This window comes from Drosophila tropicalis, unplaced genomic scaffold, assembly GCF_018151085.1.
Source record: "Drosophila tropicalis isolate 14030-0801.00 unplaced genomic scaffold, ASM1815108v1 contig_859, whole genome shotgun sequence".
NCBI lineage: Eukaryota > Metazoa > Arthropoda > Insecta > Diptera > Drosophilidae > Drosophila > Drosophila tropicalis.
The window spans coordinates 8,915,778-9,201,899 of NW_027173353.1; the positions used below are offsets into that span (position 1 = coordinate 8,915,778).

The following is a 286,122-nucleotide window of genomic DNA, read 5'->3' on the forward strand; positions in this document are numbered from 1 at the left end:
TAGAAGCATTTTGCCGAAACGTCATTTGGGATTGTTCTTGTAGGAAAATCCACTGCGTATTTGATTTGGGGCAGGAGGGATTTGCAATTCATGATGTATGTGTGTATCTACACACAGATACATACATACATACATACATAAATGCCAAGCCAATTATCGAAACAGAATAGTAAGGTAAAAGCAACATATTTCCACACATAGAAACATATACACTTATGTATGTATGTATGTATGTATGTATTTGTATCTGATAGATACGACCAAGGGCAAGATCAACAACAACTACAACTTCAACTAACTGTGCTTGGAGAACGTCGACCAAGTGCAAAGATGAACTATCTCATAAATTCAATTAATCATTTCTCGAGTGAAAATTCCAAACAAACAGAATTCAACAGAGCGTTAACATTACAACAAATACGCAGTTACGAAAACAAAGATACAACTCTGCGCTGCGCTGCTCTGCTCAAGTGAATGTTGAATGCAATCCGTGAGTTACGAAAACGAAACGCAAAAAGGCAAAACCATAACAAAGCATAAGCATTAGATGGAATGAGATGGGGATACAAACATACATACAAGAGTATATGCTGAGAAACCAAACTAACACACACATACACTGGAAAATAGGTCAACCAGCTGAGAGGGCATTAGCTACTGCCAGCTCGCTCTTACATTAAAGAGAATCATTTTTACATTACGGTACGAGGGTGTGAGGCACACAGAGAGCATTAGAGAGAGAGAGAACATAAGTCACACAATTAGAACGGGAAGCTCTGTTAACTGTTAACAGCAGCCTCAAAATTTGAGTTCTCTCAAATTGGAATTGGAATTGGAATTTTTATCACAAAAATACAAACAAAAAGGGAAAGAAAATTTTACCGTGCAGCGCCAGCAGCAGCAGCAGCAGCTGTTGCACTTGATAACACTGGGCTTATTTTTTATACCCTGTAATCAAAAAAATGGGACTAAGAAGTAGAACACATACATACATATGTATGCAGCCTTTAGGAGTAGGGAAAATCCCGAACAAGGACATTTTGAACTAGGTTACGAGGAAAGCTTTCCAACATCATTCGAATGCTCGCCACGTATCCTGATTGCAACGAATATATAAATCACAGCCTAAATGCAGATAATATGTATTTATATTTATCATTTTACGAAATTTTAGAGAAATATTAGACACGGGATTATATTAAACTGAATGTTTGAGATAAGACTTTTACGCTCAGTAATTGTAAATTAATTGAAAGGAGTGTAACATAAAGGATCCTACTTGGTATAGGGTAACTGGCAGTCAATGCTTCTGGCATATTTGCATAAAAGATCTCTTGGTATTTGTTCGGTTTTTGTAAATTTTTATTGGAATTTTATGAAAATCAAACCGGATTTTCAGATTTCTTTTGTAAAACTGTAATGAGGCAACGAATTCTGTTTCATCGCCGCTGCTGCTGGGGCTTTTATCCATCTCTTTTGGGTAAAAAAAATTAAGTACGCAAAGTATTTGGAAGGGCGCCGCCGCTTTTATTTTTATTATTTCGTCTCGTTTTTATTGTTCGTTTTTGTATGCATTTTCACTATGTATGTATGTATATACCACCTTTTGGGCATGTCTGTCCGTATAATGTAGTGTATTTGATTCGATTACCTTCGAAACCGGATTTTGAAAATATGTGTGTCATTGCGTTTCATTCAATTAGGTTTTTTTGGCATACCCTTTAGCCATCGTTCGATTCAAGGGTATATTAAATAAGACAGCTTTTATGCGTATACAAGACAAAAGGACTTTTAGCTCGGATTGTTCTAATCAATGTAGTTTAGAAAGCGATATAAACCATATCCATAACTTTCCTAAACTTCATTCAAACTACAGGGTATTAAGAAGTCACAGTCACAATCGAATCGATGGCATTTCTCTTTCTTTTGCGTTGCCTTTTTATGCATAGATCTAGGTCCAACAATGAATGGGCTTTGTTAAGAAAAAAGCACCATGACAACAACAGCGCAATAAAGGCAAGTCGAACGAGTTAAGAGGCAGTGAAAGTGTAAGTGCAAGTTACCCCCAAAATCAGACAATTGGTCAAGAGAATTTTTAGGGCAATAGCAAACAACACCTGCACACAGAAACTTGTATTAATTGAGACTTAATTGTTTAACGAACTAAACCAAGCTTTGGAATGTTCCTTGAAAGAATATTTCAACCCGCTAATCAAACATCAAAGAATGTTAGTAGTAAGTAGTGGTAACTAGGATTTATAATTTCTATATTTAAAATCATATTCTCTCTTACTTTATGTATAACTAGCTCTAAATTTGAATGGATTGTACATTTGGGGATAGTTTTTTTTCTAGTACAAGCAAATCTAATCCAATATACAGGACCTGCAATTCGCATGTTGCAAAGTTTTAGAAACCTTTTGAGATTTTCTTCTGAATCCAAAATCGATCTCTTCTCGAGAGGTACATGGTCTCTTCTTACACAAGACTGTCCACAAGATATTCTGACAAATATCACCTAATAGATATAGATTCCAATTCAGAGACTGTACCACATTGTCTAACTTTCACACTGAAAATGCAGCCTAAACCAAAAAAGCCAAATCAAGAAAATGGAAAAGAAAACACTTCTTTCACCTGGTGCATACACATACATATGTACATATGTTTGTTAATTAATCACCTGAATCATTTAGGCTCATCGAGGCAATAAACAGTATCTACTCACTCTACACTTACACAAATTACACTTAAAACCAAAACATTTCAAATGCCACAAAAAAATATATGTACCTTTGTTTCTCTAAGTTGGATTTAGTGGCTATTATTAGGAAGTCAGCCTATTTTATGAAGTTAATTTGCTCCCATATATTATCTAGTATATTACAAACATTTTCTTAATTCATCCCTAAGAGAATTTTTGCAAAACATACGGAGGGAGAGGGAGAGAGACTATGAAACTGCTTAATAATTATAATTGCTGGCCTCCTCCCAGTTGTCCAAGGCGCATGTCATGTTGGCAAATTTGTTACCATGGTCGTGGACATGGACATGGATGTGGATGTGGATGTGGATATGGTTGTTGATGCGAACATGCCACCGAGACTGTGTTGAGATGTCCATCAAAAGTTGTCAGTTGCCAAACACAAACGCAAATCTCTGATGGAAGCCAACATATGGCGGGCAACTGCCCTCGGTTGAATGTTTTACATTCTATGTTTTTTTTTGTTTTTTGTTCCTTTTTGGGGTTTGGCTATGATTTGACTCCATTTCCATATCCATGACATTCGAAGTTGCGTGCTAGAATCATTAGATTGTTTACCTGTTCTTTTGTTTGCTCTTTGCCAAAGTGGTAACGGTCATGGAGATGGTGGTGGTTGGTGATGAAGTTGATGTAGAATTTATAATGAAAATCAAGTTACCAGCCAACCAGGGTCGTCTGATTGATGTGCACATGTCAACACAGAACTGGACGTACTGAGTTTCTTAGGAGGCCAGCAGGAAATATAAATTGTAGACAAAGATGAGTGCAGATACAAGATAGATGTTGGCATTACAAGACTCACAATCAGTTGCAGCAGATACAAATTTATGTCATGTGCAGTTTGGACATGTGAATGACAAAAATAAAATGAAAAAGAAAACAAAAAAACGAAAAAAAAAAAGGCATGTCCAGAGTTTTGACAACCTGTTTTCGCTGCAACTCCCCAAACTGATACATGGAGCTCCTCATAGCTCCACGACTCTCATGAGGTCAAGCAGCAGACAACGAGCACCTGACAGCTAAAGAAGAAAAAAAAAAAAAAAAAAACTTTCCTTGAGTGGATGGGAAAACTTCTCTGCTTTTGAGTTGGCTTTTTGGCATGGCAAACTAATTTCACCGATCGTTGGTTGGATCGACAATTCAATTGCTGATCCCAAATCGATGTTGTATTAGGGGCGGCACCAACCAGATAGAGTTGCCTATGGAGATGGCGAGATGGTGGTGATGGTGGTGATGGCTGTGCGTGCTGTTGACATTGGGTCATAAATTTTCGTGGAAAACAGACAGGCATTTTCATTGTTTCTCTGTTGTTGTTGCTGTGCTGCTGCTCAGATGTTAGATGATTGTATAGACAATACAAATATGGGCACTAAGCAAATAGCAAATAGACAAATACGAATACGAACGCGATACGAAGTAAGAATGGACATGGAAATGAAAATGGGAATGGGAATAGAGAGAACTGGCTCCAGCTGTCAGAATCAAGCTATATACATACATATATGTATGTATGTATGTTATTTGTTGGTTTCTTTGTTTGTTTGTCTTCATTGGCAACCGAACTTTGAACAATTGTAATCATGTAAACAGGCATAAAGCTGAAACCCAGTTTTCTTTTTTGATTCTGCCTCATAATAGAACTTAGGCCACCCTTTTCTAGCAAAAATTAGTTATTTTCAACGCCACGACATTGTTTGGCCATGACAACTTTCAATAAATGGCCCAAATGGGTCACACAGTAACTTCAAATGGAGCACAGCAAATATGTTGACCCACTTTTGCCCAATTTTGGGTAAAACGTGATGACATACTTACATACATTCATATACATATACAGAACATCTCCATCAAATCGTTTGAGTGAGCTTTGAAATTTAGTTTTCTTTTGATTGCAATCATTATAAAATTCATAGCACATTTATGTGCTGTCAGTTTGTCCATTTTGCCTTTACTTTCGCTCTCCTTTCATTTTGTTCTCGTTTCATTATTATTTTGGGCCACCTACATCAAGGACAAAAAGGCAATCCAAGGGCGCCTTACTTGACCTAGTTTTCGTTGTTCGTTCATGTCAGGGCTGCTGGGACAAAGCAGCGACAAGAAACATATATTTTCGAACTGGGGCAGCATAAGCTCTGCAACAAGCTTTTATGTTTAAAGCAAAAGCTTTTCATTGTTAGGGTTAGTCATGCTGCAATTTAGAGAGAGAGAGAGAGAGTGAGTCAACTTGACAAAAGGTAATATTTAGTGGTTTTTTAACTTTTTTATTCTATCAAAAGATAAACAAAAGTTAATTTTCAATACTAGACCTAAGCTAATGTATTTTAATCCTTTTTCCCCATAGTGCACTATACCTATGGGTCTATAGGTACATATTAATTTTTCATTGCGTGAATTTTGGGATGCATTTCATGCCGAAAAGATGCCACATAATGCATTGCTGCATCTCATCTTTGGAATTGACTAAGCTTTGCCTAATTTAAAAAGACATAATTATCTTTAGAGTTGGTTTGAAATGAACACAATAAATAAACCTGAACCTGAACCAGAACCTAAACTAAATATCAGATGCTAAATTGTCAAATGAGGAGAGCATGTATTAGAAACTTCGTATATGAAAATTCTTTTGGTAGATGCTCTCCTCATTTACCACTTTACTATCTTAACGATACTCATGGACCATAAATGAATTTTCAATTTTCATTTAAGGCAATTGACAACAAAACTGATTAATCAACTATTCAATTATATATGATTAATCGATGGTGCGCCATTATTTATCTCGATAAATCAATTAAAAATTAAAATAATCGTTTTTTTTTCTATTTGCTACTAACCTTCGGTGGTATCGGAAATCACCCAAGATCATCTTAATCTTTTGGCATTTGACGGTTGCCACTCGCAGTCGCAACTGCCCCCAGTCAGGCTAAATGGGACGCTTCTCCAGAGTGTGGATAAGGCCAAGTACCTAGGTTTTACCCTTGACAGGCGTTTAACCTGGAAAGCTTACATAAAGGTCAAGAGAACTTAGCTAAACTTTAAATTGTCCAAGATCAGGGGTCAGCATCAGCATCAGATCAGCACCTGCAACAATTTGCTGCTCTACAAGGCCATTCTGAAGCCTGTATGGACTTATAGCATACAACTTTTTGGCACAGCATCTAACTCAAACTTTGAAATTCTGCAGCGGTTCCAGTACAAGCTTCTAGGCATCATCCTTAACATCCCGTCAGTTAAGTGCGAGATCCGAATGGATCTGGTATGGCATTCAGTTGCTCTCAAGGCTAGAAAGCCATGTTAATGCAGTGGTCCTTAAACTGCTGGACAACAGCATGCAGATTAGACGTCTGAAAAGAAGTCACCCATTTGACCTGACATTTATCACGGATTCGTTATTTTCGTATTCTAAATACTATCTATTATAAAGTTGAATCCAAAACCATTTATTTAATTGTAGACGTCGTAATATAGACGTAATATAGTTTGTTCACTGAGCTCTCTAGCCCGAAGCCCCCCCTTCATATAGGACCTGACCTGAAGACAGCTCTCAACATTAGTTGCTAAGGTTGTTTAGATGCTCAACCAGGGCTACAACTGACGCACCTGTCAATACATTGGAACTAACTAGTAGGCTTTGACTTATTAGTCAGGTGTCAGTCTGCAAACGCTGCACCGCAGTGTTGTAAACTATACAATGCACTGACACCTGACAATTCTCAAAGCACCATAGTAGGCTTTGATTCATTCTCCGACATACATATATGTATTTTTAGTGTTTCACATTTTTAATTCTAGTGTGATGTTAAAGTTAAGTTAAATGTATTATATGTAATACTACTTTATTACTTTTTAGATATTAGATGTTAGATATATTTATGAGCTTTGGTTTTTATTGCCTAATTAAGATCAAGAATGACAAGAATGGAATCCAATGGAACCTTCTTTGACAAATTTTTCCAGTGCATTATCTAGTCCTTGTCGTAGATGCAGATCTTAAGACGAAATAATAATTAAGGCGAGAAAAAGGACCGAATCAACAAATATTAGAATATAGATTCTTTCTTTAGAAATTGTAGTGTACGCAAACGAAATATATACAAGAAGTGCAACCGCCAATACTAGAATTGACATACTCCACGGAACTTCCGGTTCGTTAGTTTTATTGTTAATTTGTCTGTGGCAAGATGGAACATTTGTAATTAACTTTAATTTAGAGGATCCTCTATCCATGCACATCACTCGATCTAGTTGTCCCTGCAAGAAAATTTCAAAATGTATTTTATGTTTCTATGAAGCTAATATATTATTGATACATACATTCGCAATTCGCTCGTATATGAGCTCAATAAGTGTGTCATTATTGCATTCGCATTTCAGTGAGTTCCCATCCGATTTAATATGTTCCGCAATCTTACTTAGCAACGAACGAATGGATGTCAAATTGTTATAACTAACATCAAGATCGTTTAGTGTAGTCATCGTATTATTCGGCTTAACGGGCAATTCAGATAATTGATTGTGAGAAATGTTCAATCGATCAATACGGAGAATGACTTCATCGGGTATCTTTGTAATGTTGTTGTAGGACAAATCCAGATCAGTTAGATTGCTGAACATTGAAGAGATCAGAACTGCTGGAATTTCCGTAAGATTATTGCGGGAAATATCTAGACTGTTCATATTGATCTGTTTCAAACAATCCCAATCGAAATTGTCGCCAGTTCCAGAGCACTGTGCATGCAATCCGCCATTGGAGTTCAAGGATTTATAACAACCGCAGTCCTTCCAAACAGCACTTCGTGATACTAGGGAGTTAACTGCAGTTAGCCACAGCAAAAATTGGTGCCAACGTAAACCTATTTTTTTTTACCACAAATTAATAATGTATGTGTTATAAGTGCAATGTATGTTACTCACTCACTGATTCAATTTTCCAGTTGACTAAATGGAATATAGTTTTTAGCTTGTTTTAATTAAAAATAAAATGGGAACACTTTCAGAAAAACAGGAAAGAAAAATTTAAATAAAAATACTTACTGAAGGGAGTCCTTCGATCGAAAAGTAACATAGCCGAACCATAGTCGTTTTGTTTTCTGGGTAATAGGGTTCTGTTAAGTATAACAACTAATATCTTTAAGGTTTCGTGCACAAACTGCAACTAAAAAGTATAGAAAAGGTATCAGTGATGTGTTATCAATGCGAGATAAACGTTGCGAAAATTGATAAGTAATATACTTATATTTTTAGTAATATTATTAAAAAATATCAAAGAAGTTAAATTCGGCTATGCCGAAGTTTATATACCCTTGCAGTCCTTGACAATAATAATTTCACATGTTCAAAATTTGTTTTCTGCAACTCAATTCATTAATATACAAACAAAACAATTTTACTCTTCATACTATGTACAATTTGTTCTTCTTCTTCCCTCATTCCCTAAGCAAAGCAACGCACGCATACACATACAGTTTATGTAGCGTTGCGTCTGTGTGTGTATGCATGTGCTCTGTTGATTTGATGATGACGTAGTAGGCAGCAAGCAGAGCTGCCGGCAGCGATTGAACCGATTTATATAGACTGTAACTTGTGTTCTATTTATCCGATCAGGGTCAAATTTTGGGATCTGAGATTTTATATCAAATTCTATTATATTGGTAAATTTCATGGGGATACTCCAATTTTTGCAAAAATTTTTGTTCCAGAGTTATATGATATAGTAGTCCGATCCCAAAGATTTTCATACTTTATCTCACCCGGGTAAAAAAAAGCTCCCAAAAAAAATTTCATCCCGATAGCTCTTAAGATGGCTGAGTAAAACGCGTACGCACCGACGGACAGACGGACAGACGGCAGACGGACAGACGGACAGACGGACATGGCTATATCGACTTAGCTTCTCATGCTGATCAAGAATATATATACTTTATGGGGTCGGAAACTTCTCCTTCTGTGCGTTACAAACATCTGACCAATTTTATAATACCCTCTGCAAGGGTATAAAAATAGGGCTAGCCAGCTGACCACCAATGTATGTGTTGCTTATAACACTTATGCAATGTATGTCACTCACTCCCTGATTCATTTTTCCAGTTGACTAAATGGAATATAGTTTTTAGCTTGTTTTAATTAAAAATAAAATGGGAACACTTTCAGAAAAACGCAGGAAAGGTTACACAGGTTAACTAATTCGGGTACGCTGATTTTGACTGCATACTTCGTTTTTGTCTATCACGTCCAGATATTATGAAATCTAGAGATCCGGGGTTTGAAAATAGGCACCCAAAAGTATACTATAGAAAGTTTAAAAAAATTTGCAACTTTTTTAACAGATTTTAGAATATCCTGTGTAAGCAAATTAGTTCTTGTTTGCACATAAACCTAATAAACAATTTGCTAGACGCAGCATGACGCAGCAGACGCACAATTCTTTAAAATTTATAAACAGACAATTCTTGGAATTCCTATAGCATACTTTTAGGTTCAAATTTTTCTCATTATATAACCATATCTAGAGTGTAAGATATTATCCATTATAACAAAGAAATAACTCTTTGATATTTTATAAATTTCATTTAAATCAAGTCTAATATATTAATGGGATAAAATAATAATGTTTTTAGTACAATATTATGCTTGTATCATGGAATAACATATTGCAAATGAGGCGATTTTGAATAATTTAACTAATTTTTTTCGAAATCCTGACGTAATGGAGAAAAACTTAGCACAGAGCCGTGATCAGCACCCCCCCCAATTACTATAGAAGACCTATTGAAGATAAAACACTTTTTCATGACCTCAAAAATGTCGGCCTGTTTCATTATTACTTGGTTACCACAATTACAACTACATATTTATAGGTTTTCCCCTCTTAATTCCTTTGGTCCATATAATTGTAAGACCGTTATAATAAAATATGGCGAATTTAGAGGCTAAGTTCGTTACAGTCTCTTTGCCACAATTTTACTTGTCCACTAACTAAATGATACTTAAAAACGTATTTATCTCGGGGCAAACTTGATAAATTTGATAGGTATATATAATCCAAGTCAACTTGGTTGCAACACAGCTATATTATTCCTTTTTATTGCCTACTTTTAGGCTGCTTCAAAAAAAAAAAAAACTTAGGCCTGTTGACCTAAGCTAAAAGCTAATTGAGTCCGCCCCGTTTGAATAAAATGCAAACAAGAAACACAATCGTAAGTACTCAGACCTAAGTATTTTAAAACCTCGAAAAGATTTATATATATATATATATGAGATGAGATTGGTCAAAAATATAACAATAGTTACGAATACTCTTTTCCGATTCTTTCTTCTTAATACTAAGCGGAAGTATTAGCACTTTAGAAAGTGTTTTAATAAACTTTAATTAGAGACTAAGAAATTTAGCTAGAGTATACATTCTTCATTATGATCCTGTGCTTGGGTTTTGAGTGCGATGCAAAGATTGAGATGGCAAATGTTTACAACTGTACAATCTACAGACACATATAGGAAGAACCTATATATACATATGTATGTATGTATGTACGTGTGTATGTGGGTAGCTGTGTTTGCATTATCAGAGTGAGTGTAAGAGACTGGGATTATCAGTGAACTCCGTGTCTTTCTGTTCAGTCTCACATCTAGCACTGGACCAGACTGAGCATTCGGTTCGCAAGTAAACAAAGTACTCTAAATTCGAAATTATTATCTGAATATGTTATAGTTATGTCGGAGGCATCGACATCGGGCTCTGGTTCTCATTCCGAAGACAGGTAGGTCATTGCTCTTAGGGGGAACACTTTTGTCTCATCATCTCGTAATCACAGTAATACGAACAGCTCTTTGAACGCCGTCCTAAAGTCCTGCGCCAAAATTCAATCACTGGAGAGCCTTGGACCGCCCATAGACTACGACTACAACGACGTGTATTTGGCCAGCGAGGCCAAGATGATTTCACCGAATCCGTACTCCTTCAGTGGGAACATATCGAACAGTAGCTATGCCAGCGATGATCCCTCGATCAGTATACTCGAGGATCATGGACGCATATCGTTGGCCTATGAGAATCTGAACAGTATTCCGCGTCGTCTGGCTGACAAGTTTGCAGGACAGACCAAATGTCTGGATCTCAGTCACAACGACTTTCGCAATTTGCAATTTCTATCATTTTTCGAAGACCTTCACACTTTGATCCTGGATCGCAATGTCAATTTGGATCTAAACACTTTGCCCTATTTGCCTAGCCTCAATATTCTGTGGATAAATAACTGCGATATATCGAACATTACCGACTGGATACATCGGATAGAGCGACAATGTCCCTTCTTGGAGCAGTTGGCATGCATGGGCAATCCAGGCATTCGCAATGTGTTTGGTAAGGAGAGCGGAGCCAGTTATGCCGCCCGCGATTATATACTCCAAGTGCTGCCCAATCTCAAGTACTTGAATAGCGAATGTGTCGGCAGAGACATTGGAAGTGGTTCACAGAGCCGTAATACCGTGTCTTCATCCCAAGGGCAAATTATCGACTCCGCAAGCAACTCGGAAAAGCTTCCCACGGGCTGCAAATCTCTGACACCCACTCTAGGTTTCCGTCAACTCTTCCGATTCAAGCAGCATAAAAAGACTCATAACAGCATCGGCAAGAGCTACGGCAACTGCTCCTCCACCAATTGATTCGCTTAAGAGTTGGACTGTTATTTTTAGACGCAATCGCCGTATTATCAGCGCTGCTGCCGATGCCCCAATGCTCGGTCAGCCCACTGCAGTCACTGATTGCACCTAAAAACCTACATATGTATGTAACTGTTATTAATACATAAACATATTCAGATTCCATACATACATATATAAACACATATATATACATTATTTAAAGGCAATGTACAAAATGATTACGCACTGCACTCTAAAGTGGACAATTCATGGAATTACAATTACATTTCTTGTTTAATTCTGAAGCCATTCATTACGTTTAACAATATTTTACTCGATTTTAATAAACTTTTTCTAATCATTACAAATAATTTCATTTACATAAACACTTGTATACAATATAATTACTTTGGTTAGCCCAAAAGCCTTTGGTCCCATCGCACCCAGTTTGCAGAGCAAAAGCCCAAGAGTGAAAGAAAAGTAACCTGATTTAGTTATGGATTTTGCTAGATTTATTACAAGAACTTTCTCCGTCATATTTCCTAATGTGTTTGTGTGTTTCTCTAGCAAAAAACAACTAATGAGCCGATGGCCAACACCAAAATTTGAAAACTGTAATAAACACTGAGACCTACTCAGTGCAATGATTTATCGTCGATGCGGTGTTTTGTTATTAATGTGTGTTTACGTGTTCTTAGTTGATTCTATGCATATTTGGAATTTGTTTACATTCTGTCAGATATTGCACCTGGGCTGACATGACATCTATTCGAATGATCTGGGGGTCAATTTGACTTAATATCCAGGCTTCCGAAGGCATTGTCCAGTGTTGCAATTAGTTTATCATTGTGCTCAATTGGCGAAAGTTTGACAGTATGGGCCGAAACCTGTTGTAGGGCCCATTGGGCCAGCTTTTGCGATTCTTTGCGTTTGGAGCTAACTGCCCTGGAGTTGGCCAAGAAACTACAGCTCAAATAGAGTCCGTATAGAGCACGCAAATTTTGCGGATTTAGTTTGAGAGCCTGCGAATAGTATGTGCGAGCTGTTTCAATATTCTCCACTCCACCCTTAAAAAAGAGATTAATTTATATAATATTATTGGCCTCTTCGACGTTAATTAAATATTTATACCATGGTATAACGAATATCGGCAAGTCGTTGATGAATCAAATGGCTATGCGGATTGTGCAACAATACTTCTTCCATGCAAAATGCAGCCTTTCCGTACTCAGCCTCGGCCAAGTACATAGTGCACAGCTCGTGCCAAGCCTCCTGATCGGACATAAACCTGCAAGTGTACATTAAAGTTAGAACAAGTCTTTTAATACAAGATGAGAAATTACTTCTTCAGGTATTCATTCAGTTCCTTAATGGCCTCCAGACGATTGCCACACGCTTTTAGTATGGCTATTTTCCTTTTACGTGGTGCTGCATTGGTCTCGTCTTTGGCAATTATGGCATTTAAAACTTCCTCGGCTTCCTCATACTGCTCCAGGGCCTCGTAGCGCATAGCTTTGAACTTCATCACACGCAGACTGCCGGGAAACTCAATACTCAGCTGTTTGGTGCACTGGGCGGCAATGTCGAATCGAGCCGTGTCCAGGGCCGCTATGATTACCTGCTCCAAAATTAAATGCCTCTCATTGCCAGTCTTGTGCAGTTTGTCCTCCAAGACAGCAACCCACAGCTGGACAACATCCTCGCTGTGTCGCCCGTTCTCCTCACGCCATTTTCTGAACTGGTCTCTCACATCTACATAATTGGGGGCAGAGTCGAAAAAGATGGAAAACAGAAAATGTTTACTTAAACTTGAGTCAACTCCTTTCACAATTACTAATTAGGATACAGTTAGACTTCTAATGGCTGATAAATTACCTGACCAACTCATATCTTCGTAGTTTAATGACATGTCTTCTAAATTAATTTTATTCCTATTTAATTAAAATTACAATTCCTAGGGATGGCCAGATGCAAAGAACTATCCTTTCTATTACTCGATATTTAAAAGCTCAAATACCGGGAGCATAAATAGTGGGGGAATTCAATTCATAGGGATGGGCAGAGTCAATGAAACATCGCTCAAATACCGGGGGGCAAAATAGTGGTTGTTTTTGTTTGTAAATTATTATTTAAATAATTTACGTGGAAGTGCCACTAATTGAAAACCTCAGCTCGAAGTGACAGGAACAGGCACAATGAGCCCGCAGGAAAAGGAGAAACGCACTTATCTCGGATTCGATCTCAGCACTCAGAAGGTAGGATTAGGATTTGTTGGTGAGGGCGTTGGTGGTCTAAATAGTTTCCGATTAGAGATTAGGAGGAGGCGGATGTGAAAGTGTTATTGGAAAAGGTCATCAGCCTACATAAAAAACAACAATTCTAATCAGTTGACCAGCTAAAACTACAGAGGTGCCCCCAGACTGACTTGGTCGTCTGCTTTTCGTTGCTTATCACCAAATTGATGGCAATTAACTGATGTCGATGTCGAATCCAATGGCTTGGAATTCAGTTATTGCCGCATTTTAGTATTGGCCCCCTTTGTTTAATCTAATCATAAACTACGTATTTATTGTGCTAGTCGGACGTGACGCAAGCATTGACACTGACTTGCCCTTTAATGTCCGCTGGTGGTGGTGAAGGTGTCGTTGTTTGATCGTTACTTTTAAGGTGTGTCCGCCCACGCGAAACTTAGCTATGTCATCGTCACACGCTCTTTCCAGCTGAAAGCCATCCTGCTGAACTCAAGCCTGGAGGTTGTCACATCGGCCGAGGTTAAATTTGACAGCGATTTGCCAGAATTTCGTACCACCGGAGGAGCTAATCCTGGTCCCAACAAATATGAGTAAGTTCTGTGAAACAAAAGTTTTCATAATTAAAATGTTAATCTCTGTGCCACAGATTCTTTGTGCAGCCTGTAATGTGGGTGAAGGCCATGGACATTGTCCTGGATCGTTTAGTAATGCAGGAAGCCGATTTGTCCACCGTGGCAGCAATAAGTGGCTCAGGGCAACAACATGGCTCCCTTTATTGGTCCAAGCACGGCATTACATCATTGGAGAATCTTGATCCTGAGAAGTTTCTTCACATGCAAATCGATGACTCGGCTTTCGTCGTTAATCGAACACCAATTTGGATGGATGCATCGACAGGTAAACAATGCTTTGAAATGGAAACTGCCATTGGTGGACATACGGAAATGGTTCAACTGACTGGCTCAAAATGCTATGCTCGCTTCACGGGACCACAAATACGCAAGATATATCAACAACGTACGCACGCCTACGAAGATGCCCAACGAATCTCTCTTGTCAGCAGCTTTCTGGCCTCAATTTTTTTGGGCAAGGTGGCCGCCATTGACTTTAGCGACGGATCCGGCATGAATCTGTTGGATATCCGTCAGAAAACTTGGTCTAAAGCTTGCCTTAACGCTTGTGCCCCCGATTTGGATGATCGTTTGGGCGAACCGGTGAGCAGCCTTGCCGTCCTCGGCGATGTATCCGATTATTTTGTACAGCGTTTTTCCTTTCCCACCACATGCAAAGTGGTGGCCTGCACTGGGGACAATCCATCGGCCCTTGCCGGAATGCTGGTGGACAAAAACTGGCTTAGCATCTCGCTCGGCACCAGTGATACCTTAATGATGAGTCTCGAAGATCCGCCCAATTTGGAAGAGGGTCATGTTTTATGCCATCCAACAGAGATAAACGAATACATGGGGCTACTCTGGTAAGTGTTCCTCCCAAACTTATATATATTGATAAATCAATAGGTATGATTTAGTTTCAGAAACGGCTCCCTTGTCCGGGAGGCTATGAACAAAACGGAAGCCAATGGCAACTGGGAGAAATTCAACGAATTACTTGATTCAACGCCACGTGGAAATTTCGGCAATACGGCCGTGCACTTTAACGAAATGGAGATTATACCCAAAGCTAAGGGTATTTTGCGTTGGAATAAGGACATTGTTCCCACCTCTCCAGATGCTGCCAAGGGCGTGATCAAGTAAGTAGGGAGTTCCCTTTTTAATCCGGGCAATTTTCTCATATTTCTTGGTCTACAGATTTAGTTCACCACAAATTGAGATTCGTGCCCTAATCGAGGGGCAAATGCTTCATCATCGTTCCATTGCTGAAGATATGGGCTTCCATTTTGGCAGCGAAACAAAAATCCTGGCCACAGGAGGTGCTTCCGTTAATAAATCGATATTGCAAACAATTGCCGATGTTTTCAATGCCCCCGTCCATATACAGGTGAATATCTTCGGCTTCTGATCCAGCTAACTTACTGACTAATTGGTTTTTCCTTATTTGTTTAGACCGATAGTGAGGCTGCCCTTTTGGGAGCTGCTTACCGAGCCAGTTATGCTCTGTACCTGAATGAACGTGACCCCTCGACAGAGATTGTCGCCTATCGCGACTATATATTAAGTTTGACACCCAATCATCTGCAGCTGGTCTGCGAACCGAACAAGGACAGCGAAGCGATTTATGAGCCGCTTTTACAAAGATACCGTGACATGGCCCGCATCCTGGAAACGGAAAGTCAAAAGAACCACTGACAACCAACCCAACATTCCTAGCTACGACGACCCTAACATTCCCTACAACATTCCAATCAATCCTGATTCCGACCACGAATTTTTTTATATTCCCTTTGATAATACTTTAAGACCTAAGTGCAATTAACTAGATTCTACTGTGATTGACCCATTTATTACAAATTTATGCGAAACGATTCGTCAGTAAACTGTCTACACAACTAATGTTCCAGTAAGAAATTATTTCTTGCGTCCTCCGCGCTCCTTGACCTGCAAATGCACTGTGGTCCCACTCAGGAGATTGTAGAATGCCATCGTGTTGCTATCTTTGAAGAACATGCCCTGCAGAAAGAAGATACGAGTATTAATAGAAGATCTCTATGTAAGTTAATGTTGCTGGGCATTACCTCATAGAAAATTTTCTGTTTAGCCGGCGGCATGCCAGTTTCATCCTGCAACTTCGCCTTGAGCTGAGCAATGGGATCGGTGAGAGCTAAAGTAATAGCAACCATCTGTCCGTTTAGTTTCCATTCGGATTTGTCGGTATTTGGCACTTGCACTTGGATAGTCACAGGACTCTGTAAAGAGGAATGGATTGAAATATTGTTTCATTCGAAAGAATATGGGAGACGCACCTTGTGCAAAGATATAAACTCAGCTTCTGGCACCAAATTGTCTTCGCTTCTGATCTTTTTGGTCGGAGGCTCTTCCTCTATGGGTCTTAGATCTACTGGTGGAGCCGGTGAAATTTGTGGAGGCTGCATGTTCATGTATCCACCACCATAGGGAGCTTCTGCAAGGGGAATATAATAGGTATTCCTAACACATTCAAATGAATAAGAGCGCTGTACTTACGCATCATGGGAGGGCGCATTTGCATCATCATAACTGGATTGCCCTGCGGCTGCTGCTGTGGCGGATGATGATGATGTCCTGGATGCTGATGAGGCGGATGTTGGTGCTGATGTTGATGTTGTGGAAGCGGTGGATGTTGATGGTGATGGTGCGATTGCTGGTGGTGTAAATGATGACCACCGACGCCGCCTTGATGATGTTGACTCTGAGCATGGATATGTTGTGACTTTGAGGAGGAAGGTGGCTGCGGCGGCGCCGAAAGCGTGGCCTTGTTTCCCACTGGCTTGGGACCGATTTTTTCCTTCTCCTCATCGGGCAAAAGACCCTTGACTTTGTGGATTTGATGGATTTGGTCTTCGAGAGTGATATTAGCGCGTGCCGCTCGAGTGGCTGCCTCTACACTGGATGTATGACCATCCCAGGTGACACGATCATCCTTTTTGGTCTCTTCCTCACCGAGTTTCTTGCCAATGACTGTCTCTTCGTCTCCCACACCGAAAATATCCGTACGTCGCTCGGCCAACTGCTTCAGACTGGCCTCGATTGCTGTGCCAGCGGCGAATACATTATCCTGGTTGATCTTTTCAACAGTGTGCTTGTCACGTTGTTCCACCCAACGTGGATCCAAAAGGCCAATACGCATATGCTCCGAAACCTTGGAGGCAGGGATCTTTTCGCCAGTAATGGGCGATATGAGATATTCGTCCTTGGTAATTGGCTGTGGAGCCTTGGGTTGGGTGGCCTTTGGATCGTATTTCTTGACCACAACCTTGTCGTGTGTTGGCGGAAGCATGGGTACCACGCTTGGCTGTATCTTGCTTGTTGTTCCCGGTGATTCCTCATCGCTTGAGGCCTCGTCCATATCTTGGACTTGAGTATTATCGCGTTTAGAACTAACCGGCTGACTATAGGAAGTGACATTCTTCATTTGAATGCCAACGCGATTCTCCATTTGAGATAACTTTAAGCCTGTATCCAAATGGGCAGCAGCCAAAATGGTGTCCTCTTCGTCATCCGACTCAATTTGCATTTCAATATCGCCGCCCTCCTCTTCGAGCAAACGCTCTTCCATAAGGACACGGGCTCCGACTTCATCGGGATTGGTCGGCGGCGGAAAGTTACCCGACTCAAAGGGCTGATAGTCCACAGTCTCCACAACCACAAAGTCATGCCAGTCGATCTGGGCATAAGCAACACGTTCGCGCTCTATCTTCTCCTCTTCGCGTCTACGTTGAGCCTCTTGATGGCGCTGCCAATTGGCCCGATACTTTACCTGATCCAGCACCTGGTTCATGCTACTGCGACCTGGAGCGCTCTCTGTGCGCAATTTGCCCAACAGATCTTTGGGTGGAATCAGTACCTTAGTATACTGCTCCAATAACTTTGTAAAGTACTGAAAAAGCGAATGCTGCGGACGAAGAAAATCAAATTGAAAATTTCGCTGCTCCCTACTCATTAGATTAGTAAGAAATTGGCGACCATTTCGAGCCACAAACTGGGCAGTCAGCTTAACAATGTCCCTACAAAGAAGATCATTTTAGATAAGTCTTGTTAAATAAACACCATTCTGTCTTACAGATCTAAAGCTGAAATCGATGGTGGATCGGCAATAAATTCAAACTCTGGCGGGGGTTCTTTGGGCACGAATTGCTGTTCCACGACTTGTTTTAACAGCTCCTGCTGGCGCTGCTGTGCCGCACTGGTCACGGCTAGCTGCTTTAGACCCGTAAGTGCAGTAATCCCAGCATCTGGATGAGAAGATATTATAGAACTATACCCACTATTAATGTCGGTACTTGCCATTTCCCTCGCGAAACTCATTGACCTTATGCCTGTAGTAGGCATGGTAGGGATCGCCGCCATTCAAGAAATTGAACTTTGGATTTCCCAACTCGTTTTGCCGGATGCGGGCCTCGAATTCCGGTCCATTGCGTGCCACGAAACTGGCAGTCTTATCCACGATATCTAATTTGAGTTACAATCAACATACTGAGTATTTGGAAAACGCTTAAAGTGAAATGGTTATTATGTGTCAAATGTGTGTTTGCTTTTTCTTTGGAAAAGGATGCTTCTAACTTCCGGCGGGGGATATATAATGCCAATAATTGGCCCCGACATGGACTTGGCTTGGTCATTTCCAAACTGCTCGTTGGCAGCATCTGCGTCAAGGGCGGTGGGCATCGTGTTCACTAGCTGCCGGCAAAGGTTTTAATTGCAAATTTCTGGATTCAAAACAACTCGATTTTCGATTACCACTGAGATCCGCGTTTCCAAGGTACCCGTCGACTGTATTTCTTCCAAATTTTATTTAAAAAAGATTAGTTACGAAAATGGCAACCACCCGCGCGAAGAAAAAAACAACAAAACACTTTCAGTGTTGCCATTTTAGCTTGTTTCAAGCCAGCACTTAGAAAGGTGGTTAAAATGCTTGTAGTTTGAAATTTAGCTTATCTCAAATTTCCTTAAGCTTATTTAGGCCTCAAAGGCAATTTATCGCAATAATTCGCTATTAACACATTGAAATATTACGGTGATATTGGACATATGAAAAATGCCTTTACTTATATATAAACAGAATTTTCACGAATTGTAGACTAATATTAATTAATTTATTTATTGCTGCTTTTGTAAAGCAACACTCAATTCTGTTCCAAAGTCGGTTAAAACCGAAACTGCGTTGTCTTTATACATATATTGCTGAGCACTTAACCATTATCATCAAAATTCATCCGCCAAGTGTTCTCATAGTTAGCTTATTCTAGCTGGCATCACTGGTTTCATCGTGCATCGAAAATTCGCCCTGCCAAATTGAGAATTCGCCCTGCTAGCTCGAAACGGCGAAACAGCGGTGGCACTATCGCCGATGGTCAATGTCAGGATGAACGAAAATATCGGTTGATTTTACTATATAACGATGTAGTAGATTTTATTTCTAATTCACACGCAAAAAACAATAATTGTTTTAACTTGATTAATTTAAACAAAAAAAAAAAAAAAAAAAAAATGAATGGATCTCCTTATTCATGCAGCAAAGTAAATTTGTGTAATTAAAAAAGAATTGATATTGAAAAGTACGCCAAATCGCACTTCCAGATATAAAATTTGATGTAATAAAAGTTGGCTCATAATTAACATAGATTTTTTAAAATCTGGGTATATTGGGCTGGAAAATAGACTCCTAAAAGTATACTTTAAAAAGCTAATTACTTTTTTTTACATTTTTAACCCATTTAAGAATATCCTATTTAAAAAATATAACTCTTGTTTTCAAACATTTCCTTTAACCAACTGGTTTGCTGTACGAGATTGCAATATTCTATAATATTGAATAACAAAAAACTCATCGAATCTCTACAGCATACTTTTTGGTGAAAATTCTGTTCATTTCGGAACCATATCCAAAGAGTCAGATAATATGCATTCTGGCAAAGAAGTAGCTTTTTCATATACTGCAAATTGCTTTTAAATTATACTTTATACATATATTAAAAGGCTAAATTAATCATGTATTATGTTGTTATATTATACAATGAAATATTGCATTTGCGGTCACTTTGAATAATTTCAACACATTTTTCTGGAAAACCTGATGTGATGGACATAAACTAAGTAGCGATCGGTACTCTCCAATTACAATACTATGAATGGTAATCGATTGTTAAAAAGTAACAAAAGTGGTCAAGTTTTCGTTTCAAATTATAACTGCAGCACTGTGTCAGAGCTTAAGCCTAGAAAGTCCCAGAAATAGATAAACACTTCGAATAATATTTAAGTGCAATGCTATGCAGTGCATTTCTGAGTACGCTTGCAATTGAACAGCCTAAAAGTATGCAAACCGGTGATATTAAAAATTTATTAAGGCAAGGCACAGTAGTCCAGATCTCGAAAATTTTAACACAAACTACAATTTTAACGCTAGCTTATTGAAATTTCACAGGCAATTCTGTAAGGCTAGAAAATAATTTCGATTTTTTTATTTCGACAATTTGACCATTTATTTCTTGTAATTCGTAGAAAAATGAAAAATTTGACGAAATTGCATACTTTTAGGCATTTTTTTTATTATTGTTCGATAAGTCATCTTCTTTTACCATTACAATTCCGATACATTAAATGGATAATAGACGATCCAAAATGAAAAAACTTTACCTAAAACTATTTAGTATAGTCTGAAAAGTCTTAAATTTCGACAGAAATTCAACAAATTCGAGCCGAAACTCGAGCATTTTGGCATGTTTTTAATCTATTTTTCTTGAATAAAGTGGATTTTCACAAAATTGTGCAAAACAGTGGAAAAAAAAATTATTACCCTCGCATAATATACATATTGACAAATAGTACTGCGCAATTTTTTACTTCCCAAAAACGCAAATAAACAAAGCTGCAATACACGAAGCAACCATTGCGATACACCAATAAAAACTAGATACCTTCAGGATCATTTTCCATTTTGATTCACTTAAGTATTTAAAGAAAGTTCCTAGATATAGTAATTGAAAGTGTGCTCTTTTATGAACCGTACGTAAACCAATTCCAAGTCAGCTACTTTAAGAACCTGGTAAACGTCCAGGATTATGACAATACTCTATTAGAAAAAAACCTCGCCATCTGGACCAGTGTGTAAGGTAAGGTTCAAAAATATGTTTTTTTGCAATTTTTCTTCTATTTATTTTTTATATCTTTAGCATATGAAGAATGTTGTGTGAAAATTTAAAGTAATCGCAATCGAACAGACAAAGATAAAGCGCTTTAACTGATTGGCCTTCAGTTTTAGATCGTTTCCAAATTTTTCACAAAAATTCTACACGTAAATAAGAAGGTCGTGATGAAGCGTTTTTAAAATTAAAATTTACTGAAAAATTTGTCAAAAAACAAAAAAAAATTTTACTTTAAAACCAAAAACAAAAAAAAACCAGAGGGCCGGGGCTAACTTTGACCGCGTCAAAGTTTGTATACCCTTGCAACTTTTTTACCTATTACCTTACCTATTAGCCATCAATGTGGAAGAACGTTTTATATAAAAAGGCTTATGTTTGCGAAAGAATGGCCTACAATCATGGGAAATAACGAAGACATTGACCAAAGTCACAGTTTTCCACCGATCGTTCCTATGGGAGCTATATGATATAGTCACCCGATCTTTATCAAATTCGACACAGTCATTAACAGATATATTAAATTAAGAAATGTTTAATTTGAAAACAATCACGTTAAAAGTAACGAAGTTATTTACAAAAGTCACTGTTTTCGCCCGATCGTTCCTATGGGAGCTATATGATATAGTCACCCGATCTTTATCAAATTCGGCACAGTCATTAACAGATATACTAAACTGACAAATGTTTAATTTGAAAGCAATCGCGGTAAAAGTAACGAAGTTATTTACAAAAGTCACTGTTTTCGACCGATCGTTCCTATGGGAGCTATATGATATAGTCATCCGATCTTGATCAAATTTGGCACAGTCGTTTATAAGCGTAATAAACTCTCTAATATTAAGTTTCACGATAATAGCATAGAAAATAACGAAGTTATTGAGAAAAGTCACTGTTCGTGACTTTGGGGTTTGTATGGGAGCTATATGATATAGTGGTCCGATCCGGCTGAATCCGAGATATACAACGCCTGCAGTATATACAAGCCTACGTGCAAAATTTCAGCTCTGTAGCTCTTACGGTCTAGGAGGAGTTTGCGTTGATCCAGACGGACGGACGGACGGACGGACATGGCTAGTTGAACTCGTCTCGTCGTGCTGATCAAGAATATATATACTTTGTATGGTCGGAGATTCTTCGTTCTATGCGTTGCACACTTCTGACCAAAATTAATATACCCTTTTTGCAAGGGTATAAAAATAGAAATATATTTTAGCTTTTAAAACCAATTTATTTTTTTTTTTGTTCGGAAGTAAATATTAAAGAATTGTGGGAATTTGCTGCATATTATAAATTGTTTATTAGCTATACATATATGCAAAGAAGAACTAATTTTCTTACAGGATATTCTAAAATCTGTTAAAAAAATTGCACTATTTTTTTAAACTTTCTTTTGGGTGCCTATTTTTAAACCCCAGATCTCCAGATTTCACAAAATCTGGACGTGATAGACAAAAACCAAGTACGCAGTCAGAATCAGCGTACCTGAATGAATTAACAACACCTCTCAAGTTAACGTCAGCAAAAATCATGTCGGCCTGGTAAGCGAATCGTTAATGTTAGATGAGATAAGACCAGAGGGCCGGGGCTAACTTCGACCGCGTCAAAGTTTGTATACGCTTGCAACTTTTTTGTTAACTCTTTCCTTACCTATTAGCCATCAATCGCTAATGTTTGCGAAAGAATGGCCTACAATCATAGGAAATAACGAAGATATTGATCTTAGTCACTGTTTTCGACCGATCGTTCCTATGGGAGCTATATGATATAGTCGCCCGATCTTGATCAAATTTGGCACAGTAGTTTATAGGCGTAATAAACTCTCTAATATTAAATTTCACCGTAAAAGCACAGAAAATAACGAAGTTATTGCAAAAAGTTACTGTTCGTGACTTTGGGGTTTGTATGGGAGCTATATGATATAGTGGTCCGATCCGGCTGAATCCGAGATATACAACGCCTGCAGTATATACAAGCCCATGTGCAAAATTTCAGCTCTGTAGCTCTTACGGTCTAGGAGGAGTTTGCGTTGATCCAGACGGACGGACGGACATGGCTAGTTGAACTCGTCTCGTCGTGCTGATCAAGAATATATATACTTTGTATAGTCGAAGATGGTTCGTTCTATGCGTTGCACACTTCTGACCAAAATTAATATACCCTTTTTGCAAGGGTATAAAAATAGATAACGATTGCTAAAATTCGCACAGTCAACTTTGCAGTAAATTCGAAACGTTTTAAATGAAAAGTAACGTCTTAAAGTCTTTTACTTCTCCTAATGCGAATTTTCTGTTTATAAAATGTAGACTTTTGGAAATCTAAAACAAAAGGGACTAAATAAAATTCATGTTGAAGGTAATAAGTAATAAAGTAAGTTTTTTAAAGACGGACAATCATATTTTAACAAAAAGAAATTTCAAAACCATTAGCCGAATGTTTTTATTTTTTGATAGTACACTTTATTAACAATGTTTGTGCAAAGTTTCGTAGAAAAATATTGAATAGTTTTTAAGGCGTGGCTGTTTCTGTTTTTTTGGAAGAGCCTTGCTGTGATAATTCCCCAGGTCGAACAGGTCAATTGAAACCATAAAAGAAAACAAATTTCCTTAGTTTTGTGTATTTTCTTGTGCTTGAACGATAGTTTATATATATATATATTTTTTGAAAATAAAAAAGTTATTTAACCCCTTAAAGTGGAAAAACGTTTTAAAGAGTTTCTTTAAGGTCTAATGTTTGCGAAACGGCTTACATAGGAAAAAATTTTCGACCGATCGTTCCTATGGGAGCTATATGATATAGTCACCCCATCTTGATCAAAATTGGGAGAGTCGTTAATAAGTGAAATAAGCTTACCAACATGAAACATTACGACAATAGCTCTGAAAATAACGAAGTTATTAAGAAAAGTTACTGTTTGTGACTTTGCCGTTTGAATGGGAGCTTTATGATAATTTGTCCTATCCGACTGAATCCGAGATATACAAACTGCTCTGTAGCTCTTACTGTCTAGGAGGAGTTTGAGCTGATTCAGTCGGACGGACGGACATGGCTATTTGAACTCGTCTCGTCGTGGTGATCAAGAATATATAGAATATAGATTAAGTGAAACAAGAACTCTTAAAAGTCTCGCATTTATTAAATTAAGCATAGGATTTGCCTAATCCCAACCTTGTTCTATTGTGGACCCAAAGGTTTAGCAATAATAATTTTTTCAAATTTTGACCTTCAAAATGTAAAAGTTTCTATCTGTGCGAATTTTCAGCGAAATTCCAGATTGCATTTCTGCTTATTATTAGATTATAAAGTGCTACTTATTATGATTAACACAAAAGTAATAAAAACAGTTATAATTTTGATAAGATTAGGGGGCGATTTCAAAATATTATAAAATGAATATTCTTTGTTCTTATGTTTATACTTGTCTAGACATGTGTACTTTTCGAAGAAGTTGCTCATTTAGACAAGTGTAAAGATAAGAAGTATAACATCTTTAATCAAAGATTCTAGCAAAAATATCAAAGAAGCTAAATTCGGCTATGCCGAAGTTTATATACCCTTGCAGTCCTTGACAATAAAAATTTTACATGTTTACATAGTAGACAGCAAGCAGCGCTGTCGGCAGAGCAGAGATTATTATATTGACTGTAACTTGTGTTATATTTATCCGATCAGATTCAAATTTTATCTGGAATCTGGGGATCTGAAATTTGGGTTTTAATATTCAATATTATCACATATGTAAATTTCATAGCAAAACTCAAGTTTTTATGAAAATGTGATATAGTGGTCCGATCCTGACAAGTTTCATACTTGATCTGCTCCAGATAATGAAAAGAAAAAATTCAGCCCGATAGCTTTCAAGATGGCCGAGTAAAACGCATACGCACGGACGGACAGGCGGACATGGCTGTATCGACTCAGCTTCTCATGCTGATCAAGAATATATATACTTTATGGGGTCGGAAGTGTTTCCTTCTGTGCGTTACAAACATCTGACCAATTTTATAATACCCTCTGCAAGGGTATAAATACCAAAAAAATCTTTACTATGTTACTGGGGAATCGAAACGAATCAGATCTGAAACGTCAAGCGCACTAATGTGTAAAATTTCAAAATGAGGTTTTATACAACATATGTACTTCCGTTTTGTGATACGATTAGGCAACATAACTATTAAGATTAAATACATATTAAGTATATTAAGTGCTCGACTTATCAATATTAATACATACATACGTACATACATACATACATACATACATACATACAGTGGCGGACACGAATTTAAGACTTTTTTTTTTTTTTTTTTTTTAATTCTGATTTTCTCGGTTGCTAAATAACTTTATGGAATAATTTCTTCTGTAATTTGTGTTCAGATTACGAACCGTAAGAATGGTCTTCATAGTTTAATCCGTTTTTTTTTTTGAACAAAGAAAAGTCTGTTTTTTGGGGGCATATATTTAAGACGTTTTTTTCAAAATCTTTAATATTAAAGAGAGAAATCTTCGAAGAAGTTGTAGATCTAGCCAAACTAAGATAAACTGCATACAATAATTTTTGAATTTAGCCCCAACTTTCGATTTGGAGCCAATTGAAAATCTGAATTTTGTATGGAAATTTTTGGTTCTTTGGGCGAGGCTATTTTACAATACAAGTTTGTACTAAAGTACTTTTTTCCTTGAACTACGAAAGAAAGTGGATTGAATTTCCCGTCGAATGACATATTTTTCATTAAAATCGGATAAAAATTAGATGAACACAATAACCAACAAATTACAGAAGAAATTATTCCATTAAGTTTTTTAGGAGCCGAAAAAATCAAAAAAAAAAAAAAAAAAACGTCTTAAATTCGTGTCCGCCACTGTACATATGGACAATGCATTGTGGGACACATTTTTTTTTTTTGGCATAAACTCTAATTTGACATCAGTAGGATTAAAATAGATTTTTTTCCATATTTTTGCAACCGGATTACGGTTTTATCCTTATTTCTTGAAGACTTTAAAATATTGTCATGAGAACTTGGAAAAAAGGGTTAATAACAGGCGTTCAAGAGCGGTCTAGAGTAAATATTTGAATAATTACTTTTACTTATTGAAATCCATAAGACCTTAAGATGACAATTCGTAATCCGTAACATCGATAGTTTGATTCGAAATAAAATTGAATATCAATATATATATTTGAAATACATTTCCCTTTATTTTAAATTTTGTCGACAATAATTTCATCCATTGATCATGTATACATTTTCGATCTATTAAGTAAATTCTCAATATATTTTACTTTATGCTATAGAAAAAACAAAATCTGTCTCATTGTTACATACATATATGTATGTACGCATTTAATCTCAAAATAGTATGTAGTATATACATACATACATATGTACATACATATATGTTTTAGAAACGCGATAATGAGCCATAAATGTCATATTTAAATATACAAAAGCTTGGTGCTAAGGAATTTCATCTTAGAAATGATTTGGAAAGCAATGAGTCTATAAAGAATTAAAATAAAATAATTTAAAAAATACTTCCACAGTTCCATTGATGGGTACAAACTGGAATGGTTGATCTTTGCATCATTCAAGTGCAGTTTTCATGTGGTAAGAAATACATTTCTTGAAATTTCATACACTTAAAGTCTCTTCTCAAGATGCCGCATAAAGATCTCTGAAGAGAATGTAAATGTTTATATTGAATAGCAGAATAAACTGGAATGTTGGATGTCTGTCTCAGGAATACTTTAGGATCGTTTTGGTAAGAAATATACTTTAAAACCCCAATATTGGGATTGGGACAGATCAACTTCATTTCTCCATTTTCCCTATTTGAATTTTTCAAGTTTTATTTATATTTCTGGTGTTTTGCTACACTCTAACCTAACTTTTTAGATTTAACCATCTGTTATGTATTCTTAAATTGTTTCCAAAATTAGGATCGTAAGAATTAGTATAAAAAATTGGTGTAGCTTCCAATAATCTGCAGTGCAATGCAATATTTTCTTCCATTAATTCAGAATTCTTTGAAGATTTTTTAATATTTTTTACTCAAAAGATTCAACAAAAAAGAGAAAGCCAATATTTACATATTGATCTTGTTTACAAAAGGGAAACCCAGTCGACGCAGAATAGCCAAAATTTTGGTCCAGAAAAGGAATTTCGAAAAAAACGCGCTCTAAATTTGTAGTTTGCCGCACATGGCAATACCCTTGGCTCGACATTTTCAATACTTGCAAAATATTTCCTTAAATCTAAAAGGAAATATACATTTTTTTCTTCATATCCTCTTAGTGCTAATGAATTTGTGGACTCCAGGTTCAAAAACCATTCAATTCTTAAATGAAGAAAATTAAAGTCCAATGTTTTGGTTTTTGCGAGATATATGTATATATTAGTGATTTATATTTTTATTTCTAGTCTGATGGTAAAAATAAATTAAATTTTAGTACTTTTTTTTTTTTTAGATATTAGATGATAGATATATTTATGTGCTTGGGTTTTTTATTGCCTAATTAAGATCAAGTATGACAAGAATGGAAATCCATCCATACAGCTGTGTTCACGAAAATAGCAGTGCCCTTAAGCTTTGACTTCAAAGTTGTTAAATCATATTAAAAAGACCATAATTGCACCAATATTTTTTACCATTTTGGACTGGACAAAAAGCCTCCATTTTCAGGATAGCAAAGAAAAAAGGGCATTTTGCGCTGTTCATTAAAATAGCAGCGACAACTAAGAATTAAAATCTGTCGTTTCAAAATTATTTGAAACTGCGAATTCCGGTCACCTTTGGTTCTTAGAACTTAATACTTAGTTGTGAACCACTTATTGGCAATATTCGCTTGGCACCTGCGCCGCACCGAATATCCTGCAAAGCTGAACTGGGATCTGCTGCCATGTTTCTTGAATAACTTCATAGTGTTAAGCTGTATTGGACGTTGGTTTTTTTTTTTTGTGACGCTTCTTTGAATGTTACGCCATACATTTTCAATGGGTTACCAATCCAGCGATTGAGCTGGTCCTGGCAGGACATTGATTCTTTCGAATTCAAAACAACTTTTTCGAGATTGCTCCTATGTTTTGAAATATTACCCACTTTGCAATTGGAAGATTCAAATGGAGTTTCATCTATTGTTCTATGAGTCTACGCCGACTAGTGACATCCATTACTGTCAGGATTAGATCATATTTGACTAAATTAGAAGATGCAAGCGGATTGGATCTGCTGTACCGTACAATGTGTCAGTCATCTGAAACCGTTTTTGACCGTTTTACGCCACGTCTTTCGGGTTTTTTTGTTAGCCTAGGTCAGCAGACACCATCTTTGATGAACATCCAACTAAATTTTGAATCCACCAAGTCTTCTCAGCATAGCAATGCGTTCCTCTTCCTACTTTCATGAACTTTTTAGCGTTAGTTGTCGCAAACAGTAGTAGAACACAATTATCTAATAAATTAAGCTTAATTCTGGCAGATATTTCCCCTTTTTATTTGCTTTTTTCGCAACTAAACGAAACACTGCTATTTTTGAGAACAGCCAAATTTGTGGGAATAAGCACAAAAATGTGAAAAACGACTTAAAAATTATTGAAATTAACGGAACTTTTTCGGTTTTCATATGCCTATATACCATTTAACAAAACCAAAGTCAGAAAACTGAATCTTTAAAAAGGAATATGTGAAAAATGTTTGAATCTTTGTTAGCGTGTACTGCACTATTTTCGTGAACACAGCTGTATGTTTTTGTTTACCTTCTAGACAAATTTTTCCAGTCCATTATCTAGTCCTTGTCGTAAATGCAGATCTTAGGACGAAATAATAAGTATAAAGGCAAGAAAAAGGACCGAATCAACAAATATTAGAATATAGATTCTTTGTTTCGAAATAGTGGAGTAGGCAAACGAGATATATACAAGAAGTGCGATCGCCAATACTAGAAGTGACATACCCCACGGAACTTTCGATTCGTTAGTCTTATTGTTAATTTGTCTGTGGCAAGATGGAACATTTGTAATTAACTTTAATTTAGAGGATCCACTATCCATGCACATCACTCGTTCTAGTTGTCCCTGCAAGAAAATTTCAAAATGTATTTTATGTTTCTAATATATTATTGATAAATACCTTCGCAATTCGCTCGTATATGAGGGCAATGAATGTCTCTTTGTTGCATTCGCATTTGAGGGGGTTCCCCTCCGATTTAATATGCTCCGCAATCTCACTAAGCAACGAACGAATGGATGTCAAATTGTTATAACTAACATCAAGATCCTTTAGTGTAGTCATCGTATTATTCGGCTTAATGGGCAATTCAGATAATTGATTGTGAGAAATGTTCAATCGATCAAGACGGAGAGTTACTTCATCGGGTATCTTTGTTATGTTGTTGTAGGACAAATCCAGATCAGTTAGATTGCTGAACATTAAAGAGATCAGAACTGCTGGAATTTCCGTAATATTATTGCGGGAAATATCTAGACTGTTCATATTGATCTGTTTCAAACAATCCCAATCGAAATTGTCGCCAATTCCAGAGCACTGTGCATGCAATCCGCCATTGGAGTTCAAGGATGTATAACAACCGCAGTCCTTCCCACCTGCGCTGCGTGATTTTAATGGGATAACAAAACTTAACGCTAGCAGCAATTCAAAACAAATTGAACCCATTGCCTTAAATGAAAATGAAAACAGTAACAAGATAAGGTAGTAGTTTACCAACAACGATATCCCATACTGATAATTACATATAGTAAAAACAATCTTAGAAATGGTGCGAATGCCTCTAAGTAAGGTGTATTGGCATTTTTAATGATCAGTCAAGATACATTGATTAGTAAGGATACAGACTGTATTTTGTCGATTTCTAATCCATTTCTACGAAAATTTATGAAATGTTGGTTTTTGAGGTTTATATGAATTACAGATTCTCAAGTTATTTGCGACAATTTTTAGCTACAGAGCTGACAATAGGCAGGGAAGTGTACCTCCTTACTTTTGACGCTACAAATGTCATAATATAATACCATTTACATCAGCTAGATGTATGCCTAATTTCATCACGAGTTTAAATCCACTTTGCCGGCAAACAAGGTCTATCTGATAAGAATATCAGGCACTGTTGGCCACAACAAACTTCAGACTCTTTGGAAAAACTGCAACAAGTCTAAGGTGATTCATGGGTCATGCAATTGCAAGATATAGGTACTCTCAAATTCAAGGTTGCAGTAAAAATTAAGTGAAAAGAAGTGCTTCGAAAAATAGGACCTTCTAGGCTAGCGATTCTCCTGAAAATGTCTTTGTTTTATAATTTGGAATCACTTACTAGTTTGAATTTCGCCATGATAGTGAATTTTTGTAGGTGTTGTAGCCGGGTGTTGATTGAGTGATTGAGGAGGGGTTGTGGAGGTCTTCGGGTGTAAAAGAAATATTTCCTGGTTGTAAAACACAAAAGTTTATTTTCGTAATACATATTTATATTAAATTATATTTATGTATATTTTTGTTTTTGCGCAATAACACAGTTTTCCAGAAAATCAGTTAAATGTGTTTATTTATTTAATATATATGTAGGTACTTACATATGTATATGTATAACAAGCTTCAAATCGAATAATCGAATAATCGACATCAGTAGTCGATTGTAAGCTTCGTAAAGTTGTTAACTACAAGGTGTAGTCGGGACTTAATTAGGGGGGCAGACAAGGCTTAACTAAATTTTCAAATACATCTTGAGCTGATTTCCTACAAATTTTAAAGCCCTAGATGGACAGCTGCCCTCCTCTGAGAGTATTGCAATCTTTATTATTCAAGATACTGTTCTGATGTTTTATTACACTGTCCCCCTGGATTTTGAATCTTCAATTGCCGTGCCATTAATCCATGAGATAAAAGACTTTTTTGCTACTTAGGCAAGTTTTGATCCTTTGGGTATCTAAAAGAAGATTTAAGTTCACAGGTCGAGAAAACGAACTTGTTGAATTCTTTTAAATGAAAACTCTTTCAGGTCTTGATACATCACTAGACTGCAGAGCTGCATGAATTGTTGACGCTTTATTATTTTGAAGGGGATCTAGTCCTCTAACAATAAGACTTAAGAGTGTCTCAAGGCACATATCAATACTTAAGGGGATAAGGTTTTAAAACAAATGTTGTGTGAAATGCTGTGTGAACATTTGAAGTAATCTAAATAAAACAGACAAAGATATAGCGCTTCAATTAATTGGCCTTCAGTGAAGCTGTTCGAGTATAAAAAACTTTAAGTAGATTTTCTGACGAATTTTCCAAGTCGGTGAGCACTCTAGCGGGAAAACCACTTGACCGAACATTTCCAAATTTCTTGACGAAGCGTTTTATTTATTTACAATTTAGTGAACACTTTGAAACCGTGCCAAAAATACAAAAAAATATCTAAAAAAGTCATTGCCAGCGTTTATATTTTAGGTTTAAAAAGCAATTTATTCATTTGTTCAGATAATCCTGTAACCCAGCATCACCGCAAACGCATTTTTTCACAGAGCCTCAGCAGATGCGCTGCCATGGATCGAAATATATATATATTACTGAAAATTTTACCATTGATACTTCAAATGTAAATAGTCATACAAGAAAGGATGCATATCCTTTGCCGCACATTAACGCCGCTCACACACTTTGTAGGTTAATGGATCAGGTTATGCCAGCTCACTTGAGAACTTGAGTATTCGTTTATCTTGATGATCTTCTTATTTTATCTGACGATTTCGATTCTCATATTTCTTTGCTACAAGTCGCTTATATTTACGTAAAGCAAATTCCCAAAAACTTACTAGTACCAACCAGTATCGACGGTTCGTCGACAACAATCCCTTTGACAGAACTTATGAAGAAAATCAAGTCCTTCAATTGGAACTCAGAGGCCAATAAAGCATTCAATATTCTTAAAACTAAGTCAACTTCAGCACATATTTTGAAACCCCCAGATTTTGTAAAACCATTTCTTCTTCTTTGCGATGCCCTTCGCATACATATCAGAAAAACTAACGAATGCACAGTGGAACTACTCCGTTAGAGAACTAGAATGTTTAGCTGTGATTAAAGGCATTAAAAAGTTAAGGACATTTATTTAAGGACAGGAATTTACAGTTATCACATATCATGCAGCATTGCAACGGTTGATGAGCTCGGTGGACAATTAAGTTGCAAGGATTTTCCTTTTCCATAACACATCGAAATGGTACATGATACCATGTCTCGGTTATCGGAGCCGACTGTGAGTGAATTACAAGAATAGATCACTAATATCTTCACAAAAAATGTTTGAAAATGTGATTTTTCTTTATAAAATAATTATAACTGAATATTTTCTTAATCTTTTAGGAAATTATTTAATGTTTAAATATTTAATTTGTCTATTCCCAACTGAAATAAATTTTCAAAACAGTATTAGTTTTTATTGTTAGTTATACTTTATGACAATCGATAAAATCTCACGAGCATTAGAAAGTAAAGATAAACTTTGGAATGAAAATTAATTATAATTTTCACAATTGCACAATTGTATAAAAAATATAAAAGTTGTAAATATTAATTTGATACGTGGACTGATTCAATAAAGGTTAGTTATAAAAATACAAAGGATATCAGACTTGTTATAAAATCTTTTTTGAAAATCACAAGGTATAATATTAGGTAAGGTAAGGTAATACCCCAAGACCTTTTAGTATGGTTATAGTTGCCTCTGAAATAATTTAAATTTAAAAAGTATAGCCATTCGCCATTGCAAACACTACATACTTAGATGAGGTACTTTCTCTCGAAAAGAAACCAAATTAATATATATACATAATCCTACGACAGTAAAGATACATAGTACGAGCAAAAACAAAAAAATACCACTAATAAAATTACTATACCAAGTACTTGCATTATTATACCCCACTAAATTGTTTGGTTTCTTAGTCTTATTATTTATGTGTCTTTGACAAGATGGAACGTTTGTAATTGATTTGAATTTAGAGGATCCACTTTCCATGCACATCACTCGTTCTAGTTGTCCCTGCAAAACAAAAGTAAAAATTTATTTTATATTTCTATGAAACAAAATTAATACATACATTTGCTTCTCTCTCGTATATGGCAGTAGCTATGTCGGCGTTGCATTGGCATATCATTGGATTTCCCTCCGATTTAATGTGTTTGGCGCAGTCAGTATTTAACGTGTCAATGAATGTCAAATTATTATTCCCAACATCAAGATCTTCTAAAGTAATCCTTGAACTATTCGCCACTTTGGGCAAAAAGCTTATTGAATTGTCAGCTACGTCTAATACTTTATAGCGGTAGCAAAATACGAGGGGTATGTACTCAATACGGTTGTTGGATGCATATATATACTTAAGACGTTTGAAATAATACGGAGAGCTGAACTGGGGTGGGAATTTTTCAAGATCGGTATATGATATGTCTAAACTGCACACTTGGTCTGACTTCCCCAGACCAATCCAATCCAATCCTTTATTGCCAAAGCAGTCAAAATGCATGCAGTTTTTAGAAATCCTATGCTTATAGCAATCAAATTCCTTGTAAACCAAACTTCTCGATTGTGGGTAAGCACGACCTTTGTAAAAAAGGATGCAAAGAAGTAGGATAGTTTTGAGAGCATTTCCTTCATCCATTTCCTATTTTAACAAAATAAACATGAGAAATATATTTTGTACAATTAATTTAGTATATAAAACATGAAATGCATATTACAATTTGAAAATAATAATTTATGAAAGTGTGTGTGGTTCAGTTACTCAGATTAAAATCACTGAGAAAACTGAAAATAATATAAATAGTTCAGAAAAAGCCGCCCTAGCTAAGATAAATGGAATATTTCCTACCCAACGACTTCAGTTTCTTACAACTTTAGTTGATGACTTGCTCGACATGGGTATATCGAATTCGGATGTTCATACTGATCCACACTTTGTAAGTACCCTCTGTAGTCCGTCTCTGGTCAAAATGGCAGGTCAAGTGGGTGACTTCTTTTCAAAGGTCTGCATGTTGTTTTTTAGCAGTTTTAGGGCCTGTGCATTATCATGGGTTTCTAGCCTACCTTCTGATTTCTCACTTGACGGGATGTTAAGGTCTCTGTGGATGACTAACATACGCATGTAAGGAGGCGCTTTAACAATTTTCCTAGAAGCTTGTTCTCGAATCGCTGCAGAATTTCAAAGTTTGAGTTAGATGCTGTGCCCCAGAGATGTATGCTATACGTCCATACAGGCTTCAAAATGGCCTTGTAGACCAGCAAGTTGTTGCAGCTCAGATCTCCTGACGAGTAACCCCTGATCTTGGACAATTTAAAGTTTAGCTGAGTTCTTTTGACCTTTACAGGTTAAACGCCTGTCAAGGGTAAGGCATAGGTACTTCACTATATCCACACTCGGGAGAAGCGTCCCATTAAGGCTGACTGAGAGGCAGTTGCGCCTGCAAGTGGTGAAAGTCATATGTGGCAGTATTGTGTGCATAAGTGGCAACCAGAAGCTGCTCATGCTGCAGGACAGGCAGGTCGGCCGTTTATAAGGTACAAAGGAAGGGGCCTGGTATGATTTTTAGATCCTGTATTGCGGAGCTGGTCGAAAACCTACTTGATGTCTAGGAAGACTTTAAAGGTGTACTGTTTATCTTCAAAAGAGCAGAGCACCCAATAATCTAGAGAGAACTATTTCATACACGTTAGAAAAAATTGCTAACAAACTAATTGGACGGTACGAGGCTAGGTCATGCTCTTTTTTTCGAGGTTTCGATGTTATTATAATCTCTGCGAACTTCCATTGGGTTGGAAAGTGACAAAGATTAAAGATTCTGGTAAACAAGTTGGCAAGTAGCTGGATAACTCTTGGTAAAAGACACTTTATGGCTTTCGGTCGTGCGTAGGCAGCCGATCTTTGATCTGAACTCCTCAGCCGTGACTCGGCTAATGGGAAGAGCCTCGAGGAAGGATCGAGGTTTTTCTCACTGTCGGCCTTTTAAGGTATTTGGTGGTTTGCCAGAGACTGTGTTAGGGCTAACTTTTCCACAGTCTCGTGGTTGTCCTCTCCACTCTTTAGGTAGGTGTTGGGTTAAGTAATCTCGTCAAGCATCGTTTGCAAATGGTTTATGTTGGAGTTCTTTCTGATTAGCCTAGTGGTGCGCTTCATCGTCTCCCAGATCTTCACCGAACTGTGATCCGAGTGTAGATCTAAATCGGCTTCTGTGTAGACGCAGCTACCATTGATTCCTCTGGTTATGGCCAGACGAGGGGTTGGTCAGGTTAAGCGTGTTGATGTAGCATAGAAGATCTAGTCCCTTATTTATTCTAGAACCCCACCCAATTATAGTTAGCATTAAGGCCAGAAACCTTGATGTCTGGCCTGACTGGTCGGTAAGATTGGTCTCCGATATTAACATAATGTCCACATTGTACCTAAATGTATATATGTGTGTCAAGATACCGATTTGTTGGATATATTTATTACAGCTTAAATTCTAATCGAAATAATACCAATTATATATACATATGTACATATATTGTGTTCTTCCAAAGACATCCGATCGTCACCGCTTCCCTTTACGTTCTCTCTCTATGCTCTCTCTCTGTATGCACTTTATTTATGCTCTCTGTCTCTGTATGCGCTCTATCATTCTTGACATGTGTGTATGTATAGTTATTTTTTAACTTTTTCGTTCGAACGTTGGTAATGTATAACGTATACGCTCCGCTGCCACCTAATGATTGTCATATATGTTGGGTTTGAATTATGGACGACACTGAAATAGAACGTCAGTGTGACTTTTGGGGCTTAATCAGTTAGGTAACATTAAACATCATAGTATCGCTTCTTCGTATTTGACAGGATCCAATTTGTTTCGATACGAGCCGGGGGAAATGTTGGGTTAGGATCTAAGAGCTAAGGTGTGACAGAGTTATATTGGACACTACAGGTTTGCTGAGCATTGATGCTATCAGAGGCAGAAGCCTTAGTATCAGAATAAGGGAAAGGATTCACTTCTCACTAACACTAACACTGACTTGATCAAGAGAGAAACCCCAATCGCAACCCGGCTAAAATTAGTTTAATTCCCGACCCGACATAATGTACATACATATGTATATATGTATGTACATATGTATATAAAATTATGTACAATGCTTCTTACTTACCTTAACTTATTTACTGTAAAATTAATTTATATTACAAAAAAAAAATATGTATCTAAAATTGGGATGTATGCTGGTGTGCGTGTTAATAACTCGAGTAATACTAGCAATGGTGATTCACATTGAAAACCAAGTCACGCCCGATGTGACCATATTAAATAAAAAAGATGATATGATTTATATTGGGTTAGCAGCACTAAATTCCGTTTTCGATATGTTTTCGATTGCCGTTATCAATGCGGTAGCGGTAAATTGAAAAAAGATTGGCAGCGCTTACTTTAGAATTTAAGCTTGATATTGGAGGAAAAAAATGAATATCAATGTAAAAAAGTGGAAATTTTAACAAGTGACACCGACGAAGAAGCAAATGTAACTCCAACCAAGAAAAGGAAAGTGCACTACGACGTGAAGTACTCACTCCTGGTTGACGAAAAGCAGTAAGGGTAATCAGTGCCATATTACCCACCCGCAAGCGAAGCGTGCTTTTAAGTCGCCACAGCAGCAGCAGCAGCGCCTGTAGAAATACCCGATAAGAAGGCCAGCCCACAGAGCAAATTGCTTTAAATTAAATTTCTAATCACCCCCTCCAAACACAAACAAAACAAAAGCAAAATGTCTTCGGAAGTGAGCAGCGACAACCCAATCTACGGCCCCTTCTTCGGTGTTATGGGAGCAGCGTCCGCTATTATCTTTTCAGCTCTGGGCGCCGCTTATGGCACTGCCAAGTCTGGTACTGGTATTGCTGCCATGTCAGTGATGCGTCCTTAACTGATCATGAAATCCATCATTCCTGTGGTCATGGCGGGTATCATTGCCATTTACGGTCTGGTCGTGGCCGTGCTGATTGCCGGTGCGCTGGAAGAGCCCTCAAAGTGCACCCTATACAAGGGTTTCATTCATTTGGGTGCCGGTTTGGCGGTGGGCTTTTCTGGCCTGGCAGCCTGTTTTGCGATCGGTATCGTTGGTGATGCCAGTGTGCGTGGTACAGCACAGCAGCCAAGACTGTTTGTCGGTATGATTCTGATTCTCATTTTCGCTAAAGTGTTGGGTCTATACGGTTTGATTATGGCCATTTATCTGTACACGAAATAAATCAATCAACCAACAACAAATCAAGACAACAAACACACAAAAAGAACCAGAACCAATAGACAAACAACAACAACATGCCCAGCAATCAAATATAAGCAGCAAGCCAATAACATCGCCAACAACAACAACAATAATAAAGCAAACGCGCAAGTAAGAACCACCGCAAGATAAGGAGAAAATGCGCATGCGCGGTTTCAACTCTGGCATAAGCGATTGTGTATATAGCAAAGATCAGATTTAATAGCAAAAACCACTAATTATTATTCTCCTTCAATTGCTGGTGCGCCTCTGGTTAAGTTTAGTTTATCATTAGTTTTCCGTTCAAAACATGAAAAATATCAACAACAGCAAGGAAACACAATAACAACAACAAAACAAATCTATCTTAAAAGATTTAAACAATTTTTGCAGTTAAGTTCATAAAGTTGTAATTTTATCAAATCTTTTTCTCTTTTTACTTTTATTATTTTTTTGCGCTGCATAATTTTTGTGTGCTCTTTCTTATTTGTTTTTTCCATTATTATTATTAAATAATGTTTAGTGTATATGTAAAATTCGTTAAACAAAACAAAACACAAAAAAAAACCAACAAAAAAAAACAACTGTAAAGAAATCAATTGTCGAAAGAAAACTTTGTAAAAAAAAAAACAAACAAATTTAGCAAAAATGGGCCAAAAACAACAACAACTGCGAAAAAAATTGTTAAACAATTAAATGAATATCCCCCAAAACCCCTTTCACAACTCATTTCGAAAAGAAAACTTGGCCAAAAAAACAGCTGTTGGGTGGAAGTTCACTACAGCAAAGTTGCGGGCCAAACAACGTGAAATGAAAACGGGTTTAGTTGAATTGTTTAACAGCGAAGAAGGAAAATTACTTGGCAATACTTCAACCAACAACTGCAACAACAACAACTACATGCAATCATACAAACACACCAACACACACACACACACACACAGGCAGGCATTTTCAGCATTAATTGAGAGGGCCCAATTCTCGCAGAACTCGGCTGGCGTGATGGCAGATCAGCTCTATAGCAACCTGGACGAAGCCTGCAGTGCCAGCATGACGCAAATAAAGAATTACAGAAAACATCATCAACCTGTATTCTGGTGGAGCAGCGACATTGGTGACATTCGCCGGAAATGTATCGCAGCAAGGCGGCGCTATACAAGAGCGAGAAGAAGGCCGGATGGCTTATGGACACAGTTTCATGAAGAGTATAGTGTGGCCAGGAAAACTTTGAAGCTGGCAATCGCACGCTCAAAACGGGAAGCTTTTCTGAGACTTTGCGACTCAGCAGACCGTGACCCCTGGGGACGGGCATATAAAATCGTAGTTAAACGCATTTACAGCAACAAAAAGACTGCACCGCTTGAATACGAGGAGGCAGCCAAAGTAGTAGACCACCTATTTCCGACCAGGATTGTAACGCTATCTCATAGATGCCCAGTTCCGGTCGAACATTACGAAATTGAACCAGTAACATGCGACGAAGTTCTCGCTATTGCCAGGTGTCTCGAGCCGAACAAGGCCCCAGGCCCGGATTCTATTCCTAATCGCGCATTAAAGCTGGCGATGGTACTACGCCCCGACCCATTTGCTAAAACATACTCGCAATGCCTGCGTGAAGGAGTGTTTCCCAGAAGGTGGAAATCTCAAAACCTAGTGCTAATTCCAAAGCCAGGGAAACCTACAGAGCAGGCATCGTCTTATAGACCGATTTGTCTAGTCGACTCCATGGGTAAGGTACTAGAGAAACTTATATATAATAGGCTGAATGACGCGATTCATGCTGGAGGCGATCTATCCCCAAATCAATATGGATTTCGGAAGGCGCGTTCTACCACTGATGCAATAAATAAAGTCGCAAATATTGCCTCGAACGCTATAGATGGCGTCCGGTGGAAGGGAGGTAACAAGGAATATTGCCTAGTGGTAACCCTGGACATCAAAAATGCATTTAACTCCGCAGACTGGGGAGGCATTCTAGATTCCATAAGCCACTTCAGAGTACCTGCATACCTTCAAGCCATTATTTGGAGCTATTTCGCGGATAGGCAATTGCGATATGCCACCTCAACAGGACCAGAAGTACGCAGTGTGTCCGCAGGAGTCCCCCAGGGGTCAGTCTTGGGTCCTCTGTTATGGAACACTATGTACGACGGACTTCTAAGGCTCAGCATGCCCCAACGGTGCGAAGTTGTGGGATATGCAGACGACGTCGCACTAGTGGTTGTTTAAAAAGAGCTGCATAACGTCGAAGAAGCTGCAAACACGGCATTGACCCGAATTACAGAGTGGTTGAGCTCAGTAAGCTTGACTTTGGCTGCCCACAAGACCGAGGCGGTGCTTATTTCCAGCAGGAAAAGGGTCGAAATTGCGAAAATTCAGGTAGAAGGTACTACCATCGAATCAAAACGAGCCATACGATACCTCGGCGTATGGATAGATACACGGCTATCATTCCGAGAGCACCTCACACACCTCCAGCTTAAGGCTTCAGAATCGATGCGGGCTCTCTCTCGCATCATGTTAAACACGAGAGGACCCAAACAGGAGAGACGCGTGTTATTGATGAGCGTGACCAGATCAATTATATTATATGCAGCACCAATATGGGCGCACGCCATGACCGTTGCGAGCTATAGCATAGGCATTAGATCAACATATCGCCTCTGCGCTTTACGAGTGTGCAGCGCATTCCGTACAGTCTCGGATGATGCGGCATTAGTAATAGCAGGAATGGCGCCAATTGATCTGCTTGTGAAGGAACAGGCAACCGTCGCAAATGAAGTGGCTAGAGGAATAACTAAAAATGACGCTCGGGTGGCGGCCAAAAACGAAACCCAAACACTTTGGCAATCTCGCTGGGACCAATCTGAGAAGGGAAGATGGACGCATCGCCTTATTCCCGACATTAGTCGATGGACATCAAGAAAGCATGGAGAGGTCAACTTTTACTTGACACAAGCCCTTAGTGGACATGGTTGTTTTCGACAATATTTACACAGGTTTGGCCACGAAGCGGAGCCAATATGCCCATGTGGAGAAGGACTCACTGAGGATGCAGAGCATGTGCTGTTCACCTGTAGCCTCTTTGCCAGAGAACGGCAAAATTTAACAACAAATATCGGCAATTCATTATGCGTGGGAAACTTCACAGATCAAATGATGGCAAGTCCAAGCAATTGGAACGCCATCAACGCTTTTGTAGGCATAGTTATGCGCAGCCTGCGTGTAGCTGAACGCCAAAGATCGGGCGCACTCTAAACTCTGCCAAAACCTTTGCGAAGCACTGCCTCTACGCCGTTCCACAAAGGACAGCAGATTTAAAGTCTATCCCAATTATATATGTTTCAATTATATGTTTCTTTTGTTCGTTCTTTTTGTTAAGGTTTGTTAAACAATGCAATGTATATAGTATAAACTGAGATAATAAATGGAAATAAAAAAAAAAAAAAAAAAACACACACAAACACATATGTCTATTTCCTTTAACAAATTGTTTTGCGGATAATTTACTAAAAAGTGTTTTATGTTGATTTTTATATGTTATTTTAATCAGTTTTATTGTTATTATTTTACTTTTAGGCATTGATCAACCAACTATACTTTTTATATTGCCTGAGGCGTCAAGATTAAATGTGCTGAAATAAAGATGGCTTTCTTTTTGGCGAAAAACAATCTTCCCTGTGTCATGCAATCTGTTGCTAGCGATTCCAAAGTCGTACATTCATTAAAATTTGGACGGACAAACGCTCAAACTATAATAACATCGGTAACTGGACAATTGGCAGAGGACGAGTTAATAGAACGGCTAATATCGAATAAGTTATCGCTTATTGTCGATGAAAGTACAGGCAGATCTACAACGATTTCGCTTTTATTGCAATAATGGCAGTGAAATTTAAAATACAAGACACCTTTTTAGAGGCTTATTGCAGTCACTGACAGCTCTGCCACGGCATTGCAGAGAATGTCAAAAAAAAGTGAAAGGATTTGCAAGACGTATCGGAGACTATAAGAAGTTTCAGTCTTTCGTTAATGTGAAACCACACAAACTTTTACATATCCCACAAACAAGGTGGCTATCTCTGCTTCAAGTAGTTGAAAGACTGATAGAAAAACTTCCTGCGTTAAAACTTTACTTTCAAGGAGCTGCATTGAATGACCAGTTATAATCTGCAGAGCCGATTCTCCAAATGTGAAATTTGTGCTGCCCTATTTCAACAATTTAAACAAGGAAATGCAGTCAGAAAGTCCAAAATTGTATTTGTTCTACGAAAATGTTCTTGAAGTTGACAAGACAATAGTTAAGTGCTTTCTAAAATCTGAGTTTGTATTATTACCTGATGAAGAATTACCAAAGATTGATTTCGCTAACGATGAGAACCACTAGCCCTTAAAAAATATGTGTTTCAGAGGAAACTTTGCGGCTAGTTGACACAAAAACATAGTATGGAACGAGATGAAATCATCGAGATTCAAAACTCCTGTCTTCAATTTTATATTGAAAGTTTTAGGCAACCACAAAATCAGTTTTCCTCTGAGGATGTGGAGCAGAAAATGGAAGTTTACGCTTTTTAATCCAGTGACAATACTCAACAATAGTTTGAAAGCAAAGCTATCATCTTTTGCACATTGGGGACAAATGTTTCCAGGTACGTTTTGTATTGTCTTATTAACAGAATTTTCAATACGTTCTTATTATTTACAGGATTGTGTTCACCAGATATGACGGAGCCAGACAGCGAATGGCGACTTCTCCGGGACATGAGATTTCCCTTCAAAGAGGAGGAAGCGGTACCGCCAAGCGACTTTTGGCGTTATGTTTTACCGTAAAAAGAGAAATTTAACCCACAAGATGGGAAACAATCTTGACGGAGTTATCCCAAAATTTGCTTCTTTTGCCACATAGCAGGGCTAATGTTGATCGGAGACGGACACGGACACTTTAAAAGGATTCCTTCACACCAGAAGTGGATTAAAGCAAAACTTTGAGCCTTCTGATAAACACCTAAAGTATTTTAATCAAAACATGTATAAATTTTTGTAAAACATTTCCCTAAATTAATATGTATAATTTTAACAATGTAATTGGCTTTCTAAAAAGACAAATGAAATTAATAACAACGAAGTACAATACAGTTAATTTAAAAATTAAATGGTTTATTCCTTTTTTTAAGCTTAAAGAAAAGTACGCATATCAACGTATTTCAGCAAAATTGGGCCACGGAAAAACACGTGGCGCCCACCATCGATAGTTTGGCACCTCTAGTCCGATCCTAATGATTTTCATACTTTATCTTACCTGGGTTATAAGTAGCTTAAATAGCTTATATAGTTTCATCCCAATAGCTCTTAAGATGGCTGAGTAAAACACATACACATCGACGGAGGGACGGACATTGTGAGGAACATAATATGATAATAATGTCCCACACAACAAACAAACAATAAACATACCAACCAAAAAACATAGGCAAGCACAAGGATTCGAGCTGGCAACATGTTGCGAAGAATGATCGTTAGCAACAGCTGCAATTAGAACACGCAACATTACGATACGACACAACACGTTCGATCGGACCACATGTTTCCACCGACTTTATCAAAGTGAAATTTTTATATTGGCTTTATAAAATTATAATAAGTAGTAAACAATTGTATTGTCATAAATAAACCACTTCAAACCCCTATCATTACACTTCTAGGCTATCAAAAAATAATATATTTATTAAAGCATCAAAATTAAATAGAAAAGTATAATAGTCTAATAATAATTAATTTAATTATGAAATTACAAAAATAGTAAATAAAAGAATAATGAATTAAGCCAAAAAAATTATTGCGGACTATTCGAGTAAATCAAACACTGATTTTGGTAAAAATTTGTTTTTTTTTACTTGGTAATTTTCTTTGACCAGAAATCAGAGGATCAGAGGTCAAAAGCAACCTATTTATTGATTTGTGGCTTCCCGTGAAATTTTCCTTGTATAGTTTAGTCCAAGGGTGGCCACGGAAATTTAACTTGGGAGCCAGAGCATCAGCAGCAGAGGCTGAGCAGAGAAAAAGGTCACTTTTGCGAGTCGATGCACACAAAAATTTGTGTGTCTCGAGTATTATGACGGGTCATAAACGACCTTTTTGGGTCGAGCGAGCGATCGTCATCCAAATTTTAGGCAGAGGGACGGCCAAATCCCGAATTTCGCGGGGAGGGAGAAAAGGGTCGCGATTTCTTGCCTCAGCAGCTTCTTCTGAGAGCTCTCCAATAGATACTAATGCGTGCTTAATAATATCTGGCGCATGAATTAAAATTTTGTGAACCGAGGGAGGATATAGTACCAGGAATACTTAGTTGTTAGTTCTCGAGCAGTAGCTAGAGCCAATTCTCGAAACTGTTATTTCTTCCGGATAGCTTTTCTTATTTTCCTTCAAAATACTATCATAACAGGGTAAGAAGCTAATATCCAATTTATTATTAACAAAGCTTCTAATAAGCAGATACTGATGTTTTGTTAAATTTGCATCAGTTATAAGTGATATTGCTTCACACGTCTTTGCAGGATTGTCTACAAGCATTTCACAAATCATCAGCTGCGGATTCATAAAATTTTGCCATATCTGCAATCCGTCGCCGCGTAGTTTTTTCTGAGCACTTAAAAAGACTTAGTCTTGGACGACCTCAATTTTGCTGTAACGGTGATGATTGCAGATTTAATTAATTAATTCATTTTGAGCAAACCAATCAGCATTTTTTTCGAAAACTTTATATTTTATTCTGTGGCTTTTGGTCCACATTTCCCCAAACTACGAAGACAACACAGATAACAACAATACAGTAGTGTACGCGTACAGAGACAACACAATAGAATAACACAAATAACACAGAAAGTTGGAAAAAGTAGCAGCTGAAAAAAAGAACATAAACTAAGAAAATAATGAATAAAAAAAGCAAACAAGATTTATTTGATGGTGGGACGGGGATCACAACTGTGCAGCGGGAAGATGCGTGCGAGGCGGAGAGCGAAAGAACCAGACGGAGAGAGCTGCTGTACTCCAATCACAGTAGGGCATACGTGGGATACGTGGAATTGAGAGAAATTATGCAATATTATATGGAATCCAGCAATACAGGCACAGCACACCTACATTATGCATATCTCGGGAGAGGCCGACGACAAGCAGAGAAACGAAAAAAGCCAAAGCGATGGCTATGCTTGTCGAACGGGGGGTAGTGGGGGCTGTGTGCATACCAAGTCAAACAAATATCGTCGATCAAGTTCGATGGGCAAGGGGGGTATGTGCAAGCCGAAGAAGGGGGGAATTGAGTCTTGGGGAAGCCCTGTCGAGGCGAATAATATATTGATGACGTAGACAAACGAATTTAGTTAATTTTGACTTGAATTAACTAAAACGAAACCAACGAAAATCAATATATTATTCGGATGAAATAAAATATCCATACATTGGGAGAAGAGCAACAATTCCCAAAAGTTGGGAGAACGAACGAAATGGAGAAGGACATTTGAAAAAGCAGCGTCGCCTAGCAACCAGAGAGGACAGGCGACCAGAGCAGAGAAATCAAGAATTGGAGAGAAAAGGATGGAAGGCCGCAATGAGGTCTTCCTAAAAACTGTTCCGCTTACATTATTTTATCTGATTCTCTGTTATTTTTGCAACAAGTGAGACAGCACACTTCTCGCACTGTACCACTGCATAACAAATGTAAGAGTAAGATATATGTACATACCTTAAAATCAATTTGTAACAAAGAAAAGAGTAGGGATTACTTAAGACTACACATATTGCACTGGGGGGGAAGAGTAAGATACATGTGTCAATACTAATACTAATATTGCTACAATATACATATGTACATATATGTATGTATATTCAACCTAGCCGCAATCGCTGGGCTAGCATAGGGTTCATCTGGACCGCCTAGATATTGTGATATTTATTGTCTGGACGTTGATGGGTATAATGCGAAGTACGTACAAGTGGCCCATACGACACTGTTTCGCGCGAGTCCAAGCAGAGAGCTGCCCACCAACCGTGGAGCGCAGCCGTATATCGGACGGCTTGATCGCGTGGACAAATACAAATAAAACTGACAAACAATTATAATATGGTTAACTACAGCTAATTACGAGCTAAATGTGATCAAATAGAGGGTTTCAGAGAGAAAGAGATGCTTCTGATCTGATTACGGGATAAAGAAGATTGTAATCAGAGCATGGGACTCGAAAAGGTTAATGCAAGGAATAGTTAGTAGGTGGAATAGTGTTTTAAGGATAGAGGAATAAAATTTCTAGTAGGTCTATGGGGTTCAGTTAGGTTTAAGGGGTTCTATAGCTCAGGATAGCACCAAGCATTACTCTACGATTAATTAAAAAAGAAAGATTGATTTGTAATCATTTAACATCATTTACTAGCTCCTCTTGTAACTACTTATTGGCAATATTCCTGGGAACGGATGTTTGCCCGGACGGTTCGGAAACTATTTAAGAATAACCAGCACATTTCAAGTGCAATACATTGTCACACAGCCAACAGTAAAGAAAGTCTTCACTAATCTTGCTGGGATTATTGCAATTATATTTGCAACAGACGGACAGACGGAAAATGAAAAAGAAGAGACAAAATAAGAGAATATTTTTTGAATTAAAACACACAACAACAAAAACTTGCCACCTGCGCGAAGTTAACGGCCACGTGCGCGATCAAAAGAGAAAACAAAAGAATAGAGAGCAGTGCTTCATTCACTTAAATAAAGGCAGCCTTGAATGAAAATCAGCTGATGCTGATGAAATTACGTATTGCGTATATGCGCAGCGTGCGGTACACATTTCAGCTGAATATTCGTGCCACCCGTCTCAACCGATGATACATTCATATGTATGTACAAGATCTCAAAAAGTAACCAGCGCAGCAACAAAATAATATGTACGTTTGTTAAAGTTTTGATATTAATATGAATGTAAATTGTTTAACTTAAACTTGAAAGTAATTTAATTTAAAATTAATATTATAATTTAAACAGTGCACTCCTGACTAAAACCCAACTGACTAGAGGGAAACCCGAATCCTAGCCCGATTGAAACCATATATTAAGTTATGAACAATGTTTCAGCTTGAGTCTTAATAAACTATTTTTCGCTATATCGGCTTAGATTGAATTACTACATCTTTAAATTAGCCTAGGATTCGAATCTGGATTTTGTTTAGTTGCTTTTGATATAGAAAAATATCAAAATATCTTTGGCAATAATAATTCTACATGTTCAAAATTTTTTTTTCTGCAACTCAATTCATCAAGATACAAACAATACAGGGAAGAAGAAGAAAAAACTGTAGTGAAAAAAATATTAGTGGTCCGATCCTAATGATTTTCATACTTTATCTTAACTGGATTTTAAGTAACTCAAAGACTAAGTTTCATCCCAATAGCTCTTAAGATAGCACCGACGGACGCACATGGCTATTGTAAAAAACATATGTATTATGTTATAATAATGTCCCACACAACAAAAAAGATATAAACAAGAAGCAACACCCAAAAAACATAAGCAAAGTCACTGATTCGGGCTGGCAACATGTTGCGAAGAATGATCATTAGCAACATGCAAACGCAAAAGCGAGTATACGAGAGAGAAGGCAGATAAGTGTAGGCATGCGGCCAATCAGAAACGGGCATTGGCCTATGCTTGACGAAACAATACACACGTGTGCTTAAGTGAACGATATATGACCAAAGATGGCTATGTTAGGTGGTCTGTCTCCAGAACTTTTATATTCGAGCCTATTTTCAACATTTACCCGTTTTAGAATGTGGTATACCGTGCGAGTCATTATAAACAAATCGATTATATATATGTATGTACATATACATATATTACGCATTATATACATATGTACATACATACATATAAACCAAAGCGGCAACAATCGTCTGAGATTGAAGAGCGTCTGAGATGGAAGAGACGAGCAAGGGCAGCGTTGCATAGCAACCAGAGACAATATGCGACAAATAGGAAATGAGGGCTATGCGTGTCAAAAGGGGAGTAGTAGGAGTCTGCGCATACAAAGCAAGGTAAAGAATATAGTTGATCGAGTTCGATGAGTGAAGAGGGGTATACATACATAAGTAGAAGGAAGGGGGGCTAAGAATTGGTTGGCTTATGTTTGATTATGAAACAAAAAAAAAAAAAAAATTATTTGTTATCCACAGTTTACGTAGCGATGTGTCTGTGTGTGTGTATGTATGTAGGTACTCTGTTGATGACTAAGACCTATGATTGGAGGCCATTCTTTCGCAAAAATAACAACAAAAACTTACCACGTGCGCGAAGATAACCGCCGCGAGCGCGATCAAAAGAGAAAAGAAAAGAAGAGAGAGCACCAACACAACAAAATAATGTAAAAGGCTAATTCGCTTTAATTGTTTATATATATGTATATATTTATTATAAGCGTAAGTTTATTACAGGATTTTTATTCTCATTAGCACGACCGATTCACAAGCTCGTTCAACCCAGACTAACTCGACGCTCTCTCGTACTTCGCTCTCATTTAGAGATGAGCATGTTCTCTCTCTGAGAGAATGAGTACTATCGTCTCAAGTGAGCAAGCCTGCTACAATTCGGCCGTCCTGACAAAATAAGATCTCCTGATCTTGGGTGGTATACATTTTTTTTTTTCATATCTTACGAGCTATACATTTTTTGTTGTTGTTTATATTTTACAAACTATTACATACATTTTTCCTTTACATCTTAAATCAATTATTAAAACAAAAGTTTATGATTACATTAAAGTCAACTATTTCAAGTTCTTAACCAGGGCTTAATATTTTGGCCACACCATACTCCTTGATAAGGGTTACGGGAGAGTTGAAATCCCTCAACATCTTTCAGTAAAAATCTGTTGTTTTTCAGGACTTTATCTACTACATATGGTCCTTTGTTTTTTGGTATTAATTTTCGAGACACTCCCGTTGTACTGTCGAAATTTTTAACCATGACATAATCCCCTTTTTTATATTCTTTTTGCACTGTTCTTTTACTATTGTAATACCTTTCATTATATGCTTGTGATTTTTGCTGGTTTAACGCTGCATTCTTTCTTATCATTTCAAGGTTTATTTGATTTTCTGTATTTCTTAACTCTTTAATCTCTTCTTTCAGTTCGTCTGTGACTACTCCTTTTTGTTCTATGCCAAATAGCATTATACTGGGGTACTGTTTTATACTTCTGTGAATTGTATTATTTAACGCATACTCTACGTTTTCGACAACCGTATCCCAGTAATTCCCCTTATCTGGATCTGTCAACTTTGCCAGCATAGGTCCTAGACTCCTGTTTATTCTTTCTACTTGCCCATTGGCCTGAGGGGAACCCGTTGCTATTTTAACGTGCTGCACTTTTTGTTCACCCAAAAAGGATTCGAATTCAGACGAAGTAAAACAACTTCCTCTGTCGGATATTATGCATTTCGGCCTGCTATAACTTCTTTTAAAGCATCTATTGCTTCTTTTGTTTTTGTGGTTTTTGTTGTATATAGCCTAACGAATTTCGTGAAACCGTCTACTACTGCAAGTATGTGTTTTTTTGACCTTCCGGCTTCTATTGGTCCATAGTGATCGATATGGATTAACTCGAAAGGCTTCTCGCCTTTCGGTATACTGTTAAGAAATCCATCGCCTTTGCCGCATTTAGGTGAGAATGCTATGCATCTGAGACAATTTTCTATGTGTCTCGTTGCTTTATCCTTAAGACTTGGAAACCAATAACTTTTGCCTATAGCGTCCAACATTTTGTCTCTACCTACATGGCCTAATTCGTCGTGGTATTTGTATAAAACGTGATTTTCCATTTCCTTTGGAACGTAGAACAATATTTTGTTGTCATTGGACTTTCGGTATAATACCCCGTTTCTCATTTCAAACAGTTTGTGTTCTGATTTTTCTAGCATTTCCTTTATTTTTTTCAGGTCTAAGTCTTTTGCTTGGCAAATAACTAGGTTGTGCTCGAAGCTATTCGGTTCTATTACCATGATATTGGTGCATCTGCTTAACGCGTCTACGTGCTGCATTTGCTTCCCTGATCTATGCGCTAACTCGTAGTCGTACTCTTGGAGTTCAAGGGCCCATCTCGCGATTCTAGGGTTTAATTCTATCTTATTTAGTGTAAGAGTCAGAGAATTGCAGTCAGTTAAAATTTTAAATTTCTTTCCTTGGACATAAATCCTAAATCTGCGCAGGGAGTACACAATCGCTAACGTTTCGAGTTCAAAACTGTGATACTTCGACTCAACCTCGCTTGTCCTCTTCGAAAAATAAAATATTGGGTGTAGTTTTTTATCCGCTTTCTTTTGTAATAAGACCGCCCCAAAACCTAATGCGCTTGCATCACAATGAAGCTCTGTATCGTCTCTGGGGTCATATATCGCCAATACTGGTGCTTCCAATAGTTTTTGCTTCAAGTTGAGAAAGCATTCTAATTCCTCTTTTCCGAATTGAAATTCTTTGTCTTTTTTCAGCAAGTCGTACATAGGTTTAGCGATTATGGAAAAGTCTTTTATGAATCTTCTAAAGTAGGAGCACAAACCTAAGAAACTTTTCACTGCGTGTACATTGCCTGGCACTGGAAAGTTTTTTACTGCATCCAAACCTTTATCGTCAGCGCATATTTTATTTTCTGTTATCTTATATCCCAGGTATTTTATACTTGGCATGAAAAACTCGCATTTGTCCATTCGTAGTCTTAATTTGTTTCTTACTAACCTATCAAAAACTTCTTCTAGAGTCTGTAGGTGCTCGGTTGTATTTGCACTGGCTATCATTATATCATCCATGTATACTAGAACCTGCCCTTTTCTGATCATGTCTTCAAAAATTCGATTTATAAACCTTTGAAAAACATGTGATGCATTCTTGATCCCCATTGGCATTCTTAGGAATTCGTATTGACCAAGCGGCGTGATGAAAGACGTGTATTTTACTGACTCTTTATCGACGAATACATGAAAATATCCATTTTTAAGATCTAATTTGGAAAAAACACGTTTGTTGACTAATCTGTCTAAAAGGTCGTCGATCAATGGTAACGGATAGTTGTCCTTGATAATCATCTTGTTCGGTTTTCGGAAATCTATGCATAATCTGATATCCCCTGTTTTCTTTTTCACTAACACTACTGGAGACGCATACTCCGAATCGCTTGGTCTAATAATTTCTTCCCTTATATATTCGTCTAACAAGTTCTGTAGTTTTTCCTTTTCAGAATATGATAACCGTCTTGGTGCGTAACTAAATGGTTTGAAATTTTCTAGGTTTAATTTCATTTCGGATCTGATATCTGGTTTGTCCGGTCTTTGCGCATTCACGTACCTATCCCTGACTAGCTTATTAAAACTCTGAGCCGTTTTATAATCTATGTTTTCACCAATCACGTATTCTGGCTCTGGGTTTTCATTGTCGATGTAAAAAATTTCTAACATTCTCCTCTCAAAGTTATCTTCCATATTTACTTCAGAGTCACTACGGGGTTCCTTTAATTTAATTTTTTCAATACTATACTTTTCCTCATTTGTACCTTTGATTATATTCTTTTCAAACTCTAAAGTTATTTCTTTATCTATGCATGTCCTTTTGTCAATAACATTGTATTCAACAATTTCCTTATCTGCATTAACATTTTCTGTATTAATTTTATCATTTGCATTAACATTTTCGTTTTCTGTATTACCCGTTACACTTATATTAACAATTTCATTTTCTATATGTTCTGACATCAAAACTCCAATTTCTTTAAAATTAACTTTTCTTACGTTGTCGTGGCTCTGACTAGTTACTAACGCACTTTTTCAAAAGAATCTAAATCTAATTTAAGATTACATGATGTTAAAAAATCCCTTCCAAGAATTACATCGCGACTCATAGATTCGTCTGGGATAACGAGTAAATAAAAGTAAATCTTTATTGAATTCTTCACAACGTAACATAGTAGTTTTCCAAATGTAATGAGCGGACTTCCATTTAGCCCTTGATAAGATTGTTCAACAGAATAGAGATATGAATTATTAGGTAAATGTTTCTTCTTGATTAAGGAAACTGGACTCCCCGAATCTATGAGGCACGCTGCAATAAAGGAATTACTTGGCAAATCTACAAAATGAATAATGAATTCTCTTACAAAATTGTTGCTGCTCTGGTTCGTACGGTTGAGTCCATTAGTTTCACGGCTGCCCTTCCTATCTGGACATTTGGCCGCCCAGTGCTCCATGGATCCACAGATGAAACAAGAGCCTGGTACACGATCCGGCCTGTTGCAGTCCTTCACCAGGTGTCCTCTAATGTTACATCTACGACAGCGCATCTCTTGGAGCTTGTTTGCTCTGACAGTTTCGTTTTCATCTTTAGTTGCGCGTCGAATGTCCTCTAGATGTATCTCTGCGAAAGCAGCTAACATCTGCTTAGGGTTGGCGAAACATTGGATCCGTGCTTGAGTGCGTAATCCCTTGTCAGGTATACCCTCGATAACTTTATCAAGGAGCTCGTCTTCATCGATGTTAATGTTATTGGCTAACATTAGTTTGTCGTCTAGATAAACTGCGAACTTTTCGCCAAACTTCCAATTACGCTGTTCGAAATGACGACGCATTTGTGACTTGGACATCTTCTCTCCAAAAGCTACCATTAACTGTTCGCATAATACTGATACTGGCTCGCGAATACGTGTAACCTCCGAATGAAGCCATGATTGTGCCTTGCCTTTCATCTTGCAAATGAAGAGCATCCGTAAGTGAGTGTTGCCAATGTTATACACTTCACCGATATTTTTAAGCTGAGCCACCCACTTTTTGGCGCACGACTCTCCGTTGAAGTCCATCAATACTTCCTTCGCCAATGAAAAAGCTATACCCACCGATTCGCCGTTTGAGTTGCCAGAGTATTGGTTGGTGGCTTCGACTGTGGCGTTGCCACTGATGGGAATGCTGCTGTTATCGATAACATTGCCAGTGGCGTTGCCATTGTTTTCCAAATTCTGGAAAGATCTGCCCAAATCGTGGCCATGCTCGATTCTAGGAATCAGCAATTGAAGTTGTTGTAGCAATTGTTGTACCAACGCGACATCGTTGTTGTTGAAATTGCAGTCCGCCGCTTCTTGCTGTACGCTTCTCGGAATTGCGTCGCCAATTGACGCTTCATTTAATTGGTCTGGGTTAGGCTGCATCAATTGTATATCGTCCAAATTCTGCTCTGAATTATCATTTTCGTTCCAACCAGGTGGTGCATGACCACGTGTTTCGACTGGCACACTATACAGGCGAAGCACTAATTCATTTCTTGAGCCGTTCGTTGACATGTTTAACGTTGCTAGCCATTGCTTTAGTTGGTCGAGGGTTAAATCGGATAGTTGAACTGCGTTACTCATGGTTTAGGGTTAGGACCACTTCTGATATTGTAAAAGGCTAATTCGCTTTAATTGTTTATATATATGTATATATTTATTATAAGCGTAAGTTTATTACAGGATTTTTATTCTCATTAGCACGACCGATTCACAAGCTCGTTCAACCCAGACTAACTCGACGCTCTCTCGTACTTCGCTCTCATTTAGAGATGAGCATGTTCTCTCTCTGAGAGAATGAGTACTATCGTCTCAAGTGAGCAAGCCTGCTACAATAATATGTGCGTTTGTTAAAGTTTTGATATTAATATAAATGTAAATTTAACTTAAACTTGAAAGTAATTTAATTTAAAATGAATATTATAAATTAACTTCACGAAAGAAAGAAAAACAGTAATTGAGCGAGAGCGCAAAAAACACGACCGACTTCGATGAGTGACTTTGGTAGTGTGAGGATCCACCGCATCCGGCATCCGTTCATTTTCATTTGTGGCGCTTTTGTATACTTGAACTTATTCAGTATATATATTTGCTATACTTATTCTATACTAAACTAATCTATTGTCTAAATCTGTCAACATGATCAATCTTAGTAAGTGATAATTATTACCATAGTTATATCGTAACACAATCTACATATATCCAACAATTGGAAAGCTTTCCCAATGCTTAACCCTTTCTCTTTCACTTTTATATACCCCTCATGCTGCCACAAGCTGTCCAACGACGCTCTCGCATATCGTGTTCTCGTCATCCCTCCCCCCTTGATAAGCATATCCAACACTCTATTTCGTACAGTTTACGCTGCACCCCCGCACCCGTCTTTTGGGCTTTCTTGGCCAAGACAATCATCAACGCTCTCGAGGAAGACGGACGTGTTTTTTTTTTTTATTTTGTTTTATCGGCATCGCGATCGAAAATTATAATTATAATATTGCTGTTAAAACCTTTGTTGGTTTTTTTTTTCTTTTCTTTCTCTATTTCCCACCTTTTTTTTCTTTCTTGTAAATCACAAGCAACGCTCATTTGTTGTTGTCTTGCAATTTCTGTGAGTTCTTGTTGCAGTGTTTTTGTTTTTGTGATTTCTAGCTCCCGCGCTCGCGCTCTTTAACTTTTTTCGTTTTCGTTTCACTCGTCGCCGTTATTTGCGCTCATACTGCAGTCTGTTGTGTGTCTGTAATTTAGACTCTAGCTCTCTTTATCTTTTAACCCTTGTGCACCCTCAATATCTCGCTTTCTTATTATTTCTGGACCTTAGAGTGAGTTATGTATATATTTGAATACCAATACATATCTCATTTTTATTTGTTTGGTTACTAATTCATCTAATTAACTCATAATGCCAGAGTTCTTATGTATCCCGATGATGCAAAAATCGCTAATCGCATCGTAGACTCTTTCTCATGTCATACCTTGCAAGCTGACCTGAATGCTTTTCAGGGGTGGTGTAGGACTAACTTGTTATCTCTAAACTGTTCTAAGTGCAAAGTTATGTCTTTTTATCGAGGTTCTCCCCAATTAACGAGTTACTTTTTAAATTATTTCCCGTTAGAAAAAATTAATAATACTTCTTTGGTTGTAAAAGATTTAGGGATCTTAATCGACCACAAACTTAGTTTTAATCAGCATATATCGACTACTGTTAGTAGGGCTAAAAGTGTTCTTGGCTTTATAAAGCGCTGGTCGAAGGAGTTCAAGGATACATATACTACCAAAATACTTTTTACTTCTTTAGTCCGCCCCATATTAGAATATGGATCTTGTGTTTGGTCTCCTCAATATGAGTTTTATCAAAACAAATTAGAATCTGTACAAAAACAGTTTTTACTCTTTGCCTTTCGTGACTTGCGCTGGGATCCAACTGTACAACTTCCATCTTATTCTAGTCGACTTCAGTTAATTAACCTTCCTTTTTTAACTAATCGTAGAACAATGCTTGGTTTAACTTTGCTTTACAAACTTTTGAATGGTGAGATTGACTCTTCCGAGCTGTTGAGCCAAATTAACATTTCTGTTCCATCTAGAAGGACCCGCAACTTCACACCGCTTATACTTCCCACTTGTACAACTAACTTTTCTCTGCATGAACCTTTTCGTATACTATGTAGTGACTACAACAGACTTTGGCACGTTATCGGTTCCGAAACATCGCTTCCGGGTATAAAAACTGCGATCTTGTCCTTCCTCGCTCGTAATTAGTTGTAGAGGTTGTAACAATAACTTTACTTAGGGTCATTCGTAACAGGCCCGGGCCTAATGTCATATGGGCTACTTGTTCGTACTGAGCGTTGAATTGAAGTACAAAAACGCCTATTGAACGTCACGATCGACGTTCGTTCGGGTCGCATGCGTCGTGCAAGCAGAGAGTACCTGCTTTGGCCACCGGTTTCTCTTATAGTCTCTCCCATTTTGTGCTCTATGCCTATGCATTGAGTGGCCTATGCCACTGCCCTTTTTGTTTGGGAATATGCACTCAATCTCCGTCTCCCTAAGCTTTCATGCGACGGCCATAATTATGCTTGACCGTAAATCGAAGGCTTTGATCGTAGCTCCGATGGTTTGTCGACGTTCGTTCGGGTCGCATGCGTCGTGCAAGCAGAGAGCACCTGCTTTGGCCACCGGTTTCTCTTATAGTCTCTCCCATTTTGTGCTCTATGCCTATGCATTGAGTGGCCTATGCCACTGCCCTTTTTGTTTGGGAATATGCACTCAATCTCCGTCTCCCTAAGCTTTCATGCGACGGCCATAATTATGCTTGACCGTAAATCGAAGGCTTTGATCGTAGCTCCGATGGTTTGTGTCTCGGCAGTATCTTCTCCTGTGTATCTTGTATTCGTTGGTTTTCTCTTTCACCCTTCGCCATTGCTGTTATTGAATTCTTAAGTTTATTTTATAATGTCAGTTACCTATGCGTATACGTTATTTTTTGTCCATAGTAGTAGTAACAAGAATCAACCAGAACAGCTAAAAAGAAAAGCAAGCAGTCCGGATTTATTGTGGCAACAAAACCCGCGTATCCTGTTTGCTTTTTCAATAGGGAAACTAGAGAAAATATGGCAGAGAGAACGAAAGTGAGAGAGTGTGTGGGACAGAGAGCGCGCATATGCGAATCCTTGATGATGTTCGCCGTTACTTCGCCGAAGCTCGCATCCAAAGTCAAAATGGACAGCGCTGCCTGCGTCTCCGTCGATGCCGGCGTCGCGGCAGCTGCCACTGCCACGGCCACCACCCCCACAAAATACGAGAGACTTGAACCGAGTGGAGAATGTTGCTGCTTGTCGGTTGATTCGTTGCCGTTGGTCGCATCAGTTTTGGACAAACACTCCGAGAGGCACGACAGGCCCGAAGAACAAAAAAAAAAAAGAAAACCATAAAAATAAAAGCGCGCGCGCTACACGTGTCGATTCTGTCTGTCCTGTCCTGTCAGTGTGTGTTTGTGTTTGTGTGTCTGCGTGCGTGAGTGCGTCCGTGTGTGTGTGTGTGTTTGTGAATGTGTGTTAGCGCGCGTGTATGTGGGTTCTATGTGAGTGTGTGCGGGCAAGCAAAAGGCAAAGGCAACGCCAAAGCCAGAGCCCAAAGCGGGCAGCGGCAGCAAATTTCAATTCTATGGCAAAAAGAAAATATCTTGTGCTGTAATCGGCGACGTATTCAGCAATGGATGGAGATATATCAACAAAAACCCAAAGAGTGAAACATTGCACAACAAAATTTGTACAGCTATTAACAATTATATCAACAACAGAACGACAACAACAATTGCACTAGTAAAAACATTATCAATGCAACTTCAATCGAGTAGACAGCAGAGACGGAGCCTTGTCAAAAGTTAGACACTTGTGCTTAGAGTTTTACATATTGTTTTGGCTAGTTTTTTTTTTCCCCATTTCTTTTCAGTTTTTTTTTTTTGTTTTACTACTTTTCCATTTTGCTTTTGAGCAAACATTCGCACGCTACTCGCAGAGTAAAAGGCGTGGCGTGGGCGACAGCTGAATATATAGAACTGTATATATGTACATAAGTACATATACACACGTATACATGTATGTACATGTGTATATAAACAATGAGATAAATATGCAAACAAATTGAAGAGACCATCGATTTCTAGAATGATTTTATTGTTAGGATTACTTGTCAATTTTCAAAACAACTGGAGAAAGTGTGAAAACAATTAAATTCTAGAGCAAATAAACTCATCTGAAAAGTATGCTATAGATTTTTGTAGTTGCTTATTCTTATATTACTCATACGACAAGTTAGATGGCTACTTATATAAAGTACGTACGTAAGTACTTACATAGCATAAAAGTGAAATCATACCAAATACATGGAAAATTGCTACACTCACCTATTTGCTGACCCCTAGCTATATACATATATATATACATATATACATATGTATGTATGTATATACGCAGATGTCTGTGTAAATGTGAAAATTGTGAAATGCGTGCAACTCCCGCTATATAGCAAAAACAAAAGAGGACAGAAACAGAAATGGAAACAGCAATAAAATAGAGAAAAACGGTGCGCTGCTAATGTCCAAAAGTGACCAACGTTTAGAGTCACGCGAAGCTATGGCCAACAACAAATAGAATATCAAGGTGAATGGATGTCATGCAGCGCCAGAAAAGTGTCCAGGTTAGGCAAACAGAATGGAAAATGACAGAATCAAAAAAGAAAAAACTAAATAAAAAATGCCAAGCCAAAAGGCTGCAAAAAGCTACCAGCCAGCCAGTGAACATTAGCATACGAAGGAGAAATATAAAGACCAGAAACAAAAACAAAAATACTTCTATGCATCAGTTATAAAAGTGAGAGATGTATATAGAGATACTGGCAGGGTGTAGAGGGTGGCTAGACTAAAAGGCATCATCAGCATTATCATGTTTAGAGAAGTTTTTTTTTTCCTACAATAAATCAAGCCTATCGTCTTCTATGTTCTTGTACTCGTGAGTGTGCCGAGGACTAGTCTGGAAAAATGCAAATAAAATTGAAAAATAATCAAATGCCAGAGCAGAACAGAACAGAACAGAACAGAGCCGAATAGAATAGAACAGACAATTTCAGCAGCAACAACAACAACGACGATGACAACAACTACAAACAGTGGGTAGCATAAATAATTCCGCCCACAAAACACAAAAGGTTATCCAGTCACTAGGGCGACACCAGCAAAGTGTGCGTTGACGTTGACTTTGACGCCAAAGTCGACGCCGACAGCAAGATTCCTGCTCTCTCCGCCATAGCTGGCTTTTACTCGTTCGCTCTCTTTGGCTCTCCATCTCTCTCTGGCTGCCTGCGTTTGGACTGCTACTATGCTCCATGTCTCTCTACTGCTGGATTTCTCGTTTGCTCTCAAACTAACCTACATCAACAGCTGTTCACTGAACGTCCACCCTCACCTTGTGCTCACATTGATTTTTGTTTTGCCAAATTGTTGTTTAATTGTTGTTGTGGTTGTTGTTATTCTCATCTCTTTATTCTTGATTTGTTTTTTTGCAGTGTTTCAGCTCTACAATTTAAGTGTTTGTGTGCATTATAATGCAAAAAATATTAACAAAGTGCAAATACAACAATTCAAATAAATTGACTAATATCAATGAACAAGAAGCCAGTGAGGTGGTGCTTCTTCCTCTTGCTGCTATCATTCGCCGCCGACGACTGACTATTGTGTCTCTCCTCTCTCTATCACTATTGCTCTCGCTGTCCCTTGGATTGTCAAACAGCTGTTCCGGTCACTGTCAAGCGCTCTCTGGCTCTCTCGCTGGCAGTTTTCATTGTCATTAGTATCATTGCCATTCATATTAGCTCACTGCGCCGAAGCGTGTGTACATAACCTCAATTTCATTCTCATTCTTTAATGTTGCGGTAGGCAGCCAACAAGCCAGCAGGGCATCCTTTACTCACTAACTCGCAAGTTTCTCTGCCACTGTTTCGGTACGCTGCCTCTGTCTCTGTCTCTGCCACTGCCACTGCCGCTGTCACTGTCACTATCAACGCAGACTGCAGTTGGCTCTCCCTCGCTTTTTATTTTTTTTCGGTGCATAGTGCAACGACAATTGCCAGAAGGGAGAAGTGTTTAGCTACTATCAGCCGCAGGCTGCTTGTCTTTCACTCTATAACGGGTGGTCGTAGTGGCAACAACTAAAGCAACAACAACTACAGCAGCAACAACATTAACATCGACAACGACAACAACCACGACGTCGACTAAGACGTCGCTGCCGTTGCAGCTGCTGCTGCGAAGTCAACGCCAGCAGCAGCCACAACACCAACAACACCAACAACAACAACAAAAACAGCAACAATCACCACCAACAACAGCAACAGCAACGAAAACAGCAGCAGCAGCAGCAGCAGCAGCAACAATCAGCAACATCAGCGCCCTGTGTGCACCGACAATAATATGAGGAGTGGCAGTTCGGAATTACTACTCGAGCAGCAACAACAAGAGCTACGGTTACGTAAAATCCGAGAACTGGCTCCAAAAAAGAAAAATGGCAATCGGCGCTTTCGTTCGTGGCGGGAACGTGCGCGTTTCTATGGCACCTCGACACTGGCCTTCTTTTCGGTGACCGCCGGCGCATCGTTGCTATTTTTAGTCCCGCTCTATGTGGATCCGGCCATATCGACGCTAAGCCACGATTTTATCGAAAATCCAACATTGTGCACAACAACGCGCCGGGAAGATCTTGTTGGTATATTCAATTGCTCGTGGAGTTCATGCCGCGAGGGTTGTACATCCGATCTATACCGTTGTGTTCATATCTATGTGACGTTTATTGAACAAAATATAACCATACCAGAGAATATGACCGATTATGCGAACTACACGGCCGATTGTGAACAATCCAGTGAGGCAACATTACTTGTCAATATCAAGGGTTGCGGCTATCCACCCACGGTGACATGTAAAAATTTTAATGCCTACTATGGCAACGAAGGTGCCATCTATCCGTGTTATTATTCGCGCAAAAATAAAACCGTTGTGCTAACCTCATACAATCATGATGATCAAGTGGCCATGATAATTCATTTCTTTGCGGTGCCCTTTGTGATAACCGTCATCTCATCCATTGCCCTGTGCATTATGCATTGCGATTGTCGCTGTAAAAAGGATCGCAGTCATCGGCGCAATCGTCCACAGTGCCGAAGGCCACGTATCGAGAATCTCAGGTAAGTTATCTAAGTATAACAGCCAGCTCGCTGGACCTCCTTCATGCGATATGCAACGGTGATTTCTGGAATATCTTGAAACTTGTCTTATTGTTGGTGCAAGTTCATTTACATTAATCAAGTTAACAAAACTTTGTCAGCATTCATTTCCTTTTTGATGTTGTTATTGTTCCATCTGCTTAACTTTCATCAGGCATTAGGCCCAACAAAATACAAATAGTGGGAAGTGTAGGGGGTGCAACGAAGAAGGCTGTGAAAGAAGAAGCTCTAAACCGTTGCCTCAATTATGCTACATATGTATGTATATATTTGTATACCATGGGCGATGTTGAAATTTAAATAATTCACTAATGACACTTTCCGTTTTTTTTTTTTTTATTTTTTCCCATTCTCCTTGTTGTTACTTTAAGGGTTTCTTTTCTGCTGGTCTTTTGTGAAACGTGTCCGAGAGTGGCATCTGGCTGGGTGGCACTTTGTTGTTATATTTCACTAATATGCAGGCTACATTATTTATAAGGCAACGGCGACGGTACACCATACAGCTAACCGAATCTAGCCATTAACTGGCAGCCAAGGCACGCACAAAACACGCACCACACTGCGTATGATTGATATGTTGAGCTGTTGACAGAGCGGTTGGGAGGGTCGCGGGTTTGACTTATATTCGTATGTTATAGAGTGTGTGTGTGGATATGGTGGTGAAAAGGCTGTCTCATATTATGGCTTTAGCCTGACTGGCAAGTGCGACAATGACAATTACATTTATCCGTATATATACTATATACTACATATGTACATATATTATGTACATATTTGTATGTATGTATATACATATGAAAGTTAAACAACAAAACAAAGCAAAAGAACTGTAATAACAAAGAGAAGCAATCATTGATTTGTAATTTCATTGTTTTTGTTGTCCCATTCTAGGCTTTAATAGTCCCCAATGGTTGATTTCCTTTCTTTCTTTCTTTGTTATTGAATTCCTAGCAGTGGAAAACGTATTGTTCTGCAAGCCAAAGGTTCAATCCTGGCAAGCACAATTGATTTTTGCACAAAAAATTTTCCATCAATTTTCAATTCTTATTCAATGCCCTCTGCACATCGTTGGGCATCGTATTGTAATCGATAATGAATTGTTAGCCCGGCACAGACCCCAAACCCTAGACCCCGATACACACATACAATCGAAATCAAAACCAAAAACCGAAAGCGAAACCTTTGCACGTGCATTATTCAAATGCCATGGCAGGCTACTGTTTCGTTAGCAGGCCACACTGAAATGCGATGCACGTGAACTTTTGCCTATATTTGGAAGAATGCTTTGATGTCCAATCTGTACTTGGCATATTAATTGTCAAAGGAATGTCCTTTTCATCTGCTATTAGAGAGCAAGTATTGAAGCTCAAATGTCGCATATGATAATATATTACAAACAATTCGTCTCTTAAAAATTGTTGAAATATTTGCAATTTCCATCAAAAAGTTATCAATGCATAACGCCATAAGTTGCAGCTGCCATAGAAAAACGACAGGTGGAAGAAGGCAAAAATACACACACACACACATGCACAATTATACATTGAGTAAAAAGTGTATGGCAACTAATGCGCATATTTTAGCTTGTTTTCTACGGAAATCACTAATAAAAACTCTTGAAAAGGATCTGTTGAAAAGTTTCAAAACAAAATGGCGTCAGCATGTTCCGTTTGTTAATGCTATCTGCCAGCTACAGGCACACACACACACACACACAGACAGACATACATAAACAGAGACACGTGGGTGGCTTTATTTGTGTGAGTTACATAATCAGCTTACCTTTTCGCAATTGTTTTTGTCGCTTGTTGCAACTTTGTTATTCCATTACCCATTTTTTATTTTGGCAAAATGATTTTACAGATATCAAACGATACCCAGACATATGAATTGTAATTGTAAGAAATTTATTCGTTACAACTCCTAAAATGGTTTATATCTGACTCAATTATGAATACTTAATGATTAACTAATGAGTCCTTCACGAGTCATTATGATCTATTTTACGATTCTTTAATGATTCATTAAGGATTAAATAATGATTCCATTATGATTCCTTTGTGATTCCTTGACGATTTCTATATACTTTGTTACTGATTTACTATTAATTCCTTTATGATTTATTAATGATTCATCACTGATTCATTAAGCAGTCCTTTTATTATGTCATAATGATTCCTTAATGATTCATTTATGATTTATTTCTGATATTTGAATGATTCACTAACGATTCATTAATGATTATTCTATGATTACAAGAACGTTATTGGGTTAAAAATTTCAATTAAAAGTGAACAATGACAACTTTTCAGATTCAACGATTATTGTGAGATTATATTGTTTCGATCTTACCGTCTATAAATTCACTGCTCAAGAAGTAACTTGGATTCAACTATAAACTTCTAAATACTTACAAAGTCAGGCTAATGATAGACAATAGATTATTTTAGTCTCCTAATATATATGAGGAGTTATTGTCATAGTTTCAAAGAACAGGCCCTACCTTAAGTTCCATTGTGAGTTCGAAGTGGAGCAAGTTAATGATTTGACAATGCTTAAGGATCAATGCGGCAATTTTTAAGCATTAAACTAATAAGTATTTGCTTTTAGACTAAGCGACGACCAACAAATATGCCTTATAATTTGAAAATATTAACTTTGTGATGGGCAGTGCTTTCTAATTGAATCGACAGTAGAGTTCCTTACCTTCCTGGTAAACGCAAAGGCAAGTAAAGCGTGTTTTATATAAGAATACTCTCTTATTATTACGCCATAACTCAACTAAATAGTTAGCAGCCAATCTGTCTCAGTGGCAATTTCAGCATCTTTAAGTGAAGTACAATTCAAAAAGAGTGCAATAACGGTAAGGGGAAAAAATGGGGTTTAGTTAAAGTTGTTTTCTACTACAGCTAGTGTGGCCTACTTATTTGGCTTTCAGCTTCTGCAGTTGCCTGGAAGCGTTTCTGTTTCTCTCTCCTTCTCCATGTGTGTGTGTGTGTGTATGTGTCGTGTACGAGTTTTTGTGTGTGTGTGTGTACCAGTTTTCATTCGTTCTTTTCTTTTCTTGATTTTTTATAGAAAAATCAATTTTTCTCCCTTTATGATGAACATTGCAGAGCGTTGCGATATGCGAATTGCAACGAAGTCACGTCTTTCATTTCCCTAAATTATGTTTTTTCTTTGGCCAAATTGTTTTTCATGAAACATCCATACAAGTTTGTATATATGAAATTATTATACAATTGGTCAGTCATTTCGGGACTATCCTTTAGTTCCCATTCTTATCTTTGTTGAGGAAGTGTTCATAAGCGAAAAATAAAAAAAGAAAAACTATACATTGCCTTGTTGTGAGCCCATTGTTATTTTTATCAACCAGTAGAGGGCCCTGCCCCCACTGTGGTTACTGGGCCTGCAATAGGGTGCTACTCGGGGTATATATTGTGGTTGGTTCTTCTTTGGTTATGTGTCTCCTCCAATCTCAATCTTGGGTTGATGGCCATGCCAACCGCAAGTCTAGAGAGATATGGAGAGGGAAAGGAAAAGCAAAAAAAAAAAAAAAAGAAAACAACTTCAAGATGTGCCAACTATAAGCACTAGCTGGCTGATGTCACGCCCTTTTTCCGCCCCCTAATCGATATTAATAATGCGAAGCATATGAATGCCGTTCAATAAATTTCCATCTCTTTGGGGGTTTTCTGGTTCTCTCTCCAACAAATTGCCCCTTATTGAAATCGGTAGTAGTTGTTGGAAATAGGAAAACCAAGTCACTGATAATAGTTGCTGGCCTTGTAAGGAAGGAAAGGAAAAAGGAAGAAATAGAGGGCAAGTATGAAAGGAAACTGCAGGCAGATGGAGGCCATCGTCGTCACTCAATTCGTGCAAATCCCCATAAAATCCCCCCAATGTGGCAAGTAAAGTCCGCTAAGTCAGTGTGGAATAGTCCAAAACGTTTCATTAATAACACACCACACAACCTACGCACACACACGTGACATCCAATTCGTATGATTGTGGCGCCATTGAGAACTAATGTTAAGAAATATTTCAAATGCAACTGCAGTCCCATATCTTAAATTTATTATATTCCATCATTCAAATGAAGAAGAAAAAAGTTTATATAAAACTTTTACACTTTGCGAAAAGGACAACAACAAAATATCAAAAGAAATTTCAACTCCGATTTAAGATGCAGTTGAAATTCTTAGAAATCTTTCATTGAAATTCAATCTTTAAAAAACACAACATTTTTTACATGAATTACATTAGCTACGTAAGTTAAGGGAAAGAAAAACTTGAGACAACATAAGAAACCCCAGTTTTTGGTCTTAAAGATAGTCAGAAGAATTAAGAATTCTAAAATTTAAATAGATCTCAAATTCTTTATCTGGATAATCTTTAAGTTAAAAGGAAAACCACCTTCAATCAGTACACAATTTATTGAGCTGCACCTTGTTGAGCTATTCATTTCGCCAAGTGTACACAAATATAAAATAAGAAATAAAATAAAAATGGCAATTTAAATATCTTATTGAAGTAGATTTATGACATACACACACATACAAAAGACAGAGATAAACAGAGAGAGAGAAAGAGTAGAGAAAGGTAAGAAAGAATCTTCTATTAAGTATTTATGTGTGTGCTTTTCATGTGAGATTAAAAATGTTATTTAAACTCTAGAGTAAATCAAAGTGTTTGGCATTAAGTTATTTGATATACCTACATATGTATAATGTACATAGATATGTATGTATGTATACGTATATACATCGTTGTGTTTAAAAGAAACGATAAATGACATACAGTTGGAAATTAGAGATGCCATTTAGAAATTTTAGTATTCTCAGGCCGTAATTCAAATTACAATTGGGCTTAAAATGTGCACGTGAATGAGGATATGCTTAAATGAAGCGAGTGCAAAGAGAGAAAAAACCGCACCACGGGGCGTATGAGTTATGTGCGTGGCTTTACATTATAAACGAATGACTATGAGATAAAGGGAAACAAAAAGAGACACCAGACTGAGAGAGAGAGAAACCGACAGAGAGATAGAGAAAAGGGAAAAATGTGTGGCAAAGACGTGGATCTCTCAGCTTGTTTGTTTGTTTGTCTGTTGGTTCATATGAAGCAGGCAAACAAAGCTTTTTATTCAAAGCAATTCACGTACATAAAACATTTATCTTTATGGCCGTCTTCAAGTGTTCTTCTGTGTACGCTTGTGCCGGATAAGGTGGTGCAGCGGTGCCGTGTAGCCAAGGTGGTAGACGAGCCCAAATAACTAAGCTGCGGATGTGTATGCAGTGCAGGCCCACGTGTGTTTATTTAGTTTTAAACTGTCGACAATGTGACATTGTTTGACTCTAATTTGGGCAAAAGCAGAACACGAATAAAATAATGTTCGTTTTATGGGAAAAAAAGGACTTTACTCTACATCATCATCAGCAGTTGAACATATAACAGTGTTTCTCTTTTGCCACAAATTTAATTATGGCCGCGTGTCCTTTTGCCTGCCAGCCATTGCCGTTGCAGTCACTTGAAAGTGACTGTGAAGTGCTGCTGCTGCCGCATCAAAAACCAGCTGGCAACAACAAACTACATTACAATTTTGTTGACAATCAAGTGCAGGACTACTGAGCACCGTCGTGGAGGACAAGGACATTTGCCAGCATACCGAACGACTGTATAGCAAGTGTATAGCATAATGCAACAAATTTCAATGGGAGATAGAGAGACAGAGAAATAGGACCACCTGCCGCCTATCCACAAATGCCCGGAGTGTGGCCTCGGTCACCGACACATTGTTGTTGTTGTGGCATCCGCATCCGTCACTGCCAGGCATCCGAGCGAGAGCCGGCAGGAGCTCATCTCAAGTGCAGTCGAACATGGTCGAACTGTAGTCGGATGCTGTAGAGCCACGCCTCAAGGCTAGAATCTATAGCCAAGCCTACTTACTAGATTGTTTGCCTGTCAAAGCATCCATCCATCCATCCATCTATACATCCATCCATTCCTTCATCCATCTGCTCGAGTCAACCATATCCATTTTCATTCATTTATTTTAGACAGTCCATCATGCATTTTGGCGCAGCTGTCGCAGTTTTAATTCCGTAATTACAATCCGTTTTCCTACATCAGCATCTGTGGCTGCTCGGCCATGTTGCTGCCATTTGCTGCTTTTTAGTTTAGTCTTGGCCTTTTGCCAAAATGGCCCACTCCAGCAAAATATCAGACGAGTCCCCTCTCAATTTCTCTTTATGCGATATTTTTTCTTCTTTTTTCCAATATTTTAGCAATGATTTCTGACAGCCCTTGCGGTTGGCCATGCCAATTATCATCATCAGACCAGCCTCAAGGAGCTTTGATTTAATTAAAAACTCAAAACAAATTACGAAATTCGTCGTTCTGACAGGCAATTATAGTCCGTGGCTGTGTGGGGCGAAGGGATAAGGGTTTCAAGCCTCATTCAAGGCTGATTTTTAATTGATTGAGTAGATTGAGTGCATACATACATACAGATGTATGGACATACATTTCAAGGACATCATACAGCACAATAAAACTCATTTGCAAATATGAATCAATAAAGATGTATTATTTTTTTTTTTATTTAGTTAACCATAATTGATTGATAATCAAGTGCAATAAATCCCATTATCAAAGTGCGAATGCAATAATTCATAACTTATAAATGAACATTACGTACAATAACAAATGAAATAATTTCATAATAATAACAACATTAAAAATTTAATTAATTTTAACTAATAAATTTGGCAATATGCTTAACTCATAAAAATTGCTTTTCTGTTTTTGTCTATTACTACAATACTATGAGTAGTTTTCCATTTCGTTTATTAGATTGTTTTAGATTCAATCGATTTAAGTTTTATTTAATTTTTTTATTAAGGAAATTTGCTTTAATAAGGAGTTTCAACATTTGCCCTGCAATTCGATTGAACAATGCAATGGTCTGTCCATCTAAAACACTCTTCCTTTGTTGGTTAATGGAAGATTAATCCGTTAATGTGTTGTTTTCCTTGACTCAGATCAAAAACTTTGTTGAATAGTGTAAACCCTTATCGATTGATAACCTCTGCTAATTTATCATTGTGGTCTTAAGCAGATTGTGTTTATTTAAGGATCTTCATTTTCCTAATATTTAGTTTTAAAGGCTTTTTAATAACAAATTATTTATTTATTAAGCCAGATAATCCTGTGATTATGATGACAGATTTTTTATTTGTCTGATTTTTTCTGTGTGCATTTATAAATGGTCAAAATTGTTTTCAAACTATTTTTTTGTATTTCTTTTATAAAGTGCGACATGTTGACAAATATATTTTCATTAAAAAATTTACAATAACATAAGCTGATATTTGTTATAGTTGTTGGCCTTGTTTTTCGAACCTTTTAGGAGGGTTTTCGCTTTGTTTTTTTTTTAGTTTTGTGCCGCAAACTGCACGGGCCAACAATTTTTGCATGTACTTAGTTCACCTCTAAAACAAGACGAACATTTGTATATTTCACAATTTCCGTTTTTGTTCCGGCAAGAAGCGTTTCGTGTCACATATTTCTCTTGTTTTCCCTTTTTTCCAGTTTTTATTTTTATTTTATTTGCTGTTGTAGTAGTTGTTGCAGCTGCTGGCCTTTTACCCGCGGCATAGCTACCCTAAAAAACGGAGAAAAAAAATAACCAACCAAAAGGAATAAGGAAACGGCAAAAAAAATGTGAATGAGAAAAATGGGACATTCGGGAGCTTTCAACGCAATAGTAAGAGAGCCTCCCTCGCAATTTACATTGTTTGTTTCTGTGGCGACGTTGACGGCGACTTTGTCAGCCCTCGTTCCAAGTGCAACGCGCCGGAAACTAAAAGCACCAATAACACAAACACAAACACACACACACACACACACACTCAGAGATATGGCCGACATTTTTGTACAGATACGAAAAAGGGTTTTGGCATTCCTAACTACGACTTGTAAATACTCCCTCCAAATGCCATTTAACCAATTTGTCATTAGTTCCTCGACAAAACCAAGCACATTGGGTACAAATAAGTAAAGTATTTGTCTTCGATAACCCCTTTCTTCTCCATTATTTAAGTACTACTTCTGAAGCTTGAATCGTATTTCTCCGAATCTCTATATAGATTTTATTTGGGTTTTGTAATTTTTTTAAAAACTAGAAGTGCAAATTTCAGAAAAATGAATTTGTTTTCAAACTTTTTTTTAACAATTGAAATACAACTATTTGTCTTTTTGGTAAAGGGGTATATATTTTCAGTTTTTCTTTACTCTCTCTTCTTGTTAGTTCTCCTCGTCTTTGAGGAAAAGAGAATGAATATGGTTAACCAAAGAAAAAAAAAAACAAAAACACACAACATTCATACATTTCTTAAAACTTATTGTGGCCGTTTAGCTTGTTTGTTGTTTTGGCCGCTTTGTCTAGGCCCAAAATATGTCCCCTTATCCGCACTCTTACCTTCGAGCTTGATTTATGTTGCCTTCCAATTTGCCACAGCATTTTGAGCTAACGACAACCAGGAGAAGAAGCACCTCGTCTCGCTCTCGTCTATGCTGAGTGCCTTTACTTTTTTTCCGTCCTTCTTCTTTGTCGCGAGTTTTGCTTTTGTTTCCTACTTCTTTTTTATATTTTTAATGAATTGTTGTTGTCGGTGGCAAAGCATTTTGTAATTTATTTAATTAAACTTTTCACTTTTTGTTTTTTTCTTTTTTCTGTGTGCCCTTTTCAAAAAACGCACAAAAGTTTCCGCAACATTGCGTTTTGGAAGCTGATGGAAATGGCAAAAAATAAAACTTGACAAGATAACAAACGAAATTGTTTGTTTTATGCTTTTCTTCACCTCCACATAAGACGAGGGTTGTCTCGTAAATAGGGTTACGAAAACAATAACATTTCAGATTTTGTTTCAAACACAATGAAACAATATGGAACACAACGCTTAAGGACGTGTATTTATTGAAGGAACTTCAAATAAATAATTATATTTTACACGTTGAAATAAACCAAAAGATCGTTACAAAATTTTTTGCTTAAATGTTTTCCCGATTAGCAATATTGCAGAAAAATTGAGTCAATAACCAAAATATACAGTCTGAACTAAATAAATGGAACTAATTTCTTATTATCTAATTCTAAATGTTACCCCTAGTCAAAATAAAATTGTGATTTCTGTAGTTTAAGCCTACATTTCATTAGAAATCCAAAACTATTTCTCGGACTATTATAACTTTTTTGATAATGGAAATAATTCAAACAAAATTTCATATTCACTTCTTTCCTAGTTAATAGATTTAGTTATTAGTCTTTAATAAAACTTCCTTTAATAACGCAAGCTTCATAGGCATTTATGCGATCACATGGATGTGTATGGTATATATGGTATATACTTGACACAGAAAAAACCCCGATCGATCGCAATGATTTTATTGTTGAGGAATTATCTATAGAAGCCACGGGCGAAGATGATGAAATTATTCGAATTGTTGACCGTGAACCGACCGACAGAAGCAGCTAATCAATTCTTTGAATCAGACTCAGAGGTTGCTTATAAGTATTTATCAATGGGCTCAAAAAATTTGGGAAGGGAGGAAACTTCTCAGGTTAAAAGTGTTGAATTTCTTTAAACAGATCTAAAATATCTTATAAAAAAACCATAAATGAATTTAAACTCGATCCAACAGATAGAATATATTCCACCCAATGGTCATTATATCGATATAGGAAACAATAATCCATCGAAATTAAGTGGACCTAAAGAAAATGTTTGATACGAATCAAAGTTGTAGGAACTGAAGCTATTTATATCGGAAAATCCGTTGATTTGTGACTGAAATGAAACTTTGTCTTACCTGATATACTGATGACTAAAAGCAATTATTCCAGTTAATTACCGATAAGATGAAACAATTCCTTTCTGGACCTCTAACCCCAACTCAAGCCCAAGCTCTGTTCATAATCGAAACTTGCCTTCCACCTTTTGTTTATTATTGCAGTCAAATGTAAACCTCTAACTAATATTTACATGTATGTGGTCTGTTTTAAGGGACTTGAGCCCTAAAAATATTTGAATGTTCATTGGTCATAGAATAAAGTTAAAGAAGAATTCATAAAGAAGACCTTGTCCCCATTCAGGGTAGTTCTTCATGGTTCTCCTCCATGGTATTTTTGATTTAAAATGTTTAATTTGAACGACAGGCATTAATTAAAATGTGTAAATATTATTAATAACATAATAAGAACTGGATAATATATATATATATATATATCTGCCTTGACTTAGTATTGTACAATTTCTAGTATTTATCTCAAAAAACATCTTGCCAAATGTTTCCCAAATGTCATGTAATGCAATGTAGGCTAATTCAGCATTCTGTGTGGATAGTTGTTGCCGTTGCACTAAACGGACATTTCATTTTTAAGCAAAGACTTAATTTATTTTATCCTCAAATTGCAAGAACAGGATGCAGTTCAAGGATAGCGAAAACTCTGTGCTATCGGAATTTAAAGCAAGCACAAATGAAATTCAATTAAAAAGCAAGTTTAGAACGTTGTTCTATTTATTTCTTGTTTTTTTTTTTTTGTATATTTTATCAACTACATTTCTTGTTTAACTTTGCCCTGAACGTAGAACTCTGTGGTCCAACTTCAAGCTCTGGGCCGAGGGCTCTGGACTTGTAGTATGGCACGTAGACTTCTCTGTGAGTGGCAAGAAATAACATTTACAAGTTGCACACAAAAAAGAGAGAAAAAAACCGAGAAAAAAAAACAAACATACTTTTGTGGCTCTAGTTGTGATAGAAGAAGGACAACGGCGACAATCCTTTTCAAGATTATGACAAATGTGTTGTGCAATTTGTCTAATTTGTTGGCCATGTGGAAATTCATTTCATTTGGACCCTGAGAAACCTATGAAGAGCTAGATAGATGATGCGGGAGGGGGTGGTCGTAATCGTAGTGGTCCCAAATTGATTTTGTGTCGAGCGACAACAAAAGGAGAAATTACAAAAGCAAAAGCAAAAGTCTAACCAGACGAGATGTGGTTCCTTCTCTTCCCCTTCCCCATTGGTCCATTGACAAAGCTCCAAATTGGTAGCCAAGGGAGGGGTGAGCCAAAAGAAAGGCAAGAGGAAGAACAATAAGAAGTGGGAGAACATTTTGGTAATTTCACCCGTTTTATGCGGCCAATAAATGTTTTATCTGTGTATCCAAATTGCCGCCAGCTGCGTGCATGCGTGCCGATAAGCTTCAGCTCCAACATGAACTCCCATAGCCACCTCTCAGCTCCCAGTGGAAAGAGTCTCGATATAAACCAAACGATTGGTGAACTGGGCTTACGCATTTTCCAAAAAGCAAATCGATTTATTGACCATTAAATCCTGGCATTTGCCTCTCCTAATACTTACATATTTTTTAACCCAATTGCATTTTGCCACTTTATCGCCTCTCGTCCACGCTGTAAATGTGTAAATTATTTCATTGTCCCTATCGTTTGCCTCTTTCTTTTTGGTTTTTGGATGGTTTTGATTGTGCGTGACTTTTGCCATCTGCTCCTTGCATTTAAATTACGATTCCAAATGGCCTATCAAATTGAAGAAATTCCATTGTCCAATCCAACAAGTCCTGACCCCACCCCACACCACCCCACGACACCATTTCCCTTTTTGGTCACGTTCGAGTCTTTAATTTGAATTTTAACAGCCAAGCAACAAAAATGAGCAACAAATGCGAAAATGCAATTAAATCATTGTTATTGAGCCATTGACTTAAATCCAACCATTTGTTATTCAGCATTATGACGGCCATCAACTGTAGACCACAACCAATAGTCCCTTGACAGTTGTCGTTTTGCATTTCACATAAATGTACATGGCTACAAGCTCAAATGTAATGGATAGCTATTTTTAAAACATTGATTTCTCCATTCCATTCGATAATTACATTCCCAAAGGTCACCACACAAAACACAATTGCATTAATGGAGTGCTCACCTTTTGAAATTACAACGCTTAAACTGACTTTTTTGTCCAAAAATCTATTCCAAAACACGCATTAAAGAAAATTAGACCTAAAGAACATTAACATCAAAAAATTTGTGTACTCGAAAACTCCTTCTTATGGTTTTTGGCTTAGATGAGTTGTATTGGGTATGTCTTGCTTTAACAAAAAAGGTCCAAGGTTATTTCACTTGGTTTCTCTTTCTTGGTATACGTCATTTTCCTTCCGCCTTTTTAAAAAGCCTTCTCCAGGATAAGCGACTCCAAATCGTTGTCCTCCCACCAAGTCCTCGATTAAGTCCAAAATAATTCCTTGGCTGCAAGAAAAATGAAGAAAATTTCAAAGTAGTTAATGTCTAAGCTTTCGTTAATCAAATTTGGTTCTTTGATTTCACTTCGTTTTGTTTCTTTAAAGTAAAGACTAAAAATACATTTAGAAAAAAAAGACGTTACACATATGATGGATGGCAAATTCAATTGTGGCTACAGTTTTAAAACTTACTGCGAATTTAAAATACACCACTTACGAACTATCTATCTATACTATCTAGACATACTATCAATTTGTCTCGTTTACTTAACTGCATCAGTGTTGATGCATCCGTTTGCTATTCATATTCATAAGATTACCCTTTGGAAGATAGCTTGCATAGAAACAATCAGTAGAAATCATTGACTTCAATCAAGGACTTTTTTTTAAGCCAGCCTTCGTAAAATGTTATATTTTTCATTAGCTAAGTGCACTTATTAATGACTGATAAAAATATGATAAATTCTTTTATATTTATACGTCTAAAGCTATAATGGTTATCTCATTGCTCTGGTCATCTTAATTGCCTAGTTTATCTATAGCATTTTTGGTAATCGTCATTATCCACACGCCTTTTTGAAAAGCCTTTTTCCAGGATTTAGTCAAAAATTGTTGCTTTGCTGCAAGAAAAATTTCAAAGTCTCTTACGAGCAGTCAGCAAGGGCATTTAAACGTCAATAAGCTGAATTTAGCCCGTCCCTTTGCTTTAGGCCAAAACCTAGTAAAGCCAGTTGAAAAAATGTTTTCTTTCAATTAAAATTGATGAACAGAAGCAACATAATTTTAATTAACAATAAATACATAAGACAACTGAAAAGTGAAGCTCATAATAATGTTAAATTTTTGCAAATGTAAACACAGAAATAATAATTATGCCTTGTCATTTAATTGAAACCCAATCGAGATACGCACACACAGCCGACACCCAACCCATACACACACACACACACACACACACATACACACAGTAAGCAAACCCACAAAATGAGCTTAATCAAATAACGAGGAGCAAGTCGAGGAGATCGATTAAATACATCAACATCATGCTCAATTTATGCAAGATAATCCAATGGAAAAATATCAAAGAAGTTAAATTCGGCTATGCCGAAGTTTATATACCCTTGCAGTCCTTGACAATAATAATTTCACATGTTCAAAATTTGTTTTCTGCAACTCAATTCATTAATATACAAACAAAACAATTTTACTCTTCATACTATGTACAATTTGTTCTTCTTCTTCCCTCATTCCCTAAGCAAAGTAACGCACGCATACACATACAGTTTATGTAGCGTTGCGTCTGTGTGTGTATGCATGTGCTCTGTTGATTTGATGATGACGTAGTAGGCAGCAAGCAGAGCTGCCGGCAGCGATTGAACCGATTTATATAGACTGTAACTTGTGTTCTATTTATCCGATCAGGGTCAAATTTTGGGATCTGAGATTTTATATCAAATTCTATTATATTGGTGAATTTCATGGGGATACTCCAATTTTTGCAAAAATTTTTGTTCCAGAGCTATATGATATAGTAGTCCGATCCCAAAGATTTTCATACTTTATCTCACCCGGGTAAAAAAAAGCTCCCAAAAAAAATTTCATCCCGATAGCTCTTAAGATGGCTGAGTAAAACGCGTACGCACCGACGGACAGACGGACAGACGGACAGACGGACATGGCTATATCGACTTAGCTTCTCATGCTGATCAAGAATATATATACTTTATGGGGTCGGAAACGTCTCCTTCTGTGCGTTACAAACATCTGACCAATTTTATAATACCCTCTGCAAGGGTATAAAAAACGAATTGCTCACCCACGAGATTTTTGCTTTATGCTTTAATTTTGCATTTGAGTTAAATACTGTCGATGCGATTAATTACATTCATATATGTTTCAGACAGGAAAGGAATAAATTGGATTGAATTGGCGTGATGTTGTTATTGGGAATTTTCATCATTTATGCCAAAGCACGTGCCAACAGCTGGAAAATTGGAAAATTTGATGCAAAGTGCATTTTAGTGTTAAATGGACGTGCTTATAGTCGCACATAGCGGATCTTCAAGTGTGGGCAAATAGTGTCCTTCGGCTTATCTAAGTACATATATGGGTCCAACTCATCAATCTGCTGTCGCCTGTGTGTGTGTGTGTGTGTGTGTGTGGCACGTGTCGAAAACTCATGAATTCACAATGCGCAACTTGTCGCCAGGCCAATTGAGAGAACCTGACGCTAAGTAGCCTTGTCTTTCCTCTAATAATTTATTAACTAGAGCACAACAACATAACAAAAAAAAAAAAAGCCATGTATCTACTTATATATAAATGTTTCAGATTGAAAATTCAGCAACTGATGGTACACATCCGTTGTCATTCTTCTGCCTTTTTTTTTTTTGTTCCCTCTTTTACACAGTGTCAATAATTGATGGTCCAATGCGTTCAACTTCTTTATCAATTTCACGGCCGGGTCAACAATTTAAGTGGTCAGTTACATCGATTGGCTCAATCGCCACAGCATGACTACTCAAAAGTTGGTCAGGGCTTTTCTTTATTTATTTTATCCCTATTGCCTTGATTAACTTTATTTCTACAGCGGAAATTTGTTATTTTTTAATCCTACATTTTGTTATAATTAACATGGCAAATATTCTCTCTCTATATAGGCAACTCTGCAGGGTGAATCCTGATGAGGATCAAATAGTTTAAACGCCAATTTTAGCGTAACCTGAAGGAATATTTAAATGCATTTTTATTGCTTATAGGAGCACAAGTCACGGCTTTATTTCTCCTAAGGAAAATAATAATTAAAACAAAACAATTTATATAAAAATGGGTTACAGATAAATGCATAATTCATCATATTAGTAAGCTTTAATGAAAATATGCGGAAAAAAACACTTCTTAGTCTCGTGAAGAATCGTTCACATATCGTTTGTTTTTAGTATAGATATTTTCATATTTTTTAAATATATCACAAGTTTGGAACTTTAAGTCTGAAATTGGATTATTCATTCTTGGTTTTTTTGCAATTTTATGTAATACATTTTACGTAATATTGTGAAACAATACAAACATGCAGTCCTCGGTAGATGAGTTGTCTAAGTGACCCAGTCATTTGAGCAACTGAACAACGAGGATCCGCGTTCGAATCCCAGGCTAGTGTATGGATGTAGTTTTCGTCTAAGCCGAAGGCCTTAGTTGCCAGTACTTGTAAAATATAGTTAGGTTGATAGTTTAAAACTATATCCTATACTTATATTAATAATAATAATAACAATACAAACTTCTTTGAAGAAGGAGTTTTATTTTATTTCTTTAATTTCCAGTACTCAATATTTGAATATGGCTATCACTTAGGAGTTTTCCCTTTGGATGTAGTTTTCCTTCCTTATAGACTTTCTAGAATATATATTTAAATAATATAATACAACCATGTATTAGGCTATATTTAAGAGATTGAGAAATACTCTCTCGTTTTTCTTGGTATGGGAAATTAACGTTAATAAAATATCTAAAACTATTTCCAAACTTTCTACAAACAAGTTTTTATATCAAAATTTCTGTGTTTTCAAGTGAGTCTTGACACATATCTACTGATATGTGTAGATACATATAATAATAAGTACAACACAAAATATATTGGAATTTGCTTCAACGAAAAAGAAATCAGCTTATAGACTATGGATTAAGGTCAATTTGCTGTTCAAGTCTAATTTTGTTGGAATTAAGCCAACTAATTGATTTGCTGGCACTACCTGCCTTTTATTTAGATACTGTCAAACCTTCAGCTTAGTTCTTCTCATCTAATTGACATGTGTATTTATCTAATCATCTAAACCAGAACAGAAAATAAGTAAGTATGTATATAAGAGAAAACTGTAACGGAAATAGAAACTTCAACTGGCTGGATGATTTTATTATTTGACTTTCGCTTTCAGGGAAATCAAGCGAAAGAACGAAAGAAGTATTATGGCCCTTGATGGTATACAAGTGTGTGCTCGCGTGTGTGTGTGTGTGTAGGTGTGAGAAAATCAATTTGTATGGCCTACACACATACACGCATACAGAGGATAAGGGGTATACATATATGTAGAGGGAATTGGAGTTCTTGTTGGCTACTTAAGCCCCGTAACTCGGCAAAAGCTTCACACGAATTGAAATTGCCAGGTGGCAGTTGGCTTTTGCTCTCGTTTATGGACATTGTTGTTGTGTTAATGAATCGTCCGGCTTTCGCTGAGGTGACGGACCCAAAACGAAATGTATGTAGGTAGTTGCCAGTTCACTTGAACTGAATTCGTTACCAACCAAAGCTACACACACTCACTCTGTGATTGAGAGAGAAAGAAAGAGAGAGAGAAAGAGAGAGAGACTAAGTGGACTGGCAGGTAGGTGGCACTGACCGGATATGGGCAGTCATATGCCGTGCAAGAATGTGACATGTGGAGTGACTTACAATGACCCACACATTCGTTGCCTGATTTATTCGCTATTCACTTTAATTGGCAAAGCGCACGGCTCGGCTTGTTCTCTTCTAGCTGGTGAGTGTGTGCAAACAAATATTCCAAATTCTGCAACTTCTTCAACTTTTACAAGGACATTTCTCACAAAAATGTGTCAAAACTTCTAAAACATTCAACATTTTATTCTTTTAACTTGGCTTGCACTCACTAAGCCATGCCCAAATCTAAAAGAAGTAAGTTAACTGTTGCTTCTGAGCAAGTAAAGTCCCTTTATCCATACATTTTGATATAATAGCTTCTTGTTCTAACAATTACGTATCCGCAGGGTATGCCTGCTAGGTTAATAACATTTGAAGTACCACTGAATGGAGCAATATAATAATGCAAAATATGTAGAAAGAACATAACGCAAAACTCAAAACAAAAAGAACTTGTTATCTTATATTAAAGTATATAGCAGACTATCTTTTTTATATATGTAATTAAAATAATGAATGGTTTATTGCTTATTAAAATATTGAAAATATATGGATGTATGACAAGAGATCATTGATTGAAAGGAAAAAAAGAGAATAAGCAGAGAATACCTAACTAAAACTAAAAACAAAATATTGGTTAAATTTTGCATACACAAAAAGAATACTCAATCTTTGTGATAAGAAAATTGTCAAAAAATGTGAAACCATCCTAAGGCGATTTTCTTCTTTCATCGCCGCATTGCTGCATTTCTTTAATGTGATATAATTATGTAATGTCGTTTCTGGGTCTGGTCGCAATAGTTAAACTAAATGACAATTGCATAATGCCGCAATGTTTAAGCAAGATTCGGACGGAGGTGTTCCATTTTATTTGTCTGTGGCCTTTTCAAAGAACAACGCCTTGGGCTGGGTCAAAAAAAAAAAAAAAAAAAAAGAGAGAATAAAAGAAAACCAACGGGAGAGGAAGTAAAGAAATGGACAAGCACGACAAATAAAATAAAATTGTTGTACAATATTTGCTTTGCGTAATAAGTTTTGCTATGTTGATGCCGGCTGCTGTTGTCCACCACCCCCTTGCCGGCCCCTAGAGCCTCCTGTTATAGCCTCTTCGCATTTGGCTTACTCTGTGTTTCTTTGCCTGATGTATATTCCATTTGTTGTCCTTATAAATTTCACATAATTTATGCAGATCGACGTTACGTGCAGCCGACGGCAAAGGAGAGAAGAGGTAGGGGGGGGGAAGTCCGAAGGAGGGTTTGGTGGCAGGGAAAACATTGTGTGGGCAGTGGAGCATTTAACATAGAAATAACAATAACAATTTAACAAATTGTCGCCATCGCTTTCTCTTGTTCTCTCTCTCGTCTCTCTCTCTCTCTCTCTCTTTCTCTCTGTCTTTCTATTTCTCTGTGAGTTGTAGTCTTTTCCCATTTCTCTCTTTCCATCTCGAATGCGACTAAACGTCTAGCAGAGAGCAACAAAAGAAATTTACTCGCAATATATTTTACTTGGCTTCCTGCTATATATTTTTTTGTGAATTATTTGCCTGCCCCACAGTTTTCAAATGTATATGAATGTTTGATTGTATATGTCCCTCTCCCTCTGTAAGTGTGTGTGTGTTTCTGTATGAGGGACTGCGGAAGTGCCAGAACAACAGCGGTAGCAGCTGAGGAAAAGGGAGACGAAGGCGTCACCCACGCGACAACGAACGCCCCAATGCTCGACCCTTGGCACAAAAGTCGGTTTGGTTAGTCAGTCAGGCGACCGTACATGTATGTAACTTTGTCTGTATCCGAATGTCGGAATGTGCTTGTGTGTGTGTGTGTGTGTGTAAGGACATGCCGCGTGGTGGGTGTGTGTGTGTGACTGTTTCTGGCCATACACAAAAAAGCGATGAACTCATAAAAAACTTATGAAACTAATTTTGTTTTGCTTGCTTTTGCTTTTTGCCTTTACTTTTGGCTTGTCTTGTGTTGTTGTTGCTTTTGTTTGCTGTTGCTTTTGTTTGGCAACCCACTCGGCGAAAAATTATGGCGCCCACAAAACTCTCATCCAATACCGAATCTCATAAAGGGTATATTGACATATTATCACGACATGTAACATTCCACGAAACTTATCCATATATCAATCAGAAATTATAGCCCGAGATGTAATTTTTATTTCATCAGCATTTTGTTTGTGACTGGGAACGATTGAACTGAGACAGAGATAGAGATAGAAAGGGAAAGCATAGTTAACAGAGAATGATTTAGGAGTTTGCATATAAAGGACAAAAGGGAAACCCTAATCTAAAAACTCAACTTTTATGCGTATGGGTAGTTAATACGTATTTTAGGGTGACACAATTAACTTTTAATGTACTATTTTTTGTACCTTTGAGCGACCAAATTTAGTTGTAGTTTTTAGGTAGGGTAAATAATAAAGTGTTCAAGAGTATTCAACAAACAATATCTGTATTAACACCAAACAAGAAAACTATTTCTTCTGATAATACAAATTATTTAGCTTTTAATGTAACTAAGTTCACGCTTTTCAACTTTTTATGGTTCATTTTAAACATTTGTTTTAAATATCCTTTTAATTTTAAAATTACTTAATTTAAAGTTACTAACTACTATACGAAAGACAGACCAAAACATTCAGCTCTAAAACCTGGATATAGATGACCCATCCATTAAGAAACTATAGAAAACTGAACCGTAGATAAAAACAAGTCAACAAATAGAATATATTACTAAATAAGATTGTTAAATATTATTAAGAACTAATTTTAGCATTCAGAAGTAATTTAATTTAGTAATACAATTTAGAATTGTTTCCGAAATTTACTAAAGCCAAAATCCGAAATAATTTAAGGTCACAGAAGATAATAGAAATATTTGAACCTAAATGTTAAACTGAAATTAAATGAATGGAATAGAAACAGACAGTCAGAATGTATAAGTATACAAAATCTATCTATAAATCCCGAAAATTTTCTAATAATCTTCTTACATAATTTCTCACCATGTTTAAAAAATCAAGCGTTTTAATTACTTTATAAGATTTTTAATTTTACTTTATAAGACAAGATGCCTTGATTTTGTTGTATTTGTTATAAGTATATCTAATTACACAAACTGCGAGACCGGGTTTTACTATTAGCTGATTTATCTCCCTTTTGTTAGCAAGTTGTAAGTATATATATGTAGGTATACATACTATGAGTCTGACTTGCTTAATTTCGAAGGAAATGTAGTACAATACTTGGAAATCTTTCATACATTTAACAGTATTATTTGAGCTTTTCACTTCTTCTTGACCCATAATTCATGTCAATTTCACGACTTTATCACAAGAGACTTGAAACACAGCAGAAGAAAAATAAAAACAAAAACCATAGGTTCCATGAATGTAATTTCAAGAACTATATCACAGAGAATAAGAATTTATTGCATGTCCAAATTTATTGTAGTTGAAGCCAAATCCAATTTAATTACATTGATTAATGAATATTCTAACAAAAGAGAGATTTCTGGGAAATTGTATAATTTTTGAAAAATTTGGAATAACATGTCCTTAACAAAAGAATCGCCAACAAGGTTCTACCATTACTATTTTGGTTGGCCTATACATAACTTTGCTTAGTTGAGGGTGGGCGTTGTGTGTGTGTGTGTGGTTGTATATATTTCGTAGTGTGCGTGATAGTTGGCTCATCGTTCGCTTTTGCACGGCATGGACACACGACGGACCATGGTCGGCTCAGACCAGACCAGACCAGACCAACCCAGTTCAGTCAAGGCAACAATAATAAAACTCCAAAGCGTATTTTAGCCAATTTTCATTTTGGCCCTTTTATTGCTTTTACCCCGTGTATTTAGTTTTGGTTGGCAATGAAACCGAAAATGAAAATGAAAAATCAATATCATTGCAAATTGGCTCTGCGTAGAAGTTCGAGTGAAATTCAGGAAAGAAATAGTGATAGAGAAAGAGAGAGAGAGAGATGGAGAGAGAGAGAGAGTTCAGTGGGTAAGGCAGATAAAGAATAAGTTGTTGGGACAGTGTGAACGCGTTTCAAGTTGGCTCCAACTGTTCTTGACTTCTTGTTGCTTCATGCCGTTGTTGGGTCTGCGACGTGTCAGAGTTTTGTTAGTCCATGAGCTGAATACCAAATGGAGGACGTATATAAAACTCTATGAAGCGGAAATATTGCCATACGCTGCGTATGAGCAATGCGTAATTTTAAATACATTTATGCGCAATATTCTCGATTTATTTGCCGATTCCGAATGATGTCCGTTTTTTTTTTTTTTCTACACTTTTTTTACAATTTATTTCTTGCCTTTCGCTGTCATTGTGTCGATTCATAGTTTGTAGGGGCAAATCGCATTTGCAATTGCGAAAAACGATATGCATACATAATAATCGACAGACAATTATTCAAATTGGATCTCTTTGAGAAGTATAAGTAGATAGATAAATCGAATTCAATGTAAACGATTTCAAATCGTTGTAAACCGTTTTTGTTTAGCCTAACTTTTGTGTAGGTTATTAGATCGAGTTGTTTATACTTTATTTTAATGCCAAACCACTTTAAACTAATCAATTTTAATAAATTGAGTCAAAGTCAAATTGAGTTTTCTTAGGATTAACCTTAAAAGCAACATTTCTTTATAACAATTTACGAAACTAGTTTACAATAGCTTAAGGCCTAGAGCTATAGCTAGTAAGAAGATTGGCTTTAATTTACAATCACTGCCCAATCACATTAGAAATAAATAAATAACAAGTTTAGAAAGATTATGAACTATTATTAGTCATTGGTTCCCCATTGTGAAATCCTACACCTAATTATAATTCTATCCAACTCCCAACCGAAAAAGCCTTAATATTACCTTGAATTAGACAAAATCTTGTTATGAAACAAGCAAAAACTTACATTTATTCACCAGCTTACAATTTAATAATAAATTGTCAAATTCATCAAAGCATAAAATAAATGTCTAATTCAATCTCGTGGGTATAATAATTCAACTCTATTGTGTTGTCTTGAAAAGGAAATAGTTTCTTAAGTATTAGAAACAAGATCAAAATAGTGGCTAATAATCGTTTGATGCTGGAAGCTCCACGGAAGAGTCTTACCATCCCCTTGCAATCTTAGGTAAATGTGAGACAAGAAAAACAAAAGGAGTAGCAAGAGGGGGAGGTGTTAGCTCCGCCATTTTTATATATATCTACAACGTTTTCAATGCCACTTTTTAGTCATGGTCTCCTACTAGTTTATTCTCTTTGTATTAAGTTCAATTAATAAAAATCCTTCTTCTCTCTCTCTCTCTCTCTCTCTCTCTCTCTCTCTAACATCTTTCAATTGCTATATTCTACAAATTTCTTGGTATTTAAAGCAAAAAGATATGCATGCTTTGAGACTTACCTAAGCCTTTCCTGGCTTAAAACTTCAGCCAGTTTTTTCCTTTCTTTTCCTTTATTTTAATTAACTACTGCAAAACTATATATACCTTGGGACACATTGGCGCACTCTTCATGCTATTCAGTCCGGCATAATCTGTTAAATGAAAATTTGCTTCTTCCTTTGTTCTAGTTAACTAGTAAAAATCTTAAATCCAACATTTGATAAGGGTCTACTCAACTCTCATAATCCCCAAGAATGCCGTAAGCTGTTCATCTCTCTAGTCGCCTGCTCCATTTCCATGTCCAACTCTATCTTCGGCTTCATCGCCAGCAAGAACAAAAAAATTCTTATTGTTTTACTCGCCAAGTTGATAATGTAGGCGGGTAAACTTTTTAATTAGTAAATCCCAATTAAAATGCAAAATGTAATATTATCAGCATATAACGATGGAGGAGACCAACTTTCCTTTTCCTTTTTAGATAGATGGTTGGGGGACTTTGTGTGTGTGTGTGTGGGGGGGGTTAAAGGTCTCTCTGGGTTTTCTATCTTTTCTCTATGCCAATTATTCTTCAATTTGCTGATTGGATTATAAGGCGAAATTGAATTAAGTTACCGCACCAGGATATAAGCAGAAAAAACATAATTGGAAAACGAGATATATATGTATGTACTTATATATAGATGCAAATGGAAAATCAGTTCTCGTCAAAATTAGTATACTTAATAATTTATTTTTCTTGATAATTCGTTTAAAAATATTCAAAAATTGAAGGCTAATGAAATCAGTTTAGCCAACAACAAGAAAACCTCTTCAGCTTCGTCTTCGTCTTGGCTATCTGTCTGGCACCGACTGTCTGTCTCTTTGTCTGTCTGGCATGTCATGAAACGTAAATTCAGTTAGATAGAAATCAGCAAAAACTGCTCGAAAAGTTTGAGTTGTTCCTGTATTGAAGAGAGGGAAAGGGAGGGGAATTTTGTTGTTTGCTTGGAGGAGAAATAAAAAATAAACGAAAAATCTTGAAATTTCAGTGCAAAGTGAAGCACAAAAAGCAAAGACATGCTCGGCACACACACACACACACACTTACAGGACACGGCTGCTGCTTTTAAGCACTTTTATGCTGATGCTGTGATTTTTTACAGCTGCCATTTCAAGAGGGAGTGGCAGATGGTAGTAGCCTCCTCCAACTCCTACATCATCCACATTTGGGTTGGTTGGGTTGGGTTGCTTTTTGGTTAGGTTTCGCAGCTGTGCGTGTGGTTGTCGCATCTTCAACGTTTTTGGGTAGGGGGTATATGACGCAAGGCGGTCTGGTCGTTAGGCAAACGAGTACGAGTGTGCCAAATGATGTTTGGCTACCACTAGCTTCAGCTGCGGCAGCTGCTCCTCAGACGACAAACAGCAGCAGCAGCAGAAAGAGAGAAGACGCCACTGCTATGAGTGTATATATTGAATTTTGTGGTAATTACAAGTAACTCACTTGGGTTCATTGACAACATGACAGTAGAAGGAGGAGATCCAGACCCGAACCGAGACCTATATAAGAACCATTATACCCAGCCTAGTTGGAGGTTTCGGTAGATTGTGTGTCTATGCGTGTGCCAAGGCACACGTACAACTTTTGCATACTTTTTGGCGCCCAATCTGCTGACTGAGTTTGTTGACTTTTCTAGTAATTGGCAAACGCAGCTTCCACGTTTTTTCGTTTTGCAGTAAAGTTTTTACCCACCCACAGCAAATGCCATCGCACAATGTTTGCAAACGTTCTGAATTGATAATGTGTAATGGCTGAAAGTTGCCAGTGTAGAAAAAAGGTTAAAGCAAACGTGTTTTTCTACATACTTCTTGTTTACATAGGCTAAGAGAGAGAGTAGAGCTGAAAATCTATCTTAAAAACATGACGAAATCCCAATTTCACATTGGTTATTCATGGAAGTTGAAGCTAACTGATGATAGAACTAGCTTTTACCTTCGCTCCTGCCTGAAAACTGGACTTAAGCCGGCTAGCAGATGATGAAACCATTTTCATTTCATAGGGTATACGGTTAAATTACATGTAGTTGAGTGTACAATGAAATGCACTTTACTAGAAGCTTAAAATGTTGCCAGCATACAACATTGTTGCTGACCCGCACATAATCCCCTAATGGCTGGCTTCACTCTTACTTCGTATCTTAACTGAAAGTGCCTTCAAAGGAGTAAGCCGCAATAATTGAGATAAAAATGTGCAATTAGTGAAGACTATGTGGTTGCTTGGGCAGCCAGTATTTCCCGCTTCGCAACTGGATTCCACGCAATTTAAGCCAAAACGCCAGGAGAATATTTGCAGAGCAAAGGACGGAAGGGTTGGAAGAAGGAGCATGACTTGAGTGACTTTCTGTTGGATGCTCGTGCTGCAGTTGGGTGAATGGGTGGTTTAGACACCTGCTCGTCAAAAATCCATGTCGAGTTGCAGAAGTTTACGTTAAACGCTGCTTAGGTGAGCCTGAATAACCATAACAACGGCAACTGAAACAAAAAAAAGCTTGCAATTTATTCACTTTGACTGCATATCCACTGTAAAAAAAACAGCGAATTTCCATTCCCAGAACACACAGAGGCACTGTGGTTGAATTGGTTTCACTCTCTCTCCTCCCGTCATCCCCACCATCTTCCCTCTTGTACAAGTTCTGCGAAAGTTAAAGCCAACTGCGGTGTAGGGATAGAGGTCGCTGGCAAAGTGCTAACGATTGTGTGGAATGTTTTTATTTATTTGCCGCTTGAAATAATCCCGATCGCACATACAGAAATACCAAAAGTGAGAAAGCAAAACACAGAAATATGACCAAATATGGCATAGACGCCACCATGGGACCAAGGCAATGGCACAGCTAACTCCAGCAGCAGTAGCAGCAGCAGTTATGAAAATAAATAGTTGTTAATGTTTTATTCACTCAACTGTTATGGCAATTCATTTTGGAAATATTTCGTATTTACTTTTCTGCCACCGACTATCCAAGTATTTTTCCCATTTTTTAGTTTTGTTTTTCCCCCGTTCCACCTTGTACATACACAGACATATATGTAAAATCTGTAGGTGGTATGGGTGAGTCAAGGGAATGGATAGCTAAAAATGTAGTTAAAGTTTGTTGGCCAAAAGTTGTGAACAGCAAAGCAGTTTACACAACTTAAAGTTAACGCGTGTGTGTGTTTTTTTTTTTTTCGGTCTCATGTTTACTTTTATTCTGGGTATTAATTCTGAATAGCCATGGGCGTAGGTAATGGGTTTACTAAGTCAGGGACCTACAAAAATTTGGCATTTATCGAAAATTTATAAATCTTATTTTCTTTAAACATCTAAAGAGAAAGTTTCTTAGGGTATTAACTTTTTTTTATAGATAATATTCAATCTTCACTTTAATATATCGCTTAACTTTCAACTCATTTTTAACTAGGCAGAAACATTTTGGGTGAAACCCTCCAAACTTAATTGAACTATGAGCTAAACCTTTTCATAAACTTTACAAACAAAAACTCCAAACTTAAAGTTGCATAAAGTTTTGTTAACTTAATGTTCTTTAAACTATTTGAAAAAAAAAAAGTAAATGAATAAAATTTGGTTTAAATTTTATGATACATAAAAAAAGATTAATTAAATTAAATTTAACATATATATAATATTGAGCCTAAATAAGGGTCAGTTTAAGACTAAGAATGCAATTATAAATACTTTTTGACTTGTTTTTATTAGAAAGTTTAAGCTTAGGCCAACTGAATTACTTCAAACGAAAGTTCTTAAAGAGTTATTGCCAAGAGGCCCAACATTAAATAAGTATTAATTAGAAATATTCTTATGGTCTGTTTTAAAAGGATTAAAGAACAGAAGTTGTCACATCAAGATTTATTTAAAGGATTTCTGGTTGACAAGTAAATTGTAGAGGAGATAGAACCATATTAATTTTTAAAAACCATCGACCATAATGCAGTGTCATGTCCATTAGAAGTTAATCCTACATATCTGATTAACTTTCTATTTTTATATATAATAGCTGAAACTGCTGTCAAAACATTATATTTTGTGTGTTGTATCTAATTTTGATTTGGGGTAGGACTGTTTCGAATAATTCAAGTAAATCCAATTAAACCACAAACCTGATTTCAATCAACACATTTCAATAATCGCATTACACATACGCAATGTTGTCCCAAACGGACATAGACAGACATTGCTTGCTAGCCTGCCAAACACGAACAATTCGATTTGACAATTAAGCAAGGACAACGAACATATGCAGAGACGACGAAATGACAGATAGACAGACTGACAGACAGACCCCATGACTGAATGTCACGCAATGATTTCATTAAGCAAGTATCACAGGAGGGGCAAAAAATCCAAAAATCGAAATCGAAACCCAACATGAAATCAATGCCCAGGATAGGGCAAATAAATCATTTGACCAACAAGCGACCTTTTTGGCAAACACAAAAGAAAAAAATGGAAGAAAACAAATTAAACCGCGAAAATGGAAATGGCGCAACCTTATACCATTCCCTTAATAGATTCCGGTTCGATTTTCAAAAGTCAGACGACAACAAAATATTCAAAATAAAGAAAAAGAAAAATGGGAAATCGACAAAAAATGGCAAATAAAAAGAAAATATGCGAAAAATTGTCACTGCCAAACCGTTGGCCGGGCAATCTGAAACGTGATGATTGAGCTGTAAGCGGAAATTAATGAACGGAAACTAAATTTCAGAGTAACCAAGGTTTTTCCGATTTCCTGCCGCACACATCCTTGTCTAGGAGAGACAGAGAGAGAGAGGGAGAGAGAAACAGACATTCGAATTCTGTTTTGCGACCATTCAAAGTATTTATTTACATAAATCCTTTAGAGATTTCTTTCCTTTCGTTTTTCAAGTTTTTTGGCCAACAAAACAAAAAACAACACAAAAATGTATCCACAATGGACATCACGTATAGATGGGTCTGAGTTTGATTAATGGCCGCTGGGCGGTCGTCTTCGATTTGTATGCCGAGAGGAATGACCAAAACAAAATAAAACCAAACACAGAAAACCAACCAAAAGAAGAACATCCAATAGCTAAAAAAATAAATAAATAAATAAAACTTTTCACTACATTTTAGCCAAGACAGATGATGAATTGCCCACGCTTGGCTAACGCTTTTTACTACACTACCCAGCAGGAACATCAAAATAACAACCATCATAGATATATCTGAATTTTTTATTCTTAGATATAATGAGAAAAACAAAAAACTCAAAAAATTTGAAAATTTCTGGAAATTTATAGAAAGTTTTTAAATTGATTTGTCACTCTCTATAATTCGAAAACTGCTTACGAGAGGCTGTTCTCATTTTCTTGTATTTGTGATTGATTTAATCTTTACTATAATCATATTCGATATTTTAATGGAATAAATTAAAGATTATAATTTGTAATCCAAACAGGCAAATTCTCAATCGGTTCTTGAAAATAAGTTTCGCATATTTCAAATGTTATATATTCAATTAAAGTTAGCTATTAAATGATAAAAACTAATTCAAAGTTTGTTGAAATTTTTAAACCACAAGCAATGGATTTAGTTTTGTGGTCGCTGCAAACTTTTTCTCGACTGTGTTTTGTGTACGCCCTTGTTGACTTGACCATGGCCAAGTGAATGACTGTTTTTCTTCCTTCCTTTTCTTTATTTTTTTTATTTGACTTGAATGCAAGTTGGCAATTGAATTGGTAACGCCCACACATACACAAATAGGCACACACAGAGAGAGAGAGAGATAGAATGAGAGGCACAGAGTAGGACAATTTTTTGCTGCCGCCTTAACAATTGTTTGTTAGTTGCCTTCGATGACAAATGTTTTAAAAATTAAAAACTTTATTTGAGTTTTTAAGTTTTGTTTGTTCAATGAAGGGAAAAGAGCATTGATTTCATGTGCGATCCTTGTAAGTGAAGGCATTCAAAGAGTGAGTGGGCGAGGCTAAATGTTCAACAAGTAGATATCTATCTATGCAGCTGCAGCAGCTGTATTTGCAATTGCAACTGCACCTTGACACACAAAAGTTCTCACACAAAAGTCCCTGACTAAGCCACGTGATACACCAAAAAGCCTAACCGAATATTCATGCTAGTTTAGAGCTTTATGCAAATTCGCCTAACATCAGCCCATGCTCCTCCTCGTCCTACACCTCCTCTTCCAATGCACCAAGACAAGCGAGCACGCACACCCACACACACACAGAGAGAGACAGGGACAGATAATAACAACAACAACAACAACAGAAAACACTTCTCAAAATGTAAGCGACCTCGACGCACATCGCCATCGCCGCAGAGGACAAACGCTCAGCGCTTTCATTTGCATTTAAAGTGCTGCCATATGGCCAGCAACAACAACAACAACAACAACACTACATATATGTCCCGTAGCCCCAGGGCGTGGCGCATACATATATGTATGTATGTACATATAATCAACAGTAAATATAAGTATATACAGTATATGGACATACATACGTGCCTCTGCATGCAATAACTGTTACAAACAAAAAGAAAAAAATTTATAAACATTATGACATATATTTCAATATTTTTTTGTATTCCTCTCTCTCTCTAGCTTTTTGTTTGCTTCGTCCTTGGGCATATAAAATTTGCAAAATTTAATATTCCTTCAAGTAAAATATAAAAACTTCCACAACTATTAAAATTTTAATCCATAACTTTCAAAGAACGTTTTATGTTTATGTTGAGAGTAACTTCTCGTTTTAGTTTACAGTCTTATAATTAATATTCAAATTCATAATGAATAGTCAAGAAAGTAAAACGAATATAATTTTCTTCTAAGCATAAATGACTTACACTTAGCTCTTAGCAATGGCTTTAAAGTTAGACTCAAGCTGTTGAAACTAAAACTGAAATCGTAAAGTCAAAAGTCTTTTAATATCATGTAATATTTATATTCAGGACTGCCTCTTTTTTTAAGCCATTAGAAAGTTGAGTGATAAAGTAATATATATTTATATTACATAAATGTATTTTAAAGGAGTGGAGGGGAATCCCGCCCAAAATTAATATTTTACATCCAACAACAGCCGCATTTCCAGTATTTGAAAAGTAATTAACATACCCTCGTTTTCAAATGTTCTTAGCAGAAATGTTAATATCGTAGAGTAATGCTTGGTGCTATCTTTATTCTTAAACTTTTAATAGATGAAATAGATTTTCCTGAGCTATTGAACCATTTAAACCTATCTGAACCCCGTAGACCTTCTAGAAATGTCCTGGTGTCATATGGGCCACTTGTGCGTACCTCGCATTGTACGCGTCAACGTCCAGACAATTAAAAAATAAGTAACTAACCAATTTAATAAATAAATTTAATAAATACTTATAACTTCTGTTTGTTTTATCTATGGAATGAAACTACAAACGAGATCTATTTATCTACGAATTTATTTGGATAGTAAATTTGATGGAAACAAGGACTTTAAGCTATTTAAATTACCTTGACTTATTGTTAGTTAGTTCAAGTTTAGAAAAAGAACACGTCATAAATATTCTATGCTTATTATCTAAAATAATGTTAAATTTAAAGTCATCTATTGAAATTAGCAAACTGTTTAAATTCGTAGAGTAATTTCCGAAAAAAGGCCAAACATAAACCAGGTCAAATAGAGGTATGTGAAGTCAACACGGTTGAACCGCAGTTTCTCCAAAGTATTTAATTTGAAAATGCGACAGTGACACTGCGGAGTTGAACGTTTTGGTGTAAATTAAATTATACGCTAGACACCCTTCACACGGGCAGCACGAGGCAGTGGTATGGAGGGATCAAGGTGGGGAGGAGGCGTGTCGGCTGGAATAGGCTGCCACAAACTCGGAATATAGTACATTAAATTTTCATTTTGGACCAAAAGTCCTGCAAAGTTTTTGGGTAACAAAATCGCAGTCATAGCCGCAAGCGCGTGAAACCAACCCACCAAACTACTCTGCGGGCACAAACAGGGATATATATACAAACATACATACATCTATATGCATAGCATGGAGCCCAAAAGGATCTACTGACTTCAAATGCAGGGAGAATGTAGGCAAAAGCAAAAGCAAACACAAACACTGACACCTACAAAAACCCCGAAACTCGAACCGGAACGACAAGACTTAAAAACACTTACACACAGGCTTAAAAACGTCAGCAAAAATGAACAAATACGGGCAAACTTTAAATCTTGTCACCTTTAAAAAGTTTCTTTCCTTAAATTACGAAAATGCGAGATATTTGATAAAAGTTTATGACGCTGATTTTTCATAAATTACACAGGCGAAAATTTAAGTTTTAGGTATAAATAGATGAACGCATATCTTTCTATCTGTATCTTGGCATTTGCATTTGCATTTCTTCGACCGTTGCGAAAACATTGCTATAAAGTAATTAAAGTAAAATAATCAACTTTGAATATATCAATATATCTACCCTTAATGGGTGAGTAATGAGAGGTCTCTTTTGAACACCAGTTCAATCCATAGAAAGCTAAACAAAAACGTAAACAAAAGCCAACTTAAGTACCTGTCACTTGGCATTTGCAATATAAGTGCTTAATAAATGAATGAATTGCATAGAAAATTTTAATTAGTTTACTGTTTATTGCAACAGTGGCTGTTATTGAATTTTGTGGCTATGGTAATGAGTGACAGTTATGGTCACATAAATAAGTCAACTTAAACTATGGTAATTTATAACATTCGACATGGCGCTGCACATTATGTAAAAGAAAAAATTGTAGAATCTAGTTCTAGATCTAAACATCTTGTATAGATTCCAAAGGGAATGCAGCCCCTAATGGGGTTTAGTTTAGTTCTTTAAGTGAACAAAGTAATGAACCTAACAAACTGGCTAAAGAGACATAAAAGACAATCAAAAAATTCCTTATATACCTTCTATTTATGAGTCAAGTTTTTCTTTTTTAATATGTGCTCAAAATCAATAACGAATTTTACAGTATTAAAAAACTTTATACTGCTAGTTTCTGTTGTTTCGTTTCGCTCATCGGATTTGTTTATTGACTTTTTCTTTGCCATGACTTTTTGATTTTTTTTTTTAATTATTCTGGCCAAGTGTACTTGAGAAGATTGTGCCAACACTTAAAACTTTTCATTATAACTTTTGTGCAACTGTTTTATTTGTTTTTACTAGCAAGCAGAGCAAGTTCTTATTTCCAGCACACAAAGTCAATATGAGGGCGTGGCAAAGCAAATAAACTAGCTGGTGCTGTACTTGTTTGCATTACCATTTGACTTTTTGTGTAAAAGATTGCACATATCAATGTCGGAGGTGGAAAACTTTGTAGCTTTATGGCTATTGTGACACTCAAATGAGTGCCTAAAGAATGCTAACAAATGAATACTTAACTTGTGTCAAATAAACCGCAATGGTTACTTACTTAATTCAATATGCGCTAGTTAAGTGCATGAAATAATCATGGAAACTATACCTACATACACACACACACACACAGACAAACATGTATACATACATAAATGAGAAAGAAAGCAGAATGCCAATAAAGCGAGTGAAGGGCCGAGAAGATGGTGGTGGGTATATATTACATTGAAATAGTAAGCGGGAAATGCGATTTTTGTCTTGTTTTGCTTTGTTTCGTTTCGCTATTCCCTTTCTGGTTGGCGCATGGAAATCCCCTAAATACAATAAATTTCACATTTCATTTAATTCCATTTCATATACTCTGTACAATGCGAAACTGAAACCGAACCAAAACAGAAACTAAAGAATAGAGCTTCATTGTGGGTGGCAGTTTGGCCCCCTCTAGAGAAGAGAATCGAAAAGGAAAAAGAACAAAGCAAAGGAAAATGTGTATAATAAATAAATGTAACAATTGAACTGAATAAATGGAATGAAGCTCATAAGTGGGCAGTGGACTGTGGGCAATGGAGCCAGTGGGATACATATTTGCTTGCTTTCTATATACTTTGGGATGCATTGCAGCAAGTAATTCACATTTATGCATATACACTTAAAGAAATCCATACAAATTTAAGAGAGAAAAATATACCAAAGGTTTATGTATTCAAGTAATAAGTCGTCTCAGAGTATTACTAATTAGTTAATCATGGTTGTCAAAAAACTTGTCAAGTTTTATTTGCTAAAATTATCATGTGAACTCAACTCTTTTAATTTTTAGTCAAATTTAAACGCCAAAAGCATACTTGAATTTTTTAGCATACTTTTCAGGGCCAACAACGTACTGAAACCTACTCCATGTTTTGTACACAATTTGAATAACCTGAAAACTAATACTCAAATAAAACCACATTTAGGCTTTATTAAGTTAATTTTACTTTTTTTTTTTTAAATAACTACATCTTCTTAAATTGTTTGTAAAATAAATATATGTCAAATTCTTGTCCAAAGTATATAGATGATGGAGTATTCCTCTAAGCTCAATAATAATGTTTAACAACGTTTTTCGATACCCCCCAAAATGTAAGTGTTAAAAAGTCAATGAGACTTTCAAGTACTTTGTTCAAGCTCGCATTAAATGACCATGAAGGTCTCTCATGTTAATGCGTCTGTTCGAACAAAATTCCAATTTTAAAGCTCCACGAATCTCAAGCCAAATTCTTAGTTACTTATTTGACTTTATCACAAGATTTAATACTCAATCTAGAGTTAAAGTATAAGCCCTACTTTTCTTGTATACTTTATCATCAAAATGGCTTCTTGAAATAAACAAAGGTATACTGCTCTATACTGTAAAATCAATAATCATATGCTAATCGTTGCATTATGTACACTTCATTCCAGTTCACTTATATTATTGTTGTTTTTTGAAGTGTATCTTTGGATAGTTTGGCATTTTGGCTCTACAGTCTTGTGGAATGATTTTCTTTTATTTTGGTCTCGTGCTCTTTTTGTGGCAGCATCGTGCCCCATTAAGTATGCCAAGCTTTCAGCTCAACGTTTTGCAGCCAGTCAAAGTTTATTTAACTTGATGCTCTGCCGAAAAGAATGAAGAATGAAATGGGGAACAAAAACAACTGCAACAACATCAACGACAACACGAACTACACAACTGAATAACCCCTGCCTTGACCCTCATCACTTTTTGTTATGCCATCCTCGTGATTTTTGTAGCTTAGCATGTTACATTTACTGACTGTCGACTGATGCTGAAGCTGATGCCGCCACAGCAGTGGCAGTAGCAGTGGCAGTTGCAGTTGCAGTTGCAACAAGCGCCTGTATTTTGTGCGATAAAAGTTGCACAACTTCAATTTGGAATGCTTTTTTTGGGCTTCTTATGTATGTATGTATGTATTGGCATTATATTAAACAGTTGCCCATTCGTCTTTGATGTACATACATATATTTGGAAAGAGCGAAGGCAAAAAGAAATACTAAACTTTGGCCAACAAAGTTATTGGAAATTTTGTTTCGACAAAACTTTTAGCATAATTCAATCATATTCGCTTGTGCGCAACGAGATTTCTAAAAGGGGCTGATTCTTGTGGATTGCTGTACAAGCAAATGGATTTCCGGTTTTAGTGAACAGCCAAAAATTTTGTTGTTCTCAAACAGACACCAACTTAGTCATGTTTTATTGAGTGCTCTTAAGTATACAATCTTTCTGAAATTAAAGTGTTTTTGTTTTTTTATCTCATTCAATTACAGTGACACATCGATATCGACACGTGTGGATATGCTTACGCCTGCTATTGAAGTCTATAAGCCGCCACTCTGACACAAAGATGACACTGTGGAGAGCAATTTAGGGAATCCATCAACGAGTAGCGATTTCTAGCAGAACCTGATTAACTAAGCTGCTGATTTATACTACGGATAATCTATTTGTTCTTCCATCAGAGTGTCAATCCAGAACGAAAATTTTTCAAAAGATTTGCAACCAAAGAGAATGGCGGCCAAAAGAACTCATCACGCCCTCCCCCGCACTTGCGATAAGCGAGAGAAAAGACCCATGTAGAGAGAAAGAGAGAGAGAGAGAATGAGAACTCATGCATAAATGAAAATACTTATAAAATAATTGATCCAACTGAATAATTCTTAAGATTGATTAAATTTAGTTAATTTTTAGCGTACATGATTTTTAAACCTAATCGATGAAGAAGAAAGCATGAACAACAACAACAACAACAACACACACTCACAAAAACAAGTAAAATGAAAAGGAAAGAAAACGGAAAGTGTAACAATTTAGCTTTTAAGTGTAGGGTATTCAATCTAGTCGGCGTGCAAAATAATGCATATTTTCATAAATTTGAAGTATAAGAAAAAGGGGCATCTGTGTAACTCGTATTTATATTTGTAATTGTAGTTGAATGCAAAAGGAAAAAACAGAAAACAAAACCAGATTACGAAATACATTAAAAACACATACAAACAAATATGTATATCTAACGGTGTATGAGTGTATATGTAAATTTAGTTAAATGGAAAAACAAAAATCATTATGAGTAAAAACCAAAATAAAAAATGCAATGAATAATTTTTGTACTGCTGAAAAAAAAAAAAATATAAGAAACAAAGAGGAAATGTTGATTAAGTGTACAATTTTTGCATAGGTCTTAAACTTAAGTTTGTAACTGCAAAAACTGGATGCAAATAAAACGAAAAAAAAAACACACAAAAAAAGACAAAAGAAACAGTAAGAATGTTCAGCTAGAACTATGCATACAGAATGCCCAGAACCCTAATAAATATCAATAATAATTAATAATAATAAATGAAAGAACTAAAACAATGAAATGCCATAAATGTTTATTGTTAATCACAAAATGCATCACGATTTAAGTTTGAAATTGAAAATCTGCCAGCAGCTTAAAACCACACACACAAACACACACCCACACATACACCATATACACACATATTACACATACATATTTGTTGTAGAAAAATTTAGTAAAAGTTTTATGTACAATAAATGCCCTTCACAAAGTGCCCCAAACTAATTTTGAAGAGAATTTTAACAGATTTTCCAGATGTATTAAATGTTATAAAATTTCTATTAAATTATTCAGACCAATAAGTAACAAGATTGAATAAAATCCTTTCTATAGCATTTCTATCGCATTTCTTTATCAAGTCTTTCTTTTATTCGACCATGGAGACTAGAAGAATTCTAATTCGAACAGTTTTGAGAAAGAACACACTAACTGATCCAGGCGACGCGTGACTTCAGCTACAAAGAAGAAGCAAAGTTTCTAACTCTCTCACATTCATCCCCACTTTCTCCCAATCAGCTTTCGCCACACATGACAGCTGAAAGAAGAAGCATAGCTGCACTCTTGTTCTCACCAATGCTGTTTTTCTAAGTGGGAGGGAAAGCGTCGACATCTGCGATGGCAGAAACATTGCTTCTTCTTAAAGATCTGCAGATCTACATATGTTCTCTATATAGCTGTCGCCTCGATAGAGCGTTCCATTGAGCTTTTCAAATGATGAGTTTTTCAACAATTTAAATGTTAATTATTAAACACAGTGCAACAAATTATATATTTCTCTCTGATGGAAAGCAACTATTCCTTGACATAAGTCAAAGATTCATATTGGTCTGTCTAATCTACATGACTTTGTGACCGGTTTTATTGTTTTGATTTTTTTCCAGAAGTAGAAAAAAAGATGAAAAAAAGAAACAAAAACAAAAGCATGAACAATAAAAATACCAAAAAAATATTGTTTAAAGATGTTTTTTGACTGTGATCGTTTTAATGAAAAAAGAAACCAAATAAGATAAATTATGAAAAGCAATTGTACTTTGCAATTTAATGCTAAAAATGTCCCCACATTCACACACACACACACACACACGCACACACAGAAACATCCTCATCCTGGCCTGCCGATAGCGTTTTCGAGGTGCACTACAAATGGTTCAAATGGTGAGCAAAAGGATATATTCAAAGTATATTTACATACATATACATAATCAGACATTTAGTTGTATGTCATTTCCTAATCACCAGTTTTATTTTGCCATATACACTGTTTAACAAACACATAAACTGTGCTTGACAATATATAATTTCTATAAAATAGATCACAGATTTCGACTTTAAATTTTATCAGAATCTTAAATTGAATTTCGAATATGAAATATTTGAGTTTTCCAATCATCTCTTCTTCGTCGCACAAACCATTACACACACTGCTACACTGCTCCGAGCTATATGTATGTATGTATGTATATTAAGCATATTTATGGATTATGGATCGGAACTCAGTAGTTGGAGATATTGAATGTTAACATTTATATGATATAAGCTGCACAGATTTGGGGCAGAAAATTGTTGGATTTAGACGAATAGAATATATACATAGAACAAATACAATGTAATGAAATGTAATGAAATGAAATGAAATGATTAAGCGACAAAACAAAACCCAGCATAGTTTTTGATATTAATGTAGATATATGTAAATGCCACTAACTACAATTAAGTGTAATGAACAAAATGGCATAATTTAATAAAAAGAAAAATTATATCAAAAAACAATGTTCATAGTTAAGAGGCAATACAATAATAATAATAATAAATCATAATAACAATAATTATAATAAAACATACTGTATATAACCGCTAATGAAAAACGAATTCGAAAGCCGAGGCTTATAATTTTGATAGTTAAGATAATTTTAATACATATATATATATCTAAATTTTTAAGACACATGCCCAGGCAGAGAGTAAACAAACTAAATTCGTTGAACAGCCTAGAAAAATTCCATTTTTTACACAAGCTTCATGTTGAACATGCTCGTTAATTGATTTTGTTGTTATAATTAATATGTATTTACATACTTATACATACATAAAATATTATTAAAAGTGCGAGGGTCATTTAATAGCTAATAAGGCAAATGCTTCTAATACTTTCTGGCATGCAAATTGTCAGCAATTTTAAGTTTTTATTTCACTGCCTGATCTAGGGATATGAAATGGAAGCACAAAGTCGCTTCAAACTGGCCCAAGAGGCTAATATTGTTTATATTCCATTTGGGCATACAAAAAGTATCATTTCTCCAAGAATTTCTAAATTTCCTCTTAAGAGTCTAATTATTTCAAGCAATAAAATCTTGGTTTGACGAGCTGCTTTCTAGCCAAGTTATGTATTATGTTTTGTGTAGGAGGACGTTTAGCTCTCCCTTTATGAGCATAGAACAACAAAACTGCCTACTAAACGTTCGTTCATTGCAACTTGTCATCTTTTTCTCACAAGTTCAAAGCAAGTTTTTTAAACTATTGATCAAGTTATGCAACTTTTACAAAAGTCTGCTCGAGTGATTTGTCTCCGTTACTCATTGACCGACCCTCGCACATACACTACATATGCAATAAAAAGAGAAGAAGGATAGAGAGAGAAAAAACAAAAACATTTAAATAATTACTAACATTTGCACACATTTTTTTATACACCGCAAATTGGCTTTGGACAAAAGAAAGAATGTTTAATAGACCTTGTTTTGATATTGAAATGAAATTGATGAAAAACAATGATAAAATGCAACATAATAACTGAAAAAATCAACAACAAGTTTTTATTTTTTAGTCGATAAAATTAAATAAACATTCGAGCATTGAGATAAACCAAAAAACCAAAACAAAAAACGAACAAAAACAAAAAGAAAAATATAAATGGCAAAAACACGCAATGAACAATGAATTAAATATATTTCTATAATATTGAAGAGTAAAATTATTGAAACAATAGAACTAGACGCATATTGAATAATAAATGAGACATACATATTATTGAAACCAAAAAAACTTTCATTTTAAATAAAGCAACAATCAAAGACGAAGGTAAGTGGACAATTCATAGACATTAAGCATTATTTTCAGCATAAGATTAAGGAACCTTCAAAGGTAAAAACAAAAGATGTCCTGACTACATTTGAATATGATGATGTGATGGCCAAGCTCTAAGCAGATTCTGTCTGCATCGGTTTAGACTTCTGAAGATTATTCATGGTTTGCTCACATCAGACTAGTTCACTTTAATGAACAAGTTGACTGACTAACTAACTAACTTCAGTTTACTCACTGACTCTCTTGTTCTCACATTAAGTAATCTTTAACAATAAGATCCACTCAAATTGCGTGAAGTAATAAATATATTTTACAAATGGCGGCAGCATCTTGCCTCCACGTTCCAAAAATCGTATTTTGCCCAAATAAGTATGCTAAACATTATTACGTAGATACTCTCTTCAAACTCAAGGCTAGGATTCACAAACAAATTTTGAAAATTCTCTTCAAATTACCCAATTTTGAAGAAGACAACTCGGAGAGAAAATCAATCGCTTCTAGCATCTATTTTCACACGGAAGGTGTTTTTAAAATGCGTGATTCGACTGTTTGTCTTGACGTGATGGTTTCGCGTATGTGTATAGCTGACCTGCTGCGCTTATTTGAACGCTTTTTCTTAAATGCAGTCCATGTGCTATCATTAAAGGGTTTCCCGTTTCTATCTATCTTTCACATACACTGCGGCCTGGGATTTAAACCCATATCCATATTCAGTTGTCTGTTCACTCAAACCTACTGAAGACCATCATAAAAACATGGAGTTCTTTTAAAACAATAAGTCATTCACTCACTTACTGAGTCTTACCTCGACAACGAAAAGTTCATCGTTTCCAGGCAAAAAAAGAGAATGTTTTACCTAAAATATTGGTAATAAAATAAAATATACTTATTAACAATTACAAATATTAGATACTTCCATCTTTCCGCTTCTTCCATTCTACATGTCTAAAAATGTTAAAATCATTTCAATTCGTTAGAGCCTTTCAATTTGGTTTAACCTTTATGGCCAAGTTGATGTCTATGTAATTGGCCAACCTTTGTCTCTGTCACAATTTTACTTAATTTCCCACTAACGCAGTCTGAAAGAAACAACAAATGTAGCTCTTACATACTCGATGAAGTAAATTACAAAAGTCCCTTGAATTTTTTTATGCCTAGTAACAAAAAATGATCTTAGTGCGCCATTCCAGACCGTTGATTTTTGTTACTTTGACAAAGGGATGTGGGATGAAAACGTGTGTGTGTGTGTGTGTGTGTAGCTATTTGGCCGCGGCAACAAAATGAAATGAAGTGAAATGAAATCAAAGGCATCTACATATATACTACTAGATGGAAGCAACGGAAAAACCACCAGAATATCGACGCATAGACACCTAGGGACGAAGGGACATACACACTAACACACACGTATCCTAGACAGTCATGTCATGTGGGGGCCAAGTCACGGTTGATGTTTACAGTTGAGCTGCAACGACATAGGCAAACACCAATTTCAGTTTCCTCTAGTTTATGCGTTCGATAACTCACATCTAAGCACACTCAGAATAACATTTCATTTAAATCGCCACATTCTTATTCTGATAATGCCTGTAATTTGATACCAGATAAATGGAAATTTAATAAAATAGATACCAAAGAGAAAGATACTTTAGAAAATTGGCAAATATCTCAAGACCAGCTACAACGGAAATGTTAAGAACTACTTAAAGAACAGCCAACAAAAAAATTATAATAACTAAAAAGAAAATCAAAAAGATCCAAGCAACATTTCTCTCTAATCCATTGAAATCACTTATTTGAAAAAGTAAGAAAATTATTAAAAATCACTTTATATAATTTTCCACTTATTAACATTTCAGTATCTTTCAATAACTTACATAAAATATTCCTTTTTAGACAAAAGTAATACAATTATACAATTACAATTGTACAATACACATACATATAATAACGAATTTAGTTATTGTAGATCTTTAGATTTCAAACAAGGAGATTAAATTAATCGATTCATTTTTAGCCATTTTTAAGGTAATTTTTTTTAAACAACACATCATGAGATAAATTTTCTTCAAGTGTACAAATAGATGGTCCTTGTACATACATGTGTAAGCCCAAGAGTTGGTGCCCCAAATGCTTTGACTCCAAAGCCACCGCACACACCGAAGTTGTTTGCATTCATATATCTCCAAAAGTGAGTTAGCTTTGGCTTTGTGGTCTTACTTTGTGTGTGATGTGGCAGGGACAGGGACAAGGACACGAGTAAAATGATGTGGTTTAGGTTCAGGTCTATGTGGCGGCAGCTTCAGGAAGTTCCAAGGATGTCATAACCATAAGGCAAGTTGATAGAGGCATCGATTATCTATAGAACGGAAACGAGCCGTCGTTCATAATGAAATCCTGTCCGCAAATCGAGCCACGTAATCGAACATTGAACGCAGCAAAACCTTCAGGCTAAACGTCTCTCAACAGGTACGCAAATTGACGACCATGTAAATTCCAGAAAGGCAAAAAAAAAAAAAAAGGGAAACGAAAAAAAGGAAATGTGGATTGATGGGCGGTGGAATCTAACGCCACTTAAGGTAGCAATTGGGAGAACAACGAGCTTAACAAGTTGCAAATGCCGAAGGGCGTTCTTCTTTGTTCAGAATTCCCCTTGTTTTCCCGATTTTAAAGCTGTTTGTAAGGGACTTTTCACTTTTGTGTGAGGGTGTATGTAGTGTAATGTGAATGTCACTTTGGTTCAACGCAATAACGTGTCATTTTCAGACGTCAAATACGTCTTTGGAAGCGTATTTAATTGCGCTTGCAATGGCATAAGTCAACACTTGAATAAGCTTAATGGTATGAGATTATCGATTAGCAAACTGAAGGTGAACCCGAACAAGAAACATTCCTAAGCTGTCATTTGCACCAGTTGAAGCGGTGGCTGTGGCTTCAACCAGCCCCCCGTTTCCCCCACCCACCCACTCAACACGCCTTACGCTTTAAAATTTATGAACTTAACTTTTGGTTAGCCGAGCAACAGCCCTGAACCCCAATCTCTATCATCACAAACTTCCCAAGCCAAACCAAAAAACCCCAATGACCAAGTCACGAAAGGCGCAAAAGGTTTGCATGTCTGTTGGATATTACCATAATTTCAATTTAAGAAATTAAACAAATTCCGTTTCACAAAAATGAAAAAAAAGAAAAACAAATAGATACATATGTACTTTATTCCAGCCAAAAAAAAGGCATTATCGAATCTTTAACGATAATTGATTTGCGATCAACATTTTTGACATCTCCGATGATTTGCAGCCCTGACAATTCTGTCAAAACTTGACACCTTATCACATGGTAAATTTTCACATTTTAATTTTCTATAATAAAACAAAGTGTAAAAATGAGACAACGTCAAGGAGATCCTCTTTTCCAAGTAACCCAATGTGAAAAGTGCACGGAAGAAGCCACAAATTTTGTGACCGGACTCTGTAGTAGATGCCACTCCATTTGGACCAAGCAGCGGCGTTTGGAGGACAGGATTTGCCTCAACCAAGTGAGGGCAGCCATCGTCGCACGTGTGACACAGACGGATGTAATTAGCCCGACCATGGATCCCACTTTCCGACGAGTCCTTGAGTCCGAGGCTATCAAGCGTCGAGAGAAACTAAAAAGCTTCCACCAAGAACGGGATAAATTTCAGGATTCCCTTGTGCTTGAGGACTTCGAGAGTGCGTATTTCCACAATTGTGACACTAGTTGCTGCATGGCACCTCTAGTCATTACTGGCCGTGATTTTGCAAATTCTCAATACAAAATGGACTTGGCCAGGGACTTGAGGAAATATGAAAAACGTTTGCAAAACGAAACTGACTATAACAATAATTATTTCGATACATTACAATAAAGAAAAGAAACAGTTGCTGACCATGGAAGTGAAACGTTTAATTCACGGTCAATGTTAGCTCTGACTTTTGCATGTTTCATTTGACATTTAACCCGACAGTTTATATTCGTTGACTCATTTGTGTTTAGTACTAAAAATTGACCTCGTCAACGTATGTATGTGTTTGTTCTTACTACAAACAATTTTTCATCTTGTTATCTGCTTTCTTAGACCAACAATTTGTCCAGGCCAATATGGATAAGGCCTGACCTAGATTAAATAACTGACTAAGCCAGCCACACAATTGGCTGATAATCTATATTTCCCATACATTTGTGAATACTTGAAATAAATCTCAAGATATAGATATCTATATATGTATGTACATATGTAGCTATAATTGATTCATTTTAAACAATAGAATTAAAACCTCGTTGCCAGGGTTACGTGAAAACGTGTATTCGAGCTTGACTACCCAGCCCTGGTTATTACTGGGTTCAGCCCTGTAACCCTGACGGTTAAGTTTTTCCCAGGGTGACAGCAATTCCAGACACGTTTTGAAGTTTATGTGGATATTTCCAGCCCTAAAGGGGACAATTTAATTTCTAAAGTTATACGCATCTTGTTTGAAGGCTTTTTTGTTTAAACTTGTTTAAGAGTGAATTAAAATAAACTCAGGATATAATGACACTGTACATAACTGTTGGGTTCAAAAATAAACTCAATAAAATAAACAAATTAACATAACAACACTAAACACATTTTGCTATGTGCACCATTTTGAGAAATTCAACCGAAATTCGAAAGTCAAGCTGTATGAATGGTAATGATACCTACATTTGCACCTGCAACTTCGAATGGATCAATCGAATGATGATAGGCCCAATTACCAATTTGCCTTGCAGGTCTATCCAGATACAGACATTGTCAGACAGAGTCGTCAGTCCGGTACAACTAGTTGCATCTGGATACATTGGGAATTCTCTGGTCATTGGCAGCTGGTTATAATTGTCACTTCGGGGCGTTGCCGTAAATTACCCAGCCGAGACCCAAGACCCATATCAGGACAGCAATGGCAGCGCTGTCCAAAAAACCAATTGAACCAAACTGATTGCCTTACTTGATGACCCGGGCCCATTGTCTAGCCAATTGTTGTCTCCGGGGTCCAATGTACATACTACATACAATTTGGTAATGAAAATGTTTATTCAAATTTGCGTCAATGGAAGTGTTTACACGACTCCCAATACATACATAAATGTATATATACATACCACATCTATCTACAACGCACTGGGTCGGGTCTGGGTAGATGTGCATGTTTGGATATTGTCCAATAAGTGTAATTTGTTTAATGACTAAACTAATAAATCAAATGCACTCAAATTTCGGAGGTGGACAAATTGAAATGGTAACGCTAAGAGAAAGTAAGAAAAAGGGAAATAACAACAACAAATAACTACAACTTGCCACGGTATCGATTGATCGATCCCATTATTGATTAGCTCCAATGAGAAGCCTTGGAGTTTCAACAAAGACGGCTGGCCGCAAAGCTAGTACCAGAAAATTTAGTCAAGAGACTGAAATATAATAAACAATTGGGTATGTTCTATGTGTAAATGATGTAAACTTGCAATTTTTGATTATTTGTTGTAATTATAAATGTAATGCAAAGTTTGCGCATAATCGATGGAATGCGAACACCTTAAACTCTATTGAGTCGACTTTAACAAGTTATTTAAGTAATTGACGTAGAACCAATTAAAAAGAAAGTGGAGTAGGTGAAAACAGAGAATAGTTGAGGATGACGACTGTTGACTGTGAGGTCTTCTTGCCGCTTTAAGTGGGTTTTAGCCTCAAAATCGAAGGGATTCCAAAAACTTTCCTTGTAATCTTAGCTGGAAATGGATTGAGTAAGCAATACTTCACAATGGGCAACAAAAAATCAGTTTTCAGTAAACTATTTTTGGGGAAAACATTGACATTCTACTATCAGTATTAACAGTGACAGATCTATAGTGTGAATTTAGAGGGCCTAGAGGGGAGAAAATCGATCTCTAATATATAGTAATCATTAAATCGTTATTGTTACTTACATTACAGATTTCAAACTAAAAATTAAATGTATGAGCCAATCAAAGCTTCTACCTATTGACATACTCAAAGGACATTTTAATTACAGGGTATTCAGGTACCTAGAAACACCTTAATAATATTAAATTTCAAAACATTTATTTACTTTTCGCGCAGTTTTCGTTTACTCCATTGGAATTTTAACGTTTCAGATTTCTGTGATAGTCTGTAAGACTTTGCTTATTTTTCAAGAATTTTAAGAAACTATAAACAAAAAAAAACAAATGAAATGCTATAAACAAAATGAAAAACAAGCTGATCTCAATCTGCCGCCACGCACAGATTCAGAACAATTGCAGCAACTGAAGGCAACAGGCGTCACTAATCACCGGGCAAGATGTTGGAGCCAGCTGGTGGTCACTGAGTTGCCCAGCATGATGTCGGGCAAGGCAAAGACAGGACAGGACAGGACGAGGACAACGCAGTAAGAGAGCACATTATTCAAGTGCAACAGCTTTCAAATAAACATAAATTGACCATGTACAAGAGTAACACAACCAGATAGGGAGAGACACTCCATAGTAACTTGCTTTAAATCCTTGTCAGGCAGTAGCCCCTTCTGGCTACTAGCGCCTTCCTTTGATGGCCGCCACTGGTGCCTGGTGCCTGGTGCTGGGTGTCGTAATTAAAGGCAGCCTTGCTATAACGAAGAGAAATGTTTCCAGCCATGGCAACAGCAATCGTAACAAACACAAAAACCAAAGGATCCCAGAAAGCAGCGTTGCATCCGCGTCTAATTTATTTGTTTTTCTCACTTGACTTTTATTTACACGTGCATTGGCATGTGAGTGGTGCAGGAAATGGGGTTAAAAGGAGGTATGTAACTACCTTCGTCGTTTGCTACCTTTGTTTGTGAAACTTGTTTTTTTGGGTCCCTTCTGGTGCTGGTTTTTTGGATTTCGCTAAGATGGGCACAGTGCCAAATTGGCCTAATGGCGTTAATGCGAATACGAGTCCAGACTAAAACCAGCGACAAACATCAAAAGCCAGCCCTTATATATGTACATTCGTACACATAGAGAAGATTTCAGTTGCAGATGCAAGTGCCAAGCATCCTTCAATGCAATGCAAATCAAAGGCACTTAAAAGTTGCCAAAATTTGGCACACTCTGCCAGAAGTTTCGCTTTTAATAAGAGGAATAAAAAGCAATCCACTATCTACTTAACATAGTTGTCATGTTCTACAATTGCTCTCTACCTGGTAGGGGATATAACTTGATAAGGTTTGCATTGTCATCAGTAAATATAGTATAGTATATACATACATAGTCTGAATTTCGAAGCAAGAGTTTTTGACAACTTTTGTTTTACATTACACAAGTTTAATTCGAGTTTTAGTTGTGCTACATCAGGTTTAAAATTGAACGATAATCTGATTCTAGAAATTTAAAGCAGTCTGTCTATCTATCTCTGGTCACACTGCAGCAAAGGAAAAAAGAAAGTCATCTAGAATGAAAGTCTATAGAACTGTCAAATGTGACACAGGGCACAGTGGCACAATTCAATGAATTCACTCTCAAGGGAAGAATGACAAACAAATTATATTTCGAAAACCTTTTTACATGTTATCAATTAATTGCACAAGTTTAGGTGTTAATAATTTTAAAGCAAAAAGGGCTGCCACTAAATTTCAACTTTCATTTTAGGGTTTTTAAACTGTTAAAGAAGTTAAAGAACTTTCCAATACTGCAGGACCAAAAATTTCCTTATTAGACAACCCTGACGTGAAAGTAAAAAAGGAAAACTTTACCAATATTCAAGTTCTTAGCCATGGCACCGTTTTCAATTTGCTCCATTTGCAATGTTAAGACCAGAAAAGTTGTTAAAGAGCCAATTACATTAAAGATGATCTATGTGTGTCCGGTAAGTTAATATACATATGTATGTACATTCATAAATCTTTATGTAAACATAATTAACATTGACTCATATTCTATAGGTATGCTTCAAAGACAAAAAGCACCTGCAAAAGCAGCCCATGGCAAAAAATGACGAAATTGACAAGGTAGAAGTGAATGAACCCAAGATGGTTAAGGGCATATCCCAAAATGAAATGCCACTAGATAAAAGAAATGAAACGAAGCCAAAGAGATCATCTCAATCCAAACACAAGACAATGGTTCTGCAAACACAAGACAATGGTTCTGAAGCCAGGCAAAGTGATTTTAAATCTCCAAAGCCGCGTACTGCAATGATTAGATCTCTAATCAGACCTCCGGTAATGCAGACGGTGTTTGTCAATGAACGTAAATATGTGGCCATCAGTGAAACAGCTGACGATTGCGAAGACTGAACAATGAATTAACAATTTAAATTTTATATTTATACCCACACACACACACGCGCGCACACACACATTTCTTTCCAATACTGTAATTGACGCAAACTTGCCAGCAAAACTGTACAGAACTGATAATCATAAATTTTGCACTTTGCACAAAACTACAAATTTACATAATTAAATCGAAACGCATTGTATGCAAATTGTTTCGTGATTTGTTTTTTTCTAGTCGATCACATCGAATTAGTAATACTCTGTCAAAAAAGGTAGAAAAGGTTTCAAAAGAAACCTATAAAGTTAAAGATTCGGTTCGGTTTCCCCATTTGATCATCATATCTTTCATTACCTTTAAGTAAGTTAGATTAGCTAGTGTTTTTATATTAAGTCCAAGTTCTTAAAAAAAGGTCTACCAGAAATTACAGCTCATGTTGGACGGTCTAGAAAGATGGTAAGAATAAGACGAGGACTAAGTCGAGACAGAAGAAAAGGGAAGACGACGAGAAAGACTAATTCAAGATGACCAAATAGGTTTCTAACGTTATTATATCCAATCCATAATTCTTATAAAACAAGGACTGCATTCATCCTAAAATTAATACACCAGTATCACAAATGTAAACCGCATAATGAATCTTTTCTGTTGTCTATTTTGACTCTTTAAATACTCAATGACTCTTATTAATTTTAAAAGTCAATAAACACTTGTTTTCTTTCCTTTCTAGCTGAGACTTTCACATTGAAAGGGTATTAATTTTTAAACCAAATCGTCAACACTAACACCAGCCAAAGGATGCGTGTCCGCTGCATTTTCCGTGTTCCTTTTTTTCGCATGCGTGGCTTAAAATGTTTATTTCTAAATTTTGTGTAATATAACCGCACGCCTCCTTCACCTCCTGCATCGCTCACTGCGTTTAGCTCGACAGTTAGTTGCATTTTAGAAGTTGTTGCCAGTTGCCAGGATATGCGTGCTGATACGATATTTATTTACGTCCCATTTCCGTTTCCGTTTGGCCGGGAACCAACTCCTGCACTTCGATGCCACATAACTCGATTTGGAATATGCGTGATTTGGAAGCATTTTTAATGGTCCCTGAAAGTTTTAATGGCATTCGCGTAGCTCCCGTGTTTAAAGTTAACATTGAAGATATGTCTGAATCTAGTGGCAAGCTTAACAGCATTTCGATTATGCCGCAACTTAGTTAGTGACGCATCGAACACGGTTTTATTTGGTGCAAGCAATAATTCTTGTTTAGTTTGAAGCCAACGGCTCTTCATTAAAGAGCAAAATGTTTGAGGTCTTTGACAAGCCATATGCGGATCCTGTCCAGCTACCATTGGCCAGAGATTTCCAGCCCGTCCTATTAATAGTCTTTGTGTATCTTTTGCTTGTGCTGAAATTGGGCAGACAATGGATGGCTCATCGTCAACCGTTTCAATTGCGTGGAATACTTAAGATCTACAACATTATGCAGATCTTATACAATGGATCTTTGCTTATATGTGTAAGTCATACCCAGTATGTAAAAGATGTATAACTTTTATTTATATCTTCCTTCTACCCTCTAGGGTCTGCATTTGATATTCGTTGAGAGTCCCTACAATCTTAGTTGTACGACTGTCCTGCCCTTGGACCATCGGCTCAAATTAATGGAACGTACCTTATCCTATCTGTATTATATCAACAAGTTAATCGATCTGCTCGATACAATATTTTTTGTGCTGCGCAAAAAAGACAAACAAATAACATTTCTACATGTCTTCCATCATGTTTTCATGGTCGTTACCACATTTCTCCTGATCCGTTTCTATGGACATGGTGGCCAAGTCTATGTCACATCTATGCTTAACATATTAATACATGTTGTAATGTATAGTTACTATTACATTTCATCCCAGAATGAACACTCCCAGCAAAGTATTTGGTGGAAAAAATATCTAACTATAATGCAATTAGTACAATTCTCCATAATGTTTTCATATAACTTACTTCTCTACATACAACCCAATTGTGAGTCATCTGATGGCGTTAGCATTACCATCTGTTCGGCGTCTTTGTTTATGTTTATAATGTTCTCCAAGTTCTATATAAACACCTACATTCGACCTAAAAACAAAAATTTAAAGTCCAAATAAAGTTACACAATGCAAACCAAATAGTTTTTGTAATTACAAAATAGATCAAGGTCTTAGAAGCTAAACGTGCTCAGTCTTGAGACTGAGCTTGATTTCCTTTTCCAATATTCAAGATTTAGAGTCTTCGAGTAGGAAGTATATAGAATATATAATTGTAAAAATCAAAGCATGTGGAATTTTTAATACATACGCAATAGAATTCATTTGATTGGATTACGTAATAGTTGTCGTTGTCTTTGTTTTGAATTCAAAATATAAAAGATTTACTTAATGTTGGGTAAGTTTCTATGTTATTTTTTATAAAAGCATGTGCTTACTTACATTCATCATTGAAAATATTACTGAGGTGGAAAGCAGATTTTAATCAGGTCGATATTTTTGAGGTCATAAATGAGTGTCTTAAGTTTAGGCTGTTCTTATCCTAAAACTTTATTATTTCCACCTATTAGTGTCTTAGGTATGTAAAATAAAGAATTTAAAAGAAATTCGCAGAATATTAAAAAGCTGATTCTTTGCTTTAATACATAACATCTCAATCTTTGGGTAAGGTTCTAAAATGTGTGAAATTTGCACCCAAAAGCATGCTATAGGAAAATGAAGAATAGACATTCAAAAAGCGTTGACTCTTTATAGCATACTTTTGGGATTGCACTCAAGCAATATGCACTTTTTAACCCGAAATCACATGGTGTCACGAAATCTGAATGTGATGGGCCATATATATTCAGAATCAGAGTACTCAAATTAATTATTCGACCTGCGTTATTTAAGTGAATTGAAGATTCGGATACGAGTAATCTGGGAGTCCCTATAAGAACTTACTTACGTTGTTAGAAAATATCATCTAGTTTATGAATTTATTTATTCAGAAATGCTAAAAACAATTCTGCATTCAATGATATATTTCAAATGTATTTAGCTTATGGATTTCCGTTGAAAAAGTGCCTTCTCCACAAAAAGTAAGACGTGATCTGCACGCCTTTCTGTTACGTGCTTGGCGCACTTTCTCCACGTTAGTTTTTTTTGTTTTTTTTTTAATTAGAAAATAAGGCTCATGCTTGGGAAACGATTTATAGCACCGGAAGGAGTCAACCTATTGCCCTCTAGCCATCCTCATGGCCGTTGCATTTGCATGGGAATTGCATGCGAGAGCCTAGCCCGACCCGAGCCTAGCCAAGTACTGGCCGTGCTGACTACCAAGTACAATGCTGAATAATTGTGGCCATACAATGACATTAAAGCGAAGCCACAGTCAAGTACAGCCGGGCCAGAGGGAATGAGTAAGTGGGGTGTGGTTTGGAAAGGGTCCCCATTTCATAGACACAACTAGCAAGCGTGCTGAGTAATTGCAGCTTTAAATGACGTTAAACGTGCATCGTGCAGTTTTATATTCACTTTTCCCCTCCCATTCACAAGTTTTATTTATTCATGTATTTATTGTTTCTTCTCTTTTTTTGGTGTTTTTGGTTTGGTTTGTTTGTTACGCTTGTGCCCTTTACAGATACATATGTATGTGTGTATATGTATGTAGTGAAAACGTTCTTTACTTTGTCGGATAAACACTTTGACGCCCTTGTTTGTTCACATTACATGATTCAATAAATTGTGTATATTTGGCCACAGGTTAAATAACTTTGCCCTTTCGATTGCAGTATTGAAGTGTTAGGGCCAATTAAAATGGAAATTTAACATGTTTATTATAAAGTAATATGATCTTTTTCCCAGAATAACTGATATCTTTTCGAAATAAGAGTTTTGGAACTATTTAATTTTTTTAAACTATCTTAAATTAGGTCAAAACTCAGTCCTTTATGAGAAGCCATAGGATAATTCAAGGACTGATTTATACCTCTTCTAATAGCCAAAGCTCTTCAATATTTTGAATAGTAAATTTTGAAATAATTAAAGTAACAGAATAATGACCAACATATTAAAGTTTAGCTTCAAATAGTTCTCATTGATAAAGGAAATAGATACAGTAAGGTTAGAAATAAAGTAGAAATTGAGTACTTATGGAAAATTACATAGTTTTAGGTACACTTGAAATATTTCAATATATACTATATATACTATATAGTATACTACAGATAATTCCATGAAGTCAACTACTCAAAATTTATGTTTTTTAGACATCAATCAATGTATAGAATGAATTCTATATATAAATATGATCATCGATCATACATACATAAGCTTTTTCTATATCGTTTTCACATTCTTTTTGTTTTGAAATTAACTTAGCAGGTATTAAAATTTAGAAACCTATTAGCGAACTCAAAATATTAGTTCTATAATTGTACAAAACTGCGAGCAGAGAATACATGGAGAAAATCCTGGTTTCTCATAAAGGATTTCGTGGCTCAATTTATACTACATTTGACTTAGCTTTGACCTAAAATAGTTCCAAAACTCTCATTTCAAAAAGATATCAGTTATTTTGGAAAAAATATCATATCTTTAGATATACATATGAATTTTCAAATCCCTATTCAAATGTTGTCTCCATCTCCTTCGTCCTCATCAAGTGCTATATAGAGTATAAAGGTAACTGCAAGGTTGAGTTGTAGTAATTTCTTTTTGCTGTTGACTGTTTTGGCTGTTGTTGTTGTCGTTTTTTTGTTTTGTCCAAGGGGCGCCGCTGGCAAGCACATTTCTCACGAAGCCATGTTGCTCCCTGGCTTAAGTGTGTGTGTGTTGTCTGTGTGTGTGTGCTACGTGCCATGCAACCCAAAGTCATTTGTCGATGAAGAAAATGCAAGACATTTTATTTACTTGTAAGCCAAGTCATTTCCACTAACTATCCAAAGGGTACAGAATTAAAAAAGAGGTGGCCACAGGTGAAGGAAGGTCGCCAAGAGATAGGTCTTCAGGTGGTCGATTGCAAATTAAGTCATTTTTCATTTCTGGCTTAAACTAATGGATCGAGCGACTGCAGTTTTTGGCCTCAATATGTCTCGGATTTTTCATAAGTTGACTTGAGGCACTAAATAATAAATTGATGGCCGACTTACACCCTTTTCATTCATAATGACCACGAAAGGTTGGAAGGATTAATGAGCTATTGTGCATACTTACATACTCTGCAGGAATAATGCCACAACGTAAGAAGGTGAGGACAGGACATAAAAACCAAAACGCATACGCACATATTACATTAAGTTTTTTTGAGGGTTGGTGGGGATTGTGGGAGGGGAATCGGTGGGGCAAATTACAAGGTATAAAAATGGCGTCTCATTATGGGTAAAGTTAATATTTCATGGGCAATTTGCGGGGATTGAAACCGACACACTTCAAAAACAGCGCACACATCCCATAAACATGGACATTTTCACACTTGTATACATACATACATATGCAAGTGAGATGGGGATGCGGATGGGGTTGGGTATGAGGAAGGACCCACACAACATTTGAAGCTCCTTCCAACATTTTTCAACAAGATGGCAGATACATATCTTTCTGTCTCTTGCAATCTCTTCCTCTCGCCCTCCCTCGCTCTGGATGTGTTCGCTCGTTTGCCTCGTTTCTTCATACAATTTTAAACTCAATTAAAAGTTTTGCGCATTAGACATACTTGTTCTGCCAGGCCCCTCCCGTCCTCCAACCATCCGAGGCATCATCCAGTTCCACTTTTCATCACCTACTCCATACGCACACGAACATTTATAAATTATATGGGGTCGGAGTGCAAGCAACTACTCGGTCAACAACTCGCAAAACTCGAATGAGATTTAGATTTAGTTGTCATTAAAAATGTACACGATATATCTAAATGACTTGTCAAGGTATAGTTATTTGTTCATATATGCTAACAGACATGGACGAAGCCAGAATAAATTTTCAGAGGGGTACCTCAAGAACATCTACCATCTGTTCATTACGCAGCACCGCAGTCTTATACTTTTGTGTCCACATCCCCGGGACTCCTCCCCTTGGATCCGTCCATGCTAACTGTATATTTTTATGGCTGGTTCATGTATGTGAGAATTGCACACGTGTTAAGGTCCTGCCAACAGATATAGGCAGACATGTAGGTAGGTAGGTATATGTATGTACTTTCAATTTGAGACCAACAACCCATTGACACACATTGATACGCTTTTTAGTTACGTTCCGTTCGTCCACCTCTCCCTCCGTCAAATGTTTTTCAGTGGGATTTCACACAAGTCTCAAGTGTCTTTTGGAAAGCAAAAAAGACATCATCAGTAAAAATTGCTAGTAGAAACGAGCTTAAAGCATTTTAAAGTTCATAAAATGTTATATTGAAAATGTTACAAAAATTAACAAATGATGTGCATGAAAAGATTCTTACCCATTGCACAAATACGAAAATCGTTAAAGAAGGTTTATTTTAATATTGATAAATCAAAATGACCATTGCATAAAACAAATAAAATTGTCACAGCAAACATGAGCATTGCTCTATTCATTATTTATTGTACTCTAATATATTGTTTTTCCAATTTAGTGAATGGGCATAAACATTAAAGAATTATTAAAGTATAAATATGTACATTAGAGATCTCCATTAATGTATCCCCAAAAAAGTCAAAAGGACATTCACACAGCTTGTTCTCTCTTTAATGCTTTAATTCTTTTTTTCAAAAAGGTTCACATATAGTAGAAATATGTGTTTAAAATTAGAAACAAGTTATTACGACCATTACATATCAAAATTTTATAAAAAAAACAAATTACCAATGAACAATCCTTGGCAGTTGTCTTTCCTTTAAACGCAAGATTTAGAAAAAAGATCAGGATCATCCTGCTTTTTTGATCCCCTTGACTTTATTTCATAGTGCGGAGACCAATACATAAATCGACCATATAAAGGTTCAGTTCATTTAGACGTTCATTAAGATATCCTTTATGAAAGGATATCTGAAATAAACCCTGTTTTAATAAATATTTAGAAATCTTCTAATGGCACACAGTTGAAACATTTAGCTACTAATTTCATAATGAAATAAATTCTCTTGTCAAGTATTCTGGGTTTTGGTTTAGTAAGTTGTAGTTGATTTGAATAATAGTTTGGTTATTATTCCCATTTTTTCTCCAATGGCGTGAATCCATAAGTGGTAAGCCATTTGGTTATACCTGCATGGTAAATTTGCCTTAGTACGGCCTCGATTTGCCATGAATAATGTAAGCAAATCGGTGAAAGGCAAAATAGCAAAAAGTTAAATACTTCTAATGACAGGAAAATGAAGAAAATGACGAAAAATTGCGCAAAACAAAAGAGACAAATAATAACAATCCAAAATGGCCGGACCAAGCAGGAATGGCAGGACATCTGCCAGCCAAACACTCCCACATCCACACAAGCGACGACCCACCCACACATACATGCAAACCAAAAGAAGGGAAGAAAGAAAGACAGCAATGAGAAGAAGAATGTGCGGGAGGAGAGAGGCAGAGAGTTGGAGTAGAGGCATAGTGAATTAGCAACAACGGTCGAATCAAGAAAGCATGTGCGCGGCATAATTACGAAGCAATTAGACGAAATTATTATTGAGGTCACTGGCAAATGGGCTGCGGGTGGTCAAACAGACAGAGAGAGAGGCAAACATATGGCTATCTCTAGTGTTGGCAGCTATTTCTACGGGCATTTTGTTATTTAATAACCAAAGTACAAAAGGATTCGAATTTGGAGTTAATGACAAATTTCCAACTAATCGACTTGGATACGTATAGTTTAATTAAGTATTATATAAAACATTACTTCTTTAAGGGAAAAATCGCTAAACGACTGAATCCATCTGCCCAAAAGCACTCTATACATATACGTGTCATATTGAAATATGTATAGCATACTCTTAGGACTCAGTGATTGTTACATTCCAATAAAGTCCATGGGCCCTAAGGACCATAACGACTTTGGGTATGTTTATGCAGCTGCTTTTGGGACGCAAAACTCGCGTGTAGCAATTCATTTGTGACAATATGTTAGTAAATTTGACACGTGAATTGTGCATTTAGTAGCAGAGGTGAAAATATTGCGGAAATTGTTGCATTTAAGCCCCCATCTATATACCTTGGGCTGAGTCGGTCAGTAGGAGAATTCATTGCCTTATGGTTCGCGTGTGCAAAGTTCAATGTTGGGAATTGAATAAAGTAGTCAAAAAAAAGGGGAAAAAACTACGAACAATGACAACTAGGAACAGCTGTGGTAACTGCTAACATACATATGTTTGAATGCATGTGCCAAAAGGTTGGAACTGCGGAAGTTGGGGGGCTCGGAAGCGGACCGATTTGACCTTAATTCTTGTTTGGCAGGCTTGCATGCATATATTTACATGTTCGTTCTTAGTTGACTTTTGGGTTGGCAGTCGCTTCTCTTGAGCCGTTCAAGTTTGTAGGTCTTCAAATCGACAGCAGGTGCAAGGTCTTTGCATTGATTTTGGCAATAACATTACCTGGAAGGTTATCAATCAACAAGGACATTGTATAAACGATCCTTTCAAAAGTTATAACGCAAGCAATAAAACTATTTTAAAAGAATTAAACAGAAAGCCAAAGCATTTTAGTCATTTGAGAGGATAACTTTTTGATTTCAATCGCATTAGAACAAAAGAAATTTCTGACGAGCCTTAATGAATATGTAAAATGTTTACTGCATTTGCTTTTGACTAACCTTGTCAATGATTAATTTTGGGTTTTCTTTAAACAACTAGATTAATATTTGGTTTAAACTAAAAGCGTTAAGTCAGTAAAGAAGGAAGATGACAAGAGCATCTGGGCTAAGACATCGCAATTTTAGCTGCATTTTCAAACTGATAGCTTACTCTGAGGTATTCAGACACCATATGCCAATTCTCCGGCGATGAGACATTGGCAATAATGCCGCTGCAGTTAATATAACTACTTGCAAATACAAGCAAAAAACTATTGCTACAAAAAACGTGTGACCCTTTAACCGGCTGCCATCCAGCGAATTGCTACATTACTACCAATTCTTTGGGCACCCATGTGCGTAAGTAGACCAAAAGATCATCTATATGCAATTAAAGGAAAAAACTTGCGCAGTCTTTTTTTCTGATAAGCTTACCTAATCCTAGGTTTTGGCCTTTAAGTTGTTGGCCTCTTAATTTGTAAGAATCTTGGCAAATCATTATACCGAAAATCGCAACGAACAGTTCCTGATTGAAAGAAATTAGACTTTAAATACTATTTTGCTTCAGTTCAGAATAAACCAACTAACCACATAGGTTAAACGCCAAAATAAAGACAGTTCAAAGAGCGCGCCAAAAAAAAAAACAAACTGGTAGCGCTACTCCGATAAACGATAACGATAGGATTGTCCCGATAATGTCGATTAATCGATAGGCTTGCTCCGACAATGTCGATTAACCGATAGACTTGCTCCGATAATGTCGATTACGATAACTTTGCTCCGATAACACGATACATTTGCTCCGATAGCGCCCGATAACCGGATTAAATCGTAATCGTTTATCACTACACACATACGTACAAAAAAACAAAGGAGAAGGAGAATGAGAAACAAAGGATAGAGATAGAAACCGAAAAAAACTCCACATCTATATTCAATAAGAAGGACAATTAATTGCAATGAAAATGGTAGTGCATTAGACGAAACGAAATTTATTTAGTACAAGGAGTAAAACTTTGAAAGAAAAACCAGAATCGCAGAGCTAAGTGATAGTGAAAGGAGAAAAAGTTGTCGTCAATTTGTGGCTCTGTGTGTGCGTGTGCGTGTGAGTGGTGTGCGTATGTGTGTGTGAGTGTGTGTATGCGAGTGTGAGTGCATATGCATATGGGGTTGGAAAATTGTGAAAACTCAACGAATACGGAAGTGAGAAATTGGACATAATCTTCGCAAGAAATCAGGTTAAAGGCTAGGCAACTAAAATGCCCAGCGCCTCGTTTACATCCTCCCGCACCTATGTGCGCCGCTCCCGACGGAAAGGAGCCAATCGTATAGCCATGCCCAATCGTCCCGCTGGCAATATTATGGATCCCATGCAGCAGCAAAATGTGACCAACGGTGGAGGAGGAGCAGCGGCAAGTAATTCAGCGGCAGCGTCGGGCTCCGCCGCTTCCTCCGAGTATTTTGATAGCGGGCAGTCTACAAGCGGAGGTGCAAGTGGATCATCTGGATTTTCAGGCAACTTTTACAATCCATTACAAATGATGGACACCACAGAGAGTTCAAGTGGTGCAGCAGGTGCTAGTGGTGGAAGTAGTGGTGGAGGTGGTGGTGCTGCAGCCGGATCTGCCACAACAAGCAGTTCAAACTCAACGCCAGCAGCTGCAGTGGCTGGTTCCTCAGGAGCAGGCACAACGGGTTCAGCTGGCCCATCTGCCGCTGTAGGTGCCTCGACATCTGCCAGCGCTTCATCTTCCAGTCATCAATCTCCGTATGACTTGCGTCGCAAAATATCTGCCAGCAATAGCCACGAACAATGGTGTTCCAGTGGGCCATCGTCTTCCTCGGCTGCTGCTGCCGCCGCCGCTGCTGCTGCCATACTTGTTGGTCCATCGAGCAGTTCGCCACCACTGGTGAATCCCAGCTCATCGCCATCCAGTTCATCGTCATCGTCCTCTTCGTCGTCATCGTCATCATCTTCGTCGTCGTCGTCCTCCTCATCGACTTCATCGTCCTCGTCGTCTTCAGCCATTGTACAAGCGCCGTCGACTAGCGCCACTTTTCCCGTGAACAATGCCCCTACCACAGGAGCCACTCTCGCCCAGCCACCGAATGTGCACAGTTCGGTACCCCAGCAGCATTGCGGTGCTCTGCCTGTGGGAGCTGCCATTGAGGATAACAATTACATGCTTCCGGCCAGGAAGCGATCTCGCCGCCTCTACACTCAGAGCGGTGGGGAAACAAGCGGTGCAGTACCTTCAACCGAAGTGGCTGCAGGTGGATCCACTGGTTCTAACGGTTCACCCTCAGCGGCCCAGTATCTACAATACGAATTGCCTGATGAGGTGCTTCTGGCCATCTTTTCATACCTCATGGAGCAGGACCTGTGCCGTCTGGCCTTAGTCTGCAAGCGCTTCAACACTATTGCCAATGACACAGAACTCTGGAAGCGACTTTATCAGTCCGTCTTCGAATACGATTTGCCACTCTTTAATCCGGAGTTATGTAAATTCATATTTGAGAAACCAGAGGAGTCAGAATATGCAAATCCATGGAAGGAGAGTTTCCATCAACTAAATAGGGGTGTTCACGTTCGTCCCGGATATCAGGACAAGCGTTATTCTGGCCGAAGTATAGTATTTTTCAACACCATCCAAGCTGCCCTTGACTATCCCGAAGAGCGGGCCGCTGCAGGCGTTTTCGTATCCGGCGCTGGCGCTGGAAATGTCGTCTCTGCTGGCCTGTCAAATACCAGTGCTGCTCCTGGATCTGGTGCCGGTGGGGCAAGTGTCAATGCCTTGGTAAATATTTACGAGGAACAAGTGGCACCCACCGAACATCCAGGACCCTTGATATTTCTTCACGCTGGCCACTATAAGGGTGAATACCTCTTTATCGACTCCGATGTGGCCTTGGTGGGTGCCGCTCCAGGCAATGTTGCTGAATCTGTTATTCTCGAGCGAGAAGCCGGCTCTACGGTAATGTTCGTCGAGGGTGCCAAATACGCCTATGTTGGATACCTCACACTCAAATTCTCGCCCGAGGTGACATCGACTGTGTCACATCATAAGCACTATTGCCTGGACATCGGGGAAAATTGTTCCCCCACCGTCGACAATTGCATCATTCGTTCCACTTCAGTGGTGGGCGCTGCCGTCTGTGTGGGTGGCGTCAATGCCAATCCCGTTATACGCAACTGTGACATCAGCGATTGCGAGAATGTGGGTCTCTATGTGACTGACTACGCCCAGGGCACCTATGAACACAACGAGATCAGCCGCAATGCCCTCGCCGGCATTTGGGTAAAGAACTTTGCCAGTCCAATAATGCGCGAGAATCACATACATCATGGACGCGATGTGGGAATATTTACATTTGAAAATGGAATGGTATGTACATATTTTAAAGAACACATTAACCCAATCCTATTAATAATAAGTCCATTAAAATACGGAATCAGTGTTAAAGATACCAATGTACTAACTTTTGTATTGCAGTTCGATCATAACTATTTTATATTTTATGACATTAATACTACGTTTCTAATTACAGGGTTACTTTGAGAAAAACGATATACATAACAATAGGATAGCCGGATTCGAAGTCAAGGCCGGTGCTAATCCCACAGTGGTCAAGTGTGAGATCCATCATGGCCAAACGGGCGGCATCTATGTACATGAGAATGGTTTGGGTCAATTTATTGAAAATCGGATACACTCAAATAACTTTGCAGGTAAATTAATTTAGGCTACAAGTATTCGATTTGGATGTTTATGACTAAATATTCCTTCTCCACAGGCGTCTGGATAACGTCAAATAGTAATCCCACCATACGCAAGAATGAGATCTACAATGGCCATCAGGGTGGTGTTTATATATTTGGAGAGGGACGCGGCCTCATTGAGCATAACAATATATATGGTAATGCGCTGGCTGGCATTCAAATTCGCACAAATAGCGATCCTATAGTGAGACATAATAAAATCCATCATGGCCAGCATGGTGGTATCTATGTCCATGAGAAGGGTCAGGGTTTGATTGAGGAGAACGAAGTGTACTCTAATACGCTGGCCGGTGTTTGGATAACTACTGGCAGTACTCCAGTTTTGCGTCGCAATCGCATCCATTCCGGCAAGCAAGTGGGTGTCTATTTCTACGACAATGGCCATGGCAAACTGGAGGACAACGATATATTTAATCATTTGTATTCGGGTGTTCAAATCCGAACGGGCAGCAATCCGGTGATACGTGGCAACAAAATTTGGGGCGGACAGAACGGCGGCGTTTTGGTGTACAACGGTGGTCTGGGACTGCTGGAACAAAACGAAATCTTTGACAATGCCATGGCTGGTGTGTGGATCAAAACTGACTCGAATCCTACCTTGAAACGCAACAAAATCTATGATGGCCGGGATGGAGGCATTTGCATCTTCAATGGCGGCAAAGGCATCCTCGAGGAGAACGATATATTCCGTAATACCCAAGCCGGAGTATTGATCTCAACGCAATCGCATCCTATTCTTCGTCGAAATCGTATCTACGATGGCCAGGCAGCCGGTGTAGAGATTACAAACAATGCCACAGCCACATTGGAGCACAATCAGATATTTAAGAATAAATTCGGTGGCCTGTGTTTGGCCAGCGGTGTGCAGCCAATTACACGCGGCAATAATATCTTTAACAACGAGGATGAGGTAGAGAAGGCGGTATCCAGTGGGCAGTGCCTGTACAAGATAAGCAGCTATACATCTTTCCCCATGCATGATTTCTATCGTTGTCAGACATGCAATACAACGGACCGCAATGCTATATGCGTGAATTGCATTAAAAATTGTCATGCAGGTCATGATGTTGAGTTCATACGACATGATCGGTGAGTTTACAAAAATATATGCTTTAATAACTTAATTTTCAACATTTGTTCCATTTCTGGTTTCCAGTTTCTTTTGCGACTGCGGTGCTGGCACCCTATCCAATCAGTGTCAGTTGCAGGGTGAGCCCACACAGGATACGGATACGCTCTACGATTCTGCGGCGCCCATGGAGTCGCACACTCTGATGGTCAATTAGAGAGGCAGCTACAAAATATTAATCCTCTTGAGGTTCCAAATTTTCTCTCTCTATCTCAAACACAAACACACCTTCCCCACACACACACACACACTTATCTCAGAAGTGTTGCTGTAAATATTTCTAGAAAAACAATAATACAATTAATTGTATGTAAATAATAATTAATTATTCTTTGCGTTCAAAATTTAACATAATGTGCAATTTAGTTTAACCTGAAAAAAAAACTCATACACAATTTCTCTCTTTGTTTTGGTTTAATTTTAAATGATTAATTAATGAAAACCATCAGAAATGAAATTTAAATTGCAAGTCATTTTTGACTACCGTCACAACGAATAAGTCAAGATAAACAAAAAAAAAAAAAACAAACAAAACTCATATAAGAAAAATGATCGATTAACGGTTATGGTAACTTTTTGTAATACGCATTGCATTTGTTTTTGTACGACAAAATGTTGAAAACGAATTGGAGACAAACCCCCAGTGAAGAACAATTTTTGTAATGTATTTTAGTAGGAGAAGATTTTAAAATTACAACAATTAACACAAATATATATGAATATATTACGAACATATATATAAATTAAGCCATAGTTGATAGAACAAAATAGAGTTGCCGTTTCGAGTACTCAACAAACAATTTAAAAACAAAAAAAACACAAAAAAAAAATGAAAGCAATTCTTAAGTATTAACAAAACAAAACAAAATAATTAGTATAACAGCGGCTTTAATGCTTCAACAACTAACAATACATAGATTACATAACTACATATATAGTACATAAAATTACTATACTAACTACATCATATTCTAAAATAGCACACCACGAGACAAGTTACAAAATCAAAAAAGCCTTTACAAAGCGTCAAATACCAAGCAATATTTCATGTCTAAATGTCGTCGTAGAAACAATTTGTAGAGGGAAAAACAAAACATTAAACAAAATGAAAAATAGGTAAAAAAAAAAAACAAAAATTAATAAGAAAAACAAAAAGCCATGTGTCATTTTAGTCAAATAAGTTGAATATCCTTTTAGTGTCTCCTATGCATACATATTTAGTTTTCATTCGAATTGTTCAGATCGAATTTTATTTAGTTTAAGTCTAAGAGCCTAAGCAACACCAACTAAATATAACTTAACTCTCTATTCCTCTCTCGAGATACATACATATATGCATTATATTCTATATTTATATAATGTGTGTGTCTTAAGTATTTCTGTTTTAACAATTTTTTTTATTTATAAACTGCAATGCATCTTTGTTTTTCTGTTTCAACAATAATAGTTTATAACTTTTTAAAAACTAATGAATACCATTTTGTAGGTTTTAACTTACACTTACTCTATGAAATATATAATCACACATCAACCATGAATATGAATATTTGAAAATATATACATATAATTATAAAAACAAAAGCCCACACACTTCTAAACTAACAGGAAACTTCCCTTTTGATTTACAACATCCTCCACAGACTCAATCTCTACCACAAATCACAATCATAAGCGTATAATACATACATATATAACTTATGTAGAGAAGATTTTAATGTGTTTGTTACCTATGCAAGCTAAATAATTCATTGCCCTCAACTTGGACAACTAACTAATTATATATATAAACATAATTATATAAGCAAATATTTCAAAAAATTCAGAAAAAAAAAAAAATAATATGCAAAAAGGATTTGTTGTTTTTCATACTAAAGGAACGAGAAAATCTTTACATATATAACTAAATTATATCCCCAGACTAAACAAATACGCTTTAACAATTATCCAATGGTTTATGATTGCTTTTTCCTAACATTTTACAAATTGTTAGTCTTGAATAGTTACATAGTACATGCTTTTCCTTACGTATTTTTTATGGAAGCTCTGACGAAAGATCTTTCAAAATGAAAGTTCTATAATCAACTCACAAAATTGCCACTTGGAGGGCTTAAAAAATTTGACAAACTTATTTAGTACACAAACAGGGATCCGCACTATCCGGCTTTTCCCGATTTCGCAACAGTGTAACAATATGGTCATGGTGGGCGGCCTTGGCGTATTCAATGGGCGTTAGTCCTAGCTCGTCTTTAATAGAGCGATTGCAATAGTGGGACAGAAGGTAATCGACCACCTCATGGTTACCCAACTGGCAAGCATAATGCAAAGCTGTGCGTCCGGTGCGATCGGCCAGGGTGAGATCAGCACCAGCTAAGCGAAAGGATTCCAAACGTTGAATCCTTCCCCTCTCTGTAAGGGCTCGCAACATTTCCGCCTGGACCTCGGGAGGATCTCGAAGAATAGCCCCATTATTGAGTAGAGCCCGTATAATATCGTGGTTATCCGTATCTATGGCTTCGTGCAAGGGAGTACGATTGAAGCGGTCATTTGCGTTGACCGAACATCCAGCTGCGACCAGGTAACAGACACAGTTCAGTTTCCCGAGGTAACATGCAAGATGCAGGGCTGTGCGACCATCACAGTTGGTGTCGCAAAGATCGGCTCCATATTGCTTTAAATCGGTGAGTTTGTTAACATCACCCTCTATAACAGCAGCGGATACAAGAGCTGGATAAAACGTGGAGCACATTTGCTCACGCTCCTTTGAGGTAGACAGATGCAAAGTGCGAGCCACGCCCTCGATCAGATCAATATCGTTTATCTTAGCTATCTTGTTGGTGGTCAACTCGCCGCGTAGGCTTAGAAGCATAACTTTCTTCTTGTTCACCAAATCCCATTCGGATTTTCCCAAAACATAAGACAATTTGGTAAAAGCAGCTTCCTGAGTCATATCATAGCCAGGTACAACACCAATTTCCCATAACGCATTTTGTGAATCGTGTGGCACTACAGTACCGCTGGCACACTGTGTGATATTAACCACAATGACACCCCTATCGACAGCCTCTCTTAATTCGTCAAGGATGTCCTCCCGGTTCATCGGCACATTGCCGGCTCCAAAGGTTTGTAGAACAACCCCCTTGATAGGCTCACTAAGAAGAGCACGCACTACATTCTGACTGATTCCTGGATATAAACGTAGCAATGTTACATTCTTCTCCAGAGTCAAATGAACTGCACACTTTTCCAAATTACATGGTCTAAATATTAGCCGATTGTTGATCTCAAAGTTAATCCCAGTCCGACCCAATGACATTTGGTTTGTTGAGTCGAAAGCATTAAAGGAATCGGAGCTAACCTTGGATGTTCTACAACCGCGTAGGATGCGATTACCAAAAAAGACCATAACTTCGGGTATATTGTAGTTGCCAGCTAGTAGCAAGGAGCCTACAAAATTATCGCGACCATCGGTGCGTGTCTCAAAGATGGGAATCTGGGCTCCAGTAATCACAACAGGCTTGCTCAAGTTCTCTAGCATAAATGCCAAGGCGGATGCAGTGTACGCTAAAGTATCTGTTCCATGAAGGATAACGAATCCATCATAGCGGCTATACGACTTCTGCAAAGCACAGAGAAAACATTCAATAACAATAAAATTTCCCTGCAGTGTTCACGATTCACATACTCCCAAATCATTGGCTATCCTCCTCCATTCATCTACGCCCATGCAACTGGAGTCCAACAATGGTGAGTACTCCACAATTTCGTAGATAACACGATACGGATGATCTTGTACAGACGGTAAAACCAAAAACGATTCATTCAGTTGACAATCCACACAGCTAGGCTTAAAATTTTTATCATGATAATTGGGATTATGACGCAGTTGCTTGGACAACCCGTCTTCATTGGCAATTAGGACTGTCCGATATAGACAAGTTTGAAATGTTGTGAAATGGATTTAACATCATTCCATACTCACCTCCTTCGGCATTCCTCACCATTCCGATTGTTCCGCCCACATATAGCACATGGACTTGAACTTCTTTCTTCGCTCGGCACTTGCATGACAGTTTGGGCATATTTACACTCCTCTTGGATGAAACAGCAGATTTTGAAATATATTTGGAAATACCAAATAAATAAATAAACTGCAAACAAAGATAAACCAATGCCTACCTGATTGACGATCCTTAGAAAGATCGTTCAGACTTCATATCAATTAGTATGTCCCTTTTTGAGTAAATTTTCATATGATTAACAATAAAAAAAAAACAAAAAGTATGGGGGAGCTTCCTTTTTAAGTGAGTTCAATGAATTATAAAAAATGCAAATCAAAGAAATTGGTATTAAAGTAATAATTAACTGTAAATAAAGGATTCTATATTTTTTTATTTTTGTAAACGAGTAAACTGTAATACAGGTATTGAGCGTTCCGCATAAACGATGTTGCAATAGTGTGAGTATATTTTGGTATATTTTTAGTATATTTCCCGTATTATTGTTGTTGTTGTCGTTGTCGCTTCGTTGTCGTTCTGGATTCCAAAAATAAAGGGCCACATATTATATTAAATTAAACGAATAAATTGCACCCAAGAGCGCTTCAAGTGGGCCATTCCGTTTGCAGTTGTTGGCTGGAGGAGACTCACAGCATAGAGCTCGTGAAGACAATTACATATACATATAGGAAGCCAGACAAATCTAAAGCAATTGCATATTGTCCGCCTGTGCTGCAATTGGGCAGCTTGGTGGACAGGGGAATGTCCCACTTTATGCATAGCGCCACTAGCGATCTAGTCCATCTCAATGTGGGTGGTCAACGGTAAGTGACAAACGGCAAACAAAGAAATATTAAAATAGAAGCAGAAAGATAATGGATTCTCGCTCCATATTGATGACGCATGCAAAACTGAATGTTGTTTATCCCTTTCACTCCCCCGCTTTAGGTTCTCAACGTCCAGGCAGACGCTTACGTGGATTCCGGATACATTTTTCACTGCTCTACTCAGTGGACGAATCTCGAGTCTGAGGGATGAGCATAATGCCGTGTTCATAGACCGAGATCCCACTCTATTCTCAATTATATTAAATTATTTGCGGACAAAAGACATTGACATTAAGAATTGTGAGATTCGTGCCCTAAGGCATGAAGCTGAGTATTATGGCATCACTCCGTTGACCAAACGATTGGCCCTCTGCGAGGATTTGAATCATTCATCCTGCGGAGATGTACTTTTCTATGGATTTCTGGCGCCTCCACCGATGCCCAACAATGAGTCAATGTCATCGGCAATGGATGATTCGGCGTTGCCCTCGACTTCTGCCAACTCTACAGCTCCGCGTCCTGGCTCTATGGTACGAGTACCTGAGCCATCCCGTTCACACTCGCGCAACTCGTCGTGGGATCTACGCTGTGGTCGAGCCAGCACCAGTGGCAACAATGTGTCCAATCCTACCGGAGCACCTATGATGCACTCGAGAAATCCTTCGTTGGATTTTATGCGACACTCACGCAACTCATCCGCTGATCTAAACAAGGTGATTCGGAACGAAGTGGGCATGGTCTTCAGTCCCACTCAAACGTCCAATTGGGTGGATCCTCTCCGTGTGCAGATTATAAAGGCCCATCAGAACTGGATTGCCGTCGCATATGCCCATTTTGTTATCTGCTACCGCGTGAAGGACTCGAATGGATGGCAGCAGGTGTTTACATCTCCCCACATTGATGCTCCAATCGAGAGAATAGCCATCAATTCCAAGGTGAATACATCAACGGCTGAGCCGATTCCCAGCAAAATGGTGGCCATCTCTTATGGCAGTCAAATTCGATTATGGAGTATTCAAGATGTGGGAGGCCAAAAGACCGATATAGGCATTTTCAATCTCAATGTTCGAGTGGAATATCTCTTTTTTATAGGAAGCCAGCTCGTTGCGTTATCATCATCAGGTAAAATTGGCGTCTGGCATGCGATGACTCAGCACTGGCAGATCCAAGATCTAGTGCCTGTCCTGTCCTTTGACTCGGCTGGCTCTTTCCTGTTGTTGGGCTGCAACAATGGATCCATCTACTACATAGATATGCAGAAATTTCCGTTACGTATGAAAGACAATGATTTGTTGGTGACCGAGCTATATAAGGATGCCACACTGGATCCCATAACCGCAATTTCCGTTTATTTGACCCCCAAGACTTCGAGCATCAGCGGCAATTGGATTGAAATTGCATATGGAACCAAATCGGGTGCCGTCCGTATTATTGTCCAGCATCCAGAGACTGCGGGCCATGGGCCACATCTCTTTGAGACATTCTTCGTCCATCAGAGTCCCGTCACCAAAGTGATGCTGTCAGAGAAATATCTAGTGTCCGTATGCAGCGAGTATCATCATGTGCGCACCTGGAGTTTAACACGTTTTCGAGGAATGCTCTCCACACAGCCGGGCTCCACGCCAGAAGCATCTTTCAAGATTGTATCGCTAGAGGCCACAGATTCCAATTCTAGTTACGCGGCTGGTAATGATTTTGGTCCCTATGGTGACTATGATGACATGATCTTTGTACAGAAAGTCGTTCCTGAGACGGATCAACTGTATGTGCGTCTAGCATCTAACGGAGATCGTGTCTGCGTCATTCGCTCCGTGGATAGTTCCACTATATCCTCGTTTTGCGTTCACGAATGCGAAGTTGCCTCGCGTATGGGTTCACGATTTATACTCACAGGCCATTGTAATGGCGCTATTCAAATGTGGGATTTAACCACTGCATTATCACTTCTTTCCAAGGATGAACCCCAGCAGAAAACCAACGGCGGACCCGACACCAATGAGCTTCTCCGCCTGTTGGATCAATGCGAAATCTCAAATTCTTTATGCTCAACACCTTGTATGTCACCGTGTCTATCAACTCTGGGCAACGGCTCTGGACTGGCCTACACATCCATAGCCCGAATGAAGGCCAGCAACATAGCGTTGCTGAATCGGGAACACCAGATGCCGCCACCACCACCATCACCAGCACAGGTCCAGATGCATGGACAGCAGCAACAGCTGGCAGCGGCGGCAGCAGCAGCGGTAGCAGTAGTTCCTGCACCACTGGCTCCGCCTGCTGCCCCTCCAGTTGTAATACCCATGATCGATGGCAACAACGAATGAAACGTGGAAGTGGCAGCTTCTTCAGCGCTTGTCGGGCGCGTTTCATCGATTACATTTCATAGGTGTGGCATGATCTACGATTATCAAATTATATTCCTGCAGTTCACATTCTGCGCCCTCCTTTACGTCTGCTTAATGCGAATCTGGCGGGGCACAGTGCCTAATAATAGTAATAACAATTGAACTGCAATTTAGCATTTACATCAAAAATCAAATAATCTCCATTTTAATTCGTGCTCGATGTCCTGGAAAAAAAGTTAACCGAAATGTATCCTCGTCAAAAATGTTATGTGAACCTAAAGGGAGATTCTGATTTCTTAATTTTTTCTATTTTTTTTGCTAACTTTGTTGTAGTTAAAGTTGTGGAATTTAGTTAAATTAATATGAACCAGAGTATAAGACTTCTGTAAACGATCTATATATAATATATATACACATATATACCATATTAGTAAAACATAATGCACAATTTGGAATGGGATTATTGCACTATATAATCTAATGAATAGAAATGTCAAAACAATTATGATAAAAACTATAAGTATATTTTTGAATTATAGAATGTGACTAATTTTTCCTTTAATATTCATCAGCAAATTGAACAAAAGGGTTAAACAATAGATCCAACTATTCATTTGAATTAGCTAACGAATTTACTTTAGTGCAAACATCCCATAAACAATATCAAATCAGCCGTGTACAGGTCATGTTGTAAACCAGAATTGAATATGCATATGTAATAAATATTTAGTTATACACAAATTAAATCAGCATGGCCATTTAGATTTGGTTTTGGCTGGCTATGCCCAGTTTAAACCAAAGACTTTGGGAATGATTGTCCAACCGATAATGGGTTTTCCAGATAAAATAACAGAAATCAAAATGAAAAAACCTTGTAAGTCATCAATAATTTATTCAACCATTTAGTTTAGTTTCTCGATGCTTGGAAATACTTGAAAAGTGTTTTAACATATAGCAATTACACGGATTAAACTTGGATTATCTTCTCGGATATTATAACTTAGGTTTGTATGTATCATCAATAAAGTAAAAAGCAGCAAAAACGCCAAAACATACAAAAATATATACTTATACGTAATCTCTATATACTCTATTATCCGCTCCTTTTTTGTTTTTTTTTTTTTTTTTTTTTTTTGTTTTTTAAATATCAATGCCTAAAATAACCCGACATATCGGAACGTTTCTGGCTTATCAATTTAAACAAATGTTTTGCGTCTCAAGTGGAGCGCTTTGTTCAGTTTGAATTCAATTTACCTAAATTAGGACGCAACGAATGCACTGGTAATTAGATCATATGATTCTACGAGGGGTGCTTAATAACAATTGGAATTTAATGTATATACGTAAGTATGTATGTAATTACTGGAAGTTTAAGTTGCTTTGGCTATTCATTTTGTCTTATTGATGTACAGTTTAGTTCCTTTTTTTAATGTCTTAATTGAAAGTTGTTAATTTTAACAAAAGCACGAGAAGTTGTTGTCAAGTTAGAAAACTATTTTAAACACCCCACGCAATCATATGGTATACATACAACTATGTATATAGATATAGAGCTAAGATTTACAATTCTCGCCTGAATGTAATTATCAAATTGAACATACAAATAGTTTGTACACAATGTTGAACTTAATGCTAGAAGCTAACCGATATGGAAGCAAAATCCATAGTGCGGATACTTGTTTACTTAAATCTGCAAGCTTATATATTTATGGAGATATAGGTCTATGAACTCATAATTATCTAAAACTGCCGCTGAGCGAGCTCTGTGTGTGTGCATCCAATGAATAATGATATGTGCATGAAATATTGCTAGGCAAAAACTGATGAGAGCGCGATGGGCAAAGGTGCAAAGTTTGGGGGTTGGGGGAGAAAACGGGAGAACAGATATATAGAGAGAAAAAAAGAGATCCAGCTCATTACACCTGAAAGTAGTCGTCTACCAAAAGCTGTTCACTTGGAGTCGAAGTGGTGGCTGCACTTAATGGACTGCTTGCCTGTGTATCCGATTCAAGATCTGTTTGCAGGCGCTCATATGGATGCTCTAAGGTGTCATTACTACTTGTACTTGTGACAGTTGTTGTGGTGGTTGTTCTTGTTGTATTAAGGTAGCAAACGGATTCATAGTTGGGATCCGTTTCACTGCCTGTACCCGTTAACGATTCATATTGCGATGAAATGGGTGTCGTATTACTAGTGGTAAGCGACGACGATGTCAGCGAGGTGGGCGAGGTTAAAGCCAAATGACTTCCACTAGTGCTAGAGTTAGAGATCGCCTTTTCCGATATCCTCGCATAGTGATCTATGTCCATTTCCGCATTGGCTTTCGTTTCGAGAATGCTGGCATAATTGTGATTAGCATCCGCCTCTGGTATGGTACTATAACCACTGGTATCGCCCGGAGGCCGCTTTTTTCCAACACCTTGGCATACCCATCATCCGAGTGGGCACGACTCTTAAGCTCTTCGTAATTTGGATCATAATCGAACTTTTTTGCATCATTTTCGTTAGCGACTGAATGGGGCTGCAGTTGCTCATAACCTGGATCGTTACTGCTGCTAACAGGAAGAGGCGGCGGCGGTGGCGGTGGCTGGCTAATAGTCTCATAGTGCTTGTTTATCGCAGTGACTGCTGTTGTTGTTGCTGTTGTCGTTGTCGTGATAATTGTTGGGGCTGCTGCTACCGATGGATTAAAAACGAAAAACAATTAGCCGGAGAACAGCACAAAAACAAAGACAAATTGTTAGGTTATAGAAATACGAGTCTGGTTATGTTATCCTGTTTCTGAATACTAACCATGGCTACTTCCAAATAAAAACTCTCGAAATTTTCGCTGTTTTAATTCAACAAATGCGAAAATTTCTCATTTTGGCAATACAACTAAGTTGGGTTAAGGCGTTTGGTTTAGTTTTTTGTTTTTGGAGGCACAAGGAAAGATAGATGTAGATAGACAGGTAAATTAGGCGTTAGGTAAAAAGCTTGGATTCTTAAATATTGGACAAGGATAGCAATAATTATTTAGCATAATAGACATTCCAGTTTGTTTATGAATACTCGCGTCTATCATGCTAAAATGTCATTGGACAAGGCATATCGGTGATTAGTTACCTGCTTCCTGCTGACGCTCTTTTTGCAACATATTGGCCGCATAACAATCCGATTTGCGATTCTCGTGAATCACATGACTATGACCATCTGCTGGAATGGTCTCATAGCCATGGTCTTTCGCGGAGTAACTATTGCTGCGCACGCGACTCTTTTGCGTATCTACAGTTCCATCCAATGGACTGACACCCAATATATCTTGTTGTTGCTGCTGCTGTTGCTGCTTGCGAATCAAAATTGGCGAGTTATTTGGAGAAGAGGGCGAATTGCGCGAGAATTTGTGCTTCTTCATGACCTAAAATTCGGGAGTGCGGTTAGAGACAGAATATTATTGAATAGTAATCATATTTACCTTGGCATACATGCCTTCGATGTTTCTGTTACCATCGCTTTCCTTTGATGGACTCAAGCTTTTACTGTGCTTGCGTTGGGGCGATGAATCGGCCGATTCTAAATCGATACCATCACCTCCCGCTTCAATAACAGATATAACAGAGTTTCGACCGGACGTGAGATTGCTGCTGCTACTGGTAGTGGCATGCAGATGGTGTGGTTGAACAATACTGGATTTGGGCGTCGGTGGTAGTGGTGAATTTGCCTGGCGCTTTTCCGGTTTCGGTGAGCCCAAATTACAAACGGAGGAGCTATTGTTAGACGAGGAGGATGCCTGTCGAGAGTGCATTTGGGCTCGAAGACTATCAACCGGTGGAGGAACGGGTAAAGGGTGATCTGTACTGCTACTGCTGGGCCTATGAGTTGACCCAATAGGTCCACTACTAGCTGCAACAGGACTCGTGGACGGCAGACTGCTGCTGTTGTTGATCTCGACGGCTACCACAATGGGATTCGCCTGCATTGGTTGAATTTGTGCGTAGGTTTCTGATCCGCTTGTATAAATATCGGCGGCATTTGGTAAATGACGATTATTGGGATCCTCAATAGCTGCATATGTTTCATCTGTTTCCGATCGAAAGAATATATAAAGAGAATAACGTTGGGAAACATGAAATATCAGCTTTGTAAAACTTACCCGAATCGTCGGAGACTGTGGCGTAATGTGAATCATTTACATCACGTGATAATGTCGGATTTCTGGTTGGCGGTTTTCCGGGTGGCTGTTGGGCCAATATATTGGCCAAAGGCTCCCGTACACTGATGCTGGTATAGCCCTCTATTTAAAATATTAAATGTTAAGAAAAAGAATTTTCACCATTTTATCGTCACTTACTCGACGAATCCTGCGAGTCACCACTAAAATGCTGAGTAGCAATTGGTGGTGTCATATATGGTAGGTCCTGGCTGGCCGATATCATGCCAGCGATTGCAGATGCTGCCGGAATTTCAGACTGAGGTTGGTCTACATCATTCTGATGTTCCCTGTTACCTTCAATGTGCTGGTCAAGACGATCAGCGGCAGATGAACTAGCCGCTGTAGCTGCGGCAGCAGCTGCTGCTGCTGTTCCCTGAGCGGCATTGGATGTGGACGGTGCATTTAATTGGGCATAGGGATGCTCGGTGGCTCGAACTTTGGCATAGTCATGCGGCAGTCCTTTGACCCTTGAATATGGTGAACTCACATCGTCTGCCTGGCTGATGGAGCTGTGCTGCGACACGCTTGTCTGTTTTTTCATACTGGGCTGGGCTGTGTGGAGATCAAGTAAGGACATATTTTTAAATGTATCTATTAAGCGAAATAATTTGAATAGTCTTACGACTTTGGCTATGAGCATTGCGTGCATCTACCAGCTGCTTATCGGCCACAGTTTCATACAACTCGGAGCCATTGTCATTGCTTTCGGCCACGGGAATGTCAGGAAGACTACGATGAGCTGCGGTGCTTGACCTAGAAAAAGATTTTTGAAAATGGTAACCCTCTACACTGAATGCGGAGTACTCACCGCTTTTCCGAATCAGCATTTGATACTGTGGAAGCATTTAGCTCGGCCTGAGATTCACTGTTGCCTACCAGATTGGTAACAACAATTACTTCGTCTGGATTCTTCAATTTGACCATACCTTCCAGCCCTAACATATCATTTCTGTAAATGAATAAGATTAAATATGCAAGTATAATTAGTAGAGCGAGTGCATCCAACTGGAACAAGAGTTGGAGAGATCGCAAAAATTGCTACTTTCACTTTCTCTGCCTCTCTGTATGTGCCGAACCCCTCCATGAACAAGAGATCGCTACATAATATTGGTATCTGCGAATGCAAATCAGCATGCAACTCACTTCGGTATTCTCTTCTTGCAACAGAGACAGGCGCCCAACATGACGATGAAGCACAGCGTCAGATTTGCAGACACAATTAAATACGTGTAGGTGTTGGCTTCCAGGAGATCCGCCGCCGCCGTCTCAACCATGCCCATGCTAAAGTCTATACATATGCACTATGTACGATAAAGAAGAACGATATTGCAGTGCGTACGCACGGAATCTTATTAAAAACCATTGCAGTTCTACAATAAATACAACAATTAAAACATTTCTTTTTAGTAGTTTCGAAGTGTTGTTAAACTAGAGATGGACATAACTAATACTTTCCTGTGTTATCGATAAATCATTATATTTATAACCAGTATTGGAAACTGAAAAAAAAATAGTGGCAAATCTATTTAAAATAAGTTTTTCAAAATAACTTCATGAGAATTTATTTAATACAATTGATATTTGGTATCAAAAATTAATAATTTCTATTAATTGCCTTAGGAGTTTTTTTTTGTGCTTCACACAAACTTTCATACTTAAAATCTAATTTATTCGTTTGGCACTTTGTTGCACACACACATTCTCTACAGTTCAGAATGTTTGAATATGGTTTTTTCAATATTCTCTTGCAGTTTTTCGACTTTTCGTGTTTGTTTTTTTAATTGATCCTCCATGTCTTCGAACCGGTTACTTTTGTCCTTGTGCTTTTCGTCCTGCAATAAAACAAGTCAATTCTAAATAATTTCTGAAAGTCATAAAGTTAAATTTTGCAAACCTTATACTTTTCCTTGTGTAAAGCATGTTCTGCATGTAAATGGCGCAGTTTCAGCAGGCGACTCTCAAAATGATGTAATTCAGTCTTAATAGAGTTTAGTTCCTTTTCTGTAAAATTGCTTGCCATTGCTACACGCCATAAGCCCTGCACTTTGGGTTCGATAAAGTCCTGGCTATGCGGACCTGACGATACCAAGCGCTCGAGTCGGTCATAGTGATCCTTAATTCCAACATGATGTCCTCGTAGCGTATTCAGATCGTTTTCAAATTTCTTTACATTCTGTTCATGGGTTTTTATCTCGTTTTCGTTGGCATCATTCGAAATGAGGTTGTAGTTATCCAAATCTTCAGTGTTAATTGCATCTAGGTCGAAGGAGGAATATAGAAATATTAAAAGAACTCACTCAGTCGTTATTTAAGTATGGAGAACTTACTCTCATGCTTATCTGTATCGATTGACCCAATGTTTTCCAACAGGCTATAATAGACATCCACTTTATCCTGATGGTGTTCAAATTCTTGCTTCAGAGATTTCAATTCCTCAGCAGTAAAGCCAGAGATTTCAGCTTTTTCCCAAAGTCGATTTAATTTTTTATCCTTAAATAGGCTTTTATTTCTATGACGTTCCTCGGGATCATGGAATTTCTGCACATTAGAAAAATAGTCTGAGTAACCTGTTGCTTAATGAATGCATTTTAAGCCTTACCTTAAAGGGCTGCAACTTTTCTGCATCTTGGGTGTCATCAAAGTGTTCCAACAAATCGTAAGTACTCATGATGCCAATTAACTTAAGCCGCAAATCATTTGCCTTAAGACCATCTTTGTCTTTGTGCTGAGAGTTTAGTTGCTTCCAGGCAATCTCCTCCTTGTCATGAATTTTTAGCTCCATATACAAAGATTTAAGCTTTGGTTCTGTCAAACGCTGTTAAAAGCCACAGATGAGACCTAAGTACACAATTGTATTAAAATGGAGATCTAGACTTACATTCTGCGCCTTGGACCACAGAAGATTCAGTTTCGCCATGCGGTATGGCCTCTGGATGTTCTTAAAGTCGGGGTCATATTTTTCCTCCACGACTTGCTTAAAATGTGGATCATTTGCCTCACGACTGTACTTTTTGCTTTCCCTTTTATCTGCAGCGGCACATTGCAAGACAGCAAAGACAATTGCAATTGTAACTGCAATCTTCGCCATGATCAAATGTTCACTCTCTCCCCAAATAAAAAGCAATTTAATTTGTTTTTGCTGATCTAAATGTAAACGTCAACTAGGGATGGCAGTCCATCGTACGCGATACTCACGAACTGGAGACGTTGAACCCAGTGAACATTCATCCAGATATTATGTATATGATATTTATATATTTAAATTATTGTATTATATATATGTTATAGTTATGAATTATATTTATGACCATTTAAAATTTTTCATCATATAAATGAATTGTTCTGGACAATATCAGGAAATATAAACACAGGAATCTTTTACCCGAAAGTCATGCGACTGCCCTTTCCCTTCTAAAAGGAACGCCGCGCTAATTCGATTTTAACATTGTCGCTAACTTGAGATTCTATTGGAGAAAAATTTAAGTGTTGGTAAACGCAATATTTTCAAAACTGCCAACTGTTTATTCGCCGCTGTGTTCTTGAAAAATATTTACTTAAGCTACTCGTACACAAAATAAACTAAATAAATATTTAACAAATGAAAAACGGAGTCGTTTTTATTTTGGGTCTCGAGCCGGCAGAAATCAAGGATTGATAAAATGCAAAATCCAGATAATAAAAACAGATTATTTTGTTAATCCTAAATTTATTTAAAAGCTAATTTAGTGATTGCTGCACGTCCACCTTTAAAAACAGCGAAAATGTGAATGCAACTGAAATAACGGTAGAAAGAAAATATCAAGCCAAAAGTTGTCTTATGTGTAGCAGCATCTTACTTGTCATTAAAGTACACAGCCATAGGAATGGAGCAACGCAACTGATTTGCATAAATATAGGCAGTGAAACATTGCCAACAACAGACCCCAGGCGTCCGAATGTCATGATCAACAACAGAACCATAGTTCTAAAAAGTGAAATAGAAATTTATAATGAAAAGGAGTTCGATTCAATATTTTGAATAATTCAGTACCTCATTAATGTGGGAAATATTACAACGGACATGCTGATAATTGTCGTAGCACAAACACCCATCATAGTCAGGTAAATTGATGATAATATAAGAGTCGTAAGCGTGGTCTTTGAAAAGTATAGACCACCAACCAAGAATGTTGATATAAAAAGAAATACTTCTGTCAGAATTTTTCGAAAAAATTGTTAATAGGATTCGACATAAAGGTTAATGCTTAAACTTACTTAATATGTGGTTGGCAACTATCGATATTCGCAAGAATGGAAAAATCGAGATAAAACCAGCCAATCCCACTGCAGCAACAACTATGTTATCTATATACATATCCGGATCCTGATGCTACACATATGTGGGTCATTATTTTAGATTCATAAAGCTTTGTCAAATTGAGCTCCTACCTACTATATCGCATTCTTCCTCCATTGACTTCGTGTCAATTGGCCTCCCATGCGTATTATGATCCATAACTGCACACATACTGGTGTCATTCATCCCTCTCATCCGAAATGTATGCATAGTTGCAAAAATTTGAGGTAGCCACAATCGAACCGAATTCACACTGCGTATAAAGACATCCATGATCAAGTTAAACTTAATTTAATTTGTATAAAGTGTAAGACTATGCTCACCACATAATCTGACAAAAGTGTAGACAATACACCTGAAGTGATAAGCCCAAGAATGGACTAGAGAACATTGGTCTTAGCTGCATAAGTCCATCACATAACTTTTGCTTGGCCAATTGACATCGTTCCTGCCTCGATCTTCTCGGAATTGGATTATTGATAACATCTGAGCGATCTGGTGTGACATCGGTAAGCTTTTTCACCTTCAGAAACAAAATATTTAAACTCTTTTATTTAAATAACCAACTACTTAAAGAGAACAGTTGCCTCACCGGATAGCTATCACGACTTTTGCGTTTGTTCAGCGCATAAATGCGCTGTAAGGATATCAGAGCTTTTTTATAGTTACCTTGGGACATCAAAAACTTCGGACTTTCGGGAAGAAACATATGCAAAAAGCCACTCAGAAGACTAGGCAATGCAGTGATAGCAATAAATATTTGCCAAGTATGAACTGTGAGTAAAAAATTAAGAATGCATTAAAGGCATTTAATTCGTTAATCGATTTTTGCGTACACTGCAACTGGCCTACATTAAAAAATACGTGCACCGGCAGGAGACAATATGCCATTAGAGGTAGAATCATGCCTCCCACAGAGACACTGAGACCAACGAAAAGCATCACGTATGCTCTATGTTTTTTACCATGAAATTCTGCCAGATAGCTGACCACCACAGCAAATGGTCCACAAATTCTAAACTCAACATAAATAAACCATTCAATTTATGTTTAAAAGATTCAAAAGTATAGTCTATATATACCCACATTAGACCATCGATAAATTTGAACACCATAAGCTGCCAAAAGTCCTGACTAAAGGCGGCACAAAGAACAAAGAAACCATCAAGCCAACCGCCGCAAATCAATACCACACGACGACCCATCGTATCAGCAATGAATCCCCATGGTATGGCCGAGAAAATCATGCCAGCGTAGGTCGCTGCATTCAGCATTCCTTTATCCAATAACGTCAATTTAAGATCACATTCCGCCGAGGGCATGACATAGGACAGTGTGGCCGCAGAAAACACCATCGCCATTAGGCACGGCACAGCGGAGATCAGGATGAACACATTGAAGAGTCCAAAACCGCATTCCGCGATGGCTGTTTCAAAATCGGCCGCCTCCGGCTCAGCCATAAACAAATAAAATGATCCAAAGAACTTTTCAATATTAGATTGAACATTCAATTTTGTTGTCAAATTCGATAAGTTTTATGTTTTCTGTACAACAAACAATTCAATGAAACTAAAATTAAACTAAATATCTATGAGAACTTGACATTTGCTGGATTGGGTAGATATATAGATAATACGCCGGAAACTGAAGCAAAAATGGTTTAAGTTATTTAACAAGTTTTTAGTTTTATAAACTTGAACTTACCCAAAAGAACTGAAGAAACCATTATAAATGGTGGCATACAGCCAGTTGTCATTAATACGGGAAATAGTAAATTGCCACAAACTGAACCAAGACGACCCCACATCATGGCTATGGCTACAACCAGAGACCTAAAATCAAAACAAGTATGTAGTTATTTAGTTTGGGAATCGTTAGAGAAGCATTTGAATAATTAGCTAACCGTAATTGAGTGGGAAAGAGGGCTACAACAGCTCCCAAAAGAGAAGAAAAGGAAATTATAGTTATAGTTTGGAATGTAGCTGATATAATCAGAGTCATCTGACTACTGATGGAGAAATATAAAGCGAAACCCAATAGACCAGATGCGAAAAGACCATAGGCTGCAAAATACAAACAATTATTGATGAAATGAAACACTCTTGACCATGGTTAAGATTACTTACTCAGCAAACGGTTAGCTCCCAAGGCTCGAACTATAAAGCCAGCAAACAAATAACCCACAAATCCGGAAGACGAAACTATAATGTTGTTCATATACATAGCCATGGATATGGGAAGGGGCTAAAATGTAGGTATAACGACATGAAATCTATTCTCCCTCAGTGACTACTCAGGCTTACCTCAGTACAAGAATTTACTATACTCGAAGATGATTCATCTTGCTTCTGAACACTGTACTCCAATATGGAGCACATGCTGGCCGACGATACCTCCGCATCGTCCTCATACAAGGTTTCATATTCGGCAATCGAGGCAAAAAGTTGAGGTAGCCACAAGCGAATCGTATTCATGCCCAGAAATATGCAAAATTGCATGGTATAACAGTGTAGGGACAGACCCAGAAGAGGCTTTAGGAACATGGGTTTCATTTGCCTGCAGCCTGCCTTTAAGCTCTGCAAACAGGAACGTGTTTTAGGCTCTATCTTCTGTACGTTGTTCTCTTCAATGGTAAAGATGGCCTCGTCCTTTTGGGCTTCTCGGACAGGAGTTTCTTGTACAAGAGTTTTGATCTGCAAGAGCATGATATAAAAGTATGTTCTCAAAGTTTTAACCTTACTCACCGGATAGGTTTCTTTAGACTTTCGGGTATTCCACACATAAATTAATTGAAAAGTTTTCAATGCTTCCTCATTACGTCCATGAGCCATGAGATATCGTGGACTTTCTGGCATTACAATAAAAATCAAACCACTAAACAAACTTGGCAGTCCGCAGATGAATAAGTAAATTTGCCAACTATGAACTAAAGAGATATTTAAAACTTTGTCAAGATGATTCGAAGCTCTCAAACTTACTGTTCAGATAGCCAAATAACTGGAAATCCCAATCCCTGGGAAACACGCCCCATGCAAGCAAAGGTAAGACCAACATTGATAAGGAAGTTATCATGCCAACCACCATGAGGACACTGGATCGATGTTTGGGTCCATGCATCTCAGTCAAATAAGTGAACAGCACAGCAGCTGGACCATTTATACTGAAATCGAACACTGAAACTATTGTTTAATTGGAAATAAATCTCAACTACTCACACAAGGCCTCCGAGAAATTTGAAAAGGACTAGCATCCAAAAATTTTGACTCAAAGCACTACCAAAAACACAAATCATGTCTATCCAATAGCCATAGAGTAATACCTTACGTCGTCCCTTGGTATCGGCTAAATAGCCCCAAGCTATGGCTGAGAATATCATTCCGCCATAGCCCACAGCGTTAAGGACACCCTTATCATTGAGGGTCAATTGAAGATCACATTCGGCAACGGGCAAAATGTAAGACACTGAACTGGATTCAAAATTACTGGCAAACGTTGCTAATATAGCCACAAGAAATAAAATGAAATTAAAGAGGCCAAAACCAGCTGCCTCGATGGCCTGATCGAAGTCGGCAGGGGAATCCTTAGAAGGCATTTCTTCTCTATTTGTATTATCATTAGCAGTAGTCATTGTCTGATCTGATTTCAAGAAAGAGTTAAAGAGTTATTAATACCCTTAATTAGAAGTATTAAATTAAATGACTGTGAAATTTATGAATTAATTTATTAAGTTAAATTGCAAAATCCTTTACTAGACCGAAAAATGCATGGTCAACTATGTTTCTTACCTTTCTCCATGTCACCATTGATTCTTTCAATATTATTCACTGACATTTTTCTTTCATAATTTTCACTTTTCCACACTATCGGGGTTTCCTTTGCGTTCCGTGCACTTGCAAAGTTGACTTGGCAATGATCGTGGCTAGTGATCTCCGCGGGCTTTTATGTTAACAAACTTTCAGAGGATTCTGCTGTTATCTCTGCTCTCTAATGGGAGGCACTTGCATTATCTTTAACACCTGTTGCCGATCTTTTGATAACGACAATAAGGTAGCAAAGTGTCCGTAACTTTAGTCGGAAGGCTTAAATTTTTTTGTCTTCTTGGTGAGTCAACTTTTATGTTGATTTATTTAATTTGTGTTTTATCTCTAAGGCTTGAATGATGAAATACAAAGAAGCCGACTACAAATTGATCAAAGTTTTTCTGAATTTATTTATCTCAATTAAAGTATCAACAGTAATAAACAGATTAATTTAGAAATTGTATTATGTGCCAAGAAATATCTGAAAATATTAACCCCTTAAATGTATTCAGACTTGCTGTATCCCAAGTATACACAATGACTACAATCTTAATAAGTACTTTGGTTTTATAGCAGCTATATAAGTTATTACGTTAGTAGTTATCTCTAGGAAGGCGTAACTTTTGATGGATTCGGTACAAATATTGAGAGCCCGCCAGCCACTATAAGAAAAGTAGAAAATTTTAATCAATTATCAAAATAGTTCGTTAACAAATGATGACACCTACATAGAAGAGCAGCGGAGACCATTAAAAATGGAGGCATACAGCCAATTTGTACAAATATCGGGAATAACAAGTTTCCTGAAAGGGCACCCAAGCGTCCGCACATCATGCAGGCAGCTACGACAACAGATCTAACAAAATATTTAAGTAAATACAATGTAAATTCAAATGTAAACAATAACTCAGTTTAACTCACCGCAATTGGGTGGGAAAAAGGGTCACGACGGCACTCATTAAAGAAGAGACTGAAACAACTGTGACGGTTTGAAATAATGAGGAAACAATCAAAGTCATTAGACTATTCACAGAGAAGTACAGAGCGAAACCCAGTAAACCAGACAAAAAGAGGCCATAGGCTGTAAAAAATTAAATATACAACTTAATGTATTTATGTAGTTTAATGAACTTACTTAACAAACGTTTGGCGCCCAAAACCCTCACAATGCCGCCCGCAAAGAAGTATCCAAGAAATCCAGTTGCTGATACTATAATATTATTCATATACATATCTATGGATATGTTTATGGGCTGCAATGACAGTGATCCAGCAAAATGATAAGATCTTGTGTTATCTTAACAAGTTTATCTCTAGGGCTCACCTCAGAACATATATTCTCATGATTCGTCAAAGTTTCAGCAGTCTTATTAACGCTATACTCCAAAATGGTGCACATGGTTGAGGAGACATCATCCTCGCCAGCATGTAGAGCTTCATATTCCGCTGTAGAAGCAAACAATTGTGGCAACCATAGGCGAATTGTATTCATTCCCAGAAAAATACAAAGTTGCATGGTGTAACAACGCAAGGATATCAACAGCAAGGGTTTGTGGAATAAAGGTTTCATTTGTTGTAGACCCTCCAAAAAAGAACGGGATTTGGGTTTGGCAGGCTTTACCTTGGTATTGGGCTCTACAGTAAAGATGTCTTCATCTTTATTGGATTTACGATCAGGTAACTCCTGGATAAGTGATTTGATCTAAAGAAGGAAATCAAATGATCTTAAATCCCATTTAAACACTAGGGTAAACGCTCCAGAGTTTTCACTCACCGGATAGGTAACTTTCGGTTTACGCGTATTGAAATAATATATTGTACGAAATGATTTTAATGCCTCCTCATTGCGTCCCTGGCCCATAAGAAATCGAGGACTCTCGGGTAGAATGAAGAGTATTAATCCACTCAAAAGACTCGGTAGACCACAAACAAACAAATAGATTTGCCAAGTGTTTACTGAAATGGGATTGAGTCATGCTTTTCCTGATAGAGGATATGTTTTTCAAAACTTACTCTGGAGACTGTCAAATAATTGAAAATGCCAATCCTGCGGAAATATGGCCCAGGCAAACAAAGGCAGAGCTAGCATAGCAGTTGATGTTATCATTCCGACTATCATTATAATAATGCCTGTATGCTTTGGTCCATGCATCTCAACTAAATATGTAAAAAGCACTGCGGCTGGTCCATTTACACTGATTGATTAAAAATGTTTACTTTTTGGACACATTTGGTTAAGATGTACTTACATTAATCCTCCCAAAAACTTGAATGTTACCAACATTACGAAATTCTGACTCAAAGCACTGCCAAATACGCAGACAGCATCAGCCAAATAGCCATAGAGTAGAATACTACGACGACCTCTTGTGTCGGCCAGATAGCCCCAAAATATGGCCGATATCATCATGCCAGCATACCCGACTGCATTCAAGATGCCCTTGTCATTCAGTGTCAGTTGAAGATCACATTCAGCGATGGGCAAAATGTATGACATAGTGCTGGACTCAAATATACTGGCGAATTGGCCCACAATGGCCAGGAATAATAGGATGACATTATAGACTCCTAGTCCTGAAGCTTCTATGGCCTTGTTAAAGTCAGCCGGAGAATTCTCATCCCTGGAAATTTCTTCAGTTTTTCCAACAACACTATTGATTTCTGTGCATTCATTGTTTTGTTATTTAACAGAGTTTAATTATTTAACTTATCCTTTACCTTTTGTTTTATCGCTTTCCAAATTAGCACTGGAATTTTCCGACATTCTGACTGAATTTTTGAGATGCGTTTACTCTGACCAATTGAGAGAAAATGAGATTTCCAAAACAAAACACATTTGTTTTTATCCAAATGTATGCAAAACTGAAGACTCATTGAAATAAAGATTGTATTATCTTGAAGAAGATTTAAGAAAAAACTTGCTTTTATTAGTCGCTCATATAAAACAGTTTGCATTCATTTTATAATAGAATAGCCATAAAATTTATAGTATTTGGTATATACATACATAAGAAACGTCATGAAATGGTAGTGGAATTTTATAACACGTCACCCGTTATTCATTTCGGGGGACATCCAGTAATGAGCTTCGAAAGAGGTGTAAGGGTTCCAGGAAAGTACCAAAAATTGTGTATAAATCAAAAAAAAAAAATGTCTTTCACCTGTTTCTTTCTCTAAATTTAAATAAATGTATTTAAATTAAAATTAAATTTATTAAAACACGCTCAAACGTTAATTATTAGTTTATTTTGAAGATTGATAAATCACTCTTCAGTCGTTCAGTCTTTCATTTAGGAGACAAAAACTCACTAAATATCACCATAGGAGAGGAAAGAGGGGCAGTGGCTCTAAATTGCCTGCTGACCATGTAATGTATAGGAACTTTTTTGATGAAACTTGGTTTTTGGAGTATATGTATTTTACAACTATTTGTTCCCATCTATGTTTTTCTATGTATATACTTATATGATTTAACTTCCTCGTATTTGAGGAGGTCCTTCTTGCAGAAAAAAGGATTTGAATTCCGTCACCCAACGACCCCCACCCCCTTCAATGATCAAGGCTTTGGTTCGATCTTACATTACAAACATTTATTCTGACCTCTCATCCCATGTTCCTCGGGTGTTTTCCACCCAACCACTCCAAACCGTGACCTCTCGGTCCGTACTGCCCGTCCTCCAGCTGCTGCTGCGCCTCCTGCTGGCTGCCGCTTCTGCTGCTGTATGGTGTTAACTTATATATAAATAAAAATTAAGAAATTTTAACGAGTTTCCTGATGTTGAAAATACACGATTTTCGTCGTTATATCCGGAAGACATACTAATCGGGGCCCTTTCATATAAGTTTGTATTGGGACCAACCAATCACTCATCGAATTTATGTCGTTATTACCGGATTCTACTGTATATGAGCAGATGTATATTTAAAGGCCACTTTTGACTTTGACAAATGACTCAAAAAAAATGTTTTATTATAAAGATTAATCAAATTGGCCCACAGAAAGTTATGTATGTAATTCAAAAGTGTTAAAAATATTTCAGTTTTATTTTATAAATAACACTTATACAATAATCTACCAATAATAAGTAAGTACAAAATGCGAAATGAAATGTAAAAGCTCTAACTAAATAGCATTAAATGATCTTAAAAGTTAGTCTATGAAAATGTTGCCTTTGCAGGATTGGGAAGGAATATTGAGAGCACCGCTGAGACTGCAAATAAAAAGGACGTTTTAGTAATCAAGGAGAACCCTTTTGACTCAAAGACTTACAGAGTAGCACAGAGGAAACCATTATGAATGGAGGTAAGCAGCCAATTTGTATAAAAACGGGGAAAAGCAAATTGCCTGACAATGCACCAAAACGACCACACATCATGGCTATGGCAACGACAACCGTTCTAAGGAGGGGTAAATTATTATAGAAATAATAATGATAAAGCAAATATATAAAACCTACCGCAATTGTGTGGGAAACAGAGCGACCACAGCACCCAAAAGGGAGGAGACTGCAATGCCAGTTATAGTCAGGAATGTGGCTGATACAATTAGAGTCATCAGACTGCTAACCGAAAAGTATAGCGTAATGCCAAGTGTGCCAGATAAAAAGAGTCCATAAACTAAAAGTAAAGGGGTTAGGTATCAACTAAAAATTTGATGCATAAAGAACAAGTTAAGACTTACTCATTAAACGCTTGGGTCCCAAGGCTCTCATAATGGCACCAGCAAAGAAATAGCCCACAAAACCAGTTGCCGAGACAATAATATTATTTGTATACATGTCCATTGAAATGTGTAGCGGCTTAAAGAAGGAGCATTCAGTTGTACCTTACCTTAATTTAAGAAAGTGTTGAATTTTCTAACTTACCTCAGAGCATTTGGCCTCATAATTAGTTGTAGTCTCGGCTGTCCGATTCACACTGAACTCCAGAACTTTGCACATGCTGGCTGACACATCTTGTCCAGCATATAGAGCCTCGTACTCGGCCATTGAGGCAAACAGCTGGGGTAGCCACAGTCGTATGGTGTTCATGCCCAGAAAAATGCAAAATTGCATGGTATAACAACGCAGGGACATAAGGAGCAAAGGCTTGTGAAACAATGGTTTCATCTGCTGCAGGCCAGCCCGAAGGCTCTCCAGTAATGTTCGAGATTTTTTCTTTGAAGCCTTAGTTTTCAAAGTCTCTGGCAGCTCAGTCTTCTCTTCGATTGTGTAGATGACTTCATCCTTGTTGGCCTTTCTGTTGGGCGCCTCTTGAATAAGACTTTTGATCTTTAAAAGAGAGTTAAGAAGGCTTATTACAAAAACTCATTAGTTAAACGTGCATTTGCCTCTACTTACTGGATATGACTCCTTTGGCTTGCGTGTGTTGTAATGGTAAATTGTTTGGAAAGCCTTTAAGGCCTCCTCATTACGTCCCTGTGCCATGAGAAATCTTGGACTCTCGGGCATTATGATAAAAATCAAGCCACTAATAAGACTTGGCAATCCGCAAATTAACAAATAAATTTGCCAACTGTGAACTAATTGAAAAAAGACACTTAAATCCGTGCTTTTTAAGCTTGTAGAATTATGTAACTTACTGTCCAAAAAGCCAAATATCTGGAAATCCCAATCCCGGGGAAAAACAGCCCATGCAAGCAGAGGTAAGGCGACCGTTGCTACTGATGTGACCATGCCAACCACCATAAGGACACTGGATCTATGCTTGGGTCCATGCATCTCAGTCAAGTAGGTGAATAGCACTGCAGCTGGACCATTGACCCTTCATAAATGAATGAATACATTAATATCTCAACTCCTAACAAGATTCAAAGTATTGTTTTACTTACACCAAACCGCCTAGAAATTTAAACACCACCAACATCCAGAAATTCTGACTCAAAGCACTGCCAAGCACACAAATTGCATCTATGAGATAACCAGAGTAAAGAATCTTTTGACGCCCCTTTGTATCGGCCAGATAACCCCAGGCTATGGCTGACACTATCATGCCGGCATAGCCAGTGGCATTCAATATTCCTTTATCCGTGAGTGTCAAATGGAGGTCACATTCGGCAACCGGCAGTATAAATGACATGACACTGGACTCAAAAATGGCGGCACATTGTGCGGGAATGGCGACCAACAGTAGGATCAGATTAAAGCACCCAAAGCCAGCTGCTTCAATTGCCTTATCAAAGTCAGCGGGAGCATTATCACTTGGCGTGTCAGTGGGAGTGACTGAAGGAACCGTAGTGCTATTCGAAATGCCATCTGTCTCGTTCTCAGAGTCTAATTAAATCATAAGAGAAAAGATTATAAAGTTGGGGGGTTGAGAGATCTTCTTATAAACTTTACTTTACAATGGACAAATATTTGTTGACTAGTTTTATCTCTTTTTATACCCTTGCAAAGACGGAAGAAAGCATCTCGAAATTGTTCCATCAGCATAATCTCCTCCTACAATTTTATGATAAAAAGTACAGAACAAAACGTATTCAAGATCGGGGAACGGTTTCATTAGGCTCCCATTAGAACGCTATACAAAAATCTGATTTGAGTAGACTTTATAACAATCAAAATTAAATGTTCTGGGATCTGTTTACTCCGACATATGTATGGGATGGGTCACTAAAACTTGAAGGGTATACAAAATTCGGCATGGTTTTCTGACATTTATTTTAGATTAGAGTTCAGATTATCACTCTCACTTATAACACTTGAACTCCTTTAAAAATTTTAGACAGTCTTTAAATTTATCCAGTTTAAACTTAAATATTTGGTAAATTTTTAAAGTTGAATCCTTGCAACAGAGTTTTCGTTTTTACCTTTTATATCTTCACTATCCACTTTTTCTATATGCTTTTCCGACATTATTGCAGTGTGTGCAAAGATATCACTTTATATTTATATTTATTCGAAGCTCTTTCAATTGGCTTGCACTTGAGAATTAATTTGCTCAATTAAAATATGGAAAATTCTTAATTGAAAAGGGACACCAAATAAACAAAGAAATTAATAGTTTATATCACAGATCCGTGGGTACATTTATCATTGTCAACTTGTCTGCTTGCCGTGAATGGTTGGTGAGAAATGATCTCAATATCTGAATGGTAGAAGCTTTTATCAGTAGTGAGAGATGCCTGGACGAATGATTCTTATCAGTGCCATGATGCTTATATAAATTTTTACGACCAAATTGTTTGCATTAGGCTTAAACTGTTTCTTTGGAGCGAACACACTTTTACTGATTTTTTTTTATTCTGTCATAGAATTGGCCTAGAAACTGAAGAAAGTTTTGGAAAATAAATGGACATCTATTCATAATAGCATTTTGTATTCATCAGTTTTAGAATTAATTTATAGCATTGCACAGCTACGTCATGTTATGAAATGTTTGTTATCTCAACACACACGACGAACGAAGCAGATAGATGATGATCCCTAATCTCGTAATTTCATCCATCTTGAACATGCTTGATTTAATCTCCTCACCATGACAATACAGAAATCTCGAATTTGTTACTGAATGAGTGACGTGCGTGTTTTCCAACGCGAACATTACTCATTGGTGTGCCAAAATCAAAGTTTATTTCTTATTATGTAAAGCAAACATAAACTAAGTACTTAAAAACTATATAGACAATATTTGCTGTCATAGGTGAGGATAATAATATATACATTTGCAGTCTTCTGGAGTTCTTCCATCATTCAATGCTGTCGACCAATTTGCACATCAAACGATCGTGCTGATAGCTAGGATCATTTTTAGCTGCACTCGACTCCATGGGATCGATTTCCATTTTAATTTTAGCTCCACCATTCTCACTGTCATCGCCTAGAACAGGTAGACCAGCGAAGACATTATTCACTATATCTCGAACACGTTCCAGGTGCTTTTGAAATCGTGTAGCTGTCTCTACACGTTGGCGCTTTTGCATTTCCATCATGACACGCAAAGTTTCACGGGCCTGATGCGGACGAAACTCATTGAGCAAATGATGCATATTGACAAACAGCAAACTTAAGTCATCAATCTGGAATGAAGAACGAAATTGTTAGTATCATTTCCAACTAGAAATGTAAATAGACTCTTACCTTTTCTGTCCGTCTTGGACTGTCCGGATTAAGTATGAGAAAGTCTATAAGGTCGAGAAAATTCACCAGCAGTGAATGATTCAATTTCTTTAATTCCTTGCGACGATCAAAGTGTATGGGTATCAATCGTTTGATATTCTGTGACTCCAAAGAGCGAATCATCTCATCATTATTATATTGAATGCCAAACATGCTGTAGACTTCATGTTGTGACGGGGGCGGCGGTGGACGTGGAGCTCGATTGCGACGTATATTTTCTTCTGTATAATTGCTGATATACCGCTCTGGCGGCATTGGCAAACTGGACACTTGGGTCTCCGGATTCGACATATTTGTTGGTTTATTGGTTTTTGGTTTGTAACACCTAACACATAATATAATAATATTTTAATTTTATTGTAAATTTTCAGCACGCAAAAAAAAACAAAACAAAATTGTAGTGTGACCAGGATAATCGATTAACCAGTATTCCATTATCGAAAAAACGCGTGAGTAAGACGAGTAAAACGCGTGAGTAAACCGCGTGAGTAAGACGCTCGCGGCATAAAACGCGCGAACAACATGCAACAAAAGAGTCGAACTCCGACAAAGGAGTCCAACTCGAACCTGATCGAACATGTTCGAGCTCGCGAGTAAATGTTTTTTGAAGTAAATGTAAATAATTAAAGAAAAATTAAATTAATTAAAAACTATCGCCGAAAGAAAGATATTCAAGATGATGAAAAGGAAGACAAGCGAGATTTGGTGTTTCTTTAGGGCAATAGATGACACATATGCCCTTTGCAACATATGCAAAGCCAAGCTGTCGTACAAGACGACGACAACAAACTTGAGCAAGCATATGAACAGAATGCATCCCAATGTGACTCTGTCGCGGGACCAGAAGTACAGGATTCAGCCGAGATCCAACATAATTGATCGCAATAGAGGGAAGCCCCGTAATCCTACACAGGAGATGGTGCTGCTGGAGTTCATTAAGAAGCATCCAAATCTGCTGCAAAATCCCTGCTGGGAGAATCGCAACACAATTGAGTCGCTATGGGCACAGCTCACATCCGAGCTGAATTGTAATGGGCCACCGGAAAAGGATGTCGCTACGTGGAAAAAGGTGAGATACATTATATTCACTCCTAAATTGGTTACTATTATCTTATCCGTTTGATTTTCATGTAGGCTTTAAAAGACTGGAAACGCTTCATACTGAAGAAAGTGGAAAAAAACGAAATGCACAATATTGCATTTGAAACCAGCCTAAGTTCGGCTGAAGTAACAATCGCCAAGATCTGTCGTTTAAACGAAGACGATGTCAGTGACATGATCATAAATGCTTCAGATGATGATGATATGCAAGAAGTTAAACACTCTTCGTATGATGTGGAGGATGTTGTTCCAGAAGAGGACCAGGATCACAGTGCGATGCAGATTCCCCCTGGTTTCGATTACTATCCAGAGGAGACGAAAACCACCATTGACATTGATCCACTTTACCTGCAAAATGCAAAATTCCTAAGGCAATCTAACGCCATGCAACACGCAGCAGCAACCACATTCGATACGACCGATACTCAAGTGGAAATAGTCAATGATGAAGGTATTAGTACCCATGGCGCTATAAAGGAATTTTGCGGTCTCTATAAGCAAAAGCTAGTCGAGGACAAGAGACACCATTTGGCCATGGAGCAGTTAATGGCGGAGAAAAATGCATTGAAACGAAAGCTCCTAGAAATCGAGCAGCGAAAACTATCATTAAAATAGTAAATTACAGATACAATAAATGTATAGAAATAATATTTTGTATTTTTTTGAAAGTTCACCAAAATCTAATTTTTAAATATAAAAATCAGACATTACCTCTTTTCAAATTATTTTGATTGAAAAATTCTGTTGTTACATTAAGTAATACATCTTAAGTTTCTCCCATTTTTAATATATGTATGTAACTACAAAATGAATATTGACATCCTCTTTATAATGATATAAGGATTGCCCAGATGTACATATATATATCTTAAAGTAATGTTAGACAAATAGAAAATCGTCTTAATGAAATAAATTGCGTGGATTAAATTTAATCATTTCATTTGTTGCCAAGTGTTTTAAAATACATCAGAGTTTTTAAAATACATAAGTTTATCTTGACTTTTCTATTTGGAATATCTATTTGCACTTTTTTTTTTTTAGAATTTTGTGACCAATTAAGCTTTATCTCTTAAACTGAACAACTAAAATATTTGTCATCAAATTGCTGATCTTTTCTGTTTGAAAAAAATTACATTTATTTGTTTAGTTTTTCCCGAAATTTGTCTTTGGTTATTAGTTGTGGAACATTCTCAAGGAATTGGGCGCCAAAGTGCGTAACAAGTGGCGGAAATTGTTGCAAATTTCAGAATCAATGACGCCAGCCACGACGCGACGGCCAACCAAGACGACAACTTGTCGGCACCAGGACTCAGACCCAATGCCTGGCGACGGGTTTGCCATTCATGAGACATGGTCTAAGCCAGACCAGACAGTATCGCCAGGACCCAGGATACGACGACAGATGCGGAACACGCAGAAACTTTGATTTGCAAGCAGACAGGCGCAGTGTGCGCGCCATTGGGCGCCATTATTGTCACCATTGTCGCGACGAATGCCGCTGTTTCTGTTTCAGAATTAGATGCGAAAATAGTTGTGGCGCGCCAAGCCAGTTTGTTTTTGTTGAGAACACTACCACAATCTGAAGGACAGCAGCGATGATTTCAAAGTGCTGAGCTGGGGTGGGGGCGGGGGTAGACGGACTGTGTTATATTTTTTTCTACTTACTTACTTTCATATGTTCATAAAGATACTTTTCAACATTCATTCATATACATATATACCACAGTCAGGAGCGGTTTAAGGTCTGTAAGCGGTAAATGTCGCCCTATGTCCTATGTCTTCAGTTGAATCTTAGATTTTTTTTTTTGTGGTATAATTTTTAACAGAAAATCACATAAAAGTAAATGCATTCGATCTTGGCAAAAATATAAAATATAAAAACATATAACAAATTTCGATTTTAATAATCTTAACGAAATTATCTTATTTAACTACATGAATGTTTGTTATATAGTGAATTTTAAATTATTTAATAATTTATTCATTTACAACTTAAGAATAAGTTCAAAATCAATTCTATTGTTAGAGCTAACGAGTATTTCAATATAAACAGAAACCCTCACTCGTTGCTTATTTCGCCCCTGTTTAAAATAATAAAATTATTAAAAGATTTTTGAATTCAATAAAAAGTAATTCATTTGGCGCTTGTTCTAATGCATAGTCAGTTAATTAGATATAATATTTGGAAGGGAAACATTTAAAATTTGTTCTAATGGCAATGAGCATTACAATTATAAATTCAACTATCTAACAAGTCACAAGCAATAGAAATAAATCTAATTCGTCAATGAGCAATCATACATACATAAATGAACAAAGATGCCCTTACCCCCATCCTACATCCTTTTCTAAGGGTAGTTTGAATTTGACTTCGGGCCGCCAGTCGCCGTAACCGTGGCTAGCCAACCCGGCAGCCAATATTCGAAACTGAAATTGCGCAGGATAGATTTAAGCTTGTTAGACAACAACTGGGACTAGACGCCAAGTGTAGTGTCGCCAAGAATAGTGCTTTTTTGTGTTTTTTTTTTTTAATATGTTTTTTATTTCCATTCAGATGCTTTCTTTGTTTGTGGTCTGCCTTAATAATGCTGGCCAATATAATTTGTCATGTGTGTGATGCCACTTTAATGAGGATAATTTAAACAGATTTCGACCAGATCATTACATTGAATTTTAATACGATTGACAACAAAATGGGTAAACGTATGAGCATCAAACGGGAGGCAAGACGCGACGACAGGACGACGATTGGAGTCTGCGTCCAAGACCGGCGGCGACGGCGCCTTGTCCAAAATGAGTCTATTTTGTTCTATTCGGTTGGTGCTCTGCACCGCATTGTCTGTCCTTGCGCAGTGGCCGTAAGTGCGCGTACTGAAAGGGTCCTTAATATAAAAGGATGTCCACAGTAATGCCTGACGCTTAGTTCATTTACAAGATGCCTCGGGAATAGTTTGTTTCGCATCCGTTGTGCACAGAAACAGAGATACATATTTCAAAACATATTTGAATATTTATTAAACAATGTATGATCATCTGCTGATCTGCTGAGGTGGGTGAGTTACGCGGAGTGAAATATAATGAATTGCAGAACGAATAATACTTCAGAAACAGCAATTATTTAAAATTTTTAAAGTGTATTTCTACGATTTTTTTGAAACAAAAACCAATGCACCGATTTATGTGTTAAGTGGCCATATTCAACTTGCATTAAAATCATTTAAAAGTTGATTTATATTTTATGACTTACTTCATTTTTAAATAATAGCTTTTAATCGTTTTTACGAATAATCTCATTACAAAATTTGGATTATAAAGACTGTCAAAAATAAATAAACATAATTTACAAATTTGGAATGTAGTTAGGTATTAAGTATTTTGTAAAAGGAAATTGATTTCTACATCCATACAGCTCTACTTTGTCTAGTGTGTATTCATATCCTAAATATTTAAATAATGTTCCTAAACCTGAATTCACATAAAGCTATAAACTTATAATTCCTGTGCCGAAGCATTCCCCGAAATTTCTGCTGGTTTTTCCTCTAATTGTCGTTGTTTGTGCATACTTTTTAAGAGTTCCTTGATTTGGCATTAGTTATCCATTTTGTTTTCAGGCAACTTATAAATACGTTATTTATGCCCAATTTGTTTGGTATAACATTGATTAAATAGAAAATTAATCAACAAACATTTCTCTCACGAGGTAGCATTTTATAATGCCTAAGTCGCTGTTCTAATATTTAAGAATTAAAGATTCTAAGAGATCGAAAAATTTAATTGATGTAAATGTTTATTGGGAATATCCTGGGGGGGAAGTTCATCGATAGCACGACGGCAGAGCGGTACAATCGACTGATGTTCCATCTCTAGTTATTGTTTATAAAATTCTAGAGATGGGAATTTATCGTTAGTGGCTCCACTCGATTAAAGCGATAACATAGTATCGATGGAGTTACCATCTCTACTTTAATGTTGTTCTTGTTTCCAAGGTGGGCGGTTGTGCGGTCGGACGTTATAAAAAAAATAATATCGCAATCTACTTGGCAAACTATTTCGTCAAGTGAATTTCTATACAAAATAATACCAAGAATTTAAAACGTTGGAATTTTTTCAATTAATGTTCCGCATTTGATTTTTGATTAAGAAAAACGTGCAGAACTGCTTACTATTATAATTAAGAAAACTAAACCGGCCGTGCGCTAGGTTTAGACTTTTTTAATTTTTTTCTTATGTGTTTTCAATAGTATCAAAAACTGGGTGAACTTAAGAGAACACCTCGATGAGAATCAACCCGAAAGATACTTTTTTTTTTTTGCTTTCCGCGGACGTGTGTGTATGTGTGCGAGATATTTTTTTTTTCGTCTTTTTGGTTTGCTGAGTGAAACGGGCATTACTGTAATCGCGGGTGTAAACAACAACAAATAAAAGGCAACAAAAAATTTGAGTTGTTACGTTACGTATACGTATATACATGTATATATTCTTGCATTTCGTTCAATCCAATTGTAAGGCGGCGCCAAGTGAAAAGAGAAGTGAATGTGAATTTTGTCGAGAGCAAGAAAAGAATAGCCTTTTCGTATTCCGTATACGCCCCCCAAATGCGCTAAAATGTAAGCCGATTTGTGGATAAAATTAAAGTGTAAAAGTGCCACACAACTAAAAACTAAACTAATTTACAACAAAATTATAAAATATTGTGTGTTAGTGTGTCTTTGTGTGTGTGTGTGTGTATGTTGTCATTCTGTTATCATATTCAGACTTATGTATGGCACATAGATCGATCCACATTACTTCTATAGTATAGGTATTAAATCACAAACATCTACATATACTATGTACTTCTAAATAGAGAGTGACCAAAGCTTATGACTACTAACCGCATTTTACCTGCGCTCTTACCACCTATCTTGCTCTATAGAATTACGAAGGCAGCCGAAGACCTTTTATTGCAAAAAAAATAAAATAAAGTATAATAAAATGCCTCGATCGCGCGTTATCGTTTCCATTGCTTAATGCTGACGTTTAAATTTTCTTATGACAAAAAATATAAGAAATTATAGCAACATTCTTAAATTTACCTGTTCATCTGTATACATACATTTGATGCATTATATACATAATCCAATAGGCGCCACCTTGTATTTACCTAAAATACAAGTATATGAATTGGAATTGTTTTTATTTTCTGATTAGCAACGGATATACCACTCGGACAAGAATACATACACACGCACACACACACACAGCCATACACATGCGATATCGCGACAAAAAGCTGGTCAATAAATAAAAGCAACAACCACAAATGATCGATTTTTACTCGCAATTATTAAAAGTTCGCGTCGGCGGCACGTGTACACACACAAACATACATACATTCGTCGGAATGCCTTTAAAATTATTAATCAATGTCTTTTCAATACAGAAATGTGAATTCAACAAAAAATATATTATGTGAACAAACTTCTTCCTATACATATCAGGAATATCTAAATCAATGTGAATAAATAAATAAATAAGTTAAATCCAAAACATATCATACAAACAACATAATATTAAAAGGAATGGCCATATCAGCGATACGACATCCTATATTTTAAATCACATAACGGTAAGTGTCCTTTAAAGATCTGAACAAATGTACACATATTTAGTATCATTTGAAGTATTTTGTCGTTTTACTTAGGGATGGAAATTGATTATAAAGAAAATCAATTTATGGCCAAACTCATTTGTTTAGGATTTTGTGTGTGCCATAGCAACTAAGGACTTAATTGATTTCAATATATGTATAATAAACAATTGTTAAACGTGTTCAAATTTAAATCAGGAAAACCTATAGATAACAGCACATTTGAGAAAAAGGATAAGTTTTCTTTTCATCTACTTTACGTTTCATAGACAAAACAAATTTTCAAAGTATCTACTATTCCTAGAGCAAATTCAAAGGAATCATTTTATTTTAGCATTTCTATATTATTTATTAACGCTCCAGAACTTGAAGACTTTTTCACTGCGGAAATGAATTTGGTTAAGTAAATTTTTGCCTTTTTTTGTGGCTTTTGAGTATGACTAATTTAACGACATATGAATGGAAACAAAATTAGTTTGTTTTTGGAGAATGAGTAGTTTGAATTGGTTAGTTTGAAGTTTAAGGAATTTAAAGTAATATTCCCAAAGAAAAAAAAATCACTTGTCTTGTCACGACAAACATGGATACATTTCCAACTGGGCGTGTGTGTGTGTGTGTGTATGAGTATGCCGGCGCCATTGTATCGTTGTGTGTTGATTTGCTTGTGTGTGAGTGGCGCCATAGATTATGCGATACGTTCATGCACGCATACATTCATACATACAAGTATGTGTGTGTGTGTGCGTGTGCATCATTTTAGTTTAAGCCTCTCCCTCTCTCTCAGACACAACCTACGCAACACATTCTTTTTTTCTCTCACTCTCTCGCTTGAGAGAATATATTCTTCAATTGGAAAATAATTCATTTGTGAATTTATGAATGTAGATGCAATACATAGATACATACATATGTATATACATATGTATCTTTTGGACAAATATTTAAGAGCTAAAAAATTATTAATTATTAGTGAAACGTTTTTAGATGCAAATATCAATCCATGCTTTTTGGTTCACTTACAAGCCTCTCGCATTCTTTTACTAAACGAATTCTCAGAAGAACTAAAAAATATACAGATACACACAGACACACACACACACTTGGAAGTGTGTTCTCCTCCTTCTTTTCTCCCCTCTCCCACACACTCACACACATGAATACACAAAAATACGCTCGCTGTTGCTTATTTATGCTCTCCTCTTATGCGCTCTCTTGTTTCTTTCCTTTTTCTCTTCTTACCACAAATTAAGGCTGTAAGTTCAGGAAAAAAGACTCACAAGTGGATGTTCTGGTAACTGATTTGCCTGTCAAAACTTGTGGCTGTTATATCAAATACCATTTGAACTGTAACTGTAGGTTAGTATGATTCGAAAAATTCAATTAGCCAGTTGACCCTATTTCTAATGCTTTTCTTATAGGTTGCTCCTCCAAATTTTGTATATGCACCTTTCTATATCTCCCTCTCTCTTTCTCTCCATACCAAATCGGTGACTTGCACACCTGAACATCATCCCCTTGTCAGACTCTTGAGTCTGAGTAGATTAACTTATATTCACCTCAACCTTAAATTGTTGATTCTTCAACTTGCCAAACCGGCTGACAAAGCGACCGACCGACAGACGGACGTCGACAGCGGCGTCGGCGCTGTCGGTCGTTGTTCGTGTCTGTCTGATATAAGTTTATATTGATGGCGCCATTGCGACGCCGCCAACATCGTTACTATTATTTCTTTTATTACGTCAGTGGCGCCCACTGGCGCCAGTTTTGCCTGAGTCTCTACCCCCGCGTCTCGTCCCGCTGACCATGTCTTTTTCTTTGCTGCTGCACGCAAGCAACGAAATTCTGTAAGCAACTATGTATGTATGTATGTATGTATGTATGTATGTATGCATGTGTGTGTGGTGTGTGGCTGTGTGCGCGTTTCTGTATGTGTGCGGCGCGGTTGGCGGTGTTTGTGAATTTGAGTGCCAGATTGTATGTTTGTGTGTGTGTGCTTGTGTGGGGCTGACTGGTAATTTTTAATACACTAACAAAATGTAGGGTATCCATAACTTTAGCAACGTTTAGAAAGATGAAAATACATATGTATTTTAATTTAATGTCTAAACTTCATTAGTATTTGTGAATTCTAGTTGGAAAGTGCAGTTGGAATAGAGTGTAACAATTGATCATTTGCAAAGGGTATACAATTTTCGGTTTGGTCCAAAAACTAGTCTCTCACTGGTTTTTGCTGTTGTTTGCGAGTTGCCGTCACGTCGGCGGCGCCACTGTTGTCGATAAGGGGCACAAGAAATGCCAGCAAATGGTCGTTGGGGCTTGTATAAGTCCAACACACACACACACCCAAGATACCAGAGAGTGTATGGATTGTTTGTATGTATTGGGATTGTTAATTTGTAGCAGTACATTCTCAGGCAGCGACAGCTGCTCCGCTCCATTGCTAATGTGTATACATAGAGGAGATCACTTTATGAATTTTTTTTTTTTTTAACGCTGCGATCAGAGTAAATTACTTAGAGACAGATACTCAATGATACATATAGTATGTCATATGCATTCACACACGATATTTTGGCTAGTAACTAATTAAAGCCCCTTTTTTTAAATTTTATCTCTCTATCTCTTGCAGAGTTCCATAAACACATATCAAAGGAAACAAAAAGCAGCACTACAAAAACATATCAAAGCCATCGAGTGATACAAAAAAAGAAAACGCTAGATTAAGGAATTTATGAAAACAAAAACGCAAAGTTCTTGAAAAACAAACCACCCAGAGACGTGGCTTAGCAACAGGTCTCAACCCCCCAGTCCCACCCTAGTTTCATCCACCACGAGATCCAATAACAACACTACATACTAAAGCCATAAAAACCGTGACTAGCCGGCCGCATTGAGTCCGAGTGAAATAAGTAGTTAGTCAATTCAAATAATGTACATACGATAGGATCGATGTTACCAAAAAATTTAATGTCCCTCCATGATATTCCCAAGCGAAAAAAAGAAAGAACTATGGCGTTATGCGTCAAGAAACAATCCGGCAATGTCCGATGGGCTACCCATACAGTCACCACAGCCGCTGCACCCTCAACATCGACTCCACCCTCAGAGGATGGGAGAGCAGCGGCTATCGATTGGCAGCCGCATCTCCTGCAACGACGAGTCCTTTCGACTAGCTCAGACCTCGACTCCTCCGCCGCCGTACAATTGCATAGACTGCTCTGGATCCTATTCTCAGAATTCCAACCACAGGCAACGACATCAGCACCATCAACATCAGCATCACCACAACAGACTGGATGGAGTATTAGCAGAGACAAAGACGGACATATACGCAGACTTCTTGCCAACAGAAGATTCGGACAGCGACCACGCAACGCGAGCCGTGAATACATATACCAAAGGTGGTGGATCCGGTTGCGAAAGCTCGAACGACGACTCGTTGAACGAGAGAAGAAGCGGCCGATCACAGCAGGAGCCACCACGGATGGAGCTGCCGTCACCGCCGCCGAATCTACACTCAATCCAGACCAACAATCGTTTCTTCCCAATTGCAACGTCTGCGGCAAATATGTTTCGAAACTGCTGCGGTGGCAGTCATGCCAACGAATCGAGCAGCTCGATCAGCCATCAATCCGGAATTCCATCTACCAGCCACACGAATCCCCAACAACACCCGAGCCACACAGCGGCAAATTCGAGACACTCGATTCCTCTGACGTCAGCGACTCGCAAACGCAAAGAATTCGACGCCTTTATGAAGCTGCTCAAGCACAAGCAACATGCCGACCTGTTGCGTGCGGTGAAAAGTCGCGTGGATCTGCCGGGGAAAACGAACTCAGCCATAACCGGCGGGGGCAACGTTGTTGTCCCATATGCCTCGCCGAGCTACTTGAAGTGCATTTTAATCAAATGCACAACAATTGCCACCGAGGAGGATCTGCATCATGTTACAGCATGCCGGCTATTCTTTTGGCCGGACCTCAGGAATGGTGCCGAACTGAAACGCCTGCCTCTCTGTCCCAATGCTGGAGACTCTGTCTACGCATGTTGCAATCCATTGCACTGGTTTCGCATATTACACCTCATCGATGCAGGTAGGTCCAAAGTCTTCCAACTAGCAAATCTCGCTCTAATCGTAATCAGCAAACGTGGCAAACACAGGGCTCTGTTATCAAATTCATGCATAAAAGTGGAATAAATATTATTAATACAAGTGTATAATAAAATACATATGTATAATCAAAATAAAAACTCCTTTTACAGTGTTGAGAATTGTGAGAATATTAGTTGGTAGAAATATAGTGGAAACTCAGTCTATCCAAGACCGTTTACATTCGACTAGAACCCCCATTATACTAAATAATTCGACTCTTTTGTTTAAACTATGAGAATTACTAGAAATAATCTACACCGCCCCGCGCCAAGTGCACCCTTTCGATCCCTCAAGATCGGGTGCTGATTTCCATTTACTTATCCACTTCTATAGAAATTCTACGAATGAGCTCCAGCCAATAAATTTTTCTGTAGCAAGACACGTTTTAACAGGTAGCAAAACCAGAAAGAGTATCTAAAGACTTTCTTTGGGAAGTGATCTTCGTTTTGTGTGTATCAATATAAGTATGTAGATACGGATGTGTGTGTGTGTGCGTGTGTGTATGTGAATGGGATACACTTTGAGACTATCTATCTCGACGGAGGGAAGGTGCGTGCATGACGGCGACTAAATTCTTTTCAAAATAATTTGCGTAAATTTAGAAACTGGCGCCAGGAAATAATCAGTCGTCGTCGCCAACGCAAACTGCGACCGTTAGTCGTCGTCCTATTCGTTAAATCCGTCGCCACTATATAGTTGCCGCATCGCACTATGTATTTTTCGAATTGTTTGTTTTTATTTTTAGCTCTCGCACATACAAACACATATGTATATGTATGTATATATTGTGAAAAAAGAAGCAAGACTGCAAGTTGTAAACGTATCTACAAATTACGAAGAGATTGTGTATGGTGCATAGGCATATAGAGACATACATAGACATAAGTTGTCGGTTCCGTTTATCTGGGAATTGGGGCTCCAGGAAAAGTTTACGATATCAATCTATAATTAAAATTAGTTTACACAAGCTTTCAATTCTTTCTTACGAATAATATCAAATTATATCTCGAATCTACTTTGGTTCATAGAAACTATTAAGTTCTAAGAGGCTGAAAATTTTAAAGATTCCATGGAACAATTGTTTCTCAAAAAGTTCTGCATTAGTCATGTTTTGGGCTGTTCTTTACGAATTTTCAAAAATATCTAAATCGTTCTTAGCAGTTTGAAAATATTCTATGTCATTGTAAATATATTTCTTAATACTGAGTTTAAATTGTAAAATTAATTGGATAATTGGAGTTTGTTTTAAGTTCCTAGTGCAAATATCAAAGAAATAGTATTGGCTCTTAATATAAAAGGAAAACTTGAATAAGAAATTTAAAGTTTATTGTTAAGAAGCTTATTTTATGTTTGAGTAAAGTAATTGCTCTTCAGAAGGCTGCAAATATAAATGTAAATTCGTAAAGATATGAATGAAACAATGAAAACTCAAAATGTTACTTCCTTTACTAAACTAGCTGAAACACAATTTGTTCCCTAAAGGAAAGACATTGGTTTTTAATGATTAATTCTGGGTACCAAGTTTGCTGTAGGTCTGGTGGACTAACCAAGTCTAGAATGTAAACCATAACTATGTATGTATGTAATTCGTAAAGATATGAATGAAACAATGAAAACTCAAAATGTTACTTCCTTTACTAAACTAGCTGAAACACAATTTGTTCCCTAAAGGAAAGACATTGGTTTTTAATGATTAATTCTGGGTACCAAGTTTGCTGTAGGTCTGGTGGACTAACCAAGTCTAGAATGTAAACCATAACTATGTATGTATGTATGTACATACAAGCCTGTGTGTACTCATTTATATAAAGGTAAATTGGACATACATTTATACCTGCAGAGCCGAGAGACACCCATACACACACACACACACAGCATTAGCGCCCCAATCTACGTCGCTCGTTGTCATCGTCGTCTGGTCGTCCGATGATCATCATCATGGGATGGGATGGGATGGCAGTGACTGGTTTTTTTTTATGGCGGCGCCGAACACATTAAACAAGTCGATAATATTATTCCATCAACAACGACGACGACGAAGGGAACATAATTCCTGGAATTGTAAGGACGGCCGACGAGATCGTGATGTGTGCCCCCATGTTAAATACACACACACACAGGGATACAAATGTATCTTTTGGATTCATCTGAAACCGAAGAATTTTTGCGTGCCCGTTTCACTTTATGTGTGTGTAGATACCAATTTAATGTCACAGCTGAATGAAATGTTATCAAAACTGAATAATTGCTATTTGTTTAAGAATCGTTCAGTAGAATGTGATTTCACACCGATCAATACGATCTGTTGTGTTATTGCGGAAGATCTATCTATGTGTAGCGATGACTTTTTTTTTTGTCGTTTCGTTTCGTTTTCCTTCGAACCGACCCCATCAATCATATAAAAAAAAAAAACACAGCCAATATACACAGCAAGCCATGCAAAAATCAGTTGATTATTTAGTTAGCCGATCGATCGAACGATCCATTGGATTGTGTGTGGAGTCGTCGCTGTCCCCTCTTGATAGGGGGCCTGGTGGCTAGAGGGAAGGGGAGTGGATGGTGATTCAAGTAAAGCTGGAATATTTTGCTCCCTTCGTTTTTGTTTTGGTTGCTTGTGCGCTTAGCTTTTTTTTAAGAATTGTTAGATCCACTACGACGATATTGTTGGTGTGGCTGGCTGGCTGGCTGGCTGGCGTCGATGGCTTCAACAGCAGCAGCAGCAGCAACAACAACGTCCACACGTAATCGTAATCAGGTTTAACTGGTACCGGCGGACCAACAGAAAAAAGCGCAGCACATCAAAGCCAATAAACTGTCCCCCTGGTGGTGGTGCCTGATATGCAAACATTATTTATTTTATTTATTTTTATTTCGCCGAGCTGATGTTTGGCTTACTTACACTCAAGTTTTTTTCATTTTTTTTTTTTTTTTTGGTTGCTTGTTTCTGTTGTCGTTTCGCTTTGGTTTTCTTGAATTTATGTTTGTATGTATGTATATACATATAGATACATCCATACATATGTATATGTTATTCTGTGAGCCATGATCTCATCATATAGCCACAAAGCTCTATAAACATTTGGCGTTGAATGACAGAAATAAGATACAAACATATATAACTAAAATCAAAATAGTCTACAATATTTTTGGCCAAAACAATATGAAAATTTGCAAGAACCAGCAATAATTTACAAGTCCTTATGTCGGGATACATTAAAAGATATTTTATTTGAGTGCGTTTTTTCCATTTTGGAAAATAAAAACAATAAAAAATGTCACAAAATGTTGACATTCTGTTTGGGACATTCTTAATCTTAAGCTTAAACGCGATTTATAGGGAAAGTTTAGAATATTGCGACGTAATATTTGACACAGTCTCAATTCAGGGGTTTCTATCAAAATCTTTTGAATTTGTGATTAGCACTTTTCAATTTCCTCTTGTGAGTATTAAAACTACTTGGAAATAATCCTATGAATACTTAGAATACTGTGAGTACTCAAAGTTATCTGCGTAATAATAAAACAAGTTACTTTGAGTCCGTTCGTTGAGATTTGCTTGGAGTTTCTTAAAATTCATTAAAATAAGTTTATATTCGAGTTATTAAAATGAATATTCGTACAAGGCTTTAGTTTGGACATTCGGATTACTGGAAGTAATAATTTTGGATATACTCGTGCAAGGATTTAGTTTAGAAGTCGATATTAGATTAAAACAGTTATTGAAAGTAAATCCTTTCTATTTTTAATCTTTTGTGGATGTTACGTATTTTTAAAATTTCCTTCTTTTCCCAAAGTATTCTAATAAGCGCAATTAATTTAAATTTAAATATTAATACAGATGTAAAAAAAAAAAATTGGTATTCTCAAGATATTTCAATGAATGTTCTTTTCTGTCAATATTTCAGAATCCGAACCGCCACCATACCACCGCTCAAAAATGCTCCGATTGAGAGATGCAGGTATGCATACAAACATATGCATTTAGTGTGCGCCAATGCACCCAAATGATGACCATGGGGAACTTAAATTTTAATTTGGCACTTTGCAGATTCCGAAGAAGACTTCCCAAACGTCGAAAAGTCAATTATGCCCACATGGATGGCCCCGATACCCAACAGTGGTCGGAGCAGTTCCAGCATTTCAAGCATCATCAAGCAAACCACCACCACCACCGAATCACAGTTGTTCGGCCCAAGTCTGGAATCTTTTACCACTGACGGCAAAGGTGAGTCTCTTTGGTTGTTGGTGTGGAGAGGGGAGAATCAAAAACGTGGTCAGAGAAGCGCCTTTCTTTGGCTGTGTGTTTGTGTGTGTGTATATAAATTAGCTTGGTAGTGGAATATTTTCAGGATGGTCAGGATTTAATCAGCAGGAAACGAAAAAAAAAAGAAACTTAATTGCCTAAAAATTTGACTCAAATCAAGAGATTACTTTTGAAAGAGTTTTTAGTTTTTTTCCTTTTTGGGTTTTTTTTTTGTAAATCATGTAGAATTTTTTAATGACCACCCTAATAAACACACACATACATATTTTTTGTTCTCTTCCAAACTTGGAACCAACAGTTAGTTTGTGGGTAGAGAGAGAAAGAGATCTCCACTGAGCAAAACTGCCGGCATGTGTGTGTGTGTGTGTATCTTGGAGCGAGAACTTGTACCATTAATTCGCAATGAGAAAGTTTGCGACGAGTATCTGTGTGAGTGTCTGTGCATGTGTGTGTGTGTGAGAGAGCTTTGACTCAGCAAGTCGCGTGCGTGTGTTTAAGCACGCCGGCAAGCAAGTTGTGCTGGCGCCAGGCTGCCGCGTCAGGTCGTCACTTTCTATATTGATATTAACTCTTAAGCGAAAACAGCACACAAAAAACAAAAAACAAAAAAAACGAAATGAAAATAAATAATGAGCGAAAAAAAAAAAACAAAACCCAGTGCCAGTGCCGCCTGCCCCGTGAACCGACAACAACAATCTTGGCGCTTGCCTTTGAGACGTTTTTGTTTTATAGAGCGGACACGCTGGACACGGTTTTTGGGGTTGAGGTTATGGTTATACAGGAACTGTGGGAGTGGCAATGCACATTCATGATATCATTCATGACATTGGGTACTACCCATTATCTCTTCATGGGATAAACTGAATATATTCGCTAAAGGCATCACATGTGTATGCACATAAATTTGTTTGTATGTATGTTTAAAAAACTTGTCTTATTAACCATTTTCCGGTTTAGCAAAGATAAATATCACACGCTTGCGAATTTGTTTTTTTCGCTGACTAGCACGAAATTGATAAATATCAAGTTTGAATTCGATACCAAATTGTAGAATTTTGATTTAAGATCAAAAACGGCGCTTAAAATTATGCAACATGAACATGGCCGAAAATAGATAATGTAAATTTGTTATGCATTCAGATGCAATGCGATAGAAATACATATACATACGTACATACATCTATACATACACATGTATGTATATATCTATGTGCATGTTCGATGCAAAAATATTGCACATTTTGTAACCACAATGCAAAAACACTTCCACACTGTTTCAAGACAAAAATATTCTAAATTTAAAGATGATGGTTTGTAGATGGACACTTGTACAAGTGCAAACCTTTGTATTGGTCTATGTATATATACATTATGCATGTATGTACATACATATGTATGTAGGTGGTGTATATCTACATATGAGAATGAGAAATAAACACCGACAAAGCGGCGCTAAGAATCACAAACAGGCCAATCGATTCTTCTCGTGGCGCCATGTCTTGGCCTTCCCCCTATCCCCCATGTAGAGATTCGCAAGATATCCAATTATATACAGACAAATGTACAGTTATTTGTGTGTACAATATATGGGAATATTATGTTCATGACCTCTCTCTGATCTCATGATCCCTGACACTCTCTTAGAGCTACATACGTACACGTTTATCTATGTTTCTGGATCAGCCAGCACCAGAAAAGTTATTTCATAATCATGGGCGCGACGCCAGTTTTAATATTAGTTTCTTGGTGATGGTGTGGCGTAAATTAGGTAAACAGCGGACAGGGATAGGCGCCACTTGCAACGAACGGCGAATGCCACCTTTCACGCTAGCCAAATGGCAATGACGCGTCGTTGGCGTCCGTTACCGTTCCCCCATACCGCCCACTTTCCCTGTCCGCCCCCACCCTTCTTGTGCTCGACCACAAGCGCCGCGCATGCATGCAAAACCTATAAAAGCAGCCACTAGCCTCCCATGGATTTATAGCAATATATTTTAACTATGGCGCCAATGACTTTGGCCCGTCTGTGTTTGGACTTTTCATTACGTTGTGGAGAACTTAACTTGAAAACTTTGTTTTACAATTTTCTGTTTTTTAGCAATTGGCTAAATGCCTAGTTAATGCCTTACATTTGCTTAGACCATCTTAGATAAGATCGAGAAGTATTTCAATAAGCTTAACTTAAAACACTTTGTTGGCAATTATCATTAAGTTTTCCCCAATTTTATGATATGTCAGTACACTAAGCCCATGTCCAATTTGGGATAGCTCGCGCGCTAATGACAATAAAAAAATATCAAATAAAGACCTGCACTTGCTCCGTCACCCATTCAGAATCGAGCCAAACGCGACGCGCCGGCCTGTTTACGTAATGCCATGGCGCCAAAATTATTACCATTTAAATGGCCCCACATCTACATACATGGATGTATGGTTGTTTGGTTGGATGGATGGATGGATGGGTGTACCTTTGTATATGTATTTGTATAAAATGGGCCTTGCTCTCTTCTTGTGCTGGTATTTTTGTCTCTCCCCTCTCTATTATGGAGAATTGCTTCCATGTATTTGTATTCAAAATAAAATTCTGTGTGTGTCGCCCACACAAAAAACAACAGCAACAACAACAAAAGCGCAAATTTTATGACCATCCGAATAAATATTTGCGAAGCTTGCACTGTGTACAATATCTTCATTTAACTACAACAACCATCCAAGCAAAGGTGTGGGGAAACGGAGGGGGAGGGTACACTTAACAAAATCCAAAATTATTATTCCAAACAAGTGTCAGTCATATGTAGTCTTCTTTCTGTTTTTATTGAAGGTTTGACCTATTACTTTAATTGTAGATGCTTTTCGTTGAAAGTCTACAAATGTATATGATTATATAGCATTAGTTATTCTGTTGAATGTTACTTACTTTCTCCTATACATTGTCCAATATTTACAGATCGCACCGCCTATAGCAAAGGATGGTGCCAGATTGCCTATTGGGAGCTGGCCCAACGTGTTGGCGAGTTCTTCTACGCCAAGGAGCCGGCTGTCAATATATTTACAGAAGGTCCTGACGATTTCGGTGGTGATAGCATGTGTCTGCTCGACTTGAAGGCGTCTGCAAAGGCCAAGTCCTCGGATGCAGTGCAAAATACGCGTCAGAAAGTTGGTTTGGGTAAGATACTATTCTGTTCTACAAACATTTTGAAAAGTTCGTGTGAGACAGAAAAATTTCTATATATCAGGTGTTACTTTGAGCTTAGAGAGCAATGATGTATGGATTTACAATCGTGGCAATGTTCCAATATTCGTAGACTCTCCCACTTTAGCGAAGGACATGGATCGGGTTTGCAAAGTGATGCCCGGCTACTGTCTGAAGGCCTTTCAAATACACAGGTAAGTCACACAACCAAATGGTATAGATTAACGTTTAATTATGGCCTTCTTTTGCATATTCTAGGGCTCAATCGTTGGCTGGTAGACAACCGCATCATCCTCACTTGGGGCCCATTGACCAATTTAGTATGAAAATCAGCTTTGCCAAAGGATGGGGTAACACCTACCGACGTCAGGATATTATGGGCTGTCCATGCTGGTTGGAAGTGCACTTTACTTGCTTGCGGTGACGACAATGTTCGCAGCAGACTCTCATCAATGCCATGAAAGTCTCATTACCAGCAGCTGCTGCAGGAACTTTGCACCACCGTGTCTTGGCACCCATTTACACGACCGACCAAGTTCGCGTTCTTTGGCGACCACGGTTAATCTTACGCAAAATCCAACACTTGTGGAACAAGCTGTATTGTAAAGTTTGCTTCTTTAAACAATCGGAAACGGGATCGAAGTAGTGCCTGACAACAACATAAACAACAACCCAATACATAAGAATAACAACGGACTGCAAATAAAATCATGTATACATAATTTGTGAAACAAGTTTCAATTAATTGAATAATTGGCAACAACGAAGATAATTATTACTTTAAAACAAAAATTAACCACGAGACGATAGAACTATATAAGGGACAAACTAAAATACAAAATACAATTTAATTGATTGTTAAACTTACATAGCTAAAATTAAAATCCTGTGATTCACCCTAAAGATGATACATACATACATACATACATATAAAAAAAGTACATCCCTTATTAATTTAACACACATGTATACAATGCAACGCAAATAATTACATTAAGGTCAAAAGTTTCCAGAAAAGTGAATCCAATAAGCCATTCATATATACGCATAAACCTTGAACATCACAATCCCGAAAAGAAACATCACTGTAGAACCTCTTGGCCTATATATCAATTATTATTATTATTATAAACCCACCTGAATATAATGTCAGAAAAACCCTCAGTACTCTGAGGTTTTTCAATATGATTTTCACAATAGTTTCCACTGCAGCAATTGTTGTTTCTAGGTCAAATGCCAATCCAAGAACAAGATTTACAATGAATTTTATTTTTTATGTGTTTAACAGTTTAACTCTCATGCGTAAAACGATAAAATGTTAAAAAAAAAAAACATCATGGTCAAACATCTTTGTATTTTATGTTGATAATTTGATTGTTTTTATTTAATTTATTAATGATAGTTTTATTTGATTTTAAATGCCTCAAAACTCCATTCATTTTCACTCACTGTAAATGTTAATTGGAGCCTACATTAGGTAAAGCTATTAAATTTGCATGCGCCACAGAGAAATAATTGGCAAAATGAATAAATGCCTCAAGGGAGAACTCTTTGTCCTTTTGTATGTTATTTGTGTTGCTAGAAAACAAAAAGAAAATTGTCTCCTCCCATTGTAATTAGGAAAACCATCTTGTTGCTTTTCCTTCAACTCGTTGAAAGAACATGTTTCATATAAATAAGGACATGAACATTATGTATATATATTTTTATTCCAAAAATTTAAGATTATAAAAACAAAAACTATATACATTTTTTTTGTATAAAAGAGCGTGTATGTATATGCGAGAATAGTAACTAGGCTGATTTTAAAAATTGCTTGGACTTGAGTCATTTTGGATTTAATGAAGACATATTATAAATTTACATCGAGCATATTCAAAATGATCAAATACTTAATCAGTGTGAATAAATTTAGTTATACTGTTAAGTTTTACTTTTTGTAATAAAATTTCGATATATTTAACAGTTTTCTTAATCACTTCGCCGATCGAGTAATCCTTTATTCCAACCATTTTGAATTAAAAGAGACCCAGCTTAATTTAACAGATTGTTCTCTAAACTTTAAGGCAAACCCAGAAGACATTTTATTTTTGTAATTCAAACAAATTGATTAATTTTATTCAATAACATAATCTTGATCAAAATCATATTTGTCCGACTTTGACGTTGATCCTCCCAAACTGAAATTGTCAAGAACGTCTGTAATATTTGTGATTTTCTTCTCACTTCGCTGGTTCTGTTTCTTCTTTCGTTTTTGAAGATCCTTTATATTCTTGTTAAGCGATTGATTTTCTAAAAGTAATTAACAGATTAGTATTCTATTGAAGAAAAAATAATGCTTTAAAGTTCTTACCTTCCAGTAACAATGCGGGATCAACTTTTTCTTTTTCTTCAACCAACTTTCTTTTCCGACCTTTCGCAGGCTTCTCCTCTTCATTTACCAAAACCGCTGGCTGTTCCGGTGGCGGCTCTCTTATCTCAACGGGCCCTGTGGTCGTTATTTGCATAATGTCATCTGTTTCTGTGGCACAATGGCTAAGTATATCTGTTTCCATTGATTCAAAGTTATCCACATCAAACTCGCGAGCGTCGGCATGCACAATCGATGCACTTATATGCACATTGGGATTTTCTTTAACTTCCGGCGGTTGTGTGCAATATTTGATTTTTCCTGTGTTCCAATCGTTTAGCACACTTCGAGCTGCTGCCACAACATCAGGCACACCCTTTTTAAGGAATTTTCCTATAAATCGGGTGAATCAATTACTAAAGTTACCGAAATCAGCATCCCATATAAAACTTACCCATTCTAGATGCCTTCTTGGCGAAAAATTCCTCAAAAGTGTCGTAGTTGTTGATGTCGTACATTTTGCAAAAATACTCTTTACTGGCTCGTTTCAAAACACTTTCTGCAATGGTGAAGGGATCCTTGACATCGCCCACGCGTTGGGCATTCTTTAGAACAGCATGTGAGGATTCAGTGCCACCGTAAGTTCCACCGGTAAAAACAATACCGGGGCAATCGATCAGTTTGATTTTAGAGTCGAGTTCTACCTCTTGCATAGCTCTGAAAGATGAACCGGTTATATTAAGAGACCAACTGGTTAGATTAAAGACTTACTTGGTAACACCAGGAGTGCTGCCAACCATGCACGATCGTCCACGGGTAAGCGAATTTATAATGGAACTTTTGCCAACATTTGGAATTCCAACGACTCCAACACGAATTGATGTTTTGATTCCTTTATTGCGACAGTAGTTACCCAGCATGGACATCAACAACTCAGCTCCAATGCATACAGATCCCTGCATAGCCTTTTCAGTTTTCATTTCACGTAGTTTGCGGCGTCCCAAACGTGATGCCTGGTCTTGGGTTGAAGCCTTGAATGCCGTTACAGGACCGCTACGCCGAAAGTATTTAATCCAATTGTTAAGATTCTCGCGAGGCACCAGATCCGCCTTGTTTAGGACGAGAACCAGACGCTTGTTACCCGGAGCTCCACGGACAGCCCGTTCCACTTCATTGCAGCGTGTACCCAGAGGATCACGAGCATCGACGACTTCAAGAACCACATCAGCATTTTCAATAACCTTACGGAATTCTTTGAAATATTGCTTCAGGGACTGTTCCTTCGTGGTCGCATTCTTATATTGTTTGCCAGAATCTTGTTCGGCAGTATTGTGCATTAGTCCGTGAACAGTGCTCCGCATGTCAGCATCTTCAGCCAGTGTTTCCAACGATTTGAATTTGTTCTGATTCTGTGCGCGCTCCGCTTTAAATGCCTCTCGGCGGGCCAGCTTTTCGGCTTCTTGTCGCTGCTTTGCCTCCTCTACCTCCTTTAAGATCTCATCTTTGAATGGACATATGTTCGGGATTTGAATAAGTTTCTGTTTCTTGCTACCCTTCTTGGGATTCTTTTTAGCCTCGCGGCGCTCTTTCCTGTTGTGCTCACGCACTTTTTTGTCAATCTTGTGCTTTAGCCTACCAGTCAATCGCTTGGACTTTTTAGCTGCAAATACAAACAGCGATTAATAACTAATTTACCCTTTAAATTATACCGAAAGCTTACTCTTCAATCGCTTTAAAGCCATTTTAAATTAACACAATATAAAATACGACTACCTTCTTTAAAAAACACGTGAAAACATAAGTAATATTGCCAGATCGTCTATAATTCAGTGCAACTCATCGATTACCACAACGAATCAAAATCGAGCAAAACGACCACAACAACAAAACGTGGTGTGGCAACACTGCGGTTACGTATTTGAGGATACGGATGAAATAAAATTTTATTAATTTTGGCCGGTTATCATCTGTGAAAGTCCCTCTGAAACATCCTAATTACATCATGTGGTGGCTAAGACAAATTCCTAGACTTAATTCAGCAACTGCTGGGGTGGTGGCTACAGATGTCTCCAAACGATTGGTTTCTGCTTTCCACACAAGTTCATACCGTGGCAAGGCGGAAGATCGTAAGGAAATGTTGGCCTCCTTGCCAGCCAAAGACGAAGGCACAGTTGGCGAGAAATCCGTGGATATTGACACACTGATCAACAGGTGAATTCATGACTACTCCTTTAAACCTTTGATAACTTTAACCATTTTTGGTTTCAGAAAGGCGAAATTCTTTCCTGACGCTAGTACCTCCAGTGAGCTTTTTAATGGCATTCCATTCAGTGAACTGCCAATTTGCAATATTCGTGTATCCTCTAACAACACCATCATTTCCGTGACCGATTACAAAGGTAAAATAAGCATCATCAAGTTTAATATTGATACTAATTCCTTAACTTAACTAATGCAGGAGTGCCCAGACTTATTCGCTCGTGTGGCATTGAAGGATTTAAAAATACTAGAAAAGGAACAAATATTGCTGCTCAAGCAACGGCTGTTAGTATAAGCAATGTAAGTAATTAAGAAGACATCCTTACTTACGATTTATGACAAGTATTTGTATTTTTAGAAAGCCATTGAACTCGGATGGAAAACAATTCGAGTGAAGGTTCGTGGCCTTGGACCCGGAAGAATGGTTGGTTACTCTCAATTCCTAGCATATTTAAATTTATTGTACTTAAATTACATCTTTACTTTCAGTCGGCAATTAAGGGTTTGCAAATGGGTGGATTGAATATTGTTTCAATTACTGACAATACTCCTGTGTCCTGGAACCCGCCTCGTCCACGTAAACAAAGGAGTTTGTAAGATATTTGCAGATATACATCTGCGATGTTGTTTTAAAAATATCAATGTTAATTACATTATTAATTACAAAACAAACTTAATGTTTTTCTTTAAAATCAATACATTTTATTTGATCGTACTTATTTAGATATTTGGAAAAGTGTATATTTTGTGTCCTATTATTTTGTATAAACATACTATTAAAATACGTTATTAACTATTTAAGCATACATTCATATACATATATGAATATCTATATATAGATATGTATGTATGAATAAAAACGACTTGTTGTCGCATCCTATCGCTAGTCAATCTTATGATAAAAATCTTCTATATCATTTACTGACATATGTGGAAAGTCTGTTAGATAATGCCTATATATGTACCTATTGATACCGTATAAAACTTGTATAAATTAATAACCAATTATCACCTAGGGAATGTATTAGGAATAATTTTGATTGCTATCTTCCCAAAAACATTGTTCACACCGACTGATTGATTTAGGATGTCTCGTTGGAATGCGTTCTTATATTAAGTTGAAGGATTTTTGAATGTCTTAAGATACGTGAAGGAGAGCTTTATACATTTAGTTTTGTTTTTTGGTTGTGGCTATGTGACTATTGCAGGAGGCGTTTGGTCATGAGCTCGCCACGGTCGAGCATTTTTTAAGACGCCATTCGATGGTGTTGTGTATCATTTGTTGCATGGCTGTCCGAACCGGACTTAAGAGGCATTTTTTCGGCTTTTTGCAGACCTGTAGATTGTCAGGTAGTCCGGGTACGAACTGTTTATTTTCCAAGTTATGGATTGGCGGAATTTGAAAGCGGGAGTCGCTTGGTGCGTCCGGATTTGGACTTTTCGACAAATTGGCTACAACATGACCCTTATTGGCTAATAAAGTATTCGTATCGACGACTTTTATATCGGTTTCACAGTTATGACATCCGCTTGATCCATAAGACGAATGAAATTGCATATTTGGCGAAATGCTAGAAAAGTTTGAGCTTCTGCCGCTACTGCACGGATTGCGTGGTGAATCCATATGCCTTTCGTCGCTACTGCTACCATCTCTCCGCGGTGATTCGCTTTCCTCGTAGTCCATTAAGGTTGCCGCGCATGCAGGCTGATATATAACGGCTGAAGCATGACCGGAGCGTCCTGAGTTCAAGGGCGTCCCTTGCTCCCATTGGTTTGTGCGTGGGTCATACACCTCAACAATAGATAAAAAGTTGTTGCCATCGAATCCACCAATGGCATACAGTTTTCCATCGAGAGGGGTAAGTGAGAGAGCACTGCGCGCTATTTGAATTGGTGCAACCATATCCCATGTTTCATTTTCCGTATCATAACGCTCAACGGTCGCCAACTGACGCGTTCCATCAAAGCCGCCAACTACATAGATGAACTGGTTAATGGCCGCTACACCTTAAAAGCCAATCAAAAATGAAAAAAGATGTATAAGATACAAATCTTCAACAAATAAATATTATTTTCATTTATGCTTACCTGCTCCACTGCGTCCAGTTTTTAAAGGTGGCAAAAAGCTCCACGCATTGTTTTCCGGATGATAGCACTCCACGCTGCCCAAGCGTTCGTTTCCATCAAAGCCTCCGATAGCATATAGAAGACGATTCACCACTACAACGCCCACACCCAAGCGCTTAGAGTGCATCGGTTGAACGAGCGTCCACCTGTCCTGGTCGGGGTCATAGCTGTGTAATTGCCAAAGCTTCATTAATAACACCCTTCAATATTTGTCACTGGTGGTACTTACTATTCAACGGTATTGTGATATTCCATGCCAGCGGATCCACCAACGGCATACATTAGCTCATCCATAACAGCCACGCCGACTCTATGACGCGGCACAGACATTGGCGAACAGGGTCGCCACGTCTCGCTTATGGCACTGTAGCGATCTACCCAGTCAGAATCGTACGAGGAGCCAATATTGTTGTTGCGGCCGCCCACTGCATAGAATTTTCCTTTAAGAAATGCTGCGCCGAGACCAGATCGGGGAATACGCAAATTTGGCAAAACTGTCCAAGTCTTGTCGTCGACGTTGTAAGCTTCCAGTATGTCCAGGGAATGTCGAAAAAAGCCGCCAGCAACAAATATCATGCGTGTTGTATTTGGGGTTCGTTCTTTAACACCGGGGCACTTGTGCAGGGTTAAATCTTTGAAGATCTTTGCCAAATACTCTCGACATGCCGGAACACGACGCAATAAATCGCAATTTTTCATTTGCTCTTTGAGGAAGTTAGGCGTAAGGAATTGACAACGCACGGCGCCTAGAATATGTTCCATTTTGCCATTTCTATTCTCTTCGTCGTACTTGACCCACTTCAGGACGGCATTGTACACCTCTCGCTCCTCTTGAACATTCAGCTCGTCTCGTCGGATAAGAGCTATCAGTTGGTAGGCGGAAAGCTGTAAAAATTCCTCCTCTTGGCAGACCTAATAGTGGATCGATAATATCAATTAATAGGCTTCGAACGCTTCTGATTTTTTTATTCTAACTCACCTGGGTAAAGTTGCGTTCAATAAAAACATTTGCCTTGTTCTGCAGTTCGACACAGCCATGCTGTTCGGCGAAATTCGCGATGCCGATGGCATTCGTTGGATCCAATTGCCGCTCTAGGAATGCACAGCAGGCATCAATAACATTTGGCACTTGAAACATCGTCGCCGCTGGCAGAAGCTGGCATACTGTCACCTCAGTCACACGAATTTGTCCGGTGTACATAAAATATAATATGCGGGACATTGCCGTTGGGCAGACCTATGAAAGGGTTAAAAGACAGAACTGTACATCTATTATAGCAACAAAACTGGAGAGGTCTTCTCGGATTGGTGTCCACCCACTTACCCCCTGCAATTGGACGCGCGACATTTCCGATTCTTTGAGACCTCCCGTGAACATGGCCTTAAAATAGGGCGAGGCAGCTGACAGCACGACCTTGTGGGCGGGAAAAAGTTCCTTTTTCACCTCTAGCACAACGTCGGTGAGCATACCATGTGAACGCATCATGAACATCATTTTCAATGCCTCCTTGGCATAGTTGGACATGCAGAATGTCATGTCATCATCGGTGGCATCGTGATCATCGATGGGAGACCGCGAAGAATCAAATCGCCCGCATCTCGTCGTCGGACTACAACCGTTCGAATGATCATTCATCATCTCCGAGTCTAAAAACAAAATAAATCGAAATAGTCCGCAATTAAAATATGACAAAAAAAAAAAAAACAGTTCGATTTCTTTATCTAATCTATCTTTGAGTTCACACGGTCATAATAACATGAATGGGCATTTTCTCGTTATCTCTTATCACTGATAGTAGTTTGTATCTCCAATCATTATATCAGTATCTTTTACGCTTTACTTTCAATTTATCGAAAAAATAATATTTTATATTATCCTGATCATAATTAATGTTCAAATTTATAATTTGTTGTGTGTAATTCATTAATAATGATGTACACGATCACAAATAGATCTAGAAAATATTTTTAGATTATGGTGATCTCTCAATAATTAAAGACAATGTTAAAAAAGTAAAAAATAATATGAAATACCCATATATCAAAGGGTATCAAGACCCCATAACTCCCCCTAGCGAACCCGTCCATGCAAACGTCCTTACCCTATTTGTGTCTATAATTGTCCTCAAATATGACTTTGCTAAAAATGCTTCCTAGAAAGACTAAGACGATAATGCAAAATTATTTTGCATAGAAACAGATTTCAAAAATGCAACAATAACAATGAAAATCTGATTTCTTCTAAAGTTAAATTTAACTAAGTGCCTACGTATTAGGTAGTTGTTCTTCGCTTTTTTTGCGTATCATAATATTTTATGACCCTGTTTTTTTGTTATCTCATTCAAAATAATTTAATTAAACGATCGTGGCGCTAAATTATTACATTTTGGAGTTCTTTTACATGGGATTCTACTGTAGAATGATCAGAAAAATGTTTGAAGTCACTTTTCTGCCATTCATTGTGGCGTTGCGAATAAGCAAACTGGATTCTCAATGTGCAAAGTCATGCTCCATGACTTTAATCAACAAAACACCGAGAGCCAAATGGGGGAATTACTCAGCACGTTGTTGGGTTTTGGAGATAAAATATCATAAATACACACACTCATAGTTACACCTATACACACACACTCATAGCAGAACAAAACTTTTATCGACGAACCTTCCATTTTTTCTAAATATTCATTTCCATTGGTCCCATGATGCGCGGGTGAGATGTGATTCTGTATTTCGGGAACGGTGTTTATATGATTCTCATACTGCATTTGCATTTTGTCACTGAGCTCCGTTTAAAAAAATATTATAACTAGATTTTCTCACCGACCGAGTAGTAAGTATATGTAGTGTTTTATATATATTTAGAAATTGTTTTTGTGTATATAAAGATAGTAACGCAATTCGACCGGGGGAGCGCTCAAAGTCCAATGGCAAACGAAAAAGCAAAAAAACAAAAACAAAACCCGTCCAAAGCAGATTTCAAATGCAGAAATTATACGGTTTTAAAAAATGTTGTCAACCGAAAATATATATTTTGTCTATTGAGTTAAGCAGAGACGACAAAGGTTGATGATAACAGGTTTTTTTTTTATCACTACACACCAAACATATGTATGTATGTACATATGTCTATAAATGTTGTCACTAGTTTAGGTTTATCTCCGGAGATATTTGCGAGATTAGAAAACGCAATTGATAATTTTTAAAATAATAATAATAATAATGCGAGACGGAAAGTATGGTATAACTTAATGGACGGGGATAATAACTCTGATTCGAAGTCTGCGCGCGCGCCACACACAACAAATCCCGCTGGCTGATCGGGCGGGCTTAGGTAGATCGTCGGTTCGTTTTACTCTCTCCGCTCGTCCGAATACAACTGAACAACTACTAGTGATTGCTGGCAATGTTTTCAGTGAAAACTGGCAAAGTCTCTAAACACAAAAGTAACCCGTGTGTGTGCTGTGCGTGTGTGTTTGGTGGGGTTTGGACTCACAATCAGAGAGCAAAGCAGAGCAGAGCCCGAGCCCGAGCAGGCAAAAGGCACATTCAAGAAAGTACGAGAGATCGCACAATATAGATTAGGGATGTTTGAAAACGGGAATTTGACAACAGTTTTATTACATTTTCATTGCCAAAATTGAAGATGTAAATAAAAAGCAGTTTTGTTGCTTTATAGACATTTTAAATTAAAGTTTACTTGCATAAAAAATAACTAGCAAGAATATCCCTAACATTGAACGAGCTCTATTTCAAGGGAACCCCTTTGTTTCAACTGAGAGCGTAACGTCACGACTTTATATTTACAATTACTTTACATTAAGTTGGCAATTGTTTGTTTATTTACATTTCTGTATACAATAATTAAGATAAAGAATAAAGACATTCTTAATTTTGTTATTGCATTTAGTGTTAACTTTGAAATTGAAATATTTTACTAAAAATCCAAACAAGCCAATTTAAATAGACAAATAGATTTTGAAACAAAAGCAAATGAAGTTATTACATATTTCGAAAAAAGGTCTATTTAGTTTTCAAAATAGATTAATGACAATCTTTTTATCAAGATTCAAAATATAAAACCAAATTCAAAGTTAAAATTTGCTTATCAACTTTAAAATGTCATCTGATTTTCAACTTACTTTTGGTTTTCTGTTTTTAAATGGGTAATTCTATCAAATTGCAACTCACTTTTTTGGTGTTAAAGATAATTTTTGGTACCCATTTCGCCTTGTCATGACTATGATATTCTATCATTTGACTATGAAACTCAATAATTTAAACACACTAACACCTGAAGATAATAAATTTTAATTGTTTAAATGTCTTTTGTATATACCATTTAATGCAACATAATTAATTTGAAAAATTAAGGTAATAAATCGTTGACCGACTTGTTTATACCATGCAATAAGTGAAACAATTCATAAAATGCACAATTTATACATGCGAACTCTGCGATTTTAGTTCTCATGGTAAACATATGTATTTATTATCTCATATGCTTCGAGATATAGGCAAACATGGTTAAATCATGCCGACTGTTGATGCTGATTAAGAATATATAGAATGTACAATTGATTGAGATTTTGGTGTCCTTAATGTAGCATTTTACTCTATGGAAATTGCATAAAATCATTATGATTTTGAAATTTTGTTGTTGTATCAATTTCTCTGTCATAGTAAATTTATGTACACACATGCACAAGTATTTGTGTGATAAATGCAAAGAAAAAAAATAATATTTAGAAATACTGCCGTATCATGATGAGGAGGCAAAACGAAATATGTACAAACGTAAATACATAGATACAAATACAAACACAAATAAACACACACACAAGTAAGTGAAATAAGGCGTAATCAGGCGCAACGCGTGTGTGCGATACAAGGTATCGTTGAACTTTTTGTATATAAACAAATTGTACACATACATATCTGTATTTGTGTGTGTGTATGTGTGTGAGGCCGAATATATTGTAAACAAATGCATATAACTTGTTGAGGATCAATTAGTTAGCGCATTAATGTACTCAACTCATTTAAATGGTAATTCATGTAAAACCCTTCTTGAGGAAATTGATATCAGCCAATTTATTATTCCATATGATTCATTAGTAGATACAGTGGAATAACGATCGGTAGAGTTCGAGAAACGTGATTGACTTGTTGCGATTTTATTGTATTTGTTATTTAAACTTTACTTTTGGCTTTAAGTATAAATGAGAAAATGATTTACATGATTTTTAAACCAAGTCTCTGATGTAACTCATATGTAAATATTTACATAAACATTAAAAATGTTGAATGTTACATTTTTTTCTGGAAACATTTTCAAGTAGTTTGTTTCATGAAATGACTCAGATTTATTAGTTTAGCTTAAATGTGGTCAATAACTTTGAGATTATTCTAGCAAATTAAAGTTGTTGGCATTGTTATTAAATAAACAATCACACAATGTGTGCCACATCAAATCAATTAAGAAGACAATCACTAGCAGAAAAATCACAGTTTTAAGGTTGATGTACATTCGTGACATGCATACATACATATGTACATACATTTGTATGTATACATACAAACGCACATGTGGAAAACAGCTGATAAATTAAAGTACACTTTGAACAGCTACGTATGTAACTAAAAATTCTCTTCAATTATTCACATTATTTGTTGTTTATTTAACAACATTGTTGCCCGACTCTTTATTATATAAATATCTCTACAGATACACAAAGTTTAATTTGCATTTATGAACATAAATACGTGTAAGGTGTTAGGAGCCAGTTATGAAAGTTGTTTTCACATATGTAATTTACACAACGCAAACACAGTTTTTATTTCTTCAATATAAACAAATACATACGTATGTTTGTACACAATATTGCAACTGTATATGTACAAATTTTATTTTACTCCATTCACAAAAAAAAATTGTATTTATTTTTCTCAATTTACACTTGCACTGCGCCAATTCGCTCTGCGATATTGGAAATTCGCTTCACACCACTCACTTTGTACTGTACTCATTTTGCGTCACGGCGAATATTCAGTATTGTCGCGGTAGACTTTTGACTTTTTTCTAAATATTTTAAATTTTTATTTTAAACTTGGCATAAATACATGCATTTAATAAATATTAATACCTTTTACATAAGTTTATCAATGATCTAAACTCCATTCTATTAATTTTTAATCAATTGTTCGAAAGTTTATGGACTTTTATAGTTTTTAATCCAACCCTATATTTTTAACTTCGGATATTTAAGGCTGTTAAAATAGAGGTTTAAATTCTGTTAAAACAATGTCTGTAAAATAAACGCCCCTATTTTCAGCCGGTCATCAACTCAAAAATGTTTGTTGGGTATCTTAAAGTAACTCTAAATGTTTGCTGGGTTGCAAGGAAAATAAATAAATTGCAAAATATTGCTTTTTCGCGGTTTTTGTTTGCTATTAATTAATTATTAATATAAAATATATCAAAAACACTTTAATTATTGCCAAGCGCGTGCGCAGAATGTGTTAAAGAGAAACATTGGCAATAAATCAGCGCGCCAACTTGTGTTTGTATCGAATTTTTTTGCTCATGAAATTCTGAAGGAAAAACGTGGTAAACATCATGGCCGACGACACAAATGAGGATAGCTGGCTATATGGCACCTCAAATCCGGATTCCACTACCAATGAGACGGACGGAGTAACGATAGGTAGTAAAGACCCATTCCCAGAAAATGCCGGGGAAAAAGCGGACTCGGTGTCAGCTGGCGCCGGTTCAGGCAACGCCGACACAGATGCAGTCAGCGAGTGTGTGCCCAAAGAAGAAGAGCCAGAATATACGGAATTCGATGATCCGGCACAGGAAATGGAAGAAGATGAGGAGGCTTTGCCGGACACCACAGAAAGCGGTGGCGCTAAAGCCAGAAGACGAAGCCGGAGCAATGAGCTGGGTACACCGCCGTTGCAAGATCAAGATGTCGAAATGACGGATGGTCCAAGCGGTGGCATGATTCATGGCTCCGACGACGACGATGACGATGATTCGGATGATGATATCAACGTGGTCATAGGCGATATTAAAGCAGCCCCGAGTACGTACAACATTAAGCAGCGGCCGAATCTATTGGCCGGAGCCAGTGCTACCGACAAGGCCAAACCATCGGCCCAGGGTGGTAAGTTCAGTATTGAGGACTTTGAGGGAGCTGGCACCATCAATGGCGTTGCTGTCCATGAATTCAGCATCGATTCACTAGAGGAAAAGCCTTGGCGAAAGCCGGGTGCAGATATTACGGATTATTTCAATTACGGATTCAATGAGGAGACGTGGCGAGCCTACTGTGAGCGGCAAAAACGATTCCGTGTGGCAGAGAGTGGCGTTGGTCTGGCCAGTCTCACGCAGAATATCAATCAGAATGCTCCAATTGGAAGTTTAGGTGATCCCAACATGGGGATGGCGCCGCCTGGAATGCAGCCCGGTATGATGGGCGGTATGGTTGAGGGCATGCCCATGCCGCCTCCTGGAATGGCACCGCCTGGCATGGCCCCTCCTGGTATGATGCCGCCACAACAACAACAGCCGCCGCCGCGTCCTGGCATGGGCATGGGTATGGGAATGATGCAAAGGCCGCCCCGTCCGATTTCAACCACAGGTAGTGGAATCGGTGGACCGCCCGGCATGGGCGGTGCGAAAGAGAATGCCATTCAAGTTATGACCGCTGAGTGTCGTGAATATTCCCGAGGCGGTCTTGGTCCCATGCCGCCCAATTTCCCCCACCCGGTGCAGCAGAAGAGCCATTCTTCCATGAGCCCGAACCCTTTGATTATGGTTATGAGCCCACTCAGGAATCGCAATGGGGCAATGATAATGCGCCCGGTTGGGTGCCTACAGGCATAAAGGAGTTGACTCCAGGACATGCTCCACATATGCAACATCCGCCGCCCCAGATGAATGTGCCGCCTCCGCAAATGGGCGGGCCACCGCCCAGAGGACCCATGATGCCGCCCAATATGCGAATGCCACCAAATATGCGTAAGTAAAAGTATTATAACCATAAAGATCTCCCACTCATTTGATTTGCTTGCTTCTAGCAATGGGACCTCCACCTCCGGGTATGATGATGGGAGGAAATGGTCCTCCACCGCAAATGCGAATGAACATGCCACCGCCTCAGCGAATGTCACCAATGGTGGGTAACAATAATAATAGCAATCTACCTTCATCATCGCCATCGTCGGCATCATCTACCGGAGGTGGCGGTGGTGTTGGTGGCGCCTCTTCATCCTCCTCCTCGTCAAACAATGCAGATCGTGGATATGATGATGATCGAGAACGACGACGTCGGGACAAGGACAAACAACTCAAAAAGGAACAGGTAAGCCCAATGGCTTAGTATTCAATAATACTCCCACACATCTTACCTGATCTCTTATGATTTATTTATTCCAGCTGCGAAAGGATTTCATGGATATGCTGCGCGAACGCCACGACATTGAAAGGCATACCCGATGGTATGATATTAAAAAGAAATTCGAATCCGATTCACGTTACCGTGCCTTAGATTCCTCCTATCGTGAGGAATACTTCGAGGATTACCTGCACGTGCTCAAGGAGGAGAAGAGGAAAGAGCGTGATCAAAAGGAACGAAGCGAACGCCATCGTGACAAGGATCGCTCCAACCGTGACAAGGACAGAGATAAAGATAATAAAGACAAAGATAAGGACAAAGACAAAGAGAAGGAATCGTCATCGTCCTCATCCTCGCGACGTGATGGTCGTTCACGGTCGCGCGAAAAATCCAGTCGTCGCAAATCAGCATCCCGGGAAAAGGACCGAAGCGAGCGAAGCAGTAAAACGGTAAGCGGCAGTTCAACATCCGGCTCTACATCGGCGTCCACAACTTCTAGCTCCTCGAGTCGCAGTGACAAGAAGAAATCCCATCGCAAGGATAAAGAAGAAGACGAATAGCATTTACTGAGATACTATATGGAAAAGAACGACGAGATAGGTGCAGAAGTTGAAGAGGGCTGTAAATAAACTATCAGTCTAAAACAAATTAAAAAAAAAAAAACAAAATCAAGTTAAGCAATGACAAATGTGAAAAAAAGTTTATGGAACTCTTGGACATAATCAGTCAGTTCCTTTTCGATATATTTTAAAGATTACCCCGAAACAAGTTTAAATAAGTCAAACACAAATAGCAATTAGTTATTATTCAGAATTATGTGAAGCAAAAAGTTCATACAAAAAACAAATAATTATCTACTATTAAATTCAGAATTGTACGAAACCAAGTTAATTTCTATAACTTATCGAACAATAAAACTAAGCTAAGCTAAGTAGTCCTTTCAACGAAGAGTTTTTATGGGTAAATTTACATAATTTTGTGTACTAAATAAATCAAATGTTTCTTATTTTATTTTCTTTAATTTTAAATACATTATGTTAACTAAAATTGGCTTTATTGTTCGAAAAGTAATCATTGCTTGCATTAAAAACAAAAACGAAAAAACAAATTCCATATCATATGACATTCATTAAATATGACATTCTCACCTCTTTCGAAAATAATTATAATTTTCCATATTTTATAATTGTCATTATTATTTTATTTCTGAGTTGTAGATTTTAATCAAATGCTATGGGAAAGTCCTTTAAACCTTACGACAATTTTTTGGGGGTCGCCGCTTGTTATTTGGCAGCTTAAACAAAACATTTTACAAAAAATTCACTACTAAAGTTGTAGTACGGCTGATCTAAATCTAAATCTTGTAAAAATATCGAATCTGTGAAATATCTTTTGCCATATTATTTTGTGCGAGTCAATCCGATATCCTGTCGTTTGCCTTCCTGGCAATTCAAATTTGCCCCAGATGATTTGGAATGTGACTTCATGAACCACACTGGGCCTGTTTGATGTGATCATTCAGACTGAGAAAAAGCTCGAGGTTCACACTTAAACCTATTTTTGAAGTTGTTAGGCTTTAAATAACAAAAGTCAAAAACTAGCAAAACTATACAAAACATAATTTCCCAATTCCATTTATATCTGGCAATCTACTTGATTAATTAAATGTTAGAGTATTTCAAATATAAACTCAATTCAATAATTATATAATAAATTCACCGAAGATATGGATTGTTTAAAGACTCTTCGGTTCACCCATTTATTTTAATCAGATGTGTGCAAGACACAGAAGGAAGCATATCCGCGCATATAAGGTATACAAATTCTTAATCAACACGACAATATGAGCTTGACTTTGCTTATAAAATGTAATGAAATGTTTCTAAGAAAAGAGTAAAAACAAAACCTGAAAGTGTTTACAAACTTTGGCATGGCCTTGGCCCTTTGGTTCACTTATAAATTTGCTCTAATTCAAAAAAATTTAAACTTAAATTCCAAATTGTTAAAATAGTCAAGAAAAAAATATAAATATTTGCCACAATTTCTCCCCAAATTTTCTCATATTCTTAATCAAATCTTAGGAAATCTTCTTCGACGCAGTCCTAAAATTGTCGATTGTTGGCACATTTTTCGTTTGTCACCTGATTCTATAGCTTATCCCACCGGATGGCAAATGTAATGGTAAAATAAAGGTCAATTGAAGTCTACCTTTTATTTTAATCAGGCAGCAAATTCAATTAATAATCAAGTAAAAAGTAGTGCTAATCTAAAGTCAGTAAAGTTAAATTTTAAGAGGTTTACCTATTATTTTTATCATTGATTGACTACGGATCCCTTTTTTCACTCTCCAATTTCATCATTATTATTCGACAATGCATGTTTATAGTAAGAAGATATGAAAAAACAACTGGATTTTACATTAAGTTTATGCATTTATTTACTTTAATTCAATTAAAATTATATGAATACAGAGAAGAACAAATGATATTGAAATGAATTTTAAACTAAAACTCAATGACAGTGGACAAAAGATTAGTTTGTGTTTTTAAAGTTTTGATAGTTAAATGAACAACTGATTTTGGTTGGATCTTGATATATAATTGACATTGACATTGAGTATAACATGAAAACAATTCAATGAGCTATATAAATTATACCTTAAAGCTAGGCTTAGATAAGTTATAAAAGTGTTTGTTATCCATTTTTGTTTTGTGGGTTAGTTTTTTGTCCATTTCGAAATACTAGTCTATATATAGGAGTATATTAGAACTGATATATTTGGATATAGTGTTTTTTTTTTTTCTTTTTATCAATTTCATTACTTGACACATAGGGCGAGCGAATAGAGCTTACTATCAAAGTGTAGTTAATATATATAATTCTCATTCATCTTTGAGTTCAGTTTTTCGCATCTTTTCTTTTAGGTTTTATTAAAAAGTAACAACGATTGTCTTTAGAAAACTAAATTCACATTATGGTAAATACTTATATGTTAAATATGTAAATTTTTCTTCTGTTTTGTTTGACTTTTTTCAACAGATTCTAAATTTCTTTTTTTTTTTTTGATTTTTTATTTGATTTCATTTGGTTTTTTGAGAGGAACATCAAGTACACATAATATGTTGTATATACTTATTATTTTTATAGCACAAAATCCCCTTGAAATGGGAACAAAGAAACAGCCCAAGTGTTTTTTTTTTTAATTTTATAGAGATTAGGATATATGTATGTATATAGCCTCTGTGATTGAGATTGAAGTTTCGATGGATAATGAAAGAATTTGATATCCTTGAAAAAGTTAAACAAAATGGATTTATTCGATGAGTTCGATCTAAGGGTAGGAGAGGGCAGTAAATGAATCCCAGTGCACTACAATCTATTAGGCTTGGGACCTTCGGAAGATGTATGTATGTATGTAGAGTGCTCAGCAGCTTAGTTAGTTGGAAGATCAATTGCAATGCTGGCAAATCGATGGCAAAATAACCTAAGGTTATTACCATTTATCAACCAATTATATACTAGGATTGTTCAATAGTCCTTAACCTGTTGAAAATCCAGATAAAGACAGTAGGAAAGAAAATGTGGCTTACCTGACTTGGCTTGAGAACCTTAATCCGATTTCAAAGCTTTAAAGTTTAAACCGTTTTGCAACAAACCTTGAGGGATCACATTTTGAAACCTCTTGTTGAGGAGAAATGTGGGTTGAAATAAATTTCAATTATCAATTATTAATTGTTTGCATTAATGTATTGAAGAATCCTATATTAGAGATTCACACATACATATATATTTTCTATATTCGAGTATCATTTGATTCTATCGAACAATGGACTTTTTTTTTTTTTTTTCGAACTAATCTTGAAAACTAAATTGTACTTTCATTTTGCTGCTGGAACCAAGTTTGCCTTGCATATCGAGGTACTATATTCATTTCCGTATCATTAACACTAACATCCGTCGACGATCATCACAATAATAATCAAAAATCATTCACGTTGCATTCAAACCTAAAGCTTTCTTAGTTTCCGCAAGACCCATCCATTCGATGGGTCTTAAATTGTGCCCTATCTACTCAAGAGCTGTTCCACATTAAGAGTAAGCTCGGGAGCAGGATTCGGGCTGGTATTGCCATTGGCATTACCATGATGTGGGACATGTGTATGGGCATTAATGCCATTAAGTGTGCGCGAGGGTGCCGGTGAGGTGGGGGCCGACAGCAGAGGAGGACTCAACTGAGTATTACCATGGGACGGCGGCAACGGTGGCGATTGAGCCTCTAGTGTCGAGGGTGGACTGCGATTTAGATTACTGTCCAGACTGCTGTGATGCTGCGACGATGCGGGCGATAGTGGGATTTCCTCAATCTTCTCCAGATCCTGGGTAATTGAAGTGGAATTCTGTTTGTGGGCTCGAGTCAGTGTACCCTTGGGACTGCGTGAGTTGGTATCATGGAGCAGGGGTATGTCCAACATTTGACTCTTGCTGGCATGCACCAGTGCAGCATAGTTGGTGACCTGCAGCGAATGCTGTTGATGCTGATGCTCTGCCTTCGATTGCTGGTCATCACGATCAAGACTGAATTGACGTCGCAGTAGACGACTTGAGCCGGGTTTGCCATCGAATTTGCACAGACTACCGCCACTGCCATGCCCAGTGGCCCCACCAACCATATGGGATCCTCCAATGCCAGCAGCTGCACCACCACAGACTCCACTACCACCACCACATGGCATTCCTGCACCTGGTCCTCCCCCAGCGTTTCCGTATAGATATTTCCCATCATAGAACTGGGTCAAATTACTCTCACTGGGACTGAGGCATTTGTAGTGATTATATGGAGAGCTGAGATCCATCATTTCCTCGATCTTCTTGTACAGTCGCGAACTGGATCCACCCGTGGAGTTGGGCAAACGATTAAAGCTATTTGGATTGAGTAGATTATCGGGTGTTAGCTCGGACAGTTTACGAGACTGTGGACTCGTGCTGCTCGGAGTTTTTGTAGGAAACTCAGGACACAATGTGGTGTTTGGACTTATGGTGGTTGTCGAATTGGAGTCCAAAGAATATGAGTTGGGCAATTGGCTGGATCCCACCTCGGTTATGTTGCTGGGTGGTGTTATTTCCACTTTAACTTCCACAGATTCACCTGCCAATGAAGAGCTCTGCGATGAAGAAGGATTCGTGCTGGTTCGCGACTTATTGGCCTGAGCCTTCAGCGTAATTGAGTTACGGATCAAGGATTCATCAAGACTGTTCAAAAGGAAAACGGTGAGGTTAATATCGATTATTTGGATTCCTGAAATGGTTACCTACCCGTGAGACTCTCTGGCGTGGATAAGGAGAACATTTTTAAGAATAGTTAAGAAAATGAGAAATTAGAGATTCATTAATCAAATGAACAAGATCTTACCCAATGGGTGGAGGCACGGGTAAAGGTTTATCAAAACCCTTTTTGCCCAACAGCCAGAATGTGTTCATCATGCCCTTTCCCTTGATCTCAATTAAACCACGTGGCTCTATGGCATAACCTCCCTGGGCTTCCAGTCGATCCCTCGTCTCCTGGGACATATGAATACGCCATGAAGAGCCTAAGGTAATGCAGAGTAATTAGAGCTTGTCATAGGGAATTGTTTCTTTCTTACCTGTGGACTCCATTCTCGAGGCTGTATTCACGGTGTCTCCGAATAGACAGTATCTCGGCATAGTCAGACCAACCACGCCAGCACAACATGGACCCGTGTGCAGGCCAATGCGCAGCTGGAGCGGCACACCCGGCAAATGCTTGACATTAAATCGACCACTCTGATGGAGAAGATCCAAAGCCATGGTGGCTATTTGCTCGGCATGATCGGGTATTTTCACAGGTAATCCACTAACCACCATATAGGCATCTCCAATTGTCTCCACCTAAAGTAGAAGTCATTTCTGATAAGATGTACCTTATGGGTTTCCCCTCTAGACCCTCACCTTGTAGACATTGTAGGCATTAATGGTAGCATCGAAAATCGTGTAGAGATCATTGAGTAGATCCACAACCTGAACGGGACTGCAATGGGCAGCGATTGTTGTAAAACCAACAATATCGCTAAAATAGATGGTCACATCAGAGAACTCCTCGGGATCTACACCTAAACCCATTTTCAGTTTTTCAGCCACAGAACTACAAACAAGATTAATTAATGAGTCGTATAGTTAGATAATTATAACTCAATCACCTTGGCAACATGCGATTCAACAGCTGTTCAGTCTTCTTTCTTTCAATATCCAATTGTTCAGTGCGCTCACGTATTAGTTCTTCCAAATTGTTAGAATATTTCTCCAGCATTTGGAACATGGTGTCCACAAAATTCACTTTGCGGCCATGATTCAACATTTTGAAGCGCTCATAAACCCTGAAGAAGTAGAAGGCCATGAGATAAACACGAGTAGATAATGGATGGTAGATTGATTCACTTACGAATTAAAGTCCGGCCGCATGTCGGGCTGTTCCGCCCAACATTGACGCATTATGTTGATGGCCTCTGGCGGAGCTGCACCCTTCGACACCGAAGGCCGTATTAGAGGTGGTGGCTTCTTTATTTTGGCTATGATATCCTCCGGAGCCAAGGAGAGCATGCAATAGGGTTCACCCCTGACCACAACCTCCTGCATAATAATGCCAAAGGAGTAAACATCGCCAAGCTGGGTGCCCAGCTGAATGCGTCCATGTTGGTGATGATGTGTGTGCTGATGCTGATGTGTCTTCATGCTGCGCAAGAGCTCGGGCGCTGTCCACAACAGTTCCTTGGCACTCCTCGGCATGGGTGGTAGAGCCTGCGACTCGTAGAATGAGTTGAGGCCATAGTCGGTGATTTTGAGCACCCAACGGGCATCGACCACACAATTCCGAGAGGTCAGAGCCCCGTGAACGCGCAGTGGCGAGGCATGCAGATAACGCATACCTCTCACTAGATCGGTCAGCAAACTGAGACGGAATGACCAGTCCAGTTTGATCTCATCCATAATTAAAACATCTTGCAGAGAGCCACGCGAACAGTAATCAAAGACCATGGCTGTGCGATTGGGATCTGACAGCCAGCCAATTAAGGGATTGATATTCTCATGACGCAGTCCATGGGCCATCACCAGCAGATCCATGGCCTTGGTGCGCAATTCAGTTGAGCCATTCATGTGCACCTCCTTCAGCTGAACCAAATCGCCATTATACCGTGCTCGCATATCCAAATGAGCGGGATTGTGCCGTGCCAGACTGCCCGTGGCAGAGGTGCCACTCTTGCCGTTGGCTGTTGTTGTGGCACCAGTCGCAGTGGCACCTCCACCTGCGACGGCAGCTGCTGCTGCCGCTGCTCCACTGTTATTACCCGGTGCTGCTGCTCCTGGTATCACAAAGCCTAGATTTTTAAGTGAACCTATGGAGCCTTTGAGCAGATCGGGTTTATCCACCTCGGGGCCCCCGAATTCTTGCAGCTGTTGAAGCCAACAGCAGAGCATGGCTTCAATGCCTTCATCCACCTGGAAAACACATTTAATAGAAAGCCATACGTAGACAAATTATCCTTAAGAAAACTCACCCGACGTGAATCCACGGGGAAAACAAAGTCACTGGGCGATAGGACTATTTTGTTGGGTCCTTTCGATAGACGTTTACGTAGGAAATAGTTTCTGAAATATCAATTGAGAATTATAAGAATTAACAATTGACAAAAAAATAATTTCATATCTTTTCTTAAGGACTTTAATTTGATACATATTCAAACGAGTTTTTAGCCGAATAATTAATAATCAGTTGGCTTCTTCACAAGAAGTTCCCTGAAGCGTGTTGAGGATTTCATTATAAAGTCGAACTTAATTTTAATTTCCAATTCACGTTTTATTGATTTTCTGTTTTCTTTATTTTTTATTTCTAGTTATTTATTTGCAAAGATGAAAATATTTTGTGGCGTAATTAAGATTTTCTATTCGGTTCTTTCACTAGCCCTTCACTTGGCCCAGTTTTGCCCCCCTTCCCTTTCTGCTATTCTGTAAATAATCAATTAGCACGCCCTTTTTCGAATAAAGACAGGCGGGGAGGGGGGTCGAACCCTGTTTCATCTTTTGCAAATCTTTTCGCTCACGCAATCCAACAGCTCCAACAAAATTCAAACCAATCCACTCCGTTCCATCCAACGGCCTCCCATTTCCTCTCACTCCGTGATTCTTCCCCCCCACTTCTAGGCCCTCCCTTTTCCGGCCAATTGTCCTGTGACCAGTGAATGCGGCATGAAATATATTTTGCGCGTGGCAATTTTAATTTTAATTTTCGACTGAGCTTTTCCTCCACCTTCTTCGTGTTGTTCCTGCTGCTGCTGCTGGTTTGGATTGCTAATTGCTTTACATTGATGTTTTAGTTTTTGCTTTTGTTTAAAATTGTAATTAAGTGTTGCCTTTTAACTATATTAAAACAGATTGAGCAAGTGATTAAAGAGTTTTTGTTTAAATATTAAAGCTTGCTAAAAGCAAATACAAACGGCAATTCAGAATCCACTGAAATCTGGGGCATAAACTGTGTGTATTTTGATTTGCCCATTATATTAATTACAAATTTAAAGTAAAATTTTAACACTCCATTCAGAAGGAGTTAAATTGCAGGAAATTACAAAAATAAATGACATTGAATGAACCTCACATTCAACCTCACACCTTCACATTCATACACATACATATGTGGTTGGACAATACGATTCCCGAGATATAAAGGATTATTTGAATCATGTGCCTAGAAACTAGATTTCCGCGAATAAATGAACTATCGAGTTCTTCGACATCGGGCTATAGTATACACCTTTTCAATTCGGAGGTTCCGTTTTGCTCAAATCTAGTGTTAAAATTAAAAGTATTAAATTTCCAATGAGTTAAGTCTAAATCAGATTAGATTCCTTTTAACTGATATGTTTTGCAACAAAATGAAAATTATCTTTGGGTATTTGTATCTATTTGGCACATTTCAATGTGATTAACTGTAACCTTAAAACATTCATTAGTTTATACAAATACGAAAAATCAATACAAAACCACAAACCGATACATATCATCCACGTGTACACCCCTTCCCCCATTCTTTCACGCACACAAATACACATTTCGGTTGGCCATTTAAAAAAGAAGTATTTAATTAATTACATTCATCAAAGCGTAGCATAAGTTACGGCGCCAACAACTAGCCAGTTGGCATTCATTCAGATTGCATGTATTTGTATCTGTGTCTGTCTGCGTGTTTGTGTTGGTGTGTGTCATATGTGGTTAAACAAATCATTTACTGTTTGACAGCAGCTTCCCCCCCACCACTTCCGTTCGACAAAAGTGACCAGTAAATGCGACCTGAGCTCATTAATTGTAACACTAAAGCCGTTGCCGTTGACAATGGGCCCAAACTTTAAACCGCAACAATCAAAGAGTATTTTTTGTTGTACGCCCCATTTCTGGCCGTAAGCTAAAATTGCAACTCATGAAGTTTTAATTAGCCTTAAAAAAATAAGAGAAAAAATAACAAAGCCGGACACGTAGTTGGTTAAACAGCAGCAGTAACAAAACAGAAGCAGGAAGAGTAACAGGAAGGAAAATGTTGGCCATTCATTGGCAGTGGAACAGGGCTTAAACACGCTTGGGTTGGCAAATGTTAAACAGCGTGAATTCATAAATATAAAACAGAAATTTTTAACACTTTAATTATAAGTCAACACACATAAAAATCAAAATAAATTCAGTTTTGAATCATTTGGATCCATTTACTTAGATCAACCATAATAATAGAATAATAATAATTTAATAATAAAACTTTATTTCCGATTTTGAAAGTACCTGTCGCAATCGGATTTTGGATCTGTTCTCGCTTTCGAGTCCGAGTCAAGTTATTCAGCCTTTGAGTTGAGTGAAATCAAAAGTTACTGCAAATTATCTTATAACTTCATAAATATTTTTAAATCAAACTGTAATTTGTTGGAAACAATTCCAAGTATTGATGGATAATTTCGGTTCAATCCTTAATTTACAAGAATTATCCTTAGCAGTCAACTAAAAAATTTAATGTGAAGAAGTTATGACAGCAGTCGAAACGGAATTGAACTGTTTTGGTTTCCAAACGTTTTCAATCAAAATGTTATGACGATTCTCGAATGAAATCTGAGTTATTTTTGTCATTTTTTGTGAAGTCCAGCATATTAAGCAAAAGTCTTTCCAACTTAGCTCTGAAAACGAATACCTTAGTTTATTTGCCATAATTTCTCTTAGTGTATAAAACTTTTACAATTCGAAGAGTGCTTAATGCTTGTGTTCTAGTTAGTTGCTTGACTTAAATCCAGTAGAAAAGTTCACCAACTATGATTAAGGACTATTTAACATACCGCACACGTGTCCGCCCTCTTTCAAAGCATTTCCTTTTTTTTCATTTTTGTTTCCTTTCACCTGGACCATGTCCTGCAGGGTTGCTGCAGCTATAGCCCATTAATGCCTACATAATACACTTAACCCCAACTTGACTTGGCCACGTGGCAAAACTTCTGGGCACAACAATTGTTGCATGAATTTGCGGTTTTTGCTTAGGCCAAGTGGCCTGCTCCTCCACCAAGTAGCCTTCCCCAACATTACATAGTAGTGTAAGCAACTACTATATACATACATAGAAAAGGGTAGCTCAGTTACCACAGGTAGAAGATGTAGGTGGCTTGTAGTAGTAGTAAAAAAAAAGTTTTTATAGCCCCAACCGCAACCGGCCGGAGGGTTTAATGGATGCAGATTGCAAGCAAGATGGAGAATCAAATGGGGTGGAGGTGGGGTGGGAGAGGTCTCATCGCCTGATTTGATGCCACAGTTAATTGAGCTTAATGCTGAACAGTTGTAAAGCTTTTGTTTATATTGGCAGAACAGTTTAAGCGTCTCTAAGTGCGGTTGAGTACTAACTTCAGATGCCAAAGTTGTTCGCTGGCTAAACTGAGCAAAACTGAAAACTTTGTCCAACTTGCCACAACAAGCAAAAACAAAAGAGTTGTATGAATAGTTTAGTATTTTCAATATACGTTGAAGGTTTGACTTTTAAATTTATGTAGTTTTGGAAATCGAAATCGCTGAAAGAATGACTATAAATCTCAATTGTTGAATCAGTTAATCATTTATATTTCAAAAGGCTTCTAATTCTACTTTATTTCCCCTTTGATTGAATTCATCTTTAATAGAGTTTGTGACTCACGGTCTTGGTCGTATATTTGGGCTTTCAATTTGCAACAGAAATTCTCCGCAAATGGGTTAAAACCCATTCTTAACTTACTTCATTTGAGCCCATACTCGCCACCCCACGCCATTTTATACAGTAAATTTTAATGCCATTAAGGAAAACCTATAAATATATAAATGTTGTTGTGTTTTCGCTTACCTCATGGCAATGGCTGATGCCACAGTGGCCGCCACAATGATCAGCAACATTCCCACACAAATTGCCACAATTGTCCAGCAGATGGCGCCGCAGTGCCACAATTTGATGCTGCTATGCAGTAGCCATTCATCGTAGCCCGGCTGAATGGAATGTGTTATATAACTCTCCCCTTTGTTCCCCCACTCGTCATACTCCAACAAGAGCAGAGGCCGCCATTTATAGATGGTGGGAATATAGCTGCTGCCGTTCTTGTTGTTGTTGTTATTGTGAATTTTTCTCACAATATCGAGCACTATGAAATCATATTTGGGAATTGCTTCCATTTGACTTGCATTCATTGTGATGTGTGAGACAATCATATCGTAGAGTGAGAAAAGATTCATGTAGGGTAACAATTTTTGTGTACCATTTCCATTTCCATTGCTCTGAATGGTTGAGTTCCTTCGAAAATGTTGCACAGTGGCTTGCATTTCGCCTGTAGCATTCAAATAGTATCGATGTCTATCGCTTAGTAGAGTGAGAACCAACAGATTGCTGGTGACCAGGCCGGAACTGAAATTGCCCACGACTGCTGCTGCTGGTTGTGAGTGTCCTGCATTTCGAATGCTGGATAAATATTTGTAAAAACGATGTTCGACATTCAGTGAGCTGGCCACCATGTCGATGAGCAATATTTTGGTACGTTGTGGGGGAGAATTTGATTTCGTTTTCGTATTCGTATTCGCATTTTGCGAGTTCTGCTTTTGACTGGCCAGCAGACGTAAGGTGCTTTCATCGTTCAGAGGCGCTGTGATAATAATTGCTAAAAGGAAAAGAGTAAAGAAATGGTAGTGAGAAATGTATTCAGATTCAGTAAATGTAAGTACTCGTACCTTTGCCCGGCTTATCCTCTTCATCCAGGTCACGTATGGTGTCGCCAATTTCAATGCGATACGGTATATGCAAGTTGGCCGCAATGGCCAGTCCCAAGCCCCAATTGTCATCTGTAACACACACAGAGAGGGAGAGAGAGAAAATGAGAGACATAAAGAAGACAGAGAAAGACAGTGAGTGAGAGATAGAACAAAATTAAATTGCGTTTTTGTGGCCTGTCTTTGTGGTCCTTTACCACGATTTCGGGCCTCATTGAGCGCTGTTGTCTGTCTGCCACATGAGTTCATAATGAATGGGCCGACATGGTTCACTTATTGTTATAGCTTTGGCATTTGTTGCATTGCCATTTGCCATTGTTCATTATTCGATTCTAGCATTGTATTTAGTGAGATTTAAAAGGGCAATATCAACTCCACGGAGTTGATTAGATTATACTACTTAAAAGTTCTATTTAAATTCCGAATGCAAGTAACGTAAAGATTGATTTGAAAATCTAGAGTAGTGGTGACTAAAATGTGTTCATGCTCAAAACTAATTTATTCAAGGCAAAACAGAATTAAGTAAAGTAGCTTTATATTATCTATAAGGTCTCTCCAAACCATGATCTTGAATTTGAGTCAATACATTTTACAATTACAGCTCTTGAAGACATTCGTCTGATTCTTTTGTGGTGGCCTTTCGGGAGGCATATCTCCTATTTGACACTTGCGTTCGTTCACTTCAGCAGTTTTTGTCTTAACGTGCTCCTTCTCCATGGAAGATGGCTTGAGCACATTGTTATTGGTGGAGCAAGCATAGATCTTCCAATTGGGATGTGGCTTCAAATAGTCAGTGCCATTTAGCATATATTCTGTGGCAAGTTGTTGGCAAATCATTGGGTCAATGAGGGCTTTAAGTAATCTATCGTTGTAACGTTTTGTCTCCTCCTCTTGAACTCGTTTCATTTCAATTATTTGGGCATCAAGATCAGCGCGATTCTTTCTCTTTTGATCTAGTATCTTTTCCCGTGATACTGGCGGATGAACGAAACGATTCTCGGGCATTTTATTCTCCCTCACTTCGGCTTCCAGCCGAAGGCGACGTTCGGCCTCCTCGCAGATTTGTTGTCTTAGGAAGTCATGACAGCGAGAAGCCTCCTCCCGCTTGAGACGAGTCATTTCGGCTATGTTGCTCTTGGTGCAAATGTCCACGTGATACAAGTCTGCGGTGCGATCGTCCATCATCTTCTCAATGCCCATCTCAAGGCGACGCATACGTTGAACATAGCTGAGATACTCATGGGTGGCACGTTTCAAATCCTTCTTGGACTGGGCAATGCGACTGCGAGCCTCCTCTTCGAGTCGCTCTGTCTCTCGGCAGAAGGCAATATGCTCGATTTTTTCGGCTTCCAGTTCTGCCAACTTGGCGCATTGCTTCCGTCTTATCTCTTTAAGCAGTTCCTCGCGATATTGCGATTTATCTGGGTTTGCAGGTGAATTCTCTTGGACGAATTTCTCATGGCGTATCTCTTCCAAAATCTTAGCCAATTTCTCGGCCTCCTGCCGTTTCTCTTGGCGTTCTTCCTCGCGTTTTGTCTCCAGCTCCCCGACTTGAACGTCTAGAACTTGCGTCAACCGCTCCTTCATCTGCTCACGTCTCCTCTTTTCGTACTCCTCCTCACACTCGAACTGGGCCCAGCGTCTGCGATCCAATTCAAACCAGAATTGCTCCACCTGGCATTCTCGATACTTCTTTCGCTGATTCTCCTCGATTTGCTCTGCCTGACAGATTTTTGTCTCCTTCAAATTCTTTAATCTCTGCGCCTCTCTAATCTCATAGCAATTCAGCATTACTTGCTGAATGCGTTTCTCTTCCAGTATTTTCTTCTTAATGATATCATCTTGTTCCCTGATTGCATGCAACTGCTTGCTGCGCTCATTGATATCCTCATCAATGCGAGTCTTGACCTTGTGCGCGAACTCCTTTTCAAAGCTCTTGTCTTCGGACTCGAGAAGATCCTTCAGACGAATACTCCGTTCGCTTAGCTCCTGAGCAGCCACATCTTGTGCCTTCTTGACAAGTAATCCAATTTGGGTATGCAAACTTTTGCGATCTGTTTGCTGAATGAAGTGAAAGTGTTCGTCCCCCCGACCGGAATTCTGCATTGTATTTTAGAATATGTAGTGAAAATTTCAATAGGGAAAACTATGTAATAATGTTTTCTCTCAATGTGTTTTCTAAGTTCAATTTTGTTTTAAAACTAAAAGTCATAGACATTGAAATATAAATGAAAAGAGAATCGGAGCACAGTTTTTTTAAATCTAGAGGCCCTCGCAGAAATCTCCTGTTGAGTTGGTTTGAAATTGAAAACGAAAAGTTTGAATACCATTTCCGGTTAAGACTTCGGACCTAAAAACTCCTAAATGACGCATCACTATAAAGTTTATACTATTTTATTGCCTGCAACTAAATCCATTTACTACTTGGGTTTTTAATGCGTTGATATGAACTACTTGTCATGTGTTTAAACAAAATGAAGTGCTTAACACCTTTATGCAAATATTACCCAATAGTGTCATAAAACTTCATATCCAGAGGTCATAAAATCCAAATGCAAAAACCATAAACTACAAAAGCCTTACCCACACATATACAAACACGCACTCAAGCACACGCACACACTCAAATGTACACATGGATTTTGCTGCATTGTCATGCTCAATGTGCAGATTATTCGAAAATGGGCAACAACCCAGAGGGCTCTTTCCATAATTTATGAACACCGCCGAAAAGAATGGAGACCTCTATATAGTGGGGATTGTGGGGACTGCGGCCTCTGCCACACCCAGTGCCTTCATTTACCGCGTTGCCACACCTCCTGTCCGCACATGTCAGAGCTCATTGAGGCATTTTATGAGTGTAATTTAATTGGCCAATGAGAAAGCGAAAATGTGAAAGCTAATGAGATATTACACATACGCCGCATTGTCAAAGGCGTTTAATGCAATTGTCGGCATCGTTTAGCATCACAGTGTCAGAGAGAATGTGTCTATGTGTATGAGTTAGGGTGTGTTGGTTCTTGAATGTATGTGTGTGGGTGAGTTTTGTGAAAGAGAAAATTTAATTATTCCAAGTCAAAGCAAATATTAAATGTGCACACCAAAAAAGGCGTAAAATGTTTGTTTTTAAAAAGTTTCCAACTCTGAACAAAATGAGCTTCCCTCTTGATCCCCAACCTCCTTAAGCATGATGAATGCCTCTATTAATTGAGAGCTTTATGCTTTCTCCTTGAAAGGCCTTCCTCGTTCAGATAGTGTTATGAATATCAAAGTTAAAGAGTGATGAAAAACTTAAATAAATTACAAAAATTTGACGTCTCTGACGCTCTTATTTGGGTGTGATCTGTGTTCTCTACGTTAGCTTGTTCATTTTGGGGTTGAAACTAAAATACACATGAATTCGGTGTTTTCCTTGTCTAAAAAAAATTGTCAAACTAACCATCGTACGCAACACATTTCACAACTTTCCAATTGCCAACCAAAGTCAGCCTAAAAGTATGCACTACATAATTTGGGCTATTTCTAGAGGATATCATAAATTTCATTTAACACTCAATGTTCTCCATCATATTCCTGTTTGTCTGATGTGATGCGAGTTGTCTTTACTTTCTAGGAAAACTCAATTAGCAATGCAGCTGACAACACGCTAATTAACTCAGAGCGAGGGAGACAGAGACAACTAGGACACACAGAGAGACAGTTAGTAAAACGAAAGAAGGAGAGAAGAAGATATATGTATAGTGAGGCGATATGAAAAGTTGCCAGCAACTGTTGTGGGCGTGTTATGTAGTTCGTTGGATGTTGCCGGGCAACTTGTAGTCGGCACTTGCCTCACCAGGTGCCCATCTTCATCTCCGTCTGCAGGGTGCTCTCAGTCAGTCAGTGTTGCCTACGTAGCCTCTTGTTCCTCGGAATCCTTTTACTCCCCAAGCACTAAATTCATATATTGGCAAGCTCATGTTTGCTCAAGTGCAAAATTGTGCAATTACGCAGCAGCAGCAGCGTCTACGAGGGCAGGGCACATCCTGTTACTGCGTTTGCTGTTGCGCAGAGATTTTCAGTTCCTTTTGGTCTAATTTTTTTTTGTTAAGGCAAAAGTTTTTGGTTACGTTTTGAGGCAATTTCCATAGTTTTACCAACTGCACAAGCCCGAGAAACAAAAACAAAAGCAAGGGCAACAACAATCGGTTGCAAGCCAAGATGTAGAAAATTCGACAAGACATAGGAAACAAGAGAAGAAAGAAAATCCATTTCATGTGTGGGTAAAGCCCAAAATGCTGTTAAACCCGAAAGCAAAGAAAAAAAGAATGAAATTTTGGTTTTGGCAAAAGTCTGGTTACAGTTCGTTAGAAAAGCTCCAGTATTTTGGTAACAACAACTCCATTCCAACAATATGCCAAAGAAGTTGAAATAAGAGCAAATTGATAAGGAAAGCAAAGGTTAATTAACCAACAACTAGAACTATGCAACAAGGAAAAGTTCAAATTTCTGGCTTTAAATAAAAGATAAAGGAATTTCTTGAAGAGTTTTTTAGAACAAAATTATAATTATGCTCCTACCTTTTGAGCTTTAAATTTTCTATCTTATTACATAAAATCATAAATTTGCCTAATGCTTTCGTGAATGTCTTTGGTTAATTCTTTATTCAATGCATTTTTGTTGCTTCTTTGTGTTCTTGTTATTTACTTATCCGTATGCCAAGGCCTCTGTCAAGGCCTCTTGATATAAGCTAGAAGAAAAAAAGACGCATACTTAACGCCAACTGTCTGCACTTAGCATATGCTTACACACACACACACACACACACACGCACCCTTACACACACACATGCAAATGAGTGCTCTTTTACCCTCTTCTTCTCTCCAGCTCTACTCATATTTGCATTTGTGCTTTTTCATTTCATGCATTTAAATATTCATATGGTCCAGAACTAAAAATTGAAATTTCTCCCTCCTAAAAACAAACACAACAAAAAAAAAAAACAGATTTCGGTCAGCCTTTGCTCCGTTATTTACTAGCAAACAGACTAGGAGATAAAAAAAGCTTGCAGAAAAAATAATAGAAAGTATGCATTGAATAGTTCTTATTTTTTTGTGGTTCTCATTTTTTTACGGGGTTTCCTTTCCATCAAATTCAAGCGTAAACGAAATAAATGTTACGTGCTGCGCTTTTGCTTTCTGGGTATTAGGGTTAGTTGGAAAAACGCAAACACAAATGCTGATAGTTTTCTCGTTTTTGCCATCCCTTTTTTTGGGTAGGGAAAATATACAGAGGCAAAAATATAAATGGTCAGGTAGGTAAATAAATTGGCCAGACCACCGAGAATGCAGAGACCATAGCCCTTGGGCCAGAATAGGGGCGACGCAAGGGATCCGGCTGGGTGAGGAATGAAATTGTGCAGCAGATTGCGTTGAGCGTTGAAGAGTTTTCTACTCCGTAACGCCCACCACGCCCATCACGCCCATTTGTTAAAGCTATACTCTATAAAGTCTCTTCGTGTCTCTGTCGTTCTCATTCTCTCTCTCTGTCTCTCTCTCTGACTGTTTTGCATGGTGAAATGCAATCAACACATGTCACACGTGGCGTATGCGTTAGATTATTTGCATAGTAAGGCCGTTGTGCCACGTTTTGCCAGTATATGTTTGTGTGTGGGTGTGTGTGTGTAAGTGGGCACAACGCTTTCAAAACTTTAAGACAATTTAACCGAATTTATCCATACTAGCAATTGATTTCTAGTTTTCAACAGCTTGCCATTTAAAAATACTCATTCAAGACTGAATAGTAAGAAAATTTATTTAAAGCTTAATATTATGAAATTAAATTGATTTAAGGCTACAGTTTTTAAGTTGTGTAGCTACAATGATTAATTTCTTGCTATTTCCTGGATATGAAATTGGATTTTAATACATTTTTCAGGTCTGTTGACCACATTGGCAATTAAATGTTCATCAAAAACGTTGCCCCTTCTTGGTGAATTCCTCTACTAAAGGACGTGTTGAGTTCTTCTCTCTCTAGCTGATACAGACGTGCACACACACACACGCACACGCTGACACGCACTCATTAAACACACATCAAAAATGACTTTGAGGGAATTAAAAAAATATATAAAATTTAAATATTTACACAGTTTTAAGTGTCGAGCATAGTTAAGGAGGGAGTCAACATGAGGACAATAATAATTAAGTCTGTACCGCAAAAGATATGCTAGTGTAGGTAATTTTTGTATATGTGCTAGCTTTATCACTGATGAGACAGACGGTCTATAAAGACTTGAACATAATTAACTCAATTGTGGTTGTGTGGTGTGTGTGTGTGTGTGTGAGTCGGAGAAGTCGAACTTGTGGCATAAGTATGCCACAGTAAAGTTACTATGGCCAATACTGTTGCCTGTTCGCTGTTAGCTAGAAAGCAAAAGTTTTGCGTTTTCTTCTCGACTTTCCATTGAAATGCAATTAAAGTTGTAAATTGGTTTATGTAAAATAAGTGGGTATATATAATCTTTTAGCGAGAAACTTTTCCACTTTCTTCTGTATCGGTCGATTGAATTGATTGGATTTGATTGAATAGCTTGAGGTTGACTTTGACTTTGGCCTTTAAAGATTCTTTGTTCTTTTGCCACTGTAATAAGGTAGTGTCTTAGGCACAGCTGACTGAGAATGAGAATGATGACTGTTATAATGAAAAGGCTAGTCCAGTGACATAATGTTAATTGTTAAACACTTGAGATTAATGTTTGCTATGGGTTTGCTTCTATGTTGTCCACTCTCCGCCCTGTTTATGGGCTATTTATAGACAAAGATGCTGAAGCCATTATTCATAAAAATCTCCAAATGCGAGTCGAGTGCCGCATGGGGAGAGAAGAAGAAGATTCACTGTGCGTGTGTGTGTGAGCATAAATCAAAGGAAATGCGTGTGGCCTCCTGTTTGCCCAACTAAGCGGCCATCAGGGATGGGCTCTAGAAAGAAAGGAGCTGGGGGTAAGAGTCCTACTTCCTGTGTTTCGTCTCTTGGACCTGCACAGCTGTGCGTGCTTTGTATGAATCTGACTGGATCACGTAGTTGGCCAGTGTATATACATATATATTTGTATCTAAATATATATGTTTATGTATGTATGTGTCCCCTGTCCTCATTTGGGTGGCTTAAGAACTTTAAGATAGAATTAAATTGCAAACTAAATGTTGATGGCTTAATTAAAAATGTACATATGTACATGAAATGTTTTTGTTTCTTCTCTGGATAAAGTGAAAAGCATATTCTCACCTTTCTTTCGTTTTATTCACTCTAATATAATTTAGTTAATTCTCTGCAAAAAGAAGTAAACAATTATGACTTCAAAAGACTTCAGGATCAAGCAAAACTTTGTTTTGTTTTTCTGAGTTTCTCATGAAGAAAAGAAAATTTTGAAAACTTCGACAATTTTAAAGACATTTTCTGTAAACTTTTGGCCATCGTTATAATAAGCAATATTTATCTCAATTTCAATCTTTGGCAACCATCTTAAATCTCTTTGCAAAACTTCAATTAACTTGGTAGTTTGTTTTGCCATTAAAATGTATTTTAAAGAACATTAGAAACTCTCCTCTTTCTTTTCGGTTCATTCTTGAAATTTATGGACCATTCCTCTTGCTGGTTCTCATACTTTCACACATACATAGATACATATACCCCTCTATATCTGAAGTTTTATTTCACTTTCACATCTTTGTTACATTTTCTTTGTCTCTCTCCATCTCTCTCTCTGTGTGTGTCTCCGTCTGACTCTGTCTGTTGTTGCCTTTGTGACTGGTTTTTGGCAACATTTCATGGAACTTTAACTGCTGTCTGACTGATTTTATTAGCTGGCATCTCAATTTGCGTTTTTGATTCAAGCCAAAAGCGCGTCCTGTACTGTCCTGTCTTGTCCTGTCCCCACACATTTACACATTTACATATTTTTCGTTGTTGTTTTTTTTCCCATTTCTTTTTCATTTTTTTTTTTTTTTTTTGGTTTTTTTGTATTTTTACAACTTTGTTTTTATATGCCAATTGCCATGGCTTCTGCTTCTCCTATTCTAATATCTCCTCTGACTGCTCGTATTCTCAGCTGCCACATAATTTGCACTTTTTGTTTGTTTCATTCTTTCCGTTTTTCTTTTTGTGTGTTTTTCGTTTTGTTTCCTTTGCATATTTTTAGAACGGGTCAACAAACTATAGGAAGAAGAATAAGAAGTAGGAGAAGTTAGGAGGTTTAGATGACAGCTTAAGCAGCTAGTTTACAGCTAATAGACAAGAGCAAAAACAAATTCGTTGACGATTCGGCTAAGAGAATTACATTTTTGTTTTATTACAGCCACTAAGCCTAATTGGTGGTGTCTGCTTTTCGGCGTTGTGGCATTTTAATTGATTGCCAAAGGCTGCGTTTTTCAATTGCCATTAAAGTTAATTATTTTGAGCGATTTCTCTCTGGATTAGAGAGAATGCCAATGAAATGGCCAATTCATCAGACTTGGTTTTCTCTTTCCAAGTAGGTCTGGACATTTCTAATTTTCGATTTGTTATGGTTATGGCTGTGCTGCAGGACTAATATCAAGTGTTGGCCGGATCTTGACAATCGACTAACACAATGACTAACATGTTTACTTGATTAGCTCACAATCAACTACCTGGCACCCAATTAAATTTAATTTGAAATTTCAAATGCACACACTCTCTCTTCTCCTTCTATATGCTCTGTTGGCTTGTCTATTTTCACAGAGTCAGCAAACACACACACAGACTTACTTGCTCACACACACACAGACACACATTGAACACAGCGTTAATCATAATAATGTCACCACTAATTGCATTGCGTATACGCACACGTGTACTTAGACCAGACTCAACCTCATAATTTGGAATTACCCATGCCAAGCTAGAATAAGCCACGCCCCAGGTTAGCAGTTAGCAGTTAGCTCCTCTTCCAGAGACTTAGCCAAATGTGTTTATTTAACATTTGTGCAAGCAGCTTTGCCTGCTTCTGGCCATAACATGGTTAGTTCCTTGGGTTTGGGGTCATGGAAAATGAGTTAAGTTGTTGCCTTGTCTGACATTTATGTGCATATACAATCATGAGTACACACACACACACACTTAGATGGGGGTGCCAAAACTGTGTACACCACTTTCGATATATGATGATTTACATACAAACATATATGTAAGTTTGGCATAGATAGATGGACGGGGGCTAATGGCTGGTATAGGAATATGTGTTTACTTTTATATTTAACCATATTTGTGTGTGGTCTTTGTCTTTTCGGTCAATTTGCTAAAGTAAATTTACAACATTATTCATCCGTTAAGTTGGCATTGTCATAAAGAATACGGCCATTTGAATATACCATGCAGAATATCATACCTATCAGATGGATATTTAAGCAGTAACAATTTCAATCTAAAACATCCCAGCCAATATCCTTTAAGAGGAACGTTTCTTGTTTCTCTGGAAATTTAACTTTCTACTTGAAAATACATTCAATTTAACAGCTTTTCTTTCTATTTCCATTGATTAGGTTTTCCAATCAAATGTAATTTAAAATTATTGACTCTCGATTTTATCGTATTTTGCTTTTATTTTGTTTCACTTTATTTATTTGGTATTTTTAGTTTATGGACCAATTTGGCAATTTCACATTTTCATTTAGCGTTTTTCGCATAAAAGCAGGAAAATTTTAATGCAAATGAAATGCAAACAAGAGGCAGACTGCACAAAATTATCGCGCCATTAAATCGAGATAGAAAAACGACCAACGCAGGAAAGAGAAATGATAATAGGAAAAACTTACCACCAACATAGATGTCAACCTGAGTCCAATTCAACTTGCTGGCAATACTCTGGATGGCCAATGAAATCGCCTCAAATGATGGCAGAAAATTGCTCGAGATCTGCAAGAATAAGATAAGACCGGCAAATGTTACATTCACATTGAGTAGGAAAGAGCGAGAAAAAAGAATGAAAGGAAAAGAAAGCAACTTAAATGAGACCCAGACCTCGTACCATAGAAAACCCCAGACCCAAGACCATAACTCACTTTGTTCGTTCCTCGTTGTTATTGTGCCATTTCAAGGTATTTATTTTGTTGTTTCTATTTTACCTTTTGCCTCGACTGGCAAATGAAAATCTAAACAGGACTCAGTCTAGTGTTAGTTGCCTTCTTGTTTGTTAAAGTGAAACAAATTAAATGCTTAAGCATTGTGTACAATGTGCAATTAAAGAAGGCTTAAAGGAGGTGGGGAGGGAAACTAAGAGGCAAGCAGCGATTGTGTCGAGAGGGGCTTGCCGGGGAGAAACAAAAGACCTGGGTAAACAATGAGCAAAGCTTTAAAGAGAGCAAAAAATGGTCTGAAATAAATCTGGCCATAGGCAACAACACTCAAGAGAATAAACATTTCTAAAAATTGCATGCATTAAGTCATTGAGCCAACTCTGAGATACTCTGTTGTCAAAAAAAAATACAATTTAAATTCTCTTCTTCAAATATTTACAATAGAAAAGCAAATGGAAAGCAGAATACGTTTCCTTAAGTAATGACTTGTTAAATATCCAATAACGTTTTGGCGAAACAGATTTTTATAGAATTTACATTTACTTGGATTAGCCTTGTTATCCGCCAATAACATATTTCCTTTCTTTCTCCTCTTAAGTGTAGTTGAGTAGTGAAGAAACTATATATCGCATTCATTCACTTCTATATACAAATATATAAAATTTATTCCTTTGGTAATTAAAATATTTTAAATCGCTCCATTTTGAAGTGACTAAAGTGAAATTGTGTAGAAATTAAAGTAACTTAGTTTGGCTTAAGCTCTTATATCGACAAGTTTTAGTTGCTGTCCAGAGATGACAGGTTGGACGTTTTACTTCATTGACATGTCATGTTGTCCCCTAGAATTATGAGCACATGTTTGACTCGAAGTCGTTTTGGGCTGAGTTTATTTACGAGCCTCGTCAGACTGATAAATCAGCAGAAGGCACATTGCCATAGACAATTCAATCATGTTTAATCAAAGCATTACACTCCCTCATACCCTTGGTCACTCCTCCCTTTACTGTGTGTATGTTTGTTTCCCCAACAAACTTCAATCAATAATCGAGCCGCCTGCTCATGCCCCCTTTGCATCATCATCATCATTGAGCTGGGAGCGTGAAAAAAATTCGATTTTCTATTGGCATTGATGTGGGCCAGTAGGGAAGGCGGGCTGGGTTGGGGCCATGGGACAGACAGACGTCGAAGTTGCACGTAGCTTAAATTGTTGCTTTAAGTCTTCTTTTCCATTTTTGTTGTACCTTTTTGACCTTTTTTTATTTTGGTTTTGTTTTTTCAAAAGGTTTTTGTTGTGCTTTGAGTTTGCGCCTTGTAAGAACCAAAATCCTGGACCTGGGACAGTCAAGATTTTGTATTTTTTTTGTTCGGGCTTCATTATTTTGCCCAGACGAAATAAATTGAAAAATGTTACAAAATGAATACGTGTAGGCAGGTTCGGACACACACACACACACCAACCCACACCCATACACACTCCTAAAATTTTCTACAAAATTGAATTTCCAACGACAGAGAAAGCAATCAGCTGGCCGGCTGGCATAAAAGTGAATTGAAATGGGATGGTTAGGAACTTGGTGATGTGATTAGGCCATGATTTGCCATTTTTTGTATTGTTTTCCTTTTGCATTATGAGAAATAAATATAACCCATAATGGCCATTAGTTTTTCGTATTTTTCGGACTACTTTTTCTTTGTCGTTGCACGGAAATCAAAAAGGTTGGCATATTTTCGAAATGACGGATGAATGATGGTCAGAAGAAAGCTGATGGGCCTGGTAACAGGTTGGATTTGATTGCAAATAAAATTTCATGTTCTATTTCTTATAGATAAATCGACTCGAAGAATGCGCAGAAAAGTATGCTAATAAAATTTTATGTCACTTTTCAATGTTTTGAATTTAATTTAAACTTATATTTAGTTTAAACTTAATCAGAGCCTAAATAATCTAATTGTTTGGTTTTTACTGCCCATTAATGTCAAAAATGCAATCTATAATAAATTTATTTACAGTCTATTTAATTTGTCAATTATTGAAATCAAAATGATCAATTATCATAAATTGTTCAGTTTGAATATGATTTCATTATATTTAATCGTGTTTAATTGTTTTGTTCATTTCCAATTCCAATTAAACGAAACAAAATGTGACAAAATAAAACCAAACAAATAAACCAAAATTTAACTCTTGCCCGAATGTTAAAATAAGTGCAACGAATTCGCATCAAAGTGCATTTCTGATGTCTATTGACACTACGTGACCAGCCAATATGGTAGAAGCATTTACCAGTATTCGTCTTTCCCCCCCCGTTTCCCGATTGTCTGGCGGCTAAGTGCACTTGAGCCTCAACTGGGGAATACAGAAAGCGGATGCTTTTTAGTTTTTTCCTGCTGCTTTAGCGTTTCCTTTTTTCCTGCTTTTTGTTTTGGTATTGAGAAGGGGACAAATTGTTTAACGTTCAATCAATTTAATTAATTGCTTAAGGGAAAATACAATTTTTCGAGGCAGCCAAAACACAACAGGGAGAAACAGAAAGTAAGAAAGAAATCAAATTTCCGTTTTCTTTTCTTCAATCTCTGCGACTTATTCACAGGTGAATTTGCCTGCCTAAATCGAGGACAGAGTCAACATTAATCACAGCTCGACAAATATTTGACATTTGAAGAGAAATAAGAATGGGAACAGAATGCACGGAAGGGGAAGATCGGAGGTAAGACGGAAAGGAATCAGAAGATTATCCGCCTTTTGTTGTTACATTTGCTCTTTTCACAAAGCAGATGAAAATGAATCTCAGTACAAGCAACAATTCAAATTTATTCACATGTCAATAATTTAGTGAACTTAAATACGAAAGTTCAGTTGTTGTCCAAAAGACCTTATTTATTTATTGAAGTATTTCTTTTTTTCGTTTTTTGGCCTCCAAACAGCTGTCGTTCTCAGATAAAAATTAATGGGAATGTTCACATTTTTTTTATATGCCATCATTATTATCAATATACATACATATAACAATAAGAAGAAAGGGAAAGAGGCAAAAGTTTCATTCCTGTTATATTTCTTTTTCCTTTTCGGCTTTGATGGCCACTTAATTTGCTGTCATTTAACTGAAAATAAATGGCCAAGACATGCGGCTGCATCGGAAGATATAGACAAAATGAAACTTGTCGACCTCAATATACCCGTTAGTCAATACGTTATTCATGGCCGACATTCAAATTAGTTTAAGGGTATTAAAACTATATTGCAAATGTCACAATCAATTTGGTAATGTATTGTCATAATTGGTTTAGTTTTTCAGTTTCGTTTGCTAATTGGAATATCAGTTTTGTCTAAGCTTATAATTATGAAATTATGAAAAAAACCAACTGAAACCTAGACTATTTAATGAAATGAAACTCCAGAAATCAATTGATGGTGCTAAAACCAAACCCAAGAATCCATTATATCCTTTTATAGAATTAAGTCTTAAGGGGTTTTCTTAATCATTTTAAATTGTAAGAATCGTAGATGGATTTGTAATTGCCTGGATAAGTATCCAGGATTTATGGAGAGCCATTACATACATTTTAATGAACTGAGAATACCCAAATAGCCTTAGGCAATGGGTATAAATATACATTAAGTGGCCACAAAGAACCAGAAGGAAAAGTTTTTTCTTTCTTTTTATTTTTTGGTTATTTGGCTTCTCTCTAGCCTACAGTTGTCGGACGGCTTCTTTTCAATTTGTGAGAGCAAATGGCAGAGATGGGATATAATAGGAAGTAACCCATTTTTATTGTGTGCCAAAGTGCCAACAAACATTGAGGTGCTATAAAGTTACAAGCCGAAATATATGGAGAGAGTAACAAGAGAGAGGGCAGACAAGTTAGAGCCACAGCTGACTGACTTTTCCAAATGGCTGTCACTCACACATACATAAACCAACAAGAGACACATATATACATAAAAATACATACACTACCCTTTGGAGGAGTTTTGTGTTCTGAAGGAAATGCAAATCAGAAAATGCGCACGTGCTGCTATTCTCAAATTGTTTTCACTTTTCCTCAAGCACATGCCAAAAAATGTTTCTCGAACTGAAATTTCCTTTTTTTCCTCCACTTTTACTTTTGCCAGTTTTCGCCAGTATTCAATTGTGTTTCATTCATTTGGGAAGTTTTTTTTTCTCTCTGCCTTTGGAAATGTAATGAAATTCGTTTGTTTCGATGTGTCTTCTGCTCTTGGCAAATTGCTTTTTAATGCCAGCCAACTAGTTAGTTTGCTTCTGCTCCGTCTTGGCTCTTATTTTTTGATGTTGATGTATTTTGTCAGTTAAATTTTATGCAATTTTGTTTATTGCTAACGTTTATTTGATTCCCTTTGGTCATCACTCAGGAGAGAACGGAACTAAAGTAAATTACACAATAAATTGATATAATTTCTTTGCACTTTATTTCATTAAACTGACACAAATTGAATTAAAGTCATAAGCCAGAGAAATATTCATAAGATATTTTATTGGGTTGTGAAATTTTATTGGCCCATCAATGACTCATGCAAAATCGTCAAATTCAACAGAACAACAAAAGGAAATAATGTGTTTGGTGTATCAATTTGAAAACGACATCGAATTTCGATGTCAGCTTGAAAAAAAGAAACAGAATGAATTCCCCAGATTTATCTGAGCTCTGGTTAACCAATGCCTTTGACTTGGACCGCAGATCCTTGGATTATTTTCTGTTTAGGACTAGTCATCAACTTCAAATTCTTTTCACTTTAAAACGTGACAATTTTGTTTCACGTAATTCCAGACGCTTTTGTAAGTGAAACCTTTTACTGCTCTCAAGGACTTTTCGCCTCGCTTGGGTTAACCGTTTCATTTTTAATGCCGAGCAGGATAAAAAAAAAAGGAAAACACTCCCTGACCAATTACTTGCTTGGGTTCACCATCTACTCACATGGTGCTCGTTTTTTTTTTTTTTTGCCACTGACTTTTTGGCATCTCTTTTATGAATAATTGAAGGAACGGCACCTAAGTGGCAAGCACTTTGCACGAGTCCTGGCCAAATAAGGATCATTGAATTTATTATGATTTTTATGCAAATTGTTGCATAACCCACACCGAGCACCCACGGCTCCTCCCCTCTCTCCGTAACAGGCCACCAACCAAGGGGCTTATGATGAATGCAATTAATGGTGGCCCCAAGAAAGTGAACACTTTGTTTCACTTTTATGACAAGCAAGCCACTTAGGCCAGTAAAAAGATTTCAAGCAGAGAGTTATGTTGTATGTGTATACATATATTTTAGGGAGAAGGACGATGACATTATTTTCCCTTTAGTTAATTGCCCTTTAAGACAGTTTGACATTTGCGCCAAGCTAAACGACAACCCACAAGACAATTGCCAAGTGAAAGATGAGCACAGACTTGGGCAGCAAATTCGTGTCTTTGGATTTCACAAATGTCCTGGAAAAGATAAAGCGAAATTAAATGAAATGCCACGTGAGGGCTTTCGCAATGTGAGTAGATTTTCTTATAATTGATTCCTTTGAAGCTCTTTCAAGCCAGCTTAAGAACTAAATTCAAACGTAAACGTATTTTCACTGAAATTCATGAGCTGCACGTGTAGAGGACACGGATATCCTTTAAAACACACACACACACAACGTGCAGGGGCAAACAATAGTTTATTTTGATAGAATTCAATTTCAATTGATTTGCCTCAATGAGTTGGTTTGCTTGTTTGTTTGATTTGGCTTTGGTTTCGGTATAAAGGTATTCCGTATATCGGTTTCGCTGTCGTTTCATTTGGCTTTCCCAACCTCCCCCCCTTCCCATACTGCCAAAAAAATCAAATATGCCACGCACATGGCTCGAGAATGCAATGAAAATGAAATTGTTCTTAATTTGCGTGATATGAATCAAAAAACCATTCAACACCGCAAATCAAAAACCAATACACATGCAGACGCAAAGCCACACACGCACATAGGTATACATATATGTTAGTGTGTGTAGGGATGAAGAATAGCCATCCCTACCTGTAGGTTGGCTTAGAGGCTGCATTTGTAATCATGTGGCATGCATATTTAATATATATATGCCACTTGCAGAAGTCAACCGGAATGACAAGAGCGACAACCATAACAACAACCATTAAATATCCTACACGTTTAGATGCCAAAGTTCAAACTTATACAATTGTGCGTGTGTTCGACGGCACTTCCGTTGAGTTTGATTGAAGATTGAAATTGAACATTGATTAAGATGATTGCATGTGTATACATACATTTTGCTCGAGTGCCAAATGGTAGGAGAACCTTTTAACGAGAATTCAGGATATAATTTTGTATAAATTCAATGACTAAATAAAATATCTTTTTCGATCTTAAAAGAAGTAATATTTCTTATTTAAGTCATTTGAAATAAATCAAAAATATGATTCAGTGTAGTGAAATAGAATGGTGTTTCTCATCTAGAAGGCTATTTAGATACTGTACAGTTTTTCTTCTTACCAAATTGAAACTATTTTGAAAATTTTCAAAAACTCAGTTGAGTCAACAAAACAAGTTTAGTTAATAAATGAGGTGCTCAATGCGCAGATTATCTTATCTTTTTTGAATTTGAAGTATCTCATAAATGAATTGTTGAATAACTTACTTTCACTTACTTAATACTATAAGTGCAACAGTGTTGGAAAAGGTTCATTGAACTAATAAAAACAAACTGATATCACAAAATCTATTTGCATTGTTGAAAAACAAATACTATCTGCCACACATACCTATGTATGTACATACATATGTGATGGTTTCTTGGGGCGTGGTAACTGCAGGCGGTGCATTGACCCATGACGCATCGGCAGCAGCAGCAGCTCAATAATAAACAAACCAATTTCAGCATTGAAGCTGATGCAGCTGATTTTGCTTTCACTTCGTTGTGGTTCTTATCTTTTCTATTTTGCAGCTCTTTATCTCCTTCTTCTTCTTCTTCTTTTTGTTTGACAAACAAAGCTCCATTTGGTTAGCCATTTACTGCAAAATATTACGTATACGTAATGTGGACTCTGACTGAGCTGCATGGAAACGACAAATGGGGATAGGGGAAACCCGTAAAGGGAAAGGGAGAATATAGCATGATAGCCAACCGCTTGCGCTCTGTGACATTCTGACAGCTGTGCGGTAACTTTCATTATTAGCCTGGCTAAAAGAGCGGCGAAGTGGAGCCAGAAGAGACCAAACATGGAGTGCACTTAATTGTGTTTTGTGGGTCTGAGTCTGTGATCTGATGATGACTCCACTATAAAAGTGAAAGCAAAAGCGAAGAGCTTAAACTTGATATTAAATTTTCGACAAATTCGAAGCAGATTTAACAAGTTGAAATAAATTGCATTTTAAGCTGTAGATGCAAGCGAATGCGTTAATTGGATTACCGTGGAAAAAAACAAAAAAAAAACTCGAATGCCTAACGCAACTCAAGTGTCAAATTCAATTTTAGCAACCAATGGGCGTGGTCGGGCGCGTAAACAGCAATCAATCAGGGAAACAGACAGAGCGAGAGAGAGAGACAGAGAGGGTAAATCAATGACCAGCAGGACATCAGCAAAACATTTCTGCCTGTCAGTCAACGGAAATGAAAATATCTATAGCTAAAATAACTACAAAGGAAATGCCATTGAAACATTCTCTATTGGGTTTATGATGCTCTCTCTGGTAAACTCGACACCGAGATACATTGCGGACAGTAAAAGATTTAAGAGATAGACTTGACAATAGTTGGTTAAGTCCGAACCAGTTCCCGATCTAACTTAGTTTGTATTCACAATTGACATTTCATTAATATTCCAGTGAAATTCGTTTAAACTTAAGGGCTCCTAGATGGTTGTTGTCATGCAATGCTCGGAGATAACTTCACAAACAGAACATTGTGCTATATAACAGAAAACTTTACATAAGAAAAGAGAGTGGGGATGCCATGGAAAGTATAAACTGATGTAAGAACAGAGAATCATGCATAACCCATCATGTGCATATAAAGTATACTTGTATACTATTTCTGAAAGGTATCTTTCATTGTCATTTGGTTAAGTACTCTGAGAAATGGCTATATACTGCCAGGGTGTATGTGTTTGTGTGTGTATGGCTGGCTATAGACGAACTTATCCGGACTGTCGGAACGGATGTCATCGTTATCATTCATCGTTGCAGTTCTCAACTTGCATTCTGATTGTCAATTGTCAAACATGATTGAGTGAAAGGCAAATGCTGAGTTTTGTATTCACACTCGCTGCGAACTGTTTTTCGCCTTGGAAAACTGATTGACTGACTCTGTAACTGACGGACTGACGGACTGACTCACTGTCGGACTGACTAGCTGAGTGGGTGTTTGAGTGCATGAATCAACGAACGAAAGCTGTCCCCTTTAGGAGTTTCTCCCATGTGACTTGGCAGCATTTGCCTGCAAATTGTTCAATGAATGGCAAAGTCGATTGAGATTGGCAATGCATTTGAGTGATTTTACTTGTCGCCTGCGGGATTGGTTTCTCAGCTTTGCTTAGCCACATTAATCTTCATTAAATTGTTTTGCATCAGCAGAGTAAACCCAGAGGATTAGTTGCGTTCCAAATGCATAAATATGTGACAATGGAGAGACAATTGCCATCGTTTGCAATAAAAATAATAATAAAAATCTAAATAAACAACATGAATGCGTCGCAATGCAGCTACAGCTTTAGCTCTAGTTAACAAATGTTGGGAACCAAGAAATAAAAAGATTTTCAAGAGAGAAAAACTTTTGTTGGTTTAGCCTGGTTTTTTGCTCGTTTTCTTTTTTCTCTCTCACTCTCTTTTCTCTTCAATTTGAATGGCCATTATGGAAAACTAAGCCCGAAATGTGTTTGATACGGGTTTTTACTCAAACTCTTCGTTTCTCTCTCTCTCTCTCTCTCTCTCCTCTTACCGCTGTGCATTTGTGTGTGAATTGCTGTGGTATTCATTCTGTTTGCTTTGATACACAGAGCGGTTTCCAGGGACTTAAGGACAAAAAAAAGCACACAATGGCATCGAAAGTGGTTTGAAGAGAACCCCGAGAAGGGGCAGAAGAAAAACCAACTAAATTAAATCAGAGATGAAAATTTAGATATGTTTAGCAGATTTAAAATGATTGTTTCTTAACTATGAACAATAGAGTTGAATAAGAGAGTTCTTATAACCTTGCAGAATGAAATACACATTCACTTATTGACGTATTAACCAAACACTCATTGCACCCTAATTTATTTGTTCATTAGAAATTAAATTTTAATGATAGCTGATATTTTAGCTTTTATAGATTCACATACACTTATGATCTGATTCTATTAAGAAACAAAGTTTTTCGGTGGGAGAAATCAAATCACCAATTTAGAAGACCATTGGGCAGTGAACTTGCCAAAAGCAACTTAATGGCTTTATCATGACACTATACCTAAGAATCTCTTGCTACTCTTTGTGATTGTTAGGATTCCAAGGTGTTCCACCGAAGTCAACAACTTTAACTCTGAAGGTGTAGACTAGCTATTACTTGAAATAGTCCAACAAATTTTAGACTAAAAGTTGTGAAGCAATTTAATGAATTGTGTAAGAAATTTATGTTATATAGTTAGATTTTACTGGCAATCAATTTTCATATGCCAGAAATAAAACATATTCGACATTTGTGATTTTGCAATTTTGGCAGTAGCACGAGGAATAAATAATGAAAATGGGAAACTTGCAAATTGGATTGCACAACTAAGTTAAGCTTCAGTTAGTGTGTGTGTGTGTGTGTCTGCGTGCGTGTGAGTGAGTGCCAGTCTGCCTGTGTGCGTGTTTAGGCATTTGGGTCTTATGGGCCAAGTGGCGTATGCGCAATGTTCAACACTGACAAGGCTTTAAGCTGTCGCTTTCGTTTGTCGCTGTCGCTGGCATTGTCGCCATTGTTGTCGTTGCTTTAAAAGGCAGTTGACTGCACAGTTTGGCTCTTTTGGCACTCTCTTTCTCTCTTAGCTGTGACATTCCCAAGGCGCTGACAGTTTGCAAATTTCCAACTCTCCCAGCTCAGAATGCTGGGTAGTGGGTAACATGCCGACAAACGCATCAATTGCAACTTTTGTATGCCGCTGATTTAGGAATGGGATTTGCAGCTGTTACTCATTCTGGTGGGTAGGCAATAGCATTTTCGCCAGGGCATAAATACTGCACGAGAGCATAAAAATCACACTTAATTGCACTTTTTGTTACATTGTTGTCGCGCTGACACTGCCCGTTCTCTAGTCGCATCATTGTCCACTACTGCTCGTCCCGTTTACCGTCTTTTTATGATTCTATTCCTTAGTCATTTTGGCTAGCGTTTCTTTTTTTTACGATTCTCAACGAAATGCTCAAGGTATTACTCACAATGTAAATGGGAAAAATGATAAAGTGACTACAACTTGAAATGCTTTTCTGTCCTGTCAGCCGTAACATTTGACCAGCTTAGCCGTGGAATGCATATTTTCTCTTGGATATAATCTAGCCTGACATTTCTTCTTCACTGAACTCATCACTAAATCGCAGATGGACAAAGTATTTATTATAATACGAGAAGAATTAATGTCTTTGAGCTTGGTAAAGGTAGTTCTATGACAACTTTTCAAATAAAAATGTCAACTAAAAATATTAAACGTGACTGATTTAACCTTTTTTAAGTGGAATGAAGGCAGACATGAATAAATTCTTAGCCAGTTTGTGTTAGTTTCCAGTCTGACATTTTTTGAAGTAAACTACGCCTTTTAACTGATTTTTCTACCCATATCCAATTTGGCCAAACATGGCTTCTCTTTCTATCTTTCAAATTGTTTATGTCCTTGGGAAAAAAAGTTTGTACTTTTTATCGGTTGAAATGTCATTGAATTGAACTTTGTTCAATTAAGAAATATGTAAATAAATGAATAAATGCAATTATTTCTCGTTTTTGCTGGATATTGCCTTTATTATTGTCAATTAGTGGTGCTTAATTGAAATCTATATGTAAAGATTTACATATATAGAGAAAAAGGAAACTCAATTAATCTTGTTGGAAATTGTGGCCTAATTTAATTTGCATCTCGTAAACCACAGCAGTAATATCATTTTTTATTTGTATTTTGTTCCTTCTTATTTTCGCTGTTGTTGCGAAAACAAAAAATAAAAATAAAGAGCAAAAAATGGAAAAAAATAATAGCATACTTAGGAGAGCATAGAACGGAAATGGAAAAGAAGAGGCAGCAGAAAGTGTGGTCATTAGAAAGACTTAGCCGCGGGGACTAAGTTTTTGCTGAGCATGCACTTTGCTGTTTTTTTTCCATTTCCCTCTCCTATAGGGCTTGAATTTATCTTTCCTCTGCTTCTCACATTGGTTGACTGTTTTCTTATGGCTTTTTATGCGAAACTTTATCGATGCATTTTTCTTTTCTTCTCCCTGCCTTACCCTCTTCTAAGGTTTTTCGCTTCTTGTATATTATGTATGTATGTCCGGCAGTTCATCTCAAGTGGCTGCTGATGCTTCTGCTGCATTTGATGTGCATTTCCATATTGTTAATAACTTTCCCTGCTCATACTCAAACTGCCATAAAGCTCTTGCCCAGCTGCCCATGACTAAGCAACATTTTTGTTTATGATTGTGCAGCACATTTTGCTTTTATGTTTATTTTGCCAGGCTGGGTGGAGCAACAGGATGGGGGGCAAATGGGTTTTCTGTTCTTGTTTTGAGTGATTTAAATGTCTGCCTGTTGGCAACGTCCTCGAGGCTATCAGCATGCATAAAAATGCAGAATTTATGATCATATTTCTTGCATTTGCCTCGTTCTATGGTCGTTTGTCAAGAGTGACTCCCCAGTCATCCCAGTCCAACCCATTAAAATTGTCAATCAATTCAGTTTTAAACTTTTTTTCATTAATAATAATAAGTTGTCTTCGAATGACTTGTTCGTTTTTAACGAGTTTTCCGACTCAATCAACTGTCAACCGAGTTAAGGCAAACATTCGAAATTCATCACTTTTGGGTTGTGGCAAGTGCCGGGGGGGAGTGAAAAGTGTAGCAAGTGGATGAAAATGTGAAATTTTTATAACAAATTTGCAATATACTTCTGCAACACTTGCCGCAAAAAGTAATTTAGACTCCTAGCCCTAGTTTTGGTCTATGATTAAGTTAAATTTCCTTAGCATATTTTTCTGTTAGTCTTTGCATTTACCATACCGCATCACCCATCGCCCATTTGCCATTTCCTGTTTTCCAGCTGGGAAGTAACCTTTAAAAACTTGGCTTGATGAAGTTTTGTGGCTCGACTCGGCTCAGCTCTTCTCGACCTAAGGCCATATTTTAAACAAAAATTTCACATTTTACTGCCATGAAATGCTTGTGGGGCCATTGTGGATTTAATTCTAGTTATTTTTATTTTCATTTTTCCTTACACCACTCGTTCTCGACCCCTATGCTTGGTATTCTCATAGTTACATAGTTTAAGATGGTTTCAAGTGTCGCTTAATTAAGCCAACTATGCTTAGGTCATGATTTTGTAAATGTAAGTTAATTAAGCTTGAGCTAACAACAATTTAAAATATTTCATCTTCATTTTAGCTGAGACTAGGAGAGAATGTAATCTCTCCACAAATAATAAGATAATAATGCTAAATAATTGGTAAATATATCTTGTGTAGCATTCAATTTCTTTTTTGACTAATTAATTCTGTTAAAATTGTATTTTCTTTAAACTGAGGTCGATCTTTATTCATTTGTATACCATACTCACTTTCATTCGTGGACACGGCCATAAGACGATGCTCTTATTATAATCGTGAGCCAGTTGCTCAGCCAACTGATGACAGTGACCCAAACTGCGGGCATCATTCCAGTGTGTTTCCTTTCCACGTTGTTGCTGTCGCTGTTTCTGTTGCTCTGTTGCTGCTTCTGATAAAGCGTCTGCTGACAACTGGTGTTGGTGCTGGTGTTGCTGACGTGGCTGCTTCAGTGCTGGGTCAATGTCCACTTTGGCCACGTCCACTTCGAGATTGGTGTCTACATTAATGCCCGCATTTAAAGTCTTTACAACGCTCGTGTATTTCGGGAGCTCGAGTAATTTAATGAAGCCACTTAAATCTGTGCGTTGGCAACATCATTATCATCATCATCAGCAGCAGCAGTAGAAGGAGCAGCCGAAGGAGTGGCAGCCAAAGGAGAAACGAAGAAATAAAAGGATACATTTTATATAGCATATAAAAGAAAAAATACATTGCATACATTTAAGCTCAGTCTGTTTCAGTTTGCGTGTGTGTGTGTGTGTGTTTGCGTTGAAGAGGTGCAGTAACCGTTACTGCTGATGAAGGCAACTTGTAAAGGCAACTCTCTGTCTGCAACAGCAAACGTTTGCTCCTCCGCCCAATTACTCCCCCTTTCCACACTTGATCAAGTGGCCCTTTCAAGGTTCCCCTGTGCTCATTGCCTGCTAACGGCCTGCCCTTTGCCATGGGGAGGGTGAAGTAAAGTGGCAAAAGTGTTGAGGAGTTATGAATGTGCTGTGTGATTCACGTAAACTGCATGCTAAGTTGTTGATGTGAAAACTGCCCCCTTTCCACACCCAATCTTAGATCGGTTATATGGTAGTTAACATAGTGTAGTTAAGATGAGGGAAAACACTTGGCAAGAAGTGCCAACTGCCAAAGTGTTCTTGATGGTCAAAAAGTTTTTTTCCCCTGTTTTTGTGCTCGGCAAAAGCCAAAGTTTTGACCACAAGTTAAACTTTTACGATTTGGTTTGCTCAAATATATATTTTAATTACGAAAATGGTTTGAACATTTGAAACGACTCTACATTATACTTTTACAAAATTAAATTCTTCTTACATTATTTTAGATTTTTCTAATTCTAAGGCAAGTTCAATATGAAGTATGTCCAAATGTTTTCTTAATTAATTAAAATTTCAATCTAAGACATTTATAATTCCCACTTCTTCTAGCTCTTCTATTTGTTTAAACCGATTGATGGCAATGTTCGAAAAACTGACTCAACTAAAGTTTGTTCTTCGGCTAAAGTTTATTAAACCAAAGTTGTTTAATTCTTTTAAACATTTAAAATGGCAAACTTTTAATGAGAATTGCACTTGCTGAAAGTTAAATTTATATATATATTTTGTTTATATTTTGTTTGCCATAATGATTGTTTTTCCTCCAATGATTTTACCATAGATCGTGATAAGCGATAACTTTAAGCTTTTAGATTTAAGACTTCAATTGTGAATTTGCTCTCTGCATACCAAAAAAGTAAAACTAAGCGACTGTCAAAGTTAACTTCTTTCTTTTCCTAGTCACTCTAAACTCCTGACCATTTGTTTTTTCGTTTCAATCTTAGTTTCCCCAGTTAGTTTTCTAAGTAAACACGGGTGTCGACATACGCCAACTTTTAGTTTTTTTCGTTTTGGGACCTAACTTTGGCAAGTTACTCACTTATTTGGCGCCCGAAGTTTTACCAATTGTAACAACTGGGCTATTTCAACAACGATAAAAAAGTGGCAAAATAAATAAAGTTTAAATTTGATACGTTTAATTTAAGGCGGGTCGTAAATTAAAGTAAAAAGTTTCTGTCGTATTGTTTCACCTGAAATTGATTTAAGTGTTCCCACAAGAAATTCAATTTTCTAACCAGAACTAAAACCCATAGCTTGGGTATAGTTTTACATATTTTCTCTGCCAACTTTGCTTCATTCTTCTCCCTTTTCTGGCATATATGGAAAATAAATTCTATTTGCTGTAGCTCACATGTTTTTATGTTGCAGAATATTGAAATTGATTTTAGTTGCATATGCTGCAGTAACCAACCATCTCCCTGTGCTCTTCTCTCTCCGGAGGTCCTTTTCTGTGACAATTTATGGCCAGGAAAATTCAAAGCCCACGCGACTTGGTCAGTTCATTTGCTGGCCAACAACATTTTTATGCACCACACAAAAACACAAGAGGGCCAGAGGGGAGGGATATACATGTGAAGTATGACTTGGCAACCTTTTTGCCAACAAATTAAAATGAAAGAAAAAAATAAGAAAATGAATAGGGAACTGGCAAGTACTTGGATAATATTTTATGTAGGAAATGGAAAAGAAATCAATTGATAATAGAAATGTATTTCAATTTATTCAACTTTATTTCTTATTCACTTTTGTACTAGTTGGTCTCGTTCATATACAGAATACTGGTTCTTCTATGCAAGCAAAAGTTTGGCTTTAATAAAACACTAAGTTAAGTCAAGAGTTGAGGTTCGTGAGAGCGGAAATTATAAGTTGTCACTTGCCGGCCCAGAAGAAATATTTATGATGGCAAATAGACGCTTGGTCGGAGGACCAAATCCAACAAGCGGCGGAAAAGTGAAAAGTTTCCTGCCCTGCTCACTCCATCTTTCTCTACTAATTGAAGGCAATGTAATTAAAGTTGTAAGCTTGCCAGGGAAAACACGAAAAGTAAAATGCAGGACGAAGACGTCTAAACTATGTCCAAGACGTGTCCACTAGAAGGTCGCACTAATTAGTTTCAATTGCAAGGATAACAAAAAAAACCAAGGAGAAAAATCTTACAAAAAAATAGAAGTAAAGAAAAAGCCTGTGCATAATACATGCAAATTGTGTTTGCAGAATAAATGATAAATTTCTGCGCAATAAAGACAAAGAACTAAAGGGACAATACGAGAACGAGAGGAGAGAACAGTGTGTGTGTCTGTGTAGGTGTGTGTGTGGTAGGATTCAAGACCAACATAGAGTGAAGTCAATTATGGTAGGGTCAAGACTATATAAATTAGTTGGAAAATGTTAAAGTGGTTTGACCCAGATGGGAAAACCCCAGGACCACTAGGGAAGTAAATAACCGGAAAGCAATTATAAGGAAATCAAATTTGATTTCACAAAATGTGTCCTCCTAAATTTTTTACTTGTTTAATTTGTTTAGTGGTGGAAATCTCATCATTATTTCAGTAATAACTGGTACACTTGAATGTGAAAATTTCATTGCAGTCTCAAAATACCCCCTGACATTGGGTAAATATTCGATTTCTGTTAGTTTATGTTTTGGATAATTATTTTCTTGTGTAATTAGGTAGACTTGTGATAAGAAAACTTTTTCCTTTTGCCCAGTTGCTCGTTTTGGCCAAACGTTTACCCAAAGTTATTAAGCTGTCAATTCATCTTCATAATTCTCAAGGGAAAGAGGGAGAATAGGAGAGTGAGAGTTGTTAGTCAACTAGTAAACGAGATGGGCAATATAAAAATATTGATGTATGTGTTGCTAGACAAGGATTAGTTTGGTTTTCCCGCTTTGGGTTGTTACACTCACCAACATCTGGGAGAAATTCAACATTGGCATTAGACAAATGCAGTTGAAAGAAGTCCAAAAATTGATGGAAACCCTGTTGCACATGCATCATATCAATGTGTAATGAAGAAGGTATTAAAACGCCCACCCTTTGAGCAGATGCCTCCAATTGTTGCTTTTGCTTTTGTCGCCGTTGCCGTTGGTTTTGCTGTTGCTGCTGTTGGGGTTCCTTTTGGCGTTGATGTTGTTGCCGCTGCTGTTGTTGTTGTTGTTGTTGGTGCTGTCTTCTTGTGGGCTCTTGCTTTTGACGTTTCTGACGTTCAGCTTCATGGGCATTACGTGGCTTTGGTGTTATTCTTGATGTTGTTGCTGTTGTACTTAAAATTGAATTGCTAGCAAGTGTTGGTCTTGTTGCTGTTGTCGTCAGTGCGGAAGTCCACGTAGTCTCAGCTGTTGCTGTCGGTGATGTCGTTGCAGCAACATCAGTTGCTGTCTTTGTCACGACAAGGACACCCAAAGAACTAGCCGTGGGAAATAGATTGTGAGTAGAGAAGAGAGAGGCGGAGGAGTTGCTGCTGCTGGTGGCGATGGTGGTGACTCTGTTGATGTTGGTATTGGTAGAGGGATAGGAGCTAAAGGCAAAAGAGGCAACGTTGTGGGAATTGAGAAAGAAGAAGGCTGTCAACAGCAGAAATAATTTAGCAATTTGACAGATTGTTAACTTCATTTATGTTGCGTATATTTGTTTGTTGTTGCGGTTGCTTTCTACTTTTCTTCCAACTTTTTTCTGCTGCTGTTGCTGCTGCTGCTATTGTTGCTGTTGCGATGTTGTTGTTGTGGTTGTTGCTCTTCTTGTGGCTGTTGCATTACTACAAAACAAGCTGAGCGAACTTTGTCGGCTACGATTGTCTCGCTTAACAGTTTACATTTTCTTGCCGTTGTTCCAGTTGTTGCCTCTTTTGCTGTTGCTGCTGCTGCTGCGGTTCCTTCTAATGAACTTTGACGAGTCTTTGTTCGAATTTGCCATAATTGCATTTCTATTGCCAGCAAATTGCAGCTGCCTGCAAAAGAGATGTCGAATGGAAAATGGGAAAAATGTTTGTAAGTTTTCATTAAAAGTTTTCAACTTGTTTTGTGTGTGTGTGTGAGGTTTGTGTTGGATATTGATTTTCAAAATTGAGTATAGAAATTTGCCAAAGTCAAACGATTTTTGTACAAGTATTTTCATTTATTTCTAAGTACTACGATTTTGTGGGAAATACTTAAGTAGGTCGATGATATTTGCCCCGTAAAATTAGGTTTAACCAATTCCAATATATATATATATAACATTTCGCCCTTGTTTTAAGTTTGAAGTAATTAAAATATAAGTTATTTGAAGTTAGCATTCTTTCCGCGGGTCTCAAGGGTTTGATTTGCAACAAAATTATATATCAAATTACTTTTGATATTAACATTTTTATTTTATTTCTTTCAGGAAAACCTGTTCCCCACCCTCTTGCCCTATATGCAATTGTTGGTTATAGAAAAATTTTTTTTTTTATCATTGTTGGCAATAAACTTGTCAATGTGTAATGTCCTTTGATTAATTTTGTGCTTCCGGGAAGATGCTACATATATCCGGCATTTACAATTTCCACACAAACACACTAACTCACAAAAGAACTCACACCAACAGAGATACACACACACAAACACAGAACAGCGTACGCCGGAGGGGGGGAAACGACTCATACTGACAGACATTTTCATTAAAAAATGTGCACACAAATTAATTAAATTAAAATTTCAAATTAGTTTAAAAGTTCACCTAGCACCCACACACAGTTTAAGTGAGATAGAGACATATACACAGTTTTGTATATACACACACACACACACACACATACATTCACCGTCTGTCACGCACGCGCTTCCGTTGCTTGAACTTGTTTCTCTTTATTGTTGTTGGCTGACATCGTTTTCATGCACGTTTAAGTCCTCCCACACACCAATATAAACAAACACACACACACATACATGTTTAGAATCACTTGTCGCAGGATGGACGGTAAAGGGGAAAGGAAAATGCCAAGCTCTGCATAATTTAGGGCGCCAAATTTTTCAGCATCGCCTGCTTTTTGTCGCTATAAAAACCGAATTGCCATAAAATTGATTATACCCACAAAAACATATACAAACATCCCATCAACGTTGCTCCCCGTTACATACACATACATTTACCCAGTGTACCTATACAAACACACACACACACACACGCTCATTTATACAGTATATTTATATGTTTATGTGTATGTAAATATCTATCGTTTTTCTTGCTTCCGCCTACATTCAACTCTTTGGGTCTTTGTTTCTTTTGATTAACCAATTCCAAAAAGCGCCCACCCATTCAGTTTAAAGCGCAAAGTTCAATTCAGGTCGTCCTTTTTGGCTATTGCCTATTTCTGGCTTGGCCTGGCTCTGGCCTTTCTTTTGGCCTCCGGCTTTATGGTTGATTACCTGCGTAAAGCAGTCGTGCGGCAATATTTCCATTCATCAACATGACAATCTAAACTTTCATTTAGATATTAAAAAAAAAGCTGAGAAAAAAGTGGATTCACCTTATGTTAGGAATTATAGGCAACGTCGACGGCGTCTTCCATTGTCATCCGATTGCCCGGAAATGATTGATCGTTGTTTATGTGTCTCTGGCTGTGTGTGTGTGTATGACGTCTTGTATTATTGAATGGGCCCAAAAATAAATAATCCATCCTCTTGCTTCCCTGTTCATCATCCTGGTCTTTCTTTTCCAAAATCGTTGACAACTGTTTTTGGAGTGAGAATCGGATGATTGGGATACAAGCAAATTGCCTTTGCTTTTGCTTTTTGCCGGAGGCCAATTGTCAAAATTATGAAGGTTAAACGAGGGCATACACACACACACACGCACATAATCACATGCATATGTATGTTGCCTAATTTATACTGCTTACTGAGCAAAGACTCGTACACATATTGTCAATGTCTCCCTTGATGGATTATGTTTGCATTCTGATTGAAATTAGTTAATGAGAAACAAAAAATGGAAGGGCTGAATAGGGAACAAGCGGTTGGCCCATAAAAGAAACTGTGGAAAATTTAACTTCCTTTGGAATTTAAGAAAATATGCAATTTGAGAATTATCTAACTGATAAAATGGCATATTAAAGTCACTTTTCGTATCCCAGACGGTCATAGCTAGATCGATGCTAGGATCTGCTCCGTATTGACACCTATCTGTAGATCTCTGAGAGATAGGTAAACGGCTGTGTGTGTTTGTTGTGTTGGTTTCCAGCAATGACTTAGTAGGCAGCTGTATATAAATTTTTGGATACGATGTTTTATATGCAAAACTATCTCATTAGCAATTTTGGTAAAGATACTCGTACTCCTTAACCAGTTTTTTGTATAGGTTTTAATAATATAGTGGTCCGATCCGGATGATTTCCATACTTGATCACACCCAGGCTGTAAAAGCAAATGAACCCACGAACGGACGAACGGATAGACAGACATGGCCATAACTACTTATCTTCTCATATTGTCGGAAATGTCTCCTTCCTCCATTACAAACATCTGAACAATTTAATAATACTCTCTGCAAGAGGTTAAAAAGGTAAATTCTCTTTATTTCTTTAAGGATTTAAGTCCAACAACTAATACCCTTTTCTTGTAGTTTATATAATTTAAATTTAACAATAAAGCATATTTAAACATATTTAATCAAGAAATGGGTCGCAAGTGTTTTGGCCACATTTTATGACTCTTTGGCTTAAATGCGGCAACCTTTTGACCTCTTTAAAATTGCATTTTGATAACTGTAAATACAGTGGTTCAGCAGAGTAACAAGAATATCAGCAGTAGAGCAACAACAACAATGAATCCTTTTGCCTTTTGTTAAAGTTAATGCTAAAGCATTTCCAAACGACAAAATTGCTTTTAATTTTATGAGATTTTATGAGCAGCGTAATAAAGTTGACAAAGAGAGAGAGAGAGAGAGAGCAAAGTAGGGAGATGTCCAAAGTAAGAGCGAAACAGAGAGAGAGAGAGATAGAGCGCGAGGGATATATATACATATATACTATATAGAGTGGACAAGCAGCAACAATATTGACATTGGCAACGTGGCTCGATGTTTATATAAATAAACATATTAAAAACTTTCAAGGATGCGAGTCATAAAACCGACAAAGAGAGAGAGAGAGAGGGCGAGGGAGTAAGGGAAAGGTGGTGAACGGTAAGATGGGGAAGGAATGGCGTCCTGTAAAGCTTTTTTGTATTGTAGTTAATAGATCTTAACTCTCTGTTGCTTTTCCATTTACTCATACACGCCCCATCAGTCCTTTTTGGTCATGTTTACGTGTAGTACATTTGTTTTTGTTGTTTTGTTGTTGTTGTTGTCTTTTGTTTTGTTATTGAGTCTTGGGTCCTCGCGTCCTTTCTTAAGGGCATTATTATTAGGACACACAGACACATACATACACACATACACACTCAAACTCACTGGCTCACATCAATGTGGCGTATGTCTTTATTTTTTGGTTGACAGCTTTTGGCCTCCATAACATCATCAGAAGGAGCAGACGACGCATCCTTGTAAATTTATAACCACTTGTTTTCTTGCTTATTTACATACATATTGACACAAAGCAAACGACAGTTAGTGGTGTGTGTGTGTGTGTGTACCATATACATACATATGCATTGGGGCATGACGAGCTTGAGGTCTGAAGAGTTCAACAACAGCCTCAGACTCAGCCTCAGCCGCAGCCTCTGCTAGGGCATCTTCAGAAAACTAACAACGTGCCGCAAGTGTAGAAGAGTAAAGAGAAACCACTCTGTGCCGAGGAGTGAGTGGGAGGCGAGAATAGAGAAAAGAGTGACACTTAGGCAACAAATACCATGCAAACCCATTTCAAGGGCCTGTTAGAGGTGTCTGCGTTTTATCGTATCAAATGTTTGCAATGAATGTACTTCATGGAGCCCAAAACTGCGTACACTTCGCACTGTTACCTACTTAAAGCCAGAGCCACAAATGATACGAATACATTTTAGTTAAATTTAAATTCAGAAGAATTCCATGGGGATAACTTGAGCTTATCTCACAGTTAACAGCTAAAAACTGTTGTCTTGGCTTTTTGCTCTCCACACTTGTCATTAATTTCCACTTTGTGCCTGTTTTCGTTCTGCTCATGGAAATTGCGACCCGATATGCCCCATGTATCCATAAATTGTCACATAACACACATTCACCCAGACAGGCACAGACACAGACACACACACACACACATTGTATGTGCCCTAGGGTCTGCTTGTTCTTTTTTCTCTCGCTCTCTCTCTTTCTCTCTGTTTTCATTGTTGTCAGTGAGTGTAATAACTCAATTATGCGGTTGCTCTGGTTACATTGACAAATGTTTCCTTTTCTTCTACTATTTTCCTTGAAAGTGTCTCATTTTCCCTGCGGGCCTAACCACGGGTCTGGTCATCAGCTAAACGAGCTCCGTGGAGCTTAAATAGCACATGTGCAAAAACTTTGGTCTATACCTAGAATCGTTTCAGTGCTCCTAACTTGATTTCAGTTACGAGAGCAGTTTATAATGTTGAGGACCTACCTAATTAATTTAATTTCAATTTGTGCAGAAATTTTCTTTGCAATCACCTTGGCAATCTATTTTTATGCTCTTCTACCCTTACGCATTTCTATTCGTATATGTCATCGCATTTCATTGAGGGCTTAACTTCTGCCCCAGGCCCTTTGCTGTGGTGCTCCAATTTCAATTTTATTTAAAATTTTTAAATTGCAAAATCATCATCACAAATTTGTCGTGCTAAATGCGGTGAACCCAACTGTCGCTGACGGCATTTCGGGGTCGTTGATTGCGGTAAAGGTTTTTGGGTTTCCAGGATTTTGACTTGCCAAAAGATAAACAAGAAACGGAACGAGAAGGAGAAAGGGAGAATGCCCTGAAAGTGTTGAAATTGAGTTGAGTACTGGCTGTGCCTAGTTAAAATATATGGCTTTGCCTTATTTGTTATTTCGTGATTTAATTCATTGCTAAATTGTTTCCGACTTTGGGGAATTCACTTCAAATTAATTAAACCAACATAAATAATGTAAATTTCAAATATTGTGTTTAGAGATTTCAGGTTGCTGGGTTTGTCTGCTGATTTTCATGTAAGCTTTGTAAACACATACATACTATCCGGAATTTAAGCCACAAACACAAGTTGATTACACGTTTATTTCCTTTTTTGGGTTTTTTTATTTTGCTATGTTAGCAGTTATCCATACAAATCTCTCTTTTACTTGGTGTAAGTGTGTGTGTGTATGTGTTTGTGTGACACATGTAACTGTAACGCTTGCAGCAGCAGCAGCAGCAGAACGAATCGTATAAAAATGGGGCAAAAGAAGAGAAATGTTCAACATTCGCGCGCTTTGCCTTTATCTTTAGACTTGTTTTTATTTTTTGTTGCCTACATTTTGGCGACAAAAATCTCTTGCGCAACACGAGAATGGCGACAAGCGCTACAGCCGTAGGAGAGAAAGGGAAAGCGATAGGACAAGTTTTCTTGTTGTTTATTACCGTTACAGCTGTTAGCCATGTGTGTGTGTGCAAGTGTGCGTGGGCGGGTTGTTTTTCCTTCTTTGAGCACAATTTTTGTTTGTGCAAAAATTAGACAGGAGAATGGAAAAAAAATGAAAGAAATAATATGAACTTGAAAATGTCTGCTCCATTTTTTTTTTACTATAACTTTTTCTCATTGATGTTGCTTTTGTTTGCTGATTTGCTTTTGAGTAAAAAGTTTTTCTGTATTATATGTTGTTATTATTGTTATTGTTGTTGTTGTGTAAATGCCAATTGACATTAATGAGTTTTGTTTGGCCGCCCTGGCCCCCCAGGCTCTTTCTCATATGTTTCTTTATTTGTTTGGCTAACCTTGGCTTAAATCACAAATATTTCGAAAGTTTTCCATCTTAGATTTTGGGCCTCATTAGGCCATTTCAAAAAAAAAAAAAAAACACATAAATGTTGTCTGTGTCTGCTCTTTTTGTTATTGGTTGCATAACTTTTACTTTTCATTTCATAATGTTACACGTTTTCTTTTCCTGCCGTTTTTCCTAGAACTCTACTTTCTGCGTTCTCTGTTCAGTAACTTGATTTGCCCAAGGGAAAATTAAATTTCCCTTGCTCTGCATTATTATTATTATTTTGCACGAATTTATGGAAATTTGTTCGTTCGTTTTTAGCGTCACACTCACACACACACACACACACAGAGACAAAATTTGTCCTGGCTCTTTCCATTCATCATTAAAATTCGGACCGAACAAGAAAAAAAAAAACACATAAACACAGGCAAAAAAATATAAATTACACCAAAAATCTGCGCATAATGTCATAATTTTAACAACAACTCGGCTTATGCATATATATCCATATATATATATATATATATTCCATTTGTGTGTTGTTAAAGTAAAAAAAAAATCCATTGAAAAGCAGAAAAGCCGCTGCTGCTGCCTGCTTTGAATGCTGATGTTGCTGATGTTAATGTCTTTTGGCTATAGTTTTTATATACAAAATGATATATTCATGTAACGTATATATGTATTTTGGTATATAGGAACACACATACTGCCGGTGGATAAACACATTTCCAGGAATCTGAATCTGGCTGGAGGGGCTTGGGTTTTTACTTTTCGCAATGTTAAAAGCAATTTACATATACAGCCGCTACTTAGCATTTTCCTTTTCATTCGCATTTCATTTGATTTCGCGTTTAGTTTCTGAAGGGAAAATCTTTTCTTCTTGTTGTTTTTTTTTTTTGTTGTTCATCTCAAGTTGGCGACGGCACTTAAATTGGGTAAAGGTAATAAAGAGCGAGAAAGAAAAATGGTACGGCAAAGGCAAACACGGAAAGCCAACTCAAAGACAATCAATTTGTTATGCGAGAGTGTCACAGCAGGTCGATATATATACATACATACATATATACAAACAAATATGCATATATATATGAGGATATATGTATAGACACATACATATATGTTTGATAATAAATGATTTACGACTATTTGCTAAGCCATGAGACCATGTAAGCCAATTAAATTAATTGCATCAAGCCGCCGTGATATATAAAAATCTAGCAAAAGTAATTTAACGCATCGACTTTTGGATACCCTGCAGCCATTAATAATTATAATCAGTTTTTAATTATGATGAATGAACAGATTTTCAAGTAAATAAACTCTTTCATTGAACAAGGAATGTAAATCTATTATAAGGCCGAAAACGCTTTCTCCTGCTCTAATACTTGAGGGAAAACCAGTAATACTTAAAATATGTATATTTATTTATGATGTAATTGTTTACTTTACACAGCTTAAACATGAATTGTTTATTTAGACACAATTGTATTTACATTTCAATCAATTTCATTTGTTTGACATGAAACAAAGTTCTTTTGTATATTTAAGTGTCAAACTATTTATTTTATAGGGAGAGTAGCTTGACATTCGAATAAAGAAAAGGAACTCCATCTTAAATCCAATGGCTTAACACTTTCTTATTTTATTTATTTGAACCTTTTTACACTTGTGAATCCAATTTAAAATTCCATTTGCTGATCAGTGAGGATAAACCTTTGCATAAAAACTTTATTTCTTTCATGGTTTTATATTTTTATAGAATTACCTTCTCGTTAGTAAAGTTTAGCTGGTTAGCCATTTCTTGACAACTTAACCGACACGCTAACAAGCCACATATAACCAACAGTTACTGCCTCACACACACACACGCACACACTCGAGCTTGTGAAAGCTGGCTCATTAGTTGGCCAAAAACTACAGGCCATAAGTGGTCGAGAGTCTGCAAAATTTATGCAACCAAATTTGGGCATATAAATTTGAGCAGCTGAGCCTTTTAGTCCTTGGTCCGTGGAAATCTTTTTGGTTATTTTTTTTTTTTGTTGGCCAACCATAAACATTTTCAATTTCATTTCAGTTGCCATTCGCGCTTCTCTCTCGGTCTTTCTGGTTTTTCTTACTCTTGTACCACAGAAAAAAAATTTAATTATGCGCACACAACAAATTTCTCTTATTTTTTTGCGTTTTTTGTTGTATTCACCCAGTTATTTGTTTCATTTCTTTTTGCTGGATGATTTTTATTGCATTTTTTGTGTGTTTTCTTTTTGGCTTTGCCTTAATGACTTTCTATGGGAAAAGGAAAGTCAACCCTTTCGCTTGTACACCCTAGCTAAGTCCTTTTTAATGCGCTTTGACCTTCAGTTTGGGGGGCTTTATTTTATGATATTGCATTGCCTCCATTTTTTTTTTTCCAGAGTTGAGGGTGGCGAAACTTTGTTCGAGTGGTAGGTGACATCCAATTGGGTTAATTGAATTTCCAGTTGAGCTTCATAGAGCTTGGAGTCGAGTCGAGTTCGGTTTCGGGCTCCTACTCATAAGGAGCAAGGAAAGCAGTTAGCCGGCATCTCTTCAGGAAGTAAGCTCTGAGATACGACAATCTTGCTGTCAACTAATTTCATTTTCAGCGACTCTGACTTGGCGAAAGAGAGAGACAGAGAGAAAGAGAGAGAGAGGAATGTGTGGCATATGCTTGACTTTTGGCATCCTTAAAAGAGGATTATGTGATGTATATATAAAACAGGCAGTGGGAGAAAAGCTCAAAATTATATCCTCGGATTCATAAATGTCAGTTAAATTTTAAATTAAAGTCTTGTTCTAATGTTATCTTTGAATTAAGCTGCTGATGCACAATTTGTGTTTGCAAAAAGAATCTCGTTTTATTTAAAAATATGTAAGTATAAGCCAACAATAATTCTTTTAAGCTCAGAATGCTAAAATTTGATTTAGCTGGTTATGTAATTACGTATGAGGCAAAGAAATGGCAATTGATAATACGCTCGAAAATAGGTGACTAATATTCGAAGTCCCTCTTAAAATTGGCTCAAGATCTTCGTTAATTTCTTTGTATAAACTTAAGTTTAAACTGTTGAGGAATTTATGTCTGAAATCCAAATAGTTTTTCTTCTTTCCATTTATTCGAAAAGTTGGGTCACAAATGTTTTTCAACACAAAATGAGTAAATTTTCATTCAGCACATTAATGTGACATTTTTCTCACTTTGTGTGAAACTCGTTTGAGGAATTTGTTTTGCTGTGGCAGCCGTCAAATTTTGTTTTTATTCTAATTGAAATACAGTCAAACTATGCATGAAACTTGTTGAGTAAAGTTTTGCAGTGGCAAGTGGCAAGTAGCAGTGGCAAATGTAATTCGAAACTGCTGTCCAAATGTGCCTATGTGTGGATGGAAAATGTATTCCAGGTTTTGTGTATGTGGACGTGTGTGTTTTGTAATTGTTTTTGGCACTTGTAAGCGCATTAGACAGAGACAGGGACAGACATACTGAATGTGTGCGGAATGTGTGTAAATTAAGAGTAATGGAAAACTTTGACTGCAATTCGTCCCTCCGTCTGTCGGTTCTTGTTGACTCATTTACATTCGAAAAATGAAACGCGCAAAAGTTTTTAATGAAAGACGGCAGCAGCAGCAGTAGCAGGAGATAAATTTGCCGGCTTTGTTGGCTGTTAGTTGGCTTAATGTGTAAACCATAATGCCAGTGAATGAGTTTTAATGAATTAATTTGACTGCGACACTGACAAATTGCAGAGCGATAAGATATACAATATATATATAATACATGTGCATATCCTGGCCCAGTAAGCAGTGGCAGCAGATTGCGGCCAGGCCCGAACCCACAATCTCACCAAGTGTTTTCTCTGGCTGCCTTAATGAATTTCGTTCTCTTTGCTTTTTGGTTTTCTTCTGGTTTGGCTTTTTGTGTTTTTTTTCCTACCATTTTTGGCGCAAATCTGCACGCAATCCTCATGGCAGGCAGACAAGTGGAAGATGGCAGTGGCATGAAGTCCAAAGCAGATGATGATGATGAAGATATGATGGAGAGATGACGGTTACACACGAACTACAGCAAGAGTAATAGGAAGAAACCAACCGCATTTTAAGATTACAAAGTGTGTGACAAGTTTATGACTTTTTGGCGGCACTTTGGCTTAGCTTAGCGCCGTCTACCAGGCCAGAAAGAGCTGTCGCCCCATTAATATTTTCCTCTGTATCTGTCTGTCTTTCTATATGTGTCTCCACTCTTTTTTCTAGGTTTTTGGTGGCTTTTAGTGAGTTCATTGAACTTGTTTGCATGACTTTTAATTATTACATTAAAACAAATTGCCTAGAAAACCCACAAGAAATCGATAGACAAATTGTCAAGACTCCCCTCTTCAATTGGTTCCATTGCTACCTAACCCTAGCCACAGGCATTTGAGCTTCTTAAAGTAAATTTCAATTGGAATCTCAAAAATATTTTTAACTTATGCTAGGAATCGGAATACCTTGTATAAATTCCAAGAAATAACTTTTGTGTCTTATCCCAATGCAATTTGCCTTTAACTCAGTTAACTTTGAAGGAAAGTTTTCAAAAACTTTTTGGCTAACTTTTAATGCTGGGGTGAGCAGTGGGACAGACAGAGAGAGAGAGAGAGAGAGACAGTGGAAAGAGGCTTTATGGAAGTTGCCTAATGACAATTGGTTTTCAATTTCAAAAAGCCAATAAATAACTTAATTTCAATGCCACAAAGAATTGCTAAGTAGATTTCATCACAAGCAGCTATAATTTAATGAGCAATGATAATGATAATGGCCACAAATTGGCCAGGAGATTTTCGAATGTGGGAAAGAGATGGACAAGCAAAGGCAATGGCAATTACCAAGCATTTAGCAAAATTGGCAAGGAGGCCGATGGCCCATGGAGCAAATTAATGGACTCGAATCTGTGATTTATGCAGTCAAAGCAGGTGGCCAAGAAGGCACACAGACTAATTGCATGCCAAAGAAGCAATGGAGGGGAAAGTGCGGCAAAAAGACGACAAGGTCGAACAGCAACTAGATAGGTAGCCTATTTGGTGGTGGTCAGCAATTTGGCCAGGTCTAAATGAAAGTGGACGAAGGCACCAGAAATTAGGCAGCAGCCTTAGCTGCCCCTTAAATGAAGGATAATTAGCGCGTAAACGAAAAGGGATTTAACGCAAATTAACATGGGCAAATAAATGCTTTTAATTAAAAACTTTTCAACAAATCAAAAATTTTCAATGCTTAGCATTTAGTCGACAACAACAACTACAGCAGCAACAACAAAAGGCAAACAATATAATTTCCCAAAAGTCAAAGTCAGAGCCAAAGTCATAGGCAAAATCAAGAAAGTCAGATGAAAATGCCATTTTCCAACAATTACGCCATAAACAAACAGCCTGGGACTAGGATAAAAAGGACTAAACAACAAAAAACTCGGAACCTAAAATAAAGAGAAAAGAGAGGAGAATCACAAATAGAGAAGACCGGGGGGCAAAAACGCAAATGAAGGAAATTGGGAAAAGTCTTTAAAAGAATAACCTTACAAAAGTCAGCTCTGTTGCCGCCTGCCGCCTGCTGATGCTTTTTCCTTTTTGCTTTTCATTTGCTTTTGCAGATTTGTGTGTGTGTGTGCGAGCGTTGAGAAGGATGACAGGGAAAAGCCCAAAAGAAAACGAACCCCGAAAGGGTTAAATGTGTGATATTTGGCCTAGGCACACACACAAACACACGCACAGGAGTCAAAATGGAATTCGTTGGTTGAATTGGGTTATGTAAACCATAAAAAAGCAGCAAACTTGCCCCAAATATTAAAGTAGCCTCTTGAAGTTGTTAATGGAAAGAAATTTACACAAAACCCAAAAAACAAAGGAGAGCCCAAAGAACAATTAATTAATTTAATATATTTAAATCCCATTTAAGTACTAATATCAAAGATTTGGTCAACATCATTCAAATTCGTTACTGCATAAACAATTCTGGGTAAAAGAATACCCATCGTTAAATTAACAAAGAGCAGTATGATCAGATCGGATACTGCAGTGCAACTGTTTTTTTCTGTTTTCTTAATTTCTCTACTTCTTGTCTGCCACCATTTAACATAGCCACTAAGCTCTGGAGAAAGGTAGTTAACGGTCAATTTTGAGGAAAAGAGCAGTCTTTGCGCGGTAACGATTATTTCGCTCTTAGCTGCCTTTGAGCATATTAAAGGAACAGAAGTTGAGATGTTGCCGGCCCATTGTCAAAGAGTTATAAAGCCATAGGCAAACTTATGGCATCTTAATTATATTAACATCCAAAAGAGCTCATCAATTTTGACACAAAGTATCAAATAAACTTAATGCCTTCATGACAAGAGCATCATGTTAATTATGCAGAGATTTAATGGGAAATCCATTTAACTTTTCACTCAATGCTTTTTCAATGCACAACCAATAATCCAAAAGCCACACATTTTGTGCAATTGTTCTGCACATTACGTATACGCCACCGGCATTTCAGCATAATTACTGCCCTTACAACCGCAGGCGTAATACACACTCAAATGTAGGTGTACGTTTCTGTTTGTGTGTGTGTGTGTGTATGTCCATTTTCCAATTTGATCACAAATTAAGGGCATTTACATATGTATGCCCAATATTAAATCATATTTTGGGACATTTCAAGTTTCAGTTTATGCACCAAATTTGTCTCTGCTTCAAATTTAATTTGCGTAAAGGGAAAATTTATGCATTTGCTGTGCACTCTGCAAATAAATATAAATGGCATAATTTATCACAAATTTACAATAAATTGCAGCACAAATTGTCTATATGATGATAATCATAGTTGATGTTGTGTTTGCAATTGCATTTGCTTTGTTATTGTAATAAGTTGAATTTAAATCACAAATACAGAAAAAAAGAGGGGAAAAAAATGTGACAAGATAAATGAGCGAAGCTGTTTTGTGGCAAAAGAAGGACAACGAAATAAATATGCAGTCGAATGCGTGGGAAAGGACGGGAATTGAAATAAATTCAAGTTTTCCTGAAGATTTAGTTTGGTTTTTGTTTTGTTTATCTCTTGCGGCTAGCCCCAGCTTGCTTTTCAGTTCTCTCTCGTTTGTTATTTGCCTGTCTGTTATAGTTAATGCGTTTTTCTCTATACTCTTGCTGCACAAGTTAATATGTTTAAATTAGACTTTTGCCAAAGGAACTACTTTTCGGCCATTTGCTGATTTCCTTGTTAAAACAGTTATTTTCCATAATGTAGAAACAGTCAGTTAATATCTTCAAAGCTTCAGAAAAATATTTAACTAAATCTGATAAAGCAAAGAGCATTTTGAAGTAAGTGTTTGGATACTTGCAATGTAGATAAAGCTAACCTCAGGTTGGAAGTTTTTTTTGTTTTGCTCTTCTTGTCTGTTTACAGCGACATTTTATTTTGCGAAAATTTTGCTTTGCTTCCTTCCGTTCCACTTTTCGCCGTCCACCGCTTTGCTTCATCACTATGCTCCGACTGCCGCCACATTTCGTTGCAGTTGCAGCGTCTGTTGACTGTTTACGCATTCGCCACCCAGCCAGGGCATGTGCCCTCAATCACCCTGCTCAACTATTCATGTGTATGCGTTTTCTTTGCCCCCATTTTGTTGGTGTTGTTGTTGTTGTTCTTATTCAATTCCATTCAGTTTTCCTTAATATGGCTTTAAAGTAGATTGCAACTGATGTGTGTTTATGCGAGTGTGTGTATGGTGTGATCATGTGTATGTGTGTGTGTGTGTAAAGTAAACAAAGCACAAGGCATTCAATTAGATGTAGTTGACTGTCGAATATGAATTGGATATGTAGGTCAACAAAAAAAAAAAAAAAGAAAGCAAAACAAAACTAGATAAAAACAATTTTTGGTTTTCACTTGCTGCACTTTAATTCCCATATTTTTGATGCACTTTTTTTTAGGGAGCACAAACAAAAAATGGTCCAGAGCAGACCATGGAATCGAGGATTCGCAGCTCGCATCTCTTGATAGGATTATTAAATAGACAGTGTGATATGAAAGAGGCTGAGAGACTGATAAATTTGATCAAATCGTATTATTTTCAAGAGTGACATTGAATCAACTAAAGTTAGTAAATTTTTTTACACTTGAAATTTTACTCTGACCAAGTGTTTCAGTGTTTTTTTTTTAAATGTATTCCGCGTTGTTTACTCTATTTTGACGCTCAATGACCACAAATTACCATTCGAATGTCCCTTCATGTATTGAATATCTCTTGTGTAAGTTTTAAGTATTATAAATAATAATTCGCTTTAATGCATTTAGTTACACATACACACACAGACACACACTCAAAATAAACAGAAAACCAGAGGGCCGGGGCTAACTTTGACCGCGTCAAAGTTTGTATACCCTTGCAACTTTTTTGGTAACTCTTTCCTTACCTATTAGCCATCAATGTGGAAGAACGTTTTATCTAAAAAGGCTTATGTTTGCGAAAGAATGGCCTTCAATCGTAGGAAATAACGAAGATATTGACCAAAGTCACAGTTTTCCACCGATCGTTCCTATGGGAGCTATATGATATAGTTACCCGATCTTTATCAAATTCGACACAGTCATTAACAGATATATTAAATTAAGAAATGTTTAATTTGAAAACAATCACGTTAAAAGTAACGAAGTTATTTACAAAAGTCACTGTTTTCGCCCGATCGTTCCTATGGGAGCTATATGATATAGTCATCCAATCTTGATCAAATTTGGCACAGTCGTTTATAAGCGTAATAAACTCTCTAATATTAAGTTTCACGATAATAACATAGAAAATAACGAAGTTATTGAGAAAAGTCACTGTTCGTGACTTTGGGGTTTGTATGGGAGCTATATGATATAGTGGTCCGATCCGGCTGAATCCGAGATATACAACGCCTGCAGTATATACAAGCCTAGGTGCAAAATTTCAGCTCTGTAGCTCTTACGGTCTAGGAGGAGTTTGCGTTGATCCAGACGGACGGACGGACATGGCTATTTGAACTCGTCTCGTCGTGCTGATCAAGAATATATATACTTTGTATGGTCGGAGATGCTTCGTTCGCGTTGCACACTTCTGACCAAAATTAATATACCCTTTTTGCAAGGGTATAAAAACGTTGTGATTATCTCTATGAATATAAAATAAAAATCCATATTTAAAAAACTTAATCCCACCATTTATATTTCATTTTTTTCTTTTTGACCATAAATAAACTGTCAAATAAACATTGAATATTATGATGTTTTACATCTCCCCTTCCCCTCTTGCCGATTTACTCACGGAGCATGGAAAATACCGCATGCCCCATTTACACACAGATAAATATTTAAGCAACACACAAAACGAAGGCATACAAAATTTAAAACAATTTTAACAAAAACCTCACGCATATTGCCAGCTTTTGGTTTCATTTTGTTTTTGTTTCGTTTTATTTTTTAAAAGGTTTGGGTTAAAAGTCCCAAAGAAATAATTAAGAAAATTCTTGCAAAATGCCAAAGGAGAGCAGAAAATATTGTGGCCAAAGGAAAAGAAAATAAGCATCATAAATTAACATAATTTTTGTGCGAAAATCTGCTTAGGTCAAATGAAAAGCAAGTCAAGCTGAATACAAAAAAAAAAAAAAACAAGAAAACAGAAAAGAAACGAAGGGAGAGGTGCCACGCCCACCATTTCATTTCATTAACATTCCAAGGGTTTTTGATTTGAGCAATGAGTTTCCTTTCAGATTGCCAAAGGATGGGATTTATTTTTTGGATTCGGGTCTTAAAATCATAAAGGAAGACCTGAACGAAGTTTTAATACCCTATTTCAGTCCATTTTAATAAACTAAAAGGTTATACTGATTAAGACTTCCTTTTGTAAAGAGCTCATGTTGATCAGATATAATGACTGATCACCTTATCATTTATTAAATACTTGTACTCCTTAATTAGAGCACTCTCTTTTGTGCTTTAAAATAGTTTTTATGTGGTAGAAAGTTATTTCAGTCTATTAAAGTATTATCTCACTCTATTTCGCAGTGATACTTGAATTTGTAAAGCATACTTTTGAGGGCCAATTCCTTTAAAGCGTATTTTAGCTCTCTTCATATGGTTGTGATAAAATTCATTACTATTTTTTATTATTCGGTTGAGTTTTAAAAGCATTTTACCTTTTTTTCATCCTTTTCTTTGTTGTTAAGTGGATGCCATTTTGAAAAAGGGGTCATCAGAACTGGACCCAAAAAATGTATGTGATGCTGCAAGGATTGAGATATTCCTTAATTGGGGTAACCCCCTTGAATGCTTTGAATGAGCATAATAGACTGACATAAATCTACTTAACACTCGCAAACAATGCACCCACCCACATATACCAACACACGCATATGTACACTCACATACATATATATGTATATGTATATTGGCAGATGGTCCATTGTTTTGCATGTATCCCATGACACATTTGATTAACATTTTCTGTGAAAAGCTTTGGACATACATTTGTTTAGATATACAGAGTAAGAACAAAAGCTGAATTGTAAAAGAAAGTAAACAATGAGGCATTGATTGTTTGTTCATTTTGTGTCTAATGACAAGCGAAAGTCTGCCATTTCTCATATGTTTGGTGTAATGGAAACCACGTCAAGCATATGTCCTATAACATGAAACTCAAGTAAAACTCTCTGTGCGGAAGTTGTAAGAGGTCGTAGAAAATAACAAAATGTTTCACTTGACTTTTTGACAGGTTCCTCTAAAGGAATTTGACTTCGAAAGTGGCAAAAAACGAAAGGAGAAAACAAAAAGAAACCCCGAAAATGGTTTAGCCACCCAAAAAACTTTGTCGCTGTTGCATGTTGATAGGCTCTCTTGCTCTTTCGCTTCAACTCTCTGCTGCTGCGTGTGAGCGTGTGTGCGCTTGTAGATTTATGCCTTGTATGTGACAAGCTGCAAAGTTTGGAATAGATACGACAAACAACCAAAAAGTTTAGTTGTGCGAATTCGCCTTGTGCCCGTGGGCGAGAGGATTTCGACTAGAGAATTAAATAGTTCAAGTTTTTGGGTTTGACAGTTTCGTTAGTTTAAAGAGTACAAAGCTTGAAATGAATTGGAATGGCTTAAGTTTCGTTCGAGAATTGAATATTTATGGTAATTTAGCCATTGGCTTCTACAAGTATACTTACTAAACAAACCATGTATGTGACTAACTAAAGTCATAGCTGTCATTCGACATTGAAACTTAGTAGAGTTTGTCAGGCCATTTGAAGGCTAGTTATTTTCTTTCAATCACTTGTCCACTGAGTCTCACTCTTAGAGTCCTTTTCTCATTCATTATTAACTGCCAAGTGGCATGCAAATTGTTAGTCTGTCATACACAAACACATTCACACAGCCACAGATTGAGAACAGAGAGTGGAGAAATGAGAAACATACATATAGACCAAAAGAGAAGACAGTAAAAAAGTATTCTATTAACCTTTCCACTTAGTTTGTCACATTTTTCACACAATGCTCTTGTATTCGTTTTGCCTGCTTGTTGTTGCCACACTCAACTCTTAGCTGAGCTTCTCTTGGGGTTGTCACATTTGTTGTTTGTTAAAAAATTTGTCTCTGGACGACTTTTGTGTGACTTTGTCGCTTCATTTGGCGCATGTCTCCCTTTTGCAGTTGGTGTTCTTATTCTTTATTCTTTCCTTACATTTTATTTCAATATCAATTTGTTCGTCTTATCAGTTGATAAGGGAGTTTATTTGGGTAAAAAGTAAGTGATTTACGTCACCAAATCTTCAATATGTTGCAAAAATTGTCAGTTTAAAAAGACAATGTGAGAGAGACAGAGAGAGAGGGAAATCGCTTTTGACAACAGGGCGTATGAGTAACACATGTTGTGTATAGATTCGTATAGCCTACTTACCGGGGCACTGCTTGATGTTGCCATCAGGCCAGACACGCACATGTAGACAAATGCCAATGGGACGCACGGAGAGTGAGAAAACCGCCTGTCTTATGCTGCTGTGTGGCCAGTAAGCCGATTTGACGTCTGTCGATTTGTCTGGCCTCCGAGATTGAGCCTACTTGAGGTCCTTTGGTCTGTCTGCAACACGCGCACACTTTACTTTAACGTCCACACGCACATACATGGGACAGAGATAAAGAGAGAGTGAGGGGAGTGAGAGACGACTCACTACACACTCTTCGACAGCAGGAAATCCTTTCGGCCTGAGGCAATTAAATCGCTTCGACCATTTGACTTTGACTTGTATTTAGGCTTTGGTAACTGTAGAAACAAGCAAGGAGCCCCTACTGAGTTCTCCTTCTCATCATCACGATCATCATCATCAAATTGTCTTAAATTTCATGCCTGCACGTAAACGAGAAAAATGAAAAATCGACCCACACGAAACATTTTTAAAAGCTCACAAATATTCGGCAATTAAGCTGAGCCCAAGTGTGAGGCCTAAGCCCTGAGGGCTGGGTCAGGCCCCCAAAGGCTGGAGTTGTCGATGTGATGTTGATGTGGCTGCTCGTTGGCGGTAATTTGGTATGCTTTACGCGTAATGTAAGCAGGCGTCAGTTGGCTGACTTGTGTCTTCTTTTAATGGCGGCCATGGCGACGCTTGTTGCGGTCGACATGTGGTTGATGTTTATATAGAAGTAAGCAATACTTTTATCCTAGGTGCCGGAGGTAGGTGCTCAATTTGATCTGCCCACAATGCCAGTGTGTGAGTTTGTGAAGCTCCTGAAAACTTGAAGCCCTTCTGTTTTTGAAAAATTAATTTTCTATTTTTAAACTGATAACTTTTAAAGGAACAACTTAATTGAATTAGTTGCATAATGATTTTAAACTGAATTTGAATTTAAGAATTTTCCTGTTTGTTGAAACTATTCTTTTGTTTTCTTTCTCGGAAAGAAACTAAATTTCAACCTAAAAACCTCAATAATATTTTATCAGCTTCTGTGTTCTTGTGTTTTGACGGACAATCTATTGAATAGACTTCAAGAGTAAGAGATTTTTAATTCGACTTGGAGAACTTAAATTCAGTAAGTGTTTAACATATATTTCTGTGCGCTAATCAGTTTTTTTTTACCCAAAGGCAAACAAAATAAGTATGTGTGCGTGTTTGTACATACATATGTAGGCAGGCTCATTAACACAGAAACGAAGCGAAAGTGAATGGTAATGGGGAAATTCTATTGATATGCCTGGCACGCCTGGCCTTTTTTAGACCACACAATCCACAGTCGTATCCCCGACCAAATCCATATCCCCAGCCACAGCCACATTCACATCACACCGAAGGGAGCCGCTGCCGACGCTGCTTGAGTTCATTCATAAAAATCTTACGCTTGCACGCACGCCAAGTCTGCAAAATGTTAAAGCCTTAAACACACTGGGCGAGCACATAGACATCCACACACGCACACAAATAAACCGACGGCATTAAAGACTTGGTCCACTCTTGCACAATTCGGCTAGGCATTAACCAGATAGCAGAAATCGAAATCGAAAAGCGCGCACGATTTTTTGGAGACCAATATTTGTTGGATGAGCAATTGTCGTAGGGACAGCATCTAACATGGGAGAAGACAAGCAACCAAACGCTTCGGTATTTGCACGGGAACTGAAAATGAAATTGAAACGAACTTGACTTGAGTCGCAGCAGCCGTTACCGTTACCATTGCCGTTGTCGTTCTGTTATCCTTCGCTTTCGCCTTTGTCGGCAACGAAAGTGAAATGTAACGCATACGCAGCGTTGACCCGCTTCATGGCGAGCTTTCCGAGAGAGACTCAAAGAGAGCGTGTTTTAAAAACGGCGAGAAAGAGAGAGATGGCCAAAAAATTACCTCGTTAAACAGCTGATTTTTGTTATTGCTCCATTTGACCAATTTTGCCGGGCGGCTTTTACTCTTCCTCTCTTTGTCTCCTTGCCCTTGTAGTAGTTGTTTATGCAAAGTTTTGACTTGGCGGATTATTAAGTAATTGATTGCTTTACAACTAAGTTAGCAGAGCAGCCGATTATTTGTTCAAGGTCATACCAAATGAATTGCCATTTTGCAAGTTAACATATAATCCATATCATAAATAAAAATCTCAACTTTTGAACTAAAACTAAACCTCTGATTTTCTATTCACTCTACTTAGAGTCTAGCATTCAATAGGCTGTGTTGAAAGCTTTCAAGTACACACGTGCCTGGAGTTCCTCCACCGCAAATCAATTTATGAATGAATTCTCTTCCCACCGAGCCGTGCTTCCATTTTCCCCTGCGGTTCTGTGCCTTATAACTGCCATTATGTTTATAATTTGATTGTCATTGTCATCAAGAGTTTGCTTGAATTTTTTCTTTTCACATTTCATTGGCCCTGTCGAGCCATTATAAAAGGACTCCCATTATGCGGCTTCCCTCGTGCAGTTAATAGGAATTTAATTATGAGAAGTTCACAGCGTTCCCTTCAATCTATTGAACAAAGGTATAGACAGTATTTACATTTGTCCGCTCAACATGACTGGCAATTTGTTAAGTCAACCCCGAAAAACGGTTTACTTACTTTAAGCCATCAAGTCATTAATAATTACTTGGGAATCCCAAAAAAACAGAACATCGTTGGAGTAAGCCGATCTCAAAAGTATAAAATTTCTTACATCTATAGTTTTCTTTGTGTTTTGGCTTAAATTGACTTAAACTATTGGGTTTACTTATGACCTTGTTACTGTTCAATAAATTATTTGCATAATGATTTATGATTATCCTGTGGCTTAAGCTTTTTATAGTTAATTTAAATCTGCTTAGCTTTGCGTGGAAATTGTAATAGTTACTAGTCTAGTTACAATCCAAATAAAATTTTATTGAGCTTTTCTACAATTTGAGCTTTCTGGGTTGTTTTATCCGAGTGAGTTCAGTTAAGGTTAAGGTTCTATTTAAGACTTAAAAGCTTGAAAATAACAGGAAATTATTTATGCATGACCACTTCTAGGGAACATACTAAATTGAAAGCAAACTGGCCACAGCTTACTGTATCTTTAATCCTTCTTCCTATGCACACAGAAAAATCTTACTCTAACTCAAAAATTGTAACTTAGTTCAATTAAACTCTATCCCATCCTTGCCTCAACTTTTTATTCGTGTTACTTTTTGTAACCTCAACCTGAAGTTAGTTTTAAGCCAATCTTTGTCCAGGCATACCACAATTTCCGCTTCAGTCTCCAGTTTGTGGCATATAAAAAATTTTAAAACCTCACTTTCATTTATCCATACTTAAACTCCTGATCCTTGACATATTCCTTTTTATGCCTTTTAATTTGCTTTCCTCTTCTATTTTCTGCCAAATATTTTATTGCTTAACTTTTTTTTGTAGCACGAATCCTTTGAAAAGCCAACTGACCCTTTGGCTGGACCTCAGCTATGCCCAAAAAGTTTACACAGGTCAAAGAAAATATTTTTTGTTGGCTAAAACCCCAGTGCCTGACAAACAACAATGTGACAACTTCTTGTGGATGCGTGTGTTTTGTGTGTGTTTTTGTATGATATAGAGTGTGGGGCGTCAAAGCGGTTGGTTGTCAAAGCGGAGAAAGTGAAGAAATTTAATTTTTGTATGAGGGCAAAAGCAATGAGGAAAGCCCATTAAAAGCCGCAAGCCGCACGCCGCAAACTTTTCAGCTCATTCGACAAAAGGTAAGAAAAATTGTATGAAAATCGCTTTAATTTTGCAGCTGCGGCTAACCAAAAGTGCTTAACCAAAACGCCTGAGACAAAGCAACCAGGAAAAATCCAGGGCAAAAAAGGAAAAGAGCCAGGACCAACAACAAGGAAAAGACAAAGTCGTCGAAGTTGAAAAGGAACGAAAATAAAGCAAATGGCAACCATCTGCTTGATTACATTTCATTCCAATTTTCCCAATGACTTCAATCAGGTTCGGGCCACTGAAAATGTGTGCTTTTTTCAGTCTTTTCAGGTGTTTTCTAACACAATTCGCTTAAATAAATTGAAATCTGTTTACGGCGGGCTGTTTGTATGTTTGTGGCAACAACACGAAAAGACGGCGTACTAATTAAATTGGCAAGCCATTTGCCTGCCACAGAAAACAAAAAAAAAAAAAAAACTTGGCCGGCAGGTTACTTTAGTTCAGTTTTGTTTCAACACCTGTCCACATGTTTACACTTCCTGGCCAACAGGAGATACAGACACACACACACATCCACAACCACAGGATACCAACAAAAGTTCCACCTCTTATCCTCAAGCCAAAACTTTTTCTCACCTCCAGCTCGAAATCATCTCTTCTTACTCGTTTGCATGCCAGGCACATAACTCATTTCGAGTTTCCTTTAAAAACTTAACATGTCAGAGAGCTTTGATAATGGCCAAATCAGATATTGGATATAAAAATATAATAAAGTTTCGCTTAAGCTTTAATGTGCAGCAGAAAAAAAAATACAAAATTATATTCATTTCACCTTGACCAGTTTATTTACCCGTCTCGGACTTTATTATTGGCAAACTTTTATTACTTTTTAAATGACTTTCACATTGCCCACTATAAATTTATGAATATTTCGAGAGTTTATCCCAACCGAATAATGGTGATGATGGTGATGATGATGATGATGATGATAATGAAACTCTATTCCATTTGGAATGGCCAATGTTTAAGGATTTCAATTAACACTCCCATTTCAATTTAATAAATTCAAATAAAATTAATCTCTTTACCCCACAAAATAGGGTATGCTGATCATAGAGAAAGTTAGAGTTTAAATTAACAAAACAAAATAATGATTTAACTTCATTCATCAGGTAATTTTATATTAACTTCTTTTGTTAAGCTTTAGCGAAATGAAGGAAACATTTTAATAATCGAAACATTCGAGTTTCAGATTCTATTTTGACTTTGAGACCATCACTCGCTTTTTTTTTCACCATTGCACTAGATTGATTGGGCGAAAACGATCAACAGCCTCCCAAACTGATCAAGACAACTATAAAGTTGTTAAATTATCAAATAAATGAGCATGAGGGACAATCCTAGAGTATTGTTGTTTCGATGCTGTTTGCACCTTTAACTAAAATGAACTCTTACATTGGAATATAAAGTGTGACATGTTGGTGGACATCATCAACTCGTTGCTTTTTTATGGCCACCATTAAAGCTATATTAAAATCAGCATTGTGGAATTTTTACGACTCGTTTTTCCCTACCGCTAAACCCAGTCCACTTACCTCACTATTTGTCCGTCGCTTGCTTGGTCATTCATTATTAGGCTTAATAATAATTGTTTGGTCCAATGGCATTGTTGACATTTAATTTGCACTCACTCGACTAGACGGTGGTCAGCAGCAGCAGCAACAGCAGCATTTAATGTTTGTGTGTGTGGGGAGTGCTGTAACAGAGTGTGGGCCTATGTCCCTTATGCGTAATTGCGTATACGCCATGTCGTGCAAGGCGATAAAAAGGGGTGAACGTGAACAAATTTTCTTTTGTTCATATTCGCTATTTGCTCTTTTTTCCATGTTGTCAAATTTGTGCACGTCCCACACGCCTCAATAATTTACTACCTCCAACAGCTGCAACTGTACAAGACATAAAAGTAAACGCCAACTAAGTGAAGAGAACGCTTAGAGAAAAAGAGGGAAGGAATTTCTTTTATTTTTTATTTTTGTTTAAAATTGTCTTTAAGAAAAGCTAATATATGCTGACGAGTTGTGTAAATACTTTTCTTTCGCTCACGTTCAGTTTTGTTGATATTTGGCAATTGTGAAGAAAAATAAAACAGAAAATTGAGTAAAACATTTTTCTTAAAGTCAAACAACAACTTGTTGCCACCTACTGAAAGTATCTACTTTGATTTATGATGGAAATGGTAATTTGCACATAAAGTTTGGCATAGGCCGCCGAATTACAAGTCTGAAATGTTTCATTCATAAATAACATAATTCGCAGCCATATTCAAAAAATATCCCTATATTCCTATACTTAAGAGAACGTGCTAGTTAAGAGATAAATAGTTGAAACTTAAGAGAAGAAACTTGTCAACTAACTTGACTTAAAGTCTACTTATTATAGCCTTATTAACTGACTTCAAATCAGTTGTTGTAGTTGTTATTGTTTTTGGTTTTCAAGACAAGTAGAAAGGAAATTCAGTTGAGAAATTATCACAATAAAACCGTTTGACTCCTCATCACAATGGGATCAGCAATTGCCATCCAATTAGCCGCATCATCATCAGCATTTTCGTCTTCATAAACATTCAACATGGAATATAAGTATGGATATATACATCTATATGTGTGTATATGTATCAGTGTGATAGGAAATTGTATTCTTCTAATAACAATAAATACAATTTATATATACCTACATACATTTATTCGCATGCTGTCTGAAAGTGAATGTAATTTTATCTATGGGGTCAATCAAGTTGGGCGATTCCTACGAAGCAAAAGGAAAAAACAACAAATTCAATTGATATGCTTGTCAAATTGGCAGACTGTTATAATTTGCCATGTGAACTGTGCTGGAAGAAGAGACAGAGTAAGTGGACAAGGTCAAAGTTTGCCTTTTGCCTTCACTTTTGTATCGTTTGCAGTTTCTCTCTTTATGATAACACCAATGGTGGCTATGATGACTATGATGAGGCCCCTTTATCATAAAGAGCTGGTGAAAACAGTTGACGACAAGTGCAAATGGCGTCTATTCAAGGTGAGACTGTTGAAGACAGCATAGACAAGCAAAAATCGAATATATAATTGCTTCCGTTTTCTGTTTGCCAGGTTTATCAAAGTCAAAAGCTACATACAAAACCAAAAAATAACGCATACCTTGCCAAGATAAAACTTTGCATTTAAATAGATTGCAAACGGGTATGACAACTTTATCAACAAGGAGGTCATGGGCAAGAATTAAAAAGGTAAATTAAACAGCTATTTTAGCCCCTTAAAGCCATTTCTTTAATAACTATAATAACTTTTTCCGTTTTAATATTCTTGTTGAAAGAGTATAAAAATATTCAAATTTAAGTATTTTTTCTATCGTACCTTTTTACATGTTTTTCCATACTTCCGTTAGCCATAAAAGAAGGGGAAAAAAAGTCAAAAAATTGAGCAACAATTTTCATGGTAAATTTTTCCAATTTTCCATCGACTTTATGTGCATATTTCAGTTTTGCTATTGAACTGATAGCCAACGAAGCGTTTGGCAATTGCCTGTTAGGTCTTCAAATAGTCGATTGTCCTTCCTTTATTCTCCGCACCCCTCTCCACTCCACAAAACTCCTCTTCTTACTGGCTCCTCATTTAGCCATAAACTTTCCGCTGTCACTTGGCTGATTGCATTTATAACAATTTTTTGCTATTAAAATTCTTGTTGGCTTATTTCCAATTGCTGCAACCAGACTCTTTCATTATGCCCCAGGTTCCAAGGACAACAAGAAAGGAGAAAAAAGCAAAAAGCAAGGGAAAAGTTGTCGTCAGTTTTTGTGCTGAAGTTTCTATTTTTTCGTTGGCATATAGCAAAAGTTTTTTTGTCTGCTCTTTCGTGTTTTGCTAATTTTTCAAGGGATTTTCGTTGCTTTTAGCCGAATTGAATTGGGGATCAGCATCAGCAGCACATTGAGGTGATGTGTCTATGACAGAAACCTTATACACAATTCCAATCTCAGTCTCAATCTTTCAATCACAAACAAAAACACAAAAAGGTCAACGGAATTAATCATGATGGGCCATTGACCGACCAGCGATGATAAATATAAATGATTTGCATTCAATTGCTAGCTAAGGCTTCAAGGCTCTCATTAATTTGTCAACAATAGGAATACCATTAGGTAAACGTGGCACGTGCCACATTTCAGCCTGGGTTCTTTGGGTTCTTTGGCCATATAATTGTTTGCATAATTAATTACATTCATTCGTAATATCTGATTTATATAGGCCTCTTCCTCCTTCGGGCGTTAAATCATTAATATTCATTCATATTTGTTCAGCGCTTCGCTTGTAGAACAAGTTTTTCTTTCATTTATCGTTGCCACACGGCGTATGCGTAACATTTAATTAAATTTTCTTCATTGACATTTTGCAGGCAAATTCCTTGCTTCCCCATTCCTTCCTCTACTGGCCGCCCCCAATGCTGCTTACATTGTCAACTTTTAATTGAATTATGCAATTTTTTGCAGCAGGCAGCATAAAGTTGCATAAAAACTGTTGCATACGCATCGGGGCTACTAAATGGAAATTCATAACAAAAGAAATACCAGGAAAGAGTTCCTTTGATATGTTAAGCAAATTAAAAAATAGTTTTCTCTCCTCTCCTTTTTCTAGTCTGAATAAATGAATTGACAAAGTTCAAAGTCCAAAACATAACAAAGCAGTAAACAGTTGCTAAATATAATTCAAGAAAGGAAAGTTTTCTATGACTTTAAACGTGTGCCTAGATTTAATCAATTTACATGTCGGCTCTAATACTAGATGGGGCCAGAGTTAGCTAGTTAAGTGTGCGTTATATTCAATATTTGTGTATCAAGAGAGAGCCACTCTCTGCTTATCGGCATCAGGTGGCCGCAATAAACAAAACACAAATGCCCAGACAGGGGCGTATCAAAACTATTTTGCTTTGGATTAATCTTGGGAGGAAAAACCTTCGAAATCAAAGCAAATATTATAAATATTGCTCACAGAAACCTGTCACTCAAGTTGTGTTTTCTTATGAGGTACTTACCCTCTCTTGATTACGCTCCTGGTCTTAACCAAATGTGCGGCCAGGTGTTAGTTTACCATGGCAGCTGTCAATGATTAAGTTGATTAAGTCCATTGGCCAACTTGAGTGTTATTTATGGCGTCAGCAAAGCACCACTTAAAGCCTCAGCTAGTCTAGGGTCTACTTGCCACACACACACACACACACACACACACACAGCCACTCACGCATATATACAAATATATATGAAATGAGATGCAAACTAATCGTGGCAAAATATAGTAGGTATATTTCTCATATCAATTGACAGCCAACTTAATTGGCTTGTATTTATAAAGATTTTCATTCTGTTTAGAGGGGCTAACGAGACAGAGAGAAGGCAATAAGGAGAGACGGCTAGAGATGATTGCGTGTTAATTAAGCGTTTGCATGCCCATAGAAACAAAGAGGATGAGGAAGCAAGTATGGACCATAAATTTAGCCACTTTCCTAGGTGCAGATTTATGGGACAGCAGCTGCCACAAGTGTTGGTCCTGGTCCCCGCGTTTTGCACCTTCGAAAAACCAACCAAAAAAAAAAAAAAAAAAAAATGAAAAACAGAAGGTTTCAGCCATATGTAGAACGAATATATAGATGTATGAGTGGGTGGCTGCAGTGCCATATATATATATACGCACACACACGTTCACACGCATACATAAGCACAAGTGACAGGTAATTTGTGCATAAAAGCGTGAGGTGTGGTGACAGTGAGAGAGAGCGAGAACAAGGAAGAGAGAGAGAGAGGAGGAGGCTGCTACCAACGCATACATTATTCATTTCATTGCCAGCTTTTTACTTCCACGTCTGTGTGTGTGTGTGTGTGTTTGGGTGCGGATAAGTTGCGTGTGTATGAGTATTGTCGCGCTCACTTGACAATTTGCTCGTTGTAGTTCTGCTTCCTCGCCCTTCGTCCTAGACTTTTATGCTTTTTGCACTTTTCACACAGATTTCCACATGACAGGCTGATTTTGCACTTGGACACCTGAAAAAAAATAATAACAAAACATAAAAAAATATCGTGGGTGGAAGTCAACCTTTTGGCAATTTCAAGATAATTATCAACCTGTCAACATGTCGATTCAGTTTTCAGTTACAGCATTTCCTCTCATCCAGCTTGCTAATCACAAATTCAATGCCAAAGGCAAACAGCAACATAAACTAATTAGTCAAACACACACTTCTTGCAAGCACACACACACACAAAGTACTGCAAATTCAATTATTTATGCCAATACACATCAGAGTCCAATCAAATTAAATGAAATTTCGCATGCAGTTCAAAAGCAAAATCCAAAATCCCAGACCAATCCATATATACACATTTACACAATCCTCTTTGCTCTTTCCCATAAGGTTGACTTGAATGTCAATAAAAATTATCCAAGAGCCTAACAAATTTTCGTTGAGTAAATACCAAATAAATGCTGACAGTTCCATGTGATAAATTCACACATTGTTGCCCAAAAACTAGGGACATCAAATAAAATGGTCGAACAAAATGTTGTTACATATGAGACAACTAATTGAAGTGACTAATAAATGAAAGAACAAAAGATTTAGAAAACGATATTTGCGAACATTTAAAAAGTCCAATTAATCCCCTATCATAAATAATTTTGCAGCATTTTAGTTTAATGTTTCCATTTGTTTTTTTGAATACCTAAATGATATCTTAAATTTATTTGCACTAATTACTTAAGCTTTTTTGTCACACTGTGACTTTGGCTTAAGCCTATAAGCCTTCTGAATGAATAGTTGATGATGCATAAGCAAATATGTTGTAAGTGGAACGGCTCTCGGCCCGAGTTTACCTTGCCATCAGAAAGTCAAGTTCTATGCAAATTCTATTGCAAATTTTTGGTCTGTTGCAGTCGTTCGACTGGGATAGCTGTTGATTTCGACACCTGCAGACATTTGGCCAAAAGGTAAGAGCTTAAATTAAAGTCGTACGAAAAAGACAGCAAAGAAGAGATTCGAGAAACATTCAAAAGGCAAATATTTAATATTTATATCTCGTAAAAGTTTTACTTGCCCTTCATTTTAATTGTAATCCACAAAATTCGCCCTTTGGCCATGATAATTAGGTCCAACAAAAAAGGAAAACAGAGAGAGAAAAGGACATAAACCAATTAATGTGTTTTTATTTTGTTGCCTACCTGGAAAATGGCCCATTAAAAATGTATGATTTACCTAAGTCCAGTCAGCTTGACCAAGCATTAAAAACTTTTTGTTAATATTCCGCATTATGCGCACAACCATCAACCCACGCAGCCAAACAACCACCCACCCACTTACACCCACATAGCAACGGTTTGTTGCCCTGTGGCTACATAATAATGCAATTGTTTGTTATGGCTGTTGCTGCCTGGTTACATGCAATTCAATTACTGACCAAATTGCAGGGAGACTTAATTGCATTGCCAATGTTTCTTTAACATAAAAGGCCAAGCCACTGTATTAGCAGAAGGCAACAAGTTGCAACCCAACGCAGGGCAAATTACGCATTACGTATACGCCGTGTGGCATGCCTCAAAGCACCTCTTTAGCGCTTTGGCTTTGCTTTTAACTGAATTATGCAAACTTTTGTAGCCTTCCGCGACAATTTCATGATCACGTTTCACTGCACGGTTTATGATCTCCATGACGACAACTTTTAGTAGCCAATAAACTTATTTTGTGTTCAGGTGCCTATCAGATGAAATATTCTTGTTGCTTTCTTTCCTTTGTTTGTCTCGTAAATTGTAATTTGCAGCCGTTTTACGAAATGTGGCTAAATTGCATCCACACACTCGCACGAACCCCCAACACACGCCCAGACACCACCAAATGTTAGTCGTAAATCTTGTGGCTAATGTCTGCTTCTGATTTTTTGGGTATTAACCAAAGTGAACGAGGGCTGCAGGACGAGGACCGTGTAGTTTAAGGCAGTTTTTCGTGGTTTATTTATGCAGTTGTCGACAAAGTTTTTAAGTGCATGTCAATGTTTATTGTGGCAAACTGTGTCGGAGTTGCCTGTAAGTGAGCAACTAAAGTTTGCTCCTTGTTCAAGTTTCGGAAATGGCTCGCAAATGGGCAAGAGTCAACGGATAATGGTTACAATTTAGAGACATGGGCGTTACTAAAAGGATATAAACTGCAATATATCTTACATCAACACGTACATATGTCCTTTCTACATTTTTATCTTTGAGCAATTAAAGCTGTTTTGGATTCCCTAAGAGAAAGCTGTAAAATTTTTAATTGCATTCCAATTTGTTTAACTTATTTTTACTTTAAGTATCTGTTAGTAAGTAGTTTACACTTGTTGCAGCTTGTAAAACAATTTGTTTTTCGTTTTCTCAGTACCAATATTCTAAACGTTAATCTCAATATATGTGGGATGTGGATTTGCGATGTGCATCAATCCCACTGTACACGAAGACGAGACGACGATCAAAGAGAGAACGTGAGCGTGTAAGAAGAGACGATCAAGAGGGATGACGAACGAATGAGAGACGACGACGAGAGAGTTGGTTTTTGTGCGTTGAATAAGACGGACGTGTTTTGAGGTCTTGCGTCATAGTCGGATGCAAGGTCAAGTCGAGTACCATAGACGGGTACTATAAGTCGAGTGTCAAGGCCGGACACTAAAAGTCGAGTACCATTAGACGGGTGCTATAAGTCGTGTGTCAAAGTCGGACACTAAAAGTCGATCGCCAAAGTCGGGCGTGAAAAGTCGAAGCGTCATAGACGGACGCCAAAGTCGAGCCGAGCCAAACGTCGATTGTCATTTAGCATAGTGTAATCTCTATGAAGTCGTATTATCATGTAAACCCCCTAGACTATAATTATATCGTAAATAAAACCCCACATATTTTGGGTGCTCATCCGGGATAGATTCAAGTTAGAGCGGTTACAAAAGAGTTTCCTCACATATTTTGTCGTGATAGAAAGAGTGCGGGATACAAGAGACTACCTCACATACATTTTTTGTGCGTTCGTGCGGGAGAAGAGTGAAAAAAAAAGTGATTTTTTTTTCTCGAACAATCGTGTCGTATTAAGTCGGTCCTGCTCTGCTAGTGGTGAAATTAAAAAATTAACTATGTCGTGTTTAAATGATTTAATAAGTGATACTCTGAAAACGGGTAAAGCAGACAATATCAGAGCATTGCATAAATTTATCTATGAGAGCGAGGGAGATAGAAATAACCGCAAAAGAATTCGAGAATTTTCTGGTTTCGATTTCGATGAAACGAACGCAAAGTACGAAGCAAAGGCGGAATATGTACGACGAAATTTGACGAACGGTGATCTTGTTTCGATTTGCAATGTATTGGGAATCAAGTACAGTGTCGACGACCTTGCATTGCATATTTTCATGAATTTGAAGCTGAACAATTTGTTGGCATCACAAGACGAAGACGAATCAGACGACGAAGTAGATGATGAAATAAACGACGAGACAGATCATGAATCGGTAGCTACAGAGAGGAACGTAGCAACAGAGAAAAATTGGAGGAACAGGCCGCACGAGAGAGCAAGCGAGAACGACAACGATGAGTACAGAAGAATAAACGAAGAGAGAGATAGAATGATGACGCCGCGTTTTGCCATTAGTTTTCGTGACGTGGAAGAGAACATTCGTATTTTTGACGGCACTAATACTATTGCAGTAGAAGTTTGGATTAACGAATTCAATGAGCAAGCAACGTTGATGTGTTGGAACGATTTCCAAAAGTTTCTGTTCGCGAAGAAGGCGTTAAAAGGCATCGCGAAACTGTTTGTCTTGAGTGAGAGAGGAATAAATTCGTGGAACTCTCTCGAAAAAGCACTTTTGAGTGAATTCAAATCGTGCGTGAGTAGTAAAGACGTACATGAGCAACTGATGAAAATGAAGCGTAAAAACAATGAGTGCGTTTTTGAGTACTTTTACAGAATGAAAGATGTAGCTTCACGTGGACAAATAAAAGACGATTCATTAATAGAATATCTGATTGACGGCATTGATGAAAAAAGTGAGAATAAGTCGATTTTATATGGAGCGAAAAATTTAAATGAGTTTAAAGAGAAATTAAAGCAGTATAAAACAATGAGTGAAAAAGAAAGTAAGAAAGACAATGGTAAATACAAATATCAAAGAAGTTAAATTCGGCTATGCCGAAGTTTATATACCCTTGCAGTCCTTGACAATAATAATTTCACATGTTCAAAATTTGTTTTCTGCAACTCAATTCATTAATATACAAACAAAACAATTTTACTCTTCATACTATGTACAATTTGTTCTTCTTCTTCCCTCATTCCCTAAGCAAAGCAACGCACGCATACACATACAGTTTATGTAGCGTTGCGTCTGTGTGTGTATGCATGTGCTCTGTTGATTTGATGATGACGTAGTAGGCAGCAAGCAGAGCTGCCGGCAGCGATTGAACCGATTTATATAGACTGTAACTTGTGTTCTATTTATCCGATCAGGGTCAAATTTTGGGATCTGAGATTTTATATCAAATTCTATTATATTGGTAAATTTCATGGGGATACTCCAATTTTTGCAAAAATTTTTGTTCCAGAGCTATATGATATAGTAGTCCGATCCCAAAGATTTTCATACTTTATCTCACCCGGGTAAAAAAAAGCTCCCAAAAAAAAATTTCATCCCGATAGCTCTTAAGATGGCTGAGTAAAACGCGTACGCACCGACGGACAGACGGACAGACGGACAGACGGACATGGCTATATCGACTTAGCTTCTCATGCTGATCAAGAATATATATACTTTATGGGGTCGGAAACGTCTCCTTCTGTGCGTTACAAACATCTGACCAATTTTATAATACCCTCTGCAAGGGTATAAAAACGACGAGAACTGTGCAAAAGTGAAAGACAAAATGATGAAAAGAAATAATAAAGATGTTAAAAACGATGTCGTGTGTTACAATTGTGGAAATAAAGGACATTACTCGAAAAATTGTGATGATAAAGAGAAAGGTAGAAAGTGCTACAAATGTAATGGATTTGGTCATATAGCTAAAAATTGTAATAAAAGAGATATGAACAGTCAATTTGAACCAAACACAAGAAGTTTTAAGTCGAAAGAAGAAATAACCTGTAAAGTTATTAAAATTGACAACATTGAGTGTAAAGCATTGTTCGACACCGGAAGTAAATTTTGTATCATTCGCGAAGATTTGTATAAACGTTTGAAACAACCCGAGTTAAGCAGTTTTGACGGGTTTCTAATTGGATTCGGTGGCGGAGAATCAAATAAGATAAAACCAATTGGACACTTTGTGAATTCCATTTTGATTGACGACCATACGTTCGTGTTAGATTTTCATGTAGTTCCGATTAGATTGTTAGATGTCGAAATGATCATAGGCGAGGAATTATGTTTGCAAGCTGACATTATATTTAGTCGAAATGGTGTAAGAGTAGAAAAATTCGAAAAAGAAAGTGATGAAATAAAAATTCTAAAAATTGATGTCGCGAATAATAAAGATGAACTTGATATAGACGAATGTGCAAGCACAAGTGCTAAAAAAAGAGGTATTCGATTTGATATCTAATTATCAACCGGTAGCAATAAAGACGACCAATGTTGAAATGCGAATAATTTTAAACGATGCCAGTCCGATATTTGCGCGACCCCGTAGACTTGCATTTAAAGAGGCAGAGTTCGTGAACGAGAAAATCGAAGAATGGTTGGCTGAAGGCATAATTGAAGAGTCAACGTCCGAATACACAAGTCCGGTCGTACTTGTAAAGAAGCATGACGATTCCTACAGGCTCTGTGTCGATTTTCGCAAAATAAACAAGGTATGTGTGCGTGACCATTATCCATTGCCGCTCATCGAGGATCAGTTGGATCGTTTGCAAGACGCTACGATTTTTAGTACCATTGATTTGAAGAACGGATTCTTTCATGTGGCAGTTGCAGAATCTAGTCGAAAGTATACGTCGTTTGTGACCCACTGTGGTCAGTACCAATTCAAGAGGGTTCCGTTTGGATTTACTAATTCGCCTGGAGTATTCCAAAGACATGTTAATGCAATATTTCGGCATTTATCCAAGAGAGGCATTGCGCTGCCATACGTTGACGATGTTATCATTTTGGCCAGAGATGAAGTTGAAGCTGTTAAGAATCTAAAAGAGGTAATCGTAACCTGCGAAGAGTATGGTTTAGAGCTAAACCTGAAGAAGTGCCATTTTTTAAAGAAAAGAATACAATTTTTGGGGCACATTGTCGAGAATAAGAAGATATATCCATCTCCAGATAAAATTGAGGCTGTTGCGAAGTTTAAAATGCCTCAAACCGTAAAGCAAGTTCAAAGTTTCTTAGGTTTGACGGGATATTTTAGAAAGTTTATTCCAAACTATGCGTGTATAGCGAAACCTCTGACCGAATTGACCAAGAATGCATCAAAATTTGTCTGTGGTCCTGAAGAAGAAAATGCAGTACAGATCTTGAAGAAGTTACTAACTGAGAATCCAGTCTTAAGCATCTACAACCAGTCGTACGAATCGGAAGTCCATACTGATGCATCTATCGAAGGTTTTGGAGCAGTTTTACTACAAAGATGTCCAGACGACGGTGAACTCCATCCCGTATACTACATGAGTCGAAAAACCACAGACGCACAGCGAAAGTATAGCAGCTATGAATTAGAGATTCTCGCAGTCATAACAGCGTTAGAAAAGTTTAGAGTTTATCTGTTGGGCATGCATTTTAAGCTAATCACGGATTGCGACGCATTTACAAAGACGCTGGAGAAGAAGAGCCTTTGTACCAGGGTAGCTCGTTGGGTACTTTTTCTTCAAGAATACGATTTTGAAGTTTTACACCGTTCAGGTAACCGTATGAGACATGTCGACGCGCTTAGCAGATATCCAATTTTGCAAATTAACGACTATGGAATCAGCGTTGGCATGAAGAAGGCGCAATCACAAGATGAGAAAATAAGAGCCATTATAGAAGTTCTGAAAGACAAGTCGAAAACTTATGATGATTATTTTCTGAAAGCCGATATCCTGTACAAATTGGTCAATGACGTTGAGCTAATTGTTGCCCCAAACGCGATGCAGAAGCAGATTATTGGTCAAGCCCATAACAAAGGACATTTCGGGGCAAAAAAGACGAAAGACTTGATTTGCAGAGAATACTTCATACCGCATCTCGAGGAAAAAATCCAAAAATATATCGAATGCTGTATTCCTTGTATCATCAGTAGCCGTAAAGTTGGCAAGCAAGAAGGCTTGTTGCATCCGCTTCAGAAAGATGATATTCCACTTTTAACTTACCATATTGATTTTCTGGGTCCTCTCGAGTCTACTCACAAGGACTATAAGCATATCCTGGCGGTCATAGATGCATTTACGAAGTTCTGCTGGTTATACCCAACCAAATCGACGACTAGCAATGAAGTTATTACGAAGCTGACGATGCAAAGCACGATTTTTGGCAACCCTACGTTTATTATCTCGGATCGGGGTTCCGCCTTTACATCCCAAGATTTTCTGAAGTACTGCGACAACGAAGGTATCAAACACGTTAAGACGACTACAGCACTTCCGAGAGTAAATGGCCAAGTCGAACGTTTAAATGCGATTATCATTCCTGTTCTGTCGAAGTTAAGCGTTGATGATCCGACGAAGTGGTATCGACATGTTAGCAAAGTTCAGCAGGCTATCAATTCGACGTACACCAGAAGTATTGACACTTCTCCATTTGAGTTACTAACTGGCGTAAAGATGAGGACCAACGATGACCATAAACTGAGAGATCTTATCAACCAAGAGACGAAGGCAATATTTACAGACGATAGAAGCGAGCTCCGTGCCAAGGCGAAGGCACACATCTCCAAGATCCAAGACGAAAATAAGAAGTACTACAACCTACGTCGTAAGCAAGCTCGATCTTATGATGTTGGCGACCTGGTTGCAATTAAGAGGACGCAATTTGGGAGTGGTCTCAAATTAAAACCGAAATATTTTGGACCCTACCAGATTAAGAAGGCGAAGCACAACAACGCATACGATGTCGAAAAAGTTGGCAAGTGCGAAGGGCCTAAAGTGACGTCAACATGTGCAGAGTACATGAAGCCCTGGAGCCTAAACCGAGACGACGAGGAAGATGACCCAGCATTCGGGTCGAATGCGTAATCAGAATGGCCGAATGTGGGATGTGGATTTGCGATGTGCATCAATCCCACTGTACACGAAGACGAGACGACGATCAAAGAGAGAACGTGAGCGTGTAAGAAGAGACGATCAAGAGGGATGACGAACGAATGAGAGACGACGACGAGAGAGTTGGTTTTTGTGCGTTGAATAAGACGGACGTGTTTTGAGGTCTTGCGTCATAGTCGGATGCAAGGTCAAGTCGAGTACCATAGACGGGTACTATAAGTCGAGTGTCAAGGCCGGACACTAAAAGTCGAGTACCATTAGACGGGTGCTATAAGTCGTGTGTCAAAGTCGGACACTAAAAGTCGATCGCCAAAGTCGGGCGTGAAAAGTCGAAGCGTCATAGACGGACGCCAAAGTCGAGCCGAGCCAAACGTCGATTGTCATTTAGCATAGTGTAATCTCTATGAAGTCGTATTATCATGTAAACCCCCCTAGACTATAATTATATCGTAAATAAAACCCCACATATATTATATTGTGATAAAAAACAAAAAATATTTACAAGGATTAAGTTAAGTTCCTGTCTACGCCTAAGTGCAGTGAGTAAGGAGTTACTTTTAGGTTAATTAAACACAGTTTAGAAGCCATTTCAGCCATTTTGAATACCCTTTTGAAAGCCCCGAAGTAGGCTTAAATTGGATCCGATGAGGTACGTTTTTTCATAGTTTTACTCCATTTACGCAATTTAAATATCCATAAAACAAATTAGTCTTCCAGATTGGAAAGAGAACGAAAAAAATCGACTAAACTACAGTCAACATTTATTGAGATTTTACAAATAAAATAATTAAATACTTTTTTTTCTTAATGTTTTGTGACCAAAATTAAATTTTTCTTTACACAAGGACATAGAATAACTCGTAAGCAATAAAAACTATCTGATTTTTCTCATTTATTGTTTTAACAGAAAATAAATTCATTCAAACTTGGAAATGGAAAGCTGAGTAAAAGCTAAAATACTAAGAAGTGCCTGCTACTGGCAGTTAAACAAGCATATATGTAAGTACGAGATTAGACTGAGTGGTGTATCTGATCTGGCCAGAAAACACACAAATTTCATTACATTTGAAGTTATCTGTGTCCAGTATCTGTATCCTTTCATTTCAACAATAAGCTGAGAAAACAACTTGAGGTTTGCTTACTCTGCTCTATCACTTCCTATGCGAGTTGGTTTATATCTGGCATTCGGTTTTATTTGCGTTGTTAGTGTCCGATGCGAAGCAAAGTCTGTCAAATGTAAATTTTCGTTTACCTCCACATATGTATGATGTTCTTTTCAGGAGTCCCTGTCAAAGTATGGGATTCTGTGTGATGCTTCTCGGCCACAAATTTTGCTGACCACAAAATGTAAGGAAATGTGTGCAATTCAATGTCCAATGTTCATTCCAAAAAACAAGAGAAAGGGATATGAAAGACAAGGAAACTCTTTTGGCCATTGTTTGTGAGTTTTGTGGCTTTTGTTATTTTGTTGAAAGTTTCCTCTGTGCCTGCGTTTATCTTTTACGTGAACCTCAATGTAATAGTGTCGCCTTTGTCTTGTAATTGTAGTGCCAAATGTATGTGAAATGTAACAGAGAGCAACGTCAATTGCTGTCAGTTCAGCAGTTTAAAAGGATCAAGCATCCGCCCGCCTGTCCGTCCGACCAAACGTTCGTCATTCTATGCACGAAATGAAAAACCTTTTCCACATTTATTTTTCACACATGCCCAAATTGGTAAATATTTGGCTTAATCAAATGTTTGTACAGCATTTCGGTTACCTTTTTTCCTTTTGCAAATTGCACAACAATAAATATTTACATACTCATTAAACTTTTCACATTAAAATAATACACACACACACACACACACGAACAAAGAAAGTAAAAGAGGGAGAGAGAGAGATTGAGAGGGGAAATACAATTTGGACCGAGGACCCACCGAGTGTTGGCAAACTAAATAAAGTGTAAAACTACACCCGAATAAACAAAAGCAACAAAAAACAACAACATTAAACTGGAAACATGGCCGGGAGTGCGAAAAAAGCTTAAAAACTTTTTCGATCTCCCCTCTCTGGCCCAGAGCGGAAACTTTTTGCACAGTTACCCAAAATATTAGGCTAAACTCTGTGGTGGTCACGTCCTCGATTGGGAAGGAGGTAAAGGCGAAAGAGGCGCAGGATGGTTTAGTTTGTGACTAACCAAACAGAAACGCAAATTGATATGTATAAAGCAAAATGAGATTCATTAAAATCGCCTTAATTAGACTTTGGACAACTTCAGAGAAAGCTAAATGAAAGAAACTGTTTGCCAAAATCTTTTGCTTGGGTTTTTTTTTCTTCCCCGTCTATAGTGATTTCTTATTATGTTCCTTTAAACCAGTTTTGGATCAGTTCGTTTGGCGTTTTTAAGAAAACTTCATAAATCATAATTTTTTTGGCCATGTCATGCTGTTGCGTGTTACCAGTCACAAGCAGCAGCAGTAGCAGCACAAGCAGAAGCCCTTTCTCTTTGCTCTCTTTCTTTCACTTTACTGTGTATATCTTTCTTCTTGTCTGCTGCGTACACCTTGACGTATGAGTGATTTATGTAAATGAAATTGTTACAAAGGCATAACATTAAATTCGCCATTCTAGCCACAAAATGGCAACTCAATGACTTGGCACAAATGCAATGAAAATCCTGCTTTTCGCTCTCTTTCTCTCTTTCACTGTCAGTTTCTATGTCTAACTTTTACCCAAATGCCAATTGACTTGAATAATTGAAGGAGACAAAAAGCATATGGGTACAATGCAAAACTGTTGCCTACTTTTTGGCATGACAATGAAAATTTTAAGTTTTAATTTGCCAGGGATAGGGAAAACATTGTTGCATTTGTTTGTCCCCAGGCTTTGTTATAAAACATTTAAAGCTTTTTCATGTGGCCGTGTGTGTGGCCTTGTTTTTATTTGCATACACATACACCTACATACGTTTGTGTGTGTGCGTGTGTGTGGGTATAAGAGAAAAGAGGAAAAAAGCATCTACCAACGCGTTGATGCTGATGGCCAGGCACAATTAAGTACTTTTTATGCATGCTGCAATTGCTCCAAGTATGCTAATGACTCGTCATTCTTCCTCCAGCCACCCCTTAAATTTTCTCCCTAGTTCATTTCCTTTGCTCAGATTTCTTTCCCTCTATTTGTCTTCTCGCATGCATTGTTGGCCAAGTTAAAGAGCTTAAAGGCATTTCGAAACTGACATCTTGACCTTATTGAAACTACTTGAACCTAGTGAGGCAAAACAGGAAAAGAAAAGAATGAAATTGGGGGCGGGGGAGAGTCTTTTCCTCTATGGAATTTGTTAACCACACACACACACACACACAAACAGTGAAATATTTGGCAAGTTGTCTTATGTTATTTTTGAAATTTATGTCCATTTTATACTCGTACAGTTGGCGCCTTTAAGCCTGCGAGAGACTTACAGCACACAGATGGAAAGTGACCTTTATCAATGTTTTAACAAACCCTCACAATCTGCATTTATAATTTTCGGCCAAGGGAAAAAGCTTTTAACCTAATGGTTTTGTTATCCTTCTTGGCCATTGTTATAATTATAACGAAAGTCTAACCAAAATGTATTGAAAAATTGATTTCTTTTAGAAAACAAATCAAATGTAAAAGCATTCCAAGGTTGCCAATTGTAAAAAACATCGATTCATTGTCGCCCATTTGTTTTATTTAGTGTGCGTTGCATTGCTTAAACTAACTGGATTTAAGTTAAGCTCTATTTCAATTTACCAGATGTCCGCACTAATTATGTAAATCCACCACTCTCTCCCTCTCTAGCTCACCACTCGAAATATTGTAAATTATTTCGCCAACTGTGCAATTTCAATCAATTTAAAAATTGTCGACAAAAACCCCCTTCGCAGCTAGCTAAAGTGCTAAATAATTGATATGAAATTGAAATTCAGCCAAAAACTACAAAATCAAAATGAAAATGTTGTTGAAATTGTTTTAGGACCGCTTTGCCATTTTCTGTCCCATTCAAGTGAATTCAACATTGCCAATTAGCATTTAAATGATAAATTTCTACTCCTTCAGTGCCAAAACTGTTTGAAATTTAATTAAAAATGTTCATGTTTTGCTTAATTAAATGAACAATTTGTTGCAAGATGGTCTAACAAACTTGACGAAAACAAGGTAGGGAGAGAAAGAGAAGTGTAGGATCCTTGTAGATGAGCAAATGCATTATATATTAATTACGACCACTTGTTGTCGGTTTCATTGACAATTTATCTTTAGATTTACCTGTGAATTTTGTAAATTTTAATAATATCTCTTGACTAGCTTTCGAACTTAATAATTCAAAAGCTGACCTGGCATAAAAGAAGTAAAATCTCAAATTGAATAAAAATAACTGACGACATATGTATACTCGGTTGGGAACACAAGCATTTTCCCACTAGTTCTTCAATCAATAATCTCTTACCAGGCCCCAATAAGTCGTCCTTCCCTCTCTCTTTCTCTCTCTCTCTCTCTTTTGTGCTCTAGTATCTTCAGCTGTGTTTTTCTACAATTTAAATTACAATTTGTCTTTCATTCTGTGCTGTAGTCAAGGGAAAGAAAACTTGCCGTGCCGTCTGAATGCATATTGCACTCGGTTTTAGCACCATGGTTGGCAATATAAACAAAACTGTAATCATCCTTAGATAAACTTGAAAGCTAAATGACAAATCGATCAACCAAAATAACGTAAGCAAATAAACATTTTGGCTTGCGAAGAGTTTTTTATTGGCAAAAAAAGTTTATCTATAAATCATGTGAATGTTGCGTATTTAATATGACTATATAAATAGATGATGATGTCATTATTTTGTCGATGGTGCTCGAAACAAAATTGCATCGTAATGTAGCAAGTTGAAATTCAACAACGTTTATGTTCAATGAATGTGTAGTGTAAGGCAATGCAAATTTTTATCGTTTAATTTTACTATAATAGTCTATCGATTATCTTTACTTAAGCCTGTGCAAAAGCCTCAAGGTTAAAATTACCATATCAAATACGGCGTTAAGTTAAAAGTGATCAATTACATCTGTAGGTCTGAAGTAAGGAGTCCCTTCAGGGTACAATGAACATGGTCCCTTTGACTGACAGACTCAGAGACTCACTATATTTAGCGCAACATAAAACATTACCAATTAAACCTGAAATTTCATTTCATAAAAGAAAAGCATTTAAGAAAGTAAAGTGGATCCGCTTGAAACCTAATCAGTAAGGCTTTGTCTAGAACACGCGATTAAAATTTGCTTGAATGATTTCATTCTGGTTTTCTCAAATTTCTAACCACTGTATTGGCCGCCATATAAGGCGATTTATAGTTATGCAGATGTCATCGTCAATGCTGCTTTGCCATTTGCATAAGTGGAAGTTTCAGTGCTTTGATTTTGGCCCAAGTCCTGGCCGACTGTGCCACATGTGTGGCAAAAGCGAAATTATGAAAACGAAGATGCAGCAGACATAGACTAGGGCGGAGTAAAGCAAAACAGAGTTTCTTTTTTCATTTTTTACTCAACGCCCCCCAAGCTGGTGCTTGATTCATATGTTTTCTTTCTTTTTGTTCTCTGGCATGCGTATGCAAATATTTGTTGGAATTTTGTTAATGGAATTTGACTGGCAACAGCAACGGCAACCCGAGTCTTGATTTCATTACAATGCTCTGAGTCAAATTGAGGCAGCAGATGTATGAGTGCGACAATGCAACATGACAGACAATGCAAAGATGTCAATCAAGAGTAAAGAAAGAAATAATAAACCAGAAGGCAGTTCTCGAGATGATAGCAACTGATGCTGGCTCTGATCAGACCTGGAATGGTGGAATCGGTTGATATTGAGTGAACAAGGTCACCTTAAAGACCAAGTTCCTAGAATTGGAGAAAGTTTAATTAATCCCTAAAAGTGTGCGACTTCGTCACATGATACCCGAAAGCATTTAAGCATTAGCAGCTGTGACGACGCGCTGACACGTGCTAAATTCCCTAGAATTTTTTTAAGCATTTAAAACAATAACAAGACGCCGGGCTAGCTACAAGCCTTGGGCTATTAACATTCGCCTCATACGCCGTGTTCGCCAGCATCATCTTCTCATTTGCTTTCACTAGCGAGTCTCGTCCGCCCTGCCAGGTAATAAATCTCAGCCTGTCAGCCAGATGCCTTTGCTTGGCTGCTGCTGCTGCTGCTACAACATCATCCAAGCCGAAGTTATTTGCAACATTTAAGAGGTGGTCGCGGTTTGCTTTGGGTTTGGTTTTTAGGAAGTTTCCCTTTAAGCAAAATTACCTAACAATAATCGATGGTTGGAAGGTCTTTGGTTGGTGGCTCCAGGTGTGGAGTGATTGAATAAAGCGGCATAATTTAAACAAAGAGGCGTCTCTGGAATTAACTTAAGTAAAGTGCTTTACCTAAGTAACGCTTAGCAAGTGTGAAAAAGGCGAAACTCCAACCAGCCAAATAGAAAACAAATCCAACAGCTTATACTATCTTGATAGCCTTGAGTAAAGATATTGCTGATCTTGAATAAGGTATAAAAAACAAAACTTAAGCCGCAGTCATAAATAAAATACTTGAGTAGTTTTGGAGAAGTTAGTTAACTTTTAGTGAATACACATTTAAGATTTGATGATTTAATCGCTTACATTTAGTCTGAGCACGGCCAAAACTTTCAAAATCGGATTGCATTACGTGCTATAAACATAAATGATATCCGAGTTGATTGAAATACAATTTGCAGCAGTTATTTTCCACAGATGAAACATTTCACAGTTCATTTACATTTCAGTCAAATGAGCTGTCTGGCATTTTAAATCACTTCAATTGACTTATCTCTCACCTGATGAAGACCTTTTTTTGGTTTGGCTTATTTATTGAGTCAATTTTGGGATTGCCGTATATAATTTATGTACAACTTTCCGACTTTTGGTTTTCAATACGCACAATTAGTAAAGTTAATTAATTATATTCTGTGTAACTCATTTTTACGCTGACTATAAAAACGCATGCATATATTATTATTAACCTTATTTACGCATTATTATTCATAATTGTTGTTGTCATAGCAATTGAAATTGTTTCATAATTAAACGAGAAAGAGTTAAAACTGTCTGTGTGTGTGTGTGTGTGAGGTTGGGTATTGTCGGTGGTTGAGTGGCTCAGGTTACATTTGGCTTTTGTATGGCATCCGCCTTTTTAATACGAGGCTTAAACGGAAATGAGCTAAAAGTACACACACTGACAGCAATTTAATAAGTTTATAACGGCGAACATAAAAATGATTATTGTTAATTTTACCAACTTGGCTGGGAGATAATGAAAAATAAAATGCCACAAATTAAATCACTTTGCGGGGCTCATTCATTCATTTTTAATGTCTTTTTCTGTGTGGGTATGTGCACACACATTTCCAACTTCCTCCTGCCCATTCTCCTGTGAGGTGCTAATGTAAATTGACATTTAAGCAAAAGAGAACGGTAAAACGAAAGGTAAAGAAGAGGAGAGAGAGAGAGGATTTTTATTTTTTGCTGCCTTCATTCCGAAAAGGGATAACCATTATGCTTATGCAAAAATACTTACATTAAGTAAAAGAAAAATAAGTGATATATAAAGCGAAATCTCTAGAGTCGGTCGACTGTCTCTCTTCCTATCTCCCCCTCTTGCTTAAGGGTGGAGGATAATGTCTTTGCCGCATGATCCCAAACAATAATTTAGCTGATATATCTGCTGACACTGCGGGCTCAGCATTTTGTGCGCGTAAAATTAAAAGCCAATATGAGGCATAAAATCCGCAAACGTGGCAAACCTGCCCCCAGTCGAACCCACACACACACACATGAACTCACACACAATTTGGTGTATGGTGTTGTATGTCAGGCTCAGGGCCAAAGGACACCCACACATGACAACAACATTATTGTCCTCTTACAATGTATCGTGCATATATAACGAGGGGAATGAGCAAATGGCAATGGGAGACGGAGCCAAGGAGTCTTCTCTTTGATTGCCGCCTGCCACTCGATACAAAACAGCAATAACAAGTACAAGAGTCGCGTGCCTCCACGCACACACACACACACACACAGACATATAGAGAAAGTAGGTGAGTGGGTAAGTGAGTGTGCGTGTATGTTTGTTCACATTTCCACGAGTTTTTAGACCATATTTGCCTAGCTTACACATATACACCTGCTGCTACTGCCTGCTTCCGTTGGCAAAGTTCAAAGCCGATGTCTCAAATATTTACAGAACCTGCACGCGCTTTCTTCAGTTATTTAGTTATAGATACTTTTCATTCCGCAGCCAAACACACATACATTCATGCAACGGTAGCTCACTTAGTTATCTTTTGTGTAGATATAAATAAAATGGGATTCGAAGTGGGAAGGACATGAAATTTTATGTAGATTCGTACATTTTGAATTCAATTCGTGTGGATAAGGTCAAGCGTGAAATGTTGCCTAATAATATGCATTGAATGAAAATTATAAACAGAATTCCATGGAAATCAAATTATTATAGACGAAAGTGATACTGGAGGTAAGGTTAAATTTATATGGAAAATTGTGCTCTAGACACAAAAGAGAAACTACAACTTTTTTTGTCAATGATTCCAAATTGTACGAAACTTTCACTTCATTGAGTAAATTATCATTTTCACAGCACCGCAATATACACACACACATACACAGATATACACGCACCTACACCATCTCCCTGCTTCCTGTTAAGCACGTCCATAAATGTCAACAAGCGGAAGTTGAGAAGGAGAATGAGCTATTATTATTTATTACCATGTATATGCTGAGAGGTCAGTTGGCCAAAACCAAAAGCAGCAAAGTTTAGTCACACGCGGCGTATGCTTAATGCGATTTCATAATTTAGAAGCTCAGCTGTCTCAGAGTGAGGGAGAAAGAGCTCAGGTCGTGCCCGAAGTGAAGCAAAAACTAAAGCAGAGTGAAAGGCTTTAAGCCGCATCAAGTATACGCAATGTTGACAGTGCAATAGTGTGGAAGTTTGAGAATGGTTTAGGGGCGGTGGGAGTTGCTTGGGCAAACTCTCAACGCAATTCGAGCAGATAAATGTAGCGGAAATTGTTGCCAGTCCTTTTGGGATTCCTAGTGGGGGACAATGTCCTGTGCATGGCTCTCAGCTGTGTCTCGGTCTTGGTTTCAGTTCACATTCAGTCTGGGATTTGGTTTTGGTTTCATTTTTCGGTTTTCGCCATATCAGTCTGAGTCTTTTAGGCTTCACTGACTCTTCTGGTAGCTAATCAATTGTGAATTATTGACATTATAGTACTTCATATTAAACGAGAACAGAATTATTATTCCTTGTTATTTTTCTTTTTGTTATTTTTGATTGTTTTTGTGTGTGTGTTTTTTTCGGTTAGTAATGAAAATGTGCAGAGCTTTAAAATTTACAACACACTAAAAATTTTGTCTCCCTCTGCCACATGAGAGGGGCAGAGAGTGGGCGAAATGCAGTAGAGGAAATATTAACGAGCACATAAATTCTGTAACAAAAAGCTGGCCAAGTTGCCTCGTTGTCCCGTTTCGCCCTGCTCATATCACAAAGCTATTAAATAATGTGAAATTTTAGTTTGCCTTCTTTTTTTCCCCTTTGGTTTATTCTTTCGGTTTTATTCTTTTCTCTCTCTTTCTCTCTCCCCCTTTTCTTTCGCTATTATGCAGCAAAAGAGATGATGATGACGACAACGATGGTAGGAAACTAAAGTGATAAGCGGCTTGTAGTTGGTTGGCAATATACTAAATTATAAGTTCTTGAGTATCAACATCGACCTTGAAATAAAAGTTTATTTGATCTAGAAGAAATTGGTTTCAAGCCAGAAACGGGGAAAAATTTAAACAAGAAACCGCAAACTCATTTCCAGCTTATCTTAAAATTAAGTCTCATTTTGGCTTTGGATTACTTCAAACTGAATTTCAACCTCATAACTCAACCACATGCTGGAAGCTGTTTTTAGCTGTTATATATTTCTATATATAAGTAAACTCTACATATATACATATCTATGTATATATTCATAAAACTTTTCACATTTTTCATGGAAACTTTGTTTCCCTCGTTTTTTTTTTTGTTTTTTTGCCAACTGTGACTACGTTTGTGGTTTATCCAACTGGCTTACCGAGAGTCCAAGCTGCTAATTGGCTCCTCAGGCAACATATCACCAGTATCTACCTTTTACTGTAACTGTCAACTTTTCTCTTTAAGCGCATTATGGACAGTCAGCTGAGGTGGCTGGGAAGGTACGAGTAAATGAGCTTATCCATATGAGATATATAGTATGTACATATATTTCATGTTTCGGTCAACCCAGCAAACAGCGATCACATGAAGTTGTTGAATATTAAAATGCCCCTCCAGTTCTTTCCATTTACTGCTTTAATAAAGTGACATAAAAATATCTTTGTTTTCTTTGAACAATTTTCACCTGACACTGCTCAATTTCATATACTCCATTTGGCTATATTCTTCTTTTATAGGCCATTTGCCAGGCAAATTTCCCTCATCCAGCCTCTCGTAGCCAATTCCACTTGTCAGCGGAAATTGCCAACCGGAAATTATTGCGTGTGACAATGGCGTAAGAATATGAAAGACAAGAGAAAGCGGCGACTCAAGACCTTTTCATTCTTTCCCATTCGCTGATGCAGTGTAAGGTAAAAAGGTTGTGCCAAATGATTTCAAAATCATATTTTTATATTACAAACTATTCAATTGTGAGAGAGAGACGTGGACTATGAATTGAATAAGTAAGTAGTTTCTTAAGTTTTTACTTTAAATACATACGCTTGTTTGATTTTAAGTTCGATTATTTAATTTCACCTTTTTCTGTTTTAAAAATGTGAATTTTTTTCAGATCTCTGTGGCTTTCCTTCTCGCTTTGGAGTTCATTTGTTCAATACATATAAAATCAATTTCAATTCGATTGTCTTCCTTGGACAATTTCACAAAGACATATGTTGTTATTCCTTTTTCCTTTTTATCTTGCGCTGTTCACCATTTTTGGGGTATAAAGCAATTTAATTTAATACATATTCCATTAAGCCTAATTTTTCCTGTGTGTGTGTGTGTCTGTGCCTGTTGCTTGCCTGGGGATTTGTGTCTTACGCTGGGCTTAGGCTACCCGTACATACACCCATCCAACCACACCCACACACACATGTGTTGGGTGTCGTGTGGGCGTTAGTGTGTGACTTTCATGCAAATGAAAAGCGACACAAAACGTATCGGTTTTCCATTGTTTTCCTGCGGCCTCTTATTTTATGGCTTCAAATTGAAAACATGTTAAATTGAAAAACAAAAAAATAAATACACACACACAGATTGCCATGGCTTTTGTTCTATATCCAGGCTTGTGTCATGAAAATGTAAATAATTAAAAAAAAAAACAGTCTGCAATATATGCATATACATACATAATAAAATATTTTCATCCTGTAATATTTCTTGTTGTTTTTGTTCGATTTTTTGTATGGCTAATTGCCTTCGCCAACCAAATGGCCAATTCATTCAAAGTTGAACAAGAAACTGTATGTTGAGGCAAAGTTTTCTTCAAGTTTAAAGTGAAAAGTTTTGCTAATTAACTTTCAAGCAATTGCCGAGATAAATAAAAACATTAATTAATTCTTTTTTGTGTGTATTTTGAGAGCAAACACTAAGGAGAAACTAATGAATAAAAAGAGGCGCTCAATGGAAACATTTGCCCCTTTTGCCAGGTGAATACTTCTCCATTCTTTTGAATAGAAAATGATGCCCAACTTTTGCATTTAAACGTCCATAGGGCAAGTTGGCATATGTAAAGTTATAGAATAATAAGTATATAAATTGAGAAGAGCATTGAGACAACATCCTGTTTTATGGTACTTTACAAGTATTTAAAACATCAACTTTAAATGATTTTTGTTTGTTGCTCTGATGTTGGCTATTAAATGATTTTATTTTCAACAATATTAACATTTGAGATATTTTTATATAATCGCTCTACCTTTTGGCCTAGCCAATCAAAACGCCAGAGACGAGAAAGTTATGCCAAATATTTATTTAATAAACAAACTGGCATTAAGCAGCAACAATGGTGGCAACAATAAAAGAACTTGGCCAACAAGAATATAACAAAAATTTTCATAAAACAGAAGGAATAAAGTTGAAAATATTGAAGAGCGTAAAAGAAGAACTTTTGCTTAAGTAAAACTTTTCTTGTCGGAAGCAATGAAAATAAGAATAAAGTAAAAGAAAGCCAGAGAGAGAGATGGAAAATAGAAAGCAGAAAACTCACTTAGGCATTAATTTGGTAATTCCAAACACCGCCGCTCGTTACTCATACGCCCCATTTAACAATAATTTTTTGGTTTTTTTTTTACATTTGCCGTACTTAAAAACAAACTCACTCATTCTTGTTCTCTCTATCGCCCTGACCGACTGGGTGTCACTCTCACTCTTTGATTGTATCTCATAGATCGCCTTAGCTGGTTCTTGTTGTTGTTAAATGGCCTAAAAGTAGACAACAGAAACAGGGCACAAACTCTGCATTTAAGTGGCTCTCACTTTCAAGCTTTAAACGTGTCTAATCATTGACGTTAAAAGCAATTGCCTGTTTTTGCTTTTGGGCCTTGATTTTGCCAGCTAGATTTGTGATTTTGCCAATCTTCTGCTCAGCCTGAGCCATTAACCGGCATAATCTGGCTAAAGTTTAGTGTGAATTTTATGATTGGGCTAACAAAGCCTGAAAAAGGTATCCATAAAAGTTATCGCAAATGCCTATGATTAATCAAATAATGTTTATAGTTTTATGCTCGAAATGTCTGTATCATCATTCAGATAGCTGAATATAAAGTGCCAGACATTAACTACTTGATTGGGTCTCATTTTCGCAAGAGTAAGAGAAAGCCCCGAGTCGAGACCCTTGATTATGATATTTTTAGATCTATGTTGCAACGACAAAAGGATTCATTTGTATAAAGATATAAATTGGTTTCAGTCCCACACAAATTTATTATGAAACTAGCAAAATTGCAAAGCCCAAACCCCTTCGAAACCCACCCAACGCCCATTTAATCTACCCACTGGTTGTCTGTGTGAACAGTTTTTAGGTGTCAATGTTTGTGTGTTCAAGCAATTCAAGCAAGACAAAACCCATTAAATGAAACTTGCCTCCAAACCGCATCGAATCGTTATTGTAGTTGTTGTAGTTTCTGCGGTTGCCTCGGCCTGGCATTGAAATGTATCTTCAAGTGGCTACAATGACAGAGATAGAATGCTGTGTGTATGCGAGTGTTTCGATCCAGTAGTAAGAGTGCTAAAGTGGCTGGTAGAGAGAGAGAGAAGAAAAAGAGCAAAGGCAAAAGCATTTTTTTCCCCGTTTGTTTGTAGTGCAGCAAACATTACGCATACGCCACCGGGGCACATTGCAAATAAAAAAGTTGTCAGGCTTTGTTTCGTTTGCCATTTGTATCGCGTCTTCGTTGGTTTTCTGCTTCTGGCACGAAATGCAACAGTTTCTGTTTCCCTCGCCCCATCCGTCCACAAAACTAGCCCAAAGAGCAGCAGCCGCAGGAGCAGCGTGCATGTATTTGAGGCACGTAAAAGCGACGTACATGATGCGATAAGTTCAACTCAACATTCAATAAATATAAATGCTCGATTGTGTGTCCGGGTAAACAAAAGTTATGGCCAACTTTTACTCTCTCTCTTTCTATCTCTCTCTCTATCTATTTTAGCTAGCCACCTGGCCACATTTGCAGACTCTTGTCGCTTTTTTTGGTCCAAAGAAAGGCGAAATATAAAAAAAACGAAAGAAGGAAATCTCTGCTCTATGTAACCATTAAATACAGTTGTAAAGCAGCAGCAAAATATGTTTACATCTTTGTATGCCCAGGGCAACAAAAAAGAACGCCCATGAAATTCGAAACACGTACATAAAACATATATGTATTTCATATACAATATAACCGGAGCCGGAGTAGAGGCTGGCACAGGAGAAGGTATTTTTCGTTGACATAGTGAAATTTAACCAATGCACGTTTCAATAAATTACATTTTGGAAATATAAAAATAAAATGAGCTCCCCACATGCCATTTTAATGCCAAGCAATTTTTTATTCAAAATTAGTTCTTTAATACGCTTGCTCTATCTGAATTATAGCTTTAATTTGTTCCACTTTAAACTGACTTGAGACTCTTGTAGACTTATATAGCTTGTAAAAACTTTTCGAGTTTTTATTACTTTAATTTAAGTTTCAGATCAATTTTTTTTTTGTTTGCGATTGAGATAAAAAATTTATTCGATTTTCCAACAGAAAACTTTTATAGTTTTCTTTCAACTTTAATCTGAATTCTAGGCATTAAACAGAGAAGTCTTAAAGTTTTATGCTCAAGTCAGCAAAAGGCCTTCCAATATTTTTATGAGATTGAAGTATAAATGTTATTCAATCAAATGAGTTTAATATTTGATGATAATGCAAAGTTTTAGAATAGTTTATTTAAAAGTGAACATTATAATCGTTTCACTATTTTAAAAGGTATTTAAATTGGTTTCATCTAACATTATTAAGAGTTAAAATCTTATTCCAAATAAAAAGAAAAACTGGTTGAAAAGATATATTCGTTTCCTCAAGCAACTCATAAACATGTGTGTTTGCTTGATATAAGCGAAAATTGTTCAAAATTCTTAACAAAATTGGGACAAAAAAAAAAAGAGTTTGTTACCAGTCATATGTGGCCTTGCATGATTTTTCTGGGAGTATGTAAACAAGATATAGAATCTTGTGATATATGGCAATTTCATTCATAAAATACGCACGAATCGGGAGAACTTGGCGCCATCACGTACCGAATGATGACGGGGCCCAAAGGCAGAGCACGTGGCCAAAAGCCACCAGTCAACGGCCACCATTACCTAGCGCACAGACAACAACAACCTGCCCACTCCCATTCCCCCCCACCACACTCATACAAAAAGGCGTCAAGAAATTTCCCAAAACAAAGCCAAGTCAACAATTTCCCCACATTTAAGAGATGAGCCATGCAAAGAGAGAGAGCTACCGAACTAAAGAGAACTTCCCTAACGAATGCTGCTGTTTTCCCACTGCTGCTGCTGTTTTTCACAGAGACTTCAGTCTATGGACCAGTTTGGAAAATTCGCACAGTCAGTTTGTTTTGAAATTTTGCCGCGTTGCGTTCGCCTCCTGAAATCGTGCGGGAGAAACCAACTCACCTAATGGGAAATAATCAGTAAAAATGTGTTTTCGAAATATACCTGAACTTATATTCGATGGTCGTTAAATGATTTCCGTCAATTTTTAACGCTTCATTACTAAAGCGAAGTATTACAAACAAAGAAAAAAAACCTAGAATAATAATAAATGCAAAAAGCAACAAAAAATCTAACTATTTGTGTTTGTTCGTTATACAACAACAGCGATAGCTGCTGTCAACTGCAATTTAAAATTGAAATAAATAAATGGAAAGTCAACAGAACTAACAAAAATGAAAATTAATATTAATTATTAAAAAAAAAAATGTGTTTGTATTCGAAACACGCGTTGAGATGGAGTATGAATAACTTATATATATTAAGTTTAATTCTCGATATATTTAGGCGACGAAACTGAAAACCTATTAAATGATAATTTTACAAGATCAATATCGGCCTATGAATGAAGCCTTTTTTTGACTCAGAAATGTATTTAATATTATAAGTGATGATCACCCATATTATATAACTATCTCAGAAATAACCAATTAATTAAATTAATCTTTGTATTAAAAACCATCCTCAAAATCAAACAAAACAGATTAAGAAAGACTGTAGCTTTCAATCGGGCCTATCGTCATGTGACTCCTGGAAATCCATAAATAATTCATTAACTCATTTAAGAAATAAAAAGATCATCAAAGTTTGCTCAGTCCTCAGAGATATTTAGTCGCTTACTATCACTACTTCTATCTAGCTGAAATCTCTCCCTCTATATTATTTTTAGTATTTGGAAGTTTTATTAAAATTTTTTAAAGAAATTCTTGTTTTTTTAGTAATAAATTTAACCATTAAGTTGGAGTAATTTTATTTAAAACAAACTCTTCATTCATCTGCCATAAAATATGTGTGACATCTATTAGAGCTTTGCTGAAAATAATTTAGTATGTGTGCATTAAAAGTTATAACCCAAACTAACGATTAAAAAGTTTTCGTTGTCCCATATGCATCCTTTGCTTTGTGACAAAAGTTTGTAACCAAGTTCTAAAATTTAACAAACTTTTAAGCGGTAAAGCAAATAACAAATGCTTTATGAGCTTATGTCCAAGAATATTGAGCATTCGAAACAGATGCAAGCCTTTAATGCATTTCAGAAACAAAAGCTGAATAAGTTTTCCAAAACTCTAGAGGACACTCCTTTCAGTAATCAGTAGTCCTTTAGTCCATTGCTAAACTGATACCAAACAACTTATTGATAGACAATTACATTCAATGAACTAAATTATTATCGTCAATTAAAAACCACTTGCTCATTAGCTTGCATATAAACATTTCCATGACAGACGGTTGAAGTGTCATAATTTGTCACTTTCAATCTCAATCGAATGACATTTTCATTGAATTGGTTTCTGAGGCTAATTGATTATCGTTTATTTAATAATTTGTTAATTAATAGACCGTTTAAAGAACTCGAATGGAATTTTATATTTATTTCAACTAAATGTTATTCTCGTTCTTAAATTGTTTAGCCAACACGTGTCCGCCCGCCCAGAGTGTTAATCAAATTAAGGTGAAACAATAACTAAAACAAAACAGAATAAAAAAAATTAAATACATCACGCAAACAATTTCAAATGCAAATTAATTAAAATAAAAAAGGAAAAGAAACAGCTCAAAGTGTTGTGAGTGTGTGTGTGTGTGTGTGTGTTCTGTTAGTACGGAAGTAAAACAGAAAGGAAAAAGCAAACCAAGGGAAGGGAAGTGAAAGAAGGACAATCGCAGTTAAATAAATGTCGTGTAAAACACGAGGACTTTCCGTGAGCCTCCAAAACCTGATGCTGATTACGTAATTAAATGTAAATTTTCGCGCTATCTTGAAAGAAGTCACGAACAATTAGTGTAAAGTAAATAGCACCAAGATATATATACATACTGTATATATACAAATATTCTGGGGAGTCATGACGAATCAGATGGCAACCGAGGCGGCATCAGGTGTGTATATTTACAGATTTAAGATTCCGGAACAGTAGCAAATTTTAAATCAAGCCAACTTAGTTGAGAACTCCACATGTCACAAAAAGATTTATTGCCCTTCAGGAGTGGAAAAGGAAAAGGGACACGGCCAAAAAAAAATTGTTTAAGCAAATATTTGCCTTTTTTCTTTTACTCTGAGGTTTCTTATTTTATTTTTGAGGTTTCCTTTTCCGCCCTACACCCCCGTCCATCCTTCATTCTCGGGCTTCGCTCTCGGTTTCTTTTCAGGAAATTAAACTATTAAGCTGCTGCTGCTGCTGCTGTTGCTGATGTGCATAAACTTTTAATGAGACATAAAAGGTGTAGAGAAATTATGTCTGGCCTACCTGAATGTTCCTCTTTTTTCGCATTTGCTCGTGCCCATTCTTATTCTCGTCTAAAGCAGCTGTCATTAAGCAAAGGTAAAAAGCATTTTCTCCATAGACAAATTCCCGAGATAAGTGAAGGCCGTAAAAGTTTAGTGGAGCAAATGAACATAAAATGTCCTTGATTACCTGAAGTTTGTTTGTTTCTTCCATTTTGTCTGTTTTTTTTTTTTTTCTTGCTTTTAGACACAGAGACTTGGAAGAGCTGATCCTGCTAAAGGACCTGTCACCAACATGCACACAAAAGTTATGACAGTTTACGCTTCAAGTGTTGAAGTTAATATGCGGGCTAAATGATGAAGATGAAGGGTTTGGGCCTCCGAATGAATGTCAAGTGTTTTGCGTATTGTTTCTGTTTTATATGATGGTTGTGTGGCAAAATTTCTCATGTGTGATTTGCTTTTGGGGAATGTATAAACATATTTGAATCATTTCCTTTGGCCTGCAGGTATAAAAGTCCATTTGCAGGCCTTTTATTGTCAATAGTTGCAGACATCCAGATCATTATCAATGCAAACCAGTTTGATACTCTTTGGATGCTGGCAGCAACTTAAAAAGTTTTGAGCTGCCTTTGAACTACTTTTTTTATGCTCCAATGCATTAATTTGTTGTAATTTGAATCAATTTTGAGATTAAATTGAAACTCAGGTGTGTCAATTGGGCATTTGACAAGTTATTTCTTTTGCCTTTATATATTATTCACAAACCTCTTAGTCTTACGATACTACTTTTCTTTTAACGAAGTCTTAAGTAATGAAATATTTCCCAACCTTCTATATCATTATTGATGTTAGTAATAATTAGCAACAAACAAACAAACCCCACTTGCCAAAATATATATTTTAAAATTCATTCACCATACTCATTTCTCAAAATCATCTCATGTTCATTCATTCATTCAGCCGTTTCGTTTTCAATATTTACTATAGACTCACAACCGTTCCTAAAGTTATATAAATTGTATTCATTAGTTTATACATTGAATTTCACTTAACGAGAGCCGAAACGGATAAAAACAATAATTGAATTTCTTAAATATTTTGGCCATCCCATCATCAGCATCTTCTCAGCTAAAACAATTCAAAGTGAAATATACTTGAAATGAAAACAAATAAATAAGCTCTAGATACAAGTAGATACAAATCTCTTGGCCATAATTCAATTGCATGTACATACCTAGAAGTGTATGTACACACATATGTATGTACACATAAATATATTTATATAGATGCATGATACGCAACAATTGAACAAGAGCCACGAGCATATTTTCATTTAATGCATGGAATCTGGATGGGTGGTTGGCTGGCTGACTGGCTGAGTGACTGCCTGCCCGGTCGGGTTGGTTGGCCTCTCTCGACAAGTAATCGTATTTGCCTTTAGCTAAGTGGTAAATTTTATGTCTTTTCCGAAAATGGTGCATACATTTTCCTAAATGCCACAAAGACGAGTAATCTGTCAAGATTTCAATTCGAACCCCATCACAAAAATTGACGCATAAACAAGAAACGATAAACAAACCGGCAAATGAAATACAAAATTGTGCTTGTTTTTTAGTTTCGATTAACTGATGCCAGCAATTAATTGATTCTGACTTTGTAGTTTTGACTTGAAGGAATTTGAGCAAAAAAATTCCTTGCTAAAATGGTATACAAACAATTCCATTGACTTGTTTTTACACACTAGAATTATTTAAATAATTTTTATTCAAACAGTTCCGTTTCTCTGGTGACCATCAGATGATGCCACAGCTTGACCATCAAAAATTCTATTTTATTTCAGTTAGTTCCTCTTTATTATATGTTTTCTTTTTTTTTATTGTATGCAAAATGATTGACAGCACAATTAAGACAGAATCGCATGAGAGTGACAGAGAGGACAAACGAGTGAGGGAGGTGGGTGCCAGTGCGGAGAGGGACAGGTTTGTCAGCCTTATTTGGTTACAAATTGCAAATGCAACATGTATATAACATGCAACACATCACAAAAGCAAGAGATGCATCACTAATTTCATTAAAAAAAAATGACAAACTTGGTGGTCATATATGTATATGTATTTTCTTTAGATCGATGTTTGATTAAACGACATTTGACTTGGCTTCAGTTGATTCCTAGATGCTCTCTCATAATTTATTACATCAGACCCAAAACAGGTTCAAAGACTGTAAAAAGATCTATGTTATGCTAGAGTATTGGGTAACAGTTTTTAGTAACAAACTAATCAAATACTAGCTTTTGTCTTAGTTAAGAGTTATACTTCAAGGTTTCTGTCATTCAGAATGACAATCAATATTGCTGTGGACTTTATATATCCCAAAAGATCTTGATAAAGATTCTTATTCTTTCTTCTCATCTTCTAAGCAATTCTACTAGAAGTTTCATTGACATTTTTAATGATGATTTTGTGTCAACAGTTGGCAAATTTATGCTTCTATCGCTCTGGCAAATTAATCAATAGCAGACAGAGTGATAGAAAACTTGTTAGAATCAATGCCAAAAACTTGAATTTAATAACTCAATAAGCACGTCAAAGTTTTTAATTAATGAAATTGATTTTACTAATAAATGTAATTACCACTTTGTTGACTAGCAATTTAAATGTACATAGATATTTTGCATTAAATATAAATACAATGTGACTGTAAATCACAGCACGGATTGACAAATTTCAAATACATACGTGCAATTTTTTGTTAGCCTTGGCTGATTGCCAGCAAACAACAGCCATCAAACAAATGAATGAATGAGGAGACAACATGCCGAGTTTGCATGAAGGGACATAAAAAGTGAATGAAAAAAATAAAAACAAAACAAACACAAACACGCGTCCAGTGCAAGTCGGTTTAGTTATGAATTCCCTGGCACAACATGACGTATGCGCAATATGCTGCAAAAAGTAAACTAACATAGTATATAGAACTGCATAGACCAAGTGCTTCTATGTAGTGTGAGTGGGGGTAGTAGGTGTAGTTGTGTTTGCCTGTGGCTGGCTTAGACTGTGGCTTACCTGATGTTGGCCATTATAAACGCATCACCAAGTGAAAATTCTGTGCTAAGTGAGTGGCAAAAGTAAAAGAAAAATGGGGGTAAAAGGAAAAACTACACCAAATGTGAGGAAGGGGCATGCCAGCACACATTACAGTACAGACACAAGACCCGGCACTTCCTTATACTTACTCTCTCCCTGGCAGCTGCCTTGAACTACTTTGCCGTGCCAGCAACACTGAGCCACCAACAACTAACCACATTTACCTAATACATACATATGTATGTCTGGTCCATTGCAGTTGAGTAAAATCGGTAAACTTTTTTGCTTTTACACTATAAATATCAGTTCCCTATATGCAGGGCACAAAATATTAAATTAAAAACAAAAATTATAAATACTTACTAGTTAGTTTCTGCTCTCGAATACTAAAAGTATTCTCCTAATGCATTAATATTGAGAACTTGTCGATCGGTTAGTTAGTTAAAATGGGGACAATCTTGGCATCTTTAACTTGATTTTATACTTTACTTTAATTTTGCATATTCTTGCTTTTATGATCTTTTGTTTTTGGCCATATCAATAAGCCAACAATTTATTGGCAAGCGTATTTTTCATTTTTCATATTTCTTAAGCATTTGAGCCCTTAAATCATATTACTTTCTGCGTACAATATTCTTCCCCTTCTTCTGCCTTTTTTGGCCATGTTTGTAAAGCATTTTAACATATTCCGCCATAAATCCCAAACACAGACATGCAGACAAATAATAAATGTCTAAAGATTTGGTATTTGCGAAATGGTGGTTGTTGATATTGTTGATGTTGTTTCTGTGTTGCCAAGGGAAATCAGTTTAGAATTTGTCTTTTTAATTTGTTTGTTTGTTTTGTCAGGCATGAAATTTAACACAAAGTTTGCAAAAAATTTATTTTTATTTAATTATGCAAAGTCAATTGGCATCAATTGAGCAAATCGAATGGATAAAGTCAATCGGTCTGTTAGTCAGTCAGACAGTCACTCGGCAAGTAGTCTCTGACTAAAAACAAAAACCTTTCGCTTACACGCTTACCTCAGCTTCAGCTCCCTTCCCTCTAGCCACCGCTACATTGGGTTGACCAAGTGGTTTGGAGGTCAAGAGCAGTTCGAGCTATTAGCGTCCAATGACAGAATCACTTGAAATGCGTTATCTGATGCGTTTTTGATTGAGCTATTGGATAAACTAGCCAACTACTAGTTGGATATTCGATAGTTGTTGTCATTTCAATTGCACTTTAAATGCGCTTTTGATGTTTAAGATATTTCCATCAAATTAAAAGCTCTGAAGGTTATCTATACAGATTGCAGGTTTCCCAAGATTTGAGAACGATAATAATTGAAAACTTTCTGAAATGCGCTTTACATTGTCACCCATTTCTCGCTTTCTCTCTCTCTCTCTGTCTCTTTTCTTTTTCTATTCATTTTTCTCGTGGGTTCAATACATTTTCCATTTTCTACACTCGGTGTTTTAGTTCTTCTTTGTTATGTGTGACAATTATTTATCTATGTTCCATTCTATCTATCGGTTCAATCGTTTTGCAACGTGCCTAGCATATATATATATATATGTATATATACATTTATACTAGACTATTTTCAAACAAAATTGCATTTTCAGTTCGTTAACATATTTGTTTTTTTTTTTTTTTTTTTGTTTTCTGTGAGGTCAACCATAGAGTAAAAGAAAAAATGGTAAAAGAGTCGCGCCTGACAGTCAAATTAATAGCCAGACCATATATCTCCATATCTATATAGTTTATGTATATACTAAATATGTAGAACTGTATATAAAGTGCCTATGTATTCATATCTTTCGCCAGGCATCAGGCATTAAAAGCACACAAGTTATTAGAAAAATGCGTGAGACACCAAGCTGAAATGAGTAAGGCAACAAAAAAAAGAAAAAGGAATACAAATAAAAATAAAAAACCCAAGTACACAAATACCAACACGTAAAAAACGAAAATTTATTGATGCACACTTCCGCAAAATAACCACACCAAAAAACAACCGCAATAGAGGAACAACTGAAACAGGAAGCGTTGTATTGGAGCTTCCAACAACTACTGAAGTTAAGCAGAACGAGCACACTAATACCCTTTGTGAAAGAGTGGAGTATACTTAAATGGAATTTATAATAAGAGCATATAACCACTTCAACTTGGAAAGTTAATCAGGAGCTAGTCGGTTTGAGGAAATAAATTTGCGAATCCAAACAAATTCACACTTTCGCTCGAAAAAACTTTCTCATAGACCTGTTTATGCCCTTAACAAATAGTTTTTCTTTGATTTTTATCAAGATCTATCTAGGATGATTTTTCAAACAATTTATATAAGTATTTAATGACTTAATACTTTGAAATCACATTTACCACATTCATTTGACAGGCAATATGCTCGATTCCGGGTAGGATAAGCACCAACACTTTGAGGGGCAAACATTTATAAAACACTTTTAGCCATTTCTCTTCATTAACTGCATACCATGAGTATCTATCTTGGGAGTGAGTAAAGTCGCGACGGGGAGTTTCTTCTCCTCGACCTCATTCCTATCCAGGCCTCCAATGACACTACTCTCTCATCCCTTTTCATTGCTTTGGGATTGCTGGTGGTGGCGGGTTGGCGGTCTGGCTGAATGGATGGATGGATGGAACATCTTAATGAAGTTTTCTCACAAAAATTTCTGTGTTGGCTGTTGGTCACTTGATTGTCTCGCCCCGGACATAATTGATGAGCTCAAGAGATTGAGATGGAGATGGAGCAGTTGGCTCGTTGCTTGGTTAGGCGACATCTCTTTTGACAAATCACACGGCTCAAGACTAGCGCCAATTAAGACTTTATTTCTGGGTTTTTAAACATAATTGGTTAAAGGTGCTTGAATTTAGCTAGGAAGACTTTACACAAACAACAGGAGTGAAATTTAAACCCAACCGCATAAGTAAGTCAATATAGATTTATGCAAATGCATTGCTCCGTTAATAATTAATTACGTAATTAACCGCAAATTAAACTATACACGAGTAGATGCCAGCAAAAGCTTCAACAGCAACAACAACAGTAACATCAACAACAACTGCAATATTAACACAGTTGGTCAGCAGTTTGAGTCAATAAATGAAATGCAATTGATAGCTTTTTAGTATCGCATTCAATGTGCTATATTTATGGCAAAAAAAAAGTAATCTCATATATGTACGTATATAGTTCTGCACTGCTGATTCCACTTTTTGAAGAGGAAAAGAGAATAGCTCGTTAAAATAAATATTGAATTTCAAATATTATTTTTCCTCGTTTGATTATTCGTTCCTCGTTTTATTTTTATTTTTGCTGGTGCTGAGTGCTCGTGAGACGCCAACAACAAGTTGGCAGTGACACAAGTTTTGCACATTTTGTGGCTTAGTTAAATAAAAAAATAATATCAATAATGAGTAAGCGCAGGAATTGCCGACGATTTTACATTTCAGGTGGCACCTGTTTAAAAACTTAAGCTGATGAAAAGAGACGAAAACATAAAAAAAAAGAATTTATTATCATAAACTTGCTTTGATAGCAAATTTTTATAAACTTTATATGATACCAAAGTGGTTTATTTCATTTTTATATTTCTTGGCCCATCTTTATAGTCATTTCTGTAAACTAAAATCGTTCAAGCTGCAATATTTTTAGGATATTAAAAGAAAAAACGATATTGGCAAAATAAAAAGACTTAATTAGCCGCGAGGGAAAGTACAAAAAATAGAAATAAAAATGAAAATCTAATGCCGTTATATGAACTTTTCAAATAAATGTTTTTTCTATGCGGTTGTCATGTTTATGTGGGCATGCTTGTGTCAATATTTGACAGAACGAAGCTGAGGGTACTCAATGGGGACTGCATCAGCTGCTGCTAGCTGACAGTTGCCAGTGTCAACATTGGGATGGCGACTCTCGATTTGAATTCGCTTGAAATGGCCTGGCAACAAAAGGCAGACCTTGCCCTTCATGCCCACCTCTGCCCTCTCGCCATGTCTTGTCCTCTCTCGTCCGTTTGGTTGTCTTTTGAATGCGGCTTTTGTGTGAGTGTCAGTGTCAAATTCAGCTGTCAGCTGACAGCTGCCTCAAAACCCACGCGCCTAAAATGCTGCAATGGCTTTTTTACGTCACGCTTCTCCTATTGGCAGCCCTTGCACAGTGATAATAACTGAATTCACACCCTCACTCATGTACACACACCCTCAGCCAAGCTCACGCGTACACCGGAAAAAATGTTAATTAAAAATGCACCAGATGCATCCAAAAGATGACGATGATGATGAGGACATCAGCAGCATTGAGTTAACTTTGCCCACTGCGTTTTGATGAGGGAAAATAAATTTAAATTATGTCAAAAACTTTTACCAGCAAATTACGAACAAATTTGTCGTGCCACAAAAAGGCGTACACCACACACACACACACACAAGGTCAAAATATGGTTGCCGATCAAAAAATATTTGCCACAAAACTATTTTGTATGCACAAAGCGATAGAGAGCAAAACGAGAGACGAAGAGGGGCATCCAATCTTCCCAGCTGGGTTAGGGCGTCAAAAAGTGCAAAACTTGCATGCAAGTGATTTGGCCAATCAACCGCAACAAAGAGGCAGCGGTGAGTCAGTGGTTGTGGGTGAAGGAGGCACCAAAGCGGCGACACACACACATACACACAACCCAGTAGAGGGTGTGCGTGGGGCGTTCCAGCCACAATTTTGCAATTTTCGGCGTTGGTTGAAAATGCATTTTCTGTTTTCCATTTTTTTTTCCATTCATCTTTTTGTGTTACAAGAAAATGAAAATAAATGGCAAAATTTTGTTAACAGTAGATGAGAAAATAAAAAAAAAACACCAAAGTTTCGCATAAAGTAAATTCTCTTAAAATAGAAAGTGACATTGGCTTACTTTAAAATCTTGTGGAGTATTTTAACGGAAAATGGGTTGTTGATTAGCAAGTTTTTAATTTCATCAGAGTCCAAAACAAAATGGATTTGGAAATTTTTTATTCAAATGAATCTGTTTTTAAATGCAGACGTTGGATATTTTTATAAAGTTATCTTTCTGTAAAATCTTGATTATTTATTCCCATGGAGCACTCTTAATTATACTACCAAGCCAGGATTTCTCCTGAAATGCTTTTCAGGCTGCACAAATGTATCTCTTTTTCAGCACTCGTTCTTTTATGAAACACAAAGAGTCCACATGTGTGGGCAACTCATTAAAACGACTCCCACACAAGAATAATAAAGATGAGAGAGAGCTGTCGCTGAGGTAGAAAAAAAACGTGGCAGGTGGCAGTAAGCGCCTGTTCTTGGCCTGAACTTTTCAAATTGCTGCGGCATCATTAAAGCATCATTCCACAGGGCCGTTGCCATGGCTTGCCACTCAAATTAAGTCGACAAAGTGCACTGTCAAAGTGCATTATACACATATCTGCATATAGTTTACTCCCACTACATATTTACGTTACATAAGGTTGAGTATGGGTGGGCGGGGGTAGGAATTCCCCGTCATAAGGGACACTCAAAGCTCTTAATATTTATTGTTCCCCCAAGAGGAAGAAGAAAGAAAGCGGCCTGCCATCAGATTAGACTAAAAAGAATGTGCAATTCGAAGGATTGAATTTATTAATTTAATCATAAATTGTTCTTAAAATATGTATACTTCATGGTCAAATGTATTTTCATTTCAGCACCTCATTTGGTTGACGAGAAGAATTTGTAAGGGCAGCAGGAAACAAAACGAGCAGTTCCTGGACTAGACATACACACTCAAGAAGAACAATAGCAACAGCAACATCAACTAAGTTGTTGTTGTTGGCTCAAAAGCAAGCCGCACAGCTTTATAATGAAATGGAGATGCAAAGCAATTCTGGTCATGGACCAACGACAGGAGGAGCAACAGAGGACGGCACATCCCGGCAGCGCACTTTCGTTTGTCAGCTGGAGGAGTCAAACTGGTATGATGTTTCGCAACCATTTATTAACTGCAAGGCAAACCAAAAGAACAGCAACATCATCAGCCAGAACAGCAGCTACGATATCGGCTTTGACAACATTCACACCAGCAATGGAAACACAGAGAGCATTATTGCCGGCAGCACAATCAGCAGTAACAACAACAGCAACAACACATTCCATTGCACACTGCAAACATTCAATAGACACAAACAGACAGCATTCTATAGATGCAATGAGTTGCAAGAGCATTACCCAGAAGCGTCAGAGACCTGCAGGCTAAGGTTAAACGCACAACTGTTGCAAATGCCATACAACGACAATGTCAATAGCGATGGCAGTGGCAACGGCAATGGCAACGGCAACGATGACAATGTGGCGTATGAGCAATTTGGATTGGCAATCAATGAGGCCCTTAGTGATAATGCGAGTGATACGTTTAGTTTTAGACCGAACTGCACCAGAGTGGAGGAACTTTTATGCGAGTTTAACAAACAGCATTCGGCATTCCAATGTCAACTGCAGCAGAAGCAGAAGCAGCAGCAGCAAAACTACCAAGTGCAACAGTTTATCCTAGAGAGTAGCAGCAGCAACAACCTAACTGAAAATCTAATTGAATCCATTGAGCTGGGTAGTGGCAATTATAATGTGAACAATGTGAATGATAATTACGATAATAGCCTTTGGTCCTATCTCAATTTCACTGACCTTATGACCATTGGCAATGATACTCTTAATATTATCAATGCCACAACCACTACTATCTCTAGCAACAGTAGTAGACCCAGTTTGGATATGATTTTGGCCAACTATACAGCAACAACAACAATAGATACAACAACAACAGCAATCACCAGCATTTCGATTGAGGAAATGCCAAAGAGCTTACTGGACTATAGCCCACACGGTTATGATTGGTTATTTCTCTTTGTCGTATTCTTCATATTTGCTGGTGGCCTGGGTAACATTTTGGTCTGCCTTGCTGTGGCCTTGGACCGCAAACTGCAGAATGTCACGAACTATTTTCTTTTCTCTCTGGCCATAGCTGATCTTTTGGTCTCGCTCTTTGTAATGCCCATGGGTGCCATACCAGCATTTTTAGGTGAGTAGTTACCTACAGACATGCATTTAAAATTTAATAGATGAGAAACATTTAAAGTTTTCAACTGAAAGTGTGTTTGCCCATCAAAGACAACCAACCACCCACCCACCCAACCACCCACCACCATCATCATCGTCATCATTCTAGCCAAGTGCCAATTCAAGTCCATGGCTAATGCATTTGCACATGAATTATTTCTATGGCCATTTGGTTGCTTACTTCGCAGCAGCCGGCTTCGTCGTCGTTGTCATCGTGTCATTGTGATGAGTAGTTCTTCCGCTTTGGCTCACTTACAATAAATGCAGCTGCAACAGCAACATCCAAATGACAAACGCGTGCCTGTGCTCCTTGCCTTTGCTGTGCCATTGCCATGGAGTATTATGTAGCACTTTCCGTCCCGAAAAAGCCAACTGAAGTGAGCCCGACTTGCACAGTCTTCCACACACTTACTGTCAAATTTTTTGCTCTTACTTAATTGAATCCACTGATTAAAGCACATTGCTTTAAGTATATTGAAAATTTGGGTACTTTTTGCTTTTTGTTTTTTCATCTGATATTCAAATTTATCTAATTTGCATATGGCACTGATAAAACCACAAAATAAAGTCCTACCAACTGGATGTAAGCCCTGTTTCCCAACCCCTAATTTTGCCATAATCTAACCTCCTTCTCTATTTGGTACCTCATTCCTTTTTCCTGTATGTGTGTGTGCGTGTGAAGCCAAAACCAACGTAGCATAAACAGATCAAACGTTTGCATATATTAAGCTAAAAAATAAAAAAAAAGTAACCAACATATGCAAATGGATTAACTGGCAGGCACAGAGCCAAAGCCACGACCAGACCAGTTCAGCCAGTCAGACAGATAGACACATTAACCCATATTAGTATTAGTAACTAAAGTTCATTCCGAGATAAACGAATTAGTTTTAGTCACTGGTTTATTCATCGTCTAAAAATGCCGTTGTCTTTAAAAGGAAAGCAATTTTTTAAAGATTCCTTTGCTAGTGTTTATTTTTAGTTTGCACTTTGGCTTCCATTGCGTTTTATGCAACAATTTTACCATGCCTTTCGTCGCCCCTTTCTCTCCGAGGGCAAGGCCTTTGTTTTGCTGTCTTATGCTCAAGTTGGCGACGACGACAACGACAACGACGATGAGAATAGGGACGACGGCAAGAATAGTAAACTAAATGTAACTAAAAGCCTTAAGTGTGGTTTTAGCCGCAACAACAACAGCAAGTAAAACAGCCGACTGAGCCAACAATTAAGCTCAAAATGGGGCCAAGAAATGAAAGTATTTTCGTTTGGATTTTACCAGCTTTTTACACCCATTAAATGGTAACTTTTGTGGTTTGGGTGGATTCGTTTGCCATTCAAACTTATGATTAAATTGCTGAAGCTTTTTCTTCTATACAGATATGTATATTTTATTCAGAAAGATCTATACATACATACATATATAGTCATTCCACATGCTATTCACTGTAAATA

General features: G+C 37.3%; 28 protein-coding genes and 3 long non-coding RNA genes across 39 annotated transcripts in view; 15 read left to right on the forward strand and 16 right to left on the reverse strand.

The window, feature by feature from the left end:
• Positions 1-6,854: 6,854 nt before the first annotated feature.
• Positions 6,855-7,906, reverse strand: LOC137582860 (uncharacterized). Its single transcript, XR_011033333.1, has 4 exons — positions 7,799-7,906; positions 7,679-7,724; positions 7,079-7,617; positions 6,855-7,015 (listed from the first exon to the last, which is right to left on the reverse strand). It is a non-coding gene; the product is annotated as an uncharacterized lncRNA (long non-coding RNA).
• A 2,444-nt stretch (positions 7,907-10,350) lies between these two features.
• On the forward strand, positions 10,351-11,775 carry LOC137581682 (leucine-rich melanocyte differentiation-associated protein). Of its 2 annotated transcripts, none has more exons than XM_068295915.1 (2): positions 10,351-10,521; positions 10,588-11,775. In XM_068295915.1, exons 1-2 carry the CDS (start codon positions 10,475-10,477, stop codon positions 11,423-11,425), a joined length of 885 nt encoding a protein of 294 aa, XP_068152016.1. In that variant the 5' UTR covers positions 10,351-10,474; the 3' UTR covers positions 11,426-11,775. The 2 variants fall into 2 exon arrangements, with proteins under 2 accessions (XP_068152016.1, XP_068152015.1); XM_068295914.1 differs by having other exon boundaries at positions 10,355-10,521; positions 10,576-11,775.
• On the reverse strand, positions 11,718-13,422 carry EMC2A (ER membrane protein complex subunit 2A). The gene is made up of 4 exons (XM_068295916.1): positions 13,280-13,422; positions 12,748-13,156; positions 12,536-12,692; positions 11,718-12,471 (listed from the first exon to the last, which is right to left on the reverse strand). The coding sequence occupies exons 1-4, from the start codon at positions 13,311-13,313 to the stop codon at positions 12,190-12,192; spliced, it is 882 nt and encodes a 293-aa protein (XP_068152017.1). The 5' UTR covers positions 13,314-13,422; the 3' UTR covers positions 11,718-12,189.
• Positions 13,423-13,509: 87 nt separating this feature from the next.
• LOC137581685 (xylulose kinase) lies at positions 13,510-16,166 on the forward strand. Its single transcript, XM_068295919.1, has 6 exons — positions 13,510-13,659; positions 14,125-14,246; positions 14,303-15,130; positions 15,185-15,406; positions 15,465-15,654; positions 15,720-16,166. Exons 1-6 carry the CDS (start codon positions 13,600-13,602, stop codon positions 15,960-15,962), a joined length of 1,665 nt encoding a protein of 554 aa, XP_068152020.1. The 5' UTR covers positions 13,510-13,599; the 3' UTR covers positions 15,963-16,166.
• On the reverse strand, positions 16,095-19,198 carry Sf3a1 (splicing factor 3a subunit 1). 2 transcript variants are annotated; one of them, XM_068295917.1, is made up of 8 exons: positions 19,050-19,198; positions 18,866-18,989; positions 18,597-18,761; positions 18,373-18,544; positions 16,797-18,316; positions 16,577-16,734; positions 16,349-16,519; positions 16,095-16,283 (listed from the first exon to the last, which is right to left on the reverse strand). In XM_068295917.1, exons 2-8 carry the CDS (start codon positions 18,975-18,977, stop codon positions 16,182-16,184), a joined length of 2,400 nt encoding a protein of 799 aa, XP_068152018.1. In that variant the 5' UTR covers positions 18,978-18,989; positions 19,050-19,198; the 3' UTR covers positions 16,095-16,181. The 2 variants fall into 2 exon arrangements, with proteins under 2 accessions (XP_068152018.1, XP_068152019.1); XM_068295918.1 differs by having other exon boundaries at positions 19,053-19,142.
• A 4,474-nt stretch (positions 19,199-23,672) lies between these two features.
• On the forward strand, positions 23,673-42,860 carry LOC137582739 (uncharacterized). Of its 2 annotated transcripts, XR_011033311.1 has the most exons (5): positions 23,673-23,806; positions 27,000-27,063; positions 27,114-27,217; positions 41,315-42,384; positions 42,441-42,860. It is a non-coding gene; the product is annotated as an uncharacterized lncRNA (long non-coding RNA). The 2 variants fall into 2 exon arrangements; XR_011033312.1 differs by lacking the exons at positions 27,000-27,063; positions 27,114-27,217 and having other exon boundaries at positions 23,770-23,806.
• LOC137583075 (uncharacterized) lies at positions 33,353-36,738 on the reverse strand. Its single transcript, XR_011033351.1, has 3 exons — positions 36,629-36,738; positions 33,552-34,115; positions 33,353-33,493 (listed from the first exon to the last, which is right to left on the reverse strand). It is a non-coding gene; the product is annotated as an uncharacterized lncRNA (long non-coding RNA).
• LOC137581938 (V-type proton ATPase 16 kDa proteolipid subunit c-like) lies at positions 37,057-38,142 on the forward strand. The gene is given in 1 exon segment (XM_068296354.1): positions 37,057-38,142. A coding segment is annotated over 1 exon segment (480 nt). The 5' UTR covers positions 37,057-37,237; the 3' UTR covers positions 37,718-38,142.
• A 13,601-nt stretch (positions 42,861-56,461) lies between the features above and the next one.
• Positions 56,462-98,287, forward strand: Teh1 (tipE homolog 1). The gene is made up of 3 exons (XM_068296588.1): positions 56,462-56,965; positions 58,646-60,319; positions 94,199-98,287. The coding sequence occupies exons 2-3, from the start codon at positions 59,550-59,552 to the stop codon at positions 94,266-94,268; spliced, it is 840 nt and encodes a 279-aa protein (XP_068152689.1). The 5' UTR covers positions 56,462-56,965; positions 58,646-59,549; the 3' UTR covers positions 94,269-98,287.
• Positions 98,288-101,688: 3,401 nt separating this feature from the next.
• On the forward strand, positions 101,689-102,256 carry LOC137583144 (uncharacterized). The gene has a single exon (XM_068298039.1). It carries the CDS (start codon positions 101,741-101,743, stop codon positions 102,242-102,244), a length of 504 nt encoding a protein of 167 aa, XP_068154140.1. The 5' UTR covers positions 101,689-101,740; the 3' UTR covers positions 102,245-102,256.
• Positions 102,257-105,883: 3,627 nt separating this feature from the next.
• On the forward strand, positions 105,884-106,840 carry LOC137583027 (uncharacterized). Its single transcript, XM_068297903.1, has 2 exons — positions 105,884-106,219; positions 106,296-106,840. Exons 1-2 carry the CDS (start codon positions 106,127-106,129, stop codon positions 106,647-106,649), a joined length of 447 nt encoding a protein of 148 aa, XP_068154004.1. The 5' UTR covers positions 105,884-106,126; the 3' UTR covers positions 106,650-106,840.
• Positions 106,841-107,902: 1,062 nt separating this feature from the next.
• Positions 107,903-108,791, forward strand: LOC137582667 (very long chain fatty acid elongase F-like). The gene is made up of 2 exons (XM_068297289.1): positions 107,903-108,139; positions 108,204-108,791. The coding sequence occupies exons 1-2, from the start codon at positions 107,924-107,926 to the stop codon at positions 108,768-108,770; spliced, it is 783 nt and encodes a 260-aa protein (XP_068153390.1). The 5' UTR covers positions 107,903-107,923; the 3' UTR covers positions 108,771-108,791.
• A 7,443-nt stretch (positions 108,792-116,234) lies between these two features.
• FBXO11 (F-box protein 11) lies at positions 116,235-121,874 on the forward strand. The gene is made up of 4 exons (XM_068296335.1): positions 116,235-118,769; positions 118,933-119,113; positions 119,179-120,253; positions 120,321-121,874. The coding sequence occupies exons 1-4, from the start codon at positions 116,643-116,645 to the stop codon at positions 120,448-120,450; spliced, it is 3,513 nt and encodes a 1,170-aa protein (XP_068152436.1). The 5' UTR covers positions 116,235-116,642; the 3' UTR covers positions 120,451-121,874.
• Positions 121,875-122,225: 351 nt separating this feature from the next.
• Positions 122,226-124,462, reverse strand: LOC137582610 (L-asparaginase). Its single transcript, XM_068297207.1, has 3 exons — positions 124,273-124,462; positions 123,976-124,211; positions 122,226-123,909 (listed from the first exon to the last, which is right to left on the reverse strand). The coding sequence occupies exons 1-3, from the start codon at positions 124,370-124,372 to the stop codon at positions 122,419-122,421; spliced, it is 1,827 nt and encodes a 608-aa protein (XP_068153308.1). The 5' UTR covers positions 124,373-124,462; the 3' UTR covers positions 122,226-122,418.
• Positions 124,463-124,805: 343 nt separating this feature from the next.
• On the forward strand, positions 124,806-128,206 carry LOC137581803 (BTB/POZ domain-containing protein KCTD3). The gene is made up of 2 exons (XM_068296126.1): positions 124,806-125,112; positions 125,237-128,206. The coding sequence occupies exons 1-2, from the start codon at positions 125,051-125,053 to the stop codon at positions 127,437-127,439; spliced, it is 2,265 nt and encodes a 754-aa protein (XP_068152227.1). The 5' UTR covers positions 124,806-125,050; the 3' UTR covers positions 127,440-128,206.
• Positions 128,207-128,332: 126 nt separating this feature from the next.
• On the reverse strand, positions 128,333-133,085 carry LOC137581802 (serine-rich adhesin for platelets). Its single transcript, XM_068296125.1, is given in 9 exon segments — positions 128,333-129,873; positions 129,876-130,133; positions 130,566-130,857; positions 130,915-131,519; positions 131,593-131,733; positions 131,791-132,204; positions 132,275-132,405; positions 132,461-132,601; positions 132,796-133,085. Coding segments are annotated over 9 exon segments (2,616 nt in total). The 5' UTR covers positions 132,933-133,085; the 3' UTR covers positions 128,333-129,376.
• A 99-nt stretch (positions 133,086-133,184) lies between these two features.
• On the reverse strand, positions 133,185-134,805 carry LOC137582164 (alpha-2-macroglobulin receptor-associated protein). Its single transcript, XM_068296612.1, has 5 exons — positions 134,531-134,805; positions 134,252-134,467; positions 133,980-134,190; positions 133,547-133,908; positions 133,185-133,484 (listed from the first exon to the last, which is right to left on the reverse strand). The coding sequence occupies exons 1-5, from the start codon at positions 134,738-134,740 to the stop codon at positions 133,356-133,358; spliced, it is 1,128 nt and encodes a 375-aa protein (XP_068152713.1). The 5' UTR covers positions 134,741-134,805; the 3' UTR covers positions 133,185-133,355.
• A 476-nt stretch (positions 134,806-135,281) lies between these two features.
• Positions 135,282-137,528, reverse strand: LOC137582795 (putative transporter SVOPL). 2 transcript variants are annotated; one of them, XM_068297486.1, is made up of 9 exons: positions 137,075-137,528; positions 136,825-137,003; positions 136,581-136,762; positions 136,312-136,511; positions 136,085-136,241; positions 135,907-136,021; positions 135,683-135,842; positions 135,489-135,616; positions 135,282-135,425 (listed from the first exon to the last, which is right to left on the reverse strand). In XM_068297486.1, exons 1-9 carry the CDS (start codon positions 137,446-137,448, stop codon positions 135,370-135,372), a joined length of 1,551 nt encoding a protein of 516 aa, XP_068153587.1. In that variant the 5' UTR covers positions 137,449-137,528; the 3' UTR covers positions 135,282-135,369. The 2 variants fall into 2 exon arrangements, 1 of the variants encoding a protein (XP_068153587.1); XR_011033317.1 differs by lacking the exons at positions 135,282-135,425; positions 135,489-135,616 and having other exon boundaries at positions 135,831-135,842; positions 136,081-136,241.
• A 48-nt stretch (positions 137,529-137,576) lies between these two features.
• On the reverse strand, positions 137,577-139,867 carry LOC137582862 (synaptic vesicle glycoprotein 2C-like). Its single transcript, XM_068297589.1, has 9 exons — positions 139,774-139,867; positions 139,204-139,624; positions 138,967-139,148; positions 138,733-138,914; positions 138,292-138,681; positions 138,115-138,232; positions 137,892-138,051; positions 137,693-137,820; positions 137,577-137,632 (listed from the first exon to the last, which is right to left on the reverse strand). The coding sequence occupies exons 1-9, from the start codon at positions 139,817-139,819 to the stop codon at positions 137,577-137,579; spliced, it is 1,683 nt and encodes a 560-aa protein (XP_068153690.1). The 5' UTR covers positions 139,820-139,867.
• Positions 139,868-140,174: 307 nt separating this feature from the next.
• LOC137582760 (synaptic vesicle glycoprotein 2C-like) lies at positions 140,175-142,586 on the reverse strand. Of its 2 annotated transcripts, none has more exons than XM_068297428.1 (9): positions 142,507-142,586; positions 142,038-142,449; positions 141,802-141,983; positions 141,563-141,744; positions 141,113-141,490; positions 140,924-141,041; positions 140,710-140,767; positions 140,517-140,644; positions 140,175-140,450 (listed from the first exon to the last, which is right to left on the reverse strand). In XM_068297428.1, the coding sequence occupies exons 1-9, from the start codon at positions 142,550-142,552 to the stop codon at positions 140,395-140,397; spliced, it is 1,560 nt and encodes a 519-aa protein (XP_068153529.1). In that variant the 5' UTR covers positions 142,553-142,586; the 3' UTR covers positions 140,175-140,394. The 2 variants fall into 2 exon arrangements, with proteins under 2 accessions (XP_068153529.1, XP_068153528.1); XM_068297427.1 differs by having other exon boundaries at positions 140,710-140,869.
• Positions 142,587-143,813: 1,227 nt separating this feature from the next.
• LOC137582601 (synaptic vesicle glycoprotein 2C-like) lies at positions 143,814-146,848 on the reverse strand. The gene is made up of 9 exons (XM_068297199.1): positions 146,597-146,848; positions 145,619-146,060; positions 145,370-145,551; positions 145,128-145,309; positions 144,654-145,058; positions 144,470-144,587; positions 144,246-144,405; positions 144,059-144,186; positions 143,814-143,999 (listed from the first exon to the last, which is right to left on the reverse strand). Exons 1-9 carry the CDS (start codon positions 146,640-146,642, stop codon positions 143,944-143,946), a joined length of 1,719 nt encoding a protein of 572 aa, XP_068153300.1. The 5' UTR covers positions 146,643-146,848; the 3' UTR covers positions 143,814-143,943.
• Positions 146,849-147,286: 438 nt separating this feature from the next.
• On the reverse strand, positions 147,287-148,326 carry MED7 (mediator complex subunit 7). Its single transcript, XM_068296357.1, has 2 exons — positions 147,867-148,326; positions 147,287-147,805 (listed from the first exon to the last, which is right to left on the reverse strand). The coding sequence occupies exons 1-2, from the start codon at positions 148,194-148,196 to the stop codon at positions 147,476-147,478; spliced, it is 660 nt and encodes a 219-aa protein (XP_068152458.1). The 5' UTR covers positions 148,197-148,326; the 3' UTR covers positions 147,287-147,475.
• A 141-nt stretch (positions 148,327-148,467) lies between these two features.
• Positions 148,468-149,938, forward strand: bdwf (bedwarfed). Its single transcript, XM_068296356.1, has 2 exons — positions 148,468-148,974; positions 149,040-149,938. The coding sequence occupies exons 1-2, from the start codon at positions 148,582-148,584 to the stop codon at positions 149,619-149,621; spliced, it is 975 nt and encodes a 324-aa protein (XP_068152457.1). The 5' UTR covers positions 148,468-148,581; the 3' UTR covers positions 149,622-149,938.
• Positions 149,939-153,056: 3,118 nt separating this feature from the next.
• On the forward strand, positions 153,057-168,208 carry Dad (Daughters against dpp). The gene is made up of 8 exons (XM_068296421.1): positions 153,057-153,613; positions 154,429-154,614; positions 157,265-158,729; positions 162,694-162,747; positions 162,837-163,013; positions 166,000-166,218; positions 166,289-166,439; positions 166,504-168,208. Exons 3-8 carry the CDS (start codon positions 157,613-157,615, stop codon positions 166,667-166,669), a joined length of 1,884 nt encoding a protein of 627 aa, XP_068152522.1. The 5' UTR covers positions 153,057-153,613; positions 154,429-154,614; positions 157,265-157,612; the 3' UTR covers positions 166,670-168,208.
• A 71-nt stretch (positions 168,209-168,279) lies between these two features.
• Positions 168,280-170,428, reverse strand: Ns1 (Nucleostemin 1). The gene is made up of 5 exons (XM_068296422.1): positions 170,316-170,428; positions 169,367-170,255; positions 169,050-169,312; positions 168,599-168,988; positions 168,280-168,537 (listed from the first exon to the last, which is right to left on the reverse strand). Exons 1-5 carry the CDS (start codon positions 170,335-170,337, stop codon positions 168,362-168,364), a joined length of 1,740 nt encoding a protein of 579 aa, XP_068152523.1. The 5' UTR covers positions 170,338-170,428; the 3' UTR covers positions 168,280-168,361.
• A 52-nt stretch (positions 170,429-170,480) lies between these two features.
• mRpS11 (mitochondrial ribosomal protein S11) lies at positions 170,481-171,569 on the forward strand. The gene is made up of 5 exons (XM_068297253.1): positions 170,481-170,806; positions 170,864-170,994; positions 171,054-171,154; positions 171,213-171,278; positions 171,344-171,569. The coding sequence occupies exons 1-5, from the start codon at positions 170,598-170,600 to the stop codon at positions 171,449-171,451; spliced, it is 615 nt and encodes a 204-aa protein (XP_068153354.1). The 5' UTR covers positions 170,481-170,597; the 3' UTR covers positions 171,452-171,569.
• Keap1 (kelch like ECH associated protein 1) lies at positions 171,534-179,060 on the reverse strand. Of its 4 annotated transcripts, none has more exons than XM_068297250.1 (6): positions 178,993-179,060; positions 174,306-174,628; positions 173,961-174,218; positions 173,211-173,893; positions 172,943-173,148; positions 171,534-172,861 (listed from the first exon to the last, which is right to left on the reverse strand). In XM_068297250.1, exons 1-6 carry the CDS (start codon positions 179,006-179,008, stop codon positions 172,074-172,076), a joined length of 2,274 nt encoding a protein of 757 aa, XP_068153351.1. In that variant the 5' UTR covers positions 179,009-179,060; the 3' UTR covers positions 171,534-172,073. The 4 variants fall into 4 exon arrangements, with proteins under 4 accessions (XP_068153351.1, XP_068153352.1, XP_068153350.1 ...); XM_068297251.1 differs by lacking the exon at positions 178,993-179,060 and adding an exon at positions 178,845-178,963; XM_068297249.1 differs by lacking the exon at positions 178,993-179,060 and adding an exon at positions 175,644-176,346.
• A 291-nt stretch (positions 179,061-179,351) lies between these two features.
• Fip1 (Factor interacting with poly(A) polymerase 1) lies at positions 179,352-182,324 on the forward strand. Its single transcript, XM_068297476.1, is given in 4 exon segments — positions 179,352-180,744; positions 180,747-181,004; positions 181,064-181,347; positions 181,422-182,324. Coding segments are annotated over 4 exon segments (2,208 nt in total). The 5' UTR covers positions 179,352-179,597; the 3' UTR covers positions 181,941-182,324.
• Positions 182,325-184,956: 2,632 nt separating this feature from the next.
• LOC137582233 (uncharacterized) lies at positions 184,957-239,212 on the reverse strand. The gene is made up of 14 exons (XM_068296695.1): positions 238,935-239,212; positions 220,093-221,132; positions 216,534-216,880; positions 203,508-203,607; positions 193,657-193,767; positions 192,785-193,586; positions 188,952-189,042; positions 187,838-188,892; positions 187,596-187,772; positions 187,348-187,540; positions 187,023-187,287; positions 186,791-186,968; positions 186,694-186,705; positions 184,957-186,630 (listed from the first exon to the last, which is right to left on the reverse strand). The coding sequence occupies exons 2-14, from the start codon at positions 220,796-220,798 to the stop codon at positions 185,445-185,447; spliced, it is 5,223 nt and encodes a 1,740-aa protein (XP_068152796.1). The 5' UTR covers positions 220,799-221,132; positions 238,935-239,212; the 3' UTR covers positions 184,957-185,444.
• LOC137582604 (cilia- and flagella-associated protein 53) lies at positions 194,176-195,891 on the reverse strand. Its single transcript, XM_068297203.1, has one exon. It carries the CDS (start codon positions 195,799-195,801, stop codon positions 194,275-194,277), a length of 1,527 nt encoding a protein of 508 aa, XP_068153304.1. The 5' UTR covers positions 195,802-195,891; the 3' UTR covers positions 194,176-194,274.
• Positions 239,213-272,116: 32,904 nt separating the features above from the next.
• LOC137582414 (uncharacterized) overlaps positions 272,117-286,122 on the forward strand; it is a 17,860-nt gene continuing 3,854 nt past the window's right edge. The window contains 3 exon segments of the mRNA XM_068296943.1: positions 272,117-272,500; positions 273,671-274,136; positions 283,266-284,632. Of these exon segments, the coding sequence (XP_068153044.1) occupies positions 283,426-284,632 (1,207 nt within the window). The 5' untranslated portion in view covers positions 272,117-272,500; positions 273,671-274,136; positions 283,266-283,425.

Coding starts and splice junctions, on each gene's coding strand:
- mRpS11 (XM_068297253.1), top strand. CDS start 170,598: ATGTGGTGGCTAAGACAAATTCCTAGACTTAATTCAGCAACTGCTGGG. Junction 170,807..170,863: donor ATTGACACACTGATCAACAG/GTGAATTCATGA, acceptor TTTTGGTTTCAG/AAAGGCGAAATTCTTTCCTG. Junction 171,279..171,343: donor GCCTTGGACCCGGAAGAATG/GTTGGTTACTCT, acceptor CTTTACTTTCAG/TCGGCAATTAAGGGTTTGCA.
- Sf3a1 (XM_068295917.1), bottom strand. CDS start 18,977: ATGCCCACCGCCCTTGACGCAGATGCTGCCAACGAGCAGTTTGGAAAT. Junction 18,317..18,372: donor TCGATTTCAGCTTTAGATCT/GTAAGACAGAAT, acceptor TCTTCTTTGTAG/GGACATTGTTAAGCTGACTG. Junction 16,520..16,576: donor AGTTTATATCTTTGCACAAG/GTGCGTCTCCCA, acceptor TCCTCTTTACAG/AGTCCTGTGACTATCCAAGT.
- FBXO11 (XM_068296335.1), top strand. CDS start 116,643: ATGCCCAGCGCCTCGTTTACATCCTCCCGCACCTATGTGCGCCGCTCC. Junction 118,770..118,932: donor TTACATTTGAAAATGGAATG/GTATGTACATAT, acceptor TTCTAATTACAG/GGTTACTTTGAGAAAAACGA. Junction 120,254..120,320: donor GAGTTCATACGACATGATCG/GTGAGTTTACAA, acceptor TCTGGTTTCCAG/TTTCTTTTGCGACTGCGGTG.
- Ns1 (XM_068296422.1), bottom strand. CDS start 170,337: ATGGCTTTAAAGCGATTGAAGA. Junction 170,256..170,315: donor GGCTTTAAAGCGATTGAAGA/GTAAGCTTTCGG, acceptor TTGTATTTGCAG/CTAAAAAGTCCAAGCGATTG. Junction 168,989..169,049: donor CAAGAAGGCATCTAGAATGG/GTAAGTTTTATA, acceptor CCCGATTTATAG/GAAAATTCCTTAAAAAGGGT.
- bdwf (XM_068296356.1), top strand. CDS start 148,582: ATGATGAAAAGGAAGACAAGCGAGATTTGGTGTTTCTTTAGGGCAATA. Junction 148,975..149,039: donor ATGTCGCTACGTGGAAAAAG/GTGAGATACATT, acceptor ATTTTCATGTAG/GCTTTAAAAGACTGGAAACG.
- LOC137582760 (XM_068297427.1), bottom strand. CDS start 142,552: ATGTCGGAAAATTCCAGTGCTAATTTGGAAAGCGATAAAACAAAAG. Junction 142,450..142,506: donor GGAAAGCGATAAAACAAAAG/GTAAAGGATAAG, acceptor ATGAATGCACAG/AAATCAATAGTGTTGTTGGA. Junction 141,745..141,801: donor ATTATTTGACAGTCTCCAGA/GTAAGTTTTGAA, acceptor ATCCCATTTCAG/TAAACACTTGGCAAATCTAT.
- EMC2A (XM_068295916.1), bottom strand. CDS start 13,313: ATGTCATTAAACTACGAAGATATGAGTTGGTCAG. Junction 13,157..13,279: donor CGAAGATATGAGTTGGTCAG/GTAATTTATCAG, acceptor CCAATTATGTAG/ATGTGAGAGACCAGTTCAGA. Junction 12,693..12,747: donor CTGAATGAATACCTGAAGAA/GTAATTTCTCAT, acceptor GTACACTTGCAG/GTTTATGTCCGATCAGGAGG.
- LOC137582233 (XM_068296695.1), bottom strand. CDS start 220,798: ATGAAGTTAACAATCTGTCAAATTGCTAAATTATTTCTGCTGTTGACA. Junction 203,608..216,533: donor GGCCGTGTCCACGAATGAAA/GTGAGTATGGTA, acceptor TTATTCTTGCAG/ATCTCGAGCAATTTTCTGCC. Junction 193,768..203,507: donor GGTTGACATCTATGTTGGTG/GTAAGTTTTTCC, acceptor TGTGTGTTACAG/ATGACAATTGGGGCTTGGGA.
- LOC137582862 (XM_068297589.1), bottom strand. CDS start 139,819: ATGTCAGTGAATAATATTGAAAGAATCAATGGTGACATGGAGAAAG. Junction 138,915..138,966: donor GTTATTTGGCTATCTGAACA/GTAAGTTTGAGA, acceptor ATATCTCTTTAG/TTCATAGTTGGCAAATTTAC. Junction 138,052..138,114: donor GGGAGCTAACCGTTTGCTGA/GTAAGTAATCTT, acceptor TGTATTTTGCAG/CCTATGGTCTTTTCGCATCT.
- LOC137581682 (XM_068295914.1), top strand. CDS start 10,475: ATGTCGGAGGCATCGACATCGGGCTCTGGTTCTCATTCCGAAGACAG. Junction 10,522..10,575: donor GGTTCTCATTCCGAAGACAG/GTAGGTCATTGC, acceptor TCGTAATCACAG/TAATACGAACAGCTCTTTGA.
- Teh1 (XM_068296588.1), top strand. CDS start 59,550: ATGAGGAGTGGCAGTTCGGAATTACTACTCGAGCAGCAACAACAAGAG. Junction 60,320..94,198: donor CCACGTATCGAGAATCTCAG/GTAAGTTATCTA, acceptor ATTCAATTACAG/TGACACATCGATATCGACAC.
- LOC137582667 (XM_068297289.1), top strand. CDS start 107,924: ATGTTTGAGGTCTTTGACAAGCCATATGCGGATCCTGTCCAGCTACCA. Junction 108,140..108,203: donor ATGGATCTTTGCTTATATGT/GTAAGTCATACC, acceptor TCTACCCTCTAG/GGTCTGCATTTGATATTCGT.
- MED7 (XM_068296357.1), bottom strand. CDS start 148,196: ATGTCGAATCCGGAGACCCAAGTGTCCAGTTTGCCAATGCCGCCAGAG. Junction 147,806..147,866: donor GTCCAAGACGGACAGAAAAG/GTAAGAGTCTAT, acceptor TCTTCATTCCAG/ATTGATGACTTAAGTTTGCT.
- LOC137581803 (XM_068296126.1), top strand. CDS start 125,051: ATGTCCCACTTTATGCATAGCGCCACTAGCGATCTAGTCCATCTCAAT. Junction 125,113..125,236: donor CTCAATGTGGGTGGTCAACG/GTAAGTGACAAA, acceptor CCCCCGCTTTAG/GTTCTCAACGTCCAGGCAGA.
- LOC137582604 (XM_068297203.1), bottom strand. CDS start 195,801: ATGCAGAATTCCGGTCGGGGGGACGAACACTTTCACTTCATTCAGCAA.
- LOC137582601 (XM_068297199.1), bottom strand. CDS start 146,642: ATGTCGGAAAAGCATATAGAAAAAGTGGATAGTGAAGATATAAAAG. Junction 146,061..146,596: donor GGATAGTGAAGATATAAAAG/GTAAAAACGAAA, acceptor TGATTTAATTAG/ACTCTGAGAACGAGACAGAT. Junction 144,588..144,653: donor ATGAGGCCAAATGCTCTGAG/GTAAGTTAGAAA, acceptor TCCTTCTTTAAG/CCGCTACACATTTCAATGGA.
- LOC137583144 (XM_068298039.1), top strand. CDS start 101,741: ATGAGACAACGTCAAGGAGATCCTCTTTTCCAAGTAACCCAATGTGAA.
- LOC137581685 (XM_068295919.1), top strand. CDS start 13,600: ATGAGCCCGCAGGAAAAGGAGAAACGCACTTATCTCGGATTCGATCTC. Junction 13,660..14,124: donor TCGATCTCAGCACTCAGAAG/GTAGGATTAGGA, acceptor CGCTCTTTCCAG/CTGAAAGCCATCCTGCTGAA. Junction 15,655..15,719: donor ATGCCCCCGTCCATATACAG/GTGAATATCTTC, acceptor TTATTTGTTTAG/ACCGATAGTGAGGCTGCCCT.
- LOC137583027 (XM_068297903.1), top strand. CDS start 106,127: ATGGCACCGTTTTCAATTTGCTCCATTTGCAATGTTAAGACCAGAAAA. Junction 106,220..106,295: donor AGATGATCTATGTGTGTCCG/GTAAGTTAATAT, acceptor CATATTCTATAG/GTATGCTTCAAAGACAAAAA.
- Dad (XM_068296421.1), top strand. CDS start 157,613: ATGATATTCCCAAGCGAAAAAAAGAAAGAACTATGGCGTTATGCGTCA. Junction 162,748..162,836: donor GCTCCGATTGAGAGATGCAG/GTATGCATACAA, acceptor GGCACTTTGCAG/ATTCCGAAGAAGACTTCCCA. Junction 166,440..166,503: donor AAGGCCTTTCAAATACACAG/GTAAGTCACACA, acceptor TGCATATTCTAG/GGCTCAATCGTTGGCTGGTA.
- LOC137582610 (XM_068297207.1), bottom strand. CDS start 124,372: ATGCCCAAACTGTCATGCAAGTGCCGAGCGAAGAAAGAAGTTCAAGTC. Junction 124,212..124,272: donor GGTGAGGAATGCCGAAGGAG/GTGAGTATGGAA, acceptor TATATCGGACAG/TCCTAATTGCCAATGAAGAC. Junction 123,910..123,975: donor GGATAGCCAATGATTTGGGA/GTATGTGAATCG, acceptor TGTGCTTTGCAG/AAGTCGTATAGCCGCTATGA.
- LOC137582795 (XM_068297486.1), bottom strand. CDS start 137,448: ATGGCTGAGCCGGAGGCGGCCGATTTTGAAACAGCCATCGCGGAATGC. Junction 137,004..137,074: donor AAATTTATCGATGGTCTAAT/GTGGGTATATAT, acceptor TGTTGAGTTTAG/AATTTGTGGACCATTTGCTG. Junction 136,242..136,311: donor CACTTTTGTCAGATTATGTG/GTGAGCATAGTC, acceptor CTTTATACGCAG/TGTGAATTCGGTTCGATTGT.
- LOC137582164 (XM_068296612.1), bottom strand. CDS start 134,740: ATGGCGAAGATTGCAGTTACAATTGCAATTGTCTTTGCTGTCTTGCAA. Junction 134,191..134,251: donor AAAAGTTGCAGCCCTTTAAG/GTAAGGCTTAAA, acceptor TCTAATGTGCAG/AAATTCCATGATCCCGAGGA. Junction 133,485..133,546: donor TACACAAGGAAAAGTATAAG/GTTTGCAAAATT, acceptor GTTTTATTGCAG/GACGAAAAGCACAAGGACAA.
- Keap1 (XM_068297249.1), bottom strand. CDS start 175,752: ATGCAAATGCAGTATGAGAATCATATAAACACCGTTCCCGAAATACAG. Junction 173,149..173,210: donor TATCACAATACCGTTGAATA/GTAAGTACCACC, acceptor GCAATTACACAG/CTATGACCCCGACCAGGACA. Junction 172,862..172,942: donor AACTGGACGCAGTGGAGCAG/GTAAGCATAAAT, acceptor TTGGCTTTTAAG/GTGTAGCGGCCATTAACCAG.